At 38.8% G+C, this 288,358-nt stretch overlaps 11 protein-coding genes and 1 long non-coding RNA gene across 44 annotated transcripts in view; 4 read left to right on the top strand and 8 right to left on the bottom strand.

Moving 5' to 3' along the window:
• Positions 1-11,530: 11,530 nt before the first annotated feature.
• On the bottom strand, positions 11,531-42,372 carry LOC122842443 (calcineurin subunit B type 1). Its single transcript, XM_044136323.1, has 6 exons — positions 42,097-42,372; positions 31,922-31,961; positions 16,893-17,069; positions 15,836-15,895; positions 15,447-15,631; positions 11,531-12,220 (listed from the first exon to the last, which is right to left on the bottom strand). Exons 1-6 carry the CDS (start codon positions 42,097-42,099, stop codon positions 12,173-12,175), a joined length of 513 nt encoding a protein of 170 aa, XP_043992258.1. The 5' UTR covers positions 42,100-42,372; the 3' UTR covers positions 11,531-12,172.
• Positions 42,373-43,950: 1,578 nt separating this feature from the next.
• Positions 43,951-48,998, bottom strand: cnrip1b (cannabinoid receptor interacting protein 1b). The gene is made up of 3 exons (XM_044136322.1): positions 48,518-48,998; positions 46,589-46,733; positions 43,951-45,652 (listed from the first exon to the last, which is right to left on the bottom strand). The coding sequence occupies exons 1-3, from the start codon at positions 48,694-48,696 to the stop codon at positions 45,488-45,490; spliced, it is 489 nt and encodes a 162-aa protein (XP_043992257.1). The 5' UTR covers positions 48,697-48,998; the 3' UTR covers positions 43,951-45,487.
• Positions 48,999-54,013: 5,015 nt separating this feature from the next.
• kcnq5a (potassium voltage-gated channel, KQT-like subfamily, member 5a) lies at positions 54,014-164,527 on the top strand. Of its 9 annotated transcripts, none has more exons than XM_044136312.1 (16): positions 54,014-54,569; positions 128,044-128,134; positions 129,986-130,112; positions 130,499-130,674; positions 132,357-132,482; positions 136,415-136,525; positions 136,634-136,729; positions 140,849-140,943; positions 142,499-142,525; positions 146,082-146,135; positions 149,547-149,788; positions 152,923-153,031; positions 154,681-154,812; positions 156,122-156,238; positions 159,248-159,374; positions 160,402-164,527. In XM_044136312.1, the coding sequence occupies exons 1-16, from the start codon at positions 54,223-54,225 to the stop codon at positions 161,461-161,463; spliced, it is 3,039 nt and encodes a 1,012-aa protein (XP_043992247.1). In that variant the 5' UTR covers positions 54,014-54,222; the 3' UTR covers positions 161,464-164,527. The 9 variants fall into 9 exon arrangements, with proteins under 9 accessions (XP_043992247.1, XP_043992248.1, XP_043992249.1 ...); XM_044136313.1 differs by lacking the exon at positions 140,849-140,943 and adding an exon at positions 140,489-140,577; XM_044136314.1 differs by lacking the exon at positions 146,082-146,135.
• LOC122842441 lies at positions 134,511-136,477 on the bottom strand. Its single transcript, XR_006372554.1, has 4 exons — positions 136,389-136,477; positions 135,575-135,688; positions 135,256-135,299; positions 134,511-134,711 (listed from the first exon to the last, which is right to left on the bottom strand). It is a non-coding gene; the product is annotated as an uncharacterized LOC122842441 (long non-coding RNA).
• A 2,241-nt stretch (positions 164,528-166,768) lies between the features above and the next one.
• Positions 166,769-176,309, top strand: ddx43 (DEAD (Asp-Glu-Ala-Asp) box polypeptide 43). 3 transcript variants are annotated; one of them, XM_044136309.1, is made up of 17 exons: positions 166,769-167,157; positions 167,381-167,436; positions 168,501-168,618; positions 169,144-169,326; positions 169,557-169,638; positions 170,327-170,486; positions 171,330-171,448; positions 171,539-171,649; positions 171,723-171,864; positions 172,045-172,145; positions 172,512-172,599; positions 172,697-172,824; positions 172,927-173,036; positions 174,206-174,344; positions 174,432-174,519; positions 174,766-174,929; positions 176,049-176,309. In XM_044136309.1, the coding sequence occupies exons 1-16, from the start codon at positions 166,830-166,832 to the stop codon at positions 174,916-174,918; spliced, it is 2,106 nt and encodes a 701-aa protein (XP_043992244.1). In that variant the 5' UTR covers positions 166,769-166,829; the 3' UTR covers positions 174,919-174,929; positions 176,049-176,309. The 3 variants fall into 3 exon arrangements, with proteins under 3 accessions (XP_043992244.1, XP_043992245.1, XP_043992243.1); XM_044136310.1 differs by having other exon boundaries at positions 166,786-167,157; positions 169,150-169,326; XM_044136308.1 differs by having other exon boundaries at positions 166,786-167,157; positions 176,052-176,309.
• A 1,237-nt stretch (positions 176,310-177,546) lies between these two features.
• cgasa (cyclic GMP-AMP synthase a) lies at positions 177,547-180,268 on the bottom strand. Its single transcript, XM_044136307.1, has 5 exons — positions 179,444-180,268; positions 179,091-179,304; positions 178,636-178,893; positions 178,319-178,418; positions 177,547-178,071 (listed from the first exon to the last, which is right to left on the bottom strand). The coding sequence occupies exons 1-5, from the start codon at positions 180,257-180,259 to the stop codon at positions 177,723-177,725; spliced, it is 1,737 nt and encodes a 578-aa protein (XP_043992242.1). The 5' UTR covers positions 180,260-180,268; the 3' UTR covers positions 177,547-177,722.
• A 227-nt stretch (positions 180,269-180,495) lies between these two features.
• eef1a1a (eukaryotic translation elongation factor 1 alpha 1a) lies at positions 180,496-185,571 on the bottom strand. 4 transcript variants are annotated; one of them, XM_044136303.1, is made up of 9 exons: positions 185,447-185,515; positions 184,674-185,281; positions 183,567-183,749; positions 183,244-183,423; positions 182,776-183,072; positions 182,363-182,513; positions 181,982-182,238; positions 181,458-181,692; positions 180,496-181,316 (listed from the first exon to the last, which is right to left on the bottom strand). In XM_044136303.1, exons 3-9 carry the CDS (start codon positions 183,708-183,710, stop codon positions 181,192-181,194), a joined length of 1,389 nt encoding a protein of 462 aa, XP_043992238.1. In that variant the 5' UTR covers positions 183,711-183,749; positions 184,674-185,281; positions 185,447-185,515; the 3' UTR covers positions 180,496-181,191. The 4 variants fall into 4 exon arrangements, with proteins under 4 accessions (XP_043992238.1, XP_043992239.1, XP_043992237.1 ...); XM_044136304.1 differs by having other exon boundaries at positions 185,000-185,281; XM_044136302.1 differs by lacking the exon at positions 184,674-185,281 and having other exon boundaries at positions 185,447-185,571.
• A 1,259-nt stretch (positions 185,572-186,830) lies between these two features.
• slc17a5 (solute carrier family 17 member 5) lies at positions 186,831-197,031 on the bottom strand. The gene is made up of 11 exons (XM_044136301.1): positions 196,832-197,031; positions 194,823-195,019; positions 194,478-194,711; positions 193,368-193,455; positions 192,128-192,214; positions 191,441-191,559; positions 190,240-190,401; positions 190,003-190,135; positions 189,265-189,412; positions 188,994-189,084; positions 186,831-188,354 (listed from the first exon to the last, which is right to left on the bottom strand). Exons 1-11 carry the CDS (start codon positions 196,914-196,916, stop codon positions 188,217-188,219), a joined length of 1,482 nt encoding a protein of 493 aa, XP_043992236.1. The 5' UTR covers positions 196,917-197,031; the 3' UTR covers positions 186,831-188,216.
• A 4,696-nt stretch (positions 197,032-201,727) lies between these two features.
• Positions 201,728-220,414, top strand: arhgef33 (Rho guanine nucleotide exchange factor (GEF) 33). 3 transcript variants are annotated; one of them, XM_044136299.1, is made up of 17 exons: positions 201,728-201,885; positions 206,403-206,446; positions 208,595-208,759; positions 210,212-210,333; positions 210,437-210,594; positions 212,169-212,273; positions 213,081-213,207; positions 213,734-213,866; positions 214,608-214,715; positions 214,839-214,931; positions 215,114-215,262; positions 216,052-216,141; positions 216,267-216,445; positions 217,223-217,680; positions 217,755-217,967; positions 219,335-219,474; positions 219,674-220,414. In XM_044136299.1, exons 1-17 carry the CDS (start codon positions 201,834-201,836, stop codon positions 219,798-219,800), a joined length of 2,463 nt encoding a protein of 820 aa, XP_043992234.1. In that variant the 5' UTR covers positions 201,728-201,833; the 3' UTR covers positions 219,801-220,414. The 3 variants fall into 3 exon arrangements, with proteins under 3 accessions (XP_043992234.1, XP_043992233.1, XP_043992235.1); XM_044136298.1 differs by having other exon boundaries at positions 216,049-216,141; XM_044136300.1 differs by lacking the exons at positions 201,728-201,885; positions 206,403-206,446; positions 208,595-208,759 and adding an exon at positions 208,968-209,137 and having other exon boundaries at positions 216,049-216,141.
• A 401-nt stretch (positions 220,415-220,815) lies between these two features.
• Positions 220,816-273,453, bottom strand: LOC122842434 (mitogen-activated protein kinase kinase kinase kinase 3-like). 10 transcript variants are annotated; one of them, XM_044136287.1, is made up of 35 exons: positions 273,214-273,453; positions 256,922-256,979; positions 256,569-256,659; positions 256,366-256,430; positions 256,233-256,288; positions 254,935-254,982; positions 254,549-254,591; positions 254,365-254,437; positions 254,001-254,132; positions 253,045-253,107; positions 252,813-252,894; positions 251,577-251,693; positions 248,663-248,741; positions 248,505-248,563; positions 245,950-246,012; positions 242,867-242,919; positions 242,626-242,664; positions 240,301-240,375; positions 234,987-235,038; positions 234,530-234,899; positions 231,914-232,020; positions 231,755-231,796; positions 230,712-230,796; positions 230,522-230,601; positions 230,204-230,264; positions 229,956-230,073; positions 229,692-229,750; positions 229,402-229,505; positions 227,906-228,077; positions 227,754-227,822; positions 227,550-227,642; positions 226,685-226,755; positions 226,164-226,219; positions 224,751-224,804; positions 220,816-224,326 (listed from the first exon to the last, which is right to left on the bottom strand). In XM_044136287.1, the coding sequence occupies exons 1-35, from the start codon at positions 273,307-273,309 to the stop codon at positions 224,239-224,241; spliced, it is 2,973 nt and encodes a 990-aa protein (XP_043992222.1). In that variant the 5' UTR covers positions 273,310-273,453; the 3' UTR covers positions 220,816-224,238. The 10 variants fall into 10 exon arrangements, with proteins under 10 accessions (XP_043992222.1, XP_043992227.1, XP_043992223.1 ...); XM_044136292.1 differs by having other exon boundaries at positions 234,701-234,899; XM_044136288.1 differs by lacking the exon at positions 224,751-224,804.
• An 831-nt stretch (positions 273,454-274,284) lies between these two features.
• thumpd2 (THUMP domain containing 2) lies at positions 274,285-281,230 on the bottom strand. 3 transcript variants are annotated; one of them, XM_044136285.1, is made up of 12 exons: positions 280,855-281,230; positions 279,347-279,447; positions 278,322-278,460; positions 277,805-278,236; positions 277,637-277,695; positions 277,296-277,373; positions 277,155-277,207; positions 276,944-277,031; positions 276,493-276,564; positions 276,187-276,301; positions 275,073-275,193; positions 274,285-274,844 (listed from the first exon to the last, which is right to left on the bottom strand). In XM_044136285.1, exons 2-12 carry the CDS (start codon positions 279,395-279,397, stop codon positions 274,550-274,552), a joined length of 1,503 nt encoding a protein of 500 aa, XP_043992220.1. In that variant the 5' UTR covers positions 279,398-279,447; positions 280,855-281,230; the 3' UTR covers positions 274,285-274,549. The 3 variants fall into 3 exon arrangements, with proteins under 3 accessions (XP_043992220.1, XP_043992219.1, XP_043992218.1); XM_044136284.1 differs by lacking the exon at positions 280,855-281,230 and having other exon boundaries at positions 276,187-276,262; positions 279,347-279,575; XM_044136283.1 differs by lacking the exon at positions 280,855-281,230 and having other exon boundaries at positions 279,347-279,564.
• A 6,157-nt stretch (positions 281,231-287,387) lies between these two features.
• LOC122842432 overlaps positions 287,388-288,358 on the top strand; it is a 6,529-nt gene continuing 5,558 nt past the window's right edge. For 3 of the 7 annotated variants that reach the window (XM_044136280.1, XM_044136281.1, XM_044136277.1), the window contains exons 1-2: positions 287,440-287,566; positions 287,715-287,945. In XM_044136280.1, the coding sequence (XP_043992215.1) occupies positions 287,730-287,945 (216 nt within the window). In that variant the 5' untranslated portion in view covers positions 287,440-287,566; positions 287,715-287,729. Of the gene's footprint in view, positions 287,567-287,714; positions 287,946-288,358 lie in introns of all 7 variants that reach the window. The other 4 variants (XM_044136279.1, XM_044136282.1, XM_044136275.1 and 1 more) reach the window with 4 other exon arrangements.

Genomic DNA, 288,358 nt, shown 5'->3' with positions numbered 1-288,358 from the left:
GGAGGAAATTTGAAATTTTTTAGCAGTGGGACGGGAAATGTGGCACAATGGCTGCTAATTGTTTTCTTCTTTAAAGTGTAAATAGAAAACCTTTTAAATAAGTTTTCACGTTACGCTTCAAGCAAATTTATTTTGGGGGAGCACAAACAAAAACATGAATTGGAAATTATAAAAACAAATTCTCCAGAAACAATGATATTATATTATTAACGTCAGACAGATTTTCATGACCTGAGACGAACATTATGTGGGAACATTTCCAGAAAATTCTTTAAAGGATAAAACAGGGCCACCAAATAATTATAATCCAGTGAGACACACTAAAGAAATACAAAATCAAAGTATTTTTGCTTAGTTTCTAGTGAAAATATCTTGGTAAATTTGACATAAGACAAAAGTAACTTTCCAGCAAGAGATAGGAGTGGATTTTAAGTCAGTAATTCCTAAACATAAAAAAGTACTATCTCCACTGGCAGATTATTCTACTTAAAACATGGGAAAATCTGTTATCTTAAGTGAAATGATCTGCCACTGGAATTGCTACTTTTGCGTTACCTAGCAACCCCAGCCAAGCCTAGCCCGTTACCTGTTGTCGCTGACGTCACAGAGAGCCGCCATCTTTGAGCGGCTCTCTCCACTCGGTGCTATGTTAGGGAAGTATCAGCGCATTTAATTTATCATAAATCGCTAAACGCCTTTTTGCTGGAAACCTTATCCAGACAGCTATCATAGCTATCGTAGCTATTAATTTTTTTAAACAATAAAAAAACACACTGACTCCAAACAACTTTTAAAAACTATTCGTCGCTCTGTTCAATACTCCCGTCCCTCACTTCCAACGTCAGTCATGGCGTCTGGAATGATTGAGTGATGCAGTTACAAAGGATCAACTTTTTGGATCATGTGGAACTGATTTGATCGTTTCCATAGAAACAAGACATTGCCTCAGAAGGACAGTGAGGTCATTGTAGCTATGACCTCATCTGTGATGTAATCAGAAGATCAAAGAACTTCTGAGGTTAAGAGAGAGTATTTCAAAACATCAGTTCATACTTGGTCAAGTCTTGGAATCTCAACGGTGTCTTTCAAGGATTTTAATTATGAGTAAGATATTAGCTGGCGTGTTTTTCCCCCTTGGATTCGGTGTTGGATATTTGGTTAGCACCAGAATGCAGAAGTTTTTTGACAAACTACTGCCAGGTAACGATTCGGACAAAAGTGTCTCCAAGAAAGCAAGCACTGAGTCTGCCTACGATCCTTTTGATGCTTTCCCTGTTGAACCTTCCTCGACGGGGAAGGTTCTTTGCAATCCTTCTCCGGCTGGGGAAGCTTGCTTGTCTGAATATGATCCGTTCAATGCTTTTCTATATGAACCTTCCCCGGTTTTAGAGGAGGCTTCCTCTGTGGAGAACCAAGTTTCCCCGGCTGGGGAATTTTGCGATTTTGAGTACGATGCATTCAACGCTTTTCTATTTGGACCTTCCCCGGCTGGGGAAGTTTTAGAGGAAGCTTCCTCGGTGGAGAAGCAAGTTTCCCCGGCTGGGCAATGCGATTTTGAGTATGATGCGTTCAACGCTTTTCTATTTGGACCTTCCCCGGCTGGGGAAGTTTTAGAGGAGGCTTCCTTGGTGGAGAAGCAAGTTTCCCCGGCTGGGGAAGCTCGGATCTCTGAGTGTGATGGTTCAACGTCTGATTTGACAAAGACTGTCTCAGGGAATGATTCTGCCAATCTTCCCAGTGAGGAGACAGTTAAGCCTGAAAACACAGGAGTTGCCTTGACGAAGGCAGCACTAGAAGATTGGTCCCAAGCGACAATTGATGCCTGGATCCAACAAGACCTCGCTTACCAGGCCAGTCTCCGAGAGAAGGAGTTGTCCAATCTTCCCTCGGAGTAGTAGATGGTTGAGTCTGAAAAGTCAAGCTTTGCTCTGATGAAGGCACTAGAAGCCTGGACCCATTAAGAGAGCATTTTCCAGACTCTATGGGTACAACTTTTGTTATTGTGGTTTGCGTTTACTTTAGTGTTTTTTTTCTGGATCCTCCGCCTTCCCAAGACAATCTGATGAAGAGGATGGTCAGGATTGTCCCTAATATTCTTGATCCTATGAAGAATCCTTCTCTGCAGGGGCGATTCAAGGATCTGACTTTTAGGGGGTCTTAGCCCCCTGCAGGGTTTTTTGTTGACTCTTTACATCCAAGTTGCATTGCGCTTTTTTTTCGTTAAAATATGAAGTTCAGGGACTTAACAAGGCGCTGTAAAATCCAAGCAATTACGTGACTTACTAATTACGTGTCTGTTGTTACCCATCGCCTCCTCCTTTCACTCGCACGCGGAGCTCCAAGACATTCGCAATGGTTTCCTCCAAGCGGGAGATGATTCTGTCTAATCGTCAGTAATAGAATTTCGCTACATAAATAATAAGATTTGGCGACATGTAAAATCAGCAGCGTTTCACTTACACAGACGGTGGAAAATTCGTCCAACTTTTAGTGTCACTTGGAAAGGAAGTTTAAAGAAAGGTAAGCTATGAGGACATGATGTTAGCAAAGCTAGCTGTACAGAGACACATGTGCTGCATCTGCGATGAAAAAACGTTGCCAGTCATGCGCTTAATTATTGTGTGGAAGTGTTGATTGAGGATATATGGGACAACGCTGTGACCAAAGTCTGCTATATAGTGAAATGAAATTCACAAACAATCCAATTCTTATGGACTGATCTTTACTAAGTCCTATAGGACTGAAGCCTCACTGATAGCAGTTCTTTGTTCTTGTGATGCTCTGCATAAACTGCAGAGCTGACATGGGTGATATGGGCAAACATCCAGGGTGGTATCTTTTAGGGATGGTAGGAAACCATTGCGGATTGTGGAACAGAGATGGAAAAAGAGCAGAATGAAGAAGAGTTTGAATTGATAATGATAGTGGTTAAAGTTATTTCAACTCTAAGTATTTAATATCTAGGTGTTTTATGGGAATGTGGATTTTTCAAATCAATTTGAGAAGCAATTTTGATAGTTACACTTAATTTTATTGTGTCATGTAGCGTGGGGCGCTGGTCTTGACTACAACACTGCTACGTGGCTCCTTGGTTGCATGTTCTCCCCCTCCCACAGTCTTTCCATCCCCTTTCTGTTGGATTTTTTTCAAAATAAAGGCCACAAGTAGCAAAAAAAGTGAAGTTCATGCTATGTTCAGGAGACAAGAAATTTCCATCCCTGAAATTATGGCGCAAAGAATCACATATCGAAGTCTAAACTATGTTAAACACAATGTAAACACAATAAAAACATGCTTTATCTGTGGCATTGTTCATTAAAATGGCACATATCTGATGCATTAAAATTAAATACGATAGGTGCACTTAATGATATTGTAATTAAAGATTAAGTAATGGGCTGCACAGTTGGTAGAGCTGTTGCCTTGCAGCAATAAGGTCCTGGGTTCGATTCCCGGCCCGGGGTCTTTCTGCATGGAGTTTGCATGTTCTCCCTGTGCATGGTGGGTTCTCTCCGGGTTCTCCGGCTTCCTCCCACAGTCCAAAAACATGACTGTCAGGTTAATTGGTCTCTCTAAATTCTCCCTAGGTGTGAGTGTGTGTGTGAATGGTTGTGTGTCCTGTCTGTTTTCAGACTGGCGACCTGTCCAGGGTGAACCCCGCCTCTCGCCCGGAACATTAGCTGCAGATAGGCACCAGCAACCCTCCTGACCCCATTAGGGACAAAGGGTGTATAGAAAATGGATGGATGGATGTGTGTGTGTGTGTATATATATATATATATATATATATATATATATATATATATATATATATATATATATATATATATATATATATATATATATATATATATATATATATATATAGATATATATATATATATATATATATATATATATATACCACAATTCCCGTCCCACTGCTAAAACATTTCTAATTTCCTCCCTCAAAAAAAAATCTCACTAAACTCATACATAGTATATATATATATATATATATATATATATATATATATATATATATATATATATATTTATATGGTATGTATGAAGTTAGTGAGATTATTTTTAGTTTTTGAGGGAGGAAATCAGGCACAATGGCTGCTAATTGTTTTCTTCTTTAAAGTGTAAATAGAAAACCTTTTAAATAAGTTTTCACGTTACGCTTCAAGCAAATTTATTTTGGGGGAGCACAAACAAAAACATGAATTGGAAATTATAAAAACAAATTCTCCAGAAACAATGATATTATATTATTAACGTCAGACAGATTTTCATGACCTGAGACGAACATTATGTGGGAACATTTCCAGAAAATTCTTTAAAGGATAAAACAGGGCCACCAAATAATTATAATCCAGTGAGACACACTAAAGAAATACAAAATCAAAGTATTTTTTGCTTAGTTTCTAGTGAAAATATCTTGGTAAATTTGACATAAGACAAAAGTAACTTTCCACCAAGAGATAGGAGTGGATTTTAAGTCAGTAATTCCTAAACATAAAAAAGTACTATCTCCACTGGCAGATTATTCTACTTAAAACATGGGAAAATCTGTTATCTTAAGTGAAATGATCTGCCACTGGAATTGCTACTTTTGCGTTACCTAGCAACCCCAGCCAAGCCTAGCCCGTTACCTGTTGTCGCTGACGTCACAGAGAGCCGCCATCTTTGAGCGGCTCTCTCCACTCGGTGCTATGTTAGGGAAGTATCAGCGCATTTAATTTATCATAAATCGCTAAACGCCTTTTTGCTGGAAACCTTATCCAGACAGCTATCATAGCTATCGTAGCTATTAATTTTTTTAAACAATAAAAAAACACACTGACTCCAAACAACTTTTAAAAACTATTCGTCGCTCTGTTCAATACTCCCGTCCCTCACTTCCAACGTCAGTCATGGCGTCTGGAATGATTGAGTGATGCAGTTGCAAAGGATCAACTTTTTGGGTCATGTGGAACTGATCTGATCGTTTCCATAGAAACAAGACATTGCCTCAGAAGGACAGTGAGGTCATTGTAGCTATGACCTCATCTGTGATGTAATCAGAAGATCAAAGAACTTCTGAGGTTAAGAGAGAGTATTTCAAAACATCAGTTCATACTTGGTCAAGTCTTGGAATCTCAACGGTGTCTTTCAAGGATTTTAATTATGAGTAAGATATTAGCTGGCGTGTTTTTCCCCCTTGGATTTGGTGTTGGATATTTGGTTAGCACCAGGATGCAGAAGTTTTTTGACAAACTACTGCCAGGTAACGATTCAGACAAAAGTGTCTCCAAGATAGCAAGCACTGAGTCTGCCTACGATCCTTTTGATGCTTTCCCTGTTGAACCTTCCTCGACGGGGAAGGTTCTTTGCAATCCTTCTCCGGCTGGGGAAGCTTGCTTGTCTGAATATGATCCGTTCAATGCTTTTCTATATGAACCTTCCCCGGTTTTAGAGGAGGCTTCCTCTGTGGAGAACCAAGTTTCCCCGGCTGGGGAATTTTGCGATTTTGAGTACGATGCGTTCAACGCTTTTCTATTTGAACCTTCCCCGGCTGGGGAAGTTTTAGAGGAGGCTTCCTCGGTGGAGAAGCAAGTTTCCCCGGCTGGGGAATGCGATTTTGAGTATGATGCGTTCAACGCTTTTCTATTTGGACCTTCCCCGGCTGGGGAAGTTTTAGAGGAGGCTTCCTTGGTGGAGAAGCAAGTTTCCCCGGCTGGGGAAGCTCGGATCTCTGAGTGTGATGGTTCAACGTCTGATTTGACAAAGACTGTCTCAGGGAATGATTCTGCCAATCTTTCCAGTGAGGAGACAGTTAAGCCTGAAAACACAGGAGTTGCCTTGACAAAGGCAGCACTAGAAGATTGGTCCCAAGCGACAATTGATGCCTGGATCCAACAAGACCTCGCTTACCAGGCCAGTCTCCGAGAGAAGGAGTTGTCCAATCTTCCCTCGGAGTAGTAGACGGTTGAGTCTGAAAAGTCAAGCTTTGCTCTGATGAAGGCAGCACTAGAAGCCTGGACCCATTAAGAGAGCATTTTCCAGACTCTATGGGTACAACTTTTGTTATTGTGGTTTGCGTTTACTTTAGTGTTTTTTTTTCTGGATCCTCCGCCTTCCCAAGACAATCTGATGAAGAGGATGGTCAGGATTGTCCCTAATATTCTTGATCCTATGAAGAATCCTTCTCTGCAGGGGCGATTCAAGGATCTGACTTTTAGGGGGTCTTAGCCCCCTGCAGGGTTTTTTGTTGACTCTTTACATCCAAGTTGCATTGCGCTTTTTTTTCGTTAAAATATGAAGTTCAGGGACTTAACAAGGCGCTGTAAAATCCAAGCAATTACGTGACTTACTAATTACGTGTCTGTTGTTACCCATCGCCTCCTCCTTTCACTCGCACGCGGAGCTCCAAGACATTCGCAATGGTTTCCTCCAAGCGGGAGATGATTCTGTCTAATCGTCAGTAATAGAATTTCGCTACATAAATAATAAGATTTGGCGACATGTAAACTCAGCAGCGTTTCACTTACACAGACGGTGGAAAATTCGTCCAACTTTTAGTGTCACTTGGAAAGGAAGCTTAAAGAAAGGTAAGCTATGAGGACATGATGTTAGCAAAGCTAGCTGTACAGAGACACATATGCTGCATCTGCGATGAAAAAACGTTGCCAGTCATGCGCTTAATTATTGTGTGGAAGTGTTGATTGAGGATATATGGGACAACGCTGTGACCAAAGTCTGCTATATAGTGAAATGAAATTCACAAACAATCCAATTCTTATGGACTGATCTTTACTAAGTCCTATAGGACTGAAGCCTCACTGATAGCAGTTCTTTGTTCTTGTGATGCTCTGCATAAACTGCAGAGCTGACATAGGTGATATGGGCAAACATCCAGGGTGGTATCTTTTAGGGATGGTAGGAAACCATTGCGGATTGTGGAACAGAGATGGAAAAAAAGCAGAATGAAGAAGAGTTTGAATTGATAATGATAGTGGTTAAAGTTATTTCAACTCTAAGTATTTAATATCTAGGTGTTTTATGGGAATGTGGATTTTTCAAATCAATTTGAGAAGCAATTTTGATAGGTACACTTAATTTTATTGTGTCATGTAGCGTGGGGCGCTGGTCTTGACTACAACACTGCTACGTGGCTCCTTGGTTGCATGTTCTCCCCCTCCCACAGTCTTTCCATCCCCTTTCTGTTGGATTTTTTTCAAAATAAAGGCCACAAGTAGCAAAAAAAGTGAAGTTCATGCTATGTTCAGGAGACAAGAAATTTCCATCCCTGAAATTATGGCGCAAAGAATCACATATCGAAGTCTAAACTATGTTAAACACAATGTAAACACAATAAAAACATGCTTTATCTGTGGCATTGTTCATTAAAATGGCACATATCTGATGTTTTAAAATTAAATACGATAGGTGCACTTAATGATATTGTAATTGAAGATTAAGTAATGGGCTGCACAGTGGCGCAGTTGGTAGAGCTGTTGCCTTGCAGCAATAAGGCCCTGGGTTCGATTCCCGGCCCGGGGTCTTTCTGCATGGAGTTTGCATGTTCTCCCTGTGCATGGTGGGTTCTCTCCGGGTTCTCCGGCTTCCTCCCACAGTCCAAAAACATGACTGTCAGGTTAATTGGTCTCTCTAAATTCTCCCTAGGTGTGAGTGTGTGTGTGAATGGTTGTGTGTCCTGTATGTCTCTGTGTTGCCCAGCGACAGACTGACGACCTGTCCAGGGTGACCCCGCCTCTCGCCCAGAACATTAGCTGAAGATGAACCAGCAACCCTCCTGACCCCATTAAGGACGAGGGTTTTAGTAAATGGATGGATGGATATAACACTTGGCCTGTCATAGGAGGTCCTAATCGTTTCACACAGTTGTGTTCCAGATGCTGTCTGAAGTGAACCATAACAGATGGAAGTTCTTTGAGTTTAATTTGTGGACTATAGAATCATGATTTAGTCCAAATAGTGAAACATTAAATGGACACTTTGACTTAAACATAATGCAATAGAACTTTAACTTTTGAACTTGCAAAAGTTAAAAGTTTTGCAAGTTCAAAAGTTGAGAACACAAGGTGTGTACATTTATCCTGTATGCACCCTGTAAATCAGAATTTGTGATCTCTAAGACTTGGTGTCGTATTTTTGGCTGAACTGACAGAATAGTAACGATTGCAGCATCGTGTATCAGTGGACATCAGTAGATGTAGATGAAACATGACAGGACACAACATGTGGGTTATCCACTTCCTCCAGCAGAATGTCAGCCTAACTTTTTGAAATGACATTTAACCTTTATTTTCCTCATTTGTTTATCGTTCTAGTGTGAACATAAACTAATGAGAATGCAATTCATTTTGGGCTTTATTTTTTTATGCAAACCCTTCTTGTTTAATAAATGTATGCAATTAAAATCCACACAAGGCTCAAATAATGACATAAAATGTGGATCTTTGTTAACTTTTTATACGTTTAATATTTTCAATAGGGTTGAGATTTGGGCTATTACAGAATCTTAATGTTAGCTTAGTTCTATTAACAAATCAGTTTTGGATTATTGTTCTGTTGTAACACTCAATTGTATGCTAGGTTTTCACCATAAGACCAAAACTCAAATAAAAGAATAGGTTGCTATTCTCAGGAGCCACCAATGACAGGCCTGTTAGGAACTGAAAACTACTTACAATCTTCAATGAAGCAAGTTTATTAAAATGAAAGTTGTCAACCAAGACAGAAGTCCCAGCTCCTTACAGGTTTGTTGGCATTTTAAGCTGCGTATGTGGACGAGCCAAATATTTTGGATAGAAAAACTTTTTTGGCAAGACGATGGCAGCCATTCGGCCACTTTAGCAAGGCGTATTAAAATGAGTCAATGTGAGGCCAACGGTACAATGACTGGGGCTGATGAAGCAGGACGATGTTAGGCTCCTGGGACAGACGGCTCCGACCTCAAGGCTTCTGAAAGTCTATTCTTAACAGCAGTGGAAATGCAAAGGAACCAACGGATTGAAACGAACCCTACCAGTTCTGCCGAGTGCGGTGAGACATCCTGACAGAATAATGAGACAAACCTGGTGATAACGCAGTTTCTTAGTAACTCGCTAAACAATTTTTGCTAACAATTGTATTGGACAATGTTCAGATCACAAGTTCACAATAAATTCAATATGCATTTTGTCCACTCGACTGCTTTTTAAAGGACAATGAAGTTGTTTGGTGTATGGTCATCCAACCTTTAATAAAAATTAAAAATTCATTTCGGCTGCTTGTATCTGTGGTCTCGTTCTTTTTGGTCATGATGATCCATGACCACAGATGAGCGCAGGCAGGAATGTACCGTATATCGAGCAGTAAATCAAGAGCTTAACTTTTTGACTCCGCTCTCTCATTACCATGAGAAAGCAGTACAGCTCTTGCATCAATGTGGACGTCGCCAATCCGGCCGCGAACCAGTGGGAGCTGGAGATCACGACCTGATGAAGCCAACAGGACAAGATCATCTGCAAAGAGGAGAGATCCTGTCCTGAAACTGTCCGTAAAAGTTACAAACAGAATCTGGGGAGAGGGCAGCCTTGGTAGAGTCCAACTCTCAACAGAAATGACTTACGGTTTCGACTAAATCTTTCACATCTTTAGAAGTCAGAATGAGGGGAGGAAAACGTGTTACTTTCAACATTTCAAAGTTTATTTAAATTTTATTTCATTTTCATACAGTATCAAGTTTCCAACAGTCCCACAGCATAATATGCAGCATGCAGAAAAAGGAAAAAAAAAAAAAAAAAAAAGGTTCTCAAACTTAAATCTTTTCAGATATTCCCACGCAAACTAAAAAGAACCCAATTCCCTCAGAGAAAAAAAGTAGCACTTACAAACTAAAGCGCGGTCTGAACTATACAGAGAACAGAGAGCCAGAACTGCATTTAACAAATACTTATATACAAAAGAAAAAAAAAAATTGAAATCAAATTTCCCCTTTACGCTGAGTACAGTGTGTGGCAGTTTGAGACAGGATCAGATATGCAACTTTTACTGGAATCGAAGCATCTCGCTGACCCGGGTAAAATACAAAAAAGTTACATGTAGTTCAGTTCATTTGGATTACCGCTCATAATATGTGTACATTTACCAAAGTTTGGCAACATCCATATTGTATACCGTAAAATTCTTAAATATATTAACATCACCATCCATGTGTAAACAAGAGTTTTATTTCAAAAAATTGATCTACATGCACAACAAAAAAAAAATAAAGTAAAATATACTTCCATGTCATGCAAGCACAGGGAGGCCCAAAGCCGTGCAGAGCTCAGGGATGGGGAACAATAGAGCACTCCAGATCTGACTGAGAAGTCCTGTTAAAACTAGCAGTTGGCCTCCAAAGCAAAACGGACATCTATCCCAATGCTGTTAATAGCAGGAAGCATTTTTCCCTTGGAAATAAAAAAAAAAAAAAAAAAAAAAAAAAAAAAATTGGTTGAATTTAAGATATAAAAAAAATTATTTTTTTTTGATTTTGTCTTTTCCTATCTCTGCTTGAATCAGCAGGTTTGGAAAAAGAAAGACTGGGGGAGAGAAAAACAACATGATTGTGAGAGAAAATAGTAGTAATAATAATAATAATAATAATAATAAAAAAAGTGGGAGTGGAAGCCAACTTTTGAAATGTACACGCTCCAGATAAAAACAGAAAATCCTAAAAACTAGTCTAGCGCCATTGCACACCGATCATGCTAACGTGTTAAGATTAAGTGTTTTTGCGTTGAAGGAAACTGACCCGTCCTGTGCTGCACTGAGACATTTTCAGAGGCAAAGCCTTCCTCCTCATCCTCCTCTTCCTGCGATTCGATAAAATGAGCACACATTGTTTACCTAATACACACATATCGTTTTTTTTTTCTTTTCTCCTTAAAAAAATAAAGAAAAAGAAAGAAAGACAACAAACGACAACTGCTGCCTGCAGGTAAGTCTCTGAAGTTGCTTTATCCTCGCACAAACAGCCTAAAGATCTCAGAACTATTCTCTCTCAGTTCTTTGCCAAAACGTCATCCAGCATGGTCTGCCAGTGTCACAGCAAAAGCATGATTTCCACTACAGTTCAATAGCGAGTGCTTAACTATTCTCGTCATTATGGATGCGCAATGCTTTCTTCACGAGTGAACCATGTTATAAGCTTGCAGCCATGACTGGTTTAAGGTTGGGTTTTTTTTTTTGTCCTTTTTTCTTTATCTGGAAAGACATTTTCTTGGCATTAATTGAACCTAGCTAGAATCTCATGACAGGAAACGGGGATGATGTCCGACAATATAAACACATTCTTACGTATAAATAAAACTAGCAATCTTATTAGGGGGGGGGAAAAAAAAAAAAAAAGACAATGAGAAGCGTCGCTAAGATTGGAAGCTTTTACTGGTCGGTTCAAACTGAGCGCGGGAGCAAAAAGAAAAAATTTTGTTTTGCATTTACGATGCCTCGCAGTCGTGCAGTTGGAAGCGTCGCCCTCCGGTTTTCCCCTCCGTGTTAATGAATGCAGTGATGATGGTTAATAACGAACTGGTTCTGGATATGTTCTGGTTGGCACTTCATACCCTACTTTCTAGCTGTACTGCTGCGAGTGTAAAATACACTGCACACGTCCTCTCAAAAAAAAAAAAAAAAAAAAGAAAGAAAAAGAAATGCAGATATTTAGTTGTATTTTTTTCTTTATAAAAGACAACAAAAATAAATATCAAAAATAACAATTACCAAAAAGAAAAAGGATGAAATATGAACAAGCCAACCAGCCTCTTCACTGCGCCCCTCCTCTTCCCCTCCTTTTTTCTTCCACAACCAGAGATGCTCTTTGCAAATGACCAAATGGACGTCCTTCAGTCTCTTAAAGTGCTACGACCGGGTTATTGCGGATTTACAGTTCAATAACACTTCAAAGTTGGCTTCACGAGGCCCGTGGTTTTGTTTTTTTTTTTGTTTTTTTTTTAAAGCAAAAAAAGGAAAAAAGAAAAAAGAAAGAAGTAAGAAAAGAAAAAGCGGCTTCACAGAGAGAGAGATATAAAGAGAGAGAATACTTCCATTGAGTTACACAGAGAGCGCTTTGCCAGACGTCTTTGAGCAGATCTTCGGAGATGGTAGAGAAAAGCGAGTGTTTGAGGGCGAGGAGGGGGAGTCAGCAAGCGGCGGGCGCTCACACGTCCACCACCATCTTTTTGTGTATATCGAGGCCGCCGACCACCTGGGGTTGAAGGAAAGGAGGAAGAGACAAAACTGCGGTGAGACGACAAACATATGAACACAGACCTCTCTATGTTGGGAGTTTTTAACTCATGACTAAGTCCTAAAATCCAAACAGTTTGAAGACAATACTGACCAAACTGAGAAATGGGCTCCAATGTATAAAACATACAGGTGAGAGTTGGTCAGGTTTTAATAGGTTCTGAGGTCAGCGTCACATAAAGGTTGCCTACTACTTAAAGTTTCTTTTAATGCGATGCCAGAGAAGAGTGTGAACGTGAACGCAGGGCTTCTGCAGGTTTCACCAACTCAAACTCCAGACTTTTAAAGACCGTTAAGAATGAAATGTAAGACCTATATCTCCACAGAAACCGTCCGGCCATCTGACGATACATTTGCACTCACCCATGATGAACGCAAAAAAAAAAGCTAGCTAGCTAGCAAGGGTATGTTAGCACCTCAACTATCTTGAGCCACAGAACGCAATAAAGATTTGTGACTCAAACTTTTACCAAAAACTACCGCAAGACGTGGAATATATGCAATTTAATGTTGTAAAGACCTGCGGTAAACGTATTTAAGGACAACTTACTTTTCAAAAAATATTTTAAGAGATTTTAAGGCCTTAATTTTACATAAATTTAAAACTTTTAATTTATGTAAAATTAAATTAAATTTTACACAAATTTACTTACATAAATTTAATTATGTAAATGATTAAATAAATTTAATTATTTACATAATTAAATATGTAATAATTAAATAAATTATTACATATTTATTAAAATGTAATAAATAAATTACATATTTAAATTTACAATTTACATTTTCAGGGTGCACCCTGAAAAGTGCACCAGGGTTCATTTTTAAAAAGGCTGCACGGTTAGTTTCTGAAAAGTTTAAGACTTTTAAGAGCGTTCCCATCCAACTTTAATTTCTTCCATAGGAATTTAAGTTAAATGTTCATCAGCTTCAGTTGGAAATTTCTTTTTAAGCTTCAGCATGCAAATCCTTTCATTTTACATCAAGACTGTGTAACTTTTTTGAGCTTATAAACATTTTGGGCTGGTTGTAGCACAAAGTGTCTCAAAAACAGAGATCTCTTGACTTTAGCCATGGGTATTTTTTGCAAAAGCATCGTAAAGATAAGCTACAGAGGGTTACTGAACGCCACAGAGAGCCAGATAGCAGTAGATGGTGTTGCGTTGTGCTAAATGCTAACCAAAAGCGATGGTGCTGCACACATTTCTCTTACGTTTTGACTGTCAAACTATGCTACACAAACCGTTTTGTGACAGAAGAGCATGCTGATTTGTAAGACTGTTTTGAATTAAATTTTCTAAACAAACTTTAACAAAGAGCTAAAAATACTTGACATGAATAAATGAAAGTGCTAACGAAAGACGACACAAATTCAGATCTCGTATGGAGGATCTGAACCTATGGAGGATTTTAAGGCCTAAAACGAGAATTATTAAGTTTAACTCAACTTGTTTAAGACAGTTTAGAAAGTGCCATGTCCGTCAAGCAGCTGGCTAAATAAATAGATCAACTAAATAAGTTATCTGTTTGCTGTACTTTCAGGGTTAATCTAAGAAGCAACAAGCAATAATGTTGGTGCACTAAGGAAATTTACCACTACAAATCTAATTGTTTTGAAGAATTTGAGTGTTTAATTTAAATGTTTGCTCAAGTTCATGTAAAAAAAAAAAAAAAATTCCAAACATATAGTATGTCTAACATTTACCAGGTAGAGTAGGCATAATTGTTGCTCTATTGTTTAGACATTGAATAGATGAAAAGTAGGAAGTGGTTTTAGTAAACCGTAACATTCGTATTTCAAGGTTAACAGCTGATTCTTTACACCAAACGGCTTCAAACGGACGATGAACGTTTTGGGTGTCGGTAGGATCCTTGCGTACGGAAAGAAACAAATCTACACACAAAGATCAAATTAGAATAAAAACTTTGAACAAATCAAAGTTTAAATCACAGCTCTACCAGGTTAAATTTAAAAAGTGTTGCAGAAACTCAAATGTGAGTAAAATCACATGTGGAAAAAAAAAAGATAAAAAGACGTAGATGCATTTGTTGCTTTTTGATAAGAATGGTCACCTTTGGCTATCGGCTAAAAAAACAACAAGTAATTTTTAAGGACATTATGAATATTTGACTAGAGAACCATGAGTCAACAGTGCTTAAGATAGCTTACAATTCAACAGTGGTGTAGCTGGACAGATCTGGACTAAATAGAAAAATTTGGACCGGATTGTTGTAGTCTGAACATTTATTAGCAAGACATTTATTGTGTTGGTTTGTTAGCGATCTGAACTGAAAACAGGTTATAAAGCTTTAGCATAATTTACGACCCAAATGTTAAAGGATATACACGGCTACACGCAAAAAAATCCAAAACTGATAAGTGAAGGTAAGAAAAACCCAAATATAAAAGGTCACCTAAATACAAAGCAACACAAGCCCACCATTTCCACATCCAGGTTGCAAATACTCCAAACCTTGTTTTACTACCAGCACCCTTCAAACTCAATCTTTATCTATATTTTTTTAAACAGATTCTCTAACAGAACTGCTCAAACGGTGATAAACTCTTTGAAGCGTGAAATGTTTGAGCTGCAGTACTTCTCCTGCACCGTTCCGAAAATACACTCTGAAAAGGACGACGAGCCGTTTTAGTTCAAGGCTCCGGGGATCTAGCTGTCAAATACGGACCCGGTGTCTGTCAGAGCCAGATATGGAGCCTTTCATTTCAGAACCTGGCTCGGAGCGAAACCGGTTCCCTCTGGGGGCCGCCGAGAGACGAGCCGGTGGATGTGGCTTTTCAAAAAAGGAGAACACCCACCGTGTTCAAACAACTGTCTTTGCCCCTTTGATCTGAAACTGGATAGTAGACTTTTAATTTCCACAACAAGGCCGGATTATAAATCTGTATGACAGAAGGAGTTGCTGGTTTTAAACAGCATCTCTACAGTCTCACCACAGCAGGATTACACACAGCTCCGCCGACATAAGAGCAGCGCTCACTTGCTGAAACTGAAACGCAGAGCCCCTGAGCCCCATCAAAACAACATAAAAAAAAAATAAAAAAAACCAGCAGTCCTTCCAGATTTCTTTCCCCTTTGACCTCTTGCCGCCTCCGCAAATCGGCAGGATCAGCAGAAACGTCAACGCTCCCCTCTGAGAAACCCCTCGGGAGAGTTTCGACTTACTGCACAGAACTCTTCGAAGGATATCCTGCCGTCTCCGTCCTTGTCTGCGTTTATAATGGTCTTGTCCACAATCTGCTGGAGCTGCGTGTCCTTCAAGTTGTTGCCCACCATCATCTTCAGCACCTGGAAGAGCTCGCCGTTGGAGATGTAGCCGTCCTTGTCCATGTCGTAAATCCTGAAAGCGACTGCGGTTCGTGAAAAGAAAAAAGGAAAGAGCAAGTTAGTCGCGTACAACGTTTTACTTATGGTTTAGAAATGAGTCTTTGGTGGTGGAGTAAAATGTCCTGATTAGAAAGGCTAAGCTAAACAGATACAAACTCTCCTTTTGAGTAACAAAACAAACACATGGCTTTGTGATAAGATGGCCTGAATTGACCAGATTTACTTACATCGGAGTTTCTGTTCTTTGTCTCCCTTGACGCTGAACTGTGAAACTCCTTCAATAAACTCTGAGAAGATAAAAAAAAAAAGGAAGTACGTAAATTCAGGCTCCACTAGAACATCATTGAGATCTTTTATCATTTCTCTACGAAATTCAAAATCCAATCCAGACTCTCATCTGGGAATAATTTCACACAAATATGGCCCAAATACTTACCTTTTTACAAATTGCTCACGTTTCTGATTTCCAAATTTTAAAGGCTAAATTAAAGTCTTTGCAACAGTCAGTAACTTTTTCACCTAAATGGGACCAAATGTCAAAAGTTTAACAGAGAAAATTAATGGGAATCATTTACCAACAGAATAAAATTCCCTTAACTGTGTTTTGATATGACTTATTGATCATTTATCCCACATGTTTCCAGTTAAAAACAAAGATATTCTGCAGCTTCAAAAACTGGGTCATGCCCCACTGAATATTGTACATTTTAACATCCATTAAGGTGCTAATACTTTCCATAAAAAACAAAAACAACTTCAAGCTACTAATGATCTACTACTCTTTATTTACTTTATTCTTTAGATTATTTTTTACTGAAAGTAATTCTTTCTCATAAACAGAGGGAATGCTAATAGTTTTTTCCTGTAGAAAATTATATTCATGACAATTTTGTCCTAAAGCTTAAGAAAAAAAAAAATACCAGCACCAAACAAAATACAGCTAACAAATGTAGTTGCGTTTAAAATTAAAAAAATAAACCCAAAGTTTGACAAACATGTGGAGTTTTTCCAGACTGATTCTACTTTCAGCCTTCATTTAGCGTTCATACGAACACCTGAGACTCCTGAGATGTGCAGTTTGTATTCTAGGATCCTTTAGCCACAAAAACATGTTAGGCAAACTTTTCTATTTAAAGCAAAAACAAATCTTTCAGCCCCAGAAAACCATGTCTCACGATAAATAAAACTCAAAGTCATCTTGTTAGCTTCTTCATATACGAAGACCAGACCAACATTAGAGCTGAGAACCGGGCATCAAACCCTCCGGCCGGGTCTGTGGCTTACCTTTAAAGTCCACCTCTCCGTTCCCGTCCGTGTCGAATATGTCGATAACCCTCTGCACCAGCGGGTTCTGTTGCAGCTCCGGCAGAGACATGAATTCCTCCACGCTGAGCGAGCCCGAGTTATCTAGGTCGAGTTTCTTAAACCTCTTCCCTAGCCTCTTAATCTCATCAGCATCGACTGAACAAGGAGAAAAAGAAAAGAGACGGACAAAGGATCTGGATGAGACATTGTCCTTGTGGGCATCTGACCAAAGTTCTCGATCATCACAGCAAGTGTTGGATTGACATTGTGTTGACAGCCTGAACACAAGGAACAAAAAAAACTGGCCTGTAAGCACCGATCTGAAAACACTTCAAGCAGAAATCAAACTAGATTTTTATGCAAATGACTCCCTTGACAAAACCTGCATGTCATGAATCTTACAAGTTTTACAAACGGGTCAATGACGACCCGACACAGACGGTCTCAAGCCACAGAACCGCACACACCACAGCAGCTCGTTGTGCTCCTAGCAACTATTGAAAACCATTGACTTGCTAGGCTGCAAACAACCAAAAATGAGAAGTCCTGCTATCAACCTAAATTAAGAGAACTTAAAAGAAAAAAAAAAAATAGAATCAAGAAGAAGGATTATGAAATTGTACCTGAATTCTGCAAACTAACAGCCTTTGTTGTTGGTTCATTTTTATTAGACGCCATTTGGGTGTTTTTTTCTCCAGCCATGAGGGAAACGCCTCGTCTCTCAGGCCGCTATGCTGAGCAATAAGCTAGGAGTAATCCAGGAGCAATAATACAGTCTGTTGTTAATTACTGTATAAGCTCATTCACACAGTCACATGATCACACTAGCCAACCACAAACTATTTCTTTATATGCTGTAAGCTGGGTTCCTAATGGCATAGATCTTCAAAAAGATGGGCGTGGCTAATCTGAATGAAGCCAAAAGTTCCAAGAGGTCATGATGGGGGTTTTCCCAAGATTTCATCCATTTAGTGAGGTCCATTTTATGACAACAATGAGAGTTGTTCAAAGCTGATATTTTGGCCTCGGCCGTTTAGATGCGATTTGAACCAAACGGGAGAGGCTGTAATTGCATGACTCTGCTGTTTTCTGACATGATGCAAGGGAAGGGAAGCAGGACGGCGGGTGTGCGTGGTGTCCTGCGTTTCAGCACTCCAGCTACATCAGCTCGATGACTAATCTGCATGTGTTGGAGGAAGGAGAAGGGAATGAGAGAGGGTGAGAAAGAGAGATTGAGAGGAAGAAACTTAGGATGGCCGAAATTGCAATAAATTCAGACTCGGGTGGAAATTTTTTAAAACCGCCACCTGGTCTACAGATTTTTTGGGGGGGTCTAGTTTTTTGTCAATGTGAACTGGTTTCCTCAATTTGCCTTCAGGTTCAGGATGTTAGTAGAGCACTGTTGTATGAATGTTAGCAGAAGAAGAAAAGGGTTTGCTTTAATCAGAGTTTTAGTGGGAATCCAACTATACAAATCAACTTCAGCATATTGTCCATCTAACATGAGAATACATTGAAGTAAAAAAACAAAACAAAACAGAATTAATAGTTATTCTGAGAATATATTTGGATCTGTACAGCCTGGCTATGAAACTTTTGGTTGACAGCTGAGGCTGTTTTCATACCGATGGGTCACTTAATTTAGTCTGAATCAGTTGATGAGCTTCAACCGATTCAGACTAAACCTTTCATCATCAAAAGTAAGTACGCAAACAATTAGATTAACTTTTTCACATCCTCCATTTACAAGTACGTTCCTTTTGGATACCAACGCATCTCAACTCCTACTTATCATGATTCACTAGTATCGATCAGGATAGGGCATTAAGGGCAGCAGACGTTTAACCAGCTGGCCAGATGTATTAGGGTTTCCTCCAGAGTACTGCAAGCCTGGCGGGCCACCAGGCTTTGTTTTTCACCCCACCAGGCTAAGCTTTGTTTGTTTATGTGTTTACTTTAATACACCAGTAACAGTCACATAAAAACACAGTGGGCGTGGCACCATCCATTTTAAATCACTCAAAAGATAAATTGATGCCGCCAATATCTTTATTTTTATTAGGTTGTAATTCAATATTTCTTAAGTGTACAATTCTGGATTTTATTTGAAAATCTTTATTTTTAATCCTTTGCTTGTCCAGCAGTCATGTTCACTAAACTCAGAGCATGGCCCTAAGAAAACTCCTAAACCTGGAGCACGCAAGTTGTCACCATGCCCAATAAAATGCTTTTAGGACAATATCCTTTTATTTTTACAACCAAGAGAAGTACACCTATCAAATTGTTCAGTGGCCTGGAATGACCTCCAGCTACACTTTATTATTATTTTCTCCATATAATAATAAAGTGTTAGATTATTTGGCAATACATTTAATTAAATGGCTCAAGAGTATGATAAACATCACTACGGTGCATTGAGCTCACTAAACTGGAAAAGAAGAGATAAGCTGGGGTCACTGGTCCAACAATGTAAATCCTTAAAGGAACAGACCTAAAATAAGAACTATTAAAGAGAGAGGGTTATTATTTCAACCAAAACAAGATCTATTAAGAACAGGAGCTCAAAGAAAACATTCTCAACATTTCCAATCAAACTATGGGAAATTTATTCTGTAAAAACCAGTTGGTTATACAACAGCTATTTTAGCTTGTTTCAAATATTTCCTTTGTGCATTTGGTAGCAATTACCATGTGTCGCTCTGCATTTAATTTCCATTAAATTTGCACATATAAGCCATAACTATTAAAAGGGAGAGGTCACCAAATTATTTTAATTCATTAGAGGGCATAAATCCACAAACAAGCGCACACTTTAAAAACGGGGCTGTTTCTGTCCACTAGGCCCGGTTATCGGAGCTGAGCAAGCGGCTCTTCTTTGACACAAAACACTTTCTTATCAGCAGCCTCCCGTTTCCTGTTAACAGCAGATGACACCAGCTTAGCTCACAACAGCTGAGCCCGTACATGGAGTATCAATGTTACAGATACAGATTTAGTATTGTAAATCAAAGCCATGTTTAGGAGAGCCTGCTGCACAGCCAAACGTGTCCTTTTCTGACCCGAGGTGTGAGAGTCCAGAAGCTTTTCAAGTCATGGACATTTAAACTGACAAGCACTTCTTACCAAATGAGTCTGGGGAGTAAAACTTCAATCAAACTCACTTTATATATAACATGTAGCGTAGATAACGTGATTAGAGCTGCAGCTATCAATTATCTGAGTAACAGATTTTGCTATTATACTGACGAGTCATCAGATAAATAAAACTGGCACACTCTTCAAATTATTCATTTAATCATTTAGAAATGCATGAACACAAAACAAAATTCAATTCCTTTTTTTAAGATAAGAAAATAAACCGGTCATTTCCTAAAATGTAATTTTGCCCAGCCCTTTCTGCTTGAGTGTAGAAATAGTAACTACCATTACTGCAGTGTGATAATGATCTGATTTTTTTTTTTTTTTGGGTTGACTGATTAAGAATTGGACAGCAAAAGGTGCTTAAAAGCAGGTTTTATTTACTGAATTTGTACCGGGGAAAGCTAAAATTATGCCGCTTGAGTTCTGGCTTGAACATTGGTTCATAGATGACAAAGGTTGTTTCTATTCTCTTAAATGAAAAGAGTATGTATATTTACCTTTACTGTTTTTGCTTAATTACTGCTCCGACTGTCCTTTCTGCAATTTTACTTTGCTAGTCTCTATGGTCTCATTAATTATTTGATTACCAAGTTAGCTGATGTCAATTAATCACGATAAAGCCGATTGTTTTCAGCCTTGAATACAGCATGGCTACTTTATTATTTTGGCTATTTTAATGTGAATCTTCAATTAATAAGAATTAAAGCCAAGCTTTCCAAAAGTATGGCTGACTCAACATAAAGCACAATTCGGCTGATAAAGAGTTCTTCTGAGAATTTGAGATTTTCCAGAACTTTTTCTTTTTATTTCTGTGCAACACTGTTTACATTCATCAACTTTTGAACATTACTGCTCAATAGAGATGAGATGCCTTTAGGCAAAAAAAAAAAGAAGAAGAAATATTCCGCTATTTTAAAACTAGGGCTCCAAGATAACAGAAAATACTGTGATATTTCAACAAGGGATACGTAAATTCAGCGACTCCGACAAAAATGTATTGAAATATTTTTTTTTTTTTTTAAAGTCTTATTAACAAAACTGTTCACATGTTCTGACAAATATGTGAAATGCTATTTAGATGAGCAAACAAACTATGACCACACTACTTTGCTTCAATGAACAATTAAACATGTTTCTGAAAAGATAAAAACTGTTCCCCCTTCCTTAAAATAACTTTGGCTACATATTACTAACGACTACCACTATTTTGATTTTAAAGTTAATGAATCAACAGTAACTAAAACCTTTAGGTTAGTTGGTACAATAAATAAAAATGTCAGTCAAATATACCCACAAAGTAAGTATTTTAAATCTAATCGCTTTCTTTTAGTGCAACACCATCAGCTCAGGTGTACCGAAGCACACTATGAGAAAGAAAAGAAGAAGAAGAAGAAGAAAAAAAAAGAGCTACGACATGTCTGATGCAAATTTTGATACAGGTATTGGTGGGGAACATCTGAGCACAGCAGCCAGATCCCTTATTGATGTCAGAAGTTGCCAAGAGTGTAGGTACATGTATTATTCATGGCAGCAAAGACGACTGCCTTCTCACAGCCCGAGTCCCCTTCTCAGTCTCAACCCAACAAGTCTCATGTTGGCCAGCATCAGAGAACCACATGGTAGCCAGCTCAGCCAAGAGGAACTCATCATACGGAACTGGATATGGTGAGTTTTACGACGCCACTACGATTTCAGGAAGGTACGCTGGTTTCTTGTTTTGGTGTTAGTAGGACTGAAAATATCCCTCGAATGACCACTGCAAAAATGTGGCGGTAAAATTTGACTGTGACGATTATTTTAGTGAATCGATTATTCTCGATCAGGAGATTAATCAGTTAATCAAATAAAAAATTAACACGTTCTTCAGATCCTTGTATTTAATCACTAAATTAGTTAATCATATCAATAATTCACTAATCACAATTAATCGTTTCAGCCTAATGTCTGTCTGTGCTTGATTCATATTCTATTACTACACATTTCACCTATCATGTTATTGATTTTTGTTTACATGAATGTGACGGAGGAAGAGGAAAATTTGATCACGATCTGGTGGGGTCATGAATGTAGGACAATATGAAGATGCTTTGTGCTAAACTGAATTAGCTTAGTACAATATTAAAACATCATGAAAAACCTAATGGGGCCTTTTGTTTTGTTTATGAAAAGGCTGGCTTTACCAGTGAACTTAAGAAATATTTACTGTGTAACAATCATCATGCTACAACCAGCGTAGACATGTGGCACTAAAGAGTCAAATAGAAGATCTGGAATCTGGCAAACCACAGGTGGAGCAGCTGAAAGGCTCTGAGCCTCGTTAGACTGAGAACAGCAAAGGCGATTGGAAGGAAATAAAGTCGTGATAATAGAGAAATCCTGGGTTTATGATTTTGTGTCAAAGTCTTGAAGAATACAGGTGATTTATTAGGATTATTGACAGACGTGCTGTTTCATTCAGATACTACAAAACCAGGGTTTCAAGTTTTTCTCCCTCTATAGTGCTGTTAGCGTCTTCAACACCTAATGAGAACAAAAACTCTTTACTACAAACACCCAGAAAAAGTAGAGCTAAGCTCATTCTTTAGCTTGTTCACAATCAAACTGAGCTGAAACCAGATTGATGAAGGTGAGAAACCACAACTGCCTGCAAATAGCCAGAATCTGCCAATACACGAGACGCCCTTTAAGAACGCTTAAAACTGCTTATTTTAATAAACGCTGAATAGCTTAAATGGCTTCAATATCCCCAGAGGAAATCGTCATAGCACTCCCACAAAAGATAACATCTACTGCCTTCCTTATCTTTGCTCTTTTGGGTACAGCCAATCAGCTCAAAGTAAAATAAATGGCGTCCCTGGATTCAGCAGCCAATAGCATGTCAAATAGTGTCAAATAATCTGTATTTTGTCAACCCAAGCTGCATTTTTCAAAAGAAAATGTGGCTCTAGTTCTTTTGCTATGAAACCTCTCTGTCTAAAAAAAAAATAATTTTTTTAAAAAAATGCCAAGTAGAATAATTTACAATCTGGTCACCAACATCTTCAACAGGAAGCCAATTAGACCACAACACTGTCATGAGCTTTAGTAACTGAATGCAAGTGTGCAAAGAGAACTACATAACTAAAACTCATTCAGTCCGAGATTGATTGCTATTATATGCTTTTGTTCTATTTTTTTTTACATAATTAATTCGTTTTGCATCGCTGGGTCTCAATAAGCAGTTTTGTATTTGCATTTTAAATATTTAGGTCTTACATAAGCAAAATCCCTATCATAGAAAAGCAGTGTTGAAATGGCTTATCTGTACTGTGTTAGTTCATATTTTACAGTTATCAATTCAACAATATACTATGGAAAAAGAAAGTGGCAAATATAGTAAAACTGCGTCATAGCTGATGGTTAAGAGAGGAAAACCTGAGCATGTCTGATTCGACTACAACCACATGATGCACTTATGCAAGTTCTTCCTACTGTGTGATCAACGTAAGCTCAAAGTCTTTTTATCGTCAGGGTTAGAAGTAAGGCGGCCCTCCTGCTGAATGCATAGAAAATCCTACAAAACAAAAGCTAAAGCTTCAAATAACTTCTAGTAACGACAACAACAATAAAAGTGCAGTCTGAATTTTACAGACAGCCGTGTTCCTGCAGAAAAGTCTGATGAAAAGGTGACAACTAGATGTGAGAGCCAAGAAAGGTAGGAGATGTTCTGTGATTTTTTTTTTTGTTGCAACACCTGCTACAGAAAAAAAGAAGAAAAAAAAAAATCACAAAGCAGGAGGGGGTTAAGAAGAAAGTGACTAATACGGTAGTATGCATTTGAGGTCTGCTGCTGCTTCGTTTCCTTGGTTTTTACAGAGAAACGAGAGGCTCAACGATTCCAGACGCAAAATGGACCCCACCGTTGATCGCAAACCTCCTACATAAACCTGAGGAGAAATACGGATGTGATTTTCACCTAAAGTGTGTAAGATTTCACACTTTAGCCACACACGATGGTATTATGATGCCTCGACATGTATAAACTGTCAAGTGTAAAAACATAAAAAGACACGCATGTTAAGAAATCTTTCATTATAAAGTGTCTTTAAAGCTTTATCTGTTATAAAACATGCTAGAAGGATGCGTTTAAAGCTGTGATTTCATTTAGTGCAGGGAGAAGAAATGGGAACGGTTTGCATCATCAGAGGCTCCTCACACCGCCATGCTAATGAGCAGCTCTGAGGGACACCCGATGTAACTGTGAGATGATTATGATAATCTCATATAGTCTAACACTGAGCGCACACACACACACACACACACACACACACACACTCACGCTTTCATAAATGCTGTATGCACCCACAACAGTGTTACTAGGCAACGGAAACCCATTAGCCCCCAAGGTAGCCCACATCCACACACATTTGCACACAGACACACTGAAAAGCAACACTTAAACAATTGTTCAGAAGGGGAATGCATGAAAACACACACACACACACACACATATATATATATATATATACACACATATATATGTAGATGGCGCTGGCCTCTGAGAATGAGTCGTTTTTACTGAATTATCATATAATTATAAAAGCGACGGTAATACGGCAAAAACCCCTGCAAGTCGTCTGGAGGTCTGGCTGATAATTTACATCCCGAATCAGCAAGAAAACCCTGAAACAGCCAAGCTATTTGAGGCCCAACCGCTACAAAGCAGAACCCAGAAAATCTATCCGTTTCCACTCTCTGTTTGAGTAATTATATATATATAAATATAAAAACCCTCATTGTTCCCAAAAGTGTCATTAATGATTGTGTCCTCCTAAGCATGCTAAGCCCTTAAACAGTTCACCCTGCACATTGATGGAGACATGTGACTCCATTAGCGGCCAGCCGGCCTGAATCGAGGCGGGCGTTGGAAAGAGGAAGCAACATGGAAGCTTCAGTGTGACTGAAAATAACAGCCTCGTTCTGTGTGGCTTCCCGGGCAGCCGAGATGAGGCATGACGGTGGGTAAACATGAGAAGGTTACATGCACAGCCCAGTAATTACATGGGTTTGACACATGACACTGAGCCAATTAGCATAATGGGGTTGGGTTGAGTAAATGAGGGTGTAGTAATCATAATGAAGGACACAAAGGCAGATTGTAATATAAACAACATACTTATCAAAATTGACCATGTTCAAATTCCAGATTAGATTTTTATTTTATTTTTTTTACAGCCCAAAATCTCCATTTAGTTGGGTATGTTTTTTTGAAAGTCAGATTTTAGCTATAACCAAATCTATAATAATACATCTGGACTAAATCGTGTATATACCTTGATGTTGTTTGTAGAAGTTCGAAACAACTGGAGTTTGGATGCTTTATTTGACATCTAAACTTAAAAATTTCAGATTGCAACTCTGATCTAAAAGGAATTAGAGGCTGAAAAATAATATGAGAACGCCCTTTGACCTTTAAAACAGAGCATTTTATCTCCAGGTTAGCAATTGACAGAATCCAAGGACAAAATCCAAACTTCTAATGTTGCATACACAAAACGACTCGTTTTTATACAAATCGATATAAAATACCTTATTAAATTGAATTTTATAACTTTAAGATCACATCATATAATTCATAACTATTTTTTACAACTAAAATAAACTGCCCATATATTTCTAGATCTTAGTCGTTCCCATAACGATAGCCAAGGTAATCTTGCTAATCGCTCCCTCTCTCCCCATATGGGTGACAATCTATTTCTGGCTTTACACAAACCAGAGATTAGAAACTTTAGTGCATATTTTAGTGCAAACTAACACCAAGTAGCTGATTTGGTTGAAGCTGAACTCTTCCAATTTCAATAGCTTAGAAAGATTTTAAACTGACTTAGGACTGGGCAGTAAATCTATTTGATTGATTAACCTATTTTTTCTTTTTTAAAGATTTAAATCTTTAATAATACAAATACTACAACGTAATGTCCCCAGAATAAAGTTGTAACATTAGAAAAATGTAGTAATTTTATGAGAACTCCTACACAAAAACAAAAAATTGTCCAAGCTTTTTTCTCACTCAAACGATGTCTCATAATTGTGAAATGCTGTCCAGTAAAAATATGTTTTTGTTTTGTTATCATGACTATGTTCTCGTCATAAAAAAAAAAATAATAATAATAATTCTTGAAGCCAGGACTTAATACTCCATCGTACAACTCAATAAGAACAGTTCAAATTCAAACCAAATGACTGGCTAAAGTTGGCTTGAACTGAGCAGACCCTGGATTTCAGAATCAGGCCATTTCTGAGGCTAAATAAAGCAACTAACACACAAACACACACCCTGCCACATTAACTAAGTCTTATCTCACACAGGCCAGCGAGGACATTCGGCTGTATAACCTGGATTGTATACTAGAGCTCCGGCACTTTGTGCATTAGGCTGATTATGCCTACTGCTCTGATATACAGTTTACTTGCATGGGCCGAACTGAGGACACAGCAGGGCACAACATTGATGGCGTGTATTTATAGCAGTTCCATCACCAGAAAACTCCCAACTCTCACCCCCACCCGCCCTCAGGGAAACCCCTAGCAACAAGGAACTCCAACAAGCTGCCCGCTGTTTTATTTTTATTTTGGATGGCCGCAGCCCGAGCCGCAGTGGTTCTGAAAGCGCGCTGCTGCGTTTCTGTCAAAGCACCGTGCATTTGTGAGTGGGCATGCTTTTAAGCAAAGTGTGTGCTGCAAATATGTGGAGGTGCGTCTTTTATGCCAAAATATGCATGTTATTACTAGTGGGCTATTAAATTCTGTCAGTAAGGGTACAAGTACTGCGCCGCCAAAAGCAGGCCTTCAAAGCTTCCCTCCTCCCACTTTTTACATAAATCAGGCAAATCGAGGTGAAGCGCAAAGAAAATATTCACGTTTATCTGGTGGGCATCAACACACAGAGCTGAGGAGGGAGTGACTGACGGCGAGAATTTATTGGTGAACGTCATTTTTAGAGCGGTGACCTGCACAAGGACGGATTTCTCCAACTTGTTGGAGTTCACAGTCAGGGCCCGCCTGTCTGAGCAGTTGAGACGTTGAACAGCTGTTGGTTAGTGAGGCAACCAAGATGGTCAAAATAAAGACAAGGATATAGGGGTTATTGTATTGTTCATCATTTAGCATGATAAATTTTGATGGCACAAATTCCAATTAATGGTGTTTTGAACCCCCAAAACTGTCCATATTATCATGATTGATAGTTTTTCTATTTTCTCCACCGTTTGTTCATTAACAGCGTCAGTAAATACCAATAAATTTGAAAATAGTTACTTTGTGAAGCCTAGTGACACAAATCACTTCTTTACATGACTAGTAGGTATATTTTTCAAGATTAGATTAGTTTATAGGACTATAATTGCTGTGTCTTGCAGTAACAAATAAGAAAAGAAATAATGTATAGTTATTGTCTCAATAGTACCACAAAATATTGTGATAAAATATTACGTTTATTTCGCCCATCTCCATAAGAATGTTCAAGAAACATGAAAGATTAGAGAAAGATCCATAATAATATGTAAAAATGATGTAACAGACACCTTCAGTATTTACCTGTTTGAATCTCAAAGATATCTATAATCACCCTCTGAATAGGAAGATATTAAAATCTGGTGTTTTTATTTTACTTGCTAAACTTGGCGTAACTATTTCCGGGCCCATACAGAACATTTAAGAACAAGAAGTCGTGGTGCACGGCTAGTTGCTGGAGTTACAGCAAAGCTCATGGAGAGAGAGTAGAATACACATAATAAAAAATAAAACTTCAAAGCAGAATGGTCAGAGACTTGATTGGTTGAGTGTTCAGTCATGCCTCATTTGAATCCCCCCCCCCTCCTCTCTGTGGCGCCCTAATCCAGAGGGATGCCTGGAAGGCCAGGCCGGCCAAGGTCCTGTCCCCCACTAAGTATGGACACGCTAGAGTGTTGTCCTCTTCACAGCCCTGCTCACTTTACCAAGACCTATCACTCTCAAAAGGTTATGAAAAAGTGTCTGTATTTTCAACATTTGCACATTCTGCAATGTTAGAAGCACAAACTTTAACATATTTTATTTGTACATGACGTGATGGACCAACACAAAGAGAATTGATGTGAAGCAGAAGGAAAACAAAATGAATGGCTTTCAAATATGTCAAGTAAATGTTTGTGTGAATTTGCTTTTAGCCCCAAAAGCACAGTATGTAGAACTATATGCTGAATTTGCTAAGAGAGCATCTAGAGACTAAACATATTACTCATTAAACTTTGAAACAGCAATGTGGGATTTATGATTAGACTCTGACAGGAACCGTCTTACACACTGATCCGGCTTGATCTCCATTGTAGCTCAGGTTGCGCGTTTTGTATCACTATCCTGTTTGAAGGTAGACCATTACCAAAGTTTTAAGTCTTTTACAGCTGCCAACAGGTTTTCTTTCAAGACCGTGGTTTCTGAAGGTTTCACCAACTCAAATTTAAGACATTTTTAAGACCATTGTGGATGGAATTTAAGACCTATACATCTCAAAAGACATGTACAAAATTTGTCCAACCAATTGACAAAATTTTTTACCCAAGATAGACGCAAGAGTGCTGGCTTGCTAGCTAGCAAGGGTATGTAAACAGTGAGTCATGCACTGCAATGAAGATGTTTGCGTGTGACCAAACATTTGCTTGACAGTGAAGTCCTGCTTGAAAGGAATACATTGAATAAACACAAGTCCTGCCAAAACAAATTTTAAGACTTGTTAATGTCTTAAAAAGTGTTTCTAAACACTTTTTAAGACATTTCAAGGCCTTAATTCTAGCTAGATGAATTTAAGACTTGTATTAACTCCTCTTTAGCTTCATCCATCTTCCCATCAACTCTAACTGGTTACCCCGATCTTCCCAGCAGATCGGGGTAACCAGTTGGCGAGTGACAGAAGCATCGCCAAGAAAGACAGAAAATGATAAAAGTGTGGGATCACTTGAAACTACCGGTACATAAAAAAAAATAACACCTTTCAGGGCATGTAGTGCAAAACAGAATTGAAGTTTCACAACAGCATGTCGTGAAACACCTCAGAAGGAAACATCCACTACATCCATTGAGCTCATCCAGGCTGCTCACAGCTGACATTTTGATTCTCTTTGAAAAATAAAAATAAAACAAAACTATTTGTGACTGTTAGTGCAGAAATTAGCTTGTTGCAAGGAAACATATTTTGATTAACATTGCATGTACTTGTGGTCAAGAAGAATAAGGAAGTGAAAGAATTTAAATGTGATTATCAGTTATATATATATATAACTGATAATCTAATAATCTAATAATATATATAGTTATATATCAGTTGGTACACATGATATATTTTATTTTAAAATAGTATTTTCATACATCAAACTTGAGACTTCAAGTGAAGTGTAATATAAAAGGCAGATTTTATTAATGCCTCAACTTAAATTTGCTTTTAAAGTTAACATGAATCTTTTTTATTTCTCTTTTGTTTTTACATTTAAAAAAAAGGTTTTCATACTTCAAACTCAGGACTAAGTGATGCTTTTCTGGCATTGCATTTTAAACAGTAAAACATCTTATAAAAGTAATCTTGTAAAAGTAACAATGTTTGTACTGGCATTTTCTCTTTCACATGTTTCTTTTACTAGCCTAAGTAGGTTCTACATAGCAATTGTAAGAATAATCAATAGTTTAATTGATTCACACAATCATAATTACATTTCTCCACAATTTTACATCAGACCTTTCTGTGTGTTGCTTAGTTCTTCATAATCGATCTTTTGTTTCTCCAATACTATCAAACCTTCAACAATAAAAGGTAGATTTTTTTTAAAAGTGGTATGAATAATTCTGCACAGTATTTGGCATAAGTCCATAATGGAAGTTGAGTTAGTGTTTTATAAATCCCAAAGCTACAGGAAATAAAAAAAAAAAACTTTAAGTATACAGATCCAAAAACTACATCATACCAAAAAAAAATAAATAAATAAAACTTAGCTCCTTTGCTCTGATCAATATTACAGCATAAGATTACCATTTGAGAGAATATAGGATGTTTTTCCACACCTCTGCCTCCTACATGCCTTTTAAGACTGTCTCTGCAGCTATGTTCAAAGCTTTGATGTAAAAATTACTGATGGTGTGAATGACTGATGAGGTCAATCTATACTGTGTCGCAGTCCCCAAAGACCACCTACACTGCATAGGCACCAGCCACCATCTGCATGCTCATTAAAACACATGCAGCGGTGGAGCCTTCAAGCTGGTTGTTACCAATATCCGACAGTAAAGAGTGTATTCTGCAGCACAAAGAGGATGCTTTAACAAAAACAGAGGTATTGGAGATGAATCTAAATTATTCAAACTCATGTGCAAATTCAATATTGGGCAATAAGCAAATTACCCAAGGAGAAAAAAAGCAAATAGAAGGATTTTATCTATACTCAACACTAAATTGTATTGTCAATAGCCTCAAAATTATTCAACTCCCTGAACAGATTTCCTCGTAAGGGCACACAATTACAAATGAAATGTTTCAGCACTGCTTGAAGGAAGATCCCCTCAAATCCCCTCTAGACCGCAACATTTCACTGCATGTTAGGAATATGGTCCAAAAAATGGCCTAAAAGTTCTGCACGCCATAACAAGAAAAATGATTCAAAAAGTCCCTGAAAATCCCCTAAAGAGTTACCTGGAAGTGGCAGAAAGAGAAAAGGAGGTGGATAGTTGAAACACTGACTGATTAGTTCTGTAGCAAGACTTAATGCCAACAGTGAAGCATGGTGATGGCTCAGTGATGCTCTGTGGCTGCTTTGGAGAATTCAAGTGAATGGGAGATGTTTGCTCATGAGTGAGGCGCAAAAATCAATTCCAAACAATAATAAATCAATTAATATTGATTTATTACCAACTATACCAATTCTATAACCAGAAATTGGCATAATTTGCCAATTATAGACTTAGAAGGTAAAGGTTCTGCAAAAGAATAAATTTATTTAATTTTCTCAGCTTTACTCAACAATGTTGTGTCTCAACGTATTAAAAAACACAAAAGTAAAACAACACAGTTTGCTTACAACATGGTGGCAAATCATATAATCATCTGGATCCATGATGATCAACAATAAAACAATATTACATTAGCTTGTGTGCTCTGCAGATACTGAGCAAAGCGTCAGTCTGCTGTGTGAAGTTACATAACAACTGGAGTAGGCAAAGACAAGAAGGTATATCTAAACCAAAAGAGATTTAGAATTGATGGATAATTTCTGAACTAATTCATATCTGAGAGTTGATTTGCTTTTGTCTATTTAAAAACCATGATATTTTTGAAGAACTTAACATTTACCGAATAGACTATTCTAAAAGAAAACTAAGTTAGTAAAATGCTACTAAAGTTTATCACTGTTAAATAGATCATAAGATCACAAAATGCACACAGAAAGAACTGCTTGTGCTGCATTAAACATCAGCTCATTCTTTAAACACCCTGCATTCAGGCTCCTTATGCTAATAATACCTGAGGTGATGCATCAATATGAGCATTTGGACAGATGTCAATATCTGATATTAATATTGTTATGTTGACCTTAATACAAATGTTAAGGTCAATCTGTCATGCAGAGGAACTGACGGCATAAAAAGTGAAGAAGTGGTAAGCTGGTCAAGTAATGAAGGAACTGTAACCAAACTAAATACATATGAATATATTAAGTATTCTTCAGAATAAAATGTTGCCTTTGTCCCAGAAAAACCAAAATATTTATAATCTTGTCAACCAGCCCTTCAGATAAAAACAATGGGAGCTTTAAATATTATTAGAAATGATAAATCAAGCTGAGGCAAAGATTAAAAGTACTTACAATGTGAGCACATCTCCAGGGGGTAACTGGCTTCATTTCCCTGAGAAAATGAAGAAAGACAAAGTTAGCCAAAAAAATACTGAAAGTTAAGCTTATAGTTCAAACAGTACGCTTTCATTTTATACATTTCTTGCCTCTTTCTTAGTGTTCAAGATGCAAAAAAAACTCAGATTTAATTAAGGTGGTTAGACAGTTTGATGTTGAAGCAACCACATGCACTCCTGCTTTTACAGTTCATTTGGTAAGACCTGATACACTGAACCATGCAACAAAAGGGGAACCTTTGCTGCACACCAAAGATTGATGAACAAGCTAGTAATATTTCCTGTTAAAAAAAAAAAAAAGATAGTGTATACAGTTTAAAACATTTTATAGATTTGGAACCTATAACAGGATACAAACTAAAGTCAAACAATGGAGAGCAAGGCTTTAGATGGTGTGAATATAGCGTGAAAAGTTATTTCTTCAGTTTCAGATAGTTTGCTCCTGCTCTAATTAGGTTCCCTGAGGGTACTTTTTCATTTTCACTTCACTATTTGAACCACGGAAACATGACACTCTAATCTGAGTTAGTCCCTTTATTTGTCACTTAGTCAAAGAAATATAAACTTTACTTTTTAATCAACAAATAATCACCACAACTGATTTATTATTCCCTAGCATCTGTGTGTAGTATTTCACTTTTTTCTACAAGCAAATGTACATTTTTGGTGCAATTGTGTGTCAGAAAAACATAATCACACACAGTCGAGGCACGAGCTTTTCATAAGAGTAGCACCAACAACCACGTGAAACTACACACTCATTATTTTTGAAAACATTAATTGTTAACGTTGATCATGTGCGCAGTTTCTTAGAAAAATAAAATTACATTTCTTTTAGAACAGTTCTGAATACATTTGTAAGATGGATACGGTACATTAATACCAATAGCGTTCTTTGTTGCAAAGCACTGCTGATAAGATTCGTTATATTCGGACAGGTTCTAACAGGTTTGTTGTTGTGCTGAAAGCCCTTTGGCATCTTAAAGACTTCTGCTACACAGAGTTTGCTATTAACTAATCTGAAATGCCTTTAAGTGTCTTTCAATACATTTCAACAAATTCAACTGCTTAAAACCTCTCAACTGTCATGAGAACGCCAGTGTCCCCATGAACTCATTGACTTCCAGGTAGGTGTATTTGGGGTTACAGTTATGGGGTTATGTATTGATGGTTTTTCAAAGCCAAGTACTTGTACTGCACCCAATCTTAAGGAGCAGGACCGAGGCTCTCGACAGAAATAACGTCTTTGTGAAATTCAACCTTCACATCAGCAGCATTCCCATTACATTCAACTGCAGTGTCAACTAAGGTGGTCGGATAATTGACAGAGTGAGACCAAACACTTTTGTGGAAGCCAATGAGAAAAGCCTTTACTAAAGTGGTAGAATTGATGGGATGCATTCCCGAAGCCAAGTAAGAGATCCAACAGGCCAGGAAGCAATCGATCGCTCCTCCAAGGAATGCCAAAGCAAATTTCTCTTTGCCAAATCTGCAACAAAGTTGAACGTTTCTATCAGTCAAGTGTAAAGAAGGACAACATTTTGCTTCAAGACATCAGCTCCCCACTCCAGTTGAACAGTCTTTTGATCTATTTTACTCAATGATACACAATCAAGTAAAGTTTGAACCAATGTAAATGCCAGAACAGTTCAAATCAACAAGAACAGAGTCGAAAAGTTGTCATATCAGCTTAACTCTGTGCTGTAACAAAGAGGAAGGGCTTGCCACCCACAAGTTGAGGTATTTTAAGAGCGACAAGGAGAAAGAAGTGAGATGGGATTAACCAGGAGAGCGCCTTAGCATTTGACAGCCTAAAGGGAGAGTGGAGTCAGCGCAGTGATCAATGGTTGACATGTACACGGTTTTCCTCTGAAACTGCTTTACATTGCTGAGCGCAGCCAGTTCAAGAGAGGGAATTTTTGGAGTAGCTCGACCCGTGCCGCACAGCATCGCATTTGGGTTTCTTTTCGTCGTCGCTGCCCTGTCATAGTGGCAATGTGATACTTTATTGATTTGAACAGGGGAAAGTCCTTAGGTTTGTCATTTTTCTCCCTGCTGTAGAGCTCAGTAAGCTACAATATGCTACATTTCTACAAGGACAACGGATGAACTCTTACAAGGGAAGAGCACCAAGAGTGATTCATTATACATCATCATGTAATTTTAATAAAGCTTTAATCATAACCTATAAAAAACACAGAGGTTAAATAAGCATTGGGTAGCTTGACTCTTAACTACAAGCCAGACGTTCATTCTTGTTTAAATGCAAACTGCAGGGTCTCTGCAGGTAAAGAGACTTAGGGCAAAGGAGATTTGGTTTGAGGGATTACAGGTTTATTGACCAAGGTGTCAGTTCCTTTCTGTGGCCATCAAGGAGTAACTCTTGCTATATCTTCCTGTGACAAACCACTTCATTGAACTTCATTCACACATGGAATAAAAGACAAAATAATAATAATAATTTTTAAAATAAAAAGAAACAAAGGAAAAAGAATGAATTTCTTTCCTGCATACACAGAAAGAAACAGAGGCAGGGAGAGATGGACTAGTTTGCTCATCAATAATGCATGCTTCATTCAGAATCAATTAGACCAATGCGCACAAAACACGTTTTGCATAATGAAGAGTCTGGCAAAGTGGCTGGTTCAGTAGCAACACTGCAGCCGACCCAAAAACCCGGCTAATTATAGACCTGCAGGACTTGTAACATGAAAGGCTACTACAGTGCATGCGGCTGCAGAGCTGAAGTACTTTTCTGAACCTTTGTGTTCTCCTCTTCTTAAAAAAATAAAATTAAAAAAATTGGCAAATCAAAATTGCAGGAAATAAGTGACTGCCAACAACCCATTTCATCCTTTGAATAGATTGGGCTATAAGAAAGCAGAAGCATTAGTCAGCAAATATTCCAATGCTGCCTGTCAAAGAAATCAAACTGTCTGGGGTCACAGTAAAATGAACTAAAATGTATACAATATGATCAGGAAGGATGCTTGATTTTGACCTCAGCAATTTTATTTGCGTCCTCCTTAAAGAACTGATATTATGGGTTGCATAAAATTTGTTTCCCTTAAGTTGTTTGGCCTAATAGCTAAGACACATTTACTTTGAAAGTACATTTATCTAATATTTTTTCTCCATTACTTAATATCCCTGCAAAAATGTCCAGCTATAAATGGAATATAGACATGAATATTGTTGATCAAGTAGGATGGCTGAATGTAATAACCTCAGGTTGTAGCTCCACGTCCTATCTTAAGACTAATGCTTCCAGGTCCTCGTGTAATAAAAATAAAAATGGTTAATGTACGGCTGTGGGAAACTACTTTTTACTGTAAAAGTTAATGGAAAAAAAACTTCTGGAAGTAAAAGAAAAACATAGTACTCGTCAAAAATATGAATAAAATGCAGCAGATACACAAGCACAACTCTTAGAAATAATTGTACAGTGAACACGGAGAAAGACATCAATTAGTCTCCTAATCTAATCGTTGGTGCTCCGTTTATTGGTTTTAATGGAATAAGACACACTGGGCAAGACCATACAATGCATCTTAACTGCATTGGGAAAATGTTTGACTCCTGTCTGAGAAATCCGCCTCATTTACCTTTCTAAAGCGCTATTAAAGTATGATTACAATGTAGATGTGAGGGTTGCCAGTATACTTGTTTAGTCTGGCTCACAGTTTTCAAAGTTATACAAATTAAGCATATATGGTTGAGTAGCAGTCTGGTACAATTACAGCACGGCCAAGGAAAACAAAGTCAGAGGCAATATGCTTGGGGAAACTATCAGATATCAATATTACGACGCAAAACTAAATGTTAAAGTTAGACAAATGTTTTTATAACCATTTCGAGAAATCGAATAAGTCACTTTTGGTGTCATATGTCTGCAGGGCTGACTGACAAGTATTTCAGGAATAAATGTAATCATTTTGATCTTTTTATTGTATAAAGAAGTGGTATTGTTTGATTACTACAATCTATTTTAAAACTGCTCCCAGTGATAGAGGTTAAAAGTGCAGTTTTGGAGTTCATGAAAATACATATAAAAATGTAATAATAGATAAAAAGGCAGTACATCAGAAAAGAAAATCAATTAAGAATGAATCTAAATTTGCTAAAAATAGTTAACGGGCAACTGAAAAGAAAAACGAGACAAAATTTGAATACATCCAAAACATAAAAGCATACAAACGCCTTTTGTAAAATCTTACTCAACATCAAAATGGTCGCAACTTTTTATCTACAGTTTTGATTTTTTAAAAGTCATTTAGTGTTTTCTTAACAGTCCATCAAAATTGGAATAATAGTAGTTATCTATTATCCCTTCCAGACTGTACCACCATGTTGATGTATTTAAATAGTTGCCAAATCATAAAAACATATTACCATATTATTGGGAAAGGCAATTTACAAAAACAAATCCAGAATCAAATTCAACCTCCTGTGTTTACTGACAAGTACGTACTGTAGATCCTAATATGCAAGGCTGATATGTATACCGTCTATTTTGTACTCAAGTGAAGTAAATAAAATACGACTTAAAACCACAACATTCATTAGATCTCAAATTGATTTGTTTAGAATTTTCTCCCATTTTTTTCCCGGCTCACTTCTCTCGATCAGGGATCACAGAACTACACGCCGCCCCCACACCACCATGTCTGAGAATATCTGGCTTACAGGAGAGCTTTATGATAGACTGAACCAGTGAAAGAGTCAGAGCAGATATGGGCTCTCTGCTTTTCTTTAAACAGAAGTTACTTTTACCGTTTTTCCTCTTTATACAGCTGGGGGGGGGGACAACCACACAGAACAACAAGCAGCAGGAAATTATAGCCGTTAGCCTGTCTGAGTAAATGTTTAATCTCGCAGGTTAGCAACATAACCAAAAACCTTTTCAGAAAGGTTTTTGGTTATATAAATACTCCCCTCCGGTTCGGTTTCTGAGCCTGATGTGTGGATGTGTTTTCACTTTTACAGTCTCTCTGTTAGTGGATGTATGTGGGTTTTCTCCGTGTTAAGCTGCAGCAGTTTTAGGAGAAAATATAAAAAAATAATTAGCACAATCTGAGCTGCCTGAAAGAACTCCAGCTCTCAGCCATTACTTGGCCTGACTCAAGCCTTTGTACAAAGATGTTAAAGCCCTCATAATGATGTCAACCAGACAACCAGATGTCTCAAACAAGTTACACATCAGAGGAAAATGGTATTCTTTTTTTTTTAAATCAACAACTAGGTTGGAAGACAAACACTCTGATTACAAGACAGAATTATTAGATACTTGAGCACATTTAGCGCTACTTATGTTAGTATTTTGTTACAGGATCATTTGTAAGTTTCTGCTGCCAACATAATAGATAGCTATTGATTTTAGAACGGGGCTCATTTCATTTCCCCTGCTAAGAGTTTTTGTTAGGGAACTTTTAAAAAATATTTAAGAAGACATACCAATTTAAAAGAAACCATATGTACAGTAATTTATTTACGTTTGGTTTTAAATGTTTATGTTGCACATCTTAATACAACAAGCAACATATTTAGCAGGAAGAGAACTATATAGCTTTGATTCAACAGATTGTCTAGGTAGTCTATTGTAAATTGTAATAAATTGTCTATTGTAATAACTTCTGGGACAATTTACTGTTATTGTGACTATTTATGTCACAACAACATATTCTATTAAATTTGTTATTGACAGGCCTAGTTGCTGTCTATAAAACTTGGGATCCGTCCTGCTGTAAACCAGACATAATGAAGACAGGCTGACCTCAAGCAACCTGCTAAATGGCACTTGAAATATTTGCAAATAATTGTTTACTGATGACGTAGCGTTTCAGCTCCAACGCTGAAGGCTGCAGATGCGGAGCGGTCAGCGAGGAGAGACAAATTCAGATTGAGTAGGCTGGCGGGGAAGTGCAGCGTGGATCACGTCGTGTTGATCATCACTTGTGCTGGTGCTTCTCTGTGGCTTTTATCTCTTTTACATTAGCTACAGCTAAATCCGTATGTGGGTGGCGCTTGATTGCTAGGCAGCATATGGTCCCCTTAGCATCAGATCAGTCCACTACATGCTTTAGCAACTGCGAGGCTCTAGCTCCAGTCTAGCCTTGCAGCAGAGATAGAGCCCTCTAAAACAAACAATAAAATGGCTGAAAGATATGCAAACCTCAGCGTCTGAAGGGAAGTTTATCTATTTTTATTAAACAATGACATTTTCACTACAAGTAAGCTCAAAAAGCATTTATAACTGACTCCATGTTTACATGTAGTTCCTGACTGTATTATTGGATGGAAAAAAAAGGATCAAATTGAAATCTATTTATTTGACTTAGAAAGTGCTTGACTGGATTAAATTGAGTTTTTTGTAAAGTGTTTCGAGATTATATTTGTTGTGAATTGGCGCTATATAAATGAACTGAATTGACTGAATAAATAAAATCTCCTTGAAGGGATCAAGTCAACATCCATTTGATTTTGGATTTGAATTTCTCCCAGTTTGTTTTTTTTTATGTTTACACAAGCAAAAACTGGGTTGGTGTCATTTACAATTTAAAGAAAATAAAAAATCTAAAGTAGCAATATTTAGGTTTGGTAGTAAAGATTTGAAACAAGATTGTACAGGGAGAGGAGGACAGTTTTAAATGTAGACATCTAGATCGTGCACTTTATGTAGATCCTACATGAATTTCTATTTTCACTCGGTTAGAATCAATTTATGTGTTTTTGTGTGCGAGTCTATATTTCATATTCTCTACAGATTCTAGGGGTGTCTGAAGTGTTGCCCTTGTAAAGATTTTGTTCAGCTTCCGACCACAAGACAAGAATGGTTAAAACTTTGGCTGAAAAAGAGATTAGAAATTCTGTTTTCCTTTTATCGAGGCAACAGTCCAAAGCCTTTGTTACGTTTTGGATCTTAAATAATATACACAGTTTGGTTTTTGTTGAGCAGGTAAAACTAAAAACACAAACTAATTTTTGCATTTAAAAAAAAAAATAAAATAAAATAAATTTTATTAATTTTATGACCTGCCAGTAGTTAAAATTTGTCAGTTTTGGCTCCAGTGGAAAAAAAATGTTTGGACACCACTGATAGTAATGAACCATTGTAATATGCAGTTCTTATCTTCTTTTCATGGTGAAACGGTGACACATCTGACTAGTCAGGTGGAGATCACACATGATTCTGTGACCTTATTCAAGTTCTGAGCTTTTTCTTGTCCATGTTCATCTTTATTATAATGATAAAGATGAACATGGACATCTTTCTTCCTCGATGGTATATATATATATATGCAACCCAAACAAATATAGATGGTTGTTATGTTGTCGGTTGTACCCTAATGCACATTTGGAAGTATATGCAAACTTCTGATTACGTGTGTATGACAAGAGTTTATTTAAAAGCCCATAAGATCAGTACACTAAACAAAATATTTACCAACCAATGACGTCTCAATGTTTGCACAAAGTAATCCAATAACATGCGATGTAATTGCCAGCTCTCCCCAGTAGGTGAAATTTTAGGTCCAGTGACCGATCCACCAACAGTTTTATGTTACCCTTTGAGATTTCAAGAAATAAAGGGCATTATAAATAAAATATACTATTATTATGTGACTAATTACATAAAAAGAGTAAGGTGGAAATATTATTTAGCTGACGAATACACCAGCTAGTTCAAAAATTATGTAGGACAACAACTCTAATGTTTGCATTAGTCACACCGGCATCTGCCACTGGTGGATCTTAACGGAGCATCCAGGGTGTTCCCCAGCTGATTCACCTCTGAAAATAGCCTGCAAACCACGCCTACCTGGCACACCAGGGATGATGTCATCTACAAATAACTGCCGATGCAAAACCTTATCTACAAACGGCAAAACCCCCCCACAAAAAACAAAGTCTAGTTATTTATAACTGCGACGCGCCACAGGAAGTTGGTGGAACAGTACTGTCTCAATCATCTGCCAGCGAGTTAAAAGGCAGTCTGTCCAAAAACAGCAGAGCTCTTCCTCCACGGTAGAACTACTTCCATGTGCGAGCGCCTATAGATGCACTTTGGGGGCCTGTGCCCACTTCAGGACAGGTATGATTCAGACAGAATACGGCGACATTTTCTGTACCGCATTTCTCACCGTGAACAAACCTCCAAAGAGTCGCACTGAAGAGTCTGAAAGTCTTACCATGTTAACTGTGGCTTACTGAAACCATTTCAGTTATATTGGCTAATACATTAGCAACAATAGTAAACAAATTAGAACTAATTCAGCACTTACAAAAAGACACATTTCGCTGTTTTTTGTTGTTTTTTTTTTAAAGAATCTGAGCTACCTTGGGAGATCTATTGTTTAAAATACCTAAAATCTCTCAAACCCAACCTGAATTGTTTTACACTAAACAGATATTCTATAAACACTTTGATTTCTGAAACATTTTTCTCTATTTGTGATAAAATAGTGTAAAAGATAATCCACTTAAACTTCAGCATTTTTGTGGCTTCAATGTTTGACCCTCTGTAAAATAGTCTACATGGCAGTTAAATGCAAAAATATGTACATTTTTATAAATAAAATAAAATTGTACAAATAAATTGCATTTGTCTTTTTTTTATTAGCTGAGAGGTTGAAACTGTGTGGAAAGAGTCCAGTTCAACTTCATGGTTGTACCGTTCCCAAACAGTAATTGAGGGAATTTCGAGACTATATCATTAACGCATTAAATAATACCTCCCTAACTTCTGTGTTTTTTTGGGGGTTTTTTTTTATTAAATTGAAAAAATACACACAAGTTAAAGTTTTTTGACAGATTTACAGATCGAGTTCTTAGTTTCCATGGGGAAAAGAATATATGAGTTTAGTATTTGGCTTGCTGATCACAGATCAGAACTCATTCAAAAGCAAAAAAAAAAAAGAAAGAAAAAAAGACTGGTGTGTTCCACAAAAAAACAGAAAGCCATTGTAATTTCTGAACTAGGAAAAACAAAATGTAAGAACAGCAAGGCATTGAAATTTGTCGGGATGTTCTTCAGCCATTTAAAAAGGTACTTCAAAACGTTATTGGCATAATTCCCTGCATCTCCACTGAACATATATGGATCGAGGCCTAGACGCTGTTTTCTCAGGTTCTGGATGGTTGGATCTGCTGACCAACACCTACCCTCCATCCCACAGAACCATGGAGCCATCTCTGCCCTATATATATATATATTTTTTTTTTTTTTTACAATTTCTTTTTAATAGTCAACTTGCTAATTTAGCCGTCATTGTCACGCTCTCTGCTATTTTACTGACTGCTTGAGCATTGTTGTGCATGTATAGCAATATATATATATATATATATATATATATATATATATATATATATATATATATATATATATATATATATATATATATATATATATATATATATATTATGCAGCATTAAAAGTATAATCATTATGATTATAATGCATTTTCAAATGATCTCAGGTATGCAAATTGATTGCCTGATGGTTACTACAGCAGGCGGTGTGTGGCAGTGTAGCAATCCCATGGCCTGCTATGTCAGCTTCCCTAAAAAAAAAAAAATCGTTGCAAATTGATTCTCAAAAGCCCCAACCTATTATTCAAAGCATATGCAGTAATATTATATAATGCAGCAGTTTCATATACGGCGTCGTGCTTCCTATATGGAAATAAAATGCGCTTTCTATTTAATGCACAGCACTGCCGCTACATGACTAGTCAGTGAATTTTCCTGCTCGGTGGGTAAAAATGTGCCACAATTAACCGCAAAGCCACATGCAATAAGCGGGTATTTCTGTCACTAATACTAATTTGCGAGGCCCTGGTTGCTAATAAGAGTGTGGGCTATGTCGAGAAAGGATGATAAATATCTGGGCCACAAGCTGCAGGCTACTGTCAGCAGAGCCCTGGGGTATTGAGCCAAAAGTGGGGAAGAAAAGCGTTTCCTCCTCGCAAAGCTCGACGTTTCTCGACCGTTCACTCAAAGCGAAACACTCATGGCGGAAAAGAAGCTGTGAAAACGCCACATTATTCGACACACTAGAGCACAGGCCTGCCAGCTGGTGTGTTTACCAGTCGGCGGAGGCTGAAAATAGGAGCCGTTGCTTCTGCTGCTTACCATCTTGCGGGTCGGATGATGAAATCCAGGCGATGAGAACGGAAAAGAGGTGAAACAGGAAGAGTCAGCGGGCCGCCGAGCTGAGCGGAACGATACAAAAAACAAACCCAACACGGTAGTAGTGCCTCTTCAGAGGTCTGGTCCTGGATTTGTACCCAGCTTTCAGACTCTCCTCACCGTCTCTCTCAGTAACCGAGGCTTTCACTGCAGTGGCGAAGGGAGTGAGAGCCGCTGGGAGGGGACAGTAAGCGGAGGAGGAGGTTCGGTTTGACAAGCAGGCGGTGGCGGAGGGGCGGAGGGAGAGCGAGAAGGGGGGAGGTGCGGCAGTACTGTACATCCGGGTACTACAAGCTGCATGTTTTTTTTTTTTTGTTTTTTTTTATGTCCTACACACAAAGCAGCTTTGTGCATGGGCTCCTCCTGGTGGTGGAATCTCAAAATTGCAGGGAGTTATTTTCCCCAAACTTTATCACAAAACTAGAACACCATATATATAAAATAATATTTTTTGAAAATAACTATTCATATGTTGGTTTCTAACATTATATTTTTTATTTATCTCTGTAAAATAAAGTAATGTAAATAGGGAAACACAAAAATGAACCCCGTTTTAACCATTTAAGTAAGCAGTATTAACAACAACAACAAAAAAAACATAACAGTATTCTGAAGAAAAAGTTACACCCCAGTGCGCAGGGTGACCTTGTATTCTCAGATCACCCTCAAGAAAATGTGTTTCATTTCTTACTTTCAAACCCCGAGTTGATTTAACACAATACAGCTGGCACATGGTTCACACCAAGCATACTGGCTAAAGTTTTCGACCCCACAAAATAATCTAAAGTTACGAATGTCTGAACTTCCTAAGAGTGGGCTAATCAAGCACAAGCACAAGGGGTCATCCATTGGAAAACACATACTTATCACAGGGCAGGATATGCAATAAAAATGAAAAAGCTCACTCCGAAGGGGTAAATTATAGAAATGAATTAATCGCAAGTCTAAAAAAGATTTTTATTCACTGAATTTAAATATGGACCAAAAAAATCATTCTGTATAACAATATAAAATAACGATTGTTGACTTTACAATTAATTCTTTGGTAAAGTGTAAATGTCAAACATATGCTGCTAGCACTAGCTTTTGCTAAGACCTTGTAAGCTAAAAAGTAGCAGGTTGTCGCATTGCTGACAATCTCACTCTGTGAGGAATGAGTTTCTTCTGTTACCCAACAAACGGGTCATGGTTTTTGATCCAATATTTGGTTAAAACTACCTAAGTGCTTTCCCAGCAGGATAAATCCAGCTAAAGAAACAACCCAGCCGTTCTTGTTTGTTGTGTAGTATTCTTAGATTTTGCCTCAGATCTCATCAAACTTCTATTCCTCGCTCTAAACGTGTGAATCATTCAAGACAGCAGCACTAGTACAATCTGTGGTTTTTTGAACAGCCACAGAAGCGTTGAAGGTTGCAACGCACGAAATTCAATACATCAACCTTGAATCTTATGGGATTTCATAGGACACGTGGAGTGAAACAAACAGTTGCAACACTTTAAAACATTAATATTTCTGAAGCATGTTAAATTTGGTCACTTTTCAGTTGCATTTAACATGAATGTCTATGTAATGCCAAACAGCGAATGTTTATTTAGGACCTTCAGTGTAACTTATGCTGACCACAGTCTAACAGGAAATTTCACCTCATGTATTGTTGAAATAAGTGTTATTTCCTGCAAGAGTTGTGTATTCTTTCAGAAGCTGAAAGTTTAATAGAAATAGTATTTAAAATGATTATTAGAGCAATTAAACCATGTAAACCACTTAGTAGGAATGACAGCAACTGAGGCAAAAAATAGACATTTCCCCTTTTAATATAATGACATTATAAACATTACTTTAACAACAGGAAAAGTTTCTTCTTAACATAAATCCCATCAGAACAGTATATTGCACGTGTCATTTGGTTCCCCTAATGTTCTGCATAGATCAATTTAATTGAGAATTGAAAGTGTTTTCTGAAAAAATAAACAATTTGAAAAGAGTTAATTGTTCTCTGTACAAAAAAACATTTTTTTATATAACGTCACAAAAAATATAAAACAGTCAATAAACAGGTCACTAAAGGTTTAGGCTGGGAATATTCCAAATACAAAACTTTTTTCCCCCTTTCCTTAATGGAGACAAAGTCAGGTCCTTTTAGAAGAGGTAGAGAACACAAACACGGTGGAGACAAGAACTGCATCCAAAGCTAAAATGCTTACTTATATAGCTGGACTTCATGTTCAAATGATTCATGTATTCAACATAAGGAACTCCCACAGAGGTAAACATAGAGTGCTTCAAACCAAGATGCTTTTTAAGTCGGTCAGAATGTACCAAATGTTTAATCATTTTAAAACTGTATTAATAAAACTTGATCAACAGGTCAGCAATCAAGAATGCATAAACATGCCTCCAAATATGGCAGTACCACCCTGAGGGTATTTTAGATGAAACTTTACATGAGGGTCCTGGTCATCCAGTTTGTTCTGGCAACCTGGGGGCATTCCTAATCCAGAAAGGACAAACAGTCCCCTGAGAGGAACCTGGGTCTGCCTTCAAGTCTCCTACCAGTGGGACATGACCAGATATCCTCCAAAAGAAGGCCCCTTGATCAGATCACCAAAGTTCAGGGTAGGAATGTTGATGGACTCTACACAGTGTTCCAAACTTTTTTTGTAAACTTTTCAATAAAATCTCTATCAGTTTCTCCTTCTCAGGGGTTTTCAAAAAGCTTGTGCTAATCTTAAGCACTAGCGCAATGCTACTACATGCTTGGGAATCATCTTATTGGTGCTTAAATACTAGATTATTTTTCCTGTCTGTGACTAACTGTGTTATTTTTGGTATCTTAGATTGAACTAAGCTTAAAAATGGTTCTTTGTTAAGATTCCTGTTGTATGAACAACACTGAATTATTGGAGACCTTGTGACCAAATATCATTACTCAGCGCTAAGTAACTTAAACAAATCAAATAAATCTCAAGAAATAAGAGACAGTCAAAACTTTTCCACAGTACTGCTTATAGTTTAAAAATACACACATATCCACATAACCACATCAGTAGCACCATCTGTAAAACACATACTCATTGTAAACACAGGTAATCTTACACAACTACATTACTGTTACACAAAAATTTATTTTTTACACACTTGAGGGACAGAATACCAGAGTGTAGATGGAAAAAAAACATTCCAAGGAAGGTTATGCAGTCTTTTACATAAAATAGCAGGGTATGGGTCTGTTTCGGTTGCAAAGAGCTTCACATTTTCTGACACTGACAGATGGTTGAAGGAGGGAGGACTCGTTAAAGCACACACCCACGTCTTCTGCGCCGCCTCTGGTCGTCAGATGAACATCTCTTTGTTGATCCACATGAGCGTGCGCGTGTCGTTGGGTTTGCATTCGTACTCGATGCTGTTAAAGCTGTTGCCCCACTGGCAGTGGTCCCTCTTGTTGTAGTTGTAGAACTTCACCTGCCACACGGTTTCAAATGATCCCGCCTCTGTGAACTGAAAGCACAAACACACGTACGAGACATGACCACCTTAAGGTTTGAGCATCATCGAATCTCTTATTTAAAGCAAATGTGTTAGGTCAACTCAATTTATTAAGGTTATTCCAATTTAAAGCAAATGTGTTGGCTCAATTTAATTTATTAAGGTTGAGTCAACCCATTTACTATAGTTGGACCCAATGTAATTTAAAAGAGCCAGCCCAACTAATTTGCAACGCTTTGGACCAAATAATTTACTTGACTAAAAAAAGTTTTTTTTTAAAAGAAGACTTTTTTACAGTTCTTAAATGCTGAAAGAAATTTAAGAACTGTTTCAGTGCAGTTCTTAAATGCCAATAGTGCCCTGCAGAGAAAAACAAATATCTATAGTTTAATTTGCAACTAAAACCGCTTTGAAGTCTTCCCAGGCGCAAAACAGCCATGTCTCATAATCTCTCGTGATCCCCTGATCTCGCTAGACCCTCTTCAGAGGGAAATGAATCGGACTAAATTGAATCACGTTATCTCAACTTGAATACGTTATTGAAGTTGAGACAAAAACGATTGTCTCGCGTGAACTCGTGTGATATCCTGTGATCTCACTCGGCTTCAGCACTATATCAGTCTGACTATAATGAATCGTGTCATCTCAACATGATTAAATTTCATAAACGTGAAGTTGTTGAATTTCTTGTTTATCCAACATGATTGTATCACGTTTTTGTTTGAAACATAAAATTATTTAGTTAAAAGTACATGATATTCTTTTGTTAATGTAATAACCCCATAAGTTCATTTTTTACAGTGCATGAACTGTAAGGTTAAGTGCACTAATTTATGTTATATTCTATGACTGGTGATATTGGATCAGTTGTTTCACTGACAATAGTGGAAAGCCGATCGACCCACACACTGGGTTCATAGTCGTCAAATGTGTACAGTCCACTCATACCTGTATATTGATTTGAACTGGCTGCCTTTCTCCACTCTTTGTGTGTGCCACCCCCTCAGTGTCATACTGACCGGTGTAAACCGCAGACTGGGGGTCTTTGGATTGTTGCTCCAAGGGAAAGGTCACTCCACCCACACTCATGGAGCTGCAGGCAGAAACACAGCAAAACACACCGATGTCATATACAGCACCTTGCAAAAATATTCGCTTTGTCACATTGCTGCCACAAGCATTTTTGTGACTAACAAACACAAAGTGGAACAATTCAACAGCTCAAGCTCGCTCAAAGAGGATAGAGAGCATCTTTGAGAATCAACTTTCAATTTTTTCCCCCCCAATGATTCTCAATTCTATGTTTTGACTAGGCCGTATAAAACATTCATATCGTTTTATTTAAACCAGCCTTGCCCACCTTCATCTCAAGAGCTGCTATCTTGGGACTTTTAGATGCATATTCCACTGCGAAAACACAAACTCTTACCAAGTACTTTTGGTCTAATTTCTATTGGAAATGTCTTAGGACATTTAAAATAAGACATAACTAACTTTAATAAAAAATACAGGAGCTTATTTTAGGTTAATAATTCCTTAATATTGGTAATAAAGTACTAGTTCCACTGGCAGATCACTTCACTTATTATGAGGGAAAAATGTTTTGACATAAGTGAAATAATCTGCCAGTGGACTTAAAAAAAAACCTAAACAATATTAAGCTCCTATGCTTTGCCAAAAAGTTATTTGTAAGCTAGCTTTGTCTTATTTCAAGTGTACTAAGATATTTGGATGAGAAACTAGACCAAAACTACTTGGTAAAAAATTTGTGTTTTTGCAGTGCAGTTGTCACGATTTAACTGATTGCATTGAAAGAGAAGAACTGTAGCGTCTTCAATTAATAAAAAAATAATTTCTCATTCATTCAACTATTTAGCTACAATGCGTGACATACAATGCCTACTATATGTATTGTAGTTTGCCTGCTCTTAAAATATAAAAAGCTTCAAATAGCGTGAATTCTTTTTCCGAGCAGCTGGAGATCTTTGACAGATTTTTTTTTTTTTTTTTGCTACCGCCCCACTGACAAATCAGAGTTGAGCTGCAGGCTCCCCCAGCTGTGCTCTGTGCCCCACATTCAGCTGAGCAGCTCTTCTGCATCAACCCATGTGTGACCTATATTCACATAATTCTTATTGAGGAGCGTGCTCCGTGTTGTTTTACAGAATTACGGCCGAACATCCGTCTCTAATCCGTGTTTGGAGATGGCAGTGCAGCTGAGCTGATTACATAACCAGGAGTCCAGATCACTAGAGCCCGGTGACTCAACACCACAAAGGCCCGCATCCCAGAGTAATCTTTGGTGGATTTTGACGTGGAAGCAAGAGGTGTTTGTGTTGCGTTCACGTGCCGCACGTAGAGTCAGCTTTAAACTTGCCTCGATGACCTGTGGAGCCATCAAGGCCAAAATGTTGGATCAATAAAAATAATTTAAAAAATGAAATTCAAATTAAAAAAAACCCTGACACACCAAAAAAAAGCTGATCAGTCTGTATCAACATGAAGCAAAAAATAATAATAAAACAATGTATTTTTATAAACTACCTTTTTCCCCCTAAGTAATAAACATGCACAATTTCCATTGTTCAATAGTAAACAGAAAGTACTCAGAAAATGTAGTCCATATGTTCGCAGCGTTTTCTATGAGGAATTATCTACTGGAAATAGTCACTAATCTGAGTTGAAAATATTCTTAAATGCATTTATTTTGAAGAAATAAATAAATAAGAAAATATTCAAATATTAAGCTCTAAATATTTGCTCTACAAAAGGAACATAAGAATTTGATACCTGTTGGTTTTGCCTCCCAGCCTCACCAGATTTGCCCCTTTCCCCGCACCCCTCGACTAGATAAAGATAATCCACGTAAATACCTACGTGGCCTGGACAGCTCCCGGCTTCACCACCACTTCGATCTTGTACTTGGAGCCGGTCAGCAGCTTGATGGTCCGCGTCTGTCCGAACCGAGCTCCGTCCGACTTGAAGAACACCGGGCTGTTGTTCGGAAGCATCTTCAGGGAAATCCCGATTTTGACGATCTGGGGAACGTCGGCCATGTTTCCATGCAGCCGGGCACCTCGGTGCGGGCGGTGATTTAGTGCAGGCGGAAAGAGTCAGGGTGCGCCTCAAGTGTCGCGATCAGTTGGCGGAGGAGCGGACCGAGAAGCTCGTCGGGCGATGAAGCGCGGCGGCACATTTCCGCCTCTCTAGCTCTCTGCGCGCGCGACGCCGCGTAATCCACTCCAACCCACAGCTCGAGCGTAATCCCAACCAGTGCTCTCCAGTGGAAAAAAACAAAAAACAAACAAACAAAAAAACCTCTGCCTCTCTCTCACAGCACACTCCCCCACTATATGGCGCCCACTCCTCTCATTCCTCGCGCACGTCTTTGCTGGACAGCTGTCCTTGGTGCTGAATTTGTGTTCGTGGTGTCTCTACAAACACTCATGGACGACACATTTAAAACGAACGCATTGTAGCGGTAACAAATACAATTTGTATTTATGTAAACAAGGCTACGAAAACAAAAATACGTGTTTTTTTTCCCCCTCGTAATTTCTTTTAGCTATCTGTAAAGTGGAATGGTCTATGGTGATAGGCTGATAGCCAAAAGCTTACACATTTAATCATAGTGGTAAAGTTAATCATCATCTAGGTTTCACCTTCTAACTTAAAGAGTCCAAACACCATTTTATATATACACATATATATACAGATATATAGATAGATAGATATTGAGACAAAATATTATAAAAATAACCAGAACTGCAAGTGGCTCTGTGGACCTTCTGCAATGGTTCTTATTAACTTTGGCTAAACATTAAGAGGAAGAAATTAAAACGATAAAAGCAAGTTTTTAACTGTTTTTCTACATTTTCCTGAATCTAGAAACTAAGGTCCATTGTGTCCTAAATTCCACAAAGGACACTAAAAGTACAAGAAATAAGTTTTTATATTAGTTTTTATATCAGTTTTTATTGTAATTTGGTTGGAATCTATGTGCTTTTTGTCATGATTTGCGGTGGTGGAGGTGAGGCAAAAACGCTGATGGACCGGATAGAATGTAAAATAATGAATTTAATGACAAACCAGGATACAACAAGGGAACAGGACGACGGGGAGTGACATGTGACCAAACGTAGACGTGACGTGACGAGGATCCGACAAGACACAGAGACACAGGTGACACTAAATACACATAAGGTAATCAGGGAACGAGACACACCTGGGAACTAATCAAGGGGAGACAGGACAACACAGAGACTCAGACACACAGGAAACTAGAAATAAATACACCAAAAAACATAGAACCTGACAGTACGCCCCTTAAGGGCGGCTCCAAGGCAGCCCAAAACAGTCCAAAACACAACGAGGGTGGGCGGAGGGGCGCTGGACGGAGGGCCAGAGTTCATAACAAAAAACACACCCAACCAAGTGGGCGGAGGCCAAGAGTCCAAAACACACACACACAAAAAAAAAAAAACTACCCACAGGGTGGGCGGAGGCTCAGGAGGCAGAAACCACTGAGGCGGTCCGGGGGGCGTCCGCGGCGCCGGAGGCGGGAACCACGGAGGCGGTCCGGGGGGCGTCCGCGGCGCCGGAGGCGGGAACCACGGAGGCGGTCCGGGGAGCGTCCGCGGCGCCGGAGGCGGGAACCACGGAGGCGGTCCGGGGAGCGTCCGCGGCGCCGGGGAGCATAGGGGGGCTCTGGACTGGCACTAACAGGGGGCTCTGGACTGGCACTAACAGGGGGCTCTGGACTGGCACTAACAGGGGGCTCTGGACTGGCACTAACAGGGGGCTCTGGACTGGCACTAACAGGGGGCTCTGGACTGGCACTAACAGGGGGCTCTGGACTGGCACTAACAGGGGGCTCTGGACTGGCACTAACAGGGGGCTCTGGACTGGCACTAACAGGGGGCTCGGGACTGGCACTAACAGGGGGCTCGGGACTGGCACTTACAGGGGGCTCGGGACTGGCACTTACAGGGGGCTCGGGACTGGCACTTACAGGGGGCTCGGGACTGGGAAACTCGGGACTGGGAAACTCGGGACTGGGAAACTCGGGACTGGGAAACTCGGGACTGGGAAACTCGGGACTGGGAAACTCGGGACTGGGAAACTCGGGACTGGGAAACTCGGGACTGGGAAACTCGGGACTGGGAAACTCGGGACTGGGAAACTCGGGACTGGGAAACTCTGGACTGGGAAACTCTGGACTGGGAAACTCTGGACTGGGAAACTCTGGACTGGGAAACTCTGGACTGGGAAACTCTGGACTGGGAAACTCTGGACTGGGAAACTCTGGACTTACTGGGGCCGGCAGCGGAGGAGTGCCGGCGAAGCGCCTCGGGGCCGGCAGCGGAGGAGTGCCGGCGAAGCGCCTCGGGACCGGCAGCGGAGGAGTGCCGGCGAAGCGCCTCGGGGCCGGCAGCGGAGGTGGCGTTCCCGGAGGGCGACGAGGGGCCAGATCCACCGGCGGCTCACGTCGTTGTCTCCGGGTGGACTGTGGAGGTGGTTGATCCGGGAAGCGACGAGGGGCCGAGTTCATCGGCGGCTCACGCCGCTTTCTCCGGAATGACTGCGGATGTGGTGGTTCCGGGAAGCAACGAGGGGCCGAGTTCATCGGCGGCTCACGCTGCTTTCTCCGGGCGAACTGTTGACCTGGTGTCCGCAGAGGGTAACGAGGGGCCGGCGGCTCACGTCTCTTCCTCTGGGCTGGCTGCGGAGATTGTGCTCCCAGGCGGGAAAAACGGCCGGGAGCGAATCCGGGGGGTGCCAAGGCCAGTCTCGTCCCCCGGAAAGCCTCTCTCTGCAAGTCGTAGTCCGACTTCAGACCCATCTCCTCCAGCAACAGCGGAGAAGGCAGGATCTCTACATCCTTGTAGAGATCCCTCTGTGCCAACTCCAACTGCTGCTGGATCCAGTCCTCGCGGTTCTTCTGCCCCCAAAGGGGAGCGCCCTCACCTCGGTTGTGGTCGGATCCTACTGTCATGATTTGCGGTGGTGGAGGTGAGGCAAAAACGCTGATGGACCGGATAGAATGTAAAATAATGAATTTAATGACAAACCAGGATACAACAAGGGAACAGGACGACGAGGAGTGACATGTGACCAAACGTAGACGTGACGTGACGAGGATCCGACAAGACACAGAGACACAGGTGACACTAAATACACATAAGGTAATCAGGGAACGAGACACACCTGGGAACTAATCAAGGGGAGACAGGACAACACAGAGACTCAGACACACAGGAAACTAGAAATAAATACACCAAAAAACATAGAACCTGACACTTTTTCACAAATTAAAAAAAACATCCTATCATGTTTTTTCTTCATTTTCAATCTGAAAAATAGGTTCTCTGGTTCTGTCATAATGTCCGCGGTGTTGATTTAGGACCCAAATCCAGCGAGGCAAAGACGTTGAGTAAATTGAGAATGTTTAATGAAAAAATGAAGGACAAACTTACAAAAATGGGGAGCGTAGGGAACCAGAGGTAAACAAAAACAGGAACTCGGGGCAAAAAGACAGCAAGGTTGTATGGGGAAGAAACTGGGAAATAAATGGCAGGAACCAGCAGAAGTGTTTAAGTAATGGGAGATCAATGTGGGGAAAATGAACCAGGGCTGAATGGCTAAGTGATTATAAGTGTGAGGGGAGAGAGAAAAAAAACACAGAGAGAGAGACTAAGGTCAAAGGAACACAGAATAATAAACAAATCTCTAAAAAAGCAGGATTCTAACAGGTTGCTTACAAACTCACAAAACATTTCCTAAAGTATTTGTCTAAAAGGTTGTTGTTGTTTTTTTTTTGTTTTGTTTTGTTTTGTTTTTCTTCAAAAGGCCATATAACATTTGCGACTCTAAACAAATTTTATTCGGCTCTCCTGAAAGCAAAATTGCTCTGTGTTGTGTAGGTTCTGCTGTCTCGCTGTAATGCGACGACTTTACCACTAGAGGTCAGGCTTGTACCACAGCGAGAAAGGGGTTTTAAAATGAAAGAGACAGAGAGTAGGTCAGTCGAATATTCATGCAAAAAGAAATGTGCAATAAAGTTGAAGCAATTTATGCAATCAGTTGTTGGACCTACTACTGTAGAATGTAAAAAAAATAAACTGTTAAAATTACAACTACTATTACTACTATTAATAATAATCATCATCATAATTTGTAAACACCAATACTGGAGTCATCAATAAATTTGCAGAGACTATGTTCTGAATACATCAGATTTCAGTTTTAAAAAATAAAAATAGTTTTAGGTTGGAGAAGTTGTTCAATATTCAGTTGTTTAATGGCAGATCAAAGTAGCACATGCACTCTTCTTGTATGAAACTCTGTTATTGCCAAAGAGGCTTTCTGCAGAATGCTGCCATCTATGATCACACGAAGTCTAGGCTCACTTTTTACGCCATATTAACACCTAAAACAATTAAACCTCACTCAAGCAGTAAATGACAGCTTCATTGATATGTCTTTTTTTTACCTTCACATTTCAACCACAAATTTATGTTGATTAAATAGATAAATAATTTCCAGTTGCTTTTCAACCAAATGATGTAAAATTGCTTCTCTTTACAGCCTGAACATCACTGGCATCATTTGACACTGAGGTCTCTTCAGATTCAAATTGAAGCTTTGCTCCCACCAGCAGGATATTAAAATTTCATTATTTTGTGTAGGAACACAATTGTAAAATTGTTCCTCGTTTTCATGCTGTCACTGCACTGACCCTCAGTTGTTAATATGATGGGAAATCTTATTATGTCTTAATATTGGTATTTATCTTGAACAGTATTGTTGAAATTGAAATTTTATTCACCACATGTAATCTATAGGGGCATGCTGTAGTGGCGTAGGGGATAGCGCGTCGCGGCCGTCGCGGGCTCGATTCCCGGACCCGACCGACACTCGGCGCATGTCTTCCCCCATTTCCTTCCCCCTTTCCTGTCAGCCCACTGTCATATAAGGGACACTAGAGCCCACAAAAGACCCCCTGGAGGGGAAGAAAAAAAAGTTATAAATCTATAAGATTTTATACTAAATTTTCTGGTTTTATATAGTTTGCTTTATTAAGAAAACTTCTTCCTGGAGTCTTGATTGTGCTCTTATTATCATGAGATCAAAGTCACCAAATTAATCAGATTTCTCTTCATCTTCAACCAGATGACTTTGTTTTTGGGGCTCGTGCTGCACCACGCCTCTGCCTGTCAAAAGCGTGAAGACGATAGACCAGGGGGAGAGTGAGGATGCGTTGGTAAAAGAATGAATGTGGGAGGGTGGAAGGGAAGAGGAAGGGGTCCTCCCTCCCGACAAATGTCTTCAGAGACCCACTCCTTCATAACCCAACTCTTTCCCAGCCTTGCGCAGATGGCCAAAGTATCCAAATCGGAGTCTGCGTGTGTTCAAATGAGCGTAGAGAGACAGGATGGGAGGTCCTTTGTAAATTAACCCATAATTAACCTTTCAATCCAATTTACATTAATAGCTGAAGTTAGAATACCTAGAAACACACTTGGCTACATGTGAGTGCAAGCCGGTTTCTAAGCGCGCTCCACGCTCGCGCTGGTGATGCCATGCCGCGAAGTCACACCGGCGATGAAAGCGGCGGCACCGGGATCTGGCTGAAGACCTCCGCTGGGAACCGGACTCAGGAGCACCCGCTAAAAGATGTGGAATCTGGACGGAGGACGATGAATAACGCGGTTCGGGTCGGGGACGGGCTGCTGGCTCCCCCAGCAGCAGGTGCGGCAGCGGCGGCGGCGGAGAGGAACCAGGGCGCTCGGCTCAGTCTGCTGGGGAAGCCGCTGACCTACAGCTCGCAGAGCGGCCGCAGGAACGCGCGGTACCGGCGGCTCCAGAATTACCTCTACAATGTGCTGGAGCGACCGAGGGAGTGGGCTTTTGTCTACCACGCTTTTGTGTGAGTACAAACTTTAGCTACAAATGTTCAGGGGAAAAAAAGTGCTACGCTTTTTACTCTTGGTCTTAAAACTCGCGTCTTCTAACTTTTAAACGTCGAAAAACTGCTTAGAAATTGCACGTCTTTTCTTCTACTGTGTACATGCTGCTTCATTTACCCCGCTACATCGACTTCATCACCTGTACACGAACAATACAGACACATTAGTAAAGAATAAACTAGAATATTGTCAAAAGGTTGTTTTACTGATTCAATTAAATAAGTGAAAGGGATTAATAAATTAAAATGTTACATAAATCCATTAAATAAAGGTTTGTTTACACGGTCACGGACTTTACTGTTCTCCAGCAGACAGTCATCGACACCCTCCACAAGAATGGTAACCCTCAAAGGGCATTACTAGAGAAGCTGGGTGTTCATATAAAATAGTACCAAAGCATTTCATTTGAAAGTTTAGTGGAAGGAAAACGTGCGCCAGAATAATGGTCACAATATTTGGACATTAAAGTCCCAGAGTCAGAAAAAGAAGAGTAGAGAGTTGCAGAATCCATGATGGTTCAAGACTAATGTTGCTGTTATGTTGAACTGCCCTAATGTTTTGAGAAAATACATACATTTTGAGTTTTCAGCCACCGTAACCCATATCCATGAAAATTAATAAGCTAAAACCTTGCTTAAAAATACAATATGAATATCAGTTTTTGTAACAAGAGCTTACTTTTTGATGGTATCTTGTTGTATAAAATATCCTTTGACATAACTGGTGGCTCATGCCATCATGCACAGCTGAGCTACAGTAAACAAGAGCTCTACATATCTGAATCAGAGCTTGTTGGTCGTGATAACGTTTGTTGTGAATCAGGTCAGTACAGATAGAGTGAAATTAAGTGACGCTTAAACAGAAACCCTAGTGTGCTTGCTGTCGCTCGATATAATTAGGTCACAGCTTAACTTATCTTTGTACAACTTGGACGTTCTCCAAGAGATCTGGGAAATCAGTCAGACTACAAATGAGACGGATATCAACAGGCTAGTGCTTCAACTTAATTCAAAACAAAGTGGTTCTGGGAGGAAAGCCCTTAGATTGAAAACAGCCTCCCACTGACCACAACTTGTTCTCTTCTTCTGTTTTTTTCTCTTATGTGAAATACTCTGATTTCCTCTCTCGACTCTCACACAATCAATTTGCAGATCTTTCTGACCTCTCCTGGTTTTTGTCTGTCAGCAGCACTCTGACTGATTTGTTGCGTGACGTAACAGTTTCTACATCCATAAAGTCTTTTTGTTGGCTTCACACGAACCCGAAAACTTCCTTCCAAAGCAGGAAATGGAGCATTTAGCTGAGTAACAGGACCACAGCATTACATATCCTCCACCGTACTTTGGAGTGGGTATAAAGTGGTTTTCTACAAAACAGTCTCAAAGGGTTTAACACTGAGATGTAAGTCAGAAAAGGTCTTTTATTTTAATCCCTTATCACTCACAAACAACCTGTTTTCGTAAAGATTCGCCTCTTGTGGTCAACTCGTTGTCTTGGTGATCCAAAGATCTCTGCGGCATTGAAGTTTAGATGAAAAGATGGATTTGTTTTAGAGCTTTTTATAACGCTACACCAGTGGTGCCAATGAAAAAGGTTACCACTGAGGTATTGTGTTCCCATCGTTGGACCGAGACGCCGCCTCCCTCCCTATTCCGAGCCCTTTCTTTTGGAAGAAGAGCTCTGTGAGAAGGAAGTGGAGCTGTCAGAGGAGATGCTGCGAAGCCGGATGCTGACATTTTATTTGCTCCTGCAGGACAGCTAAGGTCGCGGGGGTTAAGTCGTTACATCTGCTCCGAACCGCAGCCTCCCACACTGAGCGGTTCTGATCAGCTGTGCACACTTAACAAAGCAAACCATTTGCCTAAGTGGGATATAGGGGAGATTTGCACAAATAATCTCTCACGCTTCTGGCAAGTCTGCAGGAAAAAGAAACTAGAGAATCCAAGCAGAACATAAATTGAATGATCTCAACATTTCAAAGTTTACTCATAAAGCTGGATTGGCTGAATGTCGGACATTTTTATCTAACAAAAGAAACGTTGTTTTGGCTCAGCTTTCTTGATCCAGACTGTTTGAAGATGGTTGACGGCTTTTGCACGTCGTTAATTTTTAGTAATTAATTTGTTTGAGTTTGCTTTGATTTTTTTTCAGTATTCTTGTGGAAGTGCTGTTTGTGTTTGTACACCTAGGCGTTGACATGTTTAAATTTCTCCCTAGAAAGCAGGGAAAGCAGATAGGATACTGTAATCAGTTAAAAAATGTATTTCAGTTCACTGAAAACCAGTTATTTAATCTGAAAACTAGGGGGTGATAAGAGAAGCTCAGTGCTGAATCATGTCTGTTTTATTCTGATATTGTGGAGGTCAGCTTATAAAAACACAACATCAGTGCTCTTAATTTCCAGTCAGAGGTGAATATTATGTGAAAGATGCCCTGGATTTATGAAAATGAGAAATTATTAAACATCTCAAACATTTTCTTACAGAATCTTCATCAATGTAGAGTCCAGGCCCAGGTTTGATTGCTCTATATTTATATACTGCAACACTCCTTTTAACATTCAAAATGTTATTTTCCTTCTCCAAAATCTCAAACTGCACTTATTCAATCAAATTTAGATAATCACTTAGCAGGTTTAGCATTATTGTCCATCCTCAATGTATCTTCTCAATATGACTACACTGTGGAGGAAACCAGCGGGTCACCACTCCCTATTAAAACACATCTGGGTGCAACTGACTTATTTTTTCTCTTTGAAGTACTTTTTGTCGCCCCATGATAGAATGACACCCTGAGCGGTGAGCTAACATTAAAATCACAGCATCAAAATTTGATATTCATTCGCCTACTTCAACTAAAAGTTTGTTTAATTGACTTTGTGGCAAAAAGCAACAAAGCAACAGGATGAATGGGGGCATTTGAATCTCAGGCTCGAGTATCAGGGGAAAAAAAATCTGCCATCTGCAAAGATACTACATGAGTCCAGTGTTTTAATCTCTACATATTGCAAATGAAGTGTGAATCTCATGAACCCAGGATGTAACTAATCCTCTCTTAATTACCTGCATAATGCGATGCATATGGCTTTGATAAAGAACCCCAGCACGCAAATGCATATGTAAAACATAAAATGTCACCTCATTTCCAAACACACCGACAGATGTTTGGTAAAGCTGCACAGTTGTGAAAACGAGGCATCGACACATGCTTCTCACAAATACTTTCACACAGAATTGATCAACAAAGCACAGAGCGCATGATTTGTAAAAGAAAGGTTCCCTTTGATCGTTGCTGTTTGTTTTTGCGTCAGGATTCACACCGAGCATCAGAAAGGTGTTTTGTTTTTTCTCCTTAATGTGTTTGGGTGTATGGAGGAATCTGCTATATGTATCTGCTGTATGAATTTTGATACAGACTAGCCGCTGTTGCTGCATTCTCGCAGAATAATGCTCCTCCGGTTGACATTAAGTCTCTGTCTCCTAAATGAGAAAGCGTGTGTTGGTCTAATCACATTTGGAGGAAATGGGTTCCAGCCACCATCTGCATTTTGTGCTGAACTGACTTGTTGTTTTCTTTCAACAAACTTTTTGACAGTTTTTGTTTCAGTATGCAAAAATCACAGTACATCCATGTACTTATATGTACCAGTGGGTAAAGTGTTGCTTTCCCCACGCGCACTGCGCTGGCATGTCAACATGTTGGATTGTGTCTGAGTAACAGAAGCAGGTTTGGTATTTGGATGTGTGTTTGTAGGAAATTGATTGAGTTATCCATGGTATGAGTGTGTCAGCAAATGATCCCCAGGCTGTTCTGGTCTACTAACAGCGGCGGGAAAAAAAAAAATCAACCAAGTGAATTGCCATTCTGTGAGTATCACCTTGCTAAAATGATCAAGCTGATCATTTTAGCTTGATCACACTTATATTTCCGCAAGATAAATTGCTTTCTGAATGATGGAGTGGGTGTAAAATTCATCTTCTTCTCCCCTCCACCTCCATATTTCATATTTTCATAATTAACTACTACCAAGTTTAAATAACAAAAAGTGTTTCAACAAACAGAAACTTCGTAGCTCATAGATTTCGTAGTTCATTATAAATGAAAACAAACTCAATAATTTAGCGTTTTTCTCTTTTCTCTCTCTGTTTCTACCAAAAACTGGATGACAAAAATCCTTAGTCGTGTGCTTTGGTCTCATCAAGCACTTTTTTTTTAAGGACATGTTTATTTTGCAAAGACTTCAGAATTCATTTTAAATGTCATCCAGACCCAGTGCTACACATTGGCTAGAATCTAAAATTTATTAATCTATGAGAAACTTATTTTGCCGTTACGACTTGAAAAGGGTCTTAAAAGAATATTATCATTTATCACAATAACTTATTCATAGAAATTATTCACATAAATTATTCAAAACATAGCTGCATATCACAGCGTTGCACGTGCAATTTATATCGCAGGTAGTTTAATCATTTCTAGGCAAATTTTATCTCCCTGTATTGCTGCGTGATCATTTATTGTGTTTCTCTCAAGCAATGCAAGCATTGTTATTAAATCTCAAACTAAAGGATCTTGTTGCCAAATTCTATTCCATCACTTGCCAAGCTACAGCTGCATTGATCAAAACAGGAGGGAAAAAAAAGAGGGATGTATGATTCGCTTAACATCAAAGGTCTCTCAGAGAGGCTGCACTTTGTTTCCTGAGGACACAGCGACATTTAAGACACCTGAGCGCATAAAAGACTCTATGTTTAGGTTCAGTGTTAGTTCCAGGTAGCTGGCCAGCACCCAATGGAAAATGCTGGAAATTGCTAAGGACCTATTAGATCAGATGAGCAGAATGAGAGATTTGTGTGTGCGTGTCTGTGTTTGCGCATAAATACTGTCATGTTGTGTTCCGGTGTTTGCATGAATGGGCACAGAGCTGGCACTATTAAAGACAGCGTGTGTGTAGGTGTGTGTGTTAAGTCCTTACTGGACAGTGTAACACAGGACAGATACTGGGGAGTGGTGTCACCGCCTCACTCGCTGGTGCACTGCCAGGCCAGGCTTAGCAGAAGGATGAGTGAAGAGGAACAAGGAGAAGAAAGAGGTGGAGGCAAATATTCCACATTTTCTAGGGAAGGAAACACACAGAAGGGTGTTGATTTCCAGGCAACACCTGGTTGCGTATCTTGATTTGAACTAGATAGCAGACAGGCTTGAATTCAAGATATACAAACAGAACCGAAAGAACAAAGTGTAATCGAGACCACGACGGTACAAAAAGTGTTTCATCATCAAAATTGCTTTGCTTCTCAGGAACAACGTTGAAGATGTAGGAGAACAGGGAGCCACTGTTGGAGATTTTTCCAGTTTAAGAGCCGTTCAGTCCTTAGTGGGTAGGTGTCATGCTGATTTGAGGAATAATCTCTTGAGTCTACATATTTTTCACCACGTTTCTGTCATCTCATTACCTGCGTTTCCTTTACAAATGTGCGCAAAACTTTGTCGATGTTCCGCCACTGTCACAATTTGGCAATTACACTGTTTCCCAAATGTTGAGGTCCAAACCAGTGAGCAATCTCTGTAAGTTTACTTTGGGTTACTTATTATTGGTTTTCAGCAGGTGAACTCAAAAACTATTTCTTTTTTCACTTAAAAATGTAAGTCTCTAACATAGCGACCAGGGGCCATCCATTTGTAGGTTCTCATCAGGTACTTCAAAGCAAAATGGGAATTATTAGGTTAGATTAGATTTTCAAGTGATAAACAAGAACGAACCCCCTGTGAACCACCTTAAAATCCCCTCAAGGGGAATTGTCATCATAATACCTGGTATGTTGTTACAAGGGTATAACTTTGTGTTGCAAGTTGATGGTGGGGCCAGGAGGGGCGTTAGGGCAAATATAGGAAATATTAAAGATGCAAAACCTTTTTTGGGTTTGGTTGGAGCAGTTGGTGAGTAGAGTTATTACTGGATCCTATAAAATGTGACTTAAAGCTGAGATGCTGATGTTTAGATATGTAATATATATATTCTCTCTGCTAATAAATCTATAGTTTGATTTCTGCCAGTTCCAGAAACAAGAGAGAACAAGGCAAATTTCTCTTTATAATGGCCCATAATTTAATTTTACTTAATAGGAGCCATGATTTAAAATTTAACAGACTTTGGCTTCTACATACTTTATGAAATATTTCATCCTATTTGATGGTTGATCTGAATATTGCCATGTTCTACGAACAAATGATGCAATTAGTCCTGGGAGAAAAGTAGAAAAACGGATGGTTATATTGTTACTTTTTTCTCAGTATGTCAGTTTAAGCCTTAAGGTCATGCACAGGCTTGTTGCCATGGCAACCAATAAACAGCCGTGGGAACGCAGAGCAAAGATTAAGTTCAAGTGCGTCAGGAATTAACACTTGAAAAGCCCACGACAACATCCATCCATCCATTTTCTTACACCCTTCTTCCCTAATGGGGTCGGGAGGGTTGCTGGTTCATCTCCAGCTACGTTCCGGGCGAGAGGGAGGGTTCACCCTGGACAGGTCGCCAGTCTGTCGCAGGGCAACACAAAGACATACAAGACAAACAACCATGCGCACACACACTCACACCTAGGGAGAATTTAGAGAGACCAATTAACCTGACAGTCATGTTTTTGGACTGTGGGAGGAAGCCGGAGAACCCGGAGAGAACCCACCATGCACAGGGAGAACATGCAAACTCCATGCAGAAAGACCCCGGGCCGGGAATCGAACCCAGGACCTTCTTGCTGCAAGGCAACAGCTCTACTAACTGCGCCACTGTGCAGCCCCCACGACAGATTTATGTTTCTGAATTTCCATTTTGCAATCATTAGGAAGTGATCGCCTGAACACTGGCGGTGGTTGGTTAACTAACTTAAACACTTGCACTTCTGATTATCTGTCAGAAAATGTATGTGGGTCGCCTTGTTTTTGTGTTAATTGAACCGAAATACTCTGAATTGCGCAGCAAGAGTACATGTAGAGGGGATAAAAGTTACGCTTAGCATAACTAACCTACTCTACACTTTCTTTATATATTTTTTAATTAAAGTTTTTTTACCGACCTGTGAAGTGTGATCCCTTTGGACTTTGTTATCTTGCTACCGTAGTGTTGACAATTAATGTCAAAACTTTGCGTCGCCTTCTCAGATTTTTTGCTTGATTGTGTCATTTCCCCGACCACCGATATTCATCACTCAATGCAAAGCAACAACGCATGTGGCTCACTGCCACGGCGCGCACAGTATGTCACGTGATGTCCAACCCACCAAATCACTGAGCGGAAAATTCCCGTATAAAAGGAATTTTAAAAAGCACTACCTGTCTGTTAATGCTTTGAATACAGCGTGCAGCTGCTGTCCAGTTACATATGCAGGCAGATGAAGAAAAAAGGGTGCAGGAAATATTGGTGGGGACTGTCCCCTTCATGCCAGAGTGAGCTTCTGGCATGTTTTGTTGCATCTCATATATTGTGCAGCATTTTGGACCGGTTGAAATGTGCAGGTAGCTGGATTTAGAGCTGATCTCTCTCCTTGTGTCAGTGATGCTCCCATTATAGCTGACTTTATTTCAGATGAGTTATCCAATAAGGTTTAGAGAAAACTATAAGAAAACGTTTTGGTTGGGTTCACCTTTCTGTCTCCATTGATCAATGAAAGTGCAGTTTAAACCAGATGGAAGTCGTCCTTCAAACTTGCCACATTTTTGAAACATTGTCAACCAGAAGGCCTGTTTATGTCAACGTCTGTCTGCCATTGGTTCAAGATCATTTTTGTGCAGTGGTGCTTTCGAAAAATACTCAGGCTTTTAGTTGTATGTGATTAATCTAATTGGTGATTAAACTGTGCTAATTTGCCTTAATGCTGTTGGAAGCAAAGTCTGCTTTTAAAGTTACTCAGTGCAAAGCTCTCAGAAAGCACCTTTCTAAAGATCAATTACCTGACAGCACGACTAAAGGCTACCACAGGAGTTCTACCCCACTGATTTCCCACCACTAAATTACTAGTAATTGATGCTAAAAGTAATTTCTACCAGAAAGGAGAACGGTGTGTAGTTTCTTCTTCAAACTCATGATTAATGGTCAATCCCTCACCCATATTGTTCAGAAAGTAATCAAAAAAGTCACATTTTGCCTCGTTTTCCTAAGCCTTTTTAGTCATTAGCATTTCAGTTTTTCTCATTTCACTCTGATCTTCATGCAGTGATTCTGACGAAGCTTTGGTCCCTTCGCGCCGGGCACATATGGTGGGTGTTATGTTATGGACTCTGAGGTGTTAATGAAAAAAACCCCTGAACTAATCCAGGCTGAGTTCTGGTTGCGATGTTGACTGAAATAGTCAAAAATCTACATCGATGAGGGTAAAATGGTGAAAAGGCAAAGGATTTGAAGGTGTTGCAGTAGCAAATGGACGCTGTTGTATTGAAACAGGTCAGAGAGGAAGTGTTTAGGCTCTAGAGGTGTGTATGTTTGTGACTATTGAGACTGAGAAAGCAAAATTGTTGTGTGCATGTTTTTTTTCCCCATGTGTAGTTCCTCACACTTACAGTCAGTATATGTGTGTCCACACTGGCTTGTACTCATCTGGCAGTCCTCTAGCACGTTATCGGAGGAACAGCTTTGCTAAGCAGACTGCAGAACTGATGGATTGAGACAATTTCAGCTTGTTGGTGTCCCTGCCCACACTGAGTGCACCATGAATGGTGCGCATCACACCAGTGTGACAAATATTACCATATCCGCTCGACCAATTTGATTAACTCTGCCTCCGGAAAACTCTTGCACAGAAGGGTTATTAACCCACGTAAATATTTAAACTAGTGTTGCTCATGCACATTCTTGATTGCCTCTTAAGATTTCACAACCGACTTGAGGGGTATTGCTCACTGCAGCAAAGAAGTTGATGAAGTTGGTGCCACTGAGCTGTGGGTGTTTGTGTTTTTGAGAATCTCTTCTGTATGAATTTGGATTCTTCAGAAATGTCTACTGTTTACATTTAGGTTGTTCCATAAAATGTCATTTCTTCTGCTTTGTTCTTTGCATATTTTGGTTTGGACTCTTTATTTAGTGTCAGTTTCCTTTGGTTGATGGATCCTTTAGTGTCTGCCAATGTACTGTTTGAATTTGGGCCCACCAAGTCCACACACTCTGATACTCGATGGGGATGTAGCAGCATCTCAGATCTTAAGATGGCACTGTCTGCTAACTCTGCTTTGCAAAAGCTTGCTATCAGATTTGGTGGGGGAAAAAAAGTCCTTTTCAGGTTACCGCATTGATTTTCTACTCAATCTAGTTCAGACTGTGGTTATTCTAGTGCATTTTTGTAGTTTTGTTTTAGGTTTTTGTGGCAGTAGTGACTTTTATTGGAGAAAAGGGGAAGGCGTACAGCAACGGGAATCAAGCCGACGATTTTCTAGTACAAAGCGTGATATTCAGCACTTGGGTTTATCATAAAGTAAGATAATTAAGTCCAGATATTGAGCACTGACCAATATTAAATGTATTATGCTGGAGAAGATTTTCATATCCTTCTCCTGACCGATACCTTTGAACCACACAGAATGTGACATGCCAAATTTCTGCGTGTAGCACATTTAAAAACACAAAATATTCATAAAACGCTGTGCAGTTTATCCAAAAAAATCAAAAGAAATAAAATACAAAACAAAAGAACAAGTAAAATACAACATAGGAAGTTTAAAAGTAAAGGTTGGACAGGATGTGATTTATTACGATACATTGCAAAAAACTGGTCAACCCCATTAAAAGCCTCTATACCTCCTTGTTTAACTGCATATTAATTAGTTTCAACCCTCAGAAACGCATTTTAAAAAAATTATTATCTAATCTTACAGGTTAAATTTCCATAACACTGTGCTTTATCCACAGACATGTAAATGGTTTTGATCTCCTTTTTCAGTGTAATGTAGAGCTCTCCATGGATTACATTTCCTCCTCCACATATAGGTAACCTTTTACTGCTCTCCCACCAAACACACTCTGCTCTTTTATGAGTCACCCTTTGAATTCCTCACACACACACACACCGGCACGCGTGCACCCCCCCCCGCCACACACACACATGCATATGAAAATTATGAGCTGCTTATAATGGTGCAGCACCACCTGGGTCGAGTGTTAATATTCCAGTAGTCTTGGCTGGAATTTAAACCTGCCATCTTTGTTCACACTGTATAAGGGACCATATCTAAAACAGGCTCTACCAATCGCACACTATGGATAATTTATCTGGGTTGTCACACTTCTTCCTGGTGACACGGTGAGTCGGGAAGAGCAGCAACGTCTCACCCACTCATCCCACAGCAAATTGTAGAGAGTCATCTATGCGAACAGGGGATTGCTTCCCTTGACATTTTTTTCTTTTATTGAAGGATCCTTGATGAAATAATTCATCACGCCCGTCTAATTCCTGGAGTTGGGATACTCACATAGAGTTGAACTTAAAAAGTTCAAGCATGTGGAGAACACAGGAGTTCAGGTGAAGGATTGTAGTAAAGAAAGTGAGAAAATACTTTCTTGTTCAGGAAGTAATATTAGTTTCTGCTTCCCCAAGAGTTGGTCACAATGTAAAGGTCCCCACATACTTCATTTGAAGTGCTGAAATTGGCTCTCCTTGATGTAGAAGCGTGACGAAAATGACATCATTTTGTTTCTCAGAAAGGCAGACTCGACACCAGGCTTTGGTCTAACTATTTTGACCAAGCTCAGGTCAAAGTGTGGTATGATTGTTCAGGGGTTTTTTGCTCTGTTTTATGTAGAAATGTGCTTGGACAGCAATGTTGATATTTCTCTTTAACTTGTCCGCTTGTGCTATTCAAGTTTACCTGAAGCGGACATGAATACTATCAGACTTGCTGGATTTGCTAATAGATGATTTATTGGCTCTTAACTTGAGGTTAGCTCAGAGTCACCCCGGAATAGCTGGGAGAGGTAGATATGGTGAGGTAGGTCTAAAGACTAATGCTTATTCTCTTACATCTCTGGATGACATGCAAGAGAAAAGTCTTTAGATTACTGGATGAGGAGAGATTAGAAAACATAATTCTCAAAATGTTTTTTTGAAAAAAATCATGCTTCAACCAAACAAGCCCTATTTAAAGTTAATAACAGAGCAGTTCAAAGATATAGAAGATATTGATATAGAAAATGACAGAAATGTATGTGGTATATTGTGTCAAAATTTAAAGAGATAATATTATGTATTTTCCAGGCACATAGTGTCATTATATATAACACAATTAGGAAACTATGTTACTTTCAGCTGTTATGAAAATGCCATATATACATTGAATATGACTTAAAAGAAATTTGACTTCCTGATTTAATGCCTTGAAATTGGACTTCTGTCTCTTTAAAAACTCTTGCTCTTTCTGAAACTCCGCCTCCAGGAAGTCGACACATCATTGCTCTCTATCAACCCTTTAACAAGGTTTTTAGCAGTGTTTCACTGACAAGTAACTCGTATAACGAGCTCTGCAGATGTGCAGATCCACCAGCTGTCTGCTGATTGCTGCTGGCTAGCCTGAAGGGGTTGTGTGTGTGTGTGTGTGTGTGTGTTGGGGTGGGGAGGCTGCTCTGTGAGGCAGAAGCTCAGAAGAGTCAACAAAATATCAGGGAATATTTTGCATTCCATCCAATTTACTGTTTTCCCAAATAATTTAAAAACACATTGAGCTAATGGTGATGTCAGTATTGTCAGCTATTGAAATTGTTGTTTCCATTATTGATTCCAGATACTGATAATCCCAGATAGTAATACTGGCATTTAGTCTCTTCATTTCCATGGAAGAGACTAAATAAATAAAAAAACTTCAACAATTTGATTCTGTTTTTAAAATTATACTAAAACGTTTTTACAGCAACTGCTACCTGGTGCACACATTGCTCTGTTAATAACATAAACCACTAATGATCACTCACAGCAAGAAACCTTGGAAGAAATATTTCCAATTCTGGTCATTTAATTCTGAACAAGAGCACCTTTGGGTGTTTATGTTTGGTGTGGGCGAGAGCATTAACAACAAAAAAACTAATTTCGGCCGTCTTGATTTTTGGAGGTAATTTTTGCTGTAAATAGGTGGGAAATATTACAAGTGCAGGTTTTAACCAGCAGACCCCAGAATTCTTACAACCTGACTTGAAGGAAATTGAATCCAAAAGAGCAGACATGAGCAGAAACAAGTGGTAAATGTTATTCATCAGATCCACTGTTATCCCAATGACAACTGTAAGTGATTCCAGGAACTCTGACAGGTTTGCAGAACAGGTTGGCCAGTCAGCAGGTGGCAGAAAGAACAGGCACAAAGAAAAAAAAGCAGCAAAGAAAATGGATTAAGAAAAACTTAACTTCAGAAGAAAACTAAAATGTTTCAGCTGGATTGAATGTTACCCATCTGGCAAGTGCCACGGTCGGACGAGGAGTGAAGTGAGTCGCAGTGAAGATAAACTTCATGGTGATGAGTTAATGAGGAGCAGCTGAACCGTGCGGAGTGTCAGGGATCAGGAAGCCATGCCTGCAGGAACACACAGGGAGCAAAATGGAAGGTCACACTCTGACACACACACACACACACAAAGAGGGAAAATGTGTAAGGGAACAAGAAGGAAGATTCAACTACTCCCAAGCAAGTAAGGGATATTATCGTAAGTATCGTTATGACAGCTGCAACGTTGAGATTGGGACGTATTCAACAAGCCATAGAGACGGTTCAGGTTATAATTTAAAACGTTTTAATGAACAATTTTACATTTGTGCCTACAAACTTGTGCTTTTTTTATTTGTGAATATATGTATAGCAAGTTTTTATGTATGTAAATATATCTTTGATAATTAATTTGATTTTAGGCCTTGGTGCAAAACTTATGCTCTTCTACTTCACGTTTGTTGAGGTTTTCTCTTTTTTACTCTAGTTTTGAAAGCAGTCTTGATACAATAGGTGTAACAATCTGAAAGCAGAGTTACTAAACGTAAGCCAGATGTTTGTCATAAACAGAATTACCCGGTGCTTAAATAACTCATTGTAAGGCTCATTAAACCCTGCTGGCGTTGATTAGGCTTGTAGTGGTGCTAAATAAACGCCAGGGGGCGCTTTTAACTACGGTTGTTGGACATGATGTCATGGTGAAAAAGCAGACATATTATGTCAGAAATGGCTTTGCACAGTTTCCAATGTTGATCAGGATTGTGAAGCACACATCAACATTAATAAAGTAAAATTGTGATATTGGAGCATCTATTTAGAGTGATGGTGAGATAAAAAATACAAAATGAGAAGCTGAACTGTTCCATTAAGTAAGTATTTTGACAAAATTCAAAGGCAGGATGAAATATTTACTGGGTGAGAGGTTTACAGAGACACGGTGAAGTGGCGCAGAGTTGACTTTATTGTGGAAAACCGTCCGTGACCTTTAATAAACCAAACTGAGAACAGAGTTGGACAGAGATATTCACAAGTAATTTTTGCCAAATCAAGTCCAGTCTTAAGTCTTTTAGGAGTGAGTCCAAGTCATGTCTGAAGTCTTAAACTCTAAGTCAATTCTCATCAAATCCCCAACATCAAGGTTAATTACTGATTCCAAACCTGGACTATGTGTCCTTTAGCCTAAATTACCACATAGACATTTAATAAGAATCGTTAAATATATTTTTACATTCATTTACCATATATTTAAATCTTAAATCTTTAAAAATTTGCTTCAGCATGCAAAGACATACTCAAGGTTGATTTACAATACTTTAAAAGTAGCGCAATATTTATCTTATTAGAAACTTAAATAAATATTTTTGTTTGTAAAGATAATACAAAGAAATTAAAACCCGTTAAAGTTGAATTTCCAAGGAAATAGTGTTTTTTTCTTGTAAATGACTAAGTTAAAAACTGCTTATCCCTGTCTACAGTTTTTCCACTTCTTCATGATGTATTGCACTGAAGCGGGTTTAGACCTTCGTTAGTTTTTAAGCTAGCTGCAAAATTGCAGGCGATATGATCAGATTGTTTTGAGCCATTGACCTTTTATTATCCACCAACATCCCAAACTATTAACTGAGTGCATCCTTTCACAGTAAAACATGCGCAGGAACTTTAGTCTGTACTCAAATGCAGGCTTCCTTCCACTCTTTGTTTTAAAAGACAAAGACTCTGCCTTAGACCAGGAGCCCAAGTTGAGTCTCAAGTCTTTTGTTTTTGCCATGTTCATAGCACTGAAGGGTAAGTAAATAACAATGTTCCCATTAGTAGATAGAAATGTTGGCACTTGGCAATCATAAACCTGACCATTTTTGAACAGTGTCTGCAGACTACATCCTGACACACCATGCATCATTAATGAAGACTCAAGTCCTTCCTCCATGTTTCCTGCCACTTGGTGACACGTTAGCCTGACATGTTAGTTGTCCAACTGTGAGGTGTTGTCAGTGGAAAACTGACAAGTTTAACAATGCACATAAATTTTTAAACTGCACAAAAATAAAATGACTGACTCATAGCAGATTGTATGGCTTTCTTAGTACCTTATGATGCAATTCAGAGATTTCTTTCCGTATTTCTTTATGTGAATGTGAATGAGTTACCACTTGAGTCTTGGTTGACATGGCTGATTCACATTTATGTGCTGATATAGACCTAGTGAGGCTACGATGAATCGATTATAAACATCATTAGAAAACTAATGAGACGGATACAAACACCACATGTGTCACCAGTCGCATCTGTTTCGATATTAAAACACATTTAATAAAGATTAACAGAGCCTTTCATATCATCACATTTGCTTTAATATGTGCTTTTCCCTGTGGATTTAGTTATTATTTGATTATTCAAAGGGCGCAATGATAGCCAGTGTTGTTGCATGCACTTGCTTTGGCTTCCCAGGAAGAAGCTGTTATTTGAGTCTGTAGAAGCGTTGAAACGGCGGACATCAGTTTCTGCATATCTGCAGACATATAGAAAGTCAAGAGTGTCAGGGAAATGATTGTCTTAAAGAGGCATTATTATGAAGCAACAATGATGACTGACTCTGTTATAATTACCACACTTAAAGAACACTTTACAATGCCATTACCTCATTGTCAAGTGCGTTAAATAAAATATAGTTTCAGGTTGGCTCCTTAGGGTATGTGGAAGTCAGACCCGTGTGATAAAGTAAGATAGGCCAAAGACAAAGGTTCAAATGATTGAAGAGTTTCTCATTGTAAACCAGTTTTTTTTTGTTTTTGTTTCCTTCATCGAGTGAAGCAGATCTGTAGAAACGTTCAAGTTTCCTAATGTCAAAGAAAGAATTGGTGCTTGTGTAAACCTAGAAAAAGACGGCAAGAAATGTTTTTGTGGGATTTGTCCAGATAAAGTATAACCTCAAAATTTGACTTTGAAGTTATGAGTATTTCGACTTTGAACTAAGGAGTGTTTCAAACCAGATCCTTGTTCTACACTTTGCTCTGTAGAAAGGGTCTGGTCCTTTGGTTATTGAAAATCACCTGCTTCCTGGAAGTGTGGAGGTTTTAAATTTGACCAAATCTCCAACGTGTGTCCATGACGAATTCAACACGCTGGTTTTATGCTGTGAAACTTACCAGAAATTGCTTGCGCTGCAAACAACCATCCCCCTCTCTGAAGAGAGAACTGCTGTGCTGAACGAGATGGCTGCTTAAGTTGATTCAATATTTGGAAGCTCAGTTTCTATGATGTAAAGCACTTTAAACTGCCTTGTCACTGAAACTTGTTATAAACTTGACTTGACCAATATGGATTGAATGGCTTCATTCACTTCCTCCGCTATTGCCAAACTATTAGCAGATTACGATTCTAAAACGACGCAGAAAATCAATGTTCACAGCTTCTGCTTCTGTTTGCTGATTGGCGCAGTAGAGATTCTACCTCAGAAATCTAGCTCAATGAGAAAAATCTCAGTAATCAGAGATGAGAATCAATCAGAATTACGTAGGAAGTTACATTCTCAACCTGCTGCAAAAGGAAGGCATTCATACACCATGGACTTTTGCACTTTTTGTCCAATAACAGCAGTAGATTCCAGTGGGTATAATTGGCTTTTGCACGAGATAAACACAAAGTAGCTCACAAGCAAATTAAATGTGTTTTTCCCCCATCTTCACATATAAAAGAGTGAAAAGTGTGGTTTGCACTTGTACTCCACCCTCACAAATGAATTCTTGGAGAAACCAACAATGCTAAAATGCTTGCTGAGATCTATTATCTCCACCAGCTGTATCATCTCCAGACTGAATTTTCTACCCACTCTTCTTTTTTTGAAAAGGCTCTAGCTACTTTTACAAAGACTCTCAATCAGATTTGGGTCAGGACTCATGAATAAGTTTGATCCACTGGACCTCTGGCTGTATGTTGAAGATTGCAAATTTCCCCTCCCGTCTCAAACATTATGCAGCCTCTAACTGATTATCGTCCTAGATTTCATACAAGATGAATCTCATCAACCTTGCGGACTTAATGAGATGGAGATTGGAGATGCTGTGTAAAACATAAAAGCACGTAAGAGAAAAATGGCTTTGAGTAAAGTTTTAAGTGTCTTTAAACATGATGTTATTCCTTCCTCTGACGTTCCTTGAGAGAACACAGCTCTGATGTGGGTAGGCGTGCGAGCTGACTTTGCTATTCGTGTGAACTCATTACATTTCCTCAGCTGGTGACTGAAACAGCGAGTCCTCCACTTTCCTGAAGACAGAAGTCGGACTTGTGCAATCTGTCTGCTCTCGTTGCAGATGAATTAGCTTGTCTGTGCCACGATTTTTATTTTGCTTTCGTGTTACATAATGACATATGTTTACAAAACCTACCAGAATCAACCAGCTGTGTTCACTTCGTCTTCATTGAGACATTAAAATGATTCTCTCACACTTTTCTGCTCTCGGTTATGTTGTCGGACCTGTTATGAATCAGGATTCCTTTATTGCCCTGTAAAGATAATTCTTTTGTTGTGGAGTCGCTGATCCACGCCCGCCCTTTTGAAAAATATTTGGCATATGTGTGACTGACTAAAGTGTTTTTTTTTTTTTTTTATCAAAAGCCATTGCCAGACAGAACACCACCTTCAATGGTATTCCCCGGAGAAGGGAGCTTCTGCCCTGTCCATCATCTGTTTTTATTTGTTTGCCAAGATGGGGCGTCGCTGTGAGCCGAAATCAGTGGATCATAAGCTTTGCTTTTTGTTTTGTTTTTTGTTTTAAACCACTGGTTTAATTTTGAGAAAATTAGCATCTTTCTACATGCCTAATAAGAAGCTCAATGATCCTGAAAGGCTGTTGTGGCAAAGACTTGCTTCTCTTCATGTGTGCTTTCCTTTATTTGAAGATCAGTACTCTTGCTATGACTTTACATCAATTCCTTTACAGATTATTTGTATATTACTTATGTCTATACCATATAGCAGCAGCCTTTTCTCTTTCCTTTGCTGACTACAAGAGTCTATTTTAATATTTCCCTCGAATTTATGTATGCTTGTCAGTGACTTCAACACAGAAACTACAATGCTAAGCTAATTAAATTGTGGCATAATAACAGCACAAACAGTAGCCACAGGAATTATAATATTATTATTAGAGATATATTATATTATTAGAGATATATAATATTATTATTACCAGCTCTTGTTTGAGTAACATTTCTCTTCATCATTCGGGTATTTCCTCTATCAGTTTAAAGAAAATGCTTTACAGATGTACATGTTTTACTTTCAGAGGTCTCTATTCATTACCAGACTTGGATAAAAAAAGTTTCTTGTATTGTTTCTGAATATCTTCTCTCTTGTCATTTTGGTGTTTTTAAACTCACTGATGCCAGACTTTGCTTTGAAATCAAAAACCCTGTACAGCTTCTGGAAAATCTGTCATTTTGACCCAGACTTGTCAAACCTTCTAGTGAGATTGGTCTCAAGTAATGAGGGCAGTTCAAGGGGCGTGGTTAATTTGTACGTCTTCATAACATTTTAGATTCAACATTAAGATTCAAATATAAATGTAAAAATCAAAACTAGACTTAGTATTTAGCTGAGGACGTTTAGAATATAATTTGAAATTGAGGTCTAGATTGAGCATTGAGATATATTTTCAAGATATAAATTTACCAGTTAGGGTTAAATTCAGCATTTAGATAAAAAATTTACAATTATATGTAACACTTAGATTTGAACAAGACGTTTAAACATGCCTTGAAGCTGCTTTTTGTTCTTTTATACCTAAAAGTCATTTGTCTCATAACTTAAAGGATTACAAGGACAGTCGGTGACGATGGCTGTCGCTTGCATAACGCCAAGTCATTGAGTGAGTCTAGAGTACTGGACTGTACACCTGCAAGCGTTGGTAAGAAGGCTGAAAATGACAAAAAAGGGAAAAACATTTTAGCCCTGCAGAGTAACATAATGTTCTTAAGTGAAATGCCATCATAGCCGAACGCTTGTCCTTTACAGGCTGTAATTTGACAAGAACATACATTTGTTTTATGTATTTGCCAGAGTGGTGCGCTCAGTTATCTTCTGTAAGCAACAGCAATTAAACAGGTTTATCAGTTTCATGAATTCAGAAGACAACAAAACTTTTCCAGGCTAAATTAGTTATAATGCTCAACTTGGAGGTTTAATTAGGTACACTGCTTTATCCCTTAATCTGCATTGATCTTAGCGCTTGTTAAAGAGAGGCTAAATGTCAGGAGTCAGACAATTAAAATACTTTACATTAACAAGTGTATAGTTTCAATGGTTTATATTAACAATTCATTTACAGGTCAGGACAATCCAAATCAGGGATTTGGCCACTAACACCAACCCCTCGCGAAATTTGCTTCTGACGTTTATAAAACGCCAACCAAGCCGACCATATAACTTGCTAGTTTTGACAAACAAAGATGGCTTCGTGGAATCAAAGAAGGCGTCCAGTGGAGTTGAGGAGGGTTTGCATAGAGTGCTGTGCATAAAAGGGTTTCTAGATATTTAGTATTCAGAAACAACCCTTGCTTAAAGTCTATTGATCTTTAGTTTCTCAGTCTTGCATCCATCTAGTGGGCTGCACAGTGGCGCAGTTGGTAGAGCTGTTGCCTTGCAGCAAGAAGGTCCTGGGTTCGATTCCCGGCCCGGGGTCTTTCTGCATGGAGTTTGCATGTTCTCCCTGTGCATGGTGGGTTCTCTCCAGGTTCTCCGGCTTCCTCCCACAGTCCAAAAACATGACTGTCAGGTTAATTGGTCTCTCTAAATTCTCCCTAGGTGTGAGTGTGTGTGTGAATGGTTGTTTATTTGTGTGTCTCTGTGTTGCCCTGCGACAGACTGGTGACCTGTCCAGGGTGAACCCGCCTCTCGCCTGGAACGTTAGCTAGGGATAAACACCAGCAGCCCTCCCGACCCCATTAGGGACGAAGGGTGTTCAGAAAATGAATGGATGGATGGATGGATGCATCCATCTAGTATCCTAATGAGAAAAAAGCTCTCAATGGATTTCTGTCTTGATATTTTTGACTTTCCTAAAATCCTCCAGAGAGCTGACTGGCCATCTGTTATTGCAGCATCAAACCAAGAAGATAGACGACCCATAAATAATTCAGGTGTTTTGGGTGGTAACTGCCTGGCTTGGTGGCATTAAGGCATCCAAGCTAGCAAAGTTTTGTGAAAGAGCCTATAAAGATTTGGGAATAAATCTATATGTTTTCAACATTGATTATGCTTACGGCCAAGCATGCATCTTATCCAAACTGCTAGCAAACGTTTTCAGCTCCTCCTTAAAGATTTTGAGGCATTCCTGGGCCAGAAGGAATATGTACTCCTTCCATCATGTTCCAAAGGCTCCCCAGGGACTCCTTCCAGCAATATATGCTTAAGTCACCGCTATAGTGGGAACATCTGAAGCCATCCTGAACACATGAATCAAAGGCAGCAGAGCCTCTTCTTTCAGTTCCTTCCAAATTAACAAGTTTCTCGTATATAAGCCTAAGCCCACCTGCTTGGACTCTTCAGTCCAAATCCCACCCACTTACCAAACTTAAACTATCTCATTAAAAGACAAAAATGCATGTGCCAATATGCCTGCTCTGCCAAGCAACTGGATTTCTGACAAGAATCGAGCCTATTATTCACCCAGCATAAAAAAAAAAAATCCATCAATATTTATATAAAGTATATCTTTTTTTCTTGTGTGTGCATAAATGCCATCGCAAACGTGTGGCGCGAGATGAGCCAAGAGGAGAGAAAATATTTCAGGGAATTCATGCCAGCAAAATTTCCCAGCCCTTTCAGCTATGATTGTGTTAGCTTGGGTGGACAAATTGTTAGTGGTGAATATGCTGATTAGATTTGGGGTCTTGCTGTGGATTTGGGGTAATTAGTGTCCTCAAAACTGCAGAAAGATCATGTCTGTGTGTTTTGTTTTAGCATTTTTCACAAATACTATGTTTAGAGGACCCACTACTCCATATGGGGCCCAAATCCTGGGCCTCGTAACAGAAACTGCTGCTTTAGAATCAGAATTTGGGTTTAGGACTAAGGTGTAAATTGAGTTTAGGGTATAAAAAAGAATGAATGGACCTCAATGTAAAATCTTTGCAAAGATAGAAAGACCTAATGCAGTGTTTCCCAATTCCAGTCCTCAGGCCCCCTGCCTGCATGTTTTAGGTGTTTCCCTTCTGCCACACACCTGGATTGAATCTTGGGGTGATTAACAGGCTCCTGCAGCACTTGGTGGCTGCAGAAGATATCATGCAATCATTTGAATCAGCTGTTCTGGTATAGAGGCACATCTAAAACATGCAGAGCAGGGGGGCCCTGAGGACTGGAATTGGGAAACACTGATAATGCATCTCTGTGTGTGTGTGTGTGTGTCTAGGCATTGGGCAGATCATTCATGGTCAGCCTGAAGTAGAGTAAATCTCTGTTCTCTCTAAGTAAGCCTTCAGTCGTTCTGCAGCCAACATTTCCAATACCCTGACACAGCAAGACAGGTAGTTGTTTGGGTTTAACATCAAAGCCTTTAATGCGGCCTGGGAGCGAAACGTGAAGAGAGACGTTTAAAATGTGATTGAACTAGATCTAATTTACTGACACCTGTACAGTGCTGTCCCCTGAAAAACTAAATGAGAGGCAAAGATACTTTCTCAATCTGTGGTGCACATTGAAAAAATTGTGAGCATGACACTAAATTAGTATTACTGGATAAATGGGAAATATTTAAGTTTTTAGTTACGTTTATTGTTATCAAGATACCGTTATGTCTGTGCATTTGACAGATGCTTTTATACAAAGTAACCTACACATGATATAGTAGTGTGGTTGACATCCAAGTTAGGAGAGCTAGTCTGGGTGTGTCAGGCGACAGTGTAAAGATATTTTTGGGCATAGAGAGACGTGCAGAAAGAGAGGAGCAGTGGAGGAGAAGAACAAGATACTTCAGTAAAATTTAAAAAGGTGCTTAAGTTTACAAAGGCCACTCTTGCTCCAAAAAAAATCTCTTTTTTGGCTCAGTGAGCTATGAGTTAGCATTTTGTGTTGTTAAATGAACACTGGAATAAACCTTGCTGAACAAAAATCGTAAAGCTCTTTTTGGGGAGGTGCAGGATGCTGAGGAGACAGTTTAGTGAGAACAACCATATAATGCAATGCACCACTGAGACAAATGCTCTTGGTTTTTGACTGCAGGCCACAATTGCTTTTCTAAGTAATTCACCTGGAAGTGCTGGTTTTAATGGTAGATAACATCGCATTGCTCAAATGAATCACTTGCTTTTTCTCATGAGTGTCTTAGCTGAATCTAAAACTCCTAAGATCTACGCTTGCAGGCAATCACTGACGTAATTTAATGGATCCCCAACATCACATTACCCTCCATCTGTAGTAGCACTGTGTCTTTGTAAAATACCAGCTCAGAATCCAAATAAAAATTAAATGAAATTACATTCAGTATCGTCACGGCTTAAAATATACAACGCAATTCAGCTTACACAAGAGCCACTTTTATATAAAATTAAAACAGACAATTAAAATTGAGAATAAATAGCAAAACCATAAGTAATTAATATGAAAATTTCTCAAGAGAAATCTTAAGGTATGTTTATAGTGTGTATTTTTAGTGAAAGTACTTCTAGACATCTGAAATATATCCTTTTAATTTTTATGGTTCTTTGCATTTTCAATTATTTTCTAGGAAAATAAATTGGGACGTAAAACTGGACAAAAAACTATTTGGATTTATTGCAAACTTCAGTAATTTGCTTTAAATTCTGAAGTTTCATTTATCTTATTTATTCCGTTTTTGCAAAGCACTTCTGTCAGTGTCTTCTATTTTTTTTTAAAGCATTTTATAAATAAAGTTAGCTTGGCCAATATTGATTTAGAGGGAATTATATGCAGTCCATCACTAAAAAAGGGCAGATTATTCCAGAAAATCATAAAGATCGAGTTGATCGACTTCACCACAATCAGCAAAAATCTGGTCCAATAAATTAATTATTGAGATATTGAAAAATTTTAATCTGTGAAAAAATAATATTCTTAACATTTTAACTTTTCAGCTAATTACAAAAAGCTAAATAGCTTAACAGATAATTTTTTTTAACTACATCTGTAAAGACTAACAATAACATACACCCATTGTACATGCCATACAATAATAATGTCTTACAAGTGGTAGATTTTACTTTGACCTTATCTGGGAGGGTTTGTGTCTTAATTTAGGAAGGATAGTTCCCAACATTGTGGATGAACAACTCAGTGATTGGAATAGGCCAGTTGACCCTTGCTTAATCCAAAACTGTAAATCCTCAGGATTAGGATGTAGAGATGTGTCATTTTCAGTCTTCAACTTTAAGATCTACTGACTTTTTAAATCCATATACAGAAAATCATAAAGATAGATAAGCTCCTGTCATTCTCACTGAACTGCCCTTTTTGTAGAAACAGTTCATGACCCTGGTAGTCTATCTAGCTTAAGAAACTGAGGGTCTATTGCTTCTTCTCCACCCAATGGAACTGCATCAAAAGAAGGTGAAACTGCTCATTTCCGCTCATCAATAAGCACACTCTAAACAGAAAGTGCACAAATGCCAAAGAAATCCCATGTAATGTCAGAATGAATGGGAGGGCAAACGGGGTGAAAGGAGAGGAACCTTGGCAGCAGAAAGAGGGAACACATGTCAGCCCATTCGCTACACTTGCTAAATGTCAACTTCATCTAAGGCTGCATTAGGCTGCTTATAAGGAGGCCAAAGGCTAAAGATCACAGCCTTCGATTTGTGTCTCTAATCAACATAAATGTCCGTCTCTTTCAACATAACTCTGCTCTCCTGGTGCAGCACAAATGTATCCTGACTTTTGTTTCCTTTTTTTTTTTTTGCAATAAGTGTGGATTGTTTTATCAGTTTGTCATGTTTAGAGGGAAAACCAAATCATTCTGTCCAGATGTTTCCTCCTACTCAATATTAAAGCTGCTGATGCATATAAGCTGCTGATTGTAAGATTAATAACTGTTAGGAAAAATTTCCTTGCTAATTCTTTGTCTTTCTGAGACATATGGCTCTAGAGGGCCACTTATTTGATATAATGCTGTTTGGACCTGCTTATGGCCAGTTAAAGAAGAGAAACCTGGTTCGACCTCTCGTTGTTCCTGGAGTTTTTGAACCCAGATAGTAAGGATAAAATGATTTTTACGTGTTTTGCTGTGTTTTCCCCACTGAAGTGGAGAAAAGAACAGATTGGGATTTTCCTCTTCACAACTTGTCCATTACAACTAACTCATGTCTCTTGTTAGGGATTATTTATAACCATAAGGAATTACAGAGATAACCACTTTCTGTGAACCATGTAAATGGAGCTATTTAAATGTAATCATTTCAAGCAGAGTGACACAAACACATGGAAACAAGAAACTGGTTTCTTTCCTATTAGCATATTGCACTAGGATTGTGGCACATACTGTACATTTAAAAATGTTTAGACTTATAGCTGTTCTTTTTGCTTACATCTAATAAGGAGAGCCTGATTTTTGTATTATTATTAAAAAGGTAGATTAAAGGACAAAGCTTTATGAGAGAACCTAAGCAAATTATGTGTAAAATCTGGCAAACAGAAGTGGCTAAATGCATTTATAGCACATATTGACTTCTGACTGAAGGAAGTAGGTTTTATTTGAAGCCAATCCAACAAGTTCTTAGGGGAATCTCAAACTATAGTTCCACACAAATCACATCTGTGACCATTTTACACCTCATATTCAATATTGATGGGTATGAGCATCTTTACAGATTAAGGAATTACTTCAAATCCAGGAACGACACAGCTGTGATGTAGACAGCAACAGATTGTCCATCTCCTTTTGCACTGATTACACAACTAGAGTAAGTATTTAAGTGGGCACAAGTGGCTGTTTAAGTCTGGTATGACTAAGGCCCCTTTACTGGAATACTAACTTTTCTCACAGAAGAAAAGTGAGAGATTTCCTTTTTGATTTGCTCAAAAAGAAGTTTTGGCATTGTATATTTTGAGAAGTACAGAGTCTTTTAGGAGACATGGGGAATTTTTTTTTTTTTTTCGTTTGCATTACCTTGCAAAACCTCTGTGTTCCCTCACAATAATGTACTAACCAGTTCATGTGGCCTAATTGAATACTGTAAACCTTTCTCACGGTGGCCATCGTACTTTCTGCCATTATATAAAGTTCTTGTGAGGTTTTTCCATGTAACTTAAAATCTGAAGTTTTATATTTTTTTCATTAGGATAGAAATGCACCACAGACCTGTAATATATAAAGAAACTTTCCATAGGAAAGAGAGAAAAAGAAATACATCCAGTCTCTAGACTTTTTCCGAGTTATTATCAAAGGGTAATAAGTCTTCTGACAGTTTTGATTGCGTATCTTTTGTGTTGCTGGTCCGAATGGTCTAAAGGGGCGTTTTCATGTGCCGATCCATCTCAGCCTTACACAAACATGCAGTGAATAAATACATTTTCAATCATTTCTTTTGCACCAAAGAGTTAAGAATAAACATGTTTCCACTGAGGCTCTTTATGTGAAATTTTAAATCGACATTTTTGACTGTATACAAAATAGAAAAGCTAATATTACAGTAAGCATACTGCGAAGGAACGCAAAACCAATTGCGAGGTTTCCCCAGCTCTGTTTTCTCATGCTAGTGCGAGACTCTCACGTTTGCTTTGGTTGCATTTACCCAGTATGCCCTGCACTATAGCTTGCTTCTTGCGTTTGGAGTGGTTGCTGGCCCGCTTGGCATTCATATGTGGATTTGATCCGCACCAACTCCTGGAACAGACAGTAGTTTTTTGAAATACACCGTTTATTCCGACTTAATTCTGTTTTATTATAAGAAGGATTGCTAGTACATATTTGCTCAAGTAAAATAATCCACCAAGCCCTACTTATAAAATAAGTTTTGATTTAAAATATCTATTTAGCCACCATCTAGGTAGGTATATGCTCCTGTATCTAATGGACTGAGACCTCACTGACCCTGACCTGCAGACATGTTGGAGAAAACAGATCAGATATTTTCAGGTCTCTTTCAACTTGGAGCTCAGCCATATATGAAAACATAAAAAAGTAACAACATGTACACCCACAGGTGGTCACAGTGCTGCTCTAGACCACCTGACTTCTTCACACCAACAATACCGAGCTGTGTGCTCACACATCAGCAGGCACACAAGGGTCTCTGCTGTAAAATGAGCTCATTTTTAGCTTGCAGCCACAATAGATTTTCCATACTTGCAGAACCAAGTCCACACACGTACACATACATCGGCACAGAGACACCATGAAGGAGTGTGCAGCTTCTGCAATTTGACAGGCAAAATGACAAATGTCTTCTCCCCTTTCTGTCTCCTGGCCTTGTTAAGTAAAGAAAGGAGGAGTGGAGGAGGGGAAGACAACAAGTTTCGGAGAGGCCAGTGGATGAAATATTGCAGAAGGTTTCTGAGGTAAATGGTGCATTGAGAACAGACTCTGCCTTATTTAAGACATTAGAGCTTACACCAAATGGTGTAGATCCTGCAGTGTTTGAGCCAGGCAGAGATGCAAACTGTCCAAGTCATCACAACTCATGACTTCACTATTTTATAAAGTCAGCAGGGGCCATCTCATATAATGTGTTTTTTCTGCCTTTCATCTTTATGTCCTGTTTTTCCCAAACTCTTTTCCCATCTTTTCAGACTCTGGTCCTCTTTTTCTTGCCTCTTGTCTCTCTCTCTTTTTTTTTTTCCTCCGAAGAGATTTTGCGGCACTAGTGGCTTGTATTTTTGTGACAGTAGGCAGACAGGAAGGCGGGTGAGGAGAGGGGGGAAGACATGCGGCAAAGTTTGCCGGGAGTCAAACCCGCGACGTCCACGTCGAGGACTAGAGTCTCCAAACGTGGGGCGTGGTAACCCCCTGTGCCACCACACCATGCCCCTCCTCTTGTCTCTTTTAACTCATCTTATTTCTGTTCATTCTTGTGAGAATCAGCTACCTTTGTGTTATCGGTGCTTTCGAAAACCCAGACAAGTTTCGAAATGCACACAAATTCAATGGAGTGCAGAAAAGAAAAAAATAATTACCTAAATACCTTTCTGGGCACTATTTCTTAATTATTTTTTCCTTAGAGTGTTGAAATTATGGCAATAGCCAAACTTGTAGGCATGTTGTGAGAAACTGGTAGTAAATGGCTCTCGTAATCCATGGTTGACGTAGTCATTTGGTGACATGTGGGTAATTCTAGTGCTTATAACAGATTGAAATTACTTTTCAATGAGCTGTAGTTCACACTCTACAATACCAGTAAGATCTACAGCTCAACCACAGTGGTCCATGTTGCTTAAAACAAATGGCACAATATTTTCCACAAAAAATTTGAAGCTACAGAAAAGATGCCAGGGACAGTTCAGTACAGGTCCCTGGATGTCGTAGGTTTGTCAATTCAAAATCAAATTTCAGTCTTTAGCCTCATAATGGGACCAACAAGGCCAGAGGTTTGACATGATCATTGAGGACTAAAATCATTCAAAGATATGCACAGTGCTGTTACAGATGCATTACACAACAGATGTATTACAGATGTTACTAGTTAAACAAAAAGTGAGTGAGCTAGTTGATTTGACTGACCTTGCCATGAGAGACTGAGTGGCTAAAACCTTATTCTCTGCCTACATCCCCCAGAATGCTGTGCGGTGTGGGATCGGAGTTAAGCTCAACATTCTGTCAGACGTATTTTCCGTTGATATTGACATGTCTATAGTTAAAAATGTGTTAGATTGGCTCAAAGGGAGGATTCTGTTGCAATATGCTGGAGATTTAGATATTTTCCAAGAGAAGATGGGCAAGAATTTCCACCTTGCATCCCTTTTTTCTCGCCTAGAAGAGTTATAATCATATGAATGCATAAAAGACACCGGATGGGTGTGTTTGCGTGTGAGATCTGGACTGAGTAAAATAAGATCCCAGCATAAGGTGCACTCCAGATTTTCTGTTTGCCTGTTTGAAACACCCCAAATATTCTGGTTTGTGGTGGAGGAAAACATTGTGTTGAAAACCTCCACCCTGACATGCAATCTGCATTTCAGAGCTGATGCTCACGTTATTTACGAGAAGCCCATGGAATGATATAGAATAGGTTTCACCGCAACAGTTGCCACAACAGTGACACAGATGTTGCCCCATGCGGTGACGAGGCTCAGTTCAGCCATCAGACAAACAGTGCGTGTGTTTGGATGTCTCTTTATAAAGTGTTTGTCAGTGTCTTCGGGCTCACAGCAGATGAATGACACAAGTGTCGGGAAGCATTCACAGAAATAAGAAAAACATTTTTATTCCATTGATCATAAAATAATTGCTAAAAAACAACATTTGTCGGCCAGAAAACTTGACATGTCTGGCAACCATAGCGTGTAAGACTGAGCCGCTTTCTATGGGTGTGTGAAGTCGTAATGGTTTTTCCATTATGAATCACTTTTATTAATCATAATTGGGAATAGCAGTCAGCCTAACACTGCAATGCAGAACTACAAAAAAACCCAACAATCACATTTAGGAATACAGCTGGCTCATAATTCAATCCTATAATTGGAAATATATGGATGGAAGAGATCAAACCATCTGTGCGGATGAGCTTGAAGGCGAAGTCGGTGAGTTTAAGATTGTTATAGTTGTAGCGTTTTGTTTTTTTTTCTACCACATTCTTTGTGATGATTTATTGAACATGTCATCTTCTTTACTTATCCTATCATTGAAACATTGAAATATTTTCCATGGAACAATATCTACTATCTATGACTAATTATTCATCGCATGCAAATGTTAACAGACGTTGCGCTGTAAATATGTTTGTTTCAAAAGTCTGTAAATCAGCCCTTGATATTTTGAGCAAATATATAATTAGAAACAAGAAACGTCTTTCCTATTTCATCAATAAAAAAAAAAAAACAATGAAGAAATTTTCCCTCTTTTGTTTATTTCAAGGTTAGAAGCACCTTTCACATATCTTGATGTCCGATCCATAAGGGGAGTTGCCTAATGTCTCTTCACTGAGACGTTCTGTAACAAACTACTGTTCATTGTTGATGTGTTGCCATCCCCACCTTTTAGGTATTTGCTTTGCAATGAGCCACAGCATTAGCATATAGCTGTAACAACAGACCCTGCCGTTTTTGCTAGCTATGCTGTTGAATGTTTATCTCCAGTCCCGCTAAATGTATAGATGCAGATGTAAATAATCCATCTTGTTATTCAAGGAATATTAGTATGAAACGGCAAAGATGTAGTAGTTTCATTCAAGTCATGTCTAAGTCCTGCAAGGCTAACAGTACTGCTGCCCAGCCTCTGTTTCTGAGCACATTCTGTGCATTCTCAGTTTGTTAGCTTAGTAAGCTAGCCCTCCTCCTTCACAGTTAGCTGTACACTTCATAACAAGTCATTTATGTGTTCCACACACTCAAAACGTTATCCTGCTCTCCTTTTAACGACCAAAAACCTCTAAAACTTTTTAAATAAAATATTTTTTCTATCAACATGGAAATTAGCTGATTTGGCATGTCCACTGCAATACAAGGTACTAAGTCAGATGCGTATCGGATTGTTTTCAAAGAGTTTGCACTCAGAACAGTCATGTCGCATTTCCTCCTACATTTACATCATTGAAGAAGAAAAAGCCAAATTACAATTCTGAAATTATAAAAGAAGTCTGCATCACTGAAGCGCATCACATCACAAACCCACCGCTTGTGGTTCTGACAACACATTCAGACTTCTTTAATGACGTTGCAGTCAATGGTCCACAAAATGCTGTTGCTAATTGTTGCACTTTCTTTTTATTAGCTTCCTTCATCTCGTTATGATCTTGTGACGATGCTGTCGGCTCCCTTTGCTCAATAACTTTAAAACCCACCCACAGACGGCTGCATCCATTGTTGCTTCAGTTGCTCATCTGTGTGATGTCAACATTCGTCTTCTTCTCATCTGGATCATAGACCGTTTCACACAGAAGTCTAATAGTGGTCATATTTAATTAGTAGAAAAAGTGACCAAGCAAAAAAAACAAATCTGACTTGATTTAAAAAAAATAGAAATTAAGCATTAAGACTTTAGTCTAAAATACTGAAAAACGGTGCTGATTTTTGTGGGACATGTATCATCCCTTGTGGTGTCCAAACCGCAGTGCCTGAAATGACATATTGATCTACTATGGGTGTCTGATAATGAAATAAATATGCTTTGGCACAAAATCCTTGACAGCGTGAAAGTAGGCCGTTTCATGCACCACAAATTTATGCTTTGATCAAATGATTTTTTTCCCCCAGGTTATTCTAATTAAAAGTTACAGTTTTAAAGTCTGAATAAACCTACTTGCACAAGTTTCCAGTTTTCATGCACGTGGGTGTTGGAGAAGGTTTATAGTGAAATAAATGACTCAGTCAACGGAGTCATTAGTACCATGATACCCTTCCTGTTCACTGGCCTTTGTGTTTTCATGCTCTATTAATCATAATGATGTTGAGATGTCCTTTGTTGTGATTGCTCCCGTTGGTAATTACCCTGCCACCTTCATTAGGGGCTCTTTAGGTTCTGTAATATTGAGCAGGTTTACCATAAATGACTCAGTCAGGGACTTGGCATGTTTTACTTCACCTCTATTGTTTTTACTCCTTACTTATAGGAGTTTTTCTTTACCCTTTGTGTTGAAAGGCAGATGGACATACTGATTTTATACAGCTAGCTCTCCATTGATCATCATCTGGTCTGCTGCTGAGATCTGTCTTGGTGTGCTTCAAAACAGAGCAAAGAAACAACAGATCAATGTGCAAGACAGTTTGTGTAGTTTCCTCATCACTCCAAAAGTCGCTGAAACTTTGAAACTTAATTTTAAACTATATTTCCCATTTAAGTTTTAGTCTGGATTCCAATAAACCAGAAACACTCTTGCAGAAACCCTTCTTTCATGGCGGCTGCTTTAACCCAGCGAGCCAAAAGGGGCGTTCTCCACTTCAGCCCTGTCGAGTCAATAAAAGCAATTAGATATGAAATCACTTCTCAGAGCAGATGATTTCTTACTGGAAATCTGCTGATCTGTGGTCCAGCTGAGCCGGCTGGCCTAAAGCAACCGCAGGCTGTGAAACAGCTTGACTGATGGGAGGAAATGGTGGTAAGACGAAAGCAATTCTGTGTCAGCTTTTGGCAAACAGCAGGCGTAAGAACATCGCAGAGGGAAACTCTTTAAAAGTTAAAAAGTTACGTTTTATTGTGATGTCTTTCTTTCATTAAGGTCTGTTTTATCGTTACTTAATTTTGTTTTTCAAAAAGAAAATGAAAAACAGAGACTAATATGCTGACATGAAATTCACGCCAGATGTTGGTAACGATCCGTGTAGGCATTCATTGAAATCTCAACAAATTAAGCCATAAAGGAAGTAAAGTAAAGTGGAATGTCACAAAATATAAGTACTAAACATGCCTACTGAAAATGTTTTCCTTCTCCGCAAAACCTTTTTGTCTCAAATCCTGTATGTGAAACTTGTCGCAGACATTTCTCAGGAGAGAATTTGTCCCATCCTTCCACACAAATCTTGAAAGCTCAGGAAGTATGTATCATTCTGATCCTTAGTTATTTCTGTACTGGGCCAGAAATAACTTGGGCCACTCTGGAGTCTTTTTCTGAAACCAGCTGAGTGTCTCCTCGCCTGTGTTTGGGATCACTGTTTGCCGAAAAATCCACCCCGTTTCATAGTCAGCTACACTGTAAAATGTAAAAGTAAAGTGTACTCAAAAAGAAAAGTGACCTGAACTCATTCCAGCTTACTCTGTTGACTATACTAACTTAAACTTAGCAAAGACAACTTTCTACTGAGGCAAGTAATCAAACTCATCAGCAGCAAGTAACCTGAACTTGGAGTTATGAGTGAGCAAAACACATCTGCATAACCAGCAAAAAACTCGGCATCATTCGGCAGCTCTCGTTGAACGCACATGCGCATTGGACACTGACGAGTGACGACGTGTTTGAAAGAAGCGCCAAACTGTCAACAATACGGCGGTTGCTGCAGCTACGTTTTGTCACGGTAAGTCCCACTGTTTTTTAGCAAACTTATATTCGTTATCTCGGCCGTATAATTCATCCGTAAGTCCAGGTTTTGAGGTTAACTTTATGTGTAATGATTTAGCGATGCCTGGGACTAACGTTAGTCGAAAATATCATGTTTATTTAGTGGCAACAAGATGGAGCGGCAGTGCAAAAAAGCTGTCCGGGGCGCAAAACAAAAAAAGGAAAAGGGATAAGAATAAAGATGTTGACGGGTTAAAAAAGCCGCTGTACTGTTATAGAAGGCTTATGGTGAGTAGACTGCCATAGGTGGGACAGCTGTAAACTGTAGGAGAAGCAGCCGTGATGAAGAAGTGTAGGGTCACCAGATTTGGGTTTCTGAAAAAGAGGACACTTCTTTTTTTGTTGGCGGGGGGGAGACGGGGGTTGAACCAGCGGTAGCACAAGAAATCGGTAGCACATGTGTGTACATGTGCTACCGATTTCTTTGCCATACAAAGAAACCTGGAATGGAGCAGTGGAACGGAGTGGCAATGTAATCACAATGCACTGTAAGCTATGTAATGTGTTTTGAGGCAGTTGACCAAAATCCCTAACGATTTTTAAATTCCCCCCGGACATTTTTTTAGGTCTGAAAAGTAGGACATGTCCGTGAAAAAGAGGACGTCTGGTCACCCTAAAGAAGTGTTATGTTGATATGTAATTGTGGTGTTGCTTCTATTGTTGTTAGGACTGCGAAGACCCAGACGTGTCTCACACCCCCATTGGGATCCTGACCATCATTCCTGAGGACAGGCATAATGATGCACCTCCAGTCTTCAAGTACTGCCATCATTTTGGAAGGAAGTCTTGTCATGAATGACCTTGGAAATCTTCCACATGCCATGTGTTTGCTCTTTGGACTTATTTATACTCTGAATTTGGAGTACCCTCAACAACTGAAGTACACCTTTGACTTCATCCAAAGGGTGCTTCTGTCACTTGGACATAAATCCCTAAAACCAAAAATACAATCACTCAAAAATCTTCTGATGCAATGAGTGAATGTGATGTGACATTATGGATCAACGTGGATACTTTTACCCTTATTGGAAAAGTGATTTTTATTTCTTGTTTGATTCTTTTTTTGTTGGAGAGAGCATCATTGCATTTGCAGACTACTAAATGGTTTTATGTTAATGAGGAGAAACATTACTTCACTTCTTCACTATTTACTTTATCAATGGTGTGATAAATGTTGGGCTCTAGTATTGAGAATTGAGTTTTTGTTTCACACCAGTCAACAAAGACATTTAAGCAGGGATTCTCAAAGTTTTAAAGACTGAGGGCCATTTGAAGGATTCACTATTATATTGAAGGCTACACTAGAAAAAAAGTCGTGTCATTTTTTCCCCCTAAAAAAAGTCTATGGAAAACTTTGTTTCATAGACTTAGTGTGTATGTAACCACACTTGAGAACCTTGTATTTAAGGTAAACTTGTTTAATTATTAAACATTTTTTTTCCATTCAAACTGTTGTCTGTTGGCTCTTCGTTCCCATAATTTAACACTTTTGGTTCATCTTACTTGAACATATCAAGGCAATTGGTTTCCTGATATTTTGCAAGTAATGTGAACTCTTAAATGTGTAAGCATGACTTATTTTTATGAGTACTGCTTAATTGACATAACTCACAATTTGAAGTAGTCATAATTGACATTTTATAGTCAACTTTACTAATGATTTTGAGTTAACGGCACTCAAGTTTACTGCCTTTATCTGAGTGGTCTAAACATAGTTATTTTTAGCAATAACACCTTAAAATGAATTAGCTACTTTACTTGAAGATTTTGAGGCAATCGGTTTCCTAACTTTTTTTAAGTAAAGTGAACTTATTACATTTTACAGTGTACTCATCAAGAATGTCTGTACATTTTTCTATTCATCCTTCATTTAATCACACAAAGTACACTAGCACCACATTCTGTGCTACAACCCCACACCATAATGCTATCACCTCTTAAACTTTACTGTTTGTTATGTTTTGGGACGACTTGGAGGGACATTAAGTTTTCACCTGACGGGGCTTGGCTTGTCCAAATGTCTCATGGGAAACTTTAAATGTGCTTTTTCTTCACCACTGGAGTCTTGCCTGGTGAGTGTTGACTGTGATTACACGCAGTTATTATTTTGGTGGAAAATCTGCTCTTGCTAATTCCAGACTCTGCGAACCATTGGCGTTTGAGAGACTTAGCTAAACTTATGAATACTTGAGACCCCCTCCAAGAATACCGATAACATTCTATTCAAATATTTCAGATATTTAAATAGACAGTTGGTATATTTGGTGTCTTCAAACACCAAATACAGTATACCTTAATATACATCAATGCACACAGTGGAAATCGTCTTAGCACTACTGCAAAAGCTAATATCTGAAGTTTTCCATATTTCTGCTCTTGGGGGTTTAGTCAACAACGCCGATGTAAATGGTGCTCCTGGATTGATTCTGGTCTTAATGTAACCGAGGTGTTGGTTGTCGCAGTGTAAAGATGCATTTGAAATGGTTTCCCATTTAGTATTAGCTGTATCAATCAAACAATCCACATATCTCAGAATGGAACATTAAATTACAAATAATTGTTTGTATCATATCACATGTATTTTCAATCTCAATTTAATATCGGCTTGACAGCAACAACAACAAAAAAAAACTTTTATATAAATACAGATAATTTCTGGTAGAATGGGATTTGCCAAGTAATAAGATGAGTGACCTATCATTATCAATCACTTTATGTGAACTGTTTCCTCTGAAAGAAAAAGCCTGAGGGGAAAAAAGCAACAACCAAGAAAAAAATAGAACTTGTGTGTTTAAATGTGTATACACACAATCGTTAAATATGATCATTATTGCCATTTCTAAGGTATAGACATTTATTTCCTTCTAAATCCCCGATAGAACAAAATACATCTGTTATATTGCTTCTCTGGATTTTTTCATATGCAGAACACATCACAGGTGGTCACTGTTTTATGCACAAACAATAACTGAGCCAAGGCAGTGTTGTGTTTGATCTGCGTTTATTGGACCGTACATCCTGACGGCCACACGCTGCATCATTTACCGAGATTCGTCTTCTACCTGCACCTCATTCAATGTTGCATGTAGTGGATATGAAAGGATTTCCTTCTGTTTGCTTTTACCTTTAAATATGTCTCTATTCTGCATGAAATTCTAATAAAGGACAAACTAATCTTTTGGGGCATAATGTATTTTAAATAATGAAAATCTCAGAAAACCCAAATAATTGTGCAGACCTTTGAATCAGTACTTTCCACTACTTGCTGATGAATACATTTTACCGCCCTGGAGCGTTGGTCATGTGCAATGAAAGTGGCGTTTTGTGATCTTTTATTCTGCTGGAGGGTGATGTTGAGCACATGGTTACCATCCTGTGCATATTTTTCTGTCAAACTTCCAAGTCCAGCACTTTTAAGAACAAGACTAATTTCCCCCCAGGGGACAATAAAGCACATTGTACTGTAAAATACCCTTTGATTCAATTTTGGCATTCGGTCCCTCTGAGTTCATTCCTGTAATTAATTATAGTGAATCCAAATAATCTGAAACTAATTTCAGCCCTCCTGGCAGAGCTTTCTTGACATTTGCTGATTGACATCTTTTACTGTCTTCAAATGCTGGACTGCAGTCCAGCTGCAGTCCCAAATAAAGTCTTATTTGGATGCAGATTAGTTGGCAAAATTAGATTTTATTTTTTTCTTCTTTCTTTTCAATAGTTCGTACTCACTGTAATATGGCAGGATTTCCCAGATAGAGGTTTTTACTAAGATTGGGCAAACTTGGGGATGTTCTTGACTCCTGTGGGAAACCCAGCCCATTTCTCTGATGTCGTCTTGTTAGGATTTAGATAGGATCCAAATGCAGGTCGTGGTAGAAATCTAAAGGCTCTAATAAACAAAGAACTTACAATGAAACAACTGTGGAAAAACATGTGAGTAGATGCAGCTGGGGAAGGGAGCAGGTAGAGGCATACGAGGGAGGGAGTTCAGCAATCTGAAAATAAAAATAATGATCAGATAGAAAACTCAAGATGCTTCAACAACTGAACACCGACCTCTATATTCATTAGCAACTCAAAAAAACTCAAATTCCACACAAAAGTCTCTGAAACTAAAGAAGAGCATTTTTAATTTAAAGCCCATACATTTTTGTCTCTCTTGATATGTACATTGGCAGCTTTAGATCAGGGGCGCCCAAAGTGGGTCCATGAGGGCCGGCATCCTGCATGTTTTAATGCGCCTGGATCAAATGATGGCTTGTTAGAAGGCCTAAGAACAACACTGACATGCTGAAAAGGTTGTTACTGCCACCAGGGAGAGAACTAAAACATGCAGAATGCCGGCCCTCGGGGACCCACTTTGGGGACCCCTGGTTTAGACCTAAAAGTGAGTAAGTAGATTTCCCTCTTAAGCATTACCATGAACCAATACATAAAAGTACACAGAACCCAACCTCAGAAACGACAATTCAGTTTGGTCGTCTCAAAATATAACGATGGTTTCCTCCTGGGAAAAACAATGACAGGTGAAACTGATGTTAGGGTTAAGTTGTGCCAGATACCTGTAAAATCGTCCAGTGGAGGGTCACCCACGCATGGAGACCACCAGCTGACTCTTAGGACACTGATGACGTCAGAAAACTTTGATATCCTCAGATCTGCCGCTACACTGATGTTACACAACTTATTCTCGACTCGGAGCAAGCTGACTGTGTAGGTTGAAGGGAAAGCAGTTTTTCTGACTCATTTGGCCACTGATCCACAGCAGGAGAGACACTCAGGGAAGAAGAAAAGCAATATCTGCAGTTCAACACACTGGCTGCTTTGTGTCCAGTTTTTATTAAAGTCCACTCTGGTATAACCCTCAATAAACCAAGACATTCAGGGGTTGTTTCTTTTCATTGTCCCTGAGAAAACGTAACTGTGGAAATATCCAGCCTCCAAATCAACTATTTTAGATTTTACCTCGGCTTGGTTGCCAGTTTGAACATTTTTATCCACCTGTTTCACTGTCTGTCCTTATTTTCATTTTGGAATAAGGCTCAATTTACTCCACTGGCAGTTTTGAACAGGTATGACACTAAAATGTCAAAAGTATTTTCATTTTTATTCTTTTGTGAGTCGGTTACAAAGGTAAAACCTGCCTGTCAAAACAACCACCCAACCTAAATATTAGGATATCATGAAGATACGTTTAACCTGATGGGAAAAACTAATTCTTTTAAGAAGCTTCCAAAGTCTAAAACAAGCACAGAAACTATCCTCTGTGATCTCTTTATGACTCTGGTTGGAAGAGATATTTAGAGCCTACCTCCTTGCTGTTGTCTTGTTTGATTTAGTAAATTTACTGTGCTCATATGCAGTTTATCTGCCTGACATTACAGCTGACCAGTACTGGCTGTGCTTTTGCAAATTACATCGCAGCCTGCGCCCCGTCACCGTGACAGTTTGTTGTCTGCCAGAGCGAGCCATGACAGGTCATTTCACCGCACAGGCTGGTGTATTTATGGATAGATACTGGAAACACAACCTTTTTTTTTTTTTTTTTTTTTTTTTTTTGCAACATTTGAGATTTAACTACTAAGTAACTTACAGTGCATCTGGAAAATATTGAGTTCACTTTCTCCACATTTTATGTTGCACCCTTACTCCAAATTACATTGAATGAATTGCTTTCATTTCGCAATGTGCCCAATCCAAAAAGGCAGATCTATACAGTCTAATTCTATGCTTTGCACTCTGAACAAGATCAGGCTTTGTTATTTATTTCATGTATTTTTTTACATTTATTTTACATTTTATTTAGAATTTCTAATTGCACTTTCTGAACCATTTAAAAGACAATATTTGCTGAGGCCTCTGCTAATGGACTCTTTACTCAGCTGCTTATATGGAAACATTTCCATCTGTGAGACATTATGGTACTTTTATTTTGACGTCGGGGTGATGATGTTGCAATTTCATAGATCAAAGTACAACAGTTTGCCAAAGAGGGATCAGAAAAGGATGAGAGCAACACACACACACATTGTACAGTCCCCACAGTGTGATCTATTGTAACTCTAATGCACCGATGACTCTTTATCCTGCTTTTTAGTGCAACATAGAAAGAAAAAGATGAGTTGAGACGCTGGTGTTTCTGGTTGCGTTCTCATCAGCTGCCAAAAATAATCCCAGGCGTAGCCTGTTTTTTTAATTGGCTTCTGTCTTTTGGCCTCATCTGAACAAACAGAAATCCCATTAACTATGAGTGACAGAAATACCCGAGAGCTCTGCAGCACTCTAAAGTCTGCAAAGATCCCGTTTTTGTACCTTGACCCCTCCCCAACCTCTCTCCGTGCCGTTGTTGGTCATTCATAATGACGTTGTACATATTTCATGCCACCAGTCGCTTGCCTCCCTTTTAATACTGCAGTCACCAGGGCGAGGAAGCGGCTTCTTATATGGAATCCAGAAATAGTCTTCCTGTCTCTACGGGATCCTCGCCAACAGCTCTTATAAATCCTGCGGTGTATGAATCCTCTGGCTACCGATTGATGCTCTGCCACCAAAGTGTGTCACTAGATATTCTTCATTTGACACCAGCTTCCCGTGAAGTTCATTGTGTTTGTTGTGGTGGTGGTGAGAAGAAAACCATTTAATGTAGCTTCTCTGGCATGGGGAATGCTCCAGGCAACAAGCTATTAACATGGCATTGCTTGGATCTGCTCAGGGACCTTTAGGGCATTTTTAGCGCCTGCGTTTTCTTTCTTTTTCTTGCCACCTGCATGATTGTGACGCATGCATAAGGTGTATGTGTGTTTTCTGAATATCAGTGCTCCCAGCTTTGTGTGCCTTTGCGTCATTCCTCTCGGCTCACGTTTTTTTCTTTTCTTTTTTTCTTTTTATTTCCTCGTTTCGGTGCCCCTGCCCCCCACTCCTTCGCTTTCTAATAGTGGAAACTAAATCTGGGCTGAAGTGTGCTAGAATTCTCTGAGGCTTGTAAATCTCTTTTACTACAGCTTTACAGCTCTTTAATCCAACCACACTGCTGCTCAGATCCTTCCTGAGCTTTGGGCTGAACTGTGGGCATTGTTGTGTATTTTTTGGATCTGTAGGTGGGGGAAAAAAAGTAAATGTCACCAAAATTGTCCTGCAGGGCTGTCTCTTAAGATGGATATCTCATTTATCCACAGGCTCAAACAGACTTGGAGCATGCCTTGCAGACAGAATTAATCTGGGTCAAAGAGCTGGCTTCGGTAAGGTTGTAATTGCAGGAGAATTTTGAAAGCTATTATTTTAGTAGCTAGAGGAAATTAACTGTCAAACTGAATGAATGCATTTACACTAGACACCCCAGAATCCATTGGGGTCAGATTTAGATTTAAAACATGGTGTATAATATCAGCAGGTCATTAATGTTTGATTGGACAGATTAACGCTGATTGTTCCTTGCACTTATTTCTCAGCGTTTTTCAGCCTCTAACATGTTTTCTTCTGAGATTCTCCTGTATTTTGCTTCATCCTCCGACTGGTCTCTCTCTCCTTTATGATGACGAGCATCTCCACAGCATGAGGTGCCACCAATATATTTCACCATGGAGATTGTATGTTTAGTTTTCTGCCACATTTAGCAATTTGGATGAAGGTCAAAGTTCATTTGACCAAAGTATCTTCTTGCACATGTTTGTTGTGTAAATGTTGAATGGATTGAGTCTCATTTACTCAGATGCACGGTTTGAAAATGTTCACATTGAGATGTCGCCTGTCCTCAAAATATAAATATCTAATGGCCACTCACCGCAGGACGACTCATTAAGACTCCTGTATTGCTGCAGCATGTGGTTAAATTATGATGGGGATGTGTAGTGCTGGGCTCCTGAGACATAATCCTATCAAAGGACAAATCTTACACAATTAACTTTTTTATAATTTGTGGTTTTGAGTAATTAAGAAAACCTTTTAATAAGGATGTAACAGTACCTCTATATGTCTTGAACTGTCTAGTTATGTACTTCATACTCCTGTTGAAGAATTATATTGGTAATATACTATTAAAACACTCACTTGGAAGAGGATGCTTTTATGTGTGTTTTTTTTTTTATTGCCTCAGGTTACATCAAAAATCTTGGTGAGGAATTGGCTTTATTGAAAACCACTGCTACCAATAGAACGTCCTTTTTCAAGAGTGTTTGTGGAAATAACAATAATAAATTGTCTGAAAACAGCAATATTAACTCTAGAAAATGTGTAAAATTTCCCAAAGCACCAAATGGGAGTGACAACCCCTATAGAATCAAAGATGATGAATGTTTGAAGCATTGGCGTTAAGCTGGGGTGATATGAAACAAAACATAACATACCAGTGGCTACAAACATCTGACATGGTCCTTTGTTTTGGAGAAAGTTACAGTTTCATCTCATCCCAAACATTTTATTCAAAAGAAAGTAAAAATGTTAAATTTGGTATTCATAAGGATTTAAGAGAAATCAAAATTGGCTAAACTCGCTGCAGTAGGTCATACCTTTACAAAATTAGTAAAATGCTTGTCTTACAGCATTCCATCGGGTAAATCGTTTTGAAAATATGCATCACTCCAGAAGTTGGTGGTAATACACCAAAGTGGAAGTGACTCAGCCACAAAGTGGTTGCCCACATCACATCTCAGAGCGACTTCAAGAGATGATGAAGCATAAAGTGTGAAGAGGTCAACCACTTCATCCAGGGTCAAGCGCCCTAGAACTCTGAACTTAATGGTATTCTGATTGGCTCAATAACACAGTTTAGGGCGCTTCAAGAAATTGGTTTCTATGGTGGGGCTAACGCATCCAAACGTTACATCATTAAGTGCAATGCAAAGTGTTGGATGAGGTAGTTTAAAGCATTCTTCATCTGGGCTGCAGAGAGTGGAGAGCCAGCAGAATGGCACTTGACTGACTGCATTGTATCAAGTATGAAGATTAGGGTGCAGGGATGTTTTCCAGAAGAGGGACTTGGATTACTTTTACCATTAAAGTCTTTATCCTTAAGAGACACTTTGGACAGCTTTGTGGGACCAGTTTAGGGATGGTCACTTTAGTGCATCTGGAGCTTCACTGGGTTGCACACAGTCCATACCTCAACCCTACAGAACATCTGCTGGATGTTTGTAGGTTTAGGAGAGTGTCATACCCACACTCCTAAACCTTGTGGTTTAGAAGCTGCTTAAGCTGCAAAAGTTAGGCAGACATGAATAACAAGACTTCCCGTTTCTTCTTAAGACATAGCTTAGAGTATTTCAGTAGTTTTTTTTGTTTCTTTGTTTTTTATGATATTTAGTGAAATAATGTTGCCATCTCTATACACAATGTCATTTAGGACAGAGATCCTGTCTTGCTGTGACATGGTATATGTGATATAGTATAGAACGTTGGAACTGACATGACTGTGTTTGACGTTTACGTCTCGCGCAGTCGTTCGGCGCCATCTTTTGAGGCCACAGACCTAAACAATCTTTATTCCGGCGTTTTCATTGTGTTACCGACCGCATCGAAGTTGTTTCAAGCGGGATATTGGATATCCGCGGCCCATGGAGTGAGGGGCGTTTAGCTCAAGGTTGATCCAATTTATGAACGCTGATTTTGGCCAGTTGTTTTCTACCGCTCCCTCCTCAAGCGCTCGGAGGTTCGGGGACTGTCAATTTCCGAACCAAACACTCCTGTAAATAAACGGCTTGCCTTGTGACCAACTGATACACATAATTCATGTTAACTGATGAGAGTGGGGTTCCCTCTCATCAGTTAACATGTTGATGAACGAGTGTGAGACAGGAGGAGGCCAGCTGGACTTAGAAGGGAAGAGGATTTTATCGTCTAATAGTTTCAGTTTCTCACAGCTGAACTGCCTAATCGCATTGGAGAAAATTATATTGACCAATATAATTTCATCAGTGACTTGAATATTTCTTAATCATCGCATACATTTGTATTTAGAAAATGTCTTATGATTACACCATGCAAATATTTTCCCTCGGAAAAGCAGTCATTGGCCAGCATCACACAGCGGTGAGGGTCAAGACTGGTGAGACAGGCAATGCGCAAATTCAGCGATGTTGAGGATTCAAATTTTGAAATCGTACAGAAAACAAATTCGTAGATGGGTCAAGTGGACGAAATGATTTTCTCTTTTTGTTTGCATTTTACTCGTCATGTTGACCCTGATTTCACATCACCGACTTAAAAAATACTGCAGGTAAATAAAATTCAATGTGTGTACATTAAATTGTTCTTGTCAAGGCCTAAAGTCTATGAAGAGAAGGTATGTGTTTACATTTGGTGTGTGAAACTTCCCAGCAGCTGCTGCCATCACTCTGTTATTGAGTAGAGAGATGTTCATAGGAGACATAGCTAGTTTAGATCAGATGCAGGAGGAGTGACAGCGAAATAATCATCACTCTCCAAGTCTGGACAGAAAAAAATTGCAGTAGTTTTTCATATGACGATTTGTACTCTACACACCACTGCTTAAAAAGATTTGCTTCCAGCCATATTACAGCGGAAACGATGCATTGGGGATTTGATTACTCCTTCATGGGATTACATCACCAGCAGCAATATATTTCACCAGTTTTTCTATTTTTCATTTTCTTTTACATCACATTTAAATGGATTTGATGCTGACTGGCCATGACTCTTTAGCAGAGACAGTTTGTCATTTATCCTTGTTTTCTGTCTTTACCTGATTTAAATCTGACACAATCCTGTCATTAATAAACAAATTGCAGCATTCAGTTTCTGAAGAGTCTTCTCTGTAAACAGTTTCCTATGTGACCATTAACCACTCAAGGGTCAATATTTGCCTTCTGAGATCAGGTTTAGCATAGCTGGCTTGAATATACAGCACAGTGTACGCCAATACTTTGAGCTGAAACTAATATATTTAGGCCTTTGCTGACCCTGTCGGACCTAAGATACCATGGGGAGTTGGGAATGAGCTCATCTCTAAGCTAACTTAATGAAAGCTACCTCTGATTTAAAAAGGGCAGATCTAAATACTTTTGACAACTCTTTGCGACTGTTCTTTTCCAGCTGTGTTCAGGCTTGCATGTCACCATAGTTATAACTATCTAAATCTCTGTCTCCAAAATGTATTTAAAAGAAAGATTTCCAGTTCTACATAGCTGAGAATGGAGCATTGATGCTTGGAGAATGATGTTTGAAACACTAAACACAGGAATCCCTGACTAAAGCATTGGCCAACAACAATAAATGGTGTTGCAAAGTCTACTTCCTGAACGTGAGTTAATAAAGCAAACAATGATTGTTTAGTAAGGAGAAGAAAGTCAGGAGAAAAGTTATCTGAGAGAAGTAGCTTGGAGACCTGGGGATTTACAGATACTTCCAATGTTTTACTAAATGTTCCAGTTAATGTCTGGTTTAGTTCGAATCAAGTTGAGCATTTCTCCATTGGCAGTGTATTCCTCAGTAAAGTGGTCGTCTATATGGACAGGAAGGTGGACGGATCAGGAGCATGCCAGATCTGTGGTTGAGACTCCAGTGATGTAATTCGCACCGTTTGGTGTACAAAATTAAATCTCTTGGCACATTTGTTCATTGGGGGCTTGCCTCACCCTGTTGACTCTTTATATGTCCTTCCTCCACAATTGATAAAAATATTTGGACTTCAAGCTTTTACCATGGAATTATCGATTAGGAGCTTGCCATCTTGGCGAGTTCTATAGTCTGACGGCAGATTTCACATGACAAAGCAACAAATGCCAATCAAATCGCTTTTGTGCAATTCCTGGCCAGGTGTGACTTGCACCATGCCTAACATGGTTCCAAAAGAAGACAAGAGCCATGCAGAATCTGCAAATGGAGACCAATCCAGGCAGGGATGACTGGGGAAGAACTGGTTAAAGCCACTCCTGTAGAGGTGGGGCTTAAGTTTTCAAACCCAATCTCTAAATCTCTAAAGGATCGTCCCACACCATAATGCCCTCTGCATAAAACTTTACAGCAAGTGCCGTCCCCTGACAATTGCCAAGCCCAGACTCATCCATTGGATTCCCTCATCAAAAGGCGTGATTCATATCTCCAAGGAAAACCTCTCCACTTCTGTCTAGTCCCATGGCCAGGTGTTTAGACCATTTCTTCTGATGCTTTGCATCACACTTGACTACTAAAGTTTACAGAATGTCACTCCTGACCTCTGTGCATTATGTGCTTCAGCATCTGCTGACTCTGCTCTGTAATTTTAAGTGGCCTGTTACTTTGTGGCTGAGTTGCTGTTGTTCCCAGTCACTTCCACTTTGCTCTACAAACCGTTGACTGTGAAGTGTTGACGACTTATTCACTCCACAAGAACAGAGAATTGTGTTCTGTCTCACAGCGCTGCAAGATCAAAATGACCCAATTGCAACCTTGGTTTGGAAATTCTTGCATCTTCCTGTGATAGTACGTATATTTTTGAATAATTAACTTGCACCTTTTGTGGACATTTTCTGGAAAAGGATGAATAGGTTACACTGAAAGAAAAATGATTTCTTGTAATAGATGACCCCCCAGTCTGAGTAATTCGGTTGATATTTGCAGACTTATAAAATTGAGTCACAAGTTCATATTGGCCTCTGACTCATTTTCCCTTTGGCTTGTTTGTAAAGTCTGAATTTGTGCACCTCTGCGATAGTTACGATGAATAATTCAATCCCGACCACATATTCTACCCCCAAAGTGTGAAATTGTGAGTAAAGAAGGAGCTCAAATGGGTATTTCTTGTCCTGATTAATCTGTTTTACTGACTGTAGCAAGGTGCTTAAATGCCACAGGGATCAGACCATACAGTTGATCTGTAGCTGGTATCAGTGAAAATACCAGTGTGTTAGAGCAGAATCGTGTTTCAATTCCCCCTTTTATTTCCTTTGTGCCATTTAACTTTCTGGACATTTTCTGGGCGCAGAAGATAACTTTAAAAGTCTTTGATTATCTCTCACCTTCTTGTACAGTCAAAGCTACAAAGTGGCAATTTCCCTTCTGGGTGAGTTTTATTTTATTTTATTTTATTTAAATCAAACTGTTGCTCAAAACTTTGTTTCTAAAGAACCTTTAAAATCTGCTGAGGCTGCAGGATGTAGATGCAAATTCTACACTATTAATCGTACACTAAAAAATATTTCTACCTTACTAATTTCTTGTTTTTCCTGTTCTCCCATATTTAAATGCTTTACATCATCAAACAAATGTCAATAAAAGACAAAGAGAATTTGAGTGAATACATAAAATAATTCATTTCATGTGATTTTTAAAGTGGAAACAAAAATCTACCGTATTTTTCGAACTACAAGCCGCAACTTTTTTTCCCATGCTTTGAATCATGCGGCTTTTCTGTGGATTTTTCTTCAACCACCAGAGGGCTCTTTAGCAGAAAGTGAATCTTTGGAAGTCAAAATTGGAAATCAAAGACAAAAGTGCTAATTTTCATTTGGAACAAGCACGTGCCAGCAGCAGGCACGACGGAGAAACGTTTTCAAACTCATACCCGCTCATCAAGGAAACAACACGAAGAAGTTCATATGACGCAACTTTTAATTTGAAGCCCGTCGATCTGGCAGCACAGGAGGGGAAAGAGCCGCTGCACATGAGCTCAGTGTGAACGAATCCATGGTTCGGCGTTGGAGACGGAGGGCTGCCTGTGAAAACTGAGAGCAGCGGAGATACCAGTGGCTTACAGCCCGGTGTGGCTTATATATGTACGTTTCCAGTTTTTGTCAAAGAGATTTTGCAACTTATAGTGAGGTGCGCTCTATAGTCCGAAAATACGGTAATCTGGGCCAATGCTAAAATATAACTTCAAATTATTAACTCGTTAATTAACTGGCCACATGTGACCAGACCTGTCGGATGAAGAAAGTATTTGTAGAACCTGTCTGATGATATCAAGTAGGCTAAATCATTTCTAAAATCTACATTTTATTTGTGAAATTTAGAGAAATACAGAAATTTGAAAAACAAATAAGAAACAAAGTCTTTGACATGTTGGCATGCCGTCCACTTTGAAGCAGTGTCCACTTTGAAAAATAATGGTTATTTGGTAACCATTAATAAGGTTTTGATACTCCACATCCCAATAAGAGGCATTACTATCCACAAATGGACACTTCTGACAATAACATAAAGCATTGAAGACTTTGACTAACAGGGGGTTAAAAACAACAAAACAAAACAGACTTGGCAGTGATGGCTCCGTCGTTTCTTCGGAAGCAGAACGACTTTCTGTAAAGTGATGAATCCTTCTCTTTCCCAGAAACTACTTAAAGAGTAGGAGCAAACAGTGTGTGATCTGATGGCCAAGCGCACAATGAGCTGAAGAACTCCAGCATGTTTACTTCCAAGTGGATTAAAAGAAGAAAAAAGATGGCTTAGATGTAGCCTAGTCAAAGTTTGTAGACAAATCCCATTGAGAAGTTGTAGCATGACCTTAAATAAACTCGTTACTTTTTCACACAAGACCAGGTTAGTTAAGAAGTAACTTCCTAAAATAAAGCTAACTTAATCTTTTACAGGTTTTCACAAAAGCAAAAAAATAACTTTTCTCTTCCTATACTCGATTCAAAGTGTGACATTTGGCTTTAAAAGTGCATCACTCGTATTGAGTACATTTATTTAACATAATAACTGCTAAGAGTGTCAATTTGAACATTGCATCATGTTATGTCATTTGTTCTGTCATGTCGTTTTGAAACAAGTGTGGGTAATGTGCATGTTCAATCACTTTCTCTGTCACCTCTTTCTCTGTGAATAGAAAAAGGTCAGACCTGCATGTAAAACACTGTGGAGAACACTGCAAACTGATTGCGCTGTTTTCAGACACAACCCGCCGCTGTTCCTCTCTCTTGCTTTGGCAGAGTCCCTCAATCGACTCGCTGCAAGCGCGGAGACTTAATGAGCCCAATCTGCTAAAGAAAAATATCTATACAGCCTTGTTGACAAGATGAAGCTTCGTAATTAGTGCTTACTTGCTGAGGGTGTTATTTCAAGTTCAGCAGAGACTACAGCCAGAAATGAAGGGAGTAAGATACTCAAAATAGAAACAGACTTAAAACCTCGGTGCTTTCCTGCAGCACAGGTTCTTTGGAAACAGACCTGCTGCAGCTTAGCTGTGGGAGAGTTGTTTACACCAGCGCATGTTTTTTCACCACAAGCCACCGACAGCTCTGGGTGGCTGCAGCTTAAGCCTTTTAAAAGAAAAGGTATTTATTTCTGTGTCCCTTTATTTTGCACCCATTTTAATGTTTAATGTCGTCATCTTTCAATGTCTCCTCAAAATATTGTTTATTCTGAAATGATGCTTGATATGCCATCAAACTTTGAGCAGTCTGATTTTCAGAACATCAGAGTTTTTGAGTCTAGTTACACAAGTATTCAGTAATAGATGGTGAGCGTGGAAAATACACTGTAAAGACTTGAGTTGAGTCTGTTTCAAGACTCACGTCAGTCAATGGCGGATTGATGTTTAAAACATTCTAAAAAGATTAGGTTAAAAAGAAGAGAATTGTGCCATCTGAGTTTAGGGGTGTGTTTTAATTTACCTATTTGTGCTCCTTAAAGCTTTAACACAAGACAAAAAAAAAAATCAGTCAAAATGTGGAAGAACGTTGTAATTTGGGAATTCCTCTTGGGCGCAACATAAGCTCAATTCCCTCCCCATTACGCTTTGAACAATTTTCCACAATTGTCATGCAAAGACCTTGAAAGACAAGAAACGTGGCTGAATCCACCATTCCCTTCCCAATAACTATAGTTATTAAGATGCATAATGATCAGACATTATGCATCTTTAGATCAGTATGTGCTTGTCTGACTGTAAAACAGTAGTCTCGAAGTTTAAGAAGGCGCACACACCTCTAAATTGCAGTTCAATTGCAAAATGTGAGGCTGTCTAAAATATGACGACAACGGAGGAGGAAGAAATGCAGTTTATTGTAATTTATATTTTACTACTAGAAAGGGCTAAAGAAACCAAATTTAGCATGTGCATAAGTTTTGATCTGTGAGAGCATTTGTGGTTCACTTGCTTTAAAAGTTTAAAATGAACCCTTTTTGCCCTGTGTGTGGTCCGGCGAGGTTGCACTGACCCCTCGTGTGCTTTTGCAAGCTGTTTTTGTGTGTGTGGTTCCGGGAACTGACGGTCTGACAGGACAAACCACCGCTTCCCCGGTGTCTGGCTGTGACATCTGCCACGGTCCTCTATAGCTTCATGACTGTGGGAGGGTTAATCCCAGTGTTGATATGAGAAGATTAAAACTCCATTATCTAATCAAACATTAAAGTCAGAACTAGTAAAAAAAGTAGCGTATCATACATGTCTCACTCTAAGAATTAGCATAAATAACAATATTGCTAAGTATCTAGATGTTTGCTACAAAAATGGGGAAAGTTGACTCAAAACAATCAGTTAAGCTAATCAGAATGACTATAAAATATAAGTAGGACTATGAGTAAGAAGGGATTATTCTTACTGTTTAACTAAACACACAACTTCAAAATCTGTGCCTGCCCTCTGGGCTGTTCCAGTATGTCATACCCCTCTGGCAATTTTTTTTATTTTGCCATAGCAACCATTATGAAAGACTAATGATGTTTATACCATCTTACAAGTGCCCTAAAGTGCTTTACTGTTCTGTAACAAGTTATTTGACATGACAACAGACAACCTTTGTGGTTTTGCTAATGGACGTTGTGTCATTTGATTCCACTTACATGAAGTACTGATGTAGCAGTGCAAAACTACTTTTTTTTATGCAGATTGCTCTGTGGTGGCACGGCATTCTGTAACCTGCCCTTCCCTTAATATACTCTGGAAATACAACAACTAACAGAGCTATTGTCTCTCTGTTTTATAAGCTGAACAACAATTTGGGAAGGTGATATTTTTCAAATTTTCACAATGATGAAACCTACTGGAATCCCCCCCAACCAGCTGCTTCGTGTCATATTCCTCTCAGGTATAGTCCCGGCCCCCACATCACCCTTTAGAGATATCAAGGCGGGTGAATAAGGCCGTGACCCATCCGGCGAACACTTTAACTGAGCCCATGTGGGGCCTCTCATTCAGGGGCTCTTTAAAGTGCAGCTCTTCGGGTTTGGAGCTCCATAGATGTCCATGCTCAGCGACAGCGCCGCCATAAACCTAAATGAGAGTTGGAATACGTTCCAGATGCTGGGGAACTTATCCACATGCTTGCACATGCTGAAGCCTCCACCAGTGTGGGCCCAGCGGGGGCAGAGGGGAAGGATAGGCCTGGGCCAAGGTTTAAGGGTCAAAGGCCACCTGAGATTGTCTGGTCATTACTCCTATTGAGACAGTGATGTGTGTGTGAGGAGGGAATGTAGGGCAGTTAAATAAGGAAGGCGTATCCTTTACACAACCACACCCTGCTTGATATGTCCACTGAGTGGAAAGAGACTGATACTCCTCACAGAAAGAGCCACGCTGATACTTCTTCAGCAGCTGTTGAGATGCTGCTTTGGAGGAGAAATAGCTCAGAGACAGTTATGCAAGCAGGTGGCAGCGATATTTTTGTAACAGGAAGCTCACGAACGAGTGGGAAAGCCACACACAAGACCGGTGGGAGTGTTTTCGATATGGTTTGACATTTGAGAGCATGGATAAGTTCATCCTGACATTCTCGTGTCAGGATGAACAGACGTAAACAAAACCACTTGGCTGTTTCATACACAGTCTCGTGTTTTTGTTGTTTTTTTTTCTTCCAGCTTTAGTCGTGTAAAACTTGCTGTTGACTGAGGAACCTTTGGGGTGAGCGGGTTTCATAACTGGTTCTGTTTATAGCTATCTGTGCTGATGGTCATCCAGTGGCTACAAACCACAGATTTTTATAGGCTGCCTTCAGTTATTTCTGTGGCTAACAGTAAGCAGGCTTAATGTGAAGCTATGATCCTAATTTACAGATATATTTTGCATGTAGACACTGAAAATGATACCCATGCCTGACACAGTGCTTTGTGTTTCAGCGGATAAGGAAATAACTTGAGTAAATAACTCATGATGCAATAGCGAGGAACCAAATGCAGCAAAGCCGACTGGCCGGCAGATAAAATCTACAAACTTACAAAAACCCAAACGGAGAGCAAGAAAGTCATAGGGCAAGAAAAAGCAGGTTGGACAGCAAAGAAAGTGGGATGTCAGGGGAGCAGAAGGAGCTGATGAGGAGAGATTGAAATGCAGCGGCTTTTAACTGCTATGGAGGTGATTGAGGGATTTGAGACCCAGTTAAGACTAATCTGAAGGGTGTGGAGCTGAACTGGCATTTAAGCAAAACATCAGATGATCTTAATAAACCAAACACTGTGGACTGAAAGTAAAAATAAAAACCAAAACCCATACAAAAGAACAAAACATAAGAAACAACTAAGAATCAAAAGAAGCAAAAAAGAGTGAACCATGAATGCTGCCTAAAATGGTTTAATATAAAAGGTCACAGTTTTCTTGACTTTCTTTTACGTTGTCCTGGTATGTTGAAGGACTGAACTGAAAACTAGTCAAAACAAAAGCAAAACTTTCAAAAAGCCTGGAAAATTTCTGTTGAGGGACACTTTAAAAAATACAGGATGTGCTGTGGTGGTGCAGGGGTTAAGCACAACCCACATAAGGAGGCCTCAGTCCTTGACGCGGCCGTCGCAGGTTTGATTCCCGGCCTGGCAACCTTTGCCGCATGTCTTTCCCCTTCTCTCATTGCCCACTTTCCTGTCAATTAACTATCAAATAAAGACCACTAGAGCCAATAAAACCTTAAAAAACATAAAAAATGCAAACCCAACTTTTCATTTTCCATGAAAGATTGTTAAAAGTACACGGCCAGTCTCAAGCTGATGACACGTTCTGTGTGTGTGTACAGGCGTGTGCGCGTGTGTGCGTGTGTGTATGTGTGTGTGCGTGGACAAGTGTAAATTGTATAACCCAGACACTGCAGTGTTGGCCGCAGCCTGTGATCATGTCCAGACCGCAGGCAGCTCGCAGACACCACTACTGTTTCTGTGTGTGTACTCTTCGGCAAGAGATAAAACACAGCTACAGTTGTAAGCCAGACACGAGACCCGCTGATGTTCCATTACATACCGCTCTTTTCCGCAACAACGCCGCCGGCTGCTCTCAGTCACATCGTACAACAGTGATTAAACAATTTACTGTGTACATTCGTCGGCTGTAAGGAAAGAGTAATTATATTTGCCTCATGACTCAGGAATTTACTGGCATTTTATTCCACAGAAAGACCTCAATGACTTTAAGAATAAGATAATACTAATTCATCAGTTGATGCTTCTGAGACTTTGAGCTAAAGTTGGAAGAACAAAGAGGTTCTTTGAGGCGTTTCTAATCTTTCAGCGTTACTTAAGGTGCTGTCACACTGCTGACATATTGAAAAAATGCATGTTGCGCAGGTCTAAAACTCAGGAAATGACAGAAACCTGGATGGAACCTCAAGTTATCTGCGTAGAAATAACATTTTCGATATGCTTGTGCCTGTGTAGTGGAATCAAACGTGTAGTTTTCAAAGGAGAGGGTACATCACAGGGGATATTACTTTTATGTTTAAGAATTGGCCGAGCATCGGGGAGGGAAACTTCAGTTCACTTTGTTCCCCCAAAGGTTAAAGTGGCCGAATTATTCAGAACTCAAGCTTTCAGTTATGCTTCCAGTTTCAAGCATTTAGCATGCTGAGGGATGTGAATCATCATTAGTGCAGCTAAATGTTTGCAATTAAATTCCATGTGCAAAAATTAACCTGCAAAAGATATGCTTGGAAAATAAACAATTCCCTCAAAAATTCAACTGCGAAAATTTGTCTGCCAAGATTTTCCAGGGATCGTTGCAATCATGTGGTGACTTGGCTTTTAGCCAATCAATTTTACGCTCCTTTGATTACTTGACAAACAGCTGGTTAACACGGTAGACTTTTAAGAGTTGCAGCAGAGCACTTGTATTGAGAGATTAAAGGAGCGTAATTTGATTGGCTAAAAGATACTTCACTCGATCTAGTACCGTTTGCTTTGGCTTGGGTCACCAGAAGGTCACGACATTCGCAGGAGAATTCTTTACTGGCAAATATTAAATTTTTCCTGGTGACTTTAAACTAAAATAAATAAAAAAAATTCACAAACATATTGAAATAATATAATTGCAGAGTTTTAAATTTATAATTCATCAATCATTTCAAGTAAAAAGATTAGAAAAAGTAAAGGAACGGGAGGAGGGGAGTAGTTGCAGATGTAATTAAAAAAGAAAAAGACAAATAGTAAATAAATATTTCTAACTGTACCTACTAAAACCAGAGAACAAAAAAAACATTATTAGGATCTTTGTCATCCTCTCTGTCATCTAGTGTGTTTTATATTCTCTTCTCTTGACTTCATTAATCTTTTAAGTATTCTCAGGTCTTTTCCCGACAAGGCTGATTATTTTATAGGTTTTGAATTAACCAAAGATGACGGTGAAAGTGGTAGCTTTTGTCTGTTGAGCTCAGTCTTGTTTCCTGTGACAGCATTGATGATCTTCAGCCATCATGCATCTGCGAATAAAGTAGATATGAAACGCGTTCAAAACCTTTAACTTTCTACACCAGTTTCAATGGCTTGCTGTATCAAAGACAATATATTGGACTATTTATTTTTTTCTCTCTCCCTTTTTGTGGTGCTGTTTTGCTCTCCATATGGGCTTCCTGCTGGTTGACGAGTAGGTGAGTAATCCGCTTTCACACACATTCCTGCAAAAACACATCCTTCAAAGTATTTAACGGTTCTGTGTTCTCAGAGCTGGGTGGTTTCAAAGCAACTTTTCATTGCACCCCAAAGAGTCTCTGCATGTGTGTCCCAGTGCGCAGCTGTACTTTAGGAGGTGGAACGTTTCTTCACGCAGTCTAACCAAAGTTCAAATCACTGTTATACTTACGCAGTCAAATGCGCATTAAAGAGGCAATATTCGACATGGGAACACGCAGTCTCCGACTTCACCTCTGATTGGCTCGGCGTCAACGCTCACACACACTTTCAATTGGAGGGAAAAAAAAGCAATTTCCTTCTTTCTGTCTCCTGCTTCTCCTGGCAACCTCAGAGAACAATTTTATGGTCCAAGTCCTGCTATTAATAAAGTTATTTTAGCCAAAAGTGCCCCATCTCAGAAATTCAATAAAGCTTAATTTTTGCCCCCCGCCCCTCCCCTCTGCTATTGATTCTCGCAAAGTGTTGGCTGTGGTAGAAGATTCACTTTTAGTTTGCTGAGTCTGGCCTTCTTGGATGAATGAGCTGCAAATTAAAGTTTAGTGAGGATTATTAGCATCCCTAACTAATAAGTAATTGATTCTTGAACAGAATCCACAGCTTTGTGGAGTGTTTGTCATTTAGTTTATGTATGTTTAAAATATACAAGGGCATTGAGCTAAAGCATTAAGGAATTAAGCTATTCAAATAAAACTTTTCCTTGTATTTTATCTTAATTTTATTGCCCTGCATTAAAAAATAAACATGAATGTCAAGATCTTTCCGAGCGTTTCTGCCCACTTCAATGGATTTCCCTGAGTCTTATTGTCCCTGTAAAGAGTCTAAGAGTTATACATTAACCTTGATCATGTTTTACAAGGTGTTTACTGGATTTCCATTGTGAACACGTCGCCTTTAAAAAAGAAAACACACGCACAAATGCGCCACACTCCAAGAACTTTACTTTTTCCAGTCTGTTTTCTCTATATAAGCTATGTAAAACCATGCTGTTGTGTTGTGTATGTCACCAACCGTTTGTACAAAGCTATTATGAAAATGCTCATTTAAAGACTAAACATCAAGAAGTCATATATTTTCAGTTTTCTTTGCTGTTGTCTGACAATGTTTCTTAATTTCAGCAAACATGTTCTGAATAATTTGACTAGGCTTTTTCTTTGTAGCGCCTATAAAAAGTATTCACCCCCCTTGGATGTTTAACTCTCTTTATTGCTTTTGTTCTGGAGTGGCCAAGTCAAAGCCCAGACCTCAATCCGATAGAGAATTTGTGGCCGGACTTGAAAAGGTTTGTTCACTACCAATCCCCAACCTGACAGACCTTTATTGGTTTTGCAAGGAAGACGGAAATAAAGCCTGACTGAATCTGATCCACACAAAGTATGTGCTGTAAAACGTGGATCTACTAAATACTGACTTATGGAGGTGAATATTTAGGCAATCACTTATTTCATGTCGGGGTTTTTTGTCAGCATTTTGTAGAAATCCATTTTCACTCTGACATTAATGGGGTTTTTTGACAAAGAGCAATTTTGGTGATTGTGATTGATTTGTAAAAACAATAAAAAGCGTAAAATATTTAAGCGGGTTAATACTTTTATAGTCGCTGCATGTGTGCTGTAGGAAAACGACATTATACAGAACTACACGTCAAGTGAATATTTGAGGTGCACCAGTCAGATGTGTGTCAAATGTCTGACCTCTGGTTTGACCTATTGAATAAATTTTTAAGCGAGTCTCATTTCACAGCAATCAACTTATTGCCTTCTATCCGTCCTGGGAGGGAGGATTCGTTAATTTAATATATTAGAAGCAGAGGCGATTATCTCCTTGAAGGGGCGAGTTGCTGTAAAAGATGCGTTTACTAATTGGAAAAAGATCGGATTTTTGAGTTTTGATGTTTGAGTCAGCAGTCAAGTCGGTCAAGCTGAAAATCACCTGATTTTCATCAACATTTTTTATTTGTTTTTCCCATTTTCTAGGTTTATATGCAAAGAAAAACATTTTAAAAATTTCAAATAGATGATGGCTATGTTGATATTTGCACAGCCTAATAACGAGAACAATTAAAATGACTGGTACTTAAAAAATTACTTTTCATGAAGAAAACCCATAAAAGCAGCTCGAATCTGCATGTTATTTAATCTATTTTAAAAATATCAGTTGTTTATCATTTTTAAAGTTTCTAAGAGTAGCTGCAGGTTGCAGACCCCTGATGTAGAGCTAGTTGGGAGTGAATGACGTGATTAAATTAGATTAAGGATTAGAACATGCTAATGATCTGCCTAAGCAGGCTTTTGTTATTTCCATCTCCGTGGCGCATTCTGTCCATTTTCTTATGATCTGCATTAGTTTTGCTGTCCATTAGCTTCATAAACAAATTTTTATGTTGAAAGACATTCACTTACTCTAACAGGATGTCATTATTTATACTTTTGACTCATGAATCGTATGGCAAAATTGCACAAACTCACTTTTAATCATCATTCATCCATCTGTCCGACTTTGTTTTTGTGAGTACGTACATAATAATGTAATTTGCGGAGTATTCCTGCCGCAGTTTTGAATAACTTGTAAGAAGGCATCAGTTAGCTTTTGAGAGAATCGAAAACAAATCAGTGTTTACGTGATCGATGCGTTCACAGACAGTCGTGTCAGTTCTGCAAAAACTGCAGCTCAAACAAATGCTCATTAGAGCAAGAAATAATCCCTTTTTGTCTGCCACGAACATACAAATCGGAAGCGGAGTAAACACATTAGTGTTCGTGCCACTCAGGAGCCTGAGGCGTCCTTTGGTTCTGGTGTAATGAAAGAAAAAGGAAAGCAAATGTGCTTGTGAACCTAACAGACAGCTCAGGAAATAGCATGCAGTCTTCCAACACACATGCGGTCAACATGCAGCAGCTGGACGCAGCTTTAGTCAGATAAGCAGGAGTGAAGGCAATTTCCTTTTGTAGGGCGGCTCTTTGTGTTTTACAGGATTCCACCTACGGAGGTTAAGAGACACAAGTGTAAGTTCACAGATTTTACTCTATTTCTAAATGACTTCAATATATGCGTTTCAACCGAGAAGAAATGCCTCTTCAGATTTTCTAAAGCTATATGCAGTGATTAAAAGTGATGACGCTGTGGAAATTATTAAAGCAGTATCAGACAATAAAACAATATTCCACGTTTTGGACGTCTTGCGGAGCACCGCCTGGTCAACCATCTGTAAAATGGAAAGTGTGCGCCACAAATCAAACCTAGCAAGAAATGGGTGTTCAGGCTGCAAAGGATTGGGACAAGGGTTCACCTTTAACGATCCTAAAAGTACAGCCAGCGCTACAAGGAAACGGTTCGGATCAAAACGTATTCATGTGACGGCCCCGTCTAATTCCAGGCCTGAATGCGTTTGAGAATCTGTGGTTGAATGTGAAAGCTGCAGCTGACAGATGTTCCCTATCCAAGCTGACTGAGCTTGAGCTACTCCGCAAAGGTGAACATTTCTACTCTTGTGTCATTTTTCTTCTAATTCACAATTATGATCTGCTTTTTGTTGGTCTACAAAAGCAAATGTTTACAGGCGTGAATGCAAGGTGTTGATTGACCGTACTGATCGACTAAGTATTTGTTAAAAACCATTTTTCTCTTGTATCAAGAGGGTCAACCATCTTTCTATTACATGAACGGCTAAATTTGCATAACATGCTTATTTAAGAAAAGATAAATAAATCAGTAAAATGTAACATTATTTTGTCAGCTGTGTAAAATACAGATGGAATAAACAGAAAATTTTGATTTTTCTCACCTTACTAAACTCAAACATTTTATGAAATATAGCAAAACAGAAACCTCTTAGGTTGCTGAATAGAAAAAAAATTGATCTTGCGTATTGGCGTCATGTTTTTTCCAACATGTCCTAATTTTTCTGCATTATCCTCACTTTTGTACAGCACATCAGTCAGTCATTTGAAGTAAAGCTCATTGAGTGTTTATATTTCAAAACAGAACCATGTAAAGTGTATTTTGAATGCCACTCTGGACTTTCCTTGAACTGTTTATCTTTCCCGTTCTGGCATGCTGCCGCCATCTTTATTCCTGTATCGACTGGCTCTACTTAAGAATGGCCAGTGGTGCCCTCGTCTGGATGGTGGTAAAACTACAAGACTAAAGGAAGATCTAAGTGGATGCTATCATCGATAACATTGTGATTTATCATAGACCTAATAAGCCATTATAGAAATTAATCATAAGTTGATTGTTGTTGAATTATTTTTGCAAAAGTCCTGCTTGACCTTTTAGTCCAGATGAAGCTGTCAACCTGGAACTTGTCAAAAACCTGGAAAAATAAAGGAAAGCAAGAGGAGAAAAGGGATGTAGCTAAAGAAAGGTGACAAAAGGACAGGCGTATGAAAGCAGAAGGAGCACATGCTGTAGCAATCGATTAAAAGTAAGAGGAGAAAAGAAGCTGATGGAACATTAAAAACCGTGTACCATTTAGTCTGTTGCAATAAATCCAACTAAACAGTGGGTGTGTTGTAACCACTACAGGTTAGATTGGTCAAACAAACGAGAGGAAAAGAAAAACAAATTTTCTTTAAATATTTCTGTTGTCCTGCACTAAAAAAATGTGAAAAACCAAATTATGTTACGGAAAAATTACTAACCTTTTTCATGCTAGCAAGAAAGTGTCTTTGTCAAGTTGTTCGAAAGTGATGACGGCTATATAATTGTAACCCAGGAAGACAAAGCTGTTCAAATCAAGTGACATGTAGAGAGAATAAAGCAGGGATTCGTATGAGTTGTCGGCATACCAGAGGAGACGTAATGGAGTCACGATAGAAACAGATGTAGCGTGTCGCACAGCGTGTGCATACGCTCTGCACGCTTCTAAACACGGTCACACTTCACATCACACTGATGCCCTTCCTCAATCGCAAACAGATAAGTTATACACTTCACAGGCAAGCGGCCGCACGCGTTAGATTGCCCAGAATTTCCCCGCCAATCAGACATCAAACGGGGGTGTGAAAGTTTCCCGCCAAAGCTTTTGATCTGTTTCAGTGCGTGTCGTTCAGGCTCATGCTTCTCCCGTCTCCCTCCCTGGTGCAACAGCCGTTTGTCCCCTGTCACTGATTATCTGTGTTATCTGGAGGCCATCAGCGTGGCTGATTGGGACGTTCCCAGAATTCCATCTTTTTTCTTTCTTTTTTTTTTCCCTCTGCTGTTGGAATGTCTGTATTTATCCTGCTTCTTTTTTAAATGTGGGTCTTTAGTGCTGAAAGTCCTATCTTCCAGCTTACAGGTGCTGTATTATACCGCCAGGTGCCAAAAGCAGCGACTCTATCCAGAGTAGAGTCATGCATTCAGCAGAACCTTCCTGGATGTGTTTTACTGATCGGCCAGTACCAACGTAGATACAGGAGACCAGAGAGAGTCCAACCTGCACATCCAGGAATATAAATATTTACACATTATCCCTCTTTTGTCTCTGCCAATGATGCTCAGCAAAGATATATGAAGATTGAAAAAGATGGTAAATTGACTCATTATGGGGCCAGACAGTGTTGCAATTGTTTCACTGCATCCATTGGTTCTCTACGGATACTCCAACTTCCTCTCACAATGCAAAATATGTTAATTGGTGTCTTTTTATTATTCTAAGGTATGAATGTGTCAGGGCATAATTATTCACCCTGTCTTCTTTTTGTTGACAAGATTTTTTGTTAAGTAATTAGACTGTTATAAAACACAAACCAACAAGATACACACACATATATAATTAGGTCTATTTATAGACATTTAGTTGAGATTATTAAGGTTCAAGATAAGTTTTATTTATATATATATAACTTATCTTAATATGTTGAAGTATCAATAAAAAATTTAAGCTTTGCTTGTTTCTTTGACAAGACAAATTCTTGCATTATGTTAGGACATTTTTGATGAGATGATCCTTTTCCAAACATTGATTTACTCACTTTCTGTACTTTATGAAAATATCTATTAGTTGAAAAGCTAGAAAACATGAAACATTATTTCATCCAAGTATGTTGTGATAAACTTAGTCTGTGGCACCCCCCCCCCCCTCTCCCCCTGCCCCCAACATATTCGCATAAATCATTAACGAATTGACAATGCTATTTTTGCATGTAATGTAAGACATTACATGCTCAGGTACTGGACTTTTTGTTTCCTGATCATCAATTAAAGTAATGCATTTCAGATGAATTCCTCTGTCGATATTAGGTAGTAAAATGTTTCGCTGAATTTATATGCCCATCAGTCCGCTGCTGCTTTTTATGCAGATTCTGTCCATAATATAATTAGCATCTGTCCTGCTGTGTCATAGACTAATGAACTGCATGGCGGCAAGATTGATTTAGCGTGGTTTCCCTGTAATGTAGAAATGAAGAGAAGTCTTAAAATAGCCTCTACTAAATCTTTAACGGTAGGAATTCGGCAGCAGTTTTTGCGCTCCTATCACTTTCTGTCTCCTGCTTTCTCCTCTGATTTTTTTTTTTTTTTTTTTATGTCCAGGAAAAAGAGAAAATGGAGAGAAGGCAAAACAACTGGGAATTTGCTAATTTCCTTTTCTTCCTTCCAGGCTGACTGTGTCCTATTTCCACCAGACTGGAAATGAAAGAAAAATATTCTTGTTCCTACTTCTTTTCTCAGCATTTCTTCCTCCTAAGATGGCTGCCTTTTAAGTCTACTCTTGTGTCTACTCCTTACTGTGCTTTGATGCACTAAATATGCAAATATAAAAATATGAAAAGTATACCCTATTAATATCTCATTGTCTTTTTAAGCTGTCCGTGAGATGCTCTCATTTTGTGACAGCTTTTCAAAAAGTTACCCAAAGAATGCTGCTGCTAAATGTCTTCTGTTGCCGTTTTTATTTGTGATTTTTGCCACGTTTTCATTCTCAGGAAACTGTCTTACTCTGTCCTCAAAACCCTGAGCTGGTCAAAGTTAAGAAGTGAAATTAGCATCGAAAACACCTAGTAGTAGAATATTATGATATGGACATTGCATACGTGGATGTGTGTGTTCTTTGATTTACTTTCCTCATTATTCAGACCTGAGTAATGAGGAAAGCAAACAGGAAACACCCAGTTTCATGTTGAAAACATGCAGCTTAAGAGGCAGCAGAGCAGATGGAGCTGTGTGGGCTGATGCCAAGCTTTGACACAGTTGACAGCTCCTTCAAGTACCATAACATTACACTGAATGTGCACTGTTTATGCCCACACAATCAGCGCTCAGAAAAGAGGAGAAAGGATGAAGAGAAATCAACAGTTATACATGTATTTGTCATGCATTTCCACATAAACTCGCATAAGCAGAACCGACTCGGTGTCTGTGGCTCCGTTTCTCTTTTCTGGTGATAAACGAAACGCTCAACCATCTGCTGACCTAATAAGTTCACTCCATCAATGTGGTTCGGTTCGGCGTCTTATCTCCGCAGTCTTGATCCACAGATTTTTATTTATTTTTTTTCAGAGTTTCAGAGCAGCAGTTTCTTTAAAAGATCTCTGTTTATGCGCCTGCCTAACAACGAGAAAACACCAGACAAGTTTTGATTTGATCTGTCCAGTGAAAATGTTTTTCTGAAGTGCTGAGGATGTGAGTTGATTGGGAAGGGACTGTCACAGGGATCGCATCCCACAGCAGCTCAAGAAATGTAGAAATGTTAGCTGAAATGCACAGAGTAAGCATATTTCTATGCTTAGCGACATATTATTAGGCTATGAATTCAGTGTATTATGTTTCATGTTAAATCCTACAGTTTTGTGTGGTTTTTTTTCTGTTACTTTCAGGAGTGTTTTGACTGGTTGGTTGTGATTGGCTCTTTTTCATCCAAGGATTATGCTGATTGGATGAAAACAATCCTTCTGGGTGGTGTTGTTCATTTACATATGCTTCTAGCTGTGAACACAGTTGCTTTTGTACTTTGCATACACACAACGCAATTTACGCATGAAAGACTCAAAAAAAATAATTCATGCCTTTTTGCCCGTCTTGGTGTTCCATACTTAAGACGCTGGAACGTCAGAGTAGAGCATATATACGTTCACATCAGTTTCACTCCACACTTAGATCGGTGGCACGAAGACGACGCCACGGGGATGCAGTTTTTGAGCTAGACTGCATGAAGAGGGAGGATGTTTAGCAATCTCACCACAAAAAGTGCGGGCTGTCCAATCCCTCTCTGTGATTTACTCCGGAGATGGGAACCTGAACATCTCATCCAACTGTATTATTATTCAGTTGGCTTTAATAGTATAAAATTGACGTTTCGTTCAGACCCACTCGTCAGCATTTGTCACTCTTTGTACCTGTAAGGTAACCACAGAGTGTCACCTGCTCTGTGTCTCTCTCACTTCATTCCCGGTGTCTGCTGGAGATGGGCTTAACACCAGCACTCTTATAAACCTGATAAAGCGAGTATGAAAAGGTTGGATGGATCATCATCAAATTCCTATTTGTTTCTTCAGCAAGAAAGAGTTTGATTGGTAGATGTCATTGCTTGAAGTTGAAATGCCAGAGATGGTTCGTGAAACATTGAGCCTTTTGTTTTGCCCGTCTTTGTCTCAGGCAAAACAAAAGTGTGTGCGATTCTGTGCAGCTTTGCCAGGCCAGAAATCAAAAAGTACGGCAAGAAAAACATAGGATCTGGAACTGGTACATTATGTTGCATCTCATTTGTGGTTCTGTAGCCCATATGATCAGTTGTCATGGTTACAAAGCTCAGCACATATAGGTCTATGCCTTTGTGCGATTCTCGCCGCAACATCACTTTCAGAAAAAAAGTTCAAACCAACAAATTTCTCTGTTAATTTTTTTACTTTTTAGGCCATATGATGCTAATACTAGCAACATTGGCTGCTAATAATGGTAAGAGGAACATGTCTATTAACCAACAGTGGACCTTGCATGAACTTTTTATGATGTGGCGGTCTTGGAAATTATTTAGTGGAGTCCCCCCTCCCCGTTTTCTGCACCGTCCTGGAGGGATCAGACTGACTCCACTTTTACGAGTTTTTTTTTCTTCTTCTTTGATTCTGTAGTTTCGGGAACAGACAGGCTGATGGGAAGCCCCTTTCCCGGTTGTTCCAGCATGACGTCTGCCTTACCCTGCGCGAGGGTAAATGCTAGCAACTATGCGTGTTACTATTTCCAACAGCAACGCGTTGCTAAATCTTACAGCATTGTTGTAGCTAATGGCAGCGACATCGCTACCATTAGCAGCAACACGTGTAGCTAACGGTAGGTGCAATGCATCTATATGTCCGTCTCGTTATAATAAACCATATAGGGTCAGGTTAGCACGTTTTTTTTGTTTTGTTGAAACAAAAAAACCTCAGCTTTTCAATGTTTTTAACGAGCATTACTGTTTCAAAGGTGGATGATAAGAATTCATCTGTGGTTTCATCAATAATTTCTGCCCTTTGTTATCCAACATTTCATTTTCAGTTAGTCAGTCTTTAAGTGTTGGACGGCCACATTGATGTTCTGAAATTTGGGCATGTTAGCATCAACGGCAGAATTTAAAGCGGGACCTTCCGACCTGCAATGGACCTTTTTGCTAGCATTGTTGTGCTCTTCTTGTGTTAGCCCTCTTCTTTAGTTTTTATTGAGTCAATAATGTAAAAAAATACATAACTACAGTTAGCTAATACCAATTAGTGGTGCTAAAAAATGGAGAAAATGATAAATGAAATTAAACCAAAAAACTAAAACTGAAATAAAACTACTTTGCAGTTTGGAAGTAACAGATTATCAGTCCCCAAATGGAAGGAGTAGTTATTAAAGAATATTAATTTGAAAAGCGAACAAAAAAAGACTCTGGTACACAAAAACAAGCATTTCTGCTTTGCTGGTTCACCAGGTTTGTAATTATAGATAGGAAACTTGCAGACAGACGTCTGCTGAAATGCATGGAGATAGAGTGAGCACAATCCACAAGAGGAGAAAAAGGGTTTTTGTCACCTGTGACAATGGAGGTAAAAAATAGGAGAGTCAAGAGGAAACCATCTCGAAGAATCGTCTATTAAACTCTCGACTCTCCAAATACGACTGTCTTTCAAACGTTTGCCCGACAGCATGACTAATACTCACATTTGGTACCAATCTCTGTTCAGCAAGTCGTCGTCTAGCTCGCAAAAATAAATATTTAACTTTAAATGCAATTGAGCAAGTGGAACACGACAGAAAAACTTCATCACTGGGTTTAGTTTCTGCTGTTTGAAAGCAGAAGAGAAGTTCAGTTCCACTTCATGTGCCAATCTACGGTTTCCCCCCCTGGTTTGGGTAACCACAGGGATTGAGCCGCTGGGCACGAATCGAACGCCATCTGGCTGCCAGCTCATCTCAACTGCTGATTCTGTATGCTCTCTGCTGCCAGCGCTCCAATAAAAGCGTGAAACTTTCCAAAGGCTTTATTCAATTTGAAAATTTGGATGACTTTTTTTTACTTTTTATTCAGAGACATTAAGTCGTCTTTCCTTGAAATCATTATAGCACTCATTTCTTATCAACTGTATCGATGTGTCAACTTTTGCGTGCGCAGGGTTTTGTGTAGATGCGCTACATTGTCGTAATTATTGGGTTACTTGCCTTTATGCACACATGAACTTTACTAACATCTCATGACCACTAAAGAGCTAACTTGATTGTTAAATTTATTTAATAATGTTATTACAGCTACAATAGGTTTGGATTGATCAGAGAAAACGTTAAGAGTGATTGAAGTGAATCTGTAGCTTTACTCAATTGTCCAATCTCAATCTGCAAACTCACTGGCAAATAAACAAGCTATAGCAACATCTATTCATAGGATGGTAATGGTGGCGGACACCAATTTGCATTTCAAAGCTGAATGTGATAGAGTGTGATTTAAATGTATCTTTACGTAAGGTTCTGAACTTTGCCAACATGCAACATAGGCATACTTACGTTTAAGGAAAAGAAAAGAAAAAAATCTTTTCCGCATAAAATTCTCGAGTAGATTTTATTTGACGCTGAAGTATAAAAGTAAATTCATAAGAAACAAAATAAAGATGAGCAATAAAAACACAAAATTGTAATAAAAAAACATGTATATTTAGGTGTGTGGATATGATGGATGCATATTTTTGTTGTTACCTATAACTAGATTCCTTTATTGAGTAGAGTTGAAGATCAGGCACCCAAACCTTTAATTGGGAGTCCAACTGTAGTTCAGCTTTATCTCAACAGAAAGTACTAAACACGAAATAAAAATGTATAATTATAATCTCACTGTGTTAAATTACTTGAAAGAAAAAGCAAAGGGAACCTATAATATCTTCAATAAATGATTACATTATACATATGGCCAGCAAGGCCAGATTTCTGACGATCCATTTTTTTTATATCAGCTCAACAAGCTGCACAATCATAGCACTTATTTGATCATTGTTCAATATGGACTCCAGCAGCTCGGTCTGAGTAATGAGCCTTCAGGCACTTGCTCCTTCCTCATAGCTAAGTGGCTTTAGTCAAGGCGGCCCATAAACCCAGTGGATTTCCTTTGGCACAGTAACTGTGAAGTTTGACATCAATGTACAATGTTGGTAGTAAAGTTAAGTGGAAAGAGTCGGTGTTTCGACTACGAGACGCGCAGGCGGGGAGGACTTCCAGGGGAGTTTATTGTAAAACGGTGAGGGTGTTGGCTGTGCAGAAATGTTAAAGCTGTGCCTCGACTCAGAGGTTTGAGATTAACGCAGTGTGTTTATGCAACGACGTCCAAGAAGCGACATTATCCTGTTTAATTTGAAGCTGAGAATGAAATCTCCTCCTCCGACACAGTCATTGTTCTTTTTTTACTTTTTGCTTTAGGCTAACTGGGTTCAAGGCGATCTAATTTTAGAAAGTATATTAAATTTAAACTACATTCTTGTCACGTGAACTTCTGTTTTTGTTTTTGACATCTGCTGCACAGCTCTCTGAACAGGAGTCCTGGACTGGTTTTAGTCCCAAAACGGGTAGCTGATCGGAATCTGATGTACGGTGCGTCTCTGTGTGTGTGCGTGTGTGTGTGTGTGTGTGTAAGCCAGTGTTTTCATGAGCCTGTTAGGTGTTGGCTTTCCTCACCAACATGTCAGTCTGTGTCTAGTTAGCGAGGACACGCGCACTCAAGAGTTTTCCGACTCTTCTCCCACCCGTCTCCAGCGCGAGCATCATCATGGAAAATTGGCCTCTCTCCGGCTCCTCTCTCTCTCTCTCTCGCTCTTTCTTTGTCTCTGCTCTCCTCCACACACTCCATCCAGCCGTCTCTCTTCGCTGCGATCGCATGGCTCCTGGATGTTGGAGAAGAAAACAAACAGCTGCTTCTTCAGCTGGCAGATTTCTAATGAGTCACTGCCTTTACACGCCAATTCTTCTGATGCGTGTGGGTCACTCTGCTCTTCTTCACAGGTGTTTAAGGTATTCGCGAATGGACTTTCCAGTGACAGCACTGTTTTTATTAGCTTGCTATGAAGATTAATTTTTTTGGTTAAATCTAAGCAACGTGCCAGAGGTAGCAGAATTTGACAGACAAATAATTTAGCACCAAAAATTTATTAGAAAAAAAAGAAAAAGAAAGGGTTTTCAGGAAATGTTTGAAAACCATATTTCAGTCAACATTTTGTCCATTTTGTAATGGCAGTTGATGACATAATTTTTTTTTTTTTTTTTATTAGGTTTTAACATCAAAATACAAAATGTGCAAAAATATATGAACAACATATGTAGACTTTTTTCTATAACAGAACCGAACATAAGTCGTACAGAACACATGGATAAGCCTTCCCAAATAAAATCCAGAGAAATAAGAAAAAAAAAAACAAGAAAAAACAAAAAACAAAAAGTAGATATGTTAGAAGAAGAAATAAAAGGGAAGGATTAAAAAAAAAAAAAGGTACATCAATGGGTATTAATGACAAAATAAATAATTTGATAAATAATATGATAATGTAAATAAAAAGGTCAGGCAAAAGCAAAATTTAGTTGGGCACCATACGGGACGGCAATGTCTGAACAAAATCAAAAACGGCCAAATCTTTAAAAATTTAGTTGTGGAACCTCGTAGGGTAAATTTAATCTTATCAAGTTTACTAAAGTGTAAAGCATCTTTAATCCAGATTTCAAATGAGGGAGGTGAAGCTGATTTCCAGCACAGCAATATTCTACGCCAACAAAGTGAGAAATGAAACCAGATCAGCCTCAAGTCTTGACAAAGAAACCGTCTCAGAAAGTACACCAAACAAAGCAGTTAGGGGATCAGGCTGGATGGACATATGAGCTACTTCAGACAAGGCTGCAAAAATGTTTGTCCAATATTGCGTTAGTGATGGGCATGACCAAAACATATGGATCAGTGAGGCAGGTGTTCGATGGCAACGATCGCACTCCGGACTAACGTTTGGGTATATTTTAGAAAGCCTGGCCTTAGTCCAGTGAGTGCGATGCAGGACCCTACACTGAATTAGTCCATGTCTGGCACACAGTGACGAACCATGGACACGGTAAAGAATTCTATCCCACAAGTCATCTGGAAACAGAAAACCCAAGTCCTCTTCCCATGCCGCTTTGATTGAGAGAATTGGGGACTCACGAAAACAGCACAATCTCTCATACAAACATGAAATAGGACCCTTTTTCGGTGGGGGAGGTAGTTGATGACATATTTTACATCATTTCAACACCGGAAATCCAGATTATTCCACTTCACCGTGATGTGCGACTTTAAAGATCGTGAAACGAGCGACACAACAAAATGTATGGATGTCGTCCAAAAAACTGACAGCGTCCACTGCAACATTGTGACAGATGTTGGTTCTGTTTTAACTTCTCCTCTGGCTTCAACTAATTCAGTGAAGCAGACAATCAATTAGTATCTTGTGTTTATTTAAGTTTGAGTAAAATTTCTGGATGCTGAACGGTCAAAACAAGTTTGCTCTTCAAGAATTCACCACACACAGACACACACCCGCAGTTTTTGATTGGTGATTCAAACTGATTCAAAGTGTTTCTTTTGTCTGATTTTACTATTTTATAATTATTTATAAGACTTCCTTTCATTTTGCTCTATAAAATACCAACATTTTCACATAACTTTACATGTTTTTCCATCTTACTGCCATTTTTAAATATTAAACGATTGATATGTTGATCAGTAACTCAGTATTTGACAGGCATTTCTTTACCAAATACATTTCTTCTTGCTTTTACTTGAGTAAAATATGTTGAAGTAGTGCTACTGTTTCTTTATAGCAATTTTTGACTACTTTACCACCCTTTGAAATGTATAAACAATCAAACTAATACACATCTGCACATATCTGATTAAAACAGTAAGTAATAAACAACTGACCGACTGATGGACATAAAAACTCGCTGTGAAGTAACCTATATGGAAATGTTCATAGAAGATGGATTTATTTTAAGGTTGTTGTTTTTTTTTTTTTACACATTCCTATCAGGAGCAACAGGTTGACAGAATGAATACACCAACCCTTCATCTTTTCTAAACAAGGTAATCTGTAATGTCTTCCAGCTCATGACCTTTTGAACACACAACTTTAGTAGGAAACAGAAATAAAATAAATCTCATACTCCTGACCTTTACACGCAGATCTACGCTGTGTAGCACCTTGCCGTCGGTCCGGTTCTGTTTGGTCAAGTGGTTGCTTAAAAATAAAACCCTTATGTTTTACGGCTCCCATCATCAGGTAAGATACTGCGCTCTTATAAACAAAGGGGTTAACCAAACGCACACTGGCAAGAAATCAGCCTTGAATCCGTCCTATCGTTTTTTTCACCTCCTCTCTCTCTGACATGTCCGCTGCTCTTTATTTATCCAGGTCTCCTCCTGAATCTGTGCTGCTTTAACAATCAAGCATAGCAGTATTAGTAGCAGTCCAACAAAGCAACATAAGAGCAGAATTGATTACCGGATCGATGGCGGCGGTGGTTGTTATGGATCCAGAGTGTAGAAGATGAGTGAGTGAAGCAGATGAAAGGAAAGGAAACACTGGTTACGCTGTTAGTTCTCGCAGCTTGTCAGGCCTTTAAAAAAAACAAAAACAAAAAAATCTTGTTTTATCTCTGATGCACCAACATGACGACCCGCACCTTAAGAGAGACGTGTTATTTATAGCCGAGCTCGCCCGTTCTCTTCCTCTGAAGACTCAGCTGCTTTCATCCAGGAGGGCCCGCTGCTCTACCTCCTGTAATGTTCTGTCATGTTGATTCAAAGGATTCAGCGTTCCACTCTTAGTGTCACTGTGGAGTCCTCCGCTGCTCCTCTTTGTGCTTTCAGGTGTTTCGAACATCATGAGGCTTTTACGTATTCTCTTTCTTGGTTCTCCATCCCTCCCTCTCTGTTGGCGCAGAGTTTGCAGGGTTGGCACTGACAAAACATGCAAACGGATCACGATAGAGACGGCGTCATCTGGGAAAACTTCACTTTCTTACATTATTCCCTTCAATTGCTTATTGAAAGTTTTACGTATCAAAAATGCCCGCCGACTTATCTTGTCTGTGTGTATTACAGTACCTTGCAAGTGTATTTGTACACCCTGGAAGTATTTCGTATTAAGCTACATTACAACCAGAGGTTTATTAATTTTATTGATATTTTATCTGATAAAATATCAATACAAGATATTTATACTTCCACCTACTAGAAATTTGCAAAGTGGAAGAGAAGTGATTTGCTGATAATGATGATTTTTCAACTCACTTCACATCGGAGGTAAAGTTATGGAGATGTTTTATTTCGAAAACATCCTAAAGTTTGTCAGCACAGTTAAATCCATCATTCTTGACCCTCCATTGGTCATAAGACATGAGGTCGACCCCATGCCTTTTTTACTGTGTGTGTGTGTAGTTTTGGGATCTGACGGTCTGACGAGACTGGATCATTCTGATTCTCATCATTTAACCTTAAATGATGAAAATTACACCTAAACCTTTTGTGCTTCTTGTAGTTTGTTTTTAAAACTTTAGTCTTGCTAAGGCGTGTAAAACCAAGTAATGTAACCAAGGTCGGCTACATTATTTTTGCCTTGCGCTCAATATTTGATCTTTTGTTTCCACGTAGGTATTTCAGAAGTAAAATCCACCTTACATTGTTGAAGAAAAAAAAAGGAAATGTATCCACAGCCACCTGAGGTGCAGATGGCATTTCTTGAGGGGAGAAAAACTGAAAGGTGCGTCACGAGTCATAGATTTTGCCTGCTGAGAATAAAATAGAAGCAAGAAACTGATAAAATAAATAACATCTGCAATAAGGTTGAAAATGAATCACACGTGAAAATTATTCAACTAAACCAAAAGTCAAAAAATTTCTGGTTTTCTTTAAAAAAAAAAAAAAAAGTTTTTTAGACAAAATGATTTCTCTTCTTTTGCCTCCTCCTTTAGAGTCTTACAATAATAATAATCTATGATAATAACAAAGGCATTAATGGAAAATTGGACCCAGAAGATTAAGCTATACATGCAACTAAACTTTGGTTCATTGAGAAAGAAAATGTCCTTTCTCCTAAACAGTTCATTTTGAGATTATACATACAGCAAATCCCACAAAAACACATCTCCATCACCTCCATTGTTTGACACTTACAGTATATCAAAGCTAAGATCAAACTAAAGTGCTCTTGCTCCTCGAGTCGGGAGCTTTTTTTTTCTCTCTCTCTCTCTTAGTGGAAACGCGCGTTTCACAGAGCCGACCAGTTTCTGTCACATATTTCGTTTCCATTTTAAGATGCTTGTAATGATTCCTTGTAAAGCTCAGGCTCTGAGTCTCCAGGGAGCTGATTACTCACACACTTAAATCTCACTGCTCGTACTTTTCAGACTCCTCTGTCAGCTTGTTGGAGGGAAGGCTGTGGGTTTTTTCGCTGTATATGGGTTCCTCCGCTGGACCCCATTCATCAACATTATGGCTGCAGTATTTGGGCCCTGAGAACGGCCTCTCCCTCCAACACCTGCAGCTTGTCAGCGTGCCCTGTCGAGCATCGGCTCAGCCGCAAGCTGGTTGGACGGCAACACATCCCGAAGAGACAGGGATTCAACCGAGAGGCACGTCCAAAGCAAACGTTACGTGAACAGTTAATTTCCTGGACATCAGTAAACAGCTGCTAAACTTTTTTACCTTCTGCTTTGCGTCAGTGTCATTTCTTCGGGCTTCTGCGCTACATTTTGAATCCTAATGCGCTCCGTGGAAGAGTTGAGTTTGTCGAAGTGGGATTCTGCTAAAAAAGCTGCAAGCAGCTGATATTTTCCTCAAACTTTCCCTTCAAGGAGCTTGATTGATCCAGCTGTGCCACCACATCTCTGTATCACCTCTGAATGAGCTCAGTTTCATTGCCCTCACAGGCATTAATAACCACACAAAGTGCCATCTTAATAGTTGTGCTTTGTACTGTATAACTGTATCAGTCAAGCACATCACATCAATCAGTTTCTCCAGGTTTTTTGTGATTTTTGCAGGAATTCACCAAAACCCAGACTCTCGCACGTTTTGCCGCTCACTCATAATTGTGAGTTTATTGGCACGTTTTTGCAAAAGCGATCCAAAACGTTGAGTTTAAGTGACTGATTACTTCCAGCTGAGGGTGACAGTATTTCTACCGTCTTCTCTACTGCTGCCTCACCCTTGCTTGATGTGAAGTTGTGGTCCGTGAGCGACGTGGCGCACGGACCACAAGTCACATTTACTGTCTTACATAAGCACAAGTACGGTATTACAAAGTAGCACCACAGAAATCACTGATTTTCAGAGCAGAAAAGTCACACAAACAGTCGTGAAATCCTGGAGGGGCTGATCAATGTGAAAAGAAGTTCAATATTATTTCATTTTAAGCAGTACTTATAGAATGGATGCACATTTGTTTATTAATATTTCATCTGCTAAAATGCCAGAATGTATTGATAAAATCCATTAACAAACTGGTAACACTTAGTAGTTTGGTAAAGGAAAAATGATCATCAATCTCAACAGCACAGCGTCGTCTTGCACACAGTAGCAAGTGGTGGAAAGCAGTCCTGAAATGTCAGGATAAATATATTTTGTTCACTCGCTGAGCGCTTACCTTTCAATGTGATTAGCTTGTTTCTCACCTTTTTCTAAAAAAAAAATATATATTAGTTTTTTCTCTTTTATCCCGATATCAAAGTCCTCTGTCTTGGTTTCTGCCAACCTGTAGAGTGTGCATACCGTAACTTTGCCAGGAAGTGTTTCACATATTTTTGAAGGAGCATCCTGATCCAGGAAGTCAGGAATGGTGAAGATTAAACTATATTGAGATGGATGAGCAATATTTAAACTTCAGCTGACAGAGGCTTTGTTGGGGCTTTGTGTAAAACCTTCTTTTATCAGCTTGTTGTTCGGTAACTGACTTAAATGATCTACATTTCTCTTTTAAAAGCTCTTACTTTCTTGTTGTCCCTGGATGAAAGGAACAGTTGTCTGTAGGATTAAGATAACAATGAGCACACTAAACGTATATCTGCCACCGCCCGATCGTTTTTCAGGACCAGAAGCCAATAACGTCTGTAAACGACAGAAAAGCGGCTAAATCTCCATGTAATGACACTACTCACTATTTATCACCTGCTCACATCAATAGATTATTTTTCTTACTTCTGTTTTTTTCCCTCACTGAACAATTGAAAGAATGGAAGTGGGCATAACTGCATTTCCAAAACAGGTAAAATGCAAAATGCTAAAGTAGAAACCTCGCTGAGGTTTGCAGATAGAAGTGTTTCTCATCATGTAACATCACCCAGCAGCTCTGTGGTCCCAGATGTAACACTTTTCCATCACCGTGTCCGAACATAACCATCCGACGACAGATGTTACAGTTCCAGTCGCTAAAAGGTCATTCACTTATCTGGCAGGTACATTTTTAAAAAAATTATTTCTATGTCTTTCACAAAGAGAGGAAAAAAAATGTTTAGAGTATAAAAAGGAACGAATTCATAATGTTTTGAAACCATCATCAATGTAACGCCTTTGCGATTATTCACAAAGCCTGAAAACGGCGCTTGGAGAATCCATTCTCTTCCAGATGATGAACTGATTGTTACAAAAGGCCTCTGACCCCAGAATGATGCTCCATATTTTCATCAGACTTTTTAGTATTCATTTTTCTTTGTGTTCATTTGCTCATCATTTTTTTTCTTCTTTTTTTTCAAAACAAAGGGGCGGCCCTGAAATCTGCACAGGAGCAAACGAGCACAGAGGAATAATTGCAGCTGAAACCTCGATGAAATACGTTCTGAAGGTCGACACGTCCACGAGCGCTAACAGGATTATTCATCTGTGCACTTATCCACTGTGCTATTTGTTTTCAATAAGTCCTTAAAATGTACGTCGCACTTTAAAAAGCGCCGGGCTGCTATTTCATGCACAGACACAACAGTGCAATTTATTAAATTATCACTCACCAGATTTGCTTGACTAATTAACCATCAGTGCAGGTCATGCTTTCTTTATAATGTACTAAAAGACTTTTTTTTTTTTGTACATCACTGGTACTCAGGCTTACCTGTGTAGCTCACAAACTTGCTTTTAAATGCACCTTTAAACTTTACTTGTATTATCTTCAATATTTAGGACAGTTTAAAATTGCCGCCTTTGATTTTAGTGTTGAATCCGTTAGAATTATGGTTCAGTTTTTAAAACTTGGTTCTGAATTTCTTCTGTTCACGCCTCTCAAACAAAAACGAAGAAATGAAGGCTGTTCAAATGGCACAAGAGGGAGACCGAAGCAGCATTTTGTATGGAAAAGAAACACTTGAAAATGAGACCATTAATACCAGAAAGACAGATGGGATTTAAAAATAAAAAATAATAAAAAAAACAGAAGAGAAGTACACAGGAAAAACACCCTACTGAGGCTGCCAGCGAGTGCATATGTTGTGTGAAAACTTCCTTATGAATTGTAATTTGTTTGCTAATTAAGCATCTTACCAGATGACTGTTTTGCCTCATGGGCAGCAGCCAGACAATGAGGAACTCCGATTCAATCTGGTGAAGTGGAGACTGGAGCAGCCTGTGTTCAAGTTGAAGCAATATTTGATGTTGGTGTATTTGACCTGTGAGTGTTTAACGCCTTTCGATCGACCAGACAAAGTCCATTTCAGGATCGAGGCATTTCAAAGTGCGCGGACGAACAAGTCAAACGTCTCGCGGACTGACGAGACAAAACTCCAGCTGGTTGGTGATGGTGACCTGAACAGCGTTTAGATGAATCACTGGAGCTTTTAGAGCTAAGAACACAGTACCTGATGTCCGTCATGTTGGCGGTGGCATCATGTTGTGGCACTGGTGCATGTCACAAAGTAAATATGAACAAGGAAAATGTCTAACTCCTTCAGCATCCCTCAATTCAGCTGCTAGATGGATGAACCTTGGACACAGTTGATTCATGTGGATTAGACTTAATCCATGTTAAGGCACTGAAATCTTGCTCTTAAACCTGGGTTGCTATGCACAGATTGTGTGTTTTCGCAGTGTGGTGTGTTATTATGACCGCCATTGGACTCATAGTTCCAAACTGCTAAGCCAACCAGGCAAGAGTCAGTGTGGATTTTAACATAGTGTTTTACTCAAGGACGGGGCCCGATGTGAATTTTGCTGACTCCCCAACTCAGTCGAAACTTTGATTCACTCCGATTCTCCCTTTTGGGCTCGTAATTTTCCATAACATGCCGTTTCTCCAGGGCGCGCCGCCATTAGTTCCTGCAGCTTTGTGTCAGCCGCTCATTCAGCTCGTGTTGCTGTGAATAAGCTCCTTGTTTTTTTTTTGTTTTTTTTTTTAACTGCGCTTGGGACATTGTGGGAATAGGCACAATTGTTTCACCAACAGCAATAAAAGCAGAATTAGTGAAGCTGGAAGCTCTTAAGTTGGGCTTTGATTGAGAACAACAAGTATTCTTCAGTGCAGCCTGCCGGAGCAGACATGTCCTGTATCTATCCCCACAGACGGGTGCAATACTGTAACTAATCAGCCTAAACCTGTTGTCCGGACACTAAATGTTTATCCTTCATGCGTGATGCGTGCCTTGTCTCCACAGCTTCATCCTGGTGTTCGGCTGTCTGGTTCTCTCGGTGTTCTCCACCATCCCTGCTCACCAGGAATTCTCCTCGCACTGCCTGCTCATCCTGGTAGGACACGCAGACGCACCGACACACTTCCAGACAGACCGGTTCATTAAACCAACACGTGACAATCAGAGGGCGCATGCCTACTTAATAATGTATGAAGGTATCATTAAAGAGAGATTATTAGCAGTTAATGTGTTTGCCTAACATAGAAGGTAAAAGACTGAACCTTTCTGATGTCTAATGGGTTTTTATTTTCAGAGTAACAGGACGTCCAGAATTAAACCTTGACGGTATTTCTGTAAAGCGAGGAAGATGTAGTCCTCGATTAGCTATTTTGTTGTTGTTGTTTTTTTGTTACTTTTTTTTAAGTTTAATGAGACAATTTCACAGTTCAGGCTGTAATTTGCCACATTTAGAGGTTTGTGTGAAGCGTCTGCACTGGATGTGAGGAATGTAGACTGTTATAGTGTCAAACAGGACCAGAATAAGCCTCTTCACCTTTAATTTTAATTTAACTTTAATTTTTAATTTTCACAAGATTTGCCCATGATCTCTGACACATTCGGAGTATTTTTCTTTTTGTATAGAATAATGCCGAAGATGTCCAAGTCAAGATGAGCCGTGTCGATAGACCGCTGCACAAAAACACAGAGTGCTCTAATAAATCAAATGTCGATTCCACAAAGTGGTACTCAAGGATGTTATGCACCTGAATTATTCTCCATCAGAGGAAGATTTCACTTTGTGTTTCCACTTGGATTTACCAGTTATCATCAGGGGCATGTGTACGCAGATTATATCCACTGTGGCTGCAGGAAATCACATTTGGTGTGAGTGTGAATACTCGCTGAAACGGAGTTACGATTCTCTAAGTTTGTGTGTTTGTTAATGATGCTCACAGCAGCAATAGACTGCTGATTTTGCACACCCAAGCCTATAATGAGTGTTGAAGCTCCACTGCTAGGTAAAATCAATATTACACTCGCCCAAATTAGTTTAACTTGTGCTTATGTGTGATTAAAGGAGTAATCATTCTGCCAAACAAAAGCCATATTTCTGTAGCAGAGTTTAATTGAATGCATAAACTATATTATATCTCCTTCTGTCTATCAAATCTGAATTTAGCGACGACTCGGCCGTTTTCCTGGCTTCCACTTACATGCTTTTACCAGATTTAGTCATTTATGATAATGTCATTTAAACATTTCTCCTGATACTTTCTGTTGCATTGTTTCAGTGGATCTGTGGGTATTTCATATGATTTCTGGTTATGTGCAGATTTAGTTTGAATTTAGTGCCAGCTGTAATATTGTAGTCTGTTCCTAATGAGTTTCTTTTCCCACTCCTGGTTTTGATTTGTAATTTCCACGTCTGTGTCCATTTAGTCAGTGTGTGATGTCCTGGAGTTGTTTTTGCTAATAGCCAGATCTGCTTGCACCAGTTGCAGGGTTTGTTGGTAGAGTGCCATAAGCCACTCACCTTTTAGATGTTTAAAATAACCTTCTAGTCAAAACCTGATCTAATTTATTCATTTCTGGGTCACAACTTTTCACAGTTTTCAACTTTAAAAAAACAAAACAAAATAAGGACACAAATTAATCCAGAATAAATTTTTTGGAAACTTAAATAATCTTGAAGCCACTTGAAAAATGCCACTACTGTTCTTAGGTGAAGTCACTCAATCAGAGGTTTTAAAGATTTAAATTTAACTTAATTTAATTCTTTAAGAAACTATTAGAAAACTCATATTTATAATGTATATTTGTTTGCAATGAACCTTTTTTTCAGATTTATTTCTTCTGGACTCCTTTTTTTCCTTTTCTGTGACTATTTAAAGTTGTTTGTGTGTGCATGGGTGCGTGTGTGTGTGTGTGTGTGTGTGTGTGTGGGCGTGGTGTGTGTGTCCGACAGGAATTTGTGATGATTGTAGTATTTGGCCTGGAGTACATCATCAGGATATGGAGCGCTGGCTGCTGCTGTCGATACCGAGGCTGGCAGGGCCGCCTCCGCTTTGCCCGGAAACCCTTCTGTGTCATAGGTGGGTCTAATAGGATGATAAATACGAAAACACACCAAGGATGCAGCTAGAAAATATTTGTGTTACGCTGCATTTATTCAGAATAGAGTTGAAATGCTCACAAATTTGCATGCAGGAAGATTGTTAGTGTGTAAAGTTCTGCTGACTTTATTTGCAACTTTATTTGTGCCGTATAAACCATTAATTAGAGGAGGTTTATGGTGTAAATACTGTAATGGAAATAAAATCAAGTTAAAAAAAAAACAACAACTTGTCATGATTCAATAGCTGTTTTTAAAGGAGATAGATGACTGCCTGGTTGGATGTAGAAACCAGGTGAGAAACCAGTTCCTGTTGCCTACATTGTGCTTCCCATGACCTTTAATTTTCACCGCTTTACTCCCCAGACATCATCGTACTTATCACCTCGGTTGCTGTGGTTTCAGCTGGTAGCCAGGGCAACGTCTTTGCCACCTCTGCACTGCGTAGCCTTCGCTTTCTTCAGATCCTGCGCATGGTGCGCATGGACCGCAGGGGAGGAACCTGGAAGCTGCTGGGATCTGTAGTTTATGCTCATAGCAAGGTGGGATATCTACAATGCCTTTTTTTTTTCTTTTCTACGTTTGGCGTTTCCATCCGGCTTTGGGATGTGATGATCTGTTGCACATCGGTGTTGAAATGTTCTTGTTGTTTCACTTACAATAACCACCACTAGGGAGCAATTCATGCTGTTTTCCACTTATGCCCTCAGTCAGGGTTTGGCTTTTGAAGCGTGTCTAGTTCGTCTACATTGTGTTAAAGAGTAGTGGGAGCACACTGAAAGGTACAACACAGAGCATTTATTAATGTAACAATATATATAAAAACGAATTAAGTGTATAAATATTGAATGTATTGCTGGTGTAATCTGAATGAAGTATTGCTGCGCACGGAGGAAGTATTTACATTCCCCTCTTAAGTGCCAGCACTGAATGTCTGCAAGTATAATCGTTTTAAAAGCACATGATAGATCAATTTTATTAACGGGAGAAGACACGGAGCGCAGAACATAAACAGCCTTACATCAAGCACGCAAGTAAAAGTGATTTACAAAGAATCCCGTTGTGACTTGCATTCCTGCTACATTGTACAGTGACTTACAATGCATTCAGACTCTCTAGGTTTGTTGTTTTTTGTCGATGCGGCCACCTTGATAGACTGAAATAGACTGAAACTGCATAAAGTGGAAGCCGAAAGAAAAAGATCCAATTTTTACAAGTAAAGGTTGTGTGCATTAATAGCCGGCTGCTCTTATTCTCTTAACTGTAAATGAAATGAAACTCAGTCAGCTGACTTCAGAAGTCGCCTACTCAGTCAATAATCAGCCTGTGTGTAAAATGAAATTTTAGTTTAAATCCAGGTTTGTGGAGGTCTGAGAAGTACGATAGAAAAATTACTGAAAGACATCATAAAGACAAGAGTATGTATTATTTTCATCTGGTTCAGGAGCTATTTTTATTCAGAAGGGATACGGGAAGCTTATTTATCTTATGAACTATTGAATGGGAAGGGGATATGATTAGATAAATCAAATCAAACTCCTTTTCTGACTGTTGAATTTACACGTATTTGAGTTTGTATATTTGGTAGAAGGGATTGTATTTACACTTAGAAATATGAAAGTCTTTCTTTATTATTATGTTTTGCTTGTGGACGAGTTTAAAGCAGAATATCTGCTAAATTTATCAGTAACACATTCGATCAATATGAAAAGGTATTACATCACGCAGGTTAATCATATTTTAATCACATATTTTGAAAAGCGTGTGATTAATCGCCATATGTCAGCGCTAGAGAGAGACTAATATATTATTTTTAATCGATTGTGAAAAGATATATATATACATATATATATAACTGAAGAAGAAGCGATTGATAACAGTCACAGGATCTATATCACCATAATTCCAAAACTATCTGTCTTAAAAATTGTAATCATTTTGTTTCGGTTGAAGACTTATTTGGTTTTGTATTTTGCATTCCTCATTACAGGATCACAGCCCATGATGTCCATTTGTTTTGTTTTTGCCCATTTATTTTCTAAAAAAAATAAATAAAATAAAAGTCTCAATAACTTTTTTATCCATTTGTAAAGAAATAATAATCCTTCAGGGACTGTTTGCCACTTTTCTGTCAAATCCCAAAATGAAAGGTCTTAGTAAATGCCAGAGTGTGAAAGGACATTTTCCTCTCTTAACTCTCGATTGTTCCAACGTCTGCTTGCAGGAGCTGGTGACTGCTTGGTACATTGGGTTCCTGGTGCTTATCTTCTCCTCTTTCTTGGTCTATCTTGTGGAGAAAGAGTTCAACAAGGAGTTTGACACGTACGCTGACGCTCTGTGGTGGGGCACGGTAAGGACACACATCAGACACGCACAACCGTCTCTTTGAATGTCACACTGTCCCAGAGACGATGTTTTCAAACTCAGCGGGAGACTAAGGCTTACATTTCATAGGATTTTTACATCTGATGTGACTGAGTTTGTCTCCTTTTAACTGATTAAGATACGCAAGAGCTGTTTTGTAGCGTTGTGCAGTCTGTCATAATTTTTGAGTGTAATATACGAGACGAAGGCCTTTTTCCTCACTCTTTGACATTAAATCCAACCAAACCTAATCTAGGTTTAATTACCAAGACTATTTCTATTTGCCTAATGTCAGAATATGGGGACAAACTTGTCAGATAAGTCTTTATTGCTTTACTGAACCAGAAGTTTTTTTTGTTTTTTTTTTTTGAAGCCTTAAAAAAACAACAACAATAATATAAGGAGTCTTTGTGTGAAATCAAGAAAAAATTTAAGAAAATCTAGCTAGGTGTCAAAACCAGAATTGCAGAGAATCCTAAGTTAACTTCTTGAAGGTGTTATTATTAGATAAGTATAAAAACCATGTGAATGTCTGGAAAGAAGCTCCAGAAATAAAGTGATTTGAAGCAAATTATGCATTATAATGCATAATGCACAAGTCCTGCAAGAACATGGGTTGAAAGGCCAGTCAGAAAGGAGGAAGCCATTGCTCTAAAAGCAACATTAAAAAGTCAGATTACAGTTTGGAAATGCACCATGTGATAAAAACCTTGCATTTTGGAAAAATACCCTTAATTTTTGGGAGTAAAACCCTTAATTTTTGGAGGCAGGTTTTGTGGTCACGAGCTAAAATCGATGGAATCACATCATGAATAAAGAACATTTTGGGATATAAGGAAGTCGAACCAAATGAGCGCTGACACTGGGAAAAGCCCCAAAATTGGCTTGAGGACAACAAAGTGTAAGGTTTCTTTTTGCTCATCACAAAGCCCTGATCACTGTTTCATAGAAAACCTCCTGGCAGACAGGAAAAATAATTAAAGTAACTGAATCAGCTACATCAGGAGAAACGAGCCAAGAATTCCTGTGAAGTATTTAGTTTCCCTTTGGGATCAATAAAGTATGTTTGAATTTGAATTAAAAAAATGACCAGGGGCTGCACAGTGGCGCAGTTGGTAGAGCTGTTGCCTTGCAGCAAGAAGGTCCTGGGTTCGATTCCCGGCCCGGGGTCTTTCTGCATGGAGTTTGCATGTTCTCCCTGTGCATGGTGGGTTCTCTCTGGGTTCTCCAGCTTCCTCCCACAGTCCAAAAACATGACTGTCAGGTTAATTGGTTTCTCTAAATTCTCCCTAGGTGTGAGTGTGTGTGTGAATGGTTGTGTGTCCTGTATGTCTCTGTGTTGCCCTGCGACAGACTGGTGACCTGTCCAGGGTGAACCCGCCTCTCACCCGGGACGCAGCTGGAGAGGAACCAGCAACCCTCCTGACCCCATTAGGGACATGCATGCATGGATGGACAATTACTATGAACTATTACTGTCACTAGAAAGGTTAGCCAAAATATAATGAAGTCATGAAGTTTAAGAAGAACATTTTAATTCCCAACACTAAAGGTGTGTATGTACGTTTCTAAATTTGAAGAAAGTGAGAACAAATCTCAGAAAAATATGGTATTTTCTGGTTATTGATTAAATATGAATTATTTTTGTTATTACTAACTGACTTGAAGGAGGAAAATCTGAGTTAAATTTATTGTATATTGATAAGAGAAAAAAAAATAAGATTAACTTTAACAGTACTGTGTAAACGTTCAGTTTCAAATATGAGAGTTAAAATTGAAATCTAAAATCCTCATATATAATTTTTTAATACTTAACTTTGGCCCCTTCAGATGCACAGAAAATGAGGCACTTATTTAAAAAACAAAACAATCCTGTAATGCTGGGCTGCAGTTTTTGACAGCAGTGCTACATTTCCATTTTCACTTCCACTGTGACCCTTATAACACCAGAACTCCAGAAACCGCCACAAAGGTGTTTTTCTTTTTCTTTTTTATTTATTCTTTCTGTAGTCACGCTCGGCTGGCCGCACCGCACTGTTTCCTCCTATATCCTCCTCTGAAAATGTGGAAGCAGACAAGACACAAACAAGAAACGGACCGATCAATAAATTCAGTCTTGTCCTGCTGCCAGGTGAAGTAGGCCTGAGAGGCTTCTGGCATCGACACTGAAGTTTGCCCACATAGAGCCTCAGAGATGTACGAGTCTGCACAAAAGCTGTCAGGAGAGAAAACTGTGAGCCGTCGCTGCTGGGCACAGTGGTTCAGGAATAGTTTTTTATAGTTTTTGTCTGAGAGGATGCTTGTCCTTCACGTTGATGGAGCTTCGTTCGAAATATGAATCTAAGTAATTTCACAGAAAACAGTTCTGGGAAATTCTCGGAATATGTATTTACTTTATATTTTCTGACAGCAGCGATTCATCCTCTTATATATATATATTTTTTTTGTTCTTCCAAAACTCAGTGAGCCTTTGCATGAAGAGAATTGAGTTGTGGTAGGACAACTTGCTTTTTACAATGTGGTGAATTTAAAACTTTTCTCTTTTTCTCCTTTTAGTTTTTGCCCATATTTTCTATCAAGCAGTTTAAAAGACATGAACCTAGAAGTGTTTATATATATATATATATATCAGCCATCTGCAGAAATGCAACTGCTATCGGTCGGAAACAACCAATCAGAGCACGGAGGAGGGTCTTAACACTGTCAATCATCCTTATGTATGTGCTGCTAGATGTGCTAGTGATGGAGAAATAACTTACCATTACAGGAAAACTGTTTCTCCACTGTCATTGTGGGTGGTCAACTGTGAAAAACAATGATAAGAAATAAAATAAAGGGCAATAAAGTGTGATTCAAAGTTTTCAGAGCATGATAAACAATTCAGGTAGTTGTAATATCATTTTTCATCATTTTTTGACTGTGTTTCTCTGTGATTAATGAAAGAATCTAACTAAAATGAAAACCAAACTAATGTGATATAGTTTAAATACATAGTAAGAAGGTTTTTTTTACAGGTTAGGGGTGAAATGACCATGCATGGCTTTGAAATGGGGTTGTAAGTTGGTGAACTGAACTGACCCAGAGTCCATCCAGAGCAGTCTGTGTTTATCCAGGCGCAGCAGCAGGAGGCAGAGTGGGTGACATGACACAGACAGGCCCTGGCAGCGCCTCCATCTTCCCCACTGGAAGCATCTTTAGTAGAGGACAAACAAGGCCGAGACTCTAACCAAAAATGGCTCTGATTGTTAAAAATGGTCACTTATTATGCAAATAATGTGCTGGAGAAGAAGTTTTGTCAGGGGCTCCTGGTGTGTGTTATTTGAAAAATCATTACCCTGAGGTAACGCTTGAGATCGGATACGGACATCTTCATAAAGTTACCCTATTAAAAGTTGTGCCTGGAGAATATGGCAGGATTAATTTTATTGCAAATTCACTGCAATGCGAGAGTAAACTGACAGATTGTGTGATTAAAATAAGTGTCATGTTGTGCATATGTTCCTTGTCCATATTTTTGCCTTAATCTGATGTATTTTGCCATATTAAACCTCTTTGTTTTTGCACAACGTTGTAACTAAATAAACGTCAGAAGTGAAGTGAAAATCAACCTTTTCTCCATCGCAAGCAGGAGCTATTAAACTCTTTATTAGAGATTAAAAACTAAGTTGGAAGTTTTGTATGTTTTTTCTCAGCTGTCACTATTACAAAACTGACTTGGTTTCCCTCGCCTGTCTTTTTAAATATGATGTTTCCCAGCAACTCTAACTGCTGAGGTCACGACCTGATAAAACTGACAGAGATAAACCCTGAAAATGTCGGGAAAGCTGTTCCTCTACATTTTTGGTCAAGTTTTTCAAATTTGAAGTCTGAACGTGTTTCAGTGCATACACACCTGACTATGTAACTCTGACCTTTCAGATCACCTTGACAACAATTGGCTATGGCGACAAGACGCCACAAACCTGGACCGGGCGGTTACTGTCAGCCTGTTTTGCTCTCCTTGGGATCTCGTTCTTTGCTCTGCCAGCTGTGAGTAAACAAACTTCAGGAGTTAATGCTTTGCCATTTTCATATCTTCAGTTTTGTTTGTCTTTTTTTACATTACCTGTTGTTGCGGTGTGGATATTTGCCTGGCAGGGCATCCTGGGGTCAGGTTTTGCCCTGAAGGTGCAGGAGCAGCATCGCCAGAAGCACTTCGAAAAAAGAAGGAATCCGGCTGCCAGCCTCATCCAGGTATGAACGCACGCAGTAACCAAAAGACCTTTCTCATCCACTGGATTCTTCACTTCCCAGCAGCTCTTTTAGCGTTCGAGGTCCAGCAAAAACACAGACGTCGCTCTTTCGCTTTATCCGGAAAACTCCACTTGTCTGTTTCGACCGCCTTGGCTTTTCTCTGTCTTTGTTTTGTGTTTTCACGTCGGGGCGGCTGCGTCCACTGCAGGGAAATGTAGCGCCGTCTAATTAAGCGCTCGCTCTCCGTGAGCCTGTCCACGTCTTCTGGCCTTCTTCGGGACGTCAGCGCATCCAGCTGACGGCGTCGTACGGAGCGAGAGGCTGAGGCCCGGTGTCGTATCTCAGGGCAACAATACAAGGATTTATGAGCCGTTTCCATGGCGATCATTCCCCCAGGCAGACGCTCTCCTCGATTGTCACTCAAGGTTATAGACAAGAGCATCGCTTTCCGATGGGGGAGAAAATAAACATCTGCTGTGGGGTGTCAGCAGAAAGCAGCAGACTTGATCTGTTTCAGTGTTTGTTTGTTTTTCTTCATGTGAACTTGTTTTAGTGTGTCTGACGTTATCTGTATGTCCTGTCATACCTTCTTTCTTTTGTAGAACACGTTTGCCTCACTTTTGAAGTGATCTGTCTGGTAAAGTTACTGAAAATCGGAACGGCTAAGCTGTTTCTTTATTTCCAGTGCAGTAGTTCGTGATGCTCAGCGCTGTCAAAAGATAACAACACACATCCAACACCAAGAATACGTGTTTCCAAATCTGGTTAAAAAAAAAAAACATGTCTCAGCCTTAAAAAACAACAACAATATTTTATCACAGTTGTGTAATGTCAGCCTGAAAATAAAAACAATTATTGTTTAATCTGAGTAAATCTATTCAGTGGGAAAAAACCTGACTCATCTAATGAGAAGATATCTTACTGTATTCTCAGAGAGGTATCTTTCAGTCACTCATTTTTGCAAAATATCGACAGCATCAAGAATATCTTCTTGTTCACTCCCAGGCTTCCAGATTGAGCTCATCAAACTGAGATGAACCACTCCTGTATTTATTGCCTTATGGTTTAGATCACTGTCCCACTGAAAGAGCCAGTAAAGCAGAAGTGGAGCTAGAGTGGCGGCCATGGCAGCGTTGGCCCCCACTGGAACCTGAGTGGACACCCCGGGTGCCTCCCAAAGCTTGAAAAAACCCCCCAAAAACATCCAAGTACTTATCAGCATGAGACTTTTCCCCACTGAATAAATGTACTTAATGTAATTAAATTGTGCTACGGCAATGAAAGATGCTTTTTACACGTCTTTACCAAAACAGCCCACAAGAACAACTGATAAATTTCCATCCAAACTGGACAGCTGTTCGTCTTACTAGCTCTGTCCGGCCGCCTGACGTTTTGCTAAGCGCTTGATATTTTCTTCAACAGGTACCCCGCAGAAGGAAACGTGGAAGCTGTTAAATATGCGGATGATATTGTCACTGTGTCTGTGCACTCCACCATTTCACACATCTCTCCCACCTTTAAATAGCTGTTGGTTCTGTGTTGTTGTTGTAGTCCTCTGCATGCAGGGCAGGAAATTACCACTGGTTTCAGGTCACAGCAGTCAATCCATTTAAAAAAAAAGAAAAAAAAAAGAACTGCTGCTGCACCACCTCTGCTTTCTTTAAAATTGGCTCCGTCTTTGGTAGGACTCCAGTGTTAATTTCAAACACGTCTGTCAAAAATGTTTTGACACCAATCTTGTAACCTTACGTGGCACCAATAAGGAGGTTAACTGATCTTTAAGTAAAATGTTAAATCTCAATTTAATTTGAAGAAAAATAAATAAATTTATACCTTGTGAAGGATTATGTTAATTTCTATAAAACCGGCTAGTGTTACATCAGAAGTTTATTCAAATTTATTACTGTAGAATCCATTTTCTCCACGGGGCGGATTCTATGACAAATTGTAGCCTTTGATTGTTTTGTTTTTGGTGGAAATGCTTTTCTTTTTAGCCAATTTTCTTATTAGAACTGTAAGTACATGTACAGCAAGAAATTACATAATTCTTTAGCTGGAAACTCAAAAATCCCATCCTTTTTCAATCAGTGAACACACCGTGCCTCAGAAGCAACAGACTGCTCTTAAAATAACACTCTTTGGTGTAGAAGTTGTTCCTGAGGGAAGTAAACCCAAAACTTATTAGGTTACATTTAGACTAATACAAGAGTCAGTCATTGATTTCCTTTTTAGCCTTTATACAGTTTACTTTAGTTCAGATCCACACAGCACCTATCTGCACAGGCTGTCAATACCTTGGAGACATTTTGTTGAATTGACAGACAATCAAATTGACTCTAAGCAGACTTCAGTAGACGCCAAGAATGATGTGTTTAGTGCAGCAAAGTTGCTCTGTTTTAATCTTTAGAACTTATAGCCGTTGCATATTGTGGAGTATAATTTGTTTGGAAATGTTGGCAGCGTTTTGAAGATCTTACAGTAAGGTTAAGGTAATAGCCTGCCTTCTCGGGAGAGTAAATAGATCAGCTGTCTACACTTTCTGACTTTAATTGTCCTGATCCTTAACAAACAAGGATGCCAGACTGTTTAAAACGTGAACTCCAGAACCACTTTGTCTTTGTTTAACATTAGCAAAGACATATTTTTCATTGAGTAAAAGTCATAATGGGAACTGTAGAACAACATGAGAGTTTTCTTGTTGCAGTTTCAAAAACAGTGAGCCTTTCTGTTTGATTCAGTGCTAAATTACTGTTCGCAAAACAAGCCGATGGCACATTTTCCCAAATTTTAGACATTCAAGTGCAGAAAGAACATGTTTGAAAGTACATGTTTTTCTAACATTGAAACTTAAAACCTCATTTGTGTAAACATAAGTGCAGGTTTGCATAAAACAAAACGTTCCTGCAGGCTGATAGTTGTTGTAGTTTTGTATCCAACAGAAATTTATGATGCTTCTGTAAGTTTTACAGAAGTCTTCAGAGGACAAGCTGTTTTATCTGCTATTATAGAACAAAAGTAAGTGGGATTTTTCAAAACTGACTCATGTAATGAAAAATGGAAAAGAAATTTAGGTTTTCCAGTTACTGAAAATTGATTCACTTCAATCACTGGCTAATTGATTATGATTAGTAAATCATCAGTTTATGGTAACTCTGATGACTATGGTTATTGTTTTTCAGTGTGACAAAAATAAATTGGAATTGCTAAAAAAAAAAAATTGGTTTTAAAGTGTTAAACAAACAGACGGTTTACAGGATGAACAAAATAGAACAAGTATATCCTGTCAGACTCAAACATAGAATCACTAGACTTTAAAAAAAACAAAAACATTTCTTGCATCTGTAATGCAAACTGTATGCACTAAAGTATTTTCTCTCACTCCTGTTGTAGCATCTGGTTTGTGCTTGATCATATCTTTTGATCAATTAGTTTGATCATTGGCTTCAATTTTGTCCGAACGTAAAATCTGCGCGTTTAAAACGCTGACAACGCAGAAGAAAGAGGCTAGGGGATCAGTTTCTGTTCGGCACGTCAAATCGGCGAAGCTCCTTGTTTTGAAAACTTCTTAAATATTTTGGACCTCCTGTTTGCTGCCAGCAGGTTACATCCCTCCATGTGAAATGTTCCCATTAATTTCCGTCCCTTCCCCTCACTGTGTTTGTGGAGTTTTTTTGCCCTAATGTGTAGTGTTTTTCTGTGTGTTCCACATGAATGTGTGTGTCCTGTCCATCTCTGACCCCTCCCACGGCCCCCACTCAGGCAGCTTGGCGTCTGTACTCCACCGATGGCGCTCGTCCCTACCTCAGAGCCACTTGGCATCACTACCAAAGCGCGCTCCCCCCCCTCAGGCATGTATCCCCTTCACCAGCACCAGCATCACCGCCCCCACCTATCCTCCAGCACCCTACAACACTCCAACAGCACCACCAAAAAAAAAAAAAAAAAACTAACAGATTTTCTTTCTTTTTTTTTTTTCTTCCTTGTTTTGTTTCCCTCTCCCTCACCATTATTCTCTCATGTCATTCCCAACTTATGCAATCCCACCCATTTTTATTTTCCTCCCCACATTCTATTGATTGTTTCTTTTACGATTATTTATCCTGTCAACTTTGCACGTAGTGTGTCTGGCGTAGTTATGCTGCTGATGAGAACTCGGTTTCTATTGCTACCTGGACGCCTCATTTGAAGGCGTTGCATACCTGCAGCCCCGCCAAGTAGGTAACAACTTACAGACTTACAAACATGGCCGCTGCTGTTTAGCGCCCTTTCCATTGTTTCCTGCTCCTCAACTGATGTCTGGTGTCCTGCTGATGTTGTTCCTGCTTTCAGTTGACTGCTTGTTTTTAAAAAGTTCTAACCATTTCTGTATCTTTTAACATTTTCCTGCTAAATCAGGCTTGTTTTGCTTGGCATGTACAACTTGCAACATTCCTTTAACTTCGAAGCTAATCAGTGACCCGCTGGGGCGCCAGGTCTTCTGTCGATACTTTTAATTTCAACACCGTACACCTATTTTAAAAGCTTTTTTCAATAAAATTGGCCACAAATTTAGGTGATCTAGGATTTTCCCAAATATATTTATTTAGACCAAGACAAACTAGTCCACGGTACAAACGTAGACGGACTCAGGTGCGCTGCTTTTATTTTGTTTTAGAACCGTAAGTCTGAAATGTGTGGCATGCATTTCTCTTAAGTTACTTTAAATTTGACTCCTCTGTAGGGCCTCAACATTTTGGCAGAGAACCAAAAAAAAAGTTAGGGTGTAAAACAATATTCCAAACATTTGAGAACCTCAAAGTCCTGTTGAAACCATCATCTGAAAATGGACAAAGGATGACCACACTGAAAGTCTTCAACAAACTCAAAGGAGATAACATATCAGAGAAGCAGTCAAGAGGTTCTTCCAGAATGAGCCACTGCATTAAAATATGTCAGAATACAAATTTAACTCCAAACTATGGTACAAAATGCAGCAAAACGTGTCTCTGCAAAGTGTTTGACATGACCACATGCCACACTTTTTGTATTTTATCCATTCATATTCAAATTTCTGTGAACAATCAGCTCTTTGAATTTGGCGCGTCACTTAAGATCCCGATGAAAACTTAGAATTTAGTTGTAACAAAACAAAATGTGCAAAAATTCCTTATGCGTGAATACATTTGCAAAGTGGCAACACACTGATATTCAGAGTTTAATCCAACTTACATTCTCAGTCAATGATTGACTTAATGCTTCACAAAATTACACACAGCAAGAAAAAAACTTCTATAATTAACCATTTCAAATGATTGTGCAGTGACACCCCTCAGGGATGGGATCTTGAAAAATGTTGGCTCCCCAAGAGAATCATGTTCAGGTCCTTGAAATGCATACAGACTCATCTTCAATCAAGAGATAAATGTAAAACCCTCCAAAAAAAAAAAATTGAAATAAAATAAAAAGGGATCAAAATAAATAAATATACATATTTTTTTATTATTATTTAATTTTTTTTGTGCCTCCCTTAAATTCTTACTGGGCTGCTCTGGCAACCCCTACGACAATATTGCGGCGCCGTCACTGGGTCCGTGGTTTTTCTCTGAGCTGATGCTGAGCTTTGCTGTGCATGGCGACAGCTTGCATGTGCTTTGATGAAAGCTGGTTGTGAAGTTGTTTTGGCCGGATGCCTTCCCTAACCAACGATGGAAATATCCGTACAATTTTATTCTGCTTGAAAACTGATTTCTCTCCCTTTGTCTCCTCCTCTGTGTCCACTAACCACTGAAGGAAAGAGCAAGGCGAGACTGCCTACAGGTTTGTATGACTCTCAGTTTGTGCGCATAAAACCACACAGACACTGAACATGCAGTAAAACTCAGATTAGTGCTGATGCTATGTCGTAATTTTTTTTATGTACTTTCATCTGGTTTTCTGGGCTCTTTACATATTTGTTGACATATTTATCTCTCATTTTGAAGTGTTTGCTGTGACTCACATTTATTTATTAGCCTGTTGACATTTACTGTCGTGGAAATTCGCATTTGAACCTCTGCTAATTTTGAAAGTTTGCAAAGTGTTCTAATAGACATGTTCATGCTACGTAGAATATCAACTGAAAAGAATAAGCAAAAAAGATATAAATAGAGATTTACTAGTCAACATCAACCTGTTGGTTCTGATGTTGGCTTATTCTAATTTCACTACAAGAACTGTGACGCAAAGTCTAAAAACAGATGTTATAATATTTAATTTGTTTCCTATTGTGAGCAACCACTAAATTACGAACAGAACATTTTACTTATTGAAAGCACAGACAAAAGTTGACATCTTAGTGTGGCTGGAATTATGGGACAGCATCAGTAATATAAAGATAATTTCTTTAATTTTGACATTTCAGAAATCCAGCATATTCCATGACAGACAGGTTCAGCGCTCTGAAGGATAACACAGAACAAGCTCAGTCTGCTACACAAGGACTCCCTGTCATTTGCTGAAAGTCTAGCTCTCTCTCGCTCTCTCGCAGCCTCCATGAATCACAGTCGTCTCTCGACATGCCATAAGAAAAAATAGCTTCCTCAGACATCACAGATATTAAAATCTGCTGAATTTGGGTTTTCTGTCAGGAAGAACTTCTAACCTGGAGAGTAATGTTGTTGGGCGTTCACCAATCAAAATGATCGCATGTTTAAGATTCCAATCAGCTGGTTGACTTGAACAGAAAATCAACTAATTATGGTTATTAGGCATTTTCTTGGTCAGAGCAACCTGGGCTCACATAACACCTGAGCAGTGCCAGAAACTCATCGACTCCATGCCACGCCGCATTAATGCAGTAATTGAGGCAAAAGGAGCTCCAACCAAGTATTGAGTATTATACATGCTCATATTTTTCACTTTCATACTTTTCAGTTGGCCAACATTTCTAAAAAAAATCCCTTTTTTGTATTAGCCTTAAGTAATATTCTAATTTTGTGACACACGGAATTTTGGATTTTCATTTGTTGCCACTTCAAATCATCAAAATTAAATGAAATAAACATTTGAATGCATCAGTCTGTGTGCAATGAATAAATATAATGTACAAGTTACACCTTTTGAATGCAATTACTGAAATAAATCAAGTTTTTCAAAATATTCTAATTTACTGGCTTTTACCTGTATTTCACTGAGAGGACCCGCTGCCCCAAAAGAAGATATGTTGTTTAGAGTTAGGCACCAGGTTCAGGATTGAAGTGTGAACTGAGTTTAGAGTTATCCATGTGCTGGTAATGGTTAGGTTTAGTGTCAGGGTCAGGCTGTAGAAATGAATGGAAGTCAATGCAAAGTCCTTATGCAGATAGAAAGACGTAATGTGTGTGTGTGTGTGTGTGTGTGTGTGTTCGCTCCCTTATCCTTTATCACATGCCTTCAAAGACAGAAGTCTGTACCATGTCTGTACCATTACACACTTTTTCCATTGAGATGCTGTTTATATAACTCATCAAACACAAAGTCTAGAGGCGACTGACTAAAGCTGAAGAAAGGGGGAGGGAATGGGCAGAAAGGGGATTCAAGAACAAGAGGAGTTAAAAAAAAAACAGAAAGAGATTTGTGAGTTTAATTACGCTAGTATAGTTTTTACAGTGCAGCGTCTCTTTGTCAACATTTGGAGGCCTTATGTTGAGCCAGCAGCTTCATATGCATTTAAACTGGAAACCGCCACACACATACGTAAGTGAAAAAGAATCCGTTTGAGCTCCCTGCCAAACACACAAACAAACATACGTCTCATTCTTCAACAAAATAGGACTTAATTAGGCTTTGTCGCTTCCACAACAGCTATTCCCCAGGAATCCTTCTGCCTCAACGACTTAGCGTAATTATGTTTTCCTTTGGTAGAAACTTCTTGCTGCAGCCAAGTCCAATTTACACTTGTTAAATCATAATTACCCGCACTTTTATGACACTGTTTTCTTTTCTCCGCGCTGCCCTTTTTACCGAGGGAATACGTAAAGCCTTGGCGTTATTAGCGGTTTTACAGACTGTCGACTCTCGGCAGCTCGACGGCGGTAGGTGCCGTGGTAAGCGGCCTGTGATGTTCGTTTAGCAGACTTGTAAACACCAGCGGTTGTAAACGCTCGGCGCACCGCAAAGTGGTGCAGCGGATATCAAGCTGTGTGTTAGTGAGTTGTATTTTGGCAGCGTGAGACGAAGGATAACGGAGTTTACTCTTTGGGTTATGAGTGTAGACAGGTGGGGTATGTTGAGCTCGCTTGCCTTTTGTGGCGCACTTAAGTGTAATTCAGCCCCTATGATGTGGAAAATCAAGAAAATAAAAACATTGACCAATAAACAATTCGTGAAATTAACTTGTCTCTTTGGTTGCTTTCAATCTGGATGCTATCTGTAAATGCTTAAAGCTGTAGCGGACTATCTGGTTTGTTATGTCAAAGTCCTGCAGTTTTGAAGCTATTTGTTTGGCAGCGTGGCTCAGATAACAGCTTTCAGTCCAAGCTAAGCAAACAAGGATATCCAACATGTCACATTTAATCTAAAACCGGCCAAACCGAACATGAACACAACACATTTTTCAGCCTTTTGTTTGACAGACAAATAGTGGGAAATTTGTTCAAACCGCAGTGCCTTCCAATAGTGCCCGTACTCCTTGATTTTATTTATTTTTTTTATTTTCTTTATCTCCATGTTCTGTCACGACACAATCCCAAACTTTGATTTATTTCATTGGACTGCTAATGCGACAGACCGACGCAAAAGTAGTACGTCACGGAGAAGTCAGTTTAGCGTGATGGATGGTTTTTAAGATCACTTTACTAATAAAGAAATGTGCTGTGTTGGATTTCTATTCAGCCTTCCCGAGTCAGCATGTTGCTAACCCAACTTCGCCTGACTACATGTCTTTTGGAGAATGTCTCGTGAACTCTGGACTTTGATCAAGCCGTTCTGAGTTAGCTCCAGGTGTAATTGCTGGATGCAGATTCTTGACTCGAGTCAAGTCTTCAGCTCCATTCGTCCTCCCAATAATTTTAAAAAGGTTCTTTGAAATTAGGATCATTCTAAGCCGTCTTGTGATATGAAAGAAGAATAATCCTAAATCTTTGGCTGAGAAAATAGATTCAGTGTCGAGAAAATACATTATCCACGTATTTCATCCCAACTTGAGTGGTTCTTGAGCTCAGGGGGATATGCTGCTACCCGTTTAGCTTTTCCTCTTTGAAACGTGTCCTCTGCCCTTCTGTGAGTGTTGAGTGTGTCAGTCCTGAAAGCAAAGTCTCTGACCTCGTTCAGCTCAATTCCTCTTCCTCTTTGCCCCTCCCTTCTCCGTTCCCCTTCCTATTCTCTCTCTCTCTCTCTCTCTCTCTCTCTCCTTTAGTAAGGGTCTAACTAATGGGGGACTCTTCAGAAAGTGTTATCGGAAATATAGGAGGTACTTACAGTAGCATCTTCTCTGGCCTGGCCTAAAACCAGAACCTCATGTGTACGACTGACTAATAGCATGAAAAAGAACAAGAAAAAAGCCAACCTTCCTCATACAAATCCCCTTGGTTCCTTTTATGATTAAAAAAATGTATTTTGTCTGCGACGCCTACTTCTGCCTGCTGCCTGCTGAATGCAAACGAGACCTTAGTTCCAAGTTACAATTTAAAGGGGAATTACACCAAAACCAGAATAACGCTTGTCATTATCTTTTTATAATTTGATACTTTAAAAGCTTGTTTTACCTCTATATTTTTGCCAAAGTTTTAAAGTCAAACTCTAAGTTCCCCTTTATTTTATATATATATATATTTTTTTTTTTTTCCTTCATCAATAAGTGCATTTTATGTCATTTACTGTGCTAAAGCTGTAAAAGAGCTCACACATGCTAATTAAAGTTTCCTGTAATTATTTAAGAGGTCTTAATCAGTAGTGCTCCAGACTTTTTGACGGTCTTTCTTTCAGAGTGTTGCCTCTACCTGGACATGCAGCAAATGTTTCATTGTGTTAGGCCTAAAAGCCATCTACCGAAGATATTTTTTATTTGACAGTTGTGTCTTTAAAGGATTAGGAAAGCAATTTAAACAACAACCTAACACAGACCTAAGAGATGGGCTCTTGTTTTGAAGTCATCCAGGAAGTTGAGTTTTCGTTTTAGACGACTCTTTGGTCAGCAGTGGTTCCGAGTTTGCTTGTGTTTGGTCGCCACGGTAACTCGCTGCAGCTCTGACCAATTGGATGCACCGTCAGTTTCATTAGCAGCTCAGATTATGTCCACAGGTTTCACAGCAGACCTCTGCTTGTTGTCTCGGAGGAGGGACGCTAGCTGTCGCTACCGCTAGCACACCCAGCTGTTTCCTGGTCTGGAAATAGAAAACAGAGGACATAAACTCAGCCCATTAATGTTCTATTTATTTATCGGTTTTTCTTTCCTTCCTTCATTCTTTCCTAGACATATTTGGCATAAATTCAAAGTGAATTTTTGCGCTCAATACTTTCGTTTAACCCATTGGTTGTGGTGGATCCATTGGATAACATTTAAGCGTTTTGGAGGTGATAGTTAAGGGCTTTTAAACTCATGTTTTTACCATAAAAATTTTAGTTTGGAGACTTTTTTTTTGTAAAAGCCAAATTTTGAAAAGGAAGTACCTAAGAATCCGTTTCTAGTTTGCAGGGTCAGCATCTGTCTCCAAGCACGCTGTATCCTCACACAGCCATGTCTGTTTAGCAGTAAGTCAGGCAACTCTTACACAGGTTTGTAGCTAATCCTTAAATTCCAACAAAAAGCATAAAAATCAACATGAAACCAAACCTAAAATCAGATTTTCCTTGACCAAGAGTCCGCTGTGAATTTACACACAGGCTTTCTTGGACAAAAACAATATGAAAGGCCTTCAAAAAGTGGTCAAATTTATGTAAAATTGCATTCATGTAATTTTAAGTATTACATGAACTGCAAAATACAAAGAACGAGAATTCACTCAATCCCGTAAACCATTGTCCACAAACTGGAAATCTCATGAATTTCCTCATAATCTCTGCATGAGCCACTAGCAGCTCAGCGTCAGCCAAAGATGATCTCTGGGCATTTTAATGCAGTTTTGTAAATCAGCTGTCCTCATCTAGACAACAAAAACATCAAATGACGCAATTCCTGGAGCTGGACTGTGTAGTGATATAGTAATGTGTAAAATCCCTGACCCACTAAATGGTCAGGGATGTTACATCAGTCGACTCAACATGCTTCCTGCACGTTTCCTGCTTCACTGCTGCCTGTCTTGTTTTCATTCTTTGGTCATTTCAGAGGAGAATAATCATTTTTGTAAAAAAAAAAAAAAAGAAGAAGAAGAATCTAGTATTGTCGTGATTGATTTCCTAATTTCTGTTCAGAGTTATGAGCCAGTAAAACTCGCAGGAGATGGAGAGGTTGAGAAGATTTAGTTGCTGTAGGGCAAACAGCATGCAGTAAGAAGCTAATATACCCTCAAAATGGAATGAATGTTAAACATATTTTGTGTTTTTACTATTTATTTGAACTATTGTGTTTCCGGAGTGGAATTGTTTCTGAGTAAACTGCAAAAGCAGCGAGAATCGGATGCACCAGTTTGAATATGTCTGAATTTCTCTGACCTCAAATTAAAATCATTTTTTGAGACATCCATGTACACTCACATGGAATAAATTTAATGTTAAAAACTTTTAATGTTTTCAAGTCTTTCTGTTAATTTTTTTTGTTTGTTTTTTGTTTTTTGTTTTTTTCAAAATGCATCAGCAACAACTGAATGTTTCACAATCATTCCACCCTGGGAAAGATAGTTAAAATAATCATCAGAACCCTAAAATTATTAACATTCATGCTAATAATAAGTGTTTGCAAACTTTTAAACACATCTGCTGAAGATATGCTGGGAAAAAAATGCATATCTCTTTCTATTTGCATGCTGGTCTCTGTTCATTAAGTGGAGTATGACTCATGTTTTGCATTCACACCAATAAATTAATAAATATGTGACTAATGTGGAAAAAAAACCAAAACATTATTCTGTGTCTAAAGTTGCTGATGCTATGAGCTTTTTGCTTCTAAGTAGTGAAAGATTAACCGAGAGACGGAGACGACTGGTCATAAAGATCGAACATTAGTAGTTCTTGTATAATTTCAGCACAACATAAATTACTAATGTAGAAAAAAAATGCAGCAATGTAATTTGTCAAAACAGTCCATGGAGGATTTTGTCTTTTGGCAAAAAAAAAAAAAAGAAGAAAAAAAAGCTGCATAAGCAACCAAGGGGGAAGAAAAAAAAAGATATGAAAGTAAATCATAGTGAGGTTTTAACAAGCTTCTCTCAGTACTGGTGTCATTTGTTTAATATGGACTCAAAATGAATGTGGTGATGATGTATTAATGGTCCCACGCTTTACATATCACCTTTAAAAATCTCATTAAGTTTGTTTTGAAAAGAGAATAGATGAATATATTATCAGCTCATCACTTGCAGCACCTCAGGATCCAGCGAAGAGGCGGTTTTTACTTCGTGGTGGCTTGGCGGCCATTCTGGCTCTGTTTTAAAGTTTTGCGCATGTTGTTTGGATGGATGGGGTTTGGTCAGAGGGAAAAGACGAGAGCGCTGCTCCTTGTGCCTGAACGTTTTTCACTATCTGAGGAGAAATGATTGCAGTCAGCATCCAGTGTTACTTGTCTCCAAACACACATTTGTCACCTCTGTCTTTCCCTCACCTCACCTCTTTTATTTCAAATCTTTCCTTTGCTTAAAACTTTTCCTGTTTCTCTTTCTGCATCCATCAGCTTACCCCTTCTCTTTTCTGTTTCTTTTTTTTTTATTTCTTTCGCCCATCCCCTCAGTCAAAAGCTGAGCTTTAAAGAGCGGGTGCGGATGGCGAGTCCTCGAGGTCAGAGCATGAAGAGCAGGCAGACATCCATCAATGACCGCCAGCGCTGTTCCCCTGGCAACGAGGTGGTGGGCAGCAGTGAGCTAATGGGCGGGAGCCCCGCCAAAGTGCAGAAAAGCTGGAGCTTCAACGATCGGACACGCTTTAGACCGTCGCTGAGGCTGAAGAGTCAGACCCGCACCGCTGCTCCAGACGGTGAGCACGGCACCAAACAATTGGTTTACTCACCTGGATTCATCTTTTTTTTTTTCTTCTTTTCTTTTCAGCTGGTTAATTTTGATTAAACAGATGAACTATGTCAAAATCATCGAGAGGATTTTTAACTTTAGTTTGCGTCTTTCAAATTTGAAAGATTTGCTTAAGGAAAATTGCCAATAAATATCAAGGACATTGGTTCACAAGACTGCAGATTTAAAATCACAGATGAACCAAGTGGACATTTGTGGCTAGTTTGCTACATTTCTTCAGCCAAAACTGATTTAGGTTTGTCTTGCAACACTACAATTGCACCATTGAAAATGTTTCTTTCTAACCTTCATGCCATTTCCAGTCATTAAACATTTGTAGTAAACACAAAGGCAAGATTAAGTTACCTGTGAGAGAGCATACACTGTAAAACACGTGTCAAACTCAAGTCCCGTCCCGTCAAATCCGTCCCACCATAACCCTCTCAGGCCACTGAAATAAAAGCGTAAAACAATAGCTTTGTGCTTAAATATTATTTTATCAGTCAAATCAAATCAGTTTTTATTTGTATAGTGCCAAATTACATTAATCTGGAAGGATGCTCAGTAATTTTTACTTTTTAGAAGTATTTTCTGAATGCAGAGGAAGCTGTAACATTTCATCAGTTTTTAATAGGTAATTTCAACAAGTCAGTTTTCTTCCACAAGTTTCCCTGTTACCAGTCAAAGTGAAGATCCACTAATTAAAGTCACCAGTTAATTTTTTTTTTTTTTGCTGGATTAAAACTGAAAATCAGCTTAACGAGGAAAACGCATTCGAAGTTGATTTAGTAAATTTTTAAAAATTTAAACATAGAAATGGGGTTGCATTTTGTGGTTAAAAAGGAAAAGAATAAGGTAAAATAATGATGTATGCAAAAAATCTGTACTAACCTTAATTATGAGGCTGATATATGGTACTTAAAGATTAAAATAAAAGACAACGGTTCACATTGCTCTGTGTTTGTGACACGAGTCCCATCACAAACTCCATGTCCTATCTCCATGTTGTGCTTCACGCTTGGTTTTGTCTCCTGTTTGTTTTGGAAAGGCTGAGGTTCTGTTCACTGATCCCAGCCAAGGATCACAGTGAATACAGAGAGGCTGTTAAAATTAGATTTTCACAAGTTTAAAGTCATGAGATATTTATAGTTATATATGGGAAAAGGAAAAAAAAAAGATGGAAAGTTGAAGCACATTATACGCTGCATTCTGGTTCTCAAATAAGCTAAGCAGGGAATAAAACTTAAAATAGCCAGCAGCTTACAGTATGAGGACATATGTGACTAAAACATCACCTATTGGTTTTATTTCCCCTATTCAGATGTTTGTAAAGCACTCAACTGTAAAGTTTACCCTGATTTCTATAACCATAGTTGACAACATAAAGATGTATGTTGTTTTTTTTTTCTAATTATCTGGATAAATTAGAAGTTTATCCAGATAATTGGACTGAAGTAGAAATAAAACGAAATGGAAAAGTAATTGCATAACACAGCATCCTACCATTTCTCCTCTGGTTTTGGTCTCCCTGTAAAACTTGACAGAAGAAAGATTTTCAGCACCTTTTTGCTGTTGCCAGATCAGTTCTGTTTGTTTGTGTTGGGCCCATTTCTCAAGAGTCTATTTCCATTAAGGGTTCAATTGACATGCACTCAGACAATTGAATAAGATCCCAGAACATCCTCCACAGGAAGTGAAACCCATCTGAGGAAACATTACAGTGAGGGAGTTGGATAATTTGTTGAAAGCAGGACTGGGAGATTTATCTGTTTATTATTATTATTATTATTATTATTATTATTATTATTATTATTATTATTATTATTATTATTATTATTATTATTATTATTATAACTTGTTTGTGTTTTGTAATCCATCTAGATTAGTCCACATTCGGTTTATCATGAAAAAAAAAAAAAAACGTACAATTGTTTTTGTTTTTGTTTTGTTTTTTTGTACTTCTAAACTTTCCCCGTGTCATTTTTATCCCCATAGGATTTACTGGATGATAGGAAATCTCTCAGCAGGAGAGAATATAAAGAAAGTGCTGAAGTGTTTTTCCTCACAGCTTGCAGCATCTGTATTAACTACAGAGAGAGATTTGAAATATACACTCATTATTTTCTTCTTCCAACTTTTCCAGTTCTATTCAAAGGGAAATTAAATACCATAACCCATCTCATCCAAGAACCTCCAAAGGCTTGTTGTTGATTGTGATGCTGTGGGCAGGAAGGATCTGTGGTAGCACAGACGTCTCTTTAAATCTCTGTCTGATTGAGAGAGAATTTGGAGTTGGGGATAATGTCCTTTCCCTCTAAGATCAACAAGAGGTGATTTGAACTTCCTCCTTCTCTCTCTCTGCTCTTTGGTGCTGCTCTACACCCATGAAACCTCCTTTTCAACTCCTTAGGGATTTTTAGGTTGCAGTTCAGGTGTTGTTTGAGCTGTTAGATGCTAAGCAGTTGTAAAAACAATACCTTGTTGCCATGGTTATGCATCACAGTGACTGCTCAAAAGCAAAAAGAGTAAGGATAAGAATCCCTCCAGCTGCACGGCATCCAAACACAGAGGGAATGAGTGTCTAATCATGCAATGGCTTAAGTAAAGAAATATAAAAGCAAAAGTCTTCAAAGAAGAAGAAGCACAGCAGAGCTACTCTAGCATGCTGCCACCATGAATGATGCAATTCTGAAATGAATTACAGATCAATTTTTTATAAGAGCATTCTGCATAAAGTTTATTGAAAATAGATAGTAAATAGGTGGAAAGTAAATAGATAACTGTCTTGCTATCTATCTAGAAAGAGAGATGGATGGATGGATGGATGGATGGATGGATGGATGGATGGATGGATGGATGGATGGATCTCCTAAAACCTTATATAGTTCAGTTGGCGAATTGCATCTAATTCCTGATGTTCCCATCCAGACGGAGCATAAATCTTCACCTGCTCAAGGCCAAATAGTATCGGCTTTAAAAGGAATTTTTGACGTCTCCTGCAGAGACCCGCGTTGAAGAAAGTGCTTTATGGGTTTTTCGGCCTGGAAATTATTTTCTACGGGCCTGCGTTGATTGATGGATCAGTGCTGCTGTCTCTTGCAGTGGACCCAGGCATGACCACAGACGATTCCTTCGATGAGAAAGGTTGCCATTGTGACATCACTGTGGAAGATCTTTCAGCTCCGCTAAAAGCGGTCATCAGAGCTGTCAGGTAGGCTGGAAATAAACACACGAGCTTGAATTAGGCTAAAACACGTTCAGCAGTTTGACCACGTCACCTTTGGGTTCCCCAATGGGGTATATAAACTGTATACAAGACATTGTTTTTCAGATTTTCTTCTTTTTCGTGTAGTCAAAATCTAGGTTCATATAAAGACTACTACTTTGTTTGAGCGTAAAAAGTTAAAGATAATTCCTCACCTTAAATAGTAGGATAATCTAGATGTCCTACTATTTTGTAAACAGATTTGTTCTAGAATTGGCAACAGGTTACCATCAAAAGGACGATGAGTGCAGCAATTCTCACTGCATATCTGTAGAACAGTCACGATACACTTGTCAACCCCTGACCGCAGTAGCAGTGCCCAGAGTCATCAACACTAGGTGTTAATTTAAGACCAAAGAGCAATAAAACGAGGTGGAATCCTTTACGAGGTGTTTAACTTAGACGGCTGCATCGTCGTTACTTGTCTGGCAGAGAAAACGAGCTCAGAACGAGTTATTAGTTTGGCATTTGAACACTTTTTTTTTCCACGCAAAAGTCCTTCGATTCCCATCGCTTTCGCTTGGAGAATCAGATCCACAGATGCACAAACTGTACCTCTACCTTCTAACGTCCACTCAGCGGGCCACCTCCGTGGGTTGCCAGATCCCAGCTCTTTCCCAGGGTTTCAGGTTGAGGACCGGACACCCCGTCCCCCAGTTGGGTCTGTTTTTGCAGCGGGTCTTCTGTCTCGGGGTGTTTCCATTAAAACTGTGAACCAAACAGACAAAGACCATAGATCTTCTTACCTACATCAATATTGTTCACCCATCAGTGCCTCCCTTTAACAAATGGATGGAAATAGTCATTTGAATTTGAGGTGTTAATATTTAGCTGTTGTGAAATTCGACTAATATTAGTTTTTGAACAGAAGATCTTGAGGCAGACGTCAATTATTAATACCCCTGCAGATTTAGGTTGAAGCATTTTTTTTCAACCAATAACTTCTTTTACAGCAATGAGACCTTCCGCTCTTAAGACATTTACACTAATACCCTTCTTAATAATCAGATTTTTGCTTTCAGTAGTATTTTTGATGATGTATTTTTTCAAATGAGCTCTAAGTCTCCGAGGTTGCAAAAACCTCCTTACCATCACCCTAATCTGATCTCCCTCCTCAGTTTCTTCATCAGATTAAAACTGGGACTCTGACTTAGTTTTCAGTTTTTATGCAGCCCAAATTTGGAACAAACTTCCAGAAAACTGCAAAGATGCTGAAAGACTGAGTTTGCCACCTGGAGATTTAAGCTCAGTCCTTGGATGAATAAAATCCATTTAAACCTGATCTTACTGTTCATCCTGGAGCTCAGCCAGGTAAAATAAACACGTTGACATAAAGATTGCTTTAAAGCCAAATCTGCTCAATTGTGTGTTTTTAATTCAATCACAAAAAAATGTAAATAGGAACAAGAATTCAAGTCGATGATCAGCAAGCTGCTGCCGCCATCTGCTGGTCTGTCTTAGCAATTGCATCTCATCAGATTTTATTTTTTGCTTGTCTTGGTTCTACTACCTCATGTATTTCCCAGTTATTAATCTTGTGGTAAGTTCCATTAATGCTACACATCAAGACACTGTGTGTTTCTGTGCTTCTGTAGGATCATGAAATTTCACGTAGCTAAGAAGAAGTTTAAGGAGACTCTGCGTCCGTATGACGTGAAGGACGTGATCGAGCAGTACTCTGCTGGACACCTGGACATGCTTTGCCGCATCAAGAGCCTTCAGACGAGGTCAGGAAACTCTGGGAAGGACACAAAAACACACACAGTCACAAAAGCGTTCCGTTGTAATTCTAGAATATTTACAAGCTTTCTCTAAAGGTCATTGTTTAGTTAAGCAATGCTACTTTTACAGGACAGTGAAATTTTTCAGTCTTTATCAGAAACATTTTCACTTGCTGTGGTCTCTATTGTTAATGGTCTCTGTTATACATATGAATAAAGTTTTATATTGAGCTCATTTACAACAGCAGCATGGTCACACATTGAAAAATGTATAAAAATGCAAACTTAAGTTAAGATTTTTAGGGGAAAGAAAATCTTATATTAAAACAACAAAATGTAGCTTTTAATGAAATATTGTTTTTACATATTTCTTAAAGCTTTCATTTTGTGTGCTGACAGTTTAAAATGGGACAGCTAATCTGTGAAATAATCAAGCTCCTCCTTGTGGTCGTACCGCCATCTTTAAAAAATGCTCCACTCCCGCTCAGAAACAACCAATCAGAGCCAAGTGGAGGGTCTGAGAGCTGTCAGTCATGCTTCTGATGGCGCTTCTTAATGTGCCAATGGCAGAGAAACAACCTACACTTACAGGAAAACTGTTTAGCTGCTGTCATTGTTAGCTAACAGGTAGCATGCTAACAAGACTTTGCATTTATGACAGGCGCCATTGTGGAGAACTAGCTGTAAAGTAGCAGAGAGGAAAGTGGAGGGCCTGAGATAATCTGTCTTGTATGCTACTTGCAGGACACAGTTGCCACCAAAGTGCTTCCAGAATGCAAATGGCACCTTACATGTGTGATGTTTTAAGATTTGCAAAGTTTGTCACAAACGTCTTAGAGGGGTTAATATATCCTGTTATTCCAAAGAGTTCAATATGCTATGCATTGTACAACAAGGTCTCAGAGCCTGTAAAGTCATAAAACCTTAAGACGATGAATATGAAGAATGTGTTGTTTTCCAGGTATGTGTTTAGAAAACCTACATTTTCACTTGTAGTAGTGGAACAGAAAATGGATCTTCCTGGTTTGCTTCTGAACTGCCAGTTGGCCTGTAGAGAGATGTCTTAATAATCCTAATAGTCCTAATAATTTGAAGGTTACGCTACATTTGCTCTTTATCAACTTAAGCACCCTACTCAGCAACATTTTGATAGTTTTACAGATGTCATTGAAGTACCTGAATGATATTTTTTGGATGCAAATTACTTCATTAAAAAAAACAAAAAACAACAAAAACATCCTTCTTCAGGATTCTTACCCAACCAGATTGTCTTTGTTTCCCTGTGTGCATGTTCAGTTTCTTTTCTTTCCACCAGACTGGATGCAGTAGTTGGATCCCCTCCAAGGTCATTAAGAGGTCGTATCAAGACATTTTCTTCTTCCTTGCTGCAGTCAGATTACAGGAAGAATCAGAGGAAACACTCGTCATCTGGGTTAGAATTGGCCTGCCCTGGCTCCCTGGCTCCCCTTTTAACATGGCTGGATGCAGCCTGGGTCAAACAATGCTTTGATAAAAAATTAAACCTGATTTGTTTGAAATGCCAACATATTTGTAAACTCAATGCAACTCAATTTCCTCCAGTAAATTGCTGCAGAATATTTATATGTTACAAATGCAGGTTGACCCAGGTGTAGCAGGACATTGTTTTCCGTCATCTAGAGGTAACACCACCATTGGAGGTCTTTAGGAATTATAACTTTATCTTTTTTTTTTTTTTTATCTCAGTGGTCATTTAGTAAACTTATCAAATACGTCATAGTCAAAAGACAGTGAGATAAATACCACAACATATTATGATAAAATGTTTGACCAATATTTCCCATCCCTAGTGGTCAGATAAGATCAGCTAAATCAATAATCTCTTTAGGTTTCTTTTGCTGTTGTTTTGTGTGTTTGTTTTGTCACAGTCTCTCCCCAATATACCACTTTAATATTATAAACCTAATTTGAACAAATGAAGGGGCTTTCTGTTGGCGTTGTGTGCTTGTTGTGAATATAACAAGAGCTACATAAAGTTATATTTAGAGACATGATAGCTTAATTTGCTATTTTGTCATCGACCCAGATAAATTAAATGCCTGTTTGTCAGCCGTTTTCAGAATTAAGCTGCATTATAATGACTTGAACTCAAAACCTCTTATTGCTCCTATTAGACTTGAGAAACAATCAGGTTTTGTTTTTCTCCAACATCTCCTGCCGCCAGAGGGCGACATACTGCAATTCTAAATGGGGACTTCAGTGACAGATGATGATAGAGTGAGCCTCTGCTGTAATGCTGAATAAAATTTACATCTACAAGGGATTCAAGGAGTCAGCGGGAGTCCTGAGAAATGACACACTCCATGTACAAAGTATCAGAGTCCTGCCATGAAGACATTCTGATGTAAAATAACGGCATGATTATTGTGAAGCAAAGAGCCATTTGCTTCAGTCGTCAGTGAATTTGGTGGCAGTGAAAATAGTTTTACCAAACGAGTTGTTGTGTCACTGTGGAGCCGACTCAAATCAGTGCTAATTTGCTAGCAGGTCAAGGGCTGACGCAGTTTTAGTTCTGTCTCGATAATTTACTTAATCATCTCAAGATGGCATGCTTCCTTTGTTGCACAACAAGCGACAAGGCTTTGAAGACTACTTACATAGCTTGATGTTTACATAATTCTCCGCCCATCACCTATCCTCTTTCTCATAAACTGGCTTGGTTTTGTAGTTTTGGTTTCTTTCATGCTTCCTGTGAAACGGATACTGCGTTTATGTCTTCCTGTAAAAGCTGAAGCAGGAGAGGTCCACTCCTTTTCCAGTAAACCCAGTCTGTTTGGATTTGCTAACACCAGTGGACAACTGATGCAGTTGAAAACAGATTTATATACTCTGCATGAAAAGACATAATTGGTATTTCTCACTGTCTGATTTTAAACCAGAGTGGATTTACCTTGTTTTAGATTACCTAAGTTAGACGAATTCATTTCTATTTGCTAAATACCACAATAAGACAGAAGGAGAGATTTTTATTATTTCTTGGGTTTAGTGTTATACTGAATCACATTAATTGAGAAGCTAAAATTACAGGAAATCAACTAGGAAGTGGAAAGTTGGGCTCAAATAGGTCAATAATGATTTTAAACATGCCCCAAAAACAGAAATAGACTTTTCAGAACAACAAAGTCAGTGGCTTGGAGTGACCACAATGCAAAAACATAAACTCTTATCAAATATATTTTTTGGGGGGACGGGGGACGTTTTAGTGAATGCATCTTAATATATTTGAATTAAGACAAAACTGACATCCTACTCCAGACTTTCCTTTATTTAAAAAAGTAAAGATCAAAACCTAATTACAGTCCTGTCTAATAAGCATGGAAGTGACAAGGTTATTGCTGCCTCTGGGAATATATAATAGTGAATAAATACATAAATTACTTTTTTTCTGATTCAATGTGAGAAGAAAAAAAAAGTATGTTATGCCTTGTAGGAGAACTGTTTCACTTTTTTATGTCTCTGTGGGATGGAAAATGAAGATCACAGAACAAGAAGTGCTTAATTTATGCTTTAGATTCATTTAAGACTAAATTACTTTGAGCGTGGCCAGAGAGTAATCTAATAAATGTATTTATTTACTATTATATATTGCCAGAGGCAGCAATGACCATGACCTATTTTGAATTTGATCAAAAGAACCTTGCCACTCCCATGGTTATTAGACAGGACTGTGATTAAGTTTTGACTTTTACTATCCCACTCCAGACTTTCCTTTATAAGGCATTAAGTCCCCCCCCCTCTACATGGTAATACTTGATTAGACACTGGCTGACATCCTCATATAAACTTATTAATATTTATAAATAAAACCCATGACATTATCCTCTAACTTCGGCCTGAAACTCATCTTACGTTCTCTAACACATTGCCTTTTTCCTTAGGGTTTAACTTTGTGTCTGGAAACTGCTAAGCTGGGAGGATTTACAGTGTGTGTTGTGGAGTTTTAACAAATCAGCGTGCACATTAACTTGACTAATTAATTGAACACAACATTGAGGCCTCTTGTGCATGCAAAAACGTGGCTTTGTTTTCTGGCTGTGGGGATGTAAGCCTGCAATTGTGGTTTTGAAAACCTGGTAAAATGAAGGTTTTCTTCTTCTGTTTTTACTGTGCTAAAGCTGAAATGTCACATCAGACAATGATTTTAAATTATACACAAGTATGTCATTGTGCTTGAAGCATAACAATGAGTCAAAACCATTCACACCCCTTAAACAGTATTTCTTTACAGCACAAAGTTCTATATAAGATATTCTTAAGTCATGTTTGACATAGGATTTGCTTTAATCTTCTCATCCGCATTTAGCTTATGATGAGTTATAGATGAACTGAAGTGAGACACAGTGGCATTCTTGCATTATGTTATCATTGCCCATCAATGTGTGTGTGTGTGTGTGTGTTTTAGGGTGGATCAGATTCTTGGGAAAGGCCAGATTCCGGTGGATAAGAAACCAAGGGACAAACTGCACCATGATGGAGACTCTCTGGAGGGCATGAGCATGTTGGGACGAGTGTGTAAAGTAGAGAGACAGGTGTGGTTTTACAAAGACAATATTTCTCACACACAGTTCTTGATCAGTTCTATCGGTCAAAATCTTAAGAGTTGAGCCTCCAGTTTATTGAAAATACAGTAAAACAGCCTGTTTATTAGCTTATCAAACATTAAAACCATTCAGTCTCAAAACTCTAATAGTGTAAACACAGGAATCTTAGTAAGAGTTTCCACTAAGCTGTTATAAATTATTTCAATTTGTTTACGTGCTTGATCTAAATGCTTAGTAGGCATGTAGAGCTGCTCCATGTGGTGAGGAAAGCTTCATGAAAGGCCTCTGTGATTTGGAATTGACTATTTTTCCTAAACCTGCACCACCATCCCTAATTATTTTTGAATTTGTTCAAAGGAACATGCATGATGGTTGAAAAGAGTTAGTTTTTTTTACCTGCAAGAATTCCTTTGTTAGAAGGCGGTATTGTCCTATTGAAAGACCTATGCAGACGTCACCTTTGGAGACGAAAACCCTCCTTCAAATGATACATACTTGAAGTAAGAGTCTTCATTTGGGCTGAGGAGTTGCTTAGGTCTTCATGGACTCCCCATCTAAACCACCAACTCAGGATAGGTAATTTTTTGGGGGTGCTATCACTTGACTTTTTTGTGCAAACCCCCTTTAGATCTTTTTGAAAAATTTACAAGGCCTGCAATGGATCACTGCGAGAAAGCTGGCTTGTGCAGTACCACAATCCTGCCACAGAGTGTGAATGTCATACTGTATATGAAAAATGCTCCACCAACAAACCGGTGTTAATGTGAATAATTTTCATTTCTTGCCTCACCTTAAGATTTTTGATCAAGAATGTGTTGTACTAAATGTTGCGCAACAAACTATTGTCTTGGATCTCGTTTACAGTAATTGTATACCTGTTATTCAGGAAGAACTTGTCCATGTCCTAAGACTAGTTTTGTTATGACAGGGAGATTTTTTTTCAATAGAATGCTTAACATTCTTTACTTGCTTTCAGGTTTTCTCCATAACAACCATTGTTCTCTCTCACACCAAGGTGTCCTCTATTGAAACAAAGTTGGATTCGTTGCTTGATGTTTACCGCCAAGTTCTCCAGAAAGGTCCCTCAGGGCTCTCCCTCTCCTCTCTGCCCCTTTTTGAGCTGGAAAATCACCAGCACCACAACTTGGACTACCCATCCTCCCCCCAAAGGGGGGATGCAGTTAGAGGACGAGGAGACAACGGTGGCGGCGGGATACACCGTTCTCATGGTGCCAACCCAAGAGGCCTGCGGCTCATTCTACCACCGGCCGACGACGATTGCCCTCCAGATTCAGCGCCTCCGTCCTACCCCCCTTCCACTGCCTCGCTGTCCCCTTCACCTCTGCTGCCCCCTGACAGCCCTTACCCAACCCTTGGCACCCCTTCCAAAAAATCCCACTTTCCTGATCTGCCACCTCCGCCATCATCGACTGGGAGCTTTACTCTCCAGCTTCCTCCCATGGTTCACCCTTCACACCTCCGATGCCCCGCTGACCCAGTCTCAGATGATGTGACAGATGAAGTAGGAGCCGATGACCAGAGTCTGGGCCCTTCTGTCGTTGTAGGTTGCAGTGCTGATGGTAGTGCTGATAGGGATGGTGAGGCAGGGTTCGCACCCAGTAGGGTGCAGCTGCGGAAGAAGTCTGGCTTGAAATCGGGAGGTGTCTACAGGAGGCATTTGAGCCTAGAGGTTAACCCATTGCTGCTGCTCTCATCTAACCCAGAGAGGAGGCCTACAGACTGGGCGGGCAGTCTAGGGAAATCCCTCTCTGTGCATAATATCAACCAGCCTTTAACCAATCGTGCCCCTGGCCTTTCAGCCGCCCTCAACAACAGCAGCAGTAGCAGCAACGACAGCGAGCACGGCAATGGCCATAATGACCTCAGCAACTGGGATGGGACAGACCTCTTCATTAGTGAGTGCAAGCTGAAGCCGGCAGCTGACCACTATGGCTTCCTGTCCCAGGGACCGGACAGCAGCCAGTCTGACATTTTACAGACTGAGGAGGAGGATGTTCCTCACTCAAAGGGAAACTCTGAGTTTCTTGGTCAATCCTCACACTTACAGCTGGTGTAAGCACACTGACTGAAAATCAAAACACAAACTGCAAACTGTATGTACACATACTGTGGCCAGCGCCACTTTTAGACATATTTATATAGGGCACCATGCGCATCATGCTCTGAATTCGACACTTTATACATGTGCAAACAGCGTTTTCTGTTTTATGTGACACGATTATGCCCATTTGCACATAGATCACATTATTACAACGTTTATGTGGCACCTAAATGTCTGGATCCAGTAGGAAGAAAGAATATACGAGTGTGAACGCAAGTGGCCATGTTCATGTTACACAAAATATGAAAACTATATATTCAGTACTTTGCTAAATTATTGATATTCCTTGAACTTTTTCACAGTTTGCTACTTTAAAATCCCAATATTTTATGTATTTTTCTGGGATTTTATGCAACATACCAACACAAGGTGTAAAATACTACATAGTTAATGTTTTTTTTGTTCCAAATTAGTTTTTTGCAGCCTTTAACATGAGTTTTTCCCCTGTATTTCGTTTCGTCCATCTTCCTCTCTGAGTTGCTGTAAAATAATATCTACCCTTTTGCAGATTTATTCTAGTTTTCTATTTTGTCTTGGTTAGATGTTGGGTTTAAGTGGAGGGTTTTTGAACATTAACAACTTATTAAAGGTCATGCCGCAAGATTTTAGGATTGAGTCCAGAATTTGACCTCAGTTAAGTTAACTTTCTAATGTCTGGTGCTTTAGATCACCAACATCGGAGGGTTTTTGCTGCATGAACTTAGTGCACTGGAGCTTAAGGGCCCAAATTAATCGGACATTTTTGCTAGAAAGCAGAATTTTAACTATTTATGTCTGAAGCAGTAATGACGTCCCACAGCATCATACTAACATAACCATTACCATCTTTTTCTGACATGTTATGTTGTCAGTTGTTTTTCCCTTGGAGCAACTTTGATTGTCTGGGCGCTCCTGAGAAGGTTCACAACTGTTCTATGTTTCCTCAATTTTAGGATAATGGGTGTTATTAAGTTTCACTAGCATTTTTTTTGACAGTGATTTTCTGTCTAAGTTTTTCTTGGATTTTTTTGTATTAAAATTTGATTCGTTACTTTTGACAACGTTTATCATAGTCCATGCTGTCAAATGAAAGAGTTCAAGGGATATGAATACTTATGCTAAGCACTGTAAACAATCGTTCAGGAGAAAATGCAGCTTTCCTGACTCTTACACGTATCATGACTCAAAGCACGATGTTAATTTTGACAAAAGATGCTTCTGTTGGAGGTGACGGAAAACCCCTCCATACATGTTTATTTTCTTCTATTTGAATAGAATAAGAATGTAGGTGATGCAAGTCAACCTATTTGGCTCTTCACGTGAACAGTGGAGAGTTTTCTTTTGTTTCAAAGTGAATCTTTATCTTTCTTCTTTCTGTTACTCAATCTGGACCTCAACGTAAACCAAAGAACTTAATCTAGATTCATCAGCACAAATACCACATGCATCCATTTTTGTTAAAAAAGGAAAACATGATTTAAAAAATACTTTTAAAGATCATTTGGCAAGCTGAAGATGTACAGAGTCTAAAATGCATCTAACTGACAGACAGTCTGTGGAAATCACATGCCTGCCTACATTGATGTACGGTATGAATTTAGTAAGAGGGACAAGAATAACATTTGATCGCAAACACCAACTATTGTAAGAGGAGCCAACTAGAACAAAAGTTGAGATACACACTTATTCTTTGTTCTGTGTAAATGATTGTATTTGATCTTTCTTGCAAGATAAGAAAAAGCCATTTTTGTCTGGTTTGTCTTTAATGATAAACCTCTTAAGCTTTCCATGTTCATATCACTTCCTGGACGGTTCTCACAAACCATTTACTAGACCAGAGGCTTAAATCTGTGGGAATGGGAAACAACAAATAATCAATGAAAAAATAAAAAGCAACAAACCGACTGCATGTGTTGAGACCACAGAGGAGGTAATCACATGATGATCTAAAGCATTTTTTGAAGTCTGCAACTGGGTGAAGGTTTGACCCTCCCCTCTGATTTTGCACAATAGTTTGGCAAATTAAATGCTAATGATTTGAATGCGAATTTAGCAAAGATTACTACAGTGGACCTTCTCAATCATGCATGAGATGCTGCATGTGTGAAACTGCTGATGTCAATGTCAAACATGCAAACACATTCTGCCTTCTTGAACCTTGTTTTACTTTTTTATTTGTAATAATTTGGTAGTGTGTATTTGTTTTATGAGTTAATAAAATAGCCACCTACTATGTTAACACAATGCATACAACACTTCACTGGAATCTGATGTTTCCCTTTCCTGTGGAAGTCAAATTTAAAAGCTCCAGCACAGATTAAATACCCTGGTTGAACAATTTGAAGTGAAAGGGGCAGGCTGTGCAGTTTTTGATTTAGCTTGCACATTTTTTGCTTTATTCAGATATCCTGATTTATTTATTTATTTATTTTTTAATCCACGTTATTGTTGATGAGAGCCACCTAACCACAAAATTGTCATATTGGTTCAACAACCATCTGGTGTCCTTTTAGGATTATGTAACAACATGTAAACATTAGATCGTAAACTTGCACAAGTGAATCAAGGTTCTCTGGCAGACTTTGGAAAATGTTTGACATAACTGACGCCTTTCTGTCTCAATTTTTTATCTGCATATATCTTTTTTTTACTCATCCACCAACTATTTCAGTCATTTTAATATCTTCTGTGTTTGATTTGGATATTGGTTCATTTTTGGCACAGTCACTCTTGTCATAAAATATGTTTTACTGTCAGACTTCCTTTATTGACGTTGTGATTTCATCTGCGTTAGCCCGTGTTTTTGGAAGCGGATTGCCGATTCATTTAACACAGAAAGTTAGAGCAAGTATTATTTTCAGAAAAATGCTAACAATTAGCATTTGTGTGGTTTTTGTAATATTCTTTAATCCATATAAAATGTTATTCTGGTGCAAAGAAAACACCCTCCATCCATCCATTTTCTGTTCACCCTTGTCCCTAATGGGGTCAGGAGGGTTGCTGGTTCCTCTCCAGCTACGTTCCGGGCGAGAGGCGGGTTCACCCTGGACAGGTCGCCAGTCTGTCGCAGGGCAACACAGAGACATACAAGACACACAACCATTCACTCACACACTCACACCTAGGGAGAATTTAGAGAGACCAATTAACCTGACAGTCATGCTTTTGGACTGGGAAGCCGGAAAACCCAGAGAAAACCCACACATGCACAGGGAGAACATGCAAACTCCATGCAGAAAGAACCCGGGCTGGGAATCAAACCCAGGACCTTCTTGCAAGGCAACAGCTCTACAAACTGCGCCACTGTGCAGCCCCGCAAAGAAAACACTCTCATGACAAACATGTACGGCTTCTAGTGAGCGCTGGGGTCTGGCAATGTGACATGGTATGTTCACGCCTGCATGATATTGGAACAGATGTAATGTATTTAATGGTTGACAGGAAAACTTTATCAGCCAATCGACTCAAATAGCTGGAATGCTGAGGAACTAAAGAGGCTAAACCTCCCATGGGACATGCTAATGTTTGCAATCTGTAAATTGCTTAAGGGTGCCTTTTTGCTCAAAGAACTGCTTTTATTTCCATTCATCGCCTACATATTACATCAGATTGTACTTAAGTCCAACTGCTCATCTTGAACTGGGCGTCCAGTCGTGTGGCTTTAAGCCCGAGACTTTGACTTCATTGGCCGAAAATATTTAATAATTTCTCTCCTGCTTGAACAGTAATTTATGACACAGCTGGCCTTAAAGCTTGATAATGTCAACATTGTTATTTCTTTGAAATTAATTTATTAAAGTGCACATTATATTCTCTGGATGAGAAATGCAAAAAATGATTTTATTATTCATTAATAAAGTATGGATTAACAAAACTGTTTCTTGTGAGTTTTCTAAATCATTTTAAGGGGGAATCATATGCATCCAGTATTCACCAACTTCACCGGATGGAACCAAAATAATAATAATTCCTAAAGCTCTAATAGAGTAGAACCTCTAACAAATGGTTTAAGGGAAGTTCAATGAATGTCAACGTCCAGAAAACCTTTCCAGAGGTTAGTTTGAACATTTACAGTGTAACTATGAAGGATTATTTTCTGGAGGGTTCCCTGAATGGTAACTATAACTTTCTCAATGTAACTTTTATGGAATCATCTGGAAGTGATTCCATAAAATGTAAACCTTTGAAACCCCAAAGGTTTTCCTAAAAGTTACCCATTTTAATAATATAGTCTTTAAAGAACTTTCACAGAAAATTTCAAGTTCCTGGGAGGTTTTGTTTAACTTACACACTGTAACCCGTGGAGAATCTTTGTTAAGGGACGTTTAAGGGGTCTCTTCTTCACAGACCATGTTTACTTTATGGAAGCTGACAGGGAATGGTTCCTAATGGGTAAGCAATCTTTAATCTTACAGTGATATGTAGGTTACCGAATTATTTTCTAGTCTTCAAAGAAACATTAGGAAACTTACCCAAAAGTTGGCTTTAGCATTGACACTATGACTTTCTGGGAACCATCAGGAAACATTCATTCAAGATATCTACAACTTCTACAATATAATCTAGAGAGTCTTCAGGGAAGATTTTCCAAAGAAGAACAACTTTCACATCATAACCTTGACAGAACCTTCAAAGAGCATTCTTTATGGATGGACTTTATGATTATTTTCACAGCATATAAACATAAAAAAAGCATACAACCTTTAGTGAACCCAGGGTAGCCCTAAGGGAGCGTCCTCCTGAAAATGGGTTTCAACACACTCTGTTTTTCTTGGAAGAATCAAGTGTTCTTGAAGGTTATCTGGAACTTTTCTTTAGAGAACCTTCAGGGAACATTTCTCAAAAGGTTACCTGAAAAGTAACCATAACTTTCACAATGCAACTTTCCCTGAAAGTGTTTAGTTTAGTTTCAACAGCAGCAGAGCTTTCTGGCTGCTGGTAGGGAACTTTCCCCAGAGTCCACAAGACCTTTCAATGAATTTAATGTCATGTATTATATGGATTAATGCAAAATAAAAACAATAGAAAGCACGATTCTAATTAGGTTAATTTTTTTGTTTCTGAAGTGAAATTGAACGCCTAGTTGCAACTATCAATCCCTAATCATCAAATCAAATTTCGTTCACAAACACCGTAAAGAACACACCACGCATTATTAATTTAATTTAAAAGACGATATACTACAGAGAAATACTTCTTCCACATTTTTAATCTTATAAAATACATAAAATTATACACCCGCAAAACGTAAACGTATATTTAACTGGTTCCTGCCCAGACAGGAAGTGAAAAAGAGATTTCTTTGAGACTTCAGGGCCGCTGGTGGAGCAGCAGAGTTTAAAATGTCGGACTGGGAGGACGAGTACGACGAGTACGGTGTTGCCATTGAGAAGCCTGCCCCTAAACTTTCTGAGACTAACAACACATTATTGGGAAAAGATAGCCAAGGACATGGAACTGGTTATTCCGGTATAAAAACTCAAACCTGGTTTAGAAAACCGAACGAGGCGAGAATTGAGCCCCGCCGAGATGCGTTCGAGTTCAGGAGCCGAAGAGGTGAAACAGACCTCGATGGGGGGCCTGGAGACCGTCGGAGAGGGAACGAAATGTCCGACGGTTTCCAACCTCTTATTTTCAAAGTGGAAAATATATCCATTGGAAGGATAATTGGTAAGCTTAAAACCTGAAGTCAAGTTTAAAACAGACGTTGCTATTTAGTGTGCTAGTTATGCTAAGTTAATTATTTGCTGCCGTTTAAACTCCTTCCCCCATTTAAATATTTACCGTTTCTTAAGCGGCTAATTTTATTGAACCGGCAAAAACACCTTTAAATGTTTTATTTGTATTTTTGAAGTTTGGCTTGTTAAGATTTAACACTGAACTGTGTTCACAGGTCGCGGCGGAGCTAAAATACGTGAACTTGAAGAGAGCAGCGGTGCTCGGATCAAGGCAAGCGCTAACAGGAAGCGAGTAGGACCGCCAGAAACGGCGTCCTAGTTGCACACTGGAAATGCTTTGGGGTTGAATCACTTATTGCATAAGTTACAAAAAATAGGTTCCTGCTTATTAAGGACGTTTAAAAAAAAAAAAATCTTAATTTTGGAGTAGCTAGAACCTACTTTTTCTCAAAAGCAAATCTTGCTCCTCAAATAGGAAAACGATAAATCTGAAAAAAACATTTAAAAACTGTGGCTTGTCTGCAAACGCAGTTGTACAAGACCAATCGTACGTTTTATATCTACAATGATTTACAGATCCGTTTGCCACAAAAATTCGTTGTTGGCTTTAATAAAATGTACCTTTTTTATTTTACTATTGAGGAAATAAAATGAAAAGGCACAAAAACTGTGTTTTAAAAATGTGAGAAAAATATATTTTAGTGGTCCCATGGTCTTTCAACTGAACAACTCGAGCTCTCCTGGGTAAAAGGTTTGGACTCCATTTAAGTAAACCACATGTTTACTGGATTGGAGTATATGAGCCACGATGATTTGACTTATTTTTTTTAAAAATACCCTTAACAATAATTGTTAAATGTATTGTTAAATCTTTTTTTTAGATGTTTGTTTTTAAAGTCAAAATTAAGCTTGCAACAAGCCTTCCAGTCTTACTGTTATTTGCAGAATCTTCCACATGGACGCCAGTTTATCCCTGGGTTAGAAAACCATTTGCTTTTGTATCAAACCATCAAATTTTATTATCGATATATTATTGAAAACAATAACTTACAAATTATCAGTCTAAGTTGTACAAACATTCAGCTAAACACGAATCAAAAATGGTTTAGTTGAAACAAAAGTGAGGCACCAAAGTTTTCCCCAACAGGAAGGAAATGAACGTATATATATATATATTAAAAAAAAATCCTCAGTTCTGTTTAAATAGCAGCTGCATAAATTATTCTGTGTTCCTGAATCCTTTATTTAAAATCTAATTGTAAGACAGAGTTGAGAGCATGTTTTAGGATATTTCCAGTGTAGAATATGTAAATATTTTTTGCTTTGTTTTTAAAGATTACGAGGGGAGACTATGATGGAGACGTGGCCATCTCTGGTTCGTCCGCTGCCCAGCAAAAGGCCAAAGGAATGATTGAAGACCTGATTGCAGGCGGCTCTCCTCAGTTTAGTTACGGTACATATTAGTCTTTGTTGGAAGTGGTGAATTTTACATTTACTGGGGAAAACTAACTCGTAAGGCTTCAAGCTGGAGCTTTAAACAATATTTCCTACTAAACTATGGTCATTAAATAAAAACAAGTAAAAAAAAAAACAAACTGTCACCTACTACAAATGAAATGTTTCTCTCTTGTAAATTGACAGTGAATTACTTCTGGCAATTTTGTGTGGGTGAACAAAAAAACAAGACCATGAGTTAAAAGACTTATTTTTCTACAATATAATATGTGTTAATCAGCATGTTACTCTGTTTAATACACCTAATCCATTTCCTTTTGCCTTCATTTTTCTCGTTGAAAAAATTTGATTAATAGCATTGAGAGACCAATTAACCTGATCCATAATTTGTAGATTCGGAGCATGTGCAAAGAAAGACTCCAAAAAAGTCCTACTTCCTGGTCAAACACTTGAGTTTCCGTTTCCTGCTACTGTTGGTCAATACGCTTTCTTCAAGTTCTTGCTGCTGCATCCCGTTTTTGAGGTCCAGCTAGAGGTCGGCACAGTGATGGGGAAAGGTTTGGAGGGAGAGCGGGTACAGGAGGGATGAACAGGAACAACTTTGCCTGGTCGAAGGAGGCGCCACAGTCTGCAAGCGACGGCCCAGCCATCGACTGGAACGACATCCGACAAAACAGGAAAAGATTCGAGGAGCTGAAGTGGAAAGGTGGGGCGGCTGATTCATGCCGACTTCAGTCAGTGATGCGTTTTGTTGCTTAACTGCTTTGGCGTTATGTACCCGAGTGTAAATAATGATTCCAGTGAAAACAAAATATATTTGTCGGAATAATTTTTTTACGATGAATATTTTTTTTTGTGTAGTTGTTGGTTCTTTTCATATCTGTGTTATTCATGAGTTTGATCTGGATCCTGTTGATATTCTCAAACTTTTCTCAGACCTCCCACCGCTGAAGAAGAACTTTTACACAGAAGCAGTGAGCGTGTCCATGCTCACACCTGATGAAGTCGATGCATGGAGGTAACTTTATTTTATTTTTTTTATTTTGTTTTTTACATCCTGCTGTACCTTTTATTATAGATAAAAATATAATTTTACTCTCAAACACTGACGCTTCCACTAGATTCTTGTTTTATTTTCAGACTTAAACTGTTATCAGTGACCGAAACTAATAATGTTGTATTTAACGAGCAGCAATTTTAAGAAGTGTAAGCAGGAGCCTTACAACTACAGCAGGCAAAATGCTGCTGACACCCAGTCTGTCTATGTCCCCTGGAGCAAAGCACTCAGTCGTCTTTAATTGTCTGCTTTGTTGGTATAAACCGGAACCACAGGTCATAAAAACATGAAGTGCAGGAACTCCTCTTTCAGAGTTGGTATGTGAGTCACAGGGCATCTGTCCTTTGGACAGACACAAACATCTGTTCTCTGCTGATTTCCCCTGACATGTGCTAATACTGCTACTTCACTGAAAAGGTTGTGGGGAATTTAAAAATAATTACAATCAGAGTACCTAACAACAGAGGCTTAATTTTTTTTTTGCACTATTAGTAAAGCTGCTTGCCTTCTTGTCAGTTTTCTGATCAAGTCCTAAACACTGGATAATAAATGTAATTATCACAGAAAACCGTTTGCCTCTTTAAATACAAGAAGCCAACTCTGACCAATTTGTGATATGAAACCATTCCCCCCACCCCTATTTTTACAGGAAGGAAAATAACAATATATTTGTAGATGACATAAAGGAGGAGGGAGAGAAGCGACCCATTCCTAATCCCTGTCGTACGTTTCTGGAGGCGTTCCAACCTTATCCAGAGATCATGGAAAATATTGAGCGTGTTGGTTTTGTCAAGCCAACCCCCATCCAGGTATTATCCAAGCACCTACACATGTTTTCAATTATCTTTTTTTACACAAATCCAATTTTTAGCACAAAATGAAATATTCTCTTCAGCAGATGAAACAAACCTTACAGCGATGCTCTCAGACAATCTAACATTGAAACTTTTTTTTCTGTTTTGGAGCTTTAAGCTTTGACTCGATGCAAATGCTCTTGTACTTTCATCAGTAAACGGTCACTACATGTGTGGCCAGGTGCAGCAATGAGAATCCCCTGGAGCAATTCAGTTTTGAATATACTGTATAGTGGCTTTGTTGGGAATCCTTATCTATATTAGGCCCATTTATGAAATTCATATCTGTAATTCCCCTCAGAAGAAATGAAAGTGCTTGAATGGCACTAAGAACAGGGAGAACTTCTTTTTTTTTTCTTGATGTAGAAAGTATCTCTCTTGCTGTTGAAAAGTGAGACCAAATTCTTACGTGTGAATCACCACTAAATACTTTCCATTTCCTCTTGACGAAGCGTGGCACATTGAGACTTTGCAATTTTTCTTCCTCCATTCTCACGTGCTGAAGTTGTTCTTTTTTTAGCTTTTCTAAACATGAAAGGTGGATGTTTTTCTCTTCTCTATTTGTTTGCATCATCTAACGATCTTTTTTTTTTTTTTTTTAAGAAGTAAATGTCTGTATATTTACGATAAAGCCAATTAAAATGACGTCGATAGTTTTAATTTATCGTAGGATTAATTGATTTGATTTATCGTTTATCACGACAAGCCTACCTGTGTGCATTTTGAAATTACTCAATTTGATAGAAGTGCAGCTTGTATAAGTCTGGTTGATGACCTGCTGCATGATCTGTTGACCAGTCTCAGGCCTGGCCGGTGCTGCTCATCGGGGAGGACCTGATAGCGATTGCTCAGACAGGAACAGGGAAAACTCTGGCCTACCTGCTGCCAGGCTTCATTCATATGGACGGACAGCCTGTGTGAGTTCAGAGCTTTTTGCTTTTATGAAAATGATCATGTGGATTTTTTGTGCATTTATTAAAACCCTTCCGTTTTCGTTTCAACAATAGACGCAGAGCTGAACGAGGGGGTCCGGGCATGTTGGTACTGACCCCTACCAGAGAACTCGCTCTACAGATTGAAGCAGAGTGCAGCAAGTACAGCTTCAAAGGATACAAAAGGTAATCAGGGATAAAGGATCAGTTACTTGTGGTTTGATAGAATCATCATGTCGTCCTTTTCCTCGTCTCTTAGCATCTGTGTCTACGGAGGGGGAGACAGAAGAGGACAGATCAACCTGGTGAAGAGCGGCGTGGACATCGTGATCGCTACACCTGGCCGACTCAATGACTTACAGATGAACGATCTCATCAATCTACGCTCCGTCACCTACTTGGTCAGTTTTTATTGCTTTTTTCCAACATTTTCAGTACAGAATGCAGTTGCCTCTTTCTTTTTGATTATTGTGGTTTTTTTAAAAGGAACCTGAAAACATATAAATCTTAACCTTCTTCTACTTTTACATGCCGTTTGGAAAAGTTTTAACACTGAAGTGATTGTTGGGGTGGGGGGAAAGGTGCTGGACGAGGCTGACCGCATGCTCGATATGGGCTTCGAACCACAGATTCTGAAGATTCTGCTGGACATCCGTCCAGACCGGCAGACTGTCATGACCAGGTATACCTCAGTTTTTAATCATCGTAGGGAGATTAGTACTTAATCCGATGCTAAGAAGTTCGGGTAGTTGTTGAGGAGTTGGCCAAAATAGCTTTCCTGGAGTAATCTGTGTTTATGAGCATAAAAATGTTTCATCATGGCTGAAAAGAAGTTGGATTTTGAGAAACATCAAATATCATTTAGTCAGACATTTAAGGATGTTTCTAACAATAGAAAGTAATCTAAAGAATCCTCTCACTGCTTATTCTTGGCTAAATGTAAATATTCTTGCTGGTGTTTCAGTTTCCTTCCCAAGAATATATCAAGTGTATGATGTAAAAAAAAAAAACTAAAAACTGAACTGCTATTGTTGGCTTCATGTTTCAGTGCCACCTGGCCCACAGGTGTAAGAAGATTGGCTAAATCTTACTTAAAGAATCCCATGATGGTTTATGTGGGAACTCTGGACTTGGCTGTAAGAGGAAGTGAAAACATTCTGTTTGTACTTCACTTTTATTTCTTCTTTTGTTTCCCCATGCTTCATGCTTTGTGTTTCTCCATCTGTGCATCAGGCAGTTAACACCGTGCAGCAGACCCTAGAAATTGTTAAGGAGGAGGAGAAAAAGATGTATGTTTTTGACTTCATCAGGAACATGCAACCCCAGGATAAAGTCTTAATCTTTGTGGGAAAGAAGATTACGTGAGTGTGGGGATGACCGCTGCTTTTAAAAGATGAGCCATACCTACTGTTGGAACCTGCACCTACTGTGTGCCCTCTGTGTTTGTGTTTCTGTGAAACCAGTGCAGATGACCTGTCGAGTGACATGTCTCTGCAAGGTATTGCTGTGCAGTGTCTCCATGGAGACCGCGAACAAAGCTCCCGGGAAGAGGCTCTCCAGGACTTTAAGGAGAGTATGTCAGAAAAGCATGATTTACTAATTTTCAACACTTAAAAGTCCTAAATTTGTTTAATTAAAATGCCTTGAATTAATTTTAAACGATATCCGTTGGCCTTAAATATGTTAATTACTGGTCTTAAACTACCGTAGTCTTAAAAAAACAACTTTTTTTCATGGGACTTTTCTGTCAAGTAAAAGTTTGAGTCCCACATGGGCACCTTCATTGTATTCTGTGATTCAATTATTACAATAACAAAAACCAGTAATTACCTGCTAATTCTAGCCTTTCCTTTTTTTTTTTTTTTTCATGGGCACAAAGCTGAGTTCACAGTGTTTGCTATATTTAATTGTAATTCTGTAAGTTCTCGCAAACATCTCCTATATTTATAGGGTTTTTTTTTCTGACATAAATTTCATTCAAGGTGGTACTTAATAGGTCTTAAATTAGACGTATTTTAAATAGATTTGATATTGACAAATACTCTGTTAAATTAGACGTTTTCCCCCCCAAACCAGTTATTTCTGAAAGCAATTTGTCGCACTGGATTTTAATTAGTACCAGTATTTCCCAAACCTGGTCCTCCAGTCTGTCCTGCATGTTGTAGGTGTTTCCCTGCTTTAATGCACCTGATTCAGCTCATTGCAGTTCAGCAATTGCCTGTTAACCTGCCATCAATTGAAATCAGCTTGGCTGAAGCAAGCAATCGCCTTAAACGTGCAGGGCAGTGTGCTTTGAGGGGCAGTATGCCTTGAGGACCAGGGTTGGGGAAACACTGATTTTGGGAGATCAAAGTAATGTGGCATAATACAAATAAATGCCACAATATTTAGGTTTTTACTTGGCAAAGGCATGTACCATTTTCTTCCACTTCCCAATTAAGGAACTGCTGGTCTACCACATCAGTTAACAGAAAAATACATTAAATTTTGCTAGATTTTTTTTTTAGGGTTTATTTACCCAGAATGCCCTTTGGTATAGTCTGCTTCCTGCTTTTGGAGTGGTTTCCAATCCGCTGGGAATTTACATAAAAATTCGAACTTCACCAGAATTCGCTTTTTTTTGGTTCCCCGTCAGAGTTCGATTGCACATCCAGACCTCCCCAAACAAACCAGAGTCCAATTAAAGTGGACTAAACAGGGCTGGTGTTAAAACACCCTTAGTGTTTGTGTTCACTTTTGTAGGTCGGGTTCGCATCCTGGTCGCCACAGATCTGGCATCCAGAGGGTTGGATGTCCATGACATCACGCATGTTTTTAACTATGACTTCCCAAGAAATATCGAAGAGTACGTCCATCGTGTGGGTCGAACAGGCCGAGCAGGGTAAGAGATTGACGGTGTTAACCATCTGCATGTGTAATCTTTGGTTTACTCTGGGTTAGTTGTGATGCGGATGCGTTTTTATTCCAGACGGTCCGGTGCTGCCATTACTCTGTTAACTAGAGATAACTGGAGGATGGCCTCAGAGCTGATTTCTATCCTGGAGAGAGCAGGACAAGTAAATACTTGCAAATTGTTTTATCAGAAGGTTTAAATGGAAAATATCAATACTAAACATTGACCAATAAATGTATGTACTTCAGTCAAAAAAGGAATGTTATTCAATGACATTGATGTAACTGACTTGTAATGATATGAAATCTAAATTGTATATGCAACATTTAAGGGATGCTGACGTTTGATGTAGTATTTGAATGTGTAAATGTTGAGTAGCAACCCAAGTTATATTAGAATGTTGTTTCAGGATGTCCCAGAAGACTTGGTGATGATGGCAGAGAGATACGAGAAGTACAAGATGGAGAGAGAGACGTATTCTCCAAGAGGACACGGATGGGGTGGAAGAGGAGGCGGTGGACGGAGAGACGGCAAAGACAGAGGCCAAAACCGGCGATTCTAATCTCTGGAGATGTAAGTTTGCACACTCTCTAAAGCTCAGATCCAGTCCTCAGGAACTACCATACTGCAACTTTCAGCTGCTTCCCTGCTCCAACACACCTGAATCAAATGAACGCCTCGTTCCCAAAGCCTGTTCAGAGCTGATCCCGGTCTGTTGGAGTAAGGATGCCTCTGAAAGTTACAAGACGGTGTCTCTCGAGGACTGCGCGTGAACACCCCCGCTCTAAAGCAAGCATGTGAACAGGATTGTGTAGTTTTCCGATATTTATCTATATTTTTTTCCTCAAAAAGTATAGCTTTTTCATTCGTGAGTATCGATACAAAGTGCAATACATTAAATCCTACTTTGAGTCTTGTCAGATCCACATGAATGAAATGACAGCTATCATACATGGCAATTTTTACCCAGTTGCACATGTACGTTAAAAATGACATGTAATGAAACAACCAGTTACAATTAATTAAATAATGAAATAGACCAATTGACTTTTCTGCATAGCCAAATACACAGCCACACAATTATCATTTAAACAAAGCAAATGTATAACAAAACCATTTACTACACCAGTAGTTCAATTAACTCAATCCAAGTCAATGGAACAGTCACATAGTGTCATCAAAATCACTCTGTCCCTCTAAACTCTTCCAGAAAATCATAAAAATGTATCAAATTATATAATCTGCTAAGTATCGTGATATATATCATATATCCCTACCCAAAAATCCTGTATTGTATCGTTAGATCAGTGTATCGCTACATGACATGTGAATATCGCTGTAAGGTTGGAGCTGCACCAAAAATAAAACGATTTTTGGGTAGTGGTTATAATTTAAAGCTAACCTTCACCCAAAAATGTGTGCAAACGCATCACACCCTCTCTAACAAAACTTAATGCTCTGTTGAGAGTCTTGGCAACCACTAGGCTCTTTTTAATACGTTTATCAGGAAAGCAAACTAACTTAAGAATTTTACAGCGTAAGAGGAAAATACAGTCATGCAGCACTAAACAATTAAGATTGGTGAATGTCAATAAAAATGTGACACACAGACTACTAGTAAAAACAGAAAATAATAAAATTGTACTTTTGTGTTACTTTGGAAATGTGACATTTTGTGTTTTTCTTTCTCAGCAGGTTGGAATACAGTCTAAAGCTGGCTGTAATTTCTTTTGATTGTACATAAGTTTTTATTTTTTTTGCTTAAAATTGATTTTTTTTTTAAAAAAACATGTTTTGTTTGCCAGGTAGACGTCATTGTTTTTCATAGAAGTTTAAAGGTTAACAGAATGCACTGTTCTTAGTCCAGTGTTTGTTTTTTCTGTCATCAGCCTGTAACATGTGTGGGGATATTTTGGGGGGAAACGTGTTAAATAAATTGTCTTTTTGAAGAGACATCCTGTCCAGTGTGCATCTTTATTAAGTTGTTGCTCAAGAAAAAAAATACTCAATTAAAGGTCGAGGTTTTCTGTAATTGTAAGGGAAATAAAACATTTTTTAATTTCTATTGCTTCCTGTCTTCCCAGTTTATCAATAATCTTACAGACTGAAAAGACAAAGAAAAAATAACTTCAAAACCATTACTCTTCTCCCAACCCTGCAAAGTGTGTCCAAACTTTTGGTCTGTACTGTACGTATAAATCTCTTACAAATGACAGATTTACTCCCATTCCCCAGCAGGTTGCATTACATATGGACACCCAGCAATGCCCACAATCGCAACATGAGCCGCATGTCAAAGAAACGCCAGAGTTCAGTTCTTTCTTCTTTTCTTTATTTTAATCTAAATTTTATAATCTTACAAAGAAAAACAACATAGACATTAAACAGCATAAAGAACCGATGGGTCACTAAGGGAAGAAGACAGTGATGCATTGCAAAAAAAAAAAGTAAACAGTTCTGAGTAACAATGAACTTTGACAAAATGTCAAAGCTTCACATTTGAAGAGAACATTTAAATCGGATGACACAGTTTATAACTCAAAATATGAGATTGTTTTATGCCACCCAAATAAAATCTTGCAATTAGTCGTTAGTATTACAATCACAAAACATGCAAATTTATTACATTGCAAAATGTTTATTTGGGTTTATTAAAAACTAATCAATGCCAATCATTGCATTGTAGAAATATTAGGTCACAAGATGACTCGTTCCCCCTCTAGTTTTATAATTGGTTAATTGGTATTTTGTTAACATTAAACAAATATGCACAATGGATTATATAAGAAAATGTAAAAGAGAACAAATATGACTTTCCTCATACAAAAGAAACTTTGCAACACCCAATTTCACCTTATATGAACAAGGTATGACTAAGACGATGCCACCAAGGCCCTGGGTGTGATCGTGTTGATAGATGTGGTTAACATTTCTCTCATGCTGTGAATTAGAAACAAATCTGGTATGTACACTGGGAAAAAAATAAATAGGCAGACAACTAATGCTTGTACAACAGATTTTGTTGGGGCCATTGCAGTAGGTTAGTCTGCTGATCATAAATATATTTCATTCAAATGTTAATAAACACCTGAACCTTTGTAATATTAAAAGTAGATCTACGTCACGTAAAAATACCTACTGTGACTGTAAATGTGTTTATATGGTGTTTCTTAAAAGGAAGACAATGTTGAATTAGTGGAAACAATAGATCCAACTCCATTTCTTTAAATATTTAATAAAATTTTTTTTTTTTAGAATTTACAGTTTGTACAGGGGAAAAAACCCTGTAAAATCTCTCTCACATCAGTGAGATTGGTTTGACATGAACGTTGAGCTTGGCATCAGAATTCTCCGATCTAAGGCTTATTATGGATTTGGAAGATCATTCACAAAGATGGGGAAGCCCTTTTCTCGTTGCTCCTTGACGCAGTCTGCCAAATTCTTACAGGGGGTTTTCGCCAGACCAGAGAGAAGGTTCTGACTGGGGATGAAGAAGTTGTAGAGTTGGCCACGTCTCAGGTGGCTTTCGAAGTCCTGTAGGAGCAGGTCGAAGCACCGATTGAGATCTGACGCCGCCCATTCGCTGTCTCTGGTTCTGCTGCAGCAGGCGTGGAGGAGCGTCGTCTTGGCATGGTAGGAGCAGAACTTGGCAAATGAGGAGTTGTTTTCCTTCAGCAGATGCAGGAGATGCTTGAGGAGCTTCAGGCAGTCTTTTCTAGATTTAAAAAAACAAAAAAAAACTTGAATAAATACACTTGAGAATTGATAAAGAACTGAAAAACGTTTTGAGTTTATGAATCCCACGTCATAAAAAAATGTTTTCAGAGGGTCTGGCCTTTCCATAAAAAAAAAAACATCTGGTTATATCTTTTGCAGAGGTTGTCTTTATTTCTCTAATTATGCTAATGATTCAATTAAAAAAAAATATTTAGTGTTTGCAAAAAATGTGTAAGCAGTCTTGCCTGCAGCATCTTGCTCCCCATGTTTCACAGCATGTCTTCTCCGATCCATGTTTCTTTATAATATCCTTCTCGATGTGAGAAAATGAAACCCTCCAGATGTCTGTGATGGAAAGACAAAACAGTCCATTAGCTGCAGTGTAAACCTTGTCTAGTAAGATAACATGTAAACTCTTCAGCTGATGGCGGAATCTATCTCTGACTGATCTTAGTATTTACCTTTTTTTGTAAATAATCTTGTATTAGACAATCCTAATCCTCTTTTCAGTCTGCGAACAGTTGGTTAATTCAGTTCAGAAGTTCTGTGAAGTGTTACCCACCTTTGTTAAGAACGCCATCGTTTTCCATGTTGCCTCTACCTTCGTATTTTGGCACAAGGTAGTAAGGTTTCCTTTTGTACTCCTGTTTCACTTTAGTCCCAAGCCACTGGTCAATGTTCAAACCATTGCTGGTGAAAGATGGCCAGCTCGATTTCACTTTGAGACAGAGAACAACATCAAGGGAAATGGTGACTGAGTCCCCTGTATGGGTCAAGGTCACTGCAGGACAGCCTCCTTTTTTGTCCTCAATCGTCCATGCTGAAACAAGAAAGAGTTTTCATTACAAATTGATGACTGGTTTATATTCACCTCGCCCCCCAAAATACATGTAATTACTGGAAATGTAATATCTTCATGAAATATTTGCCTTCTTATTGCATACCATATCAAACAATTTCTGTAAAAAAATTTAAGTTAATTGGACATAAAAAGCAAACACAGAACAAAGCAACAACCTGAAAATCCCTTGGCAAATTTCTTCACTTCGTTTCTGAACTCTTGAAGCATTTCGCTCGCAGATAAAATGTCATTCTGCTGGAATTTCATTAAAGGGCTATTGCCACGTTTTAATGCCACGCTATAGAAGGCTCCGTTTTCCCCAAATGGTTTGATCTGAACTCGATCAACCGGCATTGGAATCATAATGTCAAACTCGTCAGGATCCGAGATCTGTGTGAACAAGAATGACATTCAGCATAAATAACTTGGTGACGTTACAGAACCAGATGATAGCATTTAAAAAAAAAAAAAATCTGTGCTGTGAAACACCTTCACTAAATGTAAGAAAATGTTAACAGTAGTATCTTACCTTAAGGTTTTCATAATAACTTCCTGTGGGCAGCGGTTTATCTACTTCTTTAAAATATATGGTTTTCTTTTTTAAATGCTTAATTAGGTTTTCTATAAAATCATTCACAACTTTACTTGTATCTGATTTGTCTTTTCTCCTAATCTTCAGTTTTTCTAAAGTAGACTGTAGGACAGGGTCCATTGAATCTGATCTTGCCTTCAGCATTTTTGGCTTTATTTTGTCAGCATCTGCTGCATCGTAGGACTTTTCAGCAGCTGTTTCTTTTTTCCTCCCTGAAGGTCTCTCTAGTTGTGCACCTTCCATCTTTCCCGGAGCCTTGATACAGTCTGTTTGGGCCTCTGCCTTACCACCAGCTTTAGGTTTAGGGGCTTTGAAAGAAGGCTTTGCTGTCTCTGCTCTCATTGTTGTAGATTGTGATCCCAGCTGTCTATGCAAAGAAGGTGATTCCAGGTCTCCATTCAAAGGAGGTGTTTTCACTGACTTGGACCTGCTGGAATAGGTTTTGGTTTTAGTCGTCTCTGGAGGCACTTGTTGTTCTCTGCTATGCTCCCTCATCAAATGTTTGCCCTTTTCTTTAGTGGTTTCCTTCACAGACGGCTTCTCTTCGGCATGGTTCGGTTTCAGAGGATCCTCTTTCTTTTTCCTCCTGATGGTTTCCCGCCTCTCCTTTGTAGAGTCTGAGCATTGTGTTGAGTCAGGACTCTTCGCCTGACGAGATCTCTCTCTGCGACTCATAATGAGGAAATGGAGGCAATAAAACCGCGCTGCTGAAGATATACTGCTGCCATGCTTCCTGTTACACGCCCCTACCATATTTGGTTGAATGCCCTCAAGCTCTTCCAGGTGCAGTTGTATTGAGTCATTTACTTACTCACGGATTAGATATCTTTTCATTGAGTGGATTTATGTGCATTTTTTTCCATCATTTATATATAAATAAAAGATGTTTTTATTCCTGTGACAACAGCTACATCTTGTGGCTATAAGCTTGAATTGAAGGAATCTTCTGACTTTGTAAATGCACAGATACAAACATAGTACTACCAGACAACAAAGTACTTTGGTTGAGAAATGTTTAATGTTGCAAAGAGGCTCATGCCATCTCACAATAAGGTGCAGTAGCTTATGCCAATTCAGTATTCCTCGGTGAAAGTGCAAAATTAGCAAAATGCCAATCAAAGTGCTTCAGGAGTCAAAAAGAGAGGCTGTTTTGAGTCCCTTCAAGGACAAGCTTAAACTTTTTCTAAGTGGTATTTAAAGCTTAAATACAACAGATGTTTCACTCATACACTAAAACGGTTCTAGCTAACATGTTTAACTCTTGCTATTGGTTCACATTGAGCGGCAAGTAGGTGCAAACACTTAAAGCAGAACATGTAAGGAGACCTAGGACCATAACTCCAGACAGCTAAGATTTACAGTGTAAGTCTATTTGTTCAGTATCACAGAAAAGTATTACCATAAACCAAATTAACAGCTCACATTTAGTACCTTGTTGTGTTTTTTTGTTTAACTTCTTGTTACCACATGTTACACAATGGTAGTCTGGCCACTGAGATGGATTCAGGAGTATGGCAACATGGATTGAAGACCTAACATCTTTCTTTCCTTCGAATGCTTTTGCGATGCATTGTGATGATTAACCAGTCTTTGATTATTAAGTTGAAGTGGCCAATCATAAGATGGAGTTGGATGAGGGCTGTCCTGCCTTGGGAGACCTTGTGGTCGGCAGAGCAGCACAACATTCATTTGTTCCTCTGGGCCTTCTGAGCAGACTTGGTGATTTTACCAGTGGTAGACACTTTCTTCTCCACACCTTTTATCACTCCCACGGCCACGGTCTGACGCATGTCACGCACCGCAAAACGACCTGCGGAGGAAATTCAAGAAGAAGAAGAAAAAAACTTGATGCAGAGCACAACTTAACAGTGTTGTATTACCTACTTTTGAGGAGCCAAACGAGACTTTGAGAGCTTTTAAAGTCATTCAAGCCCTTCCCAGTTGAACTTACCCAATGGAGGATATTCGGAGAAGCTCTCAACACACATAGGCTTGCCAGGAATCATGTCAACGATGGCGGCATCTCCAGATTTGAGAGACTTGGGATTGTCTTCCAACTTCTTGCCAGAGCGGCGGTCAATTTTTTCTTTGAGCTCTGCAAACTTGCAGGCAATATGAGCAGTGTGGCAGTCCAGCACAGGAGCATAACCAGCACTGATCTGTCCAGGATGGTTGAGGATAATCACCTACAAAGCAAAGTTGCTTCTTGTTAGATTATTATTATTTTGGGTTTGTTTGTTTTTTGTCTTTTTGCTGATTTAACAGTATAGTTACATAGTGTTTTACTAATTTCCTTTGAGGTTTTATAGACTAAAAAAAGAACATCACACTGCCCATTACCGTGACTTAGAAATGGAAATATTCTCCTTCAACCATACTTCGAACATAACTTGATGCTATAAATACTTCAGAAGACATGGTTTTATGTTTCTACACAGGTATTAATCTCTGTAAAAGATAGTTTGTAGTGTCTACCTGAGCAGTGAAGTTGGCAGCTTCCTGCGGAGGGTCGTTCTTGCTATCCCCAGCCACGTTGCCACGGCGAATGTCCTTCACTGACACATTCTTGACGTTGAAGCCCACATTGTCGCCTGGGAGGGCCTCCGTCAGTGCCTCATGGTGCATCTCCACAGACTTCACCTCGGTGGTGACATTAACAGGTGCAAACGTCACAACCATGCCAGGCTTCAGTGTTCCCGTTTCCACCCGACCCACAGGCACAGTTCCAATACCTGAGGAAAGGGAGGTCACACAATATGAGCATTGGTAGAAGACATTAAAAAACATGCTGTCCTACAAGGACACTGAATGCAATTCCATCTCATGTTTTCTATGTTTGTAAATGTTGCTACATGCCTCCAATTTTGTAGACATCCTGCAAGGGAAGACGTAGAGGTTTGTCTGTTGGGCGGGTTGGGGGCTGGATGGCATCCAGAGCCTCCAATAGTGTGGTCCCTGATGCACTGCCGTCCTTCCTGTTAATCTTCCACCCCTTAAACCATGTCATCTAGAAGATAAAAATGAAACAAATCTGAAAATTAACAGTTAAAAAATCCTTCACAAAACATCCTGTAGTATATTTTTATAAATTATCCCATAGTGAACTACGTAAACCAATGGAACGGTGAATTTATAGACGGTATAGAATGCTAGTAATCAGTTGAGTACACCTAACTTTTGTTGTGACAAATTCTGTACAAGTTTCTTCCCTGATAAGACTGCAGTGCTGTTGACCGTTACCGATGGTTTGAGTTAAGTCAGACGCTTACATTTGGGCTTGGCTCAAGCATGTTGTCTCCATTCCAACCAGAGATGGGCACAAAGGCGACAGTGTCTGGGTTGTAGCCAATCTTCTTGATGTAGGTGCTCACTTCCTTCACAATCTCCTCGTAGCGCTTCTGGCTGTAGTTTGGCTCGGTTGAGTCCATTTTGTTGATGCCCACAATCAGCTGCTTTACTCCGAGTGTGTATGCCAGGAGAGCATGTTCCCGAGTTTGTCCATTCTTGGAGATGCCGGCCTCGAACTCTCCTACACCTGCCGCTACAATGAGCACGGCACAGTCAGCCTAAGGATGTACAAACAAAACAAAAAAAAAGAAAAAGATGGCTATTCTAAAACAATTGCAAATGATCTTGAACATACACTCCAAGATGGCTTTTGAATGCTACGTAAGGAACAATTATAAAAACAGATCCACTAATTCATTCAGAGTTGGTGCTGTAGTCATTTTGCAGACCTGAGAGGTACCAGTGATCATGTTCTTGATGAAGTCCCTGTGGCCTGGAGCATCTATGATGGTAACGTAGTACTTGCTGGTCTCAAACTTCCAAAGTGAGATGTCTATTGTAATGCCACGCTCCCTCTCTGCCTTTAACTTGTCAAGCACCCAGGCGTACTTGAATGAACCCTTCCCCATCTGGAAAGAAAAAGAAATGTAATCAAGATTCTTTATTTTTTATTAGAAGTGACTATCTAGTCTCTTAGGCGAGACTATTTCTAAGATCTAAGCCATCTACTTGCATCAAAGACTTATTCTTAACTCGTCCCCATTTACTTTACCTCGGCAGCTTCCTTCTCAAACTTCTCAATAGTTCTCTTGTCGATGCCACCACACTTGTAGATGAGGTGTCCTGTAGTGGTGGACTTGCCAGAGTCCACATGGCCGATCACGACTATGTTGATGTGGAGCTTCTCCTTTCCCATGATGACCACAGTCGGGCAGAAGTCACTAGTCTGCTAACGCTGTGGTTGAGTTATTGAGAACAGGAAATGGATGAACCAGACATTAGGAATGTACATTTGATATGTTCAAGTTAAAAAGTTATTGTATATGACATGCAATTTAAGGATTGGCTGGCTAATGAAAGGATTTTTGATGCAGAAATGTTGTTGTGACACTCTTTCCCAGTAGACACTCACTGACACCTTCCAACTATATTAATGAGAAAGTTGCAAAGCCAGTGATGACTTGAGGAGTCTAGTACAAAGTCAACACAGTTGTCTTTAAGGCACCTCAAGCCAAAGGTACCAATATCTGCGTTAATGAACATAGTATCGTCACTATGTATACTTTGTTTAATTGGCCAACAAACGTTCTGACCTAAACTCCACAGAGAACCTATAGAGTATTGTAAAAGAAGATGAAAGACTCTTCAGATGAGCTGGAGGTCGCCGCTGAAGCAAGCCGAGAGTCCTTAACACCTCAGTTCCTCTGTGCTACATTTCTGTATTAAAAATCTTTTCATTCAGTCTTGTGTAAATCTAATTTTCTGTGAAGCTGCTTTTCATTAGCTGTAAACCAGAATGATTAAGATTACATGTATTTAACCCTTGAAATATCACTGATAAATCTTTAGGCTTCGTTTTTAAAATTGGCAAAGTAATTTAACCTTTGCATGATATGGTGACTTATTGAGATGTATATGATTGGCAAAGCAGTTGATTGTAGGTATTTTAAGGGAAGATTCCAGCTAAATGTGCTTATATTTTCAGAAAACAAAAAAACATGCTCACATGTTTAATATCTAATTTTTCAGAAATGATTCAAGATACTGTTCCTCAGATGATTGAGGATCAGACCTGTAACCACTGAGACTGAACACAAGACGCCTTGCCCCTCCCACTCTGATCCCACATCCATCCAAACCCCTGCGCTCATCTTCACACCTCAGTTTGTCTTCAACACATCTGAGGGTATCAGCTGATATCGCACAGACTCGGTACTTGCTCCCTTCCAAGCCAGAATCCACCATTTTGTCAGATCCAACCCTCTGACAGTACAGCAGCCATTTCTCTGACACTGCAGAGCTCTGCATACAGGCTAATGCAGGTCAGACTTTAATAACTGCACGACTGTTGCGTTATCCAAGTGAAACATTTACAATTCATCCTTGCACGGGCAGAGTTTGGCATTTAATTATCCATGCACTTTGCGATTGTCTGCATCTAATTTAAACGAGACGGGCGGCTCCGCTGGTAACATCTGTCCTCACATGATCTTGTTCCAGGACAGGTTGAAGTGGATCAGTCCCAGGACAGCAGCCACCATGTGTGGTTTAGCTGATCTTTCGGAAATAACGTCACAGCCACTGCCGCAGTGCGCTTCTGCAAACAAAAGCTGCTCAAACTGCGGGGAAGTCCCTAAAAAAAGCGCTGCCACTGCGGTACAACTAACGTCCGAGGGACTTTAGGGGAATTGCCAATCCTCCGCCATGTTCATCTGCTCGCTTGCGGACGGTATTAAATACCAGCAGCCAGTATTCTCCATCACGTCTCTAAAAAAATAAAATAAAAAATAATAATAATAAAAACACACACACACCGGGATGATGCGTCAAAAAGAGAGAGCTGCATAGAGATGTTTATATAGAACTAAAACGAATCGTCCCTCCGTGCGTGTTGTTGTTATTATTCTTTTGTCTTGATGTGGTGCGTCGTACCTGAGAGCTGGCCGGTGTCAGGTTGGCAGCAGGAGCGGAGAGGCTGCGGAGAGACGCTGATCCGTTTATAGCTCTCAGGGCAGGCGGGGGGTGTTGCGTAACTGCGCACAACAAGCTCTGCTCAGCATCCCAACGAGGGTACCTGCTCGCAAACCGCTTCATAATAGAGTACAGTAACCGCAACAAGCCGTCGTTATCAGTTTCATGTGTGCTTTCTATCTTGAAAGCAGTGTCCGCCATTAAGTGGAGAAAAATTAGATTTTTTTTGACTGCGCGTTCGATAATTGTTTTAGTGTTTAAGAAGCTTGTCCGGACGGAGAAAAGTCGCTTAGCAAGCTGCAACAATATATAGGAGATAAACTGCTCTCCAGACGCTCTGTAGTTGGATTACCATGAACCCAGCCGTCCTTTAAGCCTTTCTATTGCGCCTGTCCGCCAATTAACCCAAGAGCCACGGGGCACCGACAAGAAGTCTAGTTCATAGTAAATCATTCATGATTACTCCAACTGTGAAGACTGGTGTAAAGTGTAAGTGTGAATAATTTGTTAAAGTATTTACACAATTTAAGTTTCACACGTTCTAAACTTTTGAGGGTATGTATCATAACAGCATCAATGAAGGTTGATGGGGAGCAATACTCACCCATCAGGAGCGATTTTGAAGTCCTACTACAGATGATTAGATTTAAACCTGGACTTTGACTGGACCCTTCCTAAGTAGATATGCCTTGACTGAAATTAAACATTGCATTGTAGGCTGTATTTTCAAGCTGAAAATGAAAATGACATTCTGTTCTTCCTTCAACTCTGACCAACCTCTCCATCATTGCTGGAACAATGGATTCCTACAGCATGATCCTACCACCCTCATGTCTTGCCAATTTTGTTCAAAATGCAGCCTTTTTCCATGTTGGACAAAAAGTTAATCTCACCTCTGCTCTTCTACATATTTTCTGTTTCTCCACATAACCCATTAAAAAAAACCAACAGTTTTGGCTTCCTTTTAATACTTACCTTCTCCTTAAAGCTCTTGAAGAAAGACATGGTTTGTGAAGTTTATGACAGTTTCCTGTAGCTTCGGCATAAATGAGCAGTTTCTCTAAGAAACTCAACCTTAAAGGATGAGTATCCTGGCAGGTTTGGAGCTGTGCTAGTTTTATTTCAACTTTTGGGTGATGGATTAAGCAATCCTCCCCACACTTCCTAAAACTTGAGAACGCTTTCCAAAGACAGCCCTCATTTACACTTCACCGTCCCAATCATATCTGGTGTTTCTTGGTCTTCATGATGTATGTCCGTTGATGTTCTCTTGGCAAACCTCTTAAAGTCTTCACAGATTTTATGTGCTTATAAATGGTTTTGGAAATAAAAACCCAAAGCAATGTCAGATTTGTCACTGGCTGTATTTGATACATTTCTATTACATGACGGTGAATAAAGACTTTTTTTTTCTGGAACGTTTCCATTACAATTATTTACCATCATATCCGTTTACAGTACAACACAATACACAAAGTCCCTTTGCTTCCTTGTATATCAACACAGAAACATAGATTAAAAATATATATATAATCAGAATATGTCTTAAGAGCTGGATTATAAGTGTCTTAATTAAGGCATAAGTGTCTTAATTAAGGCATAAGTGCATTATTTCTACTCCCACTGTGGTGCTACTTGTGAAAAGCAATTTTAATAACACATTGGTTTCACATTTTTAAATTAGTCATATCAATTGGGAAAAAAACGACTGTAAACTTAATTTTAAAAAATTAGATCTAATTCAATTGACACAAACTATTTGACTTTTCAAGCCATATAAGCCATAAAACACCTGAGGAAAAAAGTGCCCTTCATTTGAATCACTGATTTAGAGTTTAGCTGTAATTCCCTTATTGAGAAACAAAAAGCTTATTTTCAAGAAATACTGTAACCCGTTTTTCTCATGTGATGAGCATTATCAATTACAAGGATGGACCCGGTGATCCCTCAATTAAACAAAAAAAAAAAAAAGTAAACATTAAGACAGAAATCCCGAAACATATTTACATCACAAAAAAAGGCAACCGCAACAAACAGAAATATAAAGACTTTTTAAGGCGACCTGGATATAAGGCTAGTTTCTTTCCTCTCCATGAGCTCGGATATTTTTTATTTCTAAAGGAAAACCTGTAAAACAAACGCACCCTGGCTCTTTAGTCCCAGTCCTAAAACAAACCACCTCATAAAAGGAGGCAGGTACAGAGTTAAAATGTAGATAAAAAATGTGATAAATTACAGATTTTGTCATCTTGGTTGTTGCAGCAAGGTACAAATGTTTTACTAAACTTTACACAAAACAGTGAAAAAAAACTCCCTCTTGTTAGTGTAGGTGTCTGTTGGTTTAGAAAAAATAAAAACAAACGGATTTACTGTAGGTTTTCTGAGTAACAACACAATGAAAGCAATGATAACGTTATTGCTTGTGTAGCTTCATTGCCTTGGAGGACATTGTGCTAAGCTCCTAATGAGATAACTGGTTACAATGCAGACTAATTAATATTTAGTCTGTGGCTGTAAAACTGTCAACATTTTAACTAAAACCAGCTTCCCTTTCTACTGTCCTCTATGGAACAAAAAATACACTCTTTTTAGCTCTTTTCTTCTTAAGATCATAAGGTAAAACTTTTTAAAGTCAGGTTTTAACATCATTACAATATGGGTCGTCATTACTGCTGCTCAACATCAGTACAGATTTCTTACAGTTTCCTCTCTGAATGGGCGTGAGGATGAATCAGTCTCCATGGGAGTAGGTTGTGTGGATCGCCCAGGGCTGAACCGTCCCTCGTCCAAACACGGTGTAGAACAGAGCGCCAAACACGTTGATGGCAGCGGCGATGTAAAACACAGTCTGCCATTCCTCTATTGTGTTCTGGAAGACAATCAGCACAGAAACGGATGAACAACAATACACACAAAGCAATGTTTCAGGTCAATATGACTCTTTAAATTAAATAAAAGTAGCAGATCAGTTAGAAAAGTGTTTAAATCCCTTCTCTAAATGTCTTCAATGTACTGTACAATAAAAATGATGCATTTTTGATCATTCAATTGTGATTTCCTTCTAGTGAAACCATCCTATTGGTTTCCTGTAGTTAAGTAAACATTAATGGTGGCATTCTTTAAAGAATTGTATGTATGGAGCAGTAACTTCCAATATAAAAGTGTTTGCTTTGGGTCTCCACTCAGAAATCAAACCTGTGAATAAATACACAAAAACATTAAGCAGTTGTTACAGAAAAAAATGTGAATTTTTTAATATAAATTGAGCATAGAAAAAAAAAGAAAAATCGTCCCAGGTTGAAGATGACTGCCCCCAAGTGGTCAAATGTTGACATGTACATCTTTTAGATGGAAGAGTAATGGTTCTGACTCTTTATTATATATGAGAAACTCTAATGAGGTCATCTTTATTGGTGCAATTGAAAAAAAAAAACCTGCCTTAACCTGATATGATGATGAGAAAAAAAATTAAACAACAGTTGCTTTCAATCATGAAATGCCAACTCACACTGTGTGTAAGAGCTCGTGCTATGACTGGTCCCACCATGCCAGGAATGGTGGCAAAAGTGTTGGTGATTCCCAGCAGGATACCAGCATACCTAGAAAAATATGCATGGATGAAAGTCTGATCAACGTTCACTAAAGTGAATGAAAACAATATTTTGAAACAGTTTAATAACATTTCAATGCGTTACAAGATGTAGACTAGTTCTGAAAAAGCCGTCTCAGGGCAGGATGGGCAGACTGGTTCGTGAACATTTATCTTAACCCGTTCTTACGAAGGAGCGATGTCGAGGTGATTGATGTTAAAGCCAGAGGCCGACACTCCGCCCAGAGCAGAGGAGATGGTGAGGAAGGTCACGGCCAAGCTGTAGTTACAGCCTGTGTAACCGGCTGCCACCAGGAACACGGCGGGCCCAATCATACCTGCACAAACAGCGCGAGAAAACGTCTTTACCCGACAGAAAAACATGCAGCGGTTTTAAATCAAAACCAACTAAACAGGGCTGAAACAATAAATCGTGATGAATCGATTATTGAAATAATCATCAACTAATTTAGTCATCGATTAATCGTGAGCTGAAGCATACAGACACAAAAAACCACCATATTTAAAGCAGCAATTAAGCCCAAACTGTTCATAAGATAAGAGTGTTTTTATCTTTGCATTTAAGATAAACACTTGAGTAAATAGGTTTTACCCAAAACTCCCCAAGAGGCAAAGTATTAACTTCACCTGGTTCCATTTCACTGAAGGAATGCTGTTATTGCATTTTAAGATTTAAATCGTTTCCATTTTTATTTAAAAAAGCAACTGAATTATTTATTTGTTTGCATATTTATATGCATTTCTAATATTATGTAAAAAAGTTTACGTGGTTGCATAACAAATCTGGAGAACGTGCCAATTTTTAAAAAGACCCAATTAACCAATTAATCGTCATAACAATCAATAGAATAATTAATTACTAAAATAATGGTTAGTTGGAGCCCTCCGTGTAAATGTTTCTTATTACCAATGAGAGAGAAGGATTTCCTGACGATGACTGTAGGGTAAAGGCAAGTCTCTCGCAGGTAATCGGCGACTTGGCCGCTCAGCACGGCCATCAGAGCACAGCCCAGGTACGGCAGAGCAGAGAGAAACCCGTTCTGTCAGGACAAAACATCAATATATTCTTTCTTTTAACAGAGTCTGCCTGGGATTATTGTCTATAACAAAACGTGTCATTTTTTCCCCCCCAGGTGTTTCTCACCTGCTGTATGCTGAATCCCAGGATGTCGTTCATGTAAGTCGGCAGGAGAGTGAGGAGCGTGTAGAAGGTCCAGTTGTAGGAAAAGTGAGCTACGACGATGGCCATCAGCGGCATAGAGGTTACGATGGCTCGCCATGGGATGTGGCCTGACGAGGCAGACAGCTGGAAAAAAAACAAAAACAATATGGAAATTTTGTTTGCATCGAGACATCTTGCTTACTAATCGTGGCAAAAATGCTTCCATAATTTAATACAGGTCTAACGCTGAGTTATGTCTGGTGTTTGATACCCTTCAACGGAAGATGGTGCATTCATTGAAAGTTGAAGGAAGAGGAAGTTTAATATCACACTTGAATACAACCAATATACAAGATTATTTCTAAGTGAAAAGGTGATTCTAGGTTCTTTGTCTCCCTCTGCAGGTGTAAATTTGATCATCTTTAAGAGTTCTGGAAGAGCAACAATGCCCTCATTTCCACTGAGCAGTACACCATCCAACAATACAGATTAATGAAAATATATAATTGCTCTTAATAAAATAAAATAAAAGTAATCACTAGTGACAGTAGACAATAGCAGGGTTTATACTCTTTTTCCCACTGTAAAATTCAAGCATTTTCAATTATTTCAGGCATTCGGACGAACCCTGTAATAAATCGTCCCAGATTTTAAACAACAAGTGAGGCACTTTTGGAGCTCCGTAAGTTGTTGCTCTTGCAATTTTTACGTTTGAAAATCATTCAGCACATCAAAACATGACAATTTCTCTTAACTTGAATCCCACATGACAATCACACATTATTAATCAGTAGAAGTAGCTAAAACTTACAATACGTTGTTTCTTTAAAGAGTCGTTACAGATGCTGCAGGAGGTGTTTTAGGGTGAAATGTTCTAGATTTTATGACACTAAACTCCATTTAACCTAGCTGAGTATTTCTGCTGACCGTGCCCATATAAAGGAACAGATAAGGCAGCATCTATTTAAACTTCATAGATTATAAAACAAGTCCATACATTAATGGTTTCAAACCATGCGTGTTAAGTTGATGCATACAAGTTACAAGTGGTAAGCTGAACATTTCATACAAGCCATCTGTAAACTGCAGATTCACTGCGAGTTTCGTCACCAAACTGCTGAACAAGACAGATAAGAAAATAAACAAGAAATTTTGCAACAAAGAAATGTCTGCAAGGTGATACCTCGTTTTTCAGAGAGTTGGTGATGTAAAGCCTCTCCTGCTCTGATATCCGGGGGTGACTGTTTGGACTGTCAAAGACGAGGAAAGCCCACAGGACGAACCACACCAAGCCAACAGCACCTGGACACACACACACACACATACACACACACACACAGATGCTTGCCTCACTACAAACTCAAGACTTCAACACCCACATGATTACACATCCTCAGAGACGTGTGACTTTTATAGATTCAAAGATTCAGAAAGGACAGCAAAGCAACTTTAAAGCAAGTCAGCAAGAAGCAAATGCAGTGGAAGTTGTGAACGGTTTTGATCAACAAGCTGTTTCCTCTTCAGTCTGCTTAATCATTGTTTCCAAAAACAAAGAGGAACAAACAGCAAACTCAAACTGCTGCGCTCATAACATGTCCACTCATTCCTCACATTCTTCGTCCCTCAATGGCAACTGATAAAACATCCGATGTAGTTTAACCTTCTTTGTTGTAATTTGATATATCTTGATCATTTAACGTCTTATAAGAAATTCATAAAAAGTCTGATCACAACTTTTAATATACGACAGAAAGAAAAATGACTTGTGGGATTCTTCATTGTTCACTGTTTTAAAAAACAAAACCTGCGATGTAACCCCAGTAGCAGAGTGATTTTTCTTCAACTACCCACAATCGGCGCTCATCATTACCAAAGAGGTAGAAGACGTAGGGCCAGCCCATGTAGAAGCAAATTTCCCCAGACAGAGGCAGAGCCACGACGGTCCCCAGCTGGGCTCCTGGGACGGAAGACAAAATGGAAAACATCAGCTGCATACAATAAACCAGAAAGATTGTTTCTTTAAAGTCATTTATCATTTGTTTATTTGTTGGAATAGTTTGAAAATATATGCGCAGTCTACTCCTTCTTTAATAAGTCAATTTGCACGAACAGAAGCAATTAAGCATCAACCAACCACCCATACAGATGCATCTTTAAAAACAAACTGGCAGTGTATAAAACAATACTATAAAAACAAACAGGCTACATCCTTGTACTCTACTGAGTCATCAAGCTTCATTATACCATGATACATAGAATATTGAATTTTAGTATTTTCTTTAAAGTAAAACTCGATCTACTCTCTCTGGTTTGTTTAGACGGATTTGTTCCATAAACAGAAACACAACGTTCCATTTGTTTACTTCTGACCTCTCAAATTCTAAAGTCTCTCTTTTCATAAATCTTTTTTGCAAATGTGTTGGTAATATGCTAGGACTTGCAGACTATAATAGTCCACCAAATCGTGAAATTCAATTCATTTTAAGTTGAAGGACAATTGGGCTTGTTGGACCTCTGAAGCATTTTCTGCTTACATTTCTATCCATACATGTAATCTATATCTACTGATGGTGTAGCAGTGACTGAAATAAGGAGAAAGGAAAATAATGATTAGCGATGGTGGTAACAAGACTATAATACAGATAAATTGTTGTGATAAAGTGTGAGGTATGTCATTATAAAATCAGAAATTAGCAACAGAAACTGGAAAGTTGATCAGCCTCTTCCTCGTTGCTCCCAGTGTGCTACGCAGTAAATGACCTAATCAAATTATACTCTGCAATTGGATTTAGGACTAAGGAAATTCTCGTGATTTCAGTTCAGAATCTCTGTATAATCATAAACATCCGCACTACTTGCTGCAGTGGATTTGGCTAAAAAACAAAACAAAAACAGACAAACATGCAGATAAACTATTTTCTGATTATAGTTTGTCAGACAACAGGGAACAATGATTAATGGCGGGATCAGGAGTATTAATGCAACCTCTGTTCGACGCTGCATGGCTCTAAGACATGATGCAGAACCAAAAATAGCTTAACTAGAACGTGGCTGATAATAGCGACAACAAAGTGAACATTTTGTAACATTTTTCCTGCGTCTCTTCTCACCAATGTATGAAATGGTGAGCAGCCTGCTTCTCTCCAGCGGGGGGGCCCATGATGCCCACATGGTGTACATTGCAGGGAACGTGACACCCTAGACACAAACGAAAAGAAGAATCTGATAATAATAATATCCAGTTATTTTGGTTTTTATATGGTTCCAAAAGAAAGTATTCACAGTCATTGTGAAGCTTTTAATTCACCTGTCAGTTTTGGACAAACTTAAATGTACTGAATTTACCTGTTATTGCCACAGATTCTCACTTGCATTTAGATAAAAATGCTGTGATCTAAAACATTTCACTTTTGCTTTAAGGGTAACACCTGATCCCCTGAAAGTTGAGCTGCAGTCCTGTTCTCCGCTCCTTCCCTCTTTCCATTAACTCAGGCCATTTTCATTCTCTTCCCCCAACATGATGATGCTGTCGTCATGTAAAGACGATGCATTCATAATGGTGATTTTCTGGTTTTAGTTCATTTTAGCTCATCCTGTCAACCTCATTTTCTTCAGATTCTTTTAAAGAAAAGTTGCAAACATTTGCAACATTTTTACTGAACATTTACTCCCTTTATTTTATGCCTTTTCCAGGCACATATTGTCATTTTACAGCACAATCAATTAACTAGGTATGTCCCCTTCAGTTGTTATGAAAGTGCAGCACATATCAAACATGACTTATAAGAAATTGAACTTTTTCTTAGGCACTCTTGAATGGTTGCCACGGGAGATTCAAAGATTTCTCAATCGTGCATGAAAGAATCAAGGCAGCACTCCGGATGTTTTTGATGAGGGAAAAACATTTTAACACGACAAAAAGCTGAAAAAAAATCAGTTTCACACAATAACGACCCTTTAAACATTTTTCAATAAAAGACCAGGGAGCAAATCTGATGCAACGGATGTCTAATGTTTAAATACTGTACTTTTTATGAGGCTTCAGATGAAGCTTTCCAAATGAGTATTATGTCATAAACACAGCACTGATGATAGAGATCCTGTTTTTCCTCTGTTTTGTGCAAAAACTCATTAAATTATGTCCGTACTGCTAGATAGACCAACACTTTCTTGACTCTGACTCTAACGACCGTGTTGCCAGGTACGTCCTGTTTGCATACCTCTCCGACCCCCTCCAGCACTCTCACTACAATGAGGTAGCTCGCGCCCAGGTCGGCGGCCAGCGGCGTGAGCAGCGTGAAGAGGGCGGTTCCCAGAACGCCGAATCCCATCAGCCACTTGGCTCCGCAGCGGCCAGCCAGGTAGCCGCCGGGGATCTGCGTCAGGATGTAGCCGTAGAAAAAGGAGCCCAAGATCCATCCCTGAGTCGCAGAGTCCCAGTTGTACACACTGGCCTGAGAGAACACGCCAAGTTATTATTATTTTTTTTTGTAGGGCTATTTAGAATGCTGAAAATAGAAGGAAGTAACCACTAAGAAGCAACCAAATGTGGCTGTGACACTCACTGACTGGTTGTGTTTGGGTTGTACGGGGTTGCCGTGGGGGTTGCACACCGAGCCACTGTGGTTGCTGCTGGACTGGTGGGTGTTGTTGAGCATGTCCACCATCGCCACGCTGAGGTTCACCCTCAGAGAGTAGACCACGAAGAATCCGTAGCTGGAGAGCAGCGCCAGGCCGTAGCGCGAAGAACAGCATGCTGGCGCTGAACAGAGGAGGAAACGGATAAACGGCCGGGTGAATAATTTACAGTGAAACGTTGCATTCAAGTCCACAACATTTTTGGACAATGACGGCTGTTGTTACTGAAGAAATGAGAGAAACCCAGATTTGTGGTCTGTTCCCTTTGCCATAGTTTCATAATTCTACTGTTTGTGTAGCTTAGGAAGTAATGGTGATTAGCTTCTGGAACCAAGTTGCATATCAAGTGTTAGATTCAATGTCGGCTGTAGAGATTCTTCCTTTAAATCGATGGCCTGTGTTTAGCTTCAGAGGGAGAATGCTGATAAACTTGCCCTTTTTTTTTCTCCTTTTACTGAATCAGTTGTTTTTAACTGTTTCAGTACTTGACCTACTTTCAGAACCTCAGGTACAGGTTAACACCTCCATCTGGGAAGGTCAAGAGGCCATAAAACAAACTCTAAAAATGTATCTGTGCAAGTTTACTGTGGAAAACAGAGAAAAGATGTCAAAAATTAAGTAAAAATGACAAATTCTTTTGTTTTCTTCTCTTTAGTGTGTGGGGCTTCTTTACCTTAAAACTCAATTTCATATTGTATCAGGTGGAAGAAAATATGATTAGACAGTAAAAAATAAAATCTTGAATTAGATAATGGAACAAACTGTACAAACATTTTTTCATACTCTTCTTTTTTTTTGTCTTCCCCAATAGGAATTCAGATTTGGAAAATTATCAATCCAAATTTTCAAGACCGAGTATGAATCCTTTAAAAAAGAAAAAATATCACTGGAGCACTAATGCTTGTATTTAAATAAGCACATTCTGTTTTTAACTTAAAAAGCTGTTCTCTGCTACTTAAAAACTGTTATTCTTTTAAGTAGCTTGTACATAAAATGTATTACAGTTGTAGTTTATTTTATTACATTCACGTTAGAACAAGACGAATGTCATGCTGGGTGGATTTTTTTTTTCATTACAAAATTGCTTCAGTAAACATAAACACACCAAGTTTGTTCATAATTTTTCATTTCAATGTTATGTAGTAAAGAGCATTTTGGCCCTAGAAACAACAAAACTATTAAATCAGGGACAATAAAGTCTATTTGCTCCTCTTAATCAAAAACGCTTGGTCTCCGTAGGTCGACTTGTGCATAAATCTCCAAACTTTGCATTAAGCACAGGTGGAGACCATTGTGATTCTACTGCATCACAATTTGTTTCAGAATTGGGAAGCACCACTTCCTTAAATTGTAATTAAAGCACTGGCACAACTTTCTAAGCAAAGTTGCATTTTTGTGAGGAAAAACTCAACTACATATAGTCTGTTAAAAACACTCCAACGCTAAAGAGTCGTAGCTGCAACTTGTGCTTCGCATGCTTAAATCTGAACATTGCTCGTTACCGGCGCAGTTTTATGCATGTGTGTTTTATGCATGACTGGCTCAGGTGAACCTGTTTTATGAGAGGTGACCGCCTCGTGCCTGAGGTTGGCATAGGATGTTCACCACGAAGGCAAACAGAAAAAGATAGGGATATTTACTGGTTCCACCCGAGAGTCAGTGAAGAAATTCAAAACATATTGGCGATGTAAAATAGTTGGTGGCAAAGAGTGAAGTTCTTGTTGACAAGTGTGAACAAAAAAAAATTGGAAGTGGGAGCTTCTCGTCTTTAAGTGCACTTAAAAATAACTTAAATAAACTCACAGGATTCCTTTTGCTTTCTTGAAACAAAGAAAACCAGACCACAGACTCATATCTGTTGGGTGAGCATTGCTAGCCTATTAGCTGCAGATAAAAAAAAATATATATATATATATTATTTTTATTATTGTCTCACCTCTATGGACTTTGTCGTCTTGTCTTCGGTGAAGGAGCGGTCTTTGCTGTTCGTCTTTCTCGGTGTCGGAGTCGTACCGCTCCATGTTTTCAGCAGGAAGTGGCCAGAAGACAGTAGACCAACAGCTAAACGAGAATCATCACAGTAACCAGAGGGAGAGGAACGTGAGCCTTTCTGCAGACACAAACTAAGTCACGTGATCTGCGTCAGCGGACAGGAAGTAATGGTTTTGTATGGCAAGTAAGTTTATCATATAATGATTAGGCTCTTCAAGGTACAGGGCCGTTAAAAATATACTCACCGAACATTTCAAATATACTTTATATATATATATATATATATACATATTTCTTGAACCCCAAAACATAAATAATTTTTCTGCTTTATGGTCATACTCTCATGATAGAGTGAATATTCCCACTTGGCTCCTTTGTCTCCGCTATTTGAGATTTTTGACTAGACTATTCTTCTTTGTTTCTTTTAAATCGGTAAATGCATATTTGGTGGGTTCTTAAATGAAACCTCTAAATAATTATTAGATGGAATAACTTTTTATGGTGAGATAAGTTAGGGCAAAGAGAGAACCTAAGAAAAAACCCTGAGGAATTTCAAATGGCGTATATAGGCCAAAATGTCCAAAAATGGCTAATTTAGGACGCTTGCCAGGACAAATACCACTTCTATTCTTCACTTTTTCTTGCGTTATAGTTGGTGCATATTACAGGAAGACAGTGTAATGTGATTTACTAGATGCTTTTGAGTGCAGCTACATACTTTCAAAAGGATATTCAGTTTATTGTTACCTGTTTTGCTAGGGTTTTATTTTTCAGGTTTGCATATTATGACCACCTGATGCGTTTTTGGGCCTTGATTGAGCCGTTTCTGCCAACTATGATCACTGTTCAATAAAACATCGACACCACTCCCTCAACACATTCCCTACAGCCCATTGATGAGTTCTTCCTGTTCCTAAACTACCTTGCCCTTGGATCCAAGCAACAGGACCTTGCGGACCAGTACGGCGTCCATCAGTCCACAATCATCCGGATCATCACAACATGGAGCAACTTTTTATTCACGGTACTTGGCTCAATTAGAATCTGGATACCTGAGGATCAGATTCACAAAAATCTACCCACAGACTTCAAGGACTACCCTGACACTACAGTCATCATTGACAGCATTGAGCTGAGGTGTCAGTGCCCATCTTCCCCTCTCCTCCAGAGTGAGGTATCTTCTTTTTACAAATCCCGCTGCACTCTGAAGGGGCTCATTGGGACTGCACCTCACGGGCCAGTGACATTCATCTCCAGACTGCACACAGGGTCCATCAGTGATAAGCAGATCACGCGTGAATCTGGTCTCCTCGCTCTCTTAAAACCAGGGATGGCTGTCATGGTAGACAGAGGCTTTCCTATTGACAACATCGTACCCTGCAAGGTTTACAGGCCAGCATTTCTCTCTGGCGAGCCTCAGATGCCTGCGGGGAAGTGAGGAAGACGGAGGCCATAGCGCGTCTCAGACTCCATGTAGAGTGCCTCTTTTGCCAGGTCAAAGAGCAAAAGTTGTTTGACTCTGAAATGCCCCTCTGCATTTTTGGGATTGTCAACCAACTGTACACTGTTGCTTGCCTACTCACAAATTGTGAAAATGCCCTCTAGCAACTGCTTGGGCAAAGAAGCCTGACAAAGTATGTTTTATCTTCACAGTTCATTTTATAATACTGTTTGCACCTGCCATAAAATTAAATTACTTTTTCAGAATACTCTGCGTGTCACATACACCCTTTATATCGTTTATATCAAGTATTTGCATAACGGTCGGGCCTTGAAGTGGGATATTAAATTTTCTTCTGTGGCAGGATGCTGCAGGATGCTGCGAGTGTGACGCACAGCCTGCATATCATGTGGCTACTCTTGTTATGATGGGAAGCCTAACTCAGCATGCTGGAGGCAAAGAGCAGAGGATTCAAACCACAAATTAGGCATAAACAATCTACCACATCCAATTTTTCCTACAACTATTGTAAAAGCCAGAATACCAGCACAGATTTATACTATAACTCTCACAAGAGGTGATGTGAATGTTTGTTTTCATCAGAAGACATATTGTGCTCCAACATGGTAGAACCTGTTAGAATATGAGAAGTCACAGGATGAATTTGACCATTTTACAATAAAGTTTATGTGAGCCAAGAGGTTGAGAGAGAGAATCACATCTGTGTAAAATAACAGCGCTGATAAGAACATGTAAAAATATACATGTTACACTACTTGAGGCATGTTGTCATGATGTTTTTGGAAGACTGTTTTCCTGTGGCAACCCAACACAACTTAAGCTAGAGCATACAGTGGGATTCAAAACGATCCACACTCATTTTAAAAATTACACTTTTTTGTCATGTGTAAAATGAGAACAAAAAGTTAAAAAGTATTTTTCAAACTACTTCCACCTATAAGTTGAAGCATATATTTTTGGACAAAAGAAAAATGATTAGCCTGGTATAAACACCCCTAAGCTAACACTTACATGGTTGGTTGTATATGATGCTGAAAAAGTCAATACCACGTCAAGCGTAGATTCCCACCAATCCCAGTTATTTGTGGGGAAAAGCAACCTAGAGCATGACACCACTACCCACATGATTGTGGGAATGGTGTGGTTTTTTGTTGTTGTTGTTGTTTTTTGTTTTATTTGTTCATGTGACAAAACTACCTTTTGGAATTCCCTCCCAAAAATTGATATTTGATCTCATGAGAACATCAGGAACCAACATTCAACAAACTTCTGGAACACTTTGTGAGAGCCTCTGTCAAAAACACAGGAGCATTTGGTGACTTTGTGCTTCATAATGACACCACAAGCACTTTTATAGAGTTTATATCTGAGAGGGATTGCACTATAACATCATGGGACACAACATGATTCACTTTCCTCTGCTTTACGGGATCCTTTTTAGATAAAAACACATGCGGGAAAAGGTGGATTTATTTATTTTTTCCCCATATCCAAAAAAACAGACTGATGAGAATTAGTTTTTTTTAAAAAAGCATTGAACAGGAGAGTGCTTGCAGATGAACTTTAAAATTTCCATTCACTGGAAATAAATGCATTTTTTTTAGCTCCACAGGCACAAAATCCACATGATATTTTCTCTGAACTCAGTTACTGGAAAGAAACACAAGTTTTGTTTTGTTTTTTTTTTTGTACAGAGATAAATGAAGAGTGCATTCTTCTCTTGCAAACTCACATGTAACGGCAGAATCAAATGATGAGTTGGGAATTATGTAACCTCAAAACACAGGTTTTTTTGTGAAGATTAGGAGCAGCTGTGATGTCTCAGGGTCTTTTTGTCCAAACCACCGAGAAATGGGTGGAAAAATATGATCAGAGACGGACGGAAACACGATGAAAAACAGTGGAGAGACAGCTGTGGGGTAAGAAATTCTCACCGGTTATTCAATGACCAAACACATGGAAATAAATTCACATCTAAACTCCAGGGTCAATCTAAAATCTTCTAATATGAAAGTCCTGGGCAGCAGAGTGTTAATTGAAGAGGTTGGTAAGACGTCATGGTTACAGTTTACCACAAGCCGTGTGCTCCCACTTATTTTCATCATGTGACAGCAAAACTGAACTTTTTCGCTTATCTAACCTTATGTGGGGGAAACTATCACTGTGCATCATGCATGTAAGCAGCACACCATGCTCACTGTGAAACATGGCGGTGGCAGCATCATGTCATACGTCAAGATGCATGACTGGGGCAGAAGGGTCACCTTTGAGCCAGAGCTTCAATGCTGTGGTTAGCATCAAGGAACATAAATTGAGGAATCTGTGGCGAGAATTGAAAGTCACTGCTCACACATTCTGTGGCAACCGCAGCAGTTCAGAAACAGGGACAAACTGTAAAAGACTTGCAACTTGAACTGCAGCAAAATGCAACTGAGTGTTGGCTCAGAAGGCCTGAACACTGTCAGATTTTATTTGTAAAGGAAAAAAAAAAACACATCCTAGATTTTAATTGTGAGATTATAAAGCAATCACATTAAATCCTATTAAAATATGTACATGATCGGTGATTATATGACAAGATATAAAAATCTTTGACAAGTGTAGCTATTTCTAGAAAGCCCCTGCAAACATCGTTTTTTAGTCAAACTGTGCAGCCGCAATAATTAGTCTGATGATTGAGAGAAGGTAAACAAAGAACAGATGATCTCTAGTTCTCCTCAAATCACTGCGTAAAATGATCTCATACAATCCATAGCATAAAATCAAACAAGACAATGTTTGATTGGCATCTTTAACCAATCAGTAAATTATGAAACACACACAGACACACACACAAAAAACAAGTGCAGTTATGCAAAGTACATAAGTGGCCAGCAGCTGATTTGCATTTCAGTCATCAATCTGCTGGTTCTGTTTTTGATGACCTGTTCAGCTCCCCTCACTGTCCTGTGCAGGGCCCAATTGCCACTGAACTTAATGCTCGGATGCGGCAGGTGGACTTCTTTTCCTCCATGGTTCAGTAGAATGCGTTGGCAGATCTTCACGTTACAACCACATCCATCATTGTCCCGACACTGCAGCTTAATTCAACCTTCAACTGGCAACCACCTCTCTTTTCTGTCCCACACACTTCCGAGTAAATCATCCTCAATAACAACCAGTCACGCCTCCTTACGTCTAATGACATACAGTAGCTACACAGTCTGCGAGTGTATGGTGAACAAATGTCTCCCTCTCCACCTCTGATCTTCTTACCCTCTATCCATTCAACCAGCCGGAGACAAGGAGCTTTTTGTACAGAACGGGGAATCACAGGACTCACATGGTCCAGTAAGGAGAAACTGAGAGATTGCAGCAGATGATAGACTTCCTCAGAAGAGAAGAAGACTGGTGAGGAACGGGCTGAAGTCAGATCTGGGGCCGGACGAGGTACCTGAGAACTGCAAGAACCGAGCTGGACCGGGCTCAGAAGGACTACCTGAAGATGGAGAATGATGGAACAGAAGCCGAGGAGAAGCTTGAGGATCTGCCCGAAGGTAGTTGTTTGAAAAATAGTCTTTCGTTTAAATGAAAACTTTAGTCATTTAAAGTAGAAAAGCCAAAGCTGTAGTATGGAAAAAAAACAACAATATGTTGTTTAAGGATTTATAGACACTGCTCACATTTGAGAGTTGCTAAAATACACAAGATTTTATTCAGATATTAAGTATTTCTTTAAATCTTGATTTGAGAGTTATCTGACATGTAATCTTTGTTGCCAGGGTGTGAAGTTGTTGGTATTCTTTGGTAAAATATTTCTCCATTTAGCAAGCAATGAGAACTCAGAGTGTCCAATCACAAAGCTGCAAGAGATACATCTGCTTATTTCCATATAGTTTGTATTTTCAATCCGCCCTGTGACAGACTGGCGACCTGTCCAGGGTGATCCCGCTTCTCGCCTGAAACGCTAGCTGGAGATGGGCACCAGCAGCCCATCCCCTCTAGGGACAAGGGTGTAAAGAAAATGGATGGATGGATTTTCAATCCAGTGCATTAAAGGCAAATTTAAAACATATAAAATATTCTCTTGTGTTGTTGGATATGAAGATGTGAGACAATATCCTATTTTTTATTTCTTCATAATTGAAACAAAACAAACTTATTATGGAAATTTGCAGTTTGCAAGAAAAAACAAGACAATACAGCAAACATGTAGGCTTTTTCTGTCCAACATGGTGGAAACTTCATGCAATCAGTGCCGGATTTTGAATGCAGGGCAAAAATATGAAACATAAACAACGTGGATCCTTTGGAAAGGTTCCAGTTCAAGTAAACAGGAACCCAGAACTAAAGAAGCATGCAGATACGATATACAACTGGGTCAGCGTCTCATGTCACCAGGAGGTCAATTTACTTGACTGTTTTTTGTTTTTTTTGTGCCTTATGGCCGTTTTGTATCTTCTGATTTAAAACATTTATAAATTATTGCAAGCTTAAGGATTCTGTTCTTTCTGTGGCATGTTAGCCTTGACTCCCGTTACCAAGATCCTCCTCACGTCTTTCAAAAGCTGTTTTACAAGATTATGTGTATGAGAAACACATTTTTGATATTTCTATAGAAAAATGAGCTCTTGTTAGTTTGCCGGTTTTAACTTTACAAAAAGAAATTTGTGAATATAATGTTGAAAACTAAGATCAAATTTGCCTTCACTGCATGTAAAGAACACTAATAAGCATTGGCATCTCACATGCAGCTTTTGATAATTACCTTTTGCCAACAAACTTCACTTCTGACTCACTTACTGAAGCAAATGGTGTCCCTCAGGTATGTGTCATTGGAACACTTCATTTCATGATTACAATAATCCTTACTCATTTTTCCATTTAAATGGTGATGACAGTGTTATTTAGAGTTCACTATCTGCAGTAGGCCTGACTCTCGCTCAGCTGCAGCTGGCTTTTAATGTTCTACAATTAAATTTTATTGGTATAAAACTTGTTTTAAACTCACAGGAATCAAATCTCATGCTTCCAGTTAGGAAACTAAGCTAATTAACTTGACACCATTTGCAGATTTCCTTCTTGGTGTCTGTACAGACTTTAGAAAACAAAAAGCATTTAAATTCACTGTGTCTCATGGACATTGACATGAAAAAGAAGAGTTTTGCTGAGGATTTTTAAAAGACTTACGGGGAAAAGTAATCTGTCTCTAGATGTTTTGCTTAACTTATTTGAACACAAAAGCTGAAAAAGTATGCATGTGCTACTATTGTTGATGTAACTGACCTTTAGTTCATTTGTATCCCTGTCTGTGTCGTCCAGGAAACTTTTTAAAAAAAACTAATCTTTTAAATCTCTGTGACATTTAAAAAACACAGGTCCTTTAAAATAAAATCACATGTTCCTGCGCACTGGATCACCAAGAACATGTTTTTTTTCTTCTTTTATATATTTATTTGAAATGTTTGAAGTGTTGTTTCAGGACAGTGGCACGTTGTGACATCTTGATGCCAATTTTCTGAAGCTGAAGGGAAGCACACGACCCCAAGTTGCCACAGGAAATTTGACACGCCGCGTTCCCACAGACAGAAAGGCTCGATTGTTGAACACTTGATACACTTTCTTTAGCTCGCTCAGAGACTTGCAGTATGTTGTGCCAGCGGGCTTAGCCAATTATGCATGATGATATATGTATCATGCGTATTTGAGATGGCCCTCTGCAGTTTTGACAGTAGTCCCAAGCTGTGCAGTGGCATTTTAGGCGACAAACGGCAGCATTGTGCAGCCATCCGTCCAAAAAGGATTTGCATTTGCACATAAAATTTTGATCTAGTTGAAAGTCGCAGACTCGTCTTTGACAATTACATTTCTTGGTAGTAAGAAAAATGCTTTTGACTGATAAGTGGCATGTTTAAAAACATCAAGAACAAACTTGTGCTCTGACTAACAGTCAGGGAGCTAAACTCCCTTCCCATGACCGGTGAAGCGAACTATCTCAACTTTTGTGGGATAAAATATCCGTCATGGTCTAGCAAGGGCGGAGCTTTGGGGGGTGTGGTGGACCCCCAGCCAGGGGCCTAGGGGGGCCCCAGATGGGAGGCAGAATATGATTTCAAGGACTCAAGCCTTTATCGTGTCTGATGAGAGCTGGAGAAAGAGGGCCATCTTCTGTTGAATATGATATATGTCACATTATAAAGAATGGTGCCTCAGTAGATTATATACCGGTAGTAGGTTGACCATGAGTTGCTAAAGAACTTTACAAGAACGACGCTATCCGTGGTTCTGAACTGATTTGAATTTGCATTGTTTCATCATTAGTGACCAGTAGCCTGATGTTTCTGTTGTACTTCATGTCAGATGGATTTCAGAATGACACAGTCGCTCTCTGTGTTGGTGAATGATAGGTATTTTTCAAACCTTCATAAAGAGACGACCACAGACAACGTTAGTGAGTTTTCAATAAGGTCTTTTGCAAAAGGAGAAAACATAGCAAACCACTTCTCCAAGGTGTTTACCACGCGTTCTGACTCTGCATCAGAACCAGTCTTTTATTACAAAACAGGGCAGGGATGGAATGTGAAGGTAATAAATCAAATGAGGGTTATTCTAAACATAAAAAGAAGTGAACACAGAACTAACACACAACTAACACACAGGCTCTTTAAGGAGCATCTCTAGATTAGGAAGCAGCTGCAGCTTAAAGGTCATAGGAAAACTACCAATGTAAGAATGATAATGCATAATTATTCTAACAGTGAAACTTGTAAGATCCACTGTTGCGGGCATATCTGTGTTGTAAAGTTAAATTATCATGACCTTTATTATCTGGGTTTAAAGGGCCCGGTCATTAGCCCCGCCCCCTGGCCCGACTCTGACTTGTTCCGCTAGTGGGTCTAGGGTAAGTAATTTTACCACATTAAAACACATACTGTGTTGGTCTGCTTTAATAAGTGATACATTTGTTGTATTGCGGTTGATAAATGTGTGGAATTGACCAACAATCAGTTAATTGATTGTTTAAGGACGATATCCATGTGAGTTGGCCTGTGATCTCAGAAGGTTGGTGCTTCATGGAGAACTGAGCTGCATGCACAGGCACTAACAGAGAAATACATTGCTAAAGTCAAAACAGAACTCTTTATCATAAAGTCCATCTTTATCCATAAAAAAAATGTCATACGTGTCTTATTATCTACTATTCAAGTGATTCTGAGTCTGCTGTTTTTTTCATCAGCTGCCTAATAATAAGGGAATCTATTCGCTGAGGATATAACGTCTTTTTTGAAAAACGTACTTAATTAATATTTAATGTAAAAAGTTGCAGAAAGGCCTAAAGATGAAGCCTAATAGTCAAATGTATTGTGTGTCTTTGACTGTTGATGTTGTAGTTAAGGTAATAAAACGACGTAATTACCAAATAAATCCTTTCCACATTGAATACTGAAAGCAAGCTAATGAGCAGACTATTTTTTTTATTTTATTTTAAATGAAAATAACCACCTTGTAGCTTAATGAAAATGACATCTAATACGTGGGCTGAATGTTATTTTCAAAGGTGTTAATGTGTTAAAGTACTGAATGTGGCATAATATTTTATTCCATGCAAACAAACAAACACAGAAGTACACACATACATTAGTATAACCCATTAGTATATCAAAACAAACAGTGATTTTAAAGCTGATATACATACCTTACCCTTTGGGTAGTGTTACACCACTAATATTGCTCTTAATATATATTTAAATATAATTCATACGTTTGTATGTGCACTTATGTGTATATATGCACAGAAGTAAAGTAGTAAATTGGATTTAATTCAAGTGTGGTTGGTGTGGTCAACACTTTTTATGCCTGCAGCAGCCATGCAGGCATTGGGAACCCTTCAACATCCCTAGTGTAGTTCAGATTTCAGATTTTATGTTTTCTTGCCAGAATGTAGAAAATAAGATCCTGGGTTCACATTAAGTGTGTTATTAATTCTGATCTTGATGGGAATCAATAGTATTTCATGCTACACCTCCAATTCTTGGTATTTTGCTGCTGATTTACATAGCTTTTCTTCTTGCAGATACAGCAGAAGGTGTGGAAAAATGTCCCCAGGAGATTTCTAAGGTAAATAAGTAAAAGAAAAAACTGTTGTGTCACAAGTCAGAAGAGAGTCAGGTATTTCTTTAAAGCTTACCGCAGCCTCAGGTTGCTTTAAAAATAATCACTTACTGTGTTTTATCTAGTAGAGAAGGTTCAAAATCTGTTCAAGAAAACCTTTGTTAAATTCAACTGAGAGATCTTCTGACAGAAAACAACTGAGACCATCAGAGGTGACCGTCTGTCCATCCAAAGCCCACATTTTTGTCACAAGTTGCAAAAAAAAAAAAGTCAATCTGTTGCCATTCTTGCCCTGTGGCTCCGAGGTTGGAAACTGTAGTGACGTTATTAGATAGCTGGACTGTTTTTTTTTCTTTTTTTTTCTGAAAACCGAAGGCCAAGAAAATTCTGCCGTTTTTAAGACACCACAACATCAGTTTTAAAGAAAACACAATCCATGCTGGAGTTTCTTGTCATAAATGAATATAGAACCACTAATCTATGACTTAGTCACCAACCATGAAGTGGGAAAAAAAACCAAAAAAACAACTTTGTTACCTTTACACTACAGTGGAAGGAAGAATGAACTGAAGCCCGCTGGTTAGTGTTTATGGGTACTGCCAATATAGAGAAACTAAACTTTATGTTAGCCAAAGATGAAAACACAAACAGAGACATATGGAGAACTTCCTGAAACCTCATCCGATCGTCAGCCTCCAGGTAGTGGGACGTTAAAGATCAGTGTCAGCTGAAGGAAGAACCAAAGGCAAGCAGGACAGACGCTCTATTGAGCCTCCTGCCTGATGCCTTTCACATGACTGAGAGCAAGAACAACACAGAGATGGAAAGATAGAAGGAAGGAAGGAAAGAGAGCTGCCTGGCCCACGTAATGTTCCCATGAGCTGATTCACTTAACCCCACCGAGTAAATTCAATCAGTGACACGAGAAAACTAAGAATGGAACCACAAGAGAAGACCCGAGTGGACAGAGGCTGGTGTTGGTATAGGATTAGGGTAGGAAACATTGGCTTTAAATGAAGGAAGGCTGTTCATACTTAAAGTCCTTCACTGGAAAGACTGAATGAGAACAGATAAAACCTGAACGACCCATAGACTCCAGAGGGAAACTCCACGAAACTCTATCAAACACACTTAGGCGGTTACAGAGGTTGTGAATTGTGAAATAAACAGAGAAAAAACCAAAACAAAACAACATTCGGTTTTTTTCAAAGAAATCAAAAAACACTGAGAATCTATTTTACAAAATAGAACCATAAAAACTAAACAACCGGTCGTCAAAAAAAATAAAAAAATTCAAATCGCTGGCACCAGTTGCGGTTCTTGCATTAACGTCGCCGTCGGGCAGCCTCCATTTTGGCCGCTCCTTATACACACACAATTTATAAAGTAACGGAGATGTCAGGAACTAGCACCACTGATTTCAAATATATTGATGAAAATAAATTGATAAAAACTAGGAACTCACATTTCTCACTGATAGTAAACATGTTTCACAAACTGTTGTAAAGAATCTGTCAAGAAGGTACAATCATTTCTGGGCTATTTTCAGTTCCTGGTCAATCTATAGCCGCTCTCAAAAGTGTAAACATTAGATATCAGGTCTACAATAGTGTGGTGCTTTCAATCAGACACCAACTTCCATGGTAACAGCCCATGATGTGCTCACAGGTCAAAAGTCAGTCCTTAAAGTGCAACTAACCCCCCTGTGTAAGCTAGACCTCTCCCATGACAAATTTTGAAGAATCTCAGCAAAGTGGGCGGAGCCAAGAGACATTAAGAGACCGAGTTATGTGCAAGAAAGAGAGGAAGGGGTGTGGTCAGGAAGAAAGAAACTCTGTTGCTTACTTTATACTTTGTCACTATGTTTAGAAAACCTTCTATTTTTCGCCCCCAGACTGTGACACTCTGAGCAGAAGGCCACACTACCTACATCACTATACCACTTCCACTTTTATGCACAGTGCTTGAAAAAAGTGTTTCTTTATATTCACTGAAATGTTGTTAGTACTGTTTAATCACAGAACTTTTCCATTATTTATACACATAGACACTTGATTTAATAACTAATCGTTACTACTTTTGCTTGTTTTACTGTGACTCTTCCTTTAACCTGATCCTGGGAAGATGGTGTTAACCTTTCTCCGTGTGATCCAGGTGCAGGGCCTGCTGGTGGAGCTGCGCGAGGGGCTCCGCGCGGCTGTGGCCGAGCTGGGCGATCTGCGACAGAGGGACCACGTTTTGGAGGAGAAGCTCCACGCACATCAGACTGAAGTGGAGGATAAGATAATGGGCCTCAAGAACTCTCTCAACACATTTAAGGTGCAAGACTGAGTAAAACAGAAACATGTGCAGGTTCTATTTTTGGAGCCGCAGACAGGATTCTGTAACATGGTTTAGAACACGAACCGAAAACTAATTCAGTTCAGGGTGAAAATGATTGCCGCTGTAGATTAAAAAGGCAGAAATGTGGGTCTGAAACTTGTACAAAGTTTAAAACCATCTCACAGTCAAAAAAGGGCTCGAGTGGACCCGTATTTCACCCGGTACGCGTTCCCAGCGCGTGCGTCTTTGCTTTTTCTTCTTCTTCGTGGTTTCGGGAAATAACGGTTCACTACTGTTACTTTCCCGTTGTCCAGCCATAGGATCGGCCTCACTCTTCCTGCTCGGCGGGCTAACACTGTACGAGGGGTTTAATATGTGAGTATACATATTTTGGCCTCCATTGCAACACTTTCTCGAAGGAGAGAGTCCACATTTGGGAGCCAGATTTAGAGTGTTACTCAGATGATCTCTTTAACTTTATCACCTAATGTTATGTTACAACCACAAACTTTAATGTATTTCATTTGAATTTCATGTTATAGGCCAACACAAAACAACAATAATTTTTAAGGGGAAGGAATAGAGTAAATCGTATATACTTTAGTTTCAGATTCCCTCTTGAAATTTTGTTTTACGTTTGTGTTGCGTTTTCTCAGTTTCATCTGAAAAAATATTTTGTTTTTATTTGCCCCCAAATGACAATGTTTCGTCATCCAGCCGGCAGAAATGCATGGAAATCATATTACTATGTTATGAAAGTATTTTGAAGATACCTATAAACTTTTCATTATTTTGGTCAGACCTAGGAAAGAATTTTGACCGGAAAAACACAAAAACACCTAAAGATATCATAAGTTCGATGATATATCAAACTTAAATAAGTATTGGTATAAGTATTGGCAATACGGACCATATCAATATTTAGACATCTCCACTCATTAGTATACTCCAGCGCCTGAGTGCTTCGTTTCTTGGTCGTAATAGAGCTGATTGTTCACTAATGTAACCAAACAGACCTTCACAGAACATCTGGGATTATAGTGAGATTAAATTACACTCAATTTACTGATTAGATGGTACTGAAGGCAATTGAATTCAGATTCAGATTATCCTTATTGTCACTCAACATAACATCAGAGATGCTGCAGAAGGAAATTACAATGCATATTAAGTCACAAATAGAAACCATAAAGGGATTTAAGAAGAAGAACAAGCACTGGATGAAAAAAAGGGGAGGCACAATAAATGTAAGCAACAATATGTGCAAAACAATCAAACTCAGATGAATAAATAATGATAATTGTTATTATGAGCTTTTTTGTTGTGGTCATATAAAATGCCAGTAACCAGCACTGCTATCCGCTGCAGATTTTCATTTCACTTTCAATCTACAAAACACATAATTAGTCAACCGGGTCAGTCCCATTTCTACATGCCATCTGTTCACAGGAGGAGCTGAATGTGGCATTGTTCCACATTAGAGAAACTTCCAACAGACAAAGGGAGGCACAGAGGAGGATGGAGCTGCTGCAGATCGAAAGCAACAAGGATATAATCCCCCTTCCACACAGGTAAGGCTGCAGCAACCCAATGTGCCTCCTGATTCATGTGGAGATCATTTTCCTTTTCTTCTTTCATCTAAACCTGACCTCCTACGCTTATGCGGACCTACAGGTCCAGCAGCAGGAAGAGCTCCAGGTCAGACGTGCTGGCGTCGTCCGGGGACGAGCACATCTGCACACCCAGCCAATCAGAGCTCAGCGTTTATCAGAGCTTTTTCCCGACTCTGCCTCAGGCCGAGTCGCCGCAGAGGAGCAACACGTCTACACAAAGTGAGTCTGTTTTCATCCATTCTTGGTAGTGTTGACCCTCAAGCTCTCTGGAGGTCTTTCAGCTATCGTTGTTGGACTTTGGCTGATTTTTCTGTTATTTTTGTTCCAGTCTTTGTAATCCATCTTGACAGAATGATGCAGTTTGTGCAAAAATTTAAAAAAAAGAAGGGAAGTGGAGGGAATAGGTGGAAGTGTTGGGCCTAAAATAACTGCATAGCAGATGACGACTGTCACCTAAGATATGTCTTAAAACAAACATTAGCTATTGAGGAAAGACCTGAAACAGGACCAGAGAAATGCATCATACCTCCAGGAAAAAATCTGGAAACTGTTTGATCATTTAGAAACCCCAAAATACACAACAATTGAGTTTAAAAACAATGTTTGTGCTTTCAGATTTCAATTTTTACTTCATTACATAAAAACACAAAAATAACATTTTCTGAAAAATAACAGCCTTTTAACATTGATTAGCATTTAAAATGACCTTTTATTTTCAATTCCTCATATCATACGGTTTGAGTTACGGACAGAGGAATAACAAGTACGGAAATACATAGACATGTTCTTTAAAACGCCAAAAAGGCCAATTTTACTGTTCCATTTCGGCAGCCAGATTTATGTAGCTCAGGGTTTGAAACTGGGTCAAACAAATTGTAAAAAAAAAAGAAACATATATATTTTTAAAAAGCACTGATTTATATTATATTGATAAATATGACCAGACAAAGTTGTAAAACATTACTAAACTTCAGCGTGGAGTTGATTCATGATTTGTAACATTTGAGGTAGAGGTTCCATCCATCCATGGATTTTCTGTTCACCTTTGTCCCTAATGGGGTCAGGAGGGTTGCTGGTTCATCTCCAGCTACGTTCCGGGTGAGAAACAGGGTACACCCTGGACAGGTCGCCAGTCTGTCCAGGGCAACACAGAGACAAACAGGACACACAACCATTCACGCACACACACACCTAGGGAGAATTTAGAGAGACCAATTAACCTGACAGTCATGTTTTTGGACTGTGGGAGGAAGCCGGAGAACCCGGAGAGAACCCACCATGCACAGGGAGAACATGCAAAGTCCATGCAGAAAGACCCCGGGCCGGGAATAGACCGGGTCAGTCCCTTCTTGCTGCAAGGCAACAGCTCTACCAACTGCGCCACTGTGCAGCTCTGAGGTAGAGGTTTTGTACCCAAATGTTCAAAATATTAAAAAAAAATTAAAAAAAATCTAGAGATATGGGTTTGGAAAAGAGCAGAGTTTCTTGAAGAACCCTGAGGTAGTTCTTAAAATTACTTAGTTGGTGGAAAAAATCCCCATTTTTTCTGTCAAGTATAACTGGAATATTTTTTTAGAGTTAGGTTGCTTAAACAGAAAAACTGTAATGGTGTGGAAATGGAGCTGTAATGAATAAAAGAACTGTCAAAAAAATAAAAATCACCCAACAAAGGCCTGGAGAAATGCTGAGATAAAGTCTGGCTCCTTTACAGCAAGCCATAAAGACACGAGGGAAGTATTTTGAATCGATATGTGTATTTTCCTTTTACTCATGCTCATGTTTACATCTTACAGCCTCCACTTCTGACCAGGAGGCTCAGCAGCAGAAATCTCTGTCATGGGGAGAGAAGATGAACAACAGAGACCAGATGGAAATCTCCAACAATCAGACTGAAAACAGTAAGAAAAATCTCTGTAAAACTTCTACAAACTATTATTAACCACAAACAAGTTAGCCTGTCATAAGCAGTGCCCTCATGTTCTGAGGGCAAAAAATAAATAAAAAGGTGTAGGTGAAATCACCTATTCCTGTTTTAAGATTTTTCTTCAGCTTTTACAAACAATGAGAAAAGCAAAGTGTTTTCCACTGAAAAAAAATACGAGAAATGATCATTTAAAAACCATGAATAATAATGAATAAATACTCAATAAAATTAAAACTAGCAAATAGCTTTTAGCTTTCCATTTAAAAATGTTTACCTAAAACTAAATCTAAAAAAAAAAACATGTCTGATAAGATCTGAAGGTTACAGTTAAATATTTAAAGTGGAACTCAACAAAGGCACATAAATAAATAATATCAACAATAGCAATTGAAATAATACTAACTAAAATAATAATGGGACAATTTTATAAATTTGTAATGTGTACAAATAATGAACTCAAAAGCTAGTGATGAACTAAATAATAATCTAAAAATCGAGCTGAATTGTTTGTAACTAAAATCAATGTAAAAGTAGGTGAAGTAAATGTGTCATGAATTCCAAACTTAATGAAAGTTGCTGCTGCTGTTGTGTCATTTCTAAATCAGTTTTAATTTTTTTTTTCTAAGATGGAGAGATTCTTTCAAATTACCTCACCACGTATTTGGTATTTTTAGACTTCTTTCTGTCGTGTTGGGAATCTTGAGCAGCAAGAACAAGGTTACAGAGTAACTGTGACTTATAGTTACATTTTGTGTTAGATGTTGTGGTTTTATATGTGCAGATAAGAGACAACGTGCTGCGCTGGAGCTGCTGGAGTCGGAGAGAGTCTACGTGTCCCATCTGTCTCTGCTGCTGAAGGCCAACATCTCCTTCAACGGAGCCGAAGCTCCGACTACGAAGGACAAACGGTAGCACACTCCTCCAAAAAAAAAATAAAAAAAATTTTTTATTAAAAAATTAAAAGCCGTGTTTTGTTGAGAGAAGCTTCAGGCCAGCCACTTCACATTCCCAAACTGGCCCTCTGAGCTAATTTGAAGGCTTACGGTGATGGAACAACAGGAAATAGATAAATCAAATAAAAGAAGGTCATAAACACTACCGAGACAGTGCTTGTTATTGTAATTGCTGCAGCACACACATGCTACCAATGAGGAGAAGACCTAAAGAAGCGCAGCCACCGCTGGACTCGGACAAATTGCGTTTAAAAATGGCTGCTTTCGCTTTAACGTGTTGCCGTTTGTCGCGCGAGCCGCCAAACAGAAAGCTTGTTCCCGCCTCGGTCTATAAGGAGCTCCTGGACGTCGATGAAGACGAGTGTCTGTTCCACGCCAGATTTTCTAAACGACTTTAACCTCACTTATTCCTGAATGATCACATTGGAAGAAAACTGTTATTCTTTGAAACATTCCCCGTGTTTTTCCCTTCTGCTTGCAGTCCTTTCCCCAGCTCCTTACGGTTTTTGATCCAGCAGCACCTGGAGCTCCTTCACACTCTGCAGGAGCGCGTGCTCAGGTGTCAGTGGCAAGGCATCATGGGAGATGTGTTCATGAGGCTCACTAGCAAAGAGGTAAACATGGAATTAGACTCTACAGAATAATGTGGAAAAACATTATTTGTTAATCTTTATGCTTTTAAAGAGAAGTCTGACCTGATGTGTGTTGTTTTAGTAGATCTTATTGTGCCACGCAAAAAAGGCTTTACTCACTAATTTTTCTCATTTTGTCACGTTACAACAACAAACAACAATGTATTTCACTGGAATGTTTTGTGATGAACCAACGTAAATCAGCATCTCCTGTAATTGTGATGTGGGGGGGAAAAAATGTAAAAATAGTTCTCAAATAATATTTGCTACTTAGTAACTTTTTAACCAAACCACCAAATCCAGAACTATAATTTTAACCTCCTAATATGTAGATTGAGAAAGGAAAAAAAAAAGTCATGATGAAATAAGTTCAAATTTAAAACGATCAGATGATCTTAAAGGTGTGGCATGGCTTTGTGTTCAGTCTCAGAACTGCTGCTAGTCTGTAAGCGTGTGTTGTCATCATCTTTGATAATCTGCAGACAGAACGGAGATCGTGGGCCTCTCGACTGCATCTCTGATTAATTCTCATTCGTGGCTTACACACACTCCTCACTTTTGATGATTTTTTTTTTTTTCTGTTGTTGATCACCTGGATTGGCAGAAATAATTAAGGCTTCTTCTGGGAAAACCAACATTTCTAGCGGTTTACAACCAAAGCTGTGGCTGAAGGGGGTAAAAATCACATGAGTTGAACGAAATGAAAACATTTTCTCCTCTCAGAGTGATTTCCTGGACTTCTACATCTCCTACCTGAAAGAGCTTCCAGATTGTCTGTCCGTCGTCTCCATGCTGGCGTCCAGCTCCATGAAGTCCGCTGCTTTTGTGGATGTAAGATTAAGAAAAAAAAAAAAAAAAGCCAAACACCTTTGAGTGCTTCCTTACTGATTGAATTATGTAAAACACTAACTTGTTCTCTTCTTGACCTGGTTGGCCGTTTCCTGCCACCGTCAGTGTGACGTTGTGGGGGATGAATCCAGACCTTCGCTTTACACCCTGCTCCTCCAGCCAGTCCAGAGGATCCCAGAATATCTGCTGCTGTTACAGGTGGGATCTACAATGTTAGTTCATTTGAGTTAAATTAGTCTTATATGATCTGAAATAAACTAAACAAAATCTTTTAAATGTGTGTTTTCATCATTTGGTTCAGACTGAATTTTCCCTTTGTATGTTTGAATGATTGAAATGTTTATATATATATATATATATATGTATATACACATTTGCAGGGCCTGCTCAGGCAGACGGATGCAGATCACCCAGATTACTACCTGCTGCTGGTCTGCATCCAGCAGTTCAGGTCCTTCACTGCGCAGCACCACCACCTCCTTCAGCACAACCAGGAGCTTCTGCTGCTCAACCGCAAGGAGGTGCAGAGGTCAGAGCAAATGGCCGGCACAAAGCATCCACACAGCCAGTGGAAGATAGAGGATATGGCTCCCCACCCAGGGCGCCACAGCCACATGTGGTGGGATAATCAGTCAGCACACACGTGCTACCAATGAGGAGCTCCAGACAAGTTTCTCTTTACAAAAAAAACAAAACAAAACACATATGACAGTACACCACAGCTGAAACATTAAGCTGATGTTGGTATTTAATTTACAGTGCTAAATCATCATCATCATCATCATTATTATTATTATTAGGAATCTGAACTGCATTTCATCTTAAAAAAAAATAAATTTTAAAATGTAAAATACCTGATTTGTTTAAATCTGAAATGGTTTTTGTACATAAAACACAAATGATCTTAAATACAGTTCTGCATTTGTGTTGCTTTTTATTCTATTTGTGAAAAAAAAGAAACAAAAAAAACCCAACAGTAATAATAATAAAAAAAAGTATTTTCAAAACTCGTCAAGATAGACTAAAAGTAGAAACAGAAACCCCTGATTGTGTTGTACCGTTTGTGGTGCAACACAATGTACCACAAACGCACTTTTATTTATATTTGTACTTGCTTATTTTTGTGTTGCTTGAAATTAAAATAATTTCCCTGTAGGGATCCATACAATAGTCTTGAATCTTAAAATCTCGAATCCACCCATTATCCACCCATGTATGGGTGAGGAGGAGGGACACACAATTTATGCAATAACGGTGGATACGTTTCATTTATTCCCTTTTAAATCTGTTTGTCCAATCTGTTCTGCTCCACCAGCAGGTCCAACATGAAGCAGCTGTTAAAGACTGTAGAGGGAGGGATTCAAACTAGCAACATTGGTTCACCTTATCCTGGCAGTAATGCAATACTGTGAGTGTTTTCAACTGCTTTGCTTTTCATTCTTATGAGATGGTAACAGATTACAAGCATGCTGCCCATTCCAGATCTCTGGGTAATCCGTCAAGCAAATTTTAATGACCTTTTCTCCTCAACAGGGAACATGCTAACATGGTGAAGCGCCGGAAGCAGTGTCTCCTGGAGCAGATTCAGTCCCACCGCTTCCAGGATTGGGATCACAGTCAAGATCCACAGAGTCGCTGCTACAGCGCAGAGTGGCCATCCCAGGTGCCGTTCTTCAGTCACCATCTGGACTCACGGAATCCAAAACAAACGGGTACGTGGTCGAAAGAGCTGCTGGCTATTGCGTCAGGTCGACTTAGTCTGCCTTCAGTTTAGTAAGATGAAACAAATTGAGAGAAGTTGATGTCCGGTCAAATATGTTTTCTATGTCTCACGTAGCTTTACCGTCCACGTTCATGCTGACTACTTACCAAAAGTATATCTGAGCACTGTCAAGTTTGACTAATGGCCAACGTAGTGCCAAAAGTCAGTGACACCACCAGTGATTAAACTTGTTTAATTTAATTTCAGAAATTAGCTAAAAAATCAAACACATTGCCCACAATGGAGAAATTCAATAACAGATGCGATATAAATTTTATCCTCAGAAAGGCTTGCCAAGCCATTTCAAAAACCTTGAGAAGCCACTGATTCACAGTAAAACCCATTATCCATAAATAGAGAAAATATAGGACAGCGGTGAATTTGTGTCATTTGGAGACTTGGGTGAAGTTTCTTCTGTTGGGTCTTTTCTGGTGTGGAACATCATTAGAGAAGTGTTTCTCGATTCCGGTCCTCAGGGACTACTGCCCTACATATTTTAGATGTGTCTCTAATGTAGAACATCTGATTCCAATGACTGCATGATCTCCTCTGCAGAAGTTTGTTGCTCACCCACTTGTTCAAGTAGTGCTTGTGGCGGTAGCGATGCACCTAAAACATGCTGGGCAGCGATTCCTGAGGACCAAAACTGAGAAACACTGCAGTAGAGTAACTCTCCAGAATGCCTTTGGCAGTCTAATAAGCTGATTGATCAATATTTGGCCTCTAGGTCTTGGCAGTATCCCAGAAAGCGAGATGTCTGAGAGATCATGTCAGCACAATCAGGTGCCCACCAGACCGGCTGAATTTCGTCAGGTTCAGCCCGGCTCGGCTCTGGCCGATGCCCTCGGGGAGTTCCTCCTTCCTCCCGACCCTCCAGGGATGGAGAGTCTCTATGATGAAGATGGGGTCTCCCTTCATGACGCATCTCTGTTTGACCAGTGTTCATCGGCGTCCTCTGACTCCTCCATCGACATCGCCTTTGTGAAGTGCCCCAAAGTCCCCCAGGGATCCCATCACGCGGTGGCAACCAATGTGCCGACAAACCGAGATGTCTTTGGCAATGGAGGAAGCCCAGGTAATGGTTACAGCAAACTGCCAAACCGGGGTTGTGTGTCACCAGATGAAGCTGTAATGACAAGACGCAATCTCCATCGACCACTTCAAGCCAGCCAGCGTCAGAGTAAGGTGAGTGCATCTAAGTAGATAGATTTTTCGGTCAACATGCACATGCCCATAAATAAACTTTTGCTTCTGTAAAGTCACTGAATGGCCTGCAGATGGAGAACACAGTGAGTGGTCTGGATGTGGGACCACTGTCAGACCACCTCCAGAGAATGGGACTGGGCAGCCACGCCAAGCTGGAGCGTCAGGGCAGTAAGGGCAGTAAATGTTCCACCCCGTCGCATAAAGTCCACAGTCCCCTGGGGAACACGGACAAACAGAGTCCAGATCTTCACGGACTGCTCAGCATTGTGGGTATCACAAGAAATATAAGTGATATTATATATTGCCAATACCATCCACCCCTCCAAGTCAGAGTGGCCTCATGCAACTAGCATCCAGTTTTACAAACAATTGTAAAAGAAGTGGTTGCTCTCAGGAAATCACAGAATTGAATGACAGTTAGTCAGCCACAAAGCTGTAATGTCACAGACCACGGTTACCGGATGTTGCAGGCATCACACGCAGAAGTCACCCTTACTTTCCACAGTCATTAGCTGTAGTGCTAATGACCAAACTTCATGTGACCTTCAGGTTTGCTGTAGAGCAGTAGATGTCTTCATGGAGTGGGATTCCAGGTCATGAACTCAGATGCTTTAGTTCCAGTGAAAAGACTTCTTAATGCTTAAACTCGCAAAGAGCTTTTGGACAATTTGTGGATGATCCCTTCTTATTTCAACCAGAACAGAAGGTGAAGTCCATAAAGAGGTTCAAATCCATGTCTCAAATCCAGAGTCCTAACCTCTCAGTCCAACATCGTCTTTAAGACCAATTGGAGCAGAGACAGAGAGGAAGGACTTCTCAACCAACATCAGTGCGTCTGGGATAGTCGAAATTCTCCAAAACACCCTCCTAAACCTTGTGGAAAGTAAACACTGTCAGCAATGTAATCTGTCATTTGCACCCGAAATGAATGTTCTGTTGCTTATTTGTAAATCAGGTCAATAGGAATTGGCTCCACCTAGTGTTGTGAAAAAACAAAGAAAACATTTCTGTACTGCTAGTGGTAGATGGTGCCAATTCACAGCTTACGGTTCTGTGCCATTTTGGTGTCTTCTAAGGACTCCGGACTGTAATGGTTAAAAAGCTCCTTACTGGTCAGTGAACATTTCTGCACTGAACAGAGATTCTTTTAAACAACAATTTAAGATTTGTGAAACCTTAGTTACAACTGTACAAAAATAGAAAAGGTCACCTTTTGAGGTTTTCTTGGGATTAAGACCACCTCCAATTGAGACAAGCATGAAGCACACAATATTTCAATTGTTTACACCTGAACTGAACTTTTCCACATAGATGATATAGGCTTTAGAACCCAATAACATTACTGGTGTTTTTCACATTAGTGTATGTAAAAAAAACACCAACCTAAGTATAGGATCATAATGGTATTAAAAGCCTTTTTTTGAAGGGGCTTCATTAGGTAGGGGGCGTTTGGTTTGTTGTAGGGCAACAGAAGGAGCTACCCAGGAAATAACGGCTACTGTATGCTAAAGATAAATTCACATTTTGATATCAATGGTGGTTTAAAAAGGGGGAAAATAAAATCTTTTTTTATCTTCTTGTGTCTTTTTATGAGTGAATAAACTAAATAAATCCTTGTTTTTAACCTGAGCAGGAGTCGGGCATCCAGTCATGGGCTGACGAGTCGAAGTGGGGGAGCACAACAGAGGAAAATAATCACACCCCCTTCAGCGAGAGGAGTCGCAAGGACAAGGGAGGCTTCAGGAGCTCGTTCAAGAAACTCTTCAAAAAGAAGTAGGCACTGTTATTTACCACTGATACACTCTGCACTGTGTGAGTTTTAAAAGGGCATAACAACTATTAGAAAAGATGTCAAGTCAGGACGAATAATGTCAGTATAATGAAAGTACAAATAAATATTGTGCCATCGTGAACACCTGATAGAAGACATTTTCTAAAGCTTTTTGTTTCTTTTTTTTGGTCTTCCAAACAGGGCTGCTGATGAGAAGAAGGAGAAGGGAGGAGAAAAGACACCAGAAAATCAAAACGGTGAACATGAAACGTCGATGAAAACCCCCAAACTGGTTCACCTGGAGATAAACCGTGGCACAGCTGTATAACTTGTGCTTAGTGGGTATTTTACTGCTTTGTACAAACATTGTATGAGCTACGCAGCAACTTTTCACAAATTGAAACGTGTTTTTGTTTTTTTTTCCTTCTGAAGGAAAGCACTAGTTCAAATACCAGTGATATTTTTTTTTTAATTTAAACAAAACCACAAAATGTGTTAAATTCAGCTGTTTTAAATTCTTTGCAACATTGAATATTGATTTAATAGCATCAAAATGACAAGTTGTAATTTTGTTTTCAGTCAGCTTGCGCTTTCGTCCCATGATTGTTCTCAATTACAATTTTCCTTTGTTTTTCTTTTTGTCCAACTAACCCATTCATGCCAGTTTCAGCCTTTTAATCAGTAGGTTGTTATTTTTTTTAAACTCTACTATAAATTTCAGACATGACTCCTCTGTTCCTCTCAGTTACACTATATCCAGAATTACTGCAATATACTCAGGAAACATTAACAGCTACAATGTTTATGTTTGTAAGGGCTTACAATGCTTATTTAAATACACTACGTAGAAATTACAATGTTCTTGTGTTTATCCTGCACTAAATTTATCTTGAGAGAAATGTACTCAATAAAAGTTCTCACTGGCTATTCTTCTGCCAATCAGCAGATTGTTGAGTTATTGTAACACTAAAAGATGCTAACATCTATTAGCACTTTGCAACCTGAAACTGTTCAAATTCACAGTACCAGACAAATGTTTTCATAACCGTTGGAACTTTTGCCTACTTTGTTTTGTTGTAACCATAAACTTTAATGTATTTCAGAAGGATTTAATGTGGTATACCAGTGCTAAGTAGTGCATGAGTGTGAAGTGAAACAAACAAACAAACAAAGAAATCAATGAGTTTTGATTAAGTGAAGCAAACAAACAAATAAAAAATCATCTCAAAAGTGTGGGCAACCCGATCCCTGATAACACGTTGTTGTGTTCAAAGTTTTAAAGCACAGAAATACTTTTGTCGTATTTTAAGGCGGCGCAAATGAACAAATCACAAGACGGCTGGAAGCTTCAGCTCCTTCCTTTTAATGTGTTAACCTGTCATCTCATAAATCTGTTACACTTCTGAAACAAAATATAGGCAATTATACAGTATGTAAAACAAACCCATTTTTATTTTACACTATTTACACTTTATAACGTTTGCATTGCATTATGAAAACAAAGACAAAAGTGATGCGACGGCGACAGAGGAGACGTCACCTGCTGTGTTTTTTTTTTTTTTTTCCTTCAACATCGGGAAGGAGACGAGGATCAAACGGAGTTTGGGGAAAAACTTGAAATACTTAACACTGATCAGCTAATGAGCAGCAGACAGGTGACGCTCCCAACTAAACAAAATCCCATCGCGATGATATTTATGCCACTTAGATCTTCTTTCATCCAGAAAATTCACACATCTGGTACCCAAAACATCTTAAAACAGATTAATTCTACAGGATACTTGACTCGGGTTGAGCAGATGCTGTTTGAAGACTTCACCTGGTTTTAAAGGGTCGCATATGAGAGGGAGGAAGTTGGGAAACAGCATAATGTCATCGAACATGAACTCTTGATGGACATTTTCCCCATACGGTAAAAAGTCATGAAAAGGAAAAAGAAACAACATGAAGCAACCGAAACAGTTTAGTCAAGAAAAATCCACGAGCGATTCTAAAAAAATCAGGTGCACCAGAATAAATTCAGGCAAAAAAAATTAAATTATGAGACAATATGTAGGTGCTGTGAGCTATTTGAGAATTTAAAGAGATTTAGACATGATTTGTTCAACACAAACCAGCTGAGATTGGACTTTGTATTTCTTCTGAAATCTAAGATAAATCAGGAGGTAGACTATCTATATATGGCCACAAGGTTTAAGAACATGTTTAAGTGATATTTTAAAAAATATATATATACATATCTCGTCTGACGTAAAAGAAATGCGACTGTTATTGAATCATTTTTTTTTTATTGTTTGTTTATGTATGGTTTTAATATAAAAGGAACTTTGCAAATTAAACTGAGGCTTAAACTTAGATTTAAAATAAGTTTGGCATCCATCTCTTCAATGAGTGTCTTGAGTTTATGCTTTCAGAATAAAAGATAACTGAAAATAAGAAGCTCTCTAAATATTGTGATTAAATGGAACTTGGGGAAAGTTTCCTTTAATAAACGAACCCCATATGTCAAGGCAATTACAGATTATTTTCTCTCATTTTGGGGGCTTTTACTTTTTATAGGATTTCAAAAATCATTTACTTGCTTAACTTCAAGCTTTTTCAAATATATTTTGTCTGCTAGTAAAAAAAAGACAATCTTCACTCTGTAGTTGTTATTTCTATCCATATCCATATTTAGTTGCCAGCACAGATGACGTCTGCCCAGAATTTCTCCTCCCAAAGGTTGAAACAGCAAGTTTCATCGGCTATGAGGAACAGTAAGCCTCAGAAACACACCAGCAGGGGGCAGCAGAGCTCTTCCAGCTGCTTTGTCGAGGCAGGAAGTGGTTTATTAGCTAAACGAAGAGGTTTTTACATCTCATGCGTGCCTCTCTTAGGACATATAGATGAGGATTAGAATTTCACAAAGCTAAACATTTTGCAACATTTTGAAATGTCTTGGGATGGAGTTGAAAACATGGCGCTCCTTTAGCTTCCAACGTCGATAACAGTTTCTCGAAACCAGAAATATCTTTAACAGACTAGTATTTTTTTTAAGCAAAGAAAAGGCTTAAAAACGTCTTTCTTCAGCCAGCTGACAGTCAGCGTGAAAAAAATAACATGCATATGGTCACAAGTACCATAGCAATCATACTTGTGACCAGCTCATGCCTGTGAGTGAATACACATCTGAAGCGACGCTTACGTCAATTTACGTGTGTTTATCGGAAGTCATGAGGTACGCTGGGAAAAAATAGTAGAGCGGACTTCAGCTGTGGGTAGTTTTTAATCAGAAACCTCGACGCTACTGAAGAGCACAAATCGGAAAAGAGTGCTTGGGCGTGGCACGTTGGAGTGTTGACGGTGTGGGTTGGTCAATATCAAAATGGAGGGGCGTATTTCTTTGTCGGTTATGCGAGTTGCCTTACACCAACTAACAAAGTAATTTCTGTGTAAATTATTAATTTATTGGGTTGTATTTATTTGTTGCTGCTCCTTCAAAGTGACCTCAGCCTGATAACCAGACCGGCACACCACACACTTCCATGTTCACACTCTGCATCTACAGGCACACACTGTGCATACACACACGGTCACACACTATCATGACGTCGCATTTGCTTATGAAACACATTTCGTCTTGTGCAAATTTCAAATACCAGTGGTTCAATAAAATAAAAGGAAATAATAATAATAATAATAATAAAAAGGACAAATATTTCTGAATAAAACAACGTTAAAAACTGAAAGGGGGCAGAACTCCAAGTGATGAGGCAGGAAATGATACGTGCAGGATGAAAATGAGCATTCGCATCCTGCATGTGTTCGTCGGGATATCTTTGCAAGGAAATGTCCGATTACTGAAGCCGTCCACCTGAAGAGAACCGAACCTCGCCACACGTTGAAAACAAAACAAACATAAAAAAAAAAACAAAACAAGAAATTTGAGATTTTGTGACTCTTATTTGTGTCTCCAAGGTTCGACAGAGCAGCTATTGACACACATATATACACAACCAGACTTTTTCTTTTAGTGTTTCGACTTTGCCATTAAAAAAAAGTATTTACAAAGAATTAAATAAAGGTTTAATAAGCACTTGTGTGGTGTAGTGACGGGTACTGGGGATTTATCGTTAGCGAAAGTGGCAAAAAAAAAAAAGAGTTTTTAGTCTGGTCTCTTTTTTTTGTTTTTGTTTTTTGGCCTTTTACACAAACATTTTACGACAAATGAAGAAAGCCGTCCTTGTTAGTAAAGTTACGCCATGCCACAATAAATAAAAGGACAGCTAAAACAAAAACAAAAATGGAGGAGGAAAGGAAAAAAAGGGGGTCAGAGGTGAATTTCTGGGGCAAAATGGCCCTTCTATGAAGCTTCGGCACAAACAGCAGTAGTATTACAAGAAGAACTAGTGTAGCATTGGTGTGTTTTCTGGATGTTTCTATACTCCATGTGCAGTCTTGCAGGGAAAGGTGGGAATCTGCGTCTTCACGCCGAGTGTTTAGACTCTTTGCTTTGACATAAACAAATCCAAGAGAAGTCCCTCCCTCTACTAACACCTTTCACATACACACACACACACGGATGCAGTTTAAAAGGGTGCAAACATCTGCATTCACAAATTCTCCTAGTCTCCCGGTCACGTTACCAAGCAGGCGGGCGAGGGGGTTAAGCTGCGGTGCTGGGATGAAAGCGACTACCGGCTCGTTTCATCGCTCCCTTGTCTGCGGTAGCGGTCGGGTGTTTAGGCGGCGCTGCGGCGACGGTGCGAGGGTCAGGGGGTGGGGACTCAGTAGCTGTTCTCGTGGCCCGCCAGGATGTAGAGGTTGCTGTGGGCTGTGGGGTTGTCCGTCGGCCGGCTCTCCAACACCACCACCCTGAAACACATGCAGTTAATTTAAATAATAATAATAATAATAATAATAATAATAATAATAATAATAATAATAATAATAATAATAATTAAAAAAACAAGAACACGGCATGATTTCCATGAATCGAAAGAGTAAAAGGAACGATAAAGAAACAGGATTTAAGGTAGGAACGTCCGGTCAATCAGCAACCCATGGAGAAATCGGATGAAGGATGTTATTTAGAGGAGGGGGAAAAAAATGGCTGGTCACCCCAAACGACACCTTGAACAGAGTAATAGACTTGTAACGTGACATATCATCCCTTATTTGGACTCAAGAGGATCAGTAGTAAGGTAGACACCAGAATCTTCCAGAACGTTTAAGAGGAGTTTGTTAGGAATCCCGAAAGAACAACAAAAAAAAAAAAGCTGGTGAGCGGTGCTTGTACCTGGGCAGAGAGCGGCCTCTGTCCTCAGAGTCTGGGTCTCTACCATCAGCTCGTCTTCAGCGAGAAGGCAGCAGAGAGGATGTTAACGGTGTGTTTGTGTGTGGACGGCGAGTCAGACTTTTCACACTTAAAGAAATGCTTAAAAGTTGAACAGAAATTTCTACAACATTCGTTCCCAACTTATTGTCGCTTGTTTCTTACAGAACTTCTTTGCTAGTGATCGTTTTATGTCTGGGAATTGTGCTGTGTGTTCTGATAACGGCTGTGTTCGCACACATCCATGAGGACAAGAAACCAAAAACTGGTTTAAGAGAAGCTGTAGCACCTTGCAAAAGTAACCTCACCCTGTGAAGATTTTTCTTATTTGAACATTTTGTCATATTACAACCTCTTCAATGCATTTTAGAGTGATTTTGAGGTGGTGTAGTACCGTGGTCCCCAACCTTTTTAGTACAGCGGACCGGTCAACCCTTCGTAAATTTTCTGCGGACCAGGGGGGGTGTGGGGTGGAGGGTGTTATGCATTGTGATTTCATGTTGGCGCGCAAGACGTAACCGACAGCATCCGGTTTAGGATTGTCAAAATAAAAGCTCCTCCAGACTCAATACATAGAACGGACATATTTCATTATTTCTTGCACGGCCCGGTACCAATTAGGGGATTGGGGACCACTGGTGTAGTACATTTCAAGCTTGAGGCGTCCATTTTCAATTGGGTTCAAGTCAGGACTTGAACCCAATTGTTCATTGGGTCCAATAATACCCAATAGTACCTTACAATAGTAGCTTCATTGTAAGACATGGAGCTACTATATTCCGAATCATTGGTTTCCAAAGTCAAACCTCAAGGTCTAATATCTGGATTTATGAGTGTTTCAATTACAGTGAGGACTGAAATCGAGACAATTTAAACAATATTCTCTTGGCCTTTTAGTTGCTATAGATGTGTATTGTAGTATATCTGTAATTGTTCCACAATCTCTCAATTTTCAGATGATGGATGGAACAGTTTAGATGAGATTTTCAAAAATACGCTGTCCTCAAAAACAAACATCTGCGGCGTTCACAGAACACAAGCATTTATTAGTCCAGCGTAGTGGACGACGTTTACCTTTGTAGCGATTCGTAAAGGGAATTTATCACACCGGATTTCATTTGTTTAGGTGTAACACAGGAGTAAAGGGAGGTAAAAAGCAAACACACGCCATACTTGGTTATTTATATAAAGTCCCAATAAAATACATCAAAGCTTGCCGTCGTAAAAATCACAAAAAGTGAAAATGTTCAGGGCACTTTTGCAAGGAACTCTGCACAGAAAACAGAGATTTACACTTTGTACTCTTAGCATTTTGCAGCTGTGACCGCGCATGTCTATCTGAAAACGTGCAACAGTAAAACTGGACGTCTTCCTCACCTGTCGGATCCTAGTAGTCTGAAGATGCGTGTGTTGTCACAGATCTCTTGCGTGATCTAGGAAAAAAGATAAAAAATTAATTAGATTCTATTAATTAACAGATTCTACATAGTCAGAAAGTGGACAGAAATTTGAAGACTGAAATCTGCAGACTGGTTAAAAACTCTACAATGAGAGAGCCTCATATTCCCACTAGGTTTTATTTCCTGTTTAGAGTTAGCGGTTAATCTGAACAGGCATGATGATGCTGTTACTAACTTCTTGTTTCTGAGCAAAACAATCTGACCGGATAAGTCTAGAGTGATTAATCGGGAGTGTCACAATTAATTAAAATCTACAAAGCTAGAGTTTTTACTACCAGAGAAGAAAATGCTTATTGCCTTAATAGCTAGTGGTAAACCTCTTCTACAACTCTACTGTGATTTGATTTTTTTATTTCAGAGTGGAAAAAGCAATTTCCTCTTGGGGTTCAATAAAGTACATTCTTCAAACACAGGTCAGCTCTAAAAGATCAGACTAACCTCATTAGTCTTGAAACTTCGACCTTGCATGCCGTGTCTCCAGAAGGCCAGAACACTGTCCTGAAGACAAACTGTGGAAAAAGAAGACATTCATCCTGCTTTTATCAAAAATAAGGCTCTTATCACGAAACTAAATAAATAATTGAAAGTCCAGTGCTGGATAAGTAAGAAAAGGTTAAACGGCAGACGTTAATTTCAGGCGTGATCCTTAAAAAATGTCTTCCTTTGCAAACTCCTACTCTGTCTACAGACATACTTATGTTGGACTAATTATTCGGGGGTAAAGTGTCCTAACCTTTTCCTGCCCTAGAAAAAGGCAGGAAAAAAAGTAATTTTTTGTTGTTAATTAGATAAGATTGCTAGGCAATGGTTTATGTGAAGGGATGTGCATAAGACTGACATGACACTGTCATAAATATGACATAACACCTGTTATGAACATGAAGGAGTCTTTATGAATGTTGTCATGAAGTGTCATTGGGTAAATAATGACAAGTTCAATGCAAAGTTGCTTTAAAAGTCGCATTAAAAGTCCATTAGAGGTACCAACTTTGACACTTTAATGCAAATATGGCACTTTTAATTGACTTTTAAAGCAACTTTGCATTAAAAGTGTCATAATTTACCAAATAAACATTCATAAAGACTCCTTCATGTGCATAACAGGTGTTACATCATGTTTATGACGGTGTCATGTCACCCTATCAGAAAAAGTGTTACAGACTCCTATTCCAGAAAATTGGAATCTCTCATTGATATGTGAACATTTCTTTAAAACAATAGAATATTTAATAGAAAGTCATGTTTTTTTTCAAATTGATAATAATTTGTTTCTTAATCAGCTAGTCTGTTTTCCGTCTGTTACCTATAGCTTCGATCTGGAAGTTGAAGGTGAGTTCAGCGGACAACTTCCGGCTGGATTTTAGCCGGCCCTGGAGGTTCACTATCTTTATACATCCTGAAAGACGAGATGGAAGAAAAATAAATAAGTCAGAGTATGACCTCTAAATATGTTTTCATTTGGTCTAAAAATGTAAACGCTGATATGAGTAGAAGTCGTGTTTCTCACTGTCTAGGCAGACCAGAATAGTGTCTCGCTCCAGCTGCGTGACGTGGATCACACATGTCTGCGGCATGTCTGCAAAGAAAAACATCAGGACCGGGTTTAGTTTTGATTCCAAAAAAAAAAAAAGCCCCCAAAAAGAGCCACGCCGCTCTGACCTGCTTCTGTGAACCAGGAGGAGGTAGCATTGGGGTTGACGGTGCCGAACCGGACCACCTGGTTGAGTTCGGTTCCTTTGCTGACCGCTACGCAGATCAGAGGGTACACGTGCTCCGGGACCACCAGCATCTCAAAGACTTCCAACGGACACGGCAACGGGAAATCGATGTTCTGCAGAGGAAAAAGGAATTAGAAATATGGGGGATGTGAAACTGTCAGATAGCAGATTATATTTGTTAAGTCAGGGATAAGTCCTGCATATGCTTCATCTTCAAATGTCATATTTTTAAAAGACTTGAATTTCCAGATTGTGCACATTTGACAAAATATAATCTAGCAGTTTTTGAGTATTACTGCTTTTGTTTGGCTTGTTATAAAATAAAGAAATGGAAATCTTAGTGTCTTGGTAGGCACCTAGTGGTTCAATCCAAGTTCAAAGTTTCAAGCTAAACCCCCACCTCCCACCAAAACTGTTAAATGGGCAGTTAGTAGTTTCCTTAAAATTATTTTTAGTGAGTGCAATCAGTAGGTCAAGAACATTTTCAACGATAGGTCAAACAAACCAATGGTTAAAATCATTATGTAATGTGGCCAATTAAAGACAAAGTAGCCAGTTCAGATACAAAAGCATTGGATTTATCAGACATCTTTAGATTTTTGTCCTTTACAAAACAGAAGTAGGGCCAAAAAGACTGGAAAAATGTGTTTTCTAAACGCAATCAGATCTAAAAATAAATTCCATATTTTTTGTGATTTCAAAGAAACTCAAATTTAAGACTTTTTAAGATAATTATGAATGGAATTTAAGACCTATGATTCCACAGAAATGTACAGTAAACTGACGATAAATTTGGACTTGATAGATGTAAAAAAGCTAGGCAACTAGCTAGCAAGGGTATATTAGTATTAGTATATTAGCTAGCCATCTCAAGTCACTTAATACAATGAGGATGTCTGAGCAGGACTCAAACTTTTGCCTGACAGAAAAAAACCCCAAACAGAATATGTAGGTTTAAATAGTCATGCCAAGACAAAATGTAAGACTTGTGGTTAATGTACTTAAGGCAAACTTCTTTTAAAAATGTTTAAAGACATTTTAAGGCCTTAATTTTAAATACAGAAATTTAAGACTTTTTAACATCGCGCAGACACCCTGATTAGGAAGTCGTTTAGGGCTCTGAATTAGGTGGAATGAAAATTTACTTTTATATTTTTCTCCTCTCAACAACAACAACAAAAAAAGGTAATCTAAAATGCTTACAATATTTTTTTTTTGAGAAAAAGGAGCATTTAGGAAAGACCTAGAAGTTGTTGTTTGCAGTTCAGAAGCTGTACTGTGCTATGAAGATCATAATCAGGGTAGTTCCCCCCGCCCCATCTTATATATTTACAAAATGTGTTTGTGTTTTATGTGAATAAGTCAAGTAAATTATGTTTTGCTTATCTATAAGACAAAGAAAGAGCTCGACATAATGTAGAGCAGTTTGGGGCTGACCTTGATGAGCATGAACTTCTGCATGGACTCCACCCACTCCAGCAGCATGACACTGGACTGGAAGGCTCCACACAGGTATTTATGGCCGGTGTACGGGTTCCGGACTAGCGGGAAATGACACACATCATCACTCACATGTCTTCTTTACAACCTTTGGTTTGATGTTACCATTTCCTGAATATTTGGAAACTTAATAAATTAAAAATTTCATTATGATTCTTTTTTTTTTTTTTTTTTTTTTAAATATTGTACACTAGAGTTGTAAAATGAACGGTTTGACAGATGCTTACCCACACAACACTTTTGGCATCCTTTAGTGTCTGGAATCTTATTGGAAACGGCAAACTTCCTACAAATAGGCACAAGCAGACATTACTCACCAAAACAGGCTTATTAACCTGAGGCAAATGTACAAAAACTTTCTTCTAAATTGGCTGCGTTTGTTGTTGTTATTTAACTTATTTAACTTCAAGTCAACAAGTCAATAAAATGGCTAAAAAGAAAATGGAGACAGTAAATAATTAACAGGTTGGACTTCCTGACTGTGACGTTACCTTGGGATAATCTTATCAGGGAGTTTGTGTGTGGGAATGGCTACTGGTAGCTTCTGCAGCTGTCTGGCCTGTTCAAAGAGTCCAGACAGACTGTGGGAGTACAGCTGGGAGGCTTTTCCTGCAGTGCGACATTATTCATTACACACACCGGGTCATTTTAGAGGGAGAAATCTGAAAAATTGAACGTGGAATGCGAAACGGATACGACATTAGTCGTCTGTTAAATATAAATGAGCTTCTTAACTCACCAGATATAGAAAGAAGACAACTGTTCATGACATACAACCATGTACACCTCCGAGGGAAGAGCTACAAACAAACAAAAATACTTCATTTATAGCAATAACTACAGGAAAATAATTGGTTAAGTAACAATGTTCTAGTTGGGGTAGTTTTACAATTGCTTGTGTTTCTCTACTCAGCAAGAATTCGACTCATGCATAATCATAAATGTTGAATTTTTTTTGGTACTTTTTCCTCCACTTATTGGTCACATAAAATCCCAGTTAAGCACATAGATGAATACTTAAGAAATGGTGTTTTGCATTTATCATGTTGTGTCTGACCTGCTCCATCGTCGTCTCATGAAGCTCATTAAGGTTTAACGTGTAGATTCCCTCCTCAGCTCCGAATATCAAATACTGATCTGAAGCCCAGAAACAGAAAAAAAAAAAAAACGCTTAGATTTGACAAACTAAAGTAAAAGGAGAAAGAGATTTATTGCTCTGAACCCAGATGGGTTTTCCTTTTGGTTACCTCTAGTGTCGGGGTTGATCCAGGACGTGGCACAGTGGATCTTCAGAGGACAGCCATTGAACACCTTGGAGAAACAGGCGCCCATCTGTAAACAGGAAACACGACCTATAACTTTATTCTTTACTGGCCTGACCTTCTTCTGTTGTCATTGTAATCCATCTTTTATCCATTCATTCACTATAAGTATAGAAGTTCGCCAGGAGTTTACGGAAGATGTTTCTAGAGAGGGATGCCATTAAATACCAAATCTATAAAAAATGTGAGATAAATGCAGTGAAAATATTGAATAAATAAATATTGAATTTCAAGGTACCAATAACATTTCTATATGTAATTTTCTTGGCACTAGGTGGAAAACACCTAGTGTACTTTTTCACATATATAAAAATCCCTCAGAAGAAAATGGATTTGTCTTCTTTTAGCTGAAGTTTTATGGCTTTCTGCATTATACAGCTGGAAAAAATTAAATAAAATGGTGGTTTATTTAATAAAAATAAAAAAATATATATTTTTTAAAATATATATATATTTTTTTACATTTTTTAAAATTTAAACATTATCCTGTTTAAAATTTTACATTTTTAAATTTAACATTTAAAAATGTTAAATTTCCTGTAGTAGGAGCGACATATTAAATATTACATGCCTTTTTTTAAGAGGTCATGCAACACTTGTTGTTTTATTTAGCTGGACTTGGGGAAAATGGCTCTTTTGATGGTAAAGGTTATAGACTCCTGGTCTAGAAATACCAACATTTTTTAATTTTCTAGCATATATCCAGACATGGAAAATATTAATATTAAATTTCATCCTTTTCCAGACTGCGTTTTGTTCTTCAGACTGTTACGTATGCAATTATTGTTATGATCTTTGTTTGACTGCTTGGAAAACAGTACAGTCCATCCATTTTCTTAAAAGACAAACTACTAAAAACCAATAAAACTAACTGTTATATTGGTTCCACAAAATGATTTTACTTGCTTGGAAAACCCTGAATTGTGGGTATTCTGTCCATTGTGATCACAAAAGACACGGAAACTTACATGGACTTTAGGTGTTGGAGGAAGACCGTTACTGATGGGCTTCTAAGGCACAGATAAGGAAAGAAACTTTTAGCAGTGTGCTTATTTCAACAAACAGTTCAATACAAAAATATTTGTGTTTAATATCCAATCTGGAACTCCAGTAGAACGTTCACTTACGGGAACATCCTTCTTGTCTTTCCGTACGGGGACGCTAGGGGGCATGGTGGACTGCCTCTCTCCAGGACTTTCCCTCTCACCGTTATGGGGAGAGTTCAGTCCATTACCTAAAACAACAACACCAGCGACACGGCGGCTGAGTGGGTGTGCGGCTGAGAGGTTTCAGAGATATTTATTGGTTATAATGCAAACAATTTAACCTGAGGTGCTGGAGACAGAGAGGAATTATACAGGCAAAACAACTCGGGAGCAGAGAGTGGGGAGGAGACTAGCAGGAAGAATACAGAGTCAAATATAATGCATGAGCAATGAAGGGTGTGAATGCGCCAACTGCTTACCGCTTAGACAGCAGCTGACAAAACAACCTCTGCGCACACAAGACGATGCATTAGAAGCTGCATTACAAGCTGCACCAGTGGCATGAAAAGACAAAAGACCTCTGATCCGCCGAGTGGGTGTGGTTCAAGTGTTGTCAGCACTGCGTTAACGGGGCGGAAATAAATCAGCAAGGGCGAGCGGAGCGACTGAGGCTAACGTCAAAAAATTCTGAATCCTATCCGCAGCACTTGTTTGTGAAGTTATTTCTGTTGCGACAATGTGCTGCTCAGACACAGACAGACCTCCAGAAAACAGTGATTATCTCCTCCTCTGCTGTTCTTCTGGAAAGTCATTTTTGGAACGTTTGGAAAGTTTGTGTGAAATGAGTCCAATATCTCGATGGTGAGAAGGAATCCGCGAGTCGTGACCAAACCCTTGTTTTTACCCGGTCCTGTCAGCCCGGCAACCCCATCCACAGACACAGAAAGCCACACAATCGTGCTTAAGGAAGAAAACACAAGGAAGGTTTGACCTGTCAGAGGAAATCACGGTGCCATGTAAAAGTATTTATGGCCCCTTGACAGTTTTTAATATTGCCACATACTTGACAAAGGTTTCAACAACTCAAATTTAAGACTTTTTAAGACAACAACAAATGAAATATAAGACTTTCATCATGACAGAAAAGTCCAAAAGCAACTGTGTATTTTTTATTATAGTGCCAAGTTTTTTTGCATAGAATGTACATATCGTAAGGGTTGGTCAATGAAAAAACAAATGTTGTCCAGCCAACTTACTAACCAATGATAGACGCAAAATAGCTATCTCGCTAGCAAGGGTATATTAGCAGTTAGTTAACGGTAGCCTAAACTGAGTCAGAACATAATAAGGATGTCTGAGTGCGACTCAAGCTGACAGAAACGTCAGGGGGAAGCTTCTGTCCTACCAGAAAAACAAACTACATAGATTAAATAGTTCTGCCACAACAAAATTAACGGATTTAAGATATTTCAAGGCCCTAATTTCAGTTGAAGTTAAGACTTTGTAAGGATGTGCGATTTTGTTGAGATTTTATCTGACAGCGCAACACAAAGTGATGCAAACAAAGAAGAATAAAAATCTTTAAAAAAAGAAAAAAGTGAATTTGTGTTCAATCTTCTCCAGTGAAAGCTTTGTAGAACAATCTTCAGCTGACATTCAGCCTCAAAGACTTCTGAGGTTTACTTTGACTGGCTTAATTTTTTTGCCCATTTGTTGCGAAATAGCTCATGCTCAGTCAGACTGGATGGTGAGTATCAGTGAATATTCATTCTAAAGCGCTGCCAAAAATTTCTTGAGGGATTTAGGTGAGTATCTTTTGATCCAAACCACTCTATTGCAGTTAGAGTGGGGTCACTGTCCTGTTGGGCAATGAATCTTCACACCAATTTTAGGTCTTTTGCCGTCTCTAAGTACCCAAAAAATTAAATTCTGGTCTTATTTCATCAGTTCTTCCAAGAGTTTCCTCTTTCTGCTGTACATGGTTTGTGGCAAACGGGGCTCCAGTAACTTTTGAGGTTCTGATGTGAAACAATTAAAGGCAAACACACCGCAAGGCGCAGGAAACAAAGAAGAAAAAACAACCGGCGCTCAAGACAACCAACATGATCGAACAACTAAAATAGCATTTTGCTGACTATGTCAAACTAAGCAAATTTGTGAGAATAAACATGTTTTTCAGATTTGATACTAGCAATACTTTTTATGCTGGAAGAAAGCATTAAGCATTCTGATTCTGACTCTGACAGCCTGGGGCTAAAACACACCATATAGGAGAAACATCTCAGACATGCATCACAACAAACCCTTCTGAAATTCAGACCCTGGATATTGCTCTGCAAACTATTTTCTCTCCTTATTTTGCTGTAAAATATGAGCATCAACTGAATTCTTAGTTTCATCATCTGATCATCTGACTGATTATTGAACTGTGACTTCTTCCTCCTAGAGAGCGAGGGAAAGCGGTAGTAGCTTTTGACTTACTGGATTAAAAAACAAAAAAGGAAAAATAATTAGACTTCAGAAAAGACAAACAGTAATACGGAGCAGGAGCTGATGAAGAGAAGGAACTTTAAAGAAAAGGATAAAGTAAAACTTAAAAAGCGTTGCTGTTAATGGGCTCATGGAACAGATACATCAGTTAGTCTACAAGAACAAGAACTGGCTAATGGGAGACCACAAAAAAAAACAAACAAAAAAAAACTGAAGGGAACAATAGGGTCTGTGGACACTACCCATCTACCAATCAGCTGCTCTTACTCTCTTCCTTTTCCTGCTCCTCTTTCACCTCCTTCAGCACCTCCCACGCCTCCTCCAGCTCCTCCTCTGTGTGAGGCGTGTGGAGCCACTCCCAGAAATGCCTAAAGCTCCCATCATCATCATCCTCTGGGGCAGTGCTTTCCACGTCTTTGCGCTGCGGGCTGTCGTTACCTAGGCTGCTGCGGCGGTGGGGTGGCAGCTTCGGGGGCGGGGGTCGCGGGGGGACGCTGGTGGACGCCTTGGCGGGGCTCGGCGTCTCTGTGGCCAGGCACCGTTTGATGGTTCCCCCTCCGGCGTCGTCGTCATTGTGCGATTGGCCATCATCGTTTTTGTGTTGAGGCTGGTGCTGGGAGGAGCTGAGAGACTTAGGCTGGGAGCAAATAAAGAGAAGTTGGATTTTCTTTTCTTCTCCTATATATTCAGTTACAAACGGATTGAAAATTACAAGTGCTCCTACCTTCGGAGGGAGTGGGGGTGGCTCCTTTGGCCTCTTGATAGTGCTTGATTTGCTGGGGAATGAAAAGATGGCTTTTTAGTACAAGCAACACTGACTGAAAACCATATTTGTGAGAATTAGTAGTGAGAGATTTTCTTTTTTTTTTTTTTTTAAAAAAAAGGTTCACTGCATTGGTCATAAAGGGCAATTTAAACCTGCTCCCTATTTCTACACATTGTGGTTTAATTTCTATAGCCATAGAATACAATTAGCCAAAAGTATTTGGCTAATTTTAGTATTTAGTCTGCATCACATTTTGACCATGTAACTCAGGTGCACCGATTGCAGATTTTTAGACAATGATAGATCACTAAGTAGCCCAGTATTGGCTGATGACAATGTATTTTATATTTTATTTTTGGTCTGAAAAGTTGCTAAGTTGAAACACCGGGATGACTACTGTTAACTGAGCACCTGGAAAAGCGACCAGCTGGAAGTGCGCTCAGCCAGCCCTCTGTCACTGCAGAGCAATGGAGGATGTTTCTTGATGCATACTTTGAGGTATCACATCAGAATAGGGGGATGAAAACAGCAAACTTCCTCAGTCTCACAAAAAAAAAAAAAAAAAGTTTTTTATGCTTGCTTAAGGTGGTTTTTGGCTTTTCTGAAGAACAGTAAATGTGCTCTGAGGAAGAACCCTCTCCATTCTTCTTAGATATGTAGTAAAAAAACCCAAAACCCTCTATATCTTGCTTAATTACAGCCATATGTAGCATCAATATCTGACAGAATTACGTTGTGTAGCCTAGTTGATTCACCCCAAACCAGTAGATGGAAACATGGCTAAATTATTATTTTTTGCAACATTATAGACGTTCACTCAAAATTTGCACAATTGCATGGAAACAAGCTATAGATAAGATCTGTTTCACATGTAGCAATTTATCGGTGCACCCCTTTCTCTGCTTGCCTTTGCTTTTGTTGCTATTTTTATTGTTTCTAGTATAAATTTTTTATTCTTAGAATCTAGGTGACGTGTCGTAGAATCTGTGACTTTACTGAAAAAGTGTAGCAAAACTTGGTGCCTTCAAAATGTTTGACTTGTAGAGGTGAAGTACCGACAAGAAAGAAAAAAAGACGTTCACAAAGAACACAAGTAAGGAAACAAAAGGAGGACATGAAAGGATGGAAAGATATAGCAAAGAAAAGGGAAGGAAGAAAACCATTTTTAGACAATGAGATATTGTTCCATGCACTTATTTTAGACTGAAATCAAAGTCCATAATTTTCAAGACTTTTAAAGGTGCATAACTATGTTTTGTGGCTTAAAGACCTTTTAATTTAAAGAGCCATATGGTTTTTCCTGGCTCTATGGAGCGTAGAGCTACACTTCCTTAAAAGCTAATACTGTTTCAAACTAGAATTAGCAAGCTATGAGAGTCCTGTCTGTTGCAGGCTGGCTACCCGATGAGGCAGATAAATAAAGTAGTCAGTTGTTAAAATAATTGTTGCTTTTCTGCCTTAAATAAAAAATAACTAGCTCACGTTAAGCATTTTTATTTTTAACATCAGTGTTAATATTGTGATACATAACAAACTGCGACACTTTTACTCGTTGCTATCATACAGTGAGACTCATGACAGGCCATGCCGAAAAGAGACACGTGTTAATGAATAATGAGCGACACAGAAGGCCAGAAATCATCATTGAAGGTATCAGTGAATGAAATGAAAAAAAAAATACACAAGACAGGAAACAAACAAACAAACAAAATGCCGTTATCACACGAAAACTGCTGAGATGTTTTACACGTACAAACACGTTTGGTATTGAATATTTCAGGAGCTGCTCCTCCGAGATCTACTGACGTGTTTACAGAGCTCAAAGCCGAAACAACTGGAGTGCAACACACGGTCAATTGAGACAGGTCCAAGAAGCTCCTAGAGTAACAAACGCATTAGGAGTCATTTACTCCCACATGTGTGAAAACACGACAACTCTGATGCAGTTGCACTTTATAAACCTCCATCGCTCAGTTAATCTGCTTTGATCAGCAGAATCTGATGGAGACAATATGTTGACGATGGCGCACGGCAACTTGTTCTGTATTTCAACCAGCGAAAGTATTTGGATGGGGTCAGCTAGCATGAGGATAACAGCCGGCACACATTTTATGCATGTGCTCATATAAAGGAGAGGGGCATCAGCTCAAGTACTCCTGCCAATAACATTGTGTTCTCGCTCTACAAATGATGCACTTAGTATGTTTAACCCTTTTGGGTGGAGCTACTGCTGCCCAAATATACTTTGTTTTCATGCTATGGATGCTACTACTGAGTCAGATTCTCCTTTTCTTTTTGATTTTTTTGTTTTATTTTGTTTAGTTGTGTTTCTTCCATAAATGAAACCACCAAAGTAGCTCCTACTGCCAGTTACTTTTACCCATTCTTTAACATAAAAAGTGCAAGCCTGGTTCTGCTGCTAATTGGCATAATGGTTGACTTCAGTGTCTTGGAATGCAGGTAACTAAATTTGAATCTGTCCATATAGATGGCCTGACCTGACCACATATTTCTGATTCTTTTGTGAAGAAAATTGAACCAAATGGAAGTTGAATGCTGTGCAGTTGCATCCCACGCCCCATTTGTTCAATTCAAACCAAAAATACTTGATGTTGCACAGTAACATGTCCAACACGCCACCGTCAGTTGTTGGAGAGGACTCTGTTAATCCACCTCATTTCCTTTCGCTGCTCCTCTTTAAATCTCTATGCATGGGTAGAGAGCTGGGCAGGAAAAAGATTCTGGGATATGATATCTGCCTATTACAATTGATGAAAGAGATTCCTCTTCCACTCGCTGTTCTTTCGTCCTGCTCTGCATCCATAAACCCTCTTTTCCCAACTCCTCCAGGATTAGAGATCATAGTTTAGGTGTAATTTGAACTTTTGAGATGCTTATCTGCCGCCTCCAGTAATGAAAACAACACCTTGTCGCCTTGGTTACACGTCACAAATATCCGAAAGTAAAGATATTATGAGCAAACGTCTTTCCAGTTGCACAGCATCCAAAACCAGAGGGGATAATTTTCCAAACATGCAATATCTTACCCTCCTGCCCCCCTAAAAAAAAAAATGAGCAGAGGTCTTTAAAAAGACAAATCAGAGCCAACATGCCCCACCATGAACACAGCAATTCAATGACTCCAGCTTCATGTTCTTCATGTCCTTTGTATTTTTCAGCTCACTGTGTGAGTGCTTTGTTACCACCTAAAATCCAACAACGTGCAAAAGGCAAAGTATCCATTTCTAAACATGGTGGACAATATTGTTGACAAGGAACACTTTGGCCTGCCACAGTACTTTGGGTCTGACGCAAAAATAGAAGATCTACTTTAGTTTTTTTTTTTTACTGTAGGAGGAGGAGGAGACAGACGTTAGTTTGAGTAAACACACACACAGACGGAGCAAGGAGTCACACAGATGGTGATGCAAGCAAGAAGAAAACTTTGCAAGGACCATCTATGAAAGAAATGAAACTGAACTAATGTCTGATGTTTCTTTGAGTGAAACTTTAATGCTACTACAGAAATTACAGTGACTTTGCAAAATAAAATAAAAAAGTGATTCTGTGAAACTTACTGCCACAAACTTCAGTGAATTTTATTGGGATTCTAGGTTACAACAAATAAAAAAGGGGGGAAAATAAAGCAGAACTGCAAAATAGAAGAGAATATATTTGTGGTTTTCAACATTTAGTTGAAAAATTTGCATTTCTATTCAGCTGACCTGATTCAATGGTGAGTAGAAAAACCTTTCAGTGCAATTACACTCGCAAGTCTTTTGGGGTTTGTCTCTGCCAGCTTTTTACATTCAACAGATTGTGAAAAAGAGTATTTTCTCTTGCTATTCTTCGATAAAATGTCAACAGCTGACCTCTGCACACTGAACCTCTTGGTTCCTCTGAAAAAAGCTTTCTCCTTGCTAATCATTTAAGGAGAAAATTCATGTCTTGGTAGGTTTACATTTGTGTTTTTGTCTTTACATTGTCAGAATAGATGAAGGATTGAACAGCGTTCTGTGTTTGGGATATTGATTTATACCCCAACACCAGCGGTAGGTATCGGCTAAAATGTTAGCTGCGCTAACGCTAAATCGCTAATCATTAGTTCTCCTAATGCTTAAGCATTACATCAACACAGTATTTAGTGGAAGTTAATGCTACACAGCTGGTTTTAGCGATGTTGCTACCTACCGTGTAGTAATGACAACATGAACTGTAACAAATCTCCCTCAACAGAATCAAATTTATTATTAAGGAAGTAATTTTTTATATTTTTTTTGGAACAGACATTTGACTCAGGGTTTCAGTTTTATAGTTGTAGAGTGTTGCTAATTTTGCCTAACTGACCACAGTAGGGTGTCAGTCACAATACCCACAATACAACAGTCAATTTTACGGAGAAAAAAAAAAACGCAAGTGATTTGCTGAATCTCATCACGGGCGAACAATGTGAGAAGTACCTGTTTTAGGTTTGCTGTTATACAATAATATCTTTTCTTCAGTTATATATAGAACTACGTAGAAGCTACTCAAAGAAAATAAAATAAATTAGCTCTCAACTTTAGCATTAGCTAAATGTGCCCTCCACCGTTTTAAATGTCTCTGCAACCTTCACCCAGACCCATTTGTTGGGTGTCTTGGTCTTCATTGTGCTTTTCATTCAGTAATAATCTCTAACAAACTGCCCAGGTTCTCACAGAGCAACTTTATATTGAGGTTTAGATACAAACAGGTGGACTTTATTCACTAATTTATACTGGGTACATTTTTTTGGACGTAATACAAAATGGCCTGAATACAAGTGCTTTCATATTTTTATTTGTAAAACAGTTTAAAACCATACATAATACGTTTTCTATTTCACAATTATGCATTATCACACTGTTCTTTTACATAAGGTCCAATTAAAATGCAATGAAATTTGTGCTTGTTATGATAAAATGTCGAAAACCCTGACGAGATGAATATCTGTTTTTAAAACATACTTCTGATTCAGTGCATTAGAGGCCTTCACAGTAACTGTTAGTAGCTTTAAAACTTCACATCAGACAGCAGATGCAGTGTGAAGAAAACACACACACACACACACACACACAGGTGGCATGATGGTGGTTCGTGCTGCATGGAGACGCGTGGATGAAACTGTGGAGAAGACGAGAAGCCTTCCTCCTCGCTTCTCTCTCAAACTCATCTTTTAGCATTTGCGAGGAGAAAAAGATGTGGAGACAAGGAGAGAAAGGCTTCCAGTTTCTGAGACTGAGCGGGAACTTACTGAGTGTGAGTTTCATCATCATCTGCACCATCATCATCCTCATCCTCATCATCCCCTAAGTGTGCAACATGGCCCCTGGGAGAGGAGGGTGGGGGAACAAAAAGGGGAGTAGATTTTGTTGCAGTGGGGGAGAGAAGTAATGGGGGCAAGATCAAGCAAATAGGGATGAGAGATGACAACAGGAGGAGGAGGAGGAGGAGGAAGGGAAGAGGGGGAGGGAGAGCTGAGTAAAGCTCGGTTCACACACTACCTCTAAGATCTAAACTCAGGGCAGATCTGAAGGATTCCAGTCCAGCAGAATAACACACAAGTCCCTCGGGTTTAACGGCAACATTTCTCACTCTGCTGCGCTGATTGAAACTAAACACTTCTCCACTAAATACTTTCTGTGGCTTCATTGTTATTACTGGAGATAACTGATCCCATACAGACCCAGACAAATTCACTGGCACCCCAGGTAAAGATAAAAAAAAAAAAAAAAAAGAAAACATATGATAAAGTAAATAAAACTTCCACAGCATATAGCAGAATCTCACACTGAACAACTTCTGTGTTGATTTGGCAAAACGTTATGGATCATTAGACCTAATGACGTCTTTTCTGTTTATCAGCAAATGCTATTATTTTAAAGGGACAGTATTATGGGTTTTCCAGGCACATAGTGCCATTTTATAGCACAATCAAGCAGTTAAGGTAACTTCAGTTGTTCCAAAAATGCTACAAATATTAAATATGACAGAAGAGATTTTACTCTGTAATTTAACGCCTTGAAATTGGGCCTCTCTCTCTTCAAAGAAAATCCTGCTATTTCTGAAACTCCAACTTCGGAAAGGCGCCCCTCTAGTAACTCTTCCAACGTTTCACTGAGAAGCAGCTAGTCTGAAGGAGTCTGTGAGGCAGAAGCTCAGAAGCTAGCCTGGAGCGTTGTAGCCTAAAAGCTTAAGCGTAGCGTTAATCTGACCAAACCCAGAGGATCAACTTAGAGTCTTTTTTTAATATTTACATTTGTTTTGGTAAGGCAAAAAAAAAAAAACTTTTTGCCTGTGGTATCTTCCTCAAACTGGTTGCTATGGTGATAGCATCTAATGGTCATCAACACTTTATTGATGGAAAAAAAGTTCTGAAATGTAAGTCATAAACTTACCTAGAAATTATTTTAAACTTGAATAGGATGGTAAAAATAAAAATATTACTTCAGTAAATACTACAATTACAATTTCATGCCTGGAAAGGGGTGTCATTAATTGTGTGAACAGTAATCTACTTAAAAAACAGATTCACTTTATTTTTACCCACTCAATAGAAGCACCCACATTTTATTTTCCTGTGAAAAGTTGTTGTAGCAGTAAAAGAAGAAAATAGTTCATATTTTAAACCCATCTTCTACCAGGGGTGCCAACATCTTTGTCCACATCTGAATGTTCTCAAACAACGTTTGCTGTTCAACCAGAAGTATTTGTCACGTCTTCTTTTTACTAAACTCTCCAGCACCGGTACACTTCTAACTGACCCGGAGCTACACTGTCAATAAATCTGGGAACAAAAGAACAGCTTAACATTTAGAAAGTCATTTAAGCTTCAGTTAAAATGTAACTGTAATAGCCATCAATCATCAAAGTCAACAGTCTTGATATGTAACCAGTTATTATGTCTGCATGAAGGACTTCTAGTCTTTCCTGCTTAAATATGCAGGCAAGTGTGAATATTACTATCTACTTTGAGCAGTTCTACATAATACAAAGTGAGATCACTCATTTATTTATCGAGCCTCAAAGTAGAAAACTGCATTTCTAAAAATGTAATAATAATAATTTAAAAAAAGCTAATATTTCAAAGGGACTGTTTTCTCCCGCAGCTCACAAAATCTCAGAATATCAGAAAGCACATGGACAATAACAATTATCATTTAAGCGCATAAGAATTTCTCCAAGGACTTGTCAGTATGTTTTGGTAGAATTAAGTCACACATCTCTGAATGTGTGACTCATTGCATGTAACCGAATGTGTGTGTGCGTGTGTGTGTGTGTGTGTGTGTGTGTGAGCCATGCTCTCTGCAGGAAGCTCCTAAGAAATCCAGCATTTTCCAGTCGCAGCATAAAGCAAGCCACAGTAGAAAACAAACAAACAAGAGAAGCAGAACCTGGAACGTGAGAGCTGTGACAGCACTGCAGTCATTATTATGTCGGCATTAGTTGCATGTGATTGGCACCGTTAGTCCTGCTGTTAAATGATTCGCCGATGAGTGAAGGCGGTTAAAATACACACTCGCAGTTCAACACGTCAGTCCAAGCAGATGTGGAAAAAGAGAAAAAGGCTCGGACTCACCTCTGCTGGAGTTCCTCCTCGACGGACTTCAGAAGGCTTCTGTTTAAGATGCAGACAGACATAAGTGGGTTTTACACAAAATTGTTCCAAAATTAACACTGACGAAGCGTTAATTTTGGAACAAAGTATAGTCCACACTTCCTAATCTTGATATTTTTGACTAGTCTATTGATTGAACACTAACACATGCATAACAGAGGGAGAAAGGAGCAAAGCTGGAGATTTAAAATCATCTACTTACTTGTTTCCTCCCAGAAAACTTGGTGAATCCTGGCCATACTCCAACTGCAAGTCCTAAAAGACAAAGAAATAACATTGGTATTGTAGTCCTTTATATCATATGCAATTGTTTCTTTATGACATCAATAGAAGAACAATTTTTTCTGAGCAAGGAACTAAATAAATACCACCTTGGAATTTTATATTTTATAGATTTAATCCACTAATCCTAGAGTTTCAGAAAAGTTTTCCCTCGGAAAATAGAAAACACTAATTATCTTATCAATATCCAATATATACTAAATTAATTGCATAAAAAAAGAAATATAAAATGTAATTTAAACTGTAAGGATTAATTTTAATATGCAAAACATAGACAGCAGGCGTTTACAGAAAAGTGGGATTAATGTTTTCCATTATTTTACAATCATTACTAGTAAAATATCTCTACTGTTTTCTGAATTTTTATTTATTATTATATATTATTTATTATTCCTACAGAAGAAAAATAACTAACATATCCTGGAAGCTTGAAAACTGAGTTTGTGTAACTTTGGTATGATGTGCTTATAAATTTCTATGCCACTTTCTGTATTTTTCAGTCAAGATTACACTTATTGATATCAACAAAAATGTGAATAAGTAACTATGGTAACTACAGAAATAGAGTAACCAAAACTCTTTGATTAGTCCAAATAATTTTGCCAGAGTCAAAACCACATTTAAACGTAACACTTAAAGTCGTCACTCTTTTGATTTGAAATAAAGGTCACTTAAAAAATAATATCTTGTATAATTTAACCATATTTGGTCACAAAACGTCTGTTTTCAAATAATCCTGAGGTGGACAAATTGAGATAGCTAAAAGCTGAAATATACTCCAGCCTTTTTTGTTGATTATCTGAAGCTAAAGCTAATTTCTTTAATTTTGTCTTAAGACACCAATTGGACAGGAATTGAGAGAAGGTTAGAACTGTTTCATAAAAATACTGTTTTTATTATTATTATTTTTAGTTTTAATTATGTACGTCAATTTATATTTGAAAAAAAGTCATAGTCCAGATTCAGGACCAACTTAAAACTACTTTAAAGCGTTCTGGTTATGGTTAGGTCCATTAAGTTTTATTAGTAAGACTCTTTAATACCAGAGAGTGAAAGTACTGATGGATCAGGAAGCTGTTATTAATGAGACTCAACATATTTACTTTTATATTCTGTTTTAAAACACCTCCATCAGCTGCCTTATATTTAGATTAACTCAATATAAATCAGAAGCAGGGCTTAGGATCTGTTACATAAAGCCACAGACAGAGCATTGCTGTGTTGCAGGAACATTTTACAAGACAAAGAGAATTAAGCATGCAACAGGAAAGTACACGTACTGAAAAATAAAATAAAATAAAAAAATGGAAAAAAACAAAAAATCAGAGGTTCCGTGCTTGTGGTCAACTACAGCAGGTCAGAAGTTAGAAAACAAAATTCAAGTTAGAACAGAGAAGATGAGAGTCTGTGAAGAAAAAGATCAGATATGCTGGGAAAAAAAATCAAAATAAAAAAATAAAAAAACAATGGCACAATGCAGCAAACACTCAAGAGTTTCAGCACATGTACAGTGTGAGACTGATGCCAGATCGTTTCACAGTTCCAGCTCTGTGTTCGACTGGGACCGCTAAACCTTCCTCTGTACATTTGTATGTTTGTCACGGTGTGCATTTCATATACAGCATAACAAGAGAACAACAATGAACAACAGTGATAATCATGTGACAGTAACACCTGAAGCACCAGTTAGTGAAGCGGAAAGTCGGAAAAGAGGTGAAGAGAGAGAAACACGGAGGGACCAGAAGAGATGACCAACATCGTGAGGATGGACGTCCAGAGCCTTGCAAACATCTTCATACTTATTGAACTTTCACAGAGTATTTCATCCAACAACTTCAACGTATTCAATGTGTTTCATTGGGATTTTTTTTTTTTTTTGTGACAGATTAACGCACAGAAGAAAAATTATCATCAAACATTTTTTACAGGAAAATTTGGATGACGTGGCAGACGTTTTTGGCCCAACTTTACTATAATGACCCAAAATAAAACCCGGTGAAAACGTCTCTGTTGTTCTGAGACGGCCTCAAATGTTTCTTAGAGAACATTAGACAGCAAAGTGGCGATAGACCAAGGTTTACAGCAGATAAATCCTTAAATCGTGAATCCATACTGGAACTTTTGAAAACATTTCACAGAGCCTCGTTTAATCCTTCTGAATAGAGAAGGAGTGAGGAATATCTCTAAACTATGCACAATATACTGACAATAACATCGCGTCGGCAGATATTAGTCATTTTTAACATGTCACATGACCAAATATGGCACAGGATTGTGGGGAGTTTACCTGCAGCAGAGGTGAAGTCGAAAAAATAGTGAGATATAACATTGATAAATATCAGCAATTGTCTTTTTCATATCGGTGCATCTCTATTCTAAACCTCTGAAAACAAGGCTCTCCAAAGACGCCGCTGAGAGGTCTGGCTATTATGAGAGAGTGGCAAGATGACAGCCATTGTCCAAAGACAGCCTGAGAAACTTGTTTAGTTTGTTACAAGCCACATTCATGATCAAATAACCCCCAAATTGAACAGCCCAACCACATCATAAAAAACTGTGGTTGTCGCACAGACAAAATCCATTTGAGAAACTTGCTATTTGCAGAAATCTGAAAATACTGCGTTATTTTTCTTCCTCTCCATAATTTTGTACCTTTGTGTTGCATATCAGAAAAAAAAAAAAAAAAAAAAGCCTCGTTGAAGTTTTTGGCTGCAACATGAATGAATATGTGAAAAAGTTCAAGAGGAGAGACTAGTTTTGCAAGGCACTGTAAATATATTTGAAACATTGTGCAGCTAAAAGTGAACAAAAAGAGAGAGACAACAGCGGCTCAGAGAGCAGAAACTGGAAACATAAGGACAAAGACCTTTTCTTTTCATAAGAGATTATGAAGAACAAGAGGGAACGTACGAAAGAGGTGTAAACTATGAGGAGGAAAAAATAAGCCAGCTAGTATGTAGATAGACGGATGACGAATAATGGGAGAGACAGAGGGAGTACTACCAGATTAGATCTCGCGGTATAGTAGAGCTCCTCAACACAGTCCAGATAGGGCTCAGAATCACACTGGTCAGCAAGACAGAGCGAGAGAGACCTCAGTTAATACATTAACCTGAACTTATATAGATAACAGAGAGGAAACGAGGCACAGAGGTGAGAAGGAGGATGAATGAGTGAAAAGATTAAGTCTAAAAAACCAGAGCTATAAAGACAGAGGAGGAACAGGTGGGGTGATTAAAGTCAACAGAGGAGAAGGGGAAAAAAAATAATAGAGGAGGATGTTATTTAATAACCAGAAAACCCAAAAGGAAAGAATCAATAACATTCAATTAAGGAATACAATCTTATATGTTTTGTATTTTTTAAAAAGACTGTAAACACATCCATTTATAACTCAAAAAGGATAAAAAGCAACTGTCTGTAATCAACTATACTCATATCAGTCATGAATCTTATGACTTTTCTTTATTAAGGTTACTAAGAGCTAAACAACAACAACAAAAAACAAACAAAAAAGCAGGAATGGGTCATGATTCTATCTGATAGCATAAGGTCTGCTATGACTAATGTTTGACTATATTGTGTTAAAATGGGACTGAACTGGATGCATGTATCTGGATCTTAATCTGATTGGATAACAGTGCAGAATTTGAATGAACCGACAAGTGAACCAATTGGATTCTCTGTAGTTAGAAGTGAATGGAGCAGGTTTGTTTTACATGGAGCATTTAAATGGCGGCCATTATCAACTGGTGCTATGTAAAAATTGCTTCAGTGTTTCATTGTGCTGTCGATTTGGTCTATAAAGAGAAGTTATCAATTGTTAGAATAATGAGGTAATGGTTCATCGACTCTACTGTGAAACAAGTCGGCTGAGTGAATGGACATCAGAAAGGTGAAAGTTTGTGATGATGAAGAAAAAGCTGAAAACAAAATGTGTTACAAGTTTCAAAAATAGATTTGAAACTGAAAAGAAAATGAATACATTTGCGTGAATGTGGCGCTAGATACAATGTGGTATTATTTAAATAAAATGTATGGATGAAGCTGCACAGAGGAAAAAGAAAGGCAGGGATTTGACTTAATTGTAGTTGGACTAGAACAGAGACGATAAAGGGAAAGGAAGATATGAAAGGTGAAAATGTGGAAGCAAAGTGTCTTGTGTGTGAAAGCTGCCTCATCCCATTTGCTTTCCAAAAGCAGAATTCAAAAGCACCAACCATTTCAGGTAGTCTAAAAACAGCAGATGGAGACAGAAGGTATTATGGTGTGTTTCATGTTCCTCCTCAAAATTGTCAAACCCAAATGTGTGGTTTAATGCAGAAATGTTCTTTAGCGCCAGAGAAATGCACCATTTCATTTGCCTACAGGACAGACTGTTGATTTTTTTTTTTTTTAGCTTCAATGCTTCAAAGCAGCAATTAAAGTTGTAAACAGTCACATTTAAGGCTAGCAATGGGCCATGTCCTTTTTTTCCATCTTAGAAATGAAACACTCTTTAGGTGTGATGTTAAATCTGAATCAGAATTGTGGGTTTTTCAGAAAATACAACATAGCAATGAACTCAGACTATTAGTTTCTATGTGTTACTGTTTCAAAATCCCTTGGATGAAGAAATTCACATCGACTTCAAACTAACATGAGTAAACTTTGGGTGTTTAAATCTCCTCCTAATGTGCAAAACACTTTTCACCCAGGCAACTAACCTTGCTTACAAATTAAGTACATTGACTGAGTAATCATATCTACTTACGATCCAACTGTACTTAATTACTAAGCTTACTAACATTCCCTGCCATCTAACCTTACTTGCCAATGAAGTAACACTTACCAATTTACTTGAAAACTTTAGTTATTAATCTTACTTACCACCTAAGCTTATTTACTAACCATATTTGCTCATGAACTAAACTTACTTATCAAACTTCACTTAATTCAGTTTGTTAATATAGCACCAATTCACAACAAATGTTGTCTCAAGGCAAAAAAAAAATATGTTCAATTCAATCACACATACGTTTGATAATTTACTCATTTGCTTATGAGCTTTATCAACTTGTTTTAGCTACATACCTACTAACTAATGCTATAAACCTTACATTACTTACTCACTTTACATTTTTACACTACTTCGCCCACGAACTTTGCATTCACATTCACTGTAATTGCTTACTAACCTAACTAGCTATACACATTTTCAAATATTACTGACTACCTTTACTATTATCTGCTTTTCCTAAACTAACTTAAAAACTGATATTGTTTACATGCTGATCTCATTTATCTTACTTGCTTGTCAACCAACCTTACTTACTAATCTTCCTAAAGAACCAACTGACCTTACATGAACCAAATCAAAAGAGTCTCAAGCGGGAAAGATCAGAGACTATTGACAACAATGTATTTTATAAGAAATAACAGGTCACATACGGTTCCCTGTGGAGTGACAGAAACGAGTGCTTCGTATTACGAGGTTAGAAACAACAATGCAGGTGCAATTCAAACCACAGAGTCCCGTTCACATGCAGACAAACATAAAGCCACGCCTCATTACTCACCGGCTCGTGATGAGGTTCTGTCTCCTTTCTCAGAAGAGGATCAAACTTCACTTGTCCGACTGTGAAGGGACAATGGAGGAAGACAGGGAATATGAGTTTGGCAGACGGACATGAAATGAGAGAGGGGGGAAAAATGAAGACAGTGCGCTCTGACTTACGGTTTATCTCGGACAGGGTCTTTCCTTCCCTCGTGCTCCTGCTGGTGGAGCGGATCCGATGAGGAACCGAGACCGGAGACTAAAAGTAAAGAGCAGAGAAGTTCAAATGTTAGATATGACGTATATATTTTAACGAAAAAGCCCTAATCCTTCTGCCATTTCCTGTGGCGCAGCATTCAAAGACACTGCAAAAACAACTAGCCACTGCTTTTGGCCAGAGACCAAAAACATAGCAACCGAGTCACTGAAAAACAAATCTGTCTGCACTGGTGGCATCAAAACCTTTAGGAGTCTTAAAGGCCCAAGAAATGTAAGTTTTTTGTTTTTTTTGTTTTCACAATACCACAGAGAAGCATATCAATAATTTTAAGGCTTATTTCCCCTCCCAACCTCCAAGAATTGAAATAAAAACAAATTTTATTTAATTTGACATCCTATCTTGAGTGTTTAATCTCAGGAAGTTTTTTGTTTTTTTCATAGAAAAGCTAAACACACCACAAACTCATGCCATGCCTGATCAAGAGGTGGAGCTCTCAATCCAAGAATGAAAATAATTATCGTCATCAAGTAGATTTGTCAATATTAAATCCATTCTCATTCTCAGTCCCTTGAGAGTGGTTAGAAACTTCAACAGGAAATGTGAGATGAAGATGGCTTCCTAACCTGAGATATAATTTTTTCTGCATCCTTTAAGATGCAGGTGAACATGGAGATCCATAAACTTTATCACACAAACGTCTTTAAATTTTTCATACTTTGTCAAATTACAACCATAGACTCTCATAGTTTTTTAATGGGATTTTATGATAAAGCAACAGAAAACAGTGTATAATTACTAAGTGGAAAGAAAAATAATAAATATATATATTTTTTTATGGTAATACATATAAAATATGGAGATAATTTGTATTTGGCCCCCCTTTACTCTGAAACGCAAATAAAATCAAGTGCAACCAAAAATCACCTAACTTATACATAGAATTAAGATGTGTGCTACAATCTCAATACAGGATTAACATTTTGTCCTCTTCTAGTTGAATGCTGTTGTGTTCACCTGACACTGAGTACACCAGCCCCACAGTACAATATGGTGATGGCAGCAACATGGATTGGAGATACTTTTTTTCCCCCCCAACAAGGACAGGGAAACGCTAAACATCCATTACAGCAAACGCTACACCTGATTGGCTTAAATCAGGGGTGGGCAACTTCAGGCCTGGAGGGCCGGTCTCCTGCAACTTTTACATGCGTCTCTACTTCAACGCACTCGAGTCTAATAACGAGGTCATTAGCAGGACTCTGGAGAACTTGACTGCACGTAGGAGGTGATTCAGCTGTTGGATTCAAGTGTGTTGGACCGGGGAGAGTCGAAGAGTTGCAGGACACTGGGCCTCCAGGACCAGGATTGCCCACCCCCTGGCTTAAATCAAAGCATAATCATGTGTAAGGACGGCCAAGTCAAAGTCCAGACCTAAACCAAACTGGGAATCTGTGGCAAAATTTGAAAATTGAGATTCACACACAATGTGGAAAAGCTGGTAGAGATGTACACCAAAATAAACAATTTCTACAAAATATATTCAGACAGAGGTTGGATACAAATTCAAGGGAAACTTTAATGATGTTTAGATCTTAAAAGATGTTTTTTAAATTATTATTTTTCCTTCCACTTCACAGTAGCACAGTTTACTTATCTTTAGTTCGTCACATAAAAACCCACTAAAATACACTGAGCTGTGTGATCGTCACAACAAAATGAGAAAAACGATTTGAGAGTTTTGGCTTTGCAAGGCATAAAATCTCGCAAATGTTTATTTATTTATTTTTTTTGTATTTTGCATAGATTTCTGTCAAAGGTTGGAGTTGTACATATAAGACAAGTGTCTTATTCTAAATTCTAATTTCTTCTAATTGTGTCCATAAGAAATCAGTTTAGAGAACTAGAACATGTGAAGCTTTGGAAGCTGTCTTCATCATCTTCATCTCAGCTGCTGTTCTCACAGACCTGGGATGAATTACAGATGTTTCCTTAGAGATGTTACACATACAAGATCCATAAAAGAGCTGCCAGAAAAATCTCACTGATGTGGCCATGGTTAGATTGTGGCAATTTCTTTCCAGAAAAACTAAAACATGGCTTTAAGAAATTCATCAAATCAAACCATAAGTTAATAAAAGATTAAAAAGACTAACATACAGACCAGAAAAGGTAGTCAATCAGCTGACGCTCAAATCAGCACAAAAAACAACAAAAAAAACATGACTGCTTAGAGTAATTATGCAGCTGCATGGGTAATCCATGAATGCGTCACATGCCAGAGCCGAACTCCATGACAACACCAGGATTCAGAGGAAAGAATGGAAATTCTCGACTGTGTTCAGTCGCTGCTGTGGTTCTAATTCAGAAGCATTTTCAAAGAACAGACAGCTTGTGTTAGAAAGACATCACTGCAGCCGAAACGAGTACCTTCCTACGGGCCGCGAAGCGGGGTGCGCGTCGAGCACCGGGGCTTATGGGGAGGAAATGACCTCTGTATTTAAACTAAATGGGAGGAAGGAGGCGGGGATGGGGAAAACAGGAGAAAAATGGAGGAGAGAGGAAAAGTGAGGTAAAAGAGAAAGGAAAGAGAAGAGTGCCAAAATGCAAAAGAATAGAGAAACAGGGGAGAAGGAGGAAAAGCAAAGAATGAGTCACATAAACAAGGGTGGAAAAAAAAGAAGAGCATGAGGAAAGAGGATATGATGGCTGGGGATCAGTGAATAGCCAGCTGAGGAGACATGAGGACATGTTTTAAGAAAGGGAGGAAAGAAGCAAAATCCAGCAAATCACAATCACTTCCTTACTGATCTGCTTCTTATACTTGGCAGCACTTTAGTTTTCAAACAGACGGGACCCCAGAAGGTGAAAGGTTACCTCGGGCTCAGGCTCATCGTCATCGAAGTCGTTGTACGTGCTGTGGTCGGGGTTGTTGGACTTGTCCAGCAGCTCGATCGCAAGCGTCCTGCTGAGAGGCTGGGAGACGAACGGGTGCTGGAGGAGAGACAGGAGGTGGAGGTCAGTTGAGGGTGTCCAATAGATTCAGTTCAATTTAGGGGGGGAAAGAAACTGAAACATTTCTTGCATTTTCAGCTGCGGTTGGCTTTCACTCTGCAATGTATCAAACAATCTAAAGTCGATCCTCAAGGGCCGGCATCCTGCATGTTTTAGTTCTCTCCCTGCTGGTAATAACCTTTTCAGCATGTCAGTGTTCTTAGACCTTCTAATGAGCCATAATTTGATCCAAGTGTGTTAAACCTGGGCGAGAACTAAAATATGCAGGATGCCGGCCCTCCAGGATGCCAGTTTGGGCACCACTGATCTAAACCCTTTGAAAAACCTGTTCCACCTCCTCGCCTGCACTGCTGAAGGAAACGACAGAAACACCTCTAAACTTAACAGAGCTGATGTGACTGCAGGGAGTTCTGGGTAAATACAACCAAATCAAATATGTGTGTTTAGCACTAAGTGGGAGAAATAATTAGTGGTCGACCTAAATCCTATAATCTCTAAAGGCTGGCACCACTCCACTTTTGTTTACATTTTGCGAAGAAGGAAGTTGCACTAATGTCTGGTTTTCCTGTCGTTTCCTTCAGTGGTTCTTGGTGCAGCGCCCCCTCAGGCTAAAGAGGGGGTGAACAGGTTTAAAAAAGGTTTTGGATCGTTTGACACAGTGCAGCGTGAAAGTGAACTGCAGCACCTGAAAATGCAACGACTGTTGCAATTTTGGTTCCCAATCAAACCGAGTTAACAGGACTATCGGGTGTGAAAACAGCACAAAACGTTCTTAAGCTTTTCACAGAATCAAATTCAAGCACTTTAAGCATTTCCCAGGGGAGTTTCTAAGATTATAACACATGTAAAGAATAGTATATCAGTAATTTAATAGGTTCATAAAGCAACCAGTAAATGCAGTGATGTTTTTTCAATTATTGTGATATATCGGATATATTTCAGTGTAGAAATTTTAACCTAAAATACATCAAAACTTGATTTCATGACATTTAGACAGGACGAGGATTCTCCTACAACTGCAACTGATGTAAAGTCTTACAAATAGCATCCCAGGTTATTTTCTTTAAAGAAGTGAAACTATCTTGTTTCATTTCCCACCTGCAGCAGTTTCTCAGCCGTAGGCCTCTTCTTTGGGTTCTTGGTAAGAGCTAGTTTCACAAAATGATGGAAGTTATTCGTCCTGTTTGTAAAGACCAGAGAACAAGACAAACGGAAACAGAACAAAGAGTTAAACTTTTGACCCTCAAATAGCTCATACCATGGCTCTGATGAAAACGCCAACAGCTTCTTTGATAAACATGAAGATGATAAAGAAGTCAGTGACGCTCACCACTTGAGTTTATCTTTCAACTTCGGAGGCTGGAAGTTACTCTTGGTCATCAAGAACAGAGCCCTGGATGAGACGAAGAGGGAAATAAATGATACTCATGGAATTATGCACAGTAGTTGTCTTGAATTGTACCAAAAAAATTTTTTTAAAAAAATCATAGAAAAAAGGAAAAAAATCACTTTCTTAAAACAGATTTAAAGCAATATTCCAATCTTGACCAGATCTTAAGTTTTGATCAGTGTTTTAATTTGAAAAGAAGAGTGAGGGTCCATTCATGATCCGCTATAATCAAACTCTAGTTTCGCTCATGTTGCTTTGCGGAGGTGTGAATGAGCAATCGAACTCGGATGCGGGCCGGATGTGAACTCTGCCGCGGTTAGAATGCGTATGTGAACGCCAAGCAGACCAGGGACCACTTCAAAAGCAGAAAGTGGACCAAGTCGCAGTGGATTCTGGGTGAATATAATCAAAACTAACGCGAGAGTCTATTGTTAGAGGGTCAAATGACTTGTGCTCTTTTGCCAAAGACAGCTACTAAAATCTGACGCTACTCCATCTTTGTTTAGATTTTCCAAGGAGGAAGTTGCACTCATGTCTTCTTTGAAGGCTTTCATTTTGTTTCCTGCAGTAGATTTTGGTGCAGCGCCCTCACAGGCAAGGAAGAAGAGGAGAACAAGTTTTCCAATTAGTTGGAATCGTTTGACAGAGTGCAGCGGCTGAAAATCTAACAAATATTACAATTTTGGTCCCTCGTCACACTTGAGTCGAGGTGTGAAATCACCCTTCAAGAACAATCTAAACAAGACATAATATTCTAATCATCCAAACAACTACAGCTCTTATTTTAGTTCAGTATGTTCTAATATTGTTTCACAGAGAACAAGAAGACACAGCCATCACTACAGCAGTGTGTCAATGATAAACTTGTACACACACACACACACACACAGCTTTACCTCATCGGGTGCAGGTCAAACATGGGCGGCTGTAGTTCTGCCAGCTCAATTGCAGTGATGCCCACTGCCCAGATGTCACACAGCTGATTGTAGCCCCCCTTCCTTTCCACTGCTGCCACCTCCGGAGCCATCCTACATTAAGAGAGAAACCCAAGGTGGAAGATGAAAGGATACCGACATAGAAGCTAAATATAATTCCCTTTTTGTTCTTCTAGTCAAAAATTTGCATATTTCTCCCTAAATCCCTTGTTTAACTCTTCAGTGAAAATGTGACTAAGTCATGACTCCAACATAGCAGCAGGGAGAGACTGCTTTACTGTCTAACTTCACTTTACCTGCACTGATACCTGCATATAAAACTCACCAGTAAGGCGTTCCAATGAATGACTTTCTCTTGGCAAGAGTGGCTGTGATCTGGGCCGACACGCCAAAATCAGCTAAGGAAAGAGAAAAAAAGAGAAAAACAAAAATAAGCCAAAGAAACCTGTCGGTAAATGAAGTTGATCTTACTCGATTTTTAAAAACAGAAGATAAGAGTCAGATCTCACCAAGTTTAACGTAGCCGTTGTCTGTCAGGAGGATGTTGGCTCCCTATAAAAGCCCAAAGATACCACAAAGTAGCAAAAAACCTTCTGCTCATCTCCATAAAAAAATACTTAGAATATATAAAAATGTAGCTAATTAACTATGATGTTTCCAATTAACTATGATGCTTTCATAAATTATACAATAATAATAATAATAATAATACAAAAATGGACTTTATCTTAGCCTGAGATGAAATTAGCCATTAAATGTTTCATTTACATCTATAAAGCTCAATTGAAAAATAATTCACACAACATTTTAAAGATTAAAACAGGTTAACTAAAAAGGGAGTATCCAATTAAATTTTGGTAAAGAGACCAAGGAGCAGACTTTAGTTCAGGCTCACCTTAATATCTCTGTGCATTTTGCCTTTACTGTGTAGGTAGTATAAACCCTGTGAAAGGAATGACGAGGTTACTGATGTCAAACTGAGACCAAAAAACGACGATAGAAATAAGGCATATCAAGAAAATAGCAAAAAAAATAAATAAAAATGTACCCCCTCCACGCCCTCAAAATGTTGGAATTTTTAAGCAAATTTTTCCTAAGGCAAACATTTTTTAATGCTTTGATAGTACAATGATTTACTTAATATTTTCTACAAAAAAATAAAACGTTTTACTTAGCTTATTGTTGAGTAGACTAAATTAAAACATTCTTAATGAGCTAATTTAGTAAAATAAACAAAAAACACTAAACTTTTTGATCCTAAACAGTTTGAAAACCACTTCCTAAAACCTTAACACTAGCTTTGGTCATTCATGCTTTTGGTCCATAATGCACAGTTTAAGGATCAACATTACTCATCAATGTGCACAAAACAGAGGCTGTTGCTATGGGTGATCTGTTGGTTCATACGGAAGAAAAAGGGAGAAAACCCCTCAGAGGTTATAGGGTTTTATTTTGTATCAATTGTAATTATATCTGAATTCTAATTTGTTAAATTTCTTTAATTTGTGGGGTTAATACTATTATGTCCAATTTGTGAAAATTACTGCATTGTTATAATCTTAACATCAATCATGTTTCCATCAATGTTTTTTTGTTTTGTTTTGAAATATCACATTAGTAAAGTTTGATTGGAAATGGAAAAATTTTGGAGAAAAAAAAAAAACATCCTCAATTTCACAAAAAAAACCCAACAACTTTTCACATTTATTTGATGTGACCCTTGGCTTTTTCAGAAAACAGTTAATGCGCAAAAGTGGAGATGGAACACATGTGCCCAATAAGTTTTGATGTAGCGAACTTCCCCACCCTCTGGTGTGTCAGTGTGCCTCACCAGAGGCACGAAACTCAGAAAAACGCTCAAACTTCTGGTCTGGAGAACTCTCAGTGCTAGTTTGTTTCCAACCTCTGCGTCTAGTTTATTACAGTCATATGCAGTGTCAACATCTGACGAAATTACACTCCAAACCAGCAGATAGAAACCTGCCTAATTCGCATTATTCTTATTTCCAACATTTTGAAAGTTCACTTACAATCCATATGACAGCTGGATGGAAACACGGCCATAGACAAAAGGGAATGAATGCAGTGTTCCTCCAATAAGCTGGAAGTCCTCTTAAACAAAGGCATACTGTCTGAAGCAGAGCAGTCGACAGCGATGCTGTATGTCTATAATGTGTAGAGTGTAAACATTACCTGCAGGGTTTCCCGCGACATGTAGGCTATCTGCGACTCTGACAGAGGCCCGGTTACTGAGAGAAAGAAAAGAAAAAGCGGTTGCAGAAAAAAATGACAAAAATAATCCTAAAGACACAGATATAGATCTTACCATGATATATATCCTGCAGAGAACCACCTCCACAATACTCCATGCTGATCCATAATTTATCCCTTCTAAACAAACAAAAACAAAAAAAAAAACCCATAACATTAAATTTGGTAGCTCACTCTAAATGTCTGACAATCAGATTATAACCAAAACATGCAACTTATTAACAGCCATCACCAACTACTACACATTCACACTCTTACCGGAGATAGCTGCCAAAATAGGCAACGATGTTAGAGTGTTTACAATCCTTCATCATTAAGATCTCCTGCTGGACGACAGCAAAGTCCTCCCCTGCGGTCAACACAAGCGTCATTGCAGAGATAATTAACTGCCATGGTAACACTACTGCTATTAATGCAACTATTTAATGAAAGAGGAGATAGATATAACTGAAACAGAGAAGGGAAAGTGGGGAACATCAAAGAAAAGAATATGGGGAAAAATAAAAGAACTGAGGATCGCTCTTCTCGGAACCAGAAGTTGATAAAGAAACAGAGCATCCAACATAGGGACAAAAAAGGGAATAAACCAAGGCAAACATCAGGCAACTCACCCGGTTCCAGTTTGATGACTTTGATAGCAGCCAGCTCCCCTGTGTTTACGTTACGAGCCTAAAAGAATGAAAAGAGGAGAGGCTGATTCGTGGTTTAAAGCGTAGGGGGAAAACTTCACAGCAATGACTGTGGAATGTCAAGGTAGAGACAGAGCTGATAATGGACGGCGTCCATCATCACGTGAATGGCGTCCATTCAAGTTTGGTGTTTCAAAGCACCAAACGTGAGGCATATTTAGGTTTAATCAGTGACATATACAGTACAGACCAAAAGTTTGGACACACCTTCTAATTGAGTTCAATTAGAAGGTGTGTCCAAACTTTTGGATATTGTCACAAAATCAATTTCAAATATATCGTCACTGAAATTTACGAGTGCACTGAATCCTGCTGATGACCAACAGGAGGGAAACTCAGAAATCTGATCTTCTGACTCTACCAACATAGGTTCAAAAATAATATCACAATATAGTTTGGATTTATTGCAATCCACAATATGAAAAACATATCCCAATAATTAAAATCAACTCTGTAATGCATATAGGGTCTCTGTCTCAGACCTTAACTTTTTTCTCCAACAGCAGGAAAAATAAATTGTCCAGCTGATTTTACACATCATTCAGCAACGTCTGGCAACGTATTGTGGAAAAAAAAAAGTACATAAGACTTTCCTACTTATCTTCAAAAAGCAATAACTCACGATAACTACACAACCCTTAGCCAGTTATCAGAGCACACAGCTGCTGAGTTGTGACAAGACCCCCAAATTACCCACCAAACAGTTCACACAGCATAATGGTGCACATGTGAGACAATCACCAAAACATCAGACGAAGGTTCAGGGATCGGTGACGGAATTTGAAACACATGCCAAAAATTAGTACAACTACAAATTAAAAACTAAATAAATATTAAGGTAAGATAGGTCATATAATGGCTATTTATTGAAAGGAAAAAAAAGCAGCATAGACTAGAGAAGACTAAAAGTGTCTACATGGATGTGCAAATTAAGTACAGCCATTAAAACCAAATTATTTACTCTTAGACGGAGGCGGTGATAATAAAGTTTGTCATCCTGTCAAGTTATCAGATCCTGCAGACCAGATAACTGCAACAATAACACTCTGTTTTACACCGATTGCTCTTTTATACACACTGTGTAACATCACCTCTGGACCTAATGTAAACTGTTAATGACCGAGCATGGCAGGAGGGTGTGAAGAAATATTTTGAATACAAATATTATTGCATCTTATATTACAGTTGTTAAATAAGTAATACATCATGGACTGCGCCACAACTTCCATGGAAGATGTAAAGCTTCACATTGTAAACGGTCAATTTTACTACAGCTGTTATTTTCTGTATTTATTTCCTGAATGATGGACAATATATATATATATATATATATATATATATATATATATATATATATATATATATATATATATATATATATATATATGTATATATATATATATATATATATATATATATATATATATATATATATGTATTGTCAGGATGTTTGCAGAATTACCAGGAATATTTAGGATTCGCCAACATGTGTTTGGAGCCAAGGGCAATAAAGTTCCCACATAACTCAATCATATCCTATTACAGCACACTCAGCTTGCCTGTGGGAGTATGCATGTGTGTGTGTGTGGGTGTGTGTGTTCTGTTAGAGGAATGTATGGCTTTTCATAGGAATGTGGGATGCATTTTTTTTTCCAGAAAAGTCTGAATTTATCAGGAAAGAAAGAAAAACAGAATACAGAGAGTAACTTTTCTATAAATAGTGAAGTAAGTCTATATTTAGCGGGAGTGCTAAAGGCGCAGGAAAGGAATTATAGATAAAGCACATAAATAAAAGATGGGCTTTCAGAAGAAAAAATGAACAGCCTGCTTCTTTTGAGTCCCAGAGTGTGAGCATGACTTTGTGAGGGAGAAGAGGGTATGAGCAAATGAAAGAGACATGAGCTGATGATGTCAGGACCCGGCAGGTGTGAGAAAAATGTAAACAGCCCGAACAGCCTGAGAGCAATGTGTCATGTCTCAACAGCCTTTGTTGCATTGCTGCTACAGTTAAGGATCCACCCTGTTTCTGGCTAAATCCCTGGATACATATTTACCAAACGTACACATCCAAATACCTTTTATATAGTGAGAACTGCCTTAAGGAATTCATATGTACCCCAACACACCCAACAACAATTGAAACTTGACTTATTGTTCAGTTTCAATAAGTTAAGACTTTCTATAAAACATTTTCCACTGTATGACTATTTATTTAAATGTGAAAAAAGACCTATATGAACTATGAAAATTAACCTTGTAACTTGGATATTTATTTTCCCATTTTGAACTTGAGAGTCAGTTCTAGTAGCACAGTTCTTGTTCAGGTTTGAGGGGAGAACTAAGTGTGTGAGCAAATTAAAATATGTTTTGGACCTTTTTCTTATCTTACATAGGTGACAAAATTGTTCATCAAAGCACATGCTGTTGGATGCCAATATTATAGGCTATGCATGCTCAACATATTAGGTCAAATGGTTTTTATGATTTTCCAGTAATAAATCTGTAAATAACCAGTCAGTATGTTGGCCCAGAAGGCTATGACAGATGTAATGCTAATTTCCATTTAAGTCTTTTAGCAATTTAGCATGAAAGGGAAGTTATACTACCTTCCTTTTAATACTGTTAGTAAAAAATGGAAGTCATGCTAGCTTCCATTTTAGCATTTTCACAATTTAGTATAAAATTTAAGCTATGCTAACTTCCATTTTAGCATTACTTTGTTGGTGCCTTTTAATTTTGATGACTCTTATGTGACACTGTAGATCAAAGCCAATCAGGGGGAAATTGCACAATTCTTATCTCTGGCCATTTCCACTAAAGCATATATGAAACCATGGGGTTTATGGGGCCCTACATATATGTGAACGAAATGATGAATTTTGACAATGAAAACAGAAATGGGAAAACTTATGAACATGGTTTAACAACAAGTTAGTTGTAAGTTTGGTCAACATAATTATGTCGACAAGCCAAAATATCAACTGATATTTCTGCTCCCTATGCAAAGACCATCAGCAGAGGCAAGATGCGGACTTACTGAAGAGCAGTTTGATCCGACTCATACATCATGCACTCGTGCTTGTGGCCAATTTTTATAAATTTAACTCTATCAATCGCATATTTTCAGGTGTTTTGAGTTTTAAAAAATGGATGAAGGAAAAATTAAGATTTCACAGAGTTCTGTCTTTCTAGTGTTTTACTAACCACATAAAAACACATTTATTCCTTTGGCCAGAGCCACAAATCAAAGAACAAATGGTTCCAGGCAGTTTCCCATAAAGGTTAATAATAGAAGCAAAGACGGACCAAATGTACAAATTTAATACATAACTGAATGCATTTAAAATTTAGTAAGGAAAATAGGAACATAAAGTCTTTTTGGCATTGAGATAAGATTGAGACAGCCATTCATGTTGACCGCCATTATGCTTTTTAAGGAAAACTGAAACATCACGAGTAAAACCCCGCTAGACTTCCCACACCAGCGTGCTGCAATGACTAACTGAGAAAAATGGAAGTAACTAGTAATAAAAGAGGAAAAGATCATTGACTTGTGATGACGTACAAGAAATGCTGGGTTTTTACGCAAAGTGACAAGCACTAGTAAAGGCAGAGGGGCAGTGACAAAGACGGACCCTGACCACAACAACGCGATGGGAGGGGGGGGTCCGAGACACAAAGGGGTGCAAAGAGAGAAGATGCGGCAGGGAGAGCGGAGACGGCGTGTTTTCAGTCAGCAGACAGATCAGAGATGACTCATATCAGTCTGTGGCTCCCTTAGTGCCACCAGTACACAAGCCTATTTTTTCCCCTTATTTCTAGTCAAACAAAAAGCACTAAGTCAACACAGGGTATCTGGAAACAGACAGAAACTTTAATAGCCTAACTGATATTTTCTAACACCTCACTGCAATCAATTAGTTTTCTTTAGCATGAAATAAAAATAAATAAACTACTTTTCTCTCTTTAAGTCGTCTCTACTATATAGATTTCAGCAAAGCATCAACACCAAGACTGTTTAACGCAGCAGAAAAACAAAGCAGTTCCTTTTAAGGTATATTTAAAAAGAGTTGGAAACTAATAAGACAAAACATGGTACTGGTTTGTGCTTTCTGGGTCAAGTTGGCAGTTTAGATGCACTGTAAATAAATTGCATCAGCGGTGCAGCCAGGGTGCCCGACCAAAGTGCTCAGCAACAGCTGATTAGGCGCTCAGCGATGCCCACATGGGGCAACGGAAAAAGTGATTAAGGTTGAGAAATAAAGTGGTTTGGCATAGAGTGAAGTGGCATTTTAAACACTAAATGCATAGGATTCAATTTATAAAGTTTGAGATCAAATGAAAAATAATAATTCATGCAGGACTGAGCAAAAGTATTTATTAGAAGCTTCTTGTTCTCAGAAGTATTTACGGCTTGTACACTTAATGCTTTTCCTACACCGATAATAATATCAATTTAGCAATTATCATGTGAATGCTAATCACAGGCCACGGTACTCTTGAAATTTAAAGTTCCATTCTAATAATAAAAAGATATGTTTCCAGGTTTTCTACACACTGATATGTAAATATGAGGTAAAGCAACAGCATTGAAAAATGTATTTTTTTTCCTTTAATTGAATTCTCACAACAACAATGTCAAAATATCTCAATGAGTTCAGCTACCAAAACATGGTCAAATTGTAAAAACAAGCAGGATAAAATAAAAAAGACTGCAAGGAATAGCATTTTTTGGTAGACTAATAATGATAAGGTTTCCAAAAAACCGAGATGTAGAATTTTAAAGTCAGGACTTAGTACGGTAGTCAAAAGAAAAACCTTAGACTGTATTCTCAACTACACCACTTTTGCGCTTATAACAACAAAAAAAGCCTGAAAATTTACTAATATTAGTCAAAAATACGGTATTGTCTATGCTTTGCCAGCATAGACAACTCTATTACTATAAAACTGGTAGTAGCGTTGACATTACCAGTTTTATAGTTTAAAAGAAGTAGTGTCTGAGCACGGTTAAACCAGTGCTAGGCTGCAAATTCCCAGAAACAGCTTAGTTTTTCCTCTCCGTTACTAAATCTTTCCGCTCACATTTGAAGTTTATTGGAAACACTGAATAAAGAGATAAAGATGTGGCACAAAAAGGAAGCTACAAAACCTCAAATGTTCATTCTAGCTGAGAAAGTGATAATGAGCCATCTTTTCTTTTCATCTTTATTTTGGAAGCAGGTTTTTTTTCATCTAACATTCCTCACCAAAGTCCCTATTTGAACGTGGATAAGAGGAACAAACTCAGTTGAAAATATCACAATAAACAGCCCGTGGTTCTACGTTCATGGTGTTATTAAAACTCAGACACATTCTGTTAAAGTTCTGATTGGATTAAATTACTTTTTAAAATGTAAATAATTTACCTAATAAATGGAAAAGTAATAAAAGTCTGAACATAGACTTTCATTCTACATCCTCCATTACTATTTTTCATTTTCTGTTCTTACCCGGGAAAATACTGAAATCAAATTCCAGACTTTTTCATAGAAGCCCAGATTGTTTTGTCAACAAGTGTGGCATTAGCAGAAATATAAGGCATAGACGTCTACGTTTCTTATAGAACCTCTTATAAGAAAGAGGACAATGCTTCGAAATGACACATCATCCATTAAACACGTCCACAACAACATTCAAAACCTACGTGAAGTCCAACTTTGGGTAAAAGATCAAACTGGGCAACAAGTAGCTCTGTTAGTTCCCTTAATTCCCTTTTTTTGTTTTTTTTCTACTTGCACAGTAGTGATGAAATTTTCCAGACATTATCCAGAGAAGTTTCATTTAGGAATGCAAAAGGCACTGGGTAATGTCTGAGAAGAACATGTTCGAAGGAAGCAAATTCATGTTTGGGTTTAACCTTTCACCCTTTTCAGGATCGAACACCTCTGCTCGATCCTGATGGCACTTGATTCAACATAATTAGTTGTCCTGGATAAAAAGCTGTTTGCCTTTCTTAAAACAAACAAGTCTGTTGCCTCTGGCACAATGCAGTCACCGCTGTGACCTAAAAAAAAAAATGTCTTCAATATCACTAGCTGTACAAGAAGCAGTGCAAACACACAGGCTCGGCTCTAATCCACACGTAGCCGGATATCTGGGAAAACAAATGGCATTTTGATGCCTTTTGGCCTTTCATCCACGTGAAAACTCCTTTTGATATCACTAAAATCTATTATTTATTAGAAGGCAAACCAAAGTGGAGTGTTGAGAAAACTCCGTATTTGTGTTTGTGTGTATTCACGATAAAACCCATATTTAAGGTCACGATGATTACATTTAGCAATAAACACTGCGGCAAAATGTCCATATACTTGGTTTAACATGATTCCCAATTGATATTGTCTTTTGTTTTATTACATTTATATTCTAATACCTCGTTAAAAAAAGTAGCTACTATGTGTCCGTCCACACAAATTAACTTCCTGGCGCCATGTTTACCACGTTCAGAGGCGGATTTATGTGGATGGAAATTTTTCTGAAACCAAACCAATGTGTGTGACATACATTTTTTTAAGGAATGTGGCAGAGATATTTGTTTATATAAAAGACCTGGCTATGTTTGTACATCATTGTTGGAGAACATTAATAACTTGTTCTTAGCAAACTCAAAGTTTATGGTCTTATAAGTAAATTATTTTGCACTTTTTAACATCACAACCAAACACAACTCTGTATTTTGTTACAAGTCAATCCTTCAACTTCTCATAATCACTTTGCGTGACATTATCAAACCATTGTTCAAGCCCAGAAGCTAGAAAAGAGATTTTCTTTTTTTTAAAGAAACACTTGTTTGAAGTTGTAAACTACTTAAAACCTCGGCCCCTGCTGTTTTGTTCCAGCTCCTCAGAGGGGCAGTTAAAGTCTGGCCTGAGGCAAGACTAAAACAGTCCGAAAATATTTACTATCCCTTACTAGCTTAAGATGTTCCTCTTAGCAATCCTTATGTTTCTCAAGTCTTGTCAAGTTTCTGACCAAAGCAAATATCCCCCCTGACCTGATTTAGTTTCATGCTTTGTATAAAAATGAAATTGAAAAAAACTGAGAAAAAAATATATATAAAGTTTCACAAAAGTGCAAAGCTGCAACTCTGTCTGTTCCTGATCTTATCGACTCTGTTGCTCAGCCATCAATAAGACCCGGCCCCCCTAGGGGGTGAGAAACAGGTGAGATGAGGGCTGGACCCATTCAAGTGTGTTGAATTGGCAACACCTGTCTTTCAGCAAAACACCCGGACACTCAAGCAGAAACACACCACCTAAATGTGGAAACATGTAACACAACAATCCAAAACCTCCTGTGTCGGCTTGTAAATGAACACACTTTTCTTCTAATCACCCGAACACTTCAACTCGCTGCATGCTTGGAGCTTGCGGAGGTAGATTTCCTTTTGAAGTAGCATTTTCCAGACTCTCCGGTGTGAGAAGTAACAGAACACACATTTCACACACTGCTGCAACTTTGGAGGATATGTGGAGCTCCGCAGTTAGGACGCGAGAACAGAAAAGAGAAAGATCGAAATCTATGTGAGCTATGAAATGGGAACAGCAAATGTGGAAGAAAGCGCTCAGGGCAAATCAGATCAAAACTGAACTTGTAAACCTACATACAACTATGTGGTTGAAAACTAGAGCTCCACATGACTTTGAGTGGGCATTTATCGTATCGTTTACCATTTATTGCGATAAACTTCTTATCATGACTATTATTTTGATGTATTTTTGTCATTGATGATGTTTTTAAAAAAAACTGACTGTCTGGACTATTAGTTTGTTTTCAGTGTTTGTTCAATAAATATCACATTTAAAAAAGACATGATTAAAGGCAGTTACGATTTGATCATATAAATCCCATTTCTTTATGTGACTGGGATCCTAAGGAAGTGTATTACAAATAGGTATATTTTTCAAGAGCAATATTTGCGCTTGTGAGGCTATAACTGCTCTGACACACATTCCCAGCCATGCACCTGTGTGCTGGGCAATATGGCTTAAAAATAAAATACCAAATTCAATTTTAGTCAATTCCCCCCCCCCCCGAGTCTTTTTCTAAAGAAATTTGCAAAATTTGCATAAAATATCTTTTAAAAACTGTCTTTCATTTCAATATTTTCTTATGTGCGTTGACCTGAATTCAAATTTAAAGCAAATAGAAGCTGTAAAATATGCTTGCCAAACAAGATAAAGATAAATAAAGAGTTCCTATCACCACTTTTATATTTATCATAAAAGCACCACAAGACATCTTAATAAAACTTCAAGTTTTACTTACTTTCAAAAAAGTTAAGCCATCCATCCTGTTTTTTCATTACACAATCACGCATTACTTTTGTATATAATACCACTTTTGTATATGTTAAAGAATGTGACCTGAAACATAGCAAATTATGGAAAAGTTCAAGATGTATTAAAAACTGAACTGTACTCCTACTGTACTATGTGGGCTATCTAGTTGCATTTCCAGATGAGGAATTTCATTGTTCCTGTTTAACTTTGTAAAAACCCAGTTCCAGGTTCTAGTACTCGTCTGAGTCTCAGGGGATAAAACTACTCATTTAAGCAAAACACCAGAACCTCTAAACATATTAAATTTTAGAAATTTTGATTACAATTTGCTCCTTTTCTTTTTTTTTTTTTTTCAAAACTTTCTGTAAAGGTTTCTTAAAGGAGACAACGCAATAGAATGTTCTTTATTTGATTTTGAAATCAAATAGTTTGCAATTCAGACACCTGAGTTTTAAACTTTCCTTACATTAGACTGAATACAGAAAGGCAATTGGGGATTCTATCATACATAACACTTAATCCATTTGCTATGGAATGAGAAATAAAAATAAACTGCTGCAAAAGACCCCACATAACTTATAACTTCTAAAAAATGTGGGAAAATACATAAGCAGTTTACTTCTATGCATGTTTACATATATAAACAGCAAATAAAGCTTCAAAATCAAAAGCCTTACATGATGCAAGACGTCTGATGGTAGATACAGACAGCTCATCCAATTAAGAACACACGACTACCTAAGCAGAAGTCTGCAGTCCAAACGCATTAACACAGAGCTGTAAATAAACTACTCAGGTGCTGGCGGAGCTCCACTGGCATTTTCACTTGTCAGACTCTAAACCACCCTGCAGAAACAAGTCATCTCAGCCAGTTTCTGAACCGTAGTGCACACAATCCAACAACTTATCTTTGCGGTGAGCCGACAGAACAGGATTGGGTATTAAACTGTATAAACATGCCCTGAATACAGTCGGAATCACTGGTTGTGACCTGCCTTGAGATCTGGCGTATGTGAGCCCACTGAGAACCGATTAATACAGTGGAAATATTTTGAAATTGTTGAATTTTATTATTCTTAGCACTAACTTAAAGCGATTTATAGGACATGTTGGATCTATTGTGCATGGATGCGTTTATTCTGCTATTTTTTTTAGAAGCCTAAAAAGAGGTGAAGCTCATATCCCTCTGTGTTCTACACTTCCTTGTAGATCTGGTTTTGCTTCGTCACAACTTTGTGTTCAACACCAACCTCTGAACAACAGTAAAGGTTAGAAATAGGACACTGCCACAGAGAAGGCTGAGTCATGCATGTCCTCTATAGCTGCGGCAGTCATGGTGGCTGTATGTCGGAGTAGATGCTACACTGGTTCTGATTGGTTCTTTCTGAAGAACCAATCAGAGGAGGAAGTTTGAATCCTCTTGTCCAACGATCAGGATGTTGCACTGTGATTGCTGTAGCCTAAAATTACTGATGTGGTGGTACATTTTTCAAAACGTTGTGGTCAAGCAAAACACCAGAACTTCTAAACATATTAAATTTTAGAAATTTTGATTACAATTTCCTCTTCTTCTTGTTGCCAATTTTTTAAGTTTTATTTTTGCCATAACGTGGTTAGGGATTCCCCTAGTGTGTTATAGGCCTGGCGGGCCACCAGGCTTTACTTGATACCCCTTCCCCACCAGGCTAGGCATAATTTTTTATTTTATTTTAAATATGTATTTTTTATAAACACTAATATAACTGACAGTAAAGACAGAATAAGCTAGGTTTATACTTGATGCATTGAACTGGGCTCGAGGGCGTGCTCAAATTGTGAAATCCCTGCACCTGCCTTTTGGCCTCAGACACTCATTTCCAAATTAAGCTTGTGGTGTGTTTAAAGACTGCTCGGAAAATCTTGTTACCAGCTCTTAACGGCTGATTAAACAGTTATAATAACTGACAAAAACACAGAAGTCAGAAAGCCCAGATATGGGAAGTGTGGGGCACATGTCCCAAGCGTAACCTGCGACAGTTCCATGTCTATTGAAACAGCATAAGTCCGTCCTGTGGCACATCTCAAAATCATTTTTGAGGCCAATATTGGTTCGCGTCACACATGCTTTCATAGACTAGTCATGAAACAGGAGGTTAAGTTAAGGAGGCTAAGGGGATTGGTCAAAACTCAGCGGAGATGCAATGACTGGCCAGAAAAGAATGAAATCACCAAGGTCACTGGTCAGATTTGAGGTAAAGCTGCAATGATTGGTGAAAATCGCAAGTCCGCGCATAATTTGCAAAAGATGACTGAATTTGCACAAATGGTTGAGATCGCAACTTTCTGGACAGACTGACCATCACCCTCAACTCCATCTCTTTCACAGAAATTCATGATGTCATCCAGGCCGTGTTGATGTGGTAAACCTAAAGAGGCCTCTTCAGATTCGCTCAAAAGACTGTCTGCTACCGGAGATCCTCATTGCCCACATTAAAACACCAGCCACCATGACTCTTTGAAGATTTTCTCTTTTGGATAAATAAAAGGATTGTTGAATGCGAAAGTAATGAATTTTATCAGTAGAACAGAAACGCAACCATCAAAATGAGGCCTACATGTTCAGAAATGATCAGAGTGACCCTACTTTCACACAGAGGCTTCCTTCATAGCAGCTGACGCCTGTGTATCTACACGGACGAGCAAACAAGAGGAGGAACTGTGACAAAAACAGCGGCTTCGCCTGTGACTCCGCAGCCATCTGTGTCGGTGTGGCTGTGCATGTATTCGTGCAATCGTTTCGTTCTGCGTGCGTGTGTGTGTGTGTGTGTGTGTGCGTGTCGCACAACAGCTCTTTGGCACTAACGTCTTCCTCCGTCAGAACAACGTGAAACAATAGGAGACGAAGGAGCGTGCACAAAAAGACGGGAGGAAGCACAGATTCCTGAATTCCTGCAGCACGACTGCCAAGCTGTGCCACATGCATATCCCCGGTGAGGTCTGGCCACATTTACAACAGCGTTCCCATAGTTTAGAGAGAAAACCAAAAAAAAAAACAAAAAAAAACATTTCAACAATTGTTACTTACATGACAAGACAGATTTCTAAAAACAAAGCCAGCCCAATCTTACGTTTTGCTCGTAGAATTTTAATAGGATTTGAGGGGTAATTTCTGCAACCGCAACAGGTTGCTGCATGCCACCATTGATCATGGAGACTGGATGAGATTTCTAAGGGGCTGGCCATGGGGTAAAAATGACTCAGCAAGGATTAGAATGCGGCTTCTGCAAAACAAACTAAGAGAGATGCTTTTCTCGAACGAATATTGCTCCTAGAACAAACGTATTAATTAATCACCACCTTGCTTCCCATTTCTGATGGACCCGCGACACTGTCACCTAAAGAGGATGAAGACAACTTCAGCGTGGAGGGTAAATATTTGATCTCAAGTCTTCTGCAGCACAACAAGTAAAGGCAGATATCAAAGCAACACCACTGAAGCAAGTTGTCATGGATTCACAGCAGCACGTCAAGCTGATACTTGTCCTTATTTAAGCCGTTTTTCAGGCACTCCGCGTGAGAAAAGTGTGAATGCAAAGTGAAAAAGCGGTTTCTCTCCTCCAGCCAAAGAAAAGTGACAAATCAGTAAATACGGCAGCTTTAGCAGCAGTGACTGAACGCCAGGCTCATCATTGTCAGGTTTTTATCTTCATGTCACTGATTTAATGCAGCAAACTTCAGTTATTGTGGTAAAAAGGCAGTGGGCCACACTCACGTTGCAGATTACTAAAATTGGGAATAGAACTTTTTGCTTGTTTTGAGCATGACGTTTTTGAATATTTGTCATCCTCTGCAAAGAGTTTCATAATTCATGCCAACTGTGGCAGCCACTGTGCTCGAATAATCCCACAGGGCTTTCGGTTCAGATGAAAAGCTGAGCAGTAAGTAGCTGAAACAAAAATTGTTAAAGTTTGTGGCGTTCGAAGCAAGCTACTTAGCTGGTGGTGACGTAGAGAAACATTTTCTGTAAGTTTTCTCTGCACCCCAATAACCGGAATCACACCGACATGAAATATGTGCTAAATTATCAAAGAGTCATATCAAAACAGAGGGTAAAATAGCTAAAATAAGAAAGATTTAATCAAATTGGTCCATTTGAAAAATATTGATACCAGGAGTAGGGCTGAAGAAGTTAATCGAATTAATTGTATTAATCGTGATAAATCGACAACTGAAACATCAATAATTTAGTTATCAATTGTTCAATATTGTATACAGACCAAAAAAGGCCATTTGTTGAATGAATGATGTATATATTTATAAAAATGAAATGAAGAAAAAAAAACAACAACTTTGCCTATAAATTTAATATGTTCAGAACTCCACTTGTTTACAGAGACTTTATAATCCATTTTATGTATACTTTCGGCTGTGTTTGTTTTTTATTTGTATTTTATTTATTGTCGTGTTTATTTTGGATATTTAAAACATCTTCCACTTCCAAAATTAAAGTTCATTATATTTTGAAAGGACAAACTTGCATTATTATGCAACTATCAACATAATGCTTAAATATGGTTTCGAAACGACAATCATTTATCACAATAACTTCTGGGACAATTTATTGTCCAGGAAAATCTGCTATTGTGACAGGTCTAGAATGTGGCAGTTTCCCCCCCCCCCAATTGTCAGTCAGAGTAATAGATTGCTAAAATGTTAGTTGCAGCCACAATCAGAAGCAAGACTGTAGCTTAATTAATTCTATGGCAACTTTGTTTAGTATACTTGGTGAGAAACTTAAAGGAAGGTCTGTGGAATTTCTGCATTGGGAAAAATATCTGTCAAAAACAGACACTGCACCGTCTGGAATGTCATGGGTAAGTGGCCTATGTGGGTCACAACAACTTTAAGTCTAAAGACAAGAGGTGCGTAATTTACTGTAGTTTAAGTCTACTGAGTTTTTAGACTTATCCATAGCACTAATTTAATGACTGATCAGCATTGTAAAATCGGTCAACTGACTGAAATCTACAGCCTCTATAGCTTCCCCAGTCAAATAAAACCAGTATTTAAAGAGGAAGAATTAGGAACGACTGGCTCCCTAAGGGCAAATTCTTCAGAGGATCAAAGATGTGATATGCTGGTCTGTCGCCTGCATCGGCCAACTCCCCCCCCCCCTCAGTCACTAACACAGGAGGAGAGGCCTGGCTACGAACCGAGGAGAAAACAAGCTAGCGGAGTTTATGCTTTGTTTCCTGCTCAAACATTCCTATCCGAGCCTCACTTTTTCACGCAGTGGTAGAACCAAATATAGGCATCGACGAGGCTTACCAAAATGGCCCGGTGCTCGCAGCACGTATTTTAATCCAGCAGTTTCAGGTTGGAGCTCTGATCCGCAGCAAGCCATTTGTTTTCGATGTGAACCCAAGGCATGCCAGGCATAACATCAGCAGAGTCCATGTAACATAACAAGCCTTGTGTTTGTAAGGCTGGAATGATTAGTGGGATTTATTATGATTAATCATTACACAAGAATAATCAATTATTGAACAATAATCGTCAACTAATTCAGTGACTGACTAATTGTTATCACGCACACAGAGCATGCAGACTCTGTAAGAACACACTCAGAGCAGTAATTAAGCCAAAATTGTACATTTTGTACTTAAGATAAAAAATTTAAAAAAACAACTTTTTCTCTAAATATGTTTTACCCAGAACTCTTTAAGTAGCATACTTTTAGCTTGAAATGGTTCAAATTCTCTACAAAACAAAATCTCCAATTAAGCACTTTTTGATATACGCTTATCAGTTAATGCAAAAATTAATCAATCAACAAATGATGAAACATACACTAAAGGAATGCTATCTTATTGTATGTTTTCTTATTTAAAAAAGGAATTTTTTGTTTATTTGCATCCTGTAAAAAAAAAAAAGGTTAAACTGGTTTGACAAAAAATCTGCAAAATGAGCCATTTTTTTAATCTGATTAATCGACTAAACGTCTGAATAATCGATAGAATAATTGATTAGTTGCACCTCTAGGTGTTTGTCACTGGTTTGGCATACATCTCAGCCCCAGACGCAGCCCTGTCTCCCGCTGAAGGTATTCAGTCAGACTTATCAGCATCAAGCGAGGCAAAGATACTGAACTTTAATTAGAAACAAACAAGATTAGCTGCAGCGGGGCACCTTACAATATGAAAAAAAAACAAACCCCATAAGGTCATACTGACCAATTTCTTACACAGAAATTGATAAAACCTGTATTGAAAAATATTCCAATTTCCAACATCAGAGAGCCTGGAACATATATACCAACATCATTTTGCTCTGTCAAGAGGTTTCCTGAATATATAGTCAGCCAAATGCCTCACCCTGCCATGACTGACAAATTAAAAACCACAAGGGCGAAGGAATATAAAACAAGCAGCTAGAAATGTTGCACAATCTGTGTAAATCGGAATGACTGAAATCATTCAAAATTAGAAATAGTGGAGATTGCGCGGATTAGACTTTATTCAGCCAGTGGTCACTTATGAGTTGGGGTTTCATCTGTCAGTTGTCACAAGGTCAGATGCAGAACAGTTTGTCGTTTTGCTGCATTTGATTGCATTCTACGCAAATGATAGAAAAATGAAGAGACTGTTAATCTGGCAAGCCAATCTCTTATCAGAGCCGATCTGTCCAATTGCCTGCTCTGGAGTTAAAGTGACTTCTCCAAAATAAATCATTTAAGTTCCTAGTTTGAATTTGTAGTATATTTCGATTGATTTTCCAGTTACAAGGATGATATGGTGTCTTACTGCAGTAAGCTTCAAAAACATTGGAGGTGTACCAACTTTATTCTGCGTGACTGCATTTATTTGCCGTTTCTGGCAGAATTCCCATAACGTCACGAGAGATCATGTAGATTTGGACCAAACTCTTCTTCTATGGTATGGTACTTGCTTGTTTTATACGACTGCTACCACAACTTGTCGAGTCTCGAGCGCGTTGATGTGGTTTTGATGGAGCCTGCTCCATGGCGTCTTAGGAATCTGCTCCGGAACTGAATTCCAGTTTGAATCCCAGACTGCTTCCAACGCAGGGCCTGGAAAAAGTCAAGCCCCAAACTAAACAGCCCCAGCACTACAGGGAAGACAGTCCACCCAGAAATTAGCTCTCACGTTCCTGGATGACTGTGTCTAGCAAACGTATATATGTCAAAACCACGAATAAACATAAATAAATATAGCTTCATAGGCACAGACTTCGGTAAAAGTACTTGGCCCAAGCGGAGAGCTGTCAGTTCCTGTCAGGGTGAAACCAAGCAACTTTTATGCCATGTTACGTTTAAAACAGAGGGTTCGTGTTTAAAGACATAAAAAAAGGAGAAATATCAAAAGCTATCTGAATAACGTTTCAACGAAACAGTCAAGCTCCTGGCTAGCTTCTGTATGCTATTAGGGTTACCTGCACCCGTTGTCGGACAGCTAGCTAAAAACGTCCCATCAAGAAGTAAACAACCACCATTACAGCTAGCATAATTAATTCTGTCTTGTCAGGGCGTGTGCTTGTTTTACTTTTAAAAGAAAACTGTATGCCAACCCTAAAAATTCATATTGTTGGAAAATTGTGGAACAAAAAAGAACAACAACAGAGCACACATATCAACAAGACGTAATCTTGTGTCCGACAATGGAATCATGGACATGAATAGCTTAGAGAAAAATTCCCCACCTGTAGTAGTTTGAACAAAAACATGCTTTTAACGTCTCAAGGGAAACAAATAACTCTTGACCAAAAGACTTGCTTAGTGCTACATAGTTACCAACGGAAGGAAGAAAAAGTGTACATAACGTCTGAAGGCTGTGTCCGATAATGGAACTCAGTTCAATGCTCCCTCCCTGCAGTTTTTTTTTTTTTTTGTACCTTGTATACATCTCCGTATGTGCCGCTTCCTATCCGCTGGATCAGCTCAAAATCCTCCTGCGGATTCCGCCTGGACAGGTCGACACTGGAGTTCATCGTTTACAATCGCGCGCGGCTGACGAACCCCGACAAAAGTACGAAAACTGGTTTTCTTTTAAGAAAAACATACGGCGTCAAAAAATCCCAGCCCGAATCCAATGTAGCTCCAACATGGCTTCCACTGCGCTTCGAGCATGCGCAATGGATATTCTGGCATACCCTTTCCATGATGTTTGTCAAAGGAGAATAGGGTGATGAACTTCAAGAGCAAAAATGACCCTGTACCATTGACAAAATGTAGAAATTAAACTTTTAGGAAATTCAGAATAATTTTTTTTTTTTTTACATTTAACAGATATTCATATCATGTCAGAGAAGAAAGATAACCTCCTTTTATCTAATTCTGTTATTGATTTCACAAATACAATCACGGTGAAACTGTTTTTTAATCTGGTGCAGGGAAGAATTGACAGCCTGAAGTTAAGGGAAAAGGAAATGAATTAAATCACTAAGCTGTGTGTTGCCTGGTCTGGTGCCTCAAGTGTAAAACTGGGCTAAGCAGAGCTTCTTAGTGACAGATGGCAGAAATGTGCCTCAGCTCAGTCAATTGCTTCTGATTTGACAATGTTTGAATGCACCATATTTAATAGTAAAATAAATAAATAAAAAATAGTGAGTATTTTTCTTTAAAGTAAAGAGGGAACAGTCTTTTGCAATTTCTTAACTTGACAAAGATCTAGAAACAACATACAAAATTTCTTTTAAAAATGTCTCTAATGCTTTGAAAAAAAGAAGTTATTTTTAGGATTTTAAAAAGCTTTTTCAAAGTAGACTTTGTACTCTCTCTTTCTACACTGTATAATCATATAAGGTGGAGAAGAGAAAAAAGAAATCATATAAGTTGGAGAAGAGAAAAAGAAAATTATTCTTTACCAAAGTTAACTTCTGATCTGTAGAATTTCTTTAAGAATAAACATCTAAAATCACTGATATACATTAGCTGTTAAAAAAAAAAGAAACACTACACACACATTTTATGAAAAACTAAAAAATATTTTAATTTTGTAAAAAATGTACATTTTCAGAAGTATTAAATAATAAAATAAAAGCATGCTGAAAGAGGGCTTAGAGTCCAATTTTTAAAATTCTTGCATTTGTGAAATTCAAAGCTATTTAGACAAGTAGTAACTTTTATTTATACATCCACAATATGAAAATGCAGCATTTCAACAAGAGCACATTTCGCCATGATATGACACAGGACACTGAAATATTACAGATGTAATTTCCATCAATACTAATCAAGTGTTTTGATATATTTGTGGATGAGTCCGTCTATCACCCCTAAGCTAACTCTGAGGGTTGCTTGGTGTCTCAGAGAAGAAAAAGTCGATGCTTCGTGGGAGGATGAGGATGTGATTTGCAAACTGTGCTGCTCTGAGGATGAAAAGAGGCAGCTTTTTATCCCGGTTTGTGGCTCTGCTTCCTCGTTGCATTTTGGACCACGGTTTGTTTGCGATAGAAGTTTCTTCAGGAGGCAAGACAGCTGAGGACTCAGGAGCACCACCAGGGTCCCACCAACACGGAGAACTCTAGAAAAACAAACCCATCTGGAATTAATGACAACTTAAACCTCGTCTTTCTATGTTTACTTAAATCTGATTGCGACATCAAAATGTTTTAAAGAGCCTTACGTGACTCACATGCAAGGAATTCTAAATAACACAAAACAACTACAAAATGTAAAACAAAACACACAAAAAAAACTTTGTTTTTTACCCCTACTCACTAAAAACGTTTTACTAACAAAGAAAACAAACCTCTCCATCTCACTGAGGATGACCGGAAGGTTCTCGGCCATATTTATTCTGGTGCTAAACTTCCTGCCGAATGGCAAATCACAGACAACGGCGTCAACACTGGCACTGGGCAGAGGCAACGCTGTTCACACAAAGAAGAAGTAGAAGAAAAATGGATAAAACAGGAATTACACTCCACTTCTAGACAAAGATTCCCATCCAGGAGACACAACTACGGCCGCACAGAAACGAAAGACAAGTTCAAATTCTAAAAGATGCTCCGTAGATTACAAAACAATGTCTTTCTTTACACATTACTTGACCAGAATTATGTTATTTCTTATTTTATTGATCGAGAAAGACCCAAATTAAAGTTAGTTTTCTTGAACTTAACATTTTTATATATCTAAAAATTAATCCGAGTGAAAACTGAATTAATCAAACTGGAAGATTTTACTGGATTTTTCACGCCTCATGTTGTCGAAAATCACAGACTGTGTGCATTTTAAAATAATGTTTTTTTTTTAGACTATATTTGCTCATACATTTGTGTACCTAATCGATTATTCTTTACCAAAAGAGTGTCCCCATTGACCTCATATCATTAGAATTGCTCCATGTCTAAAGTACTCCTGTTGTCTCTATAGATACTAAGACTTTAAGATGGATCACACTATTGTATCTTGCCACGTATATTGGTATATTACAAGACAAATGCTAAATGCATCTAAACATGACAAACTTATGGAGATCCTGTCTAGAAATCTTGACACATCAGTGTTTGCATACTAATGATAATGGGGTGAAATTCACAGCATTCTGCTGCATCATGACTGGGTGTGTTAATTTTTCATTACATTTCTATCTTCTTTCCAGTTTTTTCCCTAAATGGAAAGATAATTATTACCCCAAAAATCAGACGGCAGCTCAAGCATCTTTATTTCAAGAATCCACAATTCCGAGGCGGGTGGAAGCATTTCCACAGTGCGTGAGAGTAACTGATGTTATTTTTAGCTGCTGCAGCATCCGAGTCAGATTCATGTCAATTCTGTCACAATGGTGGGCAAGTGCGGCTTACGTGTTATGTGAGAGGTGTGACGTTTCAGTCACTGGAATATTCCGGTGATTTTCCTACCCGTGGACGAGGCTTTCAGAAGGTGTACTCTGCTTTGAAGCTCTGCAAATGCCACATTCTCATCCGCCTTCTTTAGCTGGCCATCATCAATATCCACACCCAAGAAACAGGCAGACTTAGGAACCAAGTGGCACACAGTCGTCATTTCAACAGTTATTCCAGGACCATTTTTTGTTTTTAGCTACAATGAATGGCAACTTATCAGAGAGATTTCTTTGAATTGGCACAAACCAAGTCAAACCCAGAAGAAACAAACATCTATCAGAGATTTTATTTTCTATAAATTAAACAGGCTGGTGTTTTCACCTTGTGCTCTTTTGCAGCTTCAATTAAGATGGTTCCCACTCCACACATTGGATCGACTACACAAGAACCTGGCTGGGATAGAGACACCACACTTTTAAAGAGTACAACAGCTTACCGTCAGTATTACATAATTATGCTTGTTAAAACCAACAAAGCCAACAAAACTTAATTTTGCATCGCGCAACAACCTCCCTTGAATATACTAATGCTAATTTTTCTCACTATATGGAAAAAGAGCTATCGAGGCCAACATGGACCTTCAAAAATTGAACTAAATCCTCCTTAAATAATTAACCAACTGTAGTTAACGATGATGTTTGGTTCAATTTCAAGAACAGATCGGAAACAAAATCTTTTGACAAATATGAGTCTATGGGTTTGAGCTATTATCCGTAAGTGGTGAGAACAGGGAACAGTAGTGACCGTTCCTTCTAGGTGTGTGTCTTCACACCTCTATGTGAGCCAGCGAAGCCATGGCCCAAGCTACAGTAGACCTCAGCCCCGATGTTTTAAGGTAACTCCGATTAGCCAAAGGAAGCCTGGAAGACATTACAAAACTGTCACATATCAAAACAGTAAGAAACAATAAAAATGTAGCCTATTGCTGTTAATAATTGTAATTAAGCAGATTCTAAATCTACAAAACAGTATTTGGTAGCAACCTGGTCAGTGGAATTCCCAGCAGGCAGTAATCATCATTCAGATAGACGTTTATCTGCAGAAACGACCCATTTGTAAGAAATATTATTAGTTAAATACACACAGTAGATGTGTAAAAAAAACCTTTTAAAAACAAGGTTCACCTCCAGCTTAGGGTTCTTCAGGTCAGCCTTCCATCCAAGCAGACGACTCAGACCCATCCCCATCACTCTGCTAACCTCCTACAGATCATAAGATAGTAACATCATCATCACCTAATAGAGATACCTTTCATTTAGGAGCCATAAAAACAATCAGTTTCATTTGAGATATTGGTGCAGATATTGGATATTAAAATGATTATATTCAATGATATATTATTTCAGTGATATTTACTGTACCTGTGACCCCTATATATAGTTCACAACCACACTATATATACTGTATTGTTTTAATCCACAAATAAAAAACAAAAATTAAAAATCTCACTAAGAAGGATTATTACCTGTGCACCGACACATCTATGTAGCTTTCCACTGCATTTACAGTTAACCCTAAAAGAAACTGAGGGAAAAAAGAGCATGTATGGTTTGTTTCTCGTCACCCAGAAGTCATCACTTTATAGCTGTGATTTGACAAAGCGATGCATTCATAAAAGTATAACCGTACGTACCATTCTCTACGCTTCCCAGAGGAGCGTCTTTTCCCAAGTCATCCCTGTTCTTGCTGCAGCTTTCCACATTTTGCTCCAGTTTGATTTTTGAATAATCAGCACACACCTTCATCGGTTCACTGACATCATCCGCCTTTTCCAGGTCCAGTGAAAGTCTTGCACTCTCTTCTCTACCTCTCCGTCTCTTCTCATCGCTCTCCTCAGATGTAAACTCATGTCTGCGTTTCCTGGACTCTTGGAGACACTTCTCCCCCTCATCACTTTGCTTTTCACACTCTCTCCCCTTCTCTCTGTTCCTCTGGGTAGTGCTTGCCGTGACTGCGTTTCTGCTTGCTGCCAGCTCCCCCTGCAGGCGGCTCCATGTCGTTACAGCACTGATCCACTGACACCTGTCACCCAACAGTCTGGACTGCAGCACAGACGCAGTTTTAGCTAGGAATGAGCAAAATAGCTTTACTGAAGATACAAACATAACACGTGTACAGGTTTTCCTCTTGTTTTGGGGTCTGGCTTGTACCTGGACTGGTGTGTGTGGAGATCCTCACAGGAGAGTCCTGCTTCAACAGAAGGAAAAGTCTCTCTGCAGCTTTTAGGTCACAGACTCTATAGATTGCTGCAGAGGAGCTGAACAACACCTTTCCAGGAATTTGATAAACCTGGAGTCCAAAAATGAAAGCTCGGGTAGCCTTTACATTTGAGAATATTCGAAGCACATTCCTAATCACCCAGCACTCACAGCAAGGAGTGCCAAGCTGAATTACATTTCAAATAGTGACATTTTTTCACACTGCAATGACAAAGTTCTTCGCATTTTATGACATACTAACAAAGTAGAGTACAATAATGAACAAGAACACAATGTAGAAATTAGTAAAACAGCATTTCAATTTCGCAACTTAATGGATGCTGCTTGACAAAAATCTGACAAGTGTGAAATCCACTGGTTTTCATAAGTCACTATTTAATAAATGGACTTGTATGTAAATTAGTCACCATGGAAACTCTAGACTAGAGGAACTCCAGAGATACAAAGCTAAGGTGAGAGAATTTGTTGATAGGACACATATCGGTGAGGACCTCAACAAATCTGCCCTTTTTGGAAGAGCAAAATGTAGAAAATGAGCCTTGGTGCTATGAGACCAAAATTTAATGTTTTTGCACCGTTTTTCGCAGTTCTGGTTAAGATTTGCAGGTATGGTGTGAATTTGGTTAAGGTTAGCATAGGATTACAATTTTGCTAAGCCCCATTACTGGTAATGGTTGGGGTCAGGGTAAGTGTTTGGGTTGTGTTTAAATACTGGATTCCATTGAGTTGCCATAAATAATAACAATAACCAGGATGTAAGACGGATAAATAACATCCGAATAACACTGTGAGGTTGTAACTCACATTTAGGTCAAATTTCAAAAATAAATTTTATAGCTTAAATAAATTCGCTGTTATAACTTTTGTAATAGCCTTCTCACAAACTAGCATTACACCAAGTGAACATGTTAGCTGCTGTCATGAATGTTTGTAGCATTAAAAATGCTAACACTCACGTCTTGAGCAGACAGCTTTCTCTTCACCTCGTCGACTAAAAACGGCTCCATGCCATTGCCAGCCGTGCAGTAGTAGCGAACCACGCTGTCTTCACTTCGGACTTCAGGCATTATGTTCGAAAACATTTGAACCGGTAAGAAACAATCGCCAATACAACAACAGTTTTTGATTTCCCCGTTAAACCCGCTTGTTTACACCGGAAACGGAAATGCGTCTTGGACGTTTACTTAGTGATGTTACGTGATGAGCCGAGGCTTCGAGGCGTGTGTCGAGTAATGGAGGGGGCGTTTCCGTAAAGCGCGTATCGAGGCTTGCTTCATTTAGGGGAGGAGCCGAAAACGATGACGTCCGAAGCCTCGCTGCCCGGCTGTACCACGTGACTGCTTCGGGAAATGGCTCAGATTTTGTCGCGCGGTTTGACAGCTTTATAAACCCCACAGGCTCCATTCAAAATGTGGGTTGTTGTAGGCGAGTTGCGGTCATTTGAGAGAGTGGATAGAGTTTTGATAGTTTGGATAGCAGAGTTTGGATAGTGGTTATTTAGTTTGAGACAGTTAGTTTGGTGTTTGGAGAGTTTAGGAGAGAGATAGATAGATAGGAGATTTAAGAGCGCGAAGACAGGATAGGAGTAGGATGGAGCCAGCGAGAGGTAAGGTGAACTGAACATTTGCAGATGCATTAGGTTTGCTTATGAGGAACTGTATTTTTCACTGTTTCTTATTTTCTGTAAAGTTTAGGTGTTTATTGTGCACCAAGGAGTTGGGGTACAATAATAACACCTCATCCATGCTAAGACACTACCGTGCCTTGCATGAGAATAGGGAGGAAACTGGAGCTTCACCCAGCCAAGGTATTTCATTACTATACTATATACTATACTATAATCATCGGTCACTGTACCCCAATCTGTACAAACTTGCACTTATTTATTTATGCACCCCGGCATCATGTGTGCCATGTGAGCGTGTCTTTTCAAAGGCTGGAGAAGTAGTGTCAAAAAAGAGAAATCGTTTGAAACCTAAAACTGTGGAGAAATTGTTGTTTCTTAAAAAAAATGAATGAAATCATCCAAGTTACACAAGCATTAGCCTATTCACTACCCCCTCCCTAGTTCCACAAGCACTTTCACTGTCCCCTGCCTGATTAAGCTCATGCCATTTTTCTAGAGTCACAGAAAAACATTATTACACAACATGCCATATCACATGACACTACTATTTTGGGAATAATTACACACAGAGAATACATTCAAACAATATTTTATTGTTCAAACAATATTTTATTGTACATATATGTACACCTTTTGTGAAGTTATTCCCAAGACCCATAATAGACAAAAATTCAATGCATCACATGTGTTAAGATACAGCGGGCTGTGATTGTACACCTGGCCAGTAGGTGGTGTCGTGTGCACATGAAGCCTCAAGAAATGAACCCTTTCTCGAACCAATTGGCTCAAGTGGTACAATGCCTCATGAGGCTTCATCTCACCATCACTAACGTTTACCTACAAACGACCAGCAGGGGTCTCTCTTTCGCAGAAGATGAAATCTACTGCAAAAAAATTAAAATAAATAAATATGAAAAGACAGGTAAACAGAGAGGTAATTTATTTACGTGACGACAATCATTTTAAATAAGAACAATCTAACTAAATCTTTAAATCTGATAGCATCTTTTTGGTTTTGTGCAAGTAAAACAAGGCCCAAGGTTCCACAAACTAGGCTTTAGATATTATGGTTTATTGGTACCTCAGTAATTTCTAATACAGAAGATTTTATCTTCAGTTGTCTTGTTGTACACATGCACACAAGTTCAACTAAAACTTGTCTTCTTTCTGTGTCATTTGGATAGAACCAACACAGTCACTCTTACAACAGTATGTACAGTGCCCGTGACAAGTTTACATACCCTCATCATGGATATGACTAATATTAATTTTGCAGCTTTAATGACTCATTTAAAGCATTTGCTTGAAGATGAAATCGCCACATAACAGATTGGGTGCAGGCTATATCTCATACAATCAGGTAAAATACAAGGTCCAATGAGGCTCATTTGTCAGATTAAAAGCATCTTTGGAAGTAAGAATATTTAAGCAGGTATTAAACATAAATTTCATTAAGCACAGATTTGTTTTCATTACATTTAAGGAGAAAATAACTGTAAATAAAAAAAATCTTGAAACATCAATCTATGCATAATAAATGTATTTATTGTGTTTCAACTCTGATTATAACAGTAGTCAAATAATGCAGGCAAACTTGTTGATGGCTATGAAAAGTATGTGGTTTCTCTCCATTTGGTAGCCCAATATCAAGTTGTATACTATGGAAATTTCTATGGTACATCATTGCTCTTGTTTTGACAGTGTGTCTAAGTGAAAGAAAGCCTGTGTAATTCCTTTTAAACGTTGCCACATTTGTAAGAAGAATGCATTTGTGCGCTGAGCAGCCAAGTGGAGTGTGTGGGCTGAACCAATGAAAAAGCTGCCAAATACACTCTGCCACAGAAAAAACCCCTCTTTAGTCTGCTGTTGACTTTTATTTTGTGTTGTTTATTGGATTGGATAAGTGAAGTTTAACAAAACAACACAAATGAGTAATTCAACACTATTTACCATTTAAATATTCCAACCTCAATAGAGGGTTTGAGGAATATAAACGAGCACAACTCCGTCTTATGCTGGTTGCCAGGTTGGTCAGACACTGATGAGGGATGTCATCCCTTTCTTCAGACTGCATTGGCCCCATGCTGTTATGACATCCATGCCCATATAAACTTTTCGCTGGCATTGTTCACGTTGAGGAAGCTCTGAGCAGGTGTTTCCCGAAGGCAGAGGCAAAAACTAATATGTTCCACAGATGAAGTCAGCGCTCCCAGCAGATTCTCTTCTTTTATCTGATTATCCAACCAGTCGTCCTCTAACCTAATGCGTTCTGACACTTCACTTACCCTAAATGGCTTTCTTATCCCCCACTATCCTCATGCCTTGTCTCACACTTTTCCACCACCTCCCTTTTTTCTCCAGTATTTGAATGACCTCAAGAGCATTTAATCTCCTTTTGTGGTTGATATGGAGCGTCTTGGCTTCTGTCTTCTGCTATAAATTCTTCAGACATTGGCAGTCTAGTGTGACCTGCCATCATTTACTGCACTGTAATGTGAAGGATATGAGTTATTTGCATTGATACCACAATGTGTCATGGGACTGTTTTGATTTCCGATGAAAATCTTTTTATGAGCACTTGTGAGACTACAGCCGCAGAGCTCAGTCAAAATCTAAAAATACTTTGGCGACTTAAAACTTAACCGGAACACCGGCCTGCACTGAATAGAAATTCTTTAAAACATAATTTTAGACGTAGATAACGTCATTTTTATTTAAGAGAAAAGAAAATGACGGATTTTCAGCACTTTTAGGGCATTAGGACGGCATTAGACAAACATAAAGACAGAATTATTTAAGACAAACGTGCTCTAGAATATTGTACTCTGATTCTTTTCAAAACCTTTACTTTGACTGTGCAAAAGAAAAAAGAAAAGAAATTCAAAGTTTTACCCAAAAATCTTCAGCCTATGCCCTCGCCTTGTCATGTTACCATGACCTGAATGTCTCATTATGCCCCTTGTTAAGATGAATTTGTAATTTTCTCCTGGCGTACAGATTTCTTTATGAGAAGAATAGTGGACACATATTAGGTCAGCTAATTAAGCTTGAGAGTCTCATGGCCAGAAAAGGTGTCACGTCTGAATGCGATGGAGAAAACGTAAATGAGCATTAATTGGATGAAACTTAGAACAGACAGTAATATTTTAACTGAGGTAGAATTTAGGAAATCCCTCTAATGTGGCGCGGTTTAAGCCTTGCTTTGTATCAGTCTGCTTTACTGTGAGCTTAATCTCCATTTTATGCGAAGGTTTATGCAGAAGGATGGCACTGACACTTTTCAATAGCTGCCGTTTGCAATAATTAGCTTCACTGCTTGACAAGTGAACACAGCAGCGTCACAAAATTGATGCCGACTGCTGCAGCAGTCAAATTCTGATTCATTACTGTACATTAGGCTTGTTTTTATTCTCCACCCTGCTCTGTGGATGGAGTAGATGGAGGCCATTAAATGCTTCATGGGGGAAGGTAGTGGTGGTGTTACGGGGGGGCTAATAAAGGAGGGGGGCAATGAAAAATACATCAATGGCACAGACAGAGAGAATATAAGGACGGTAATAGCCAAAATGTGGAAGAAAAGGTTAGACTGATGACTAACGACGCAGCAAAACAGCAGCATTGTTTTACAGCTTCATCATGTTTGCTAATTAGAGTCGACTTTGATGCAGTGTATCAGCATGCGGGTGTGTGTGTGTGTGTGTGTGTTAGATTAAATCCTTAATGTCTGCACGGCTTTACACAATCAGCCAAACACAAGCCCTTTTCCCAAGCAGCGCAAATGAAAGGATGAATGAGATGTGTCCCGCAGTGAGCAGCAGGGCTGGGGCCGTTTTTAACAGATTTGCTGTAATCTGTTATCAGTCTTTTCACTTATGTGAAAACTATAAACTAAAATGAAGCAATTTTAATGTAAATTTGACAGAAGTGGCAGAGTTGGTGGGAGACCTAACTGTCTCCAGTGGTTCATGGGTGAAGGGCGGACATTCACATGCTTAGGTGGGAAACTATGTGAATGAAACAAGAGAGAAAAGTACACAGCCATGTCATGTTTCACAACCTTTAAAGTTTGTCATGTTATGTCCCATTGCAACCACGACTTTCAGTTCAATACATTGGGAATTGAATACAAAATGCAATGTTTTTTGTTTGTTTTTAGAAATAAAAATGTGAACGTGTGGGCTGCATTTGTTTTCAGACCCCTGTTGTTTCCTGTGTGTATGTTTAAGGGTTAGCCTCAAAAAAGGTTTTCTATAAAGATTACCATGTATTTAGCTCCATCCATCCTAGAATAAACTCTGACTATCTTCTCTTTTCCTACACCATGCGTGTTACCTTGGGATGTGATTTATCCACCGCACAAGCCATGTTGAAAACCAAAAAGTCCAAAAAGTTGAAACATGGTGTCACCTGATAAGAGCATTGTATTACATATTTCTCCTGTTGTTTGTGACCAACTTTACACGTGATTTAAGTCTATTTCTTTTCCCAACATTGCCTCTCTTTCATGTAGATGTCTGACTGTTAAACTTCTGCCTCCGGCTGCAGGCCCCGCGCCCCGTGAATCTTCCTCAAACCTTTGAACGGTCTTTGTGTGACAGTCTCCGCAAGGATCCAATCATTTCTGTTGCTCATGAATCATTTTCTACCCACACTTTTCTACCCACCCAGCGCTTCTAATTTCTATGTTTGGAGGGGGGTTTTATCCCTTGAATTGACACAATCAGATTGCGATGTTTATTGTTCAGCGATGCTTAAGTGGACTGTCGTGTGAAAAAAGTCAGACTGTTTGTGCGTCTTAAGGTGGCCCAACTCCATCTGTTGTCTTCCTTCGTCATTATCACCCCTGCTTCATCTTATGTCCTTCTTTTTCATCCCCCTCTCATCCGTGCCCCTTCCACTCCTCTCTCCTCCCTCTTTCATGGTTTCTTCCGTCTTTTAGCTCTTTTGCTCTCATCATCACCTCGCTCTCAAATGGAAATGTGACCTTTGCAGAGAGACAGGAGGTGGAAGTGGGTGGGGGGGTGAGCAAAGAAGCCGGGCGGCATGCTGCGTTTTCACCACTTAGTCATGTAGAGTACATACGTGCTTCCATACGCAGACGCGTGACGTTGGGAAGTGAGCACATTTAAAGATCTATTGCTCCCAGAGGAGTGTGAAGTGTGTCACCGGGGCTTAAGGTCCACGGAGACACAGAGAGGTGAACACAAACTCCCCGAGCAACAGAGCCGAACGGGTAAACTCTGCTGACAGCAGCCATCAGAATCAACGGCAGCAGAAGGAATGAGAGGAGGCAGGGAGACGGCGAGCAGACCGGACCAGAGGGGGAGAGAGAGGAGACGGAAATGATGAAAGATCCGAATGTCGGTTCACGCATGGTTTGCTTCACATGCTTGCTCTCTTCAGCATTTTTTAAAAGATGAACTCAGTGTTGGTCAAATTCACGTTTCAGTAGGCAAAAACATCCACGGCTGGTTTCTGTGTCACAAGTGCAAATTGAATGTTTCAGTCGGCTCCGAAGGCCGAACATGCAAAAATAGTTAGACAAAATAAAAACACAGAACCATACATTAGATTGAATATTTCCACAATCTTTGCAAGAGCCTTAATGTTATAATACCAGAGAGTTCAGTTTTGTACTATGATATAATAATATCATATTGTACATATTGTACTGTGCTATGTTGTTTTCTATTTATGTATATGCAGTTAACACCTGATTGAGATTACATTTATGGGTCTACAACAGTTGAAAAGTTCAGTAAATATATCTTGTAAACAACAACAACACAAAACTATTTGAAAAGTACAAATAACATACAGCCCAGGCCATTTTTCTGCAGCCCCATTATTTTCTATATAGGAACTTGGAGAAACAGCAACAGAGACAATACTTTATTTCTTTAGCTTTATCACTTTCATTAAAAAAAAGTAAACAAAACTTTAGAACATAATAAAATAGAATGTTCCATATTGCATATAGATCCTATTCTATATACAATAAAAATATATACTTTTCTTACCTTTTCAATGTGTTAAATAACTGTATATTTAGCTCTAGCTAACCACGTTTGGTTAAAAACACACACACACAAATGCAAACTGTTGATACGTTAGTAATAAACATACCATAGAATAGCAAACTTTTAAATTCTAGCAGCACAAGTGAACATTTGACAAGCGTACTTACGTACAGAAATACATTTGTTTCTGCTGTGAAGTTAAACGTAGCTTTTGTTCATCACTGGCGACTGCTTCCTTTTCAAATGTGACCTCTGAGCCCCTTCACCAGCTGCTGTTTTGCTGCACTAAACGGCGAAGCTCAATAACGTCTGACAGGTGAGGCTGCCACCTCATTTAAAGTCTGGACACAAAAAGGTGTATGCTACAAGAGCGGAATGGCATCACGCACCTGAGGAGACACGCCATAAATTACCAGCCGAATCAGGTATTAACATGGACCTGATGCGCTCCACAAGAAAGCCTGGAGGGCTCCATCAAGCTGCAGCTGTTTTACACACAAAACCCTGACCTGACAGCACACAAGTCCTTGTCCCAGTTTAAAAAAAGAACATCTCTTACGCTACACAAAATCCCAAATCCCCTCGGCCCATATTTTATCAAGTAAAAACATCACGGCCATCGTTCCATTTAGCTAAATAAAAAAAGCCAAAAGCCCTTGGCCCATTTTTCAATGTTTAACACAGCGCTAAAGAGTGTGCAACTGTTCCAAGGACCTTAAGTCATTATGATTTCCTTTAAGATATTTCTAAGAGAGAGTGCAAGATAGATACTCTGATGGGTGTTGTTGTTTTTATACACTGGTATAGACAGGAATGGGGGCCCATAGCGGCCATAATCCAGTAAATTGATTAATCATAAAGACAGGCAACAGCTATCCATATCAGCAGGGATAAGCAGTGAATTGGATGAAATGCTTTAAATAAACTATTGTTATTGACATGCTTTAGTAATGTACTTGTTAAAATCATTTAATTATTTCTACATTTCCTGCAACTTTCTTCCCTTGAAAAGATGAGGGAGCTAATAGGTGGGGCTTGTTAGCATGGACCGTTAGCATGCTGTGCAGGTTGCCCAGTCAGATCTATATGATGAGCTTTATTGACCGTTTGAATTAAATTAAGTTATTGTGGACTGAGGCAAAGGAGCTATGTTGAATTAAATTAAGTTATAATAAATGTAAATTGTGCACATAACTTACTTGTAATATTTCGACTCTCCACATGTAGAATAGAGCAACTTTTTCAGGCTGAGATCAGTATAGCTGTACTTCCAAATTTTTACCACCAGGAGGCGGTGTAGTTTTGCTGAAAAGCTCCAGTATGCCGCTGTGTTGTCTTGGTGAATGTCGTTACTGTTGCACCAGGAAAACAGAACAGAAGAAGAAGAAAAGAGGAAGTGAGAAAGCAAAACATACCCACAGAGACAGGAGGTTTCTGCTGTGAGAGAGAAATTGACTGAACTGATGCTAGAAGATTATTGGAAAACGTTAGGGTGCTGATTTAGAGATGTTTTCGCAATATTCTGAATAGTAAATGTTGACCGATTAAAGAAAAACATGTCATGTTGGGTCGCCAGTTCACTTTTTTCTCTAAAATCTTAATTTTTTAGATGATGCTTCTACTTAGTTTAGGAAAGAAGCTGTGACTTCCCTTTTATTAAAATCAATTTTCTTTCAGATGCTGGGATAAATAATGGATATATGCGCAAATGTAAACTGCATTATGGGCCAGCTCATGTCATCCGAAGAAGAACTTACTGAGCTGAAGAAGACAGCTGGCTCTGTCATGTATGATGCCATGGTGGAGGAGGAGGCGGTTCCTGACCTCGCAGTGGTGCACCCTCTGCTCCTAGCCAATCAAAATGAGGTTTCTGTCTCCCAGGCCAGTCTTCAAGAACACCTGAAACAGGTAAACACCTTTTAAACGTGTCCATCCCGTTCCATCTGACGTAAATCTAACGCCGTTTTTAGAAGAAAAAAAAAAAAGTCATCATTCCAAAATCAAATCAAACTTTATTTGTATAGCACATTTCAGCAGCAAGGCATTTCAAAGTGGCTTACATCAAATCAAACACAAAAATACAATGCAACATAGAATCAACAATAAAAACAGAACATCAAGTCAGATTCCGTCAATAAATTTGTAATTGATTACGTTTCAAATAGAACTCTAAACAAGTGGGTTTTTAGTTGAGATTTAAAGGAAGTCAGTGTTTCAGCTGTTTTACAGTTTTCTGGAAGTTTGTTCCAGATTTTTGGTGCATAGATGCTAAATGCTGCTTCTCCTGGTTTGGTTCTGGTTCTGGAGATGCAGAACCAGAA

This window comes from Gambusia affinis, linkage group LG13 (assembly GCF_019740435.1).
Source record: "Gambusia affinis linkage group LG13, SWU_Gaff_1.0, whole genome shotgun sequence".
Lineage (NCBI taxonomy): Eukaryota > Metazoa > Chordata > Actinopteri > Cyprinodontiformes > Poeciliidae > Gambusia > Gambusia affinis.
The sequence above is the reverse complement of the archived record's forward strand: the minus strand, read 5'-3'. Positions and strand labels throughout refer to the sequence as shown.

Coding starts and splice junctions, on each gene's coding strand:
- arhgef33 (XM_044136298.1), top strand. CDS start 201,834: ATGGAGAATGATGGAACAGAAGCCGAGGAGAAGCTTGAGGATCTGCCC. Junction 208,760..210,211: donor ACTCTCTCAACACATTTAAG/GTGCAAGACTGA, acceptor ATCTGTTCACAG/GAGGAGCTGAATGTGGCATT. Junction 215,263..216,048: donor AACCGCAAGGAGGTGCAGAG/GTCAGAGCAAAT, acceptor CTGCTCCACCAG/CAGGTCCAACATGAAGCAGC.
- cnrip1b (XM_044136322.1), bottom strand. CDS start 48,696: ATGGCCGACGTTCCCCAGATCGTCAAAATCGGGATTTCCCTGAAGATG. Junction 46,734..48,517: donor CCGGGAGCTGTCCAGGCCAC/GTAGGTATTTAC, acceptor TTCTGCCTGCAG/CTCCATGAGTGTGGGTGGAG. Junction 45,653..46,588: donor CAGTTCAAATCAATATACAG/GTATGAGTGGAC, acceptor TTGTGCTTTCAG/TTCACAGAGGCGGGATCATT.
- cgasa (XM_044136307.1), bottom strand. CDS start 180,259: ATGGTAGGGGCGTGTAACAGGAAGCATGGCAGCAGTATATCTTCAGCA. Junction 179,305..179,443: donor GTTATTATGAAAACCTTAAG/GTAAGATACTAC, acceptor TTGTTCACACAG/ATCTCGGATCCTGACGAGTT. Junction 178,419..178,635: donor CGATGGCGTTCTTAACAAAG/GTGGGTAACACT, acceptor TTTCCATCACAG/ACATCTGGAGGGTTTCATTT.
- LOC122842443 (XM_044136323.1), bottom strand. Junction 17,070..31,921: donor CCTGGAGATGTGCTCACATT/GTAAGTACTTTT, acceptor CTCCTTGTTCAG/TCGATGCTGATGAGATTAAG. Junction 15,632..15,835: donor CAAAGAACAGAAACTCCGAT/GTAAGTAAATCT, acceptor CACGAACCGCAG/TCGCTTTCAGGATTTACGAC.
- kcnq5a (XM_044136312.1), top strand. CDS start 54,223: ATGCCGCGAAGTCACACCGGCGATGAAAGCGGCGGCACCGGGATCTGG. Junction 54,570..128,043: donor TTTGTCTACCACGCTTTTGT/GTGAGTACAAAC, acceptor TTGTCTCCACAG/CTTCATCCTGGTGTTCGGCT. Junction 128,135..129,985: donor CGCACTGCCTGCTCATCCTG/GTAGGACACGCA, acceptor TGTGTCCGACAG/GAATTTGTGATGATTGTAGT.
- LOC122842434 (XM_044136287.1), bottom strand. CDS start 273,309: ATGAACTCCAGTGTCGACCTGTCCAGGCGGAATCCGCAGGAGGATTTT. Junction 256,980..273,213: donor CATACGGAGATGTATACAAG/GTACAAAAAAAA, acceptor TCATTCTTTTAG/GCTCGTAACGTAAACACAGG. Junction 254,592..254,934: donor AAATGCACAGAGATATTAAG/GTGAGCCTGAAC, acceptor GGGCTTTTATAG/GGAGCCAACATCCTCCTGAC.
- eef1a1a (XM_044136302.1), bottom strand. CDS start 183,710: ATGGGAAAGGAGAAGCTCCACATCAACATAGTCGTGATCGGCCATGTG. Junction 182,239..182,362: donor GGATGTCTACAAAATTGGAG/GCATGTAGCAAC, acceptor CCCTTTCCTCAG/GTATTGGAACTGTGCCTGTG. Junction 181,317..181,457: donor CTCCGAATATCCTCCATTGG/GTAAGTTCAACT, acceptor TTTCCTCCGCAG/GTCGTTTTGCGGTGCGTGAC.
- slc17a5 (XM_044136301.1), bottom strand. CDS start 196,916: ATGGAGCGGTACGACTCCGACACCGAGAAAGACGAACAGCAAAGACCG. Junction 193,456..194,477: donor TGCTGGAGGGGGTCGGAGAG/GTATGCAAACAG, acceptor GTTTGTGTCTAG/GGTGTCACGTTCCCTGCAAT. Junction 189,085..189,264: donor CACCTCGACATCGCTCCTTC/GTAAGAACGGGT, acceptor ATATTTTTCTAG/GTATGCTGGTATCCTGCTGG.
- thumpd2 (XM_044136283.1), bottom strand. CDS start 279,472: ATGTTTTCGAACATAATGCCTGAAGTCCGAAGTGAAGACAGCGTGGTT. Junction 277,696..277,804: donor TCTGGGAAGCGTAGAGAATG/GTACGTACGGTT, acceptor TTTTTCCCTCAG/TTTCTTTTAGGGTTAACTGT. Junction 274,845..275,072: donor ATCCTCAGTGAGATGGAGAG/GTTTGTTTTCTT, acceptor TTGTTTTTCTAG/AGTTCTCCGTGTTGGTGGGA.
- ddx43 (XM_044136309.1), top strand. CDS start 166,830: ATGTCGGACTGGGAGGACGAGTACGACGAGTACGGTGTTGCCATTGAG. Junction 171,650..171,722: donor AGCTTCAAAGGATACAAAAG/GTAATCAGGGAT, acceptor CTCGTCTCTTAG/CATCTGTGTCTACGGAGGGG. Junction 172,600..172,696: donor TGGGAACTCTGGACTTGGCT/GTAAGAGGAAGT, acceptor TCTGTGCATCAG/GCAGTTAACACCGTGCAGCA.